Source organism: Canis lupus, chromosome 20, assembly GCF_011100685.1.
Source record: "Canis lupus familiaris isolate Mischka breed German Shepherd chromosome 20, alternate assembly UU_Cfam_GSD_1.0, whole genome shotgun sequence".
Classification (NCBI taxonomy): Eukaryota; Metazoa; Chordata; class Mammalia; order Carnivora; family Canidae; genus Canis; species Canis lupus.
Window position 1 is genome coordinate 45806247 of NC_049241.1, and position 243241 is coordinate 46049487.

The following is a 243241-nucleotide window of genomic DNA, read 5'->3' on the forward strand; positions in this document are numbered from 1 at the left end:
TCAGTGGTTGGGCGTCTGCCTTTGGCTCAGGGTGTGATCCTGTATTCCCTGGATCAAGTCCCGCATCAGGCTCATTGCATGGAGCCTGCTTCTCCCTCTGCCTGTGTCTGTCTGCCTCTCTTTCTGTGTCTCTCATGAATAAATAAATAAAGTCAGAAAGAAAAAGAAAGAAAGAAAGAAAGAAAGAAAGAAAGAAAGAAAGAAAGAAAGAAAGAAAGAAAGAAAGAAAGAAAGAAAAAGAAGAAGAAAGAAAGAAAGAAAGAAAGAAAGAAAGAAAGAAAGAAAGAAAGAAAGAAAGAAAGAAAGAAAGAAAATAATGGACCAAATACAATGCAGAACCCTGGGTTGGATCCTGCCACAGAAAAACATTTAGTGAGAAGATCCAATAAAATCTAGAATTAGGAAGCCTGAGTGGCTCAGTGGTTTAGCCCCTGCCTTCAACCCAGGGCATGATCCTGAAGTCACCAGATCGAGTCCCACATCGGGCTCCCTGCATGGAGCCTGCTTCTCCTTCTGCCTGTGTCTCTGCCTCTGTGTGTGTGTCTCTCATGAATAAATAAATACAATCTTTTAAAAAATAAAAACTAAAATCTAGAATTAGTTAATTTAATGTCCTACGGTTAGTTTCTTCATTTTGACGAGTGAACCATAGTGTAAAATAGCTTAGCCACGGAAGAAGTTGGGTGTGGGCCATTCAGGGACTCTGTACTATCTTTGTGACTTTTCTGTAAATCTAAAATTATTCCAAAATTAAAAGTTGACTTTCAAAAATGAGACAAAGGTTAAGAGTAGGGAAGAGAATGTGGACATTTATTATCATATCTTGGTAATTACAAAAAATTGGAAACCACCTCAATGTCCTCCAGTTGGTGACTGTTTCCATGAGTGTCCGTCCATCCATGTGGTGGAACACAGATACAATATGTCAAAGGGGCCAAAGCAAATCTCCTCTGACAACATTAATGTAAAAAGCAGTAAAGTGACCATTTGTGTGCATTTGCTAAAATGCAGGGATGGAAGACACCTTTACCCTGGGGCAGGAACTACAGGGGTGAGAGTGGGGTGGGGTGGGTGGGTGCAGTCTCATATTTGTATACCATTTTGTAAAGTTTGCATTTAAAATCATGCACATCTATTACCTTTAAAATAATTAAAATCTGTTTCTAAAAATTCCTAAGAGGCTGGTGTTTGAGGCGGGGTGGAAGCCATTGGAACTCTTTCCCCCCACCTCATCCAGTCTTGCTCATTATCCCTCCCCTACCGGCCTGGGGCTTGGAGGTACCAGATCTGGGTCTTTACCTGGGAGGGGCTCACCTGGAGGGGCAACTGGAAGGTCAACGCTCAAGGAGAAGCGAGGCGGCGGGGTCTAACCGCTTAGTTCTACTAACAGCCACCAGGGGTCGCCCCACCTTGCACACCCCGTTGCTTCCCAAGGGCTCAGAGCTTGAGAGACTAAGGGTGGGACTGAAATCAAACCCCACCACCACCTTCACCCCCACCTCTGGCGTCAATCCTGAAGTGAGCAGGAAGTGGCTTCTTCTGGAGCCAGGCAGAGCTGGAGACCAGGAGAATGACTTTGCTTTGTCTGATTTAACACCCCTTCGCTGTGCAGCTGTGGGATCCCAGGGTCAAAGAGCTGGGCTCAGGGTTGTAAATGGGACCTCACACATTATCATTGTTCTCCACTGACTCGGGTGGCTTCATCTTGGCCATGCCACCGGACCTCTGAAAATCCGTTTCGAGGTTGGAGGGAATAAGGAGCCAAGGCAGGTGTGTGAGCAGGAAGGGGACAGTTAGATCTGGTGTCAGAAAGAACTGGAAAAATAGAGAGGACACAGGCTGAGGGCTTTGAACTCCCAGGGAGGCCATAGGACAGGGAGTGGGTGCAGACTGAGGGTGACTTAGGGAGAAGAAGCCCAGGCGCCCCACCCCCATTTGCTCTGAGGCTCCCTCAGCTGCTCAGGGAAGTAAATAGCGCTCCTTGGTGGGACCTGCCTCCTCACCCCCAGCCTTTGGCAGGCCCTTACTCCATTCTGCCTCCCACTTTAATTACTACTCAAAGTCTCTGTCTCTCTGTCACTGAGTCTCTGTCTCTGTTTATCTGTCTCCACCCCTATCCCCAGCACAACCTCCTAGGCCCCTGCCTTGGTTTCCCCATCCTTGTTACTTTGGACCCCACCCCCCCACCGCGTGGCTGCCCTGACAGTGGGGGGGGGGGGGGGAATAGAAAAGGGAAGCCTGGTGCAGCTGTAGGCAGGGAGCACCCACAGCAGCAGCCTGACCCCACTCACACCCCCAACCCCAAGCAAGAAAGTAGGGAGCTTTTACCAGCCAGTAACATCTCTGACGGGTTCTCTTTGCTTCCTCTGTCACCTCCAAAAGCTCAAAACGTGATTTCATTTGAATTTAACCAAACACATTGATATAAAAATGGATGGTTTTTTGGACTTCGCTGAAATTTTTCTTTCACCGGAAATATCACTTAAGGACTTCCCTAAAGTTCTGTGAGAGTTCTGGTTTGGAGAGGGTTTTTTTTTAAGATTTTATTTATTTGGGGCAACTGGGCCCCAACCCAGTTGGATCACAACCTGGGCCCAAGGCAGACGCTCAACCACTGAGCCACCCAAGTGCCCCTAAATAAAATCTTTAAAAATAAAAAATTTTAAGATTAGGGCAGTCCTGGTAGCTCAGCGGTTTAGCACCGCCTTCAGCCTGGAGTGTGATCCTGAAATCCCAGGATCGAGTCCCACATTGGGCTCCCTGCATGGAGCCTGCTTCTCCCTCTGCCTGTGCCTCTGCCTCTCTCTCTCTCTCTCTCTGTCTCGTGAATAAATAAATAAAATCTTTAAAGAAAAATTTAAGATTGTATTTATTTATTTTAGAGAGAGAGCAAGCATGAGGGAGGGTGGAGGGGAGGGGCCGACTCCCGGCTCAGCAGGGAGCAGAGGTGAGGCTGGATTCCAGGACCCTGAGGTCAGGACCTGAGTCAAAGGCGGACACTTAACTGAAGGTGAACACTCAACCTGCTGAACCACACAGGCACCCCTCTGTGAGAGTTTTTAAAAATCCTGTGTCTCCTTGAGAATTTCAGTGTCAGTTTTAGGTAATGACACGAAGTTGACTTCCTCATAACACTTTTCCCTTCTGTGCCCAAACACATAAAACCAAATTGATTGTTTTTAATTTAGAAAACTAACAGGGACGCCTGGGTGGCTCAGTGGTTGAGTGTCTGCCTTTGGCTCAGATCATGATCCCTGGGTCTTGGGATCTGAGTCCAGCTCCCTGCAGGGAGCCTGCTTCTCCCTCTGCCTGTGACTCTGCCTCTCTCTGTGTCTCTCTCATGAATAAATAAATAAAATCTTAAAAAAATAAATAGATAAAAATAACTTAGAAAACAAACAAACAGAAATTTAAAATCAAAGCCAGATTTTGTGATGACCCTCCAAGGGAATTCAGAGGGGTTCATGCGCAAAATTTCCTGTGAACATGACAAATTGTTTTCAGGAAAAAACCAAATGCTCCCATCAGGACCAATGCATTTAACCTCATAAGAATCCAAAGATCTGTCACTTATTTCCTCCCTCTGGGGTTTTCTGGACAGGGACACAGGCAAATGTGTTCAAAGAGTCTGTTTTTAGAGATTTTAGACACTGCTGGCAGGAATGTCAATGGAAACTACCTCTGGAGGACAAATTGTTGACTAGCTGTCAAAATAGAAGATGTGACTGCTTCGGGACCCAGCAGTTTCATTTGTGGGGATTTGGATATCAAATCTTATTTTGTTCACTGAAACAAAAAACTTAGAAACAATCTAAATTGCCTATTGATAGTTACTATGGTAACGTATGTGATGAAAACCTAAGCCTCAGGCAAAAGCAATCAATAAGTCTTGAAGACATAATGTTGAGCAAAAACAGGAAGTTTCATCATTACTTTTTCCACTTAAAAAGACCTAGCTAATAAAACAAACTATTCTGAAAAGAAACATTGCAAATCAAAGATGTGAGGTCAAATTACCAAAAAAAGATAGAATACTGTTTTTGAGGGGCACCTGGGTGGCTCAGTGGTTGAGCATCTGCCTTGGGCCCAGGTTGTGATCCTGAGTCAAGGGCTTGGCCTCTCTCTGTGTCACTCATGAATAAATAAATAAAATCTTTAAAAAAAAATATTGTCTTTGAGCTTGATACAAATGACATCAGTGCGTATATTTAAAACTCTGTTTCTAGAGCACCTGGATGGCTCAGATGGTTAAACGTCTGACCCTTGATTTTTTTTTTAAGATTTATTTATTTATTCGTGATAGACGGGGGGGGAGAGAGAGAGAGAGAGAGAGAGAGGCAGAGACACAGGAAGAGGGAGAAGCAGGCTCCATGCTGGGAGCCCAACGCGGCACTCGATCCCGGGACTCCAGGATCGCAACCTGGGCCAAAGGCAGGCACCAAACCGCTGAGCCACCCAGGGATCCCCCTGACTGTTGATTTTGGCTCAGGTCATGATCTCAGGGTCATGAGATTGATCCTCATACATGGAGCCTGCTTAAGATTCTCTCTGTAGGGGATACCTGGGTGGCTCAGTGGTTGAGCATCTGCCTTTGGCTCCATTATGATCCTGGGGTCCTGGGATGGAGTTCCGCATCAGGCTCCCCAAAGTGAGCCTGCTTCTCCCTCTGCTTATGTCTTTGCCCCTCTCACTATATCTCTCATGAATAAATAAATAAAATCTTAAAAAAAAAACAAAAAGAAAAAAGATTCTCTCTGTCTCCCTCTCCCTCTGCCCCTCCACCCCACTCACACAAATAAGCTCACTCTCTCTCTTTCTCAAATTAATTAATTAAGTAATTTAAAAATTAAAAGAACAGGGCCACCTGGGTGGCTTGGTCAGTTGAGCATTTGCCTTTAGCTCAGGCCATGATCTCAGGGTCTTGGAATCAAGCCACATATCATGCTCCCTGCTCTGCAGGGAGTCAGCTTCTCCCTCTATATTCTCTCTCTCTCTCTCTCTCTCTCCCAAATAAATAAGTAAATCTTTTAAGAATAAATAAATAGGGACGCGTGGGTAGCTCAGCAGTTGAGCCTTTGGCTCAGGGCATAATCCCGGAGTCCCAGGATCTAGTCCCACATCGGGCTCCCCTCAGGAAGCCTGCTTCTCCCTCTGCCTATGTCACTGCCTCTCTCTGTGTGTTTCTCATGAATAAATAAATAAAATCTTTAAATAAATTAATTAATTAATAAAATAATTAAAAAATAAAATTTTCTTACACTGTGACAATTACTCAAAACTGTACCATTGGATCTAGGGTGGCTTTTTAATTTTCTGGGAAATTATGGTTGCCTTTCTTTTTCCTTGACAACAGATATCATGTTCATATACATATATGCAACATTTTCAATATATCACAGAGAATAGATAGGATCTTAATTACACACCAAGACTGTCACACCTACTGGTATTGACCCAGGCACTGCCCCCATGTCTAAGCATCCCCCACAGACCTCAAGGACCACTACTTGGAGGCAGTGTCCCTCCCCTACATATCAATTTCACAACCTGGCATCAGAGGCTGCACATGATCCTGCCTCTCGTGCCTTAAAAATACCCCCATTTATTAAAGTAACCCCATTTATTAAGGGGGTTACTGTCTGTCACAGTGATAGATGCTGTGACAAGTATTTCATGACTGGCCATGTTGCCTCCACTTTAGACGGGAGAAAACTGAGACTTAAGGAAGGAAAATCACTTGTCTGAGGACACATGGTGATAGGTGGCACAGCCAGAACTTAACTCCAGAGCCTAAATTAAAACCACGTAGTCACTCTGCCTACATGGCCCCCATTAGCAAAGATGGAAGATGTCCTCCCCCCTTCCTGCTCAAGGGGACTCTGGGTGGGCCTGGCCAACCCAGAGAAATAGCTGGTTGGGCACCACTTGCAGCCCCCAACCCTCCTCCCCCCTAGCTAGGCTCTGGGAAGGGTCCGGAATCAGGAATCACTGGGTAGCTGCAAAGGCCAAAGGTCAGACTGGGGTTTCCTGCCTACCCCTGGGAACTTCCTCCTTCCCAGCTCAACTCCTGCCTCTTTGATGAACACCATCCTGGAGGACCCCCTCTCTGCTGTCGACTACCCCCCACTCCATTAACCTGGATGATGGGGGGATGGTTCTCCACAAGGCACCCTTCACCCTACTGAGCCCCCCAAAGCAGCGTACAGCAATGGTGTTTTTGTCCAGCATCCTCTCCACACGCTGGCCTCTTTGCCATCAGCCCCCATCCCTCCCTCCTACCAGCCTTGACCCCAAGGAACTAGGGGCTGTGTCCCACTCTGTCTCCCTGAGGGTCTGACGCTGACACCTCAACCAGCATGGAGGGTTTTCCTGGAGTTCCTGGTTCTGGGGGGATAGCCAGGAGGGCACACTCAGAATCCTTTGCTCCTTGGTCCTCAAATCCCCCTCTTGCCCACCCCAAGGGCTGACCCCCAGTGAAGCTCAACCCCCCACCTATCTGGCACTTCCCACTCACTGTCGCACAGAGCCCAGAAATAACACTTCCAGGAGGAAATGCTAGTAATAACAAAACAGCAAGCCCTTTCTTAAAACCCCCCTCCCTGGCCCTGTAACCAAGGGATCCCACAGGGATACCCATCTCACAGAAGGGGAAACTGAGAACAGACAGGAGAAGCCCCTCCCTTGAGCTCCCTTGGGCCAAGCCTGCTGTCTCAGCTCCAAGTTCACCGCTGCTTATGCTGCTGTTCGAGGAGTACTTAACACAGCACCTTTTCAAACAGGGCAACGGATGGGCAGACAGCCCAGGGGGCCTCGGCCACTGCCACCCATGCATCCGCCCTCTGTGAAGAGCCCCGCTAATGCACACCTACCGCGTGCCTGGCTCTGGGCCAAGCGCTCCACCTGACTTGGCTCACACGGTGGCCACACATCTGTAGCTAGTCCACCAGGAGGTAAGGCCAGCTCTGCGAACCACCGGTGGGAGACTCACCACAGTCCCTTTGCCTCCCTGTGCCTCAGTTTCCTTCTCCACAAGACAGGGGCCACGACAGGAGATACTATGCAGCCAGTGCCGAGAACTGCACTTGACACAGAGCAAGGGCAGGGGAGAAACTGAGGCTCGGGGTGGCCGAGCAAGCGCTGCCACCCAGCCGGTGCCCCACCCAGTGGCCACCAGAAGGCCAGAAGCACCGCCGCAGCCCTCCCTTCACAGCCAGGGTGGGAGTGTTGTGATAACCCACAGCCCTCATTTCCTCCCGGTCAGGAAGGAGCCAGGCAGAGGAAGTATTAAGAGGAGTAATATAAACACTCCCCCCGTCGGGGCAGGGTGCAGAGGGGCAGCTGCCGCCACCCAGAGCAGGCCGCAGGGCTGAGCAGCGCGGGTGACCAGGCAGCGGTCGGGCGAGATGGGCCTGCCGGTGGAGCACGGAGGAGCCTACGCGCGGGCAGGGGGCAGCCCCCGGGGCTGCTGGTACTACCTGCGCTATTTTTTCCTTTTCGTGTCGCTCATCCAGTTTCTCATCATCCTGGGCCTCGTCCTCTTCATGGTCTACGGCAACGTGCATGTGAGCACAGAATCCAACCTGCAGGCCACCGAGCGCCGGGCCGAGGGCCTGTACAGCCAGGTCGTGGGGCTCACGGCCTCCCAGGCCAACCTGTCCAAGGAGCTCAACCTCACCTCCCGCGCCAAGGAGACCATCATGCAATTGCTGCTGAATGCCCGCCGAGACCTGGACCGGATCAACGCCAGCTTCCGCCAGTGCCAGGCTGACCGGGTAAGGCCTCAGGCCGGACGCTCGCCCTGGGAACTCTGGGCTGGTCACATCATCCATCCGAGCTTCGGTTCCCTCGTCCATGAGCCAGAGACAGTCACAGGCTCTATATTGCATGTGCGGAGCCCATGTGGATAAGCAATGCTTATTGTGATAGTACAAGTATTTCCCACACAATACTGGGGACACATTTACCTTTACTTATTTATTTATTTATTTATTTATTTATTCATGAGCGACACAGAGACTGGCAGAGACGTAGGTAGAGGGAGAAGCAGGCTCCCAGTGGGGAACTTGATGTGGGTCTTGATCCCAGGACCCCGGATCACAACCTGAGCTGAAGGAAGATGCTCAACCACTGAGCCACCCAGGTGCCCTGAGGACGCACTCATCCTAAAATAATTTACTCTTTATTTATCTGGAACTTAAGTTTAACTGACTGTGGATTGGCATCACTGTGGGCCCGTGATTTAATATGCATAACGTGCTCAGAATGTGCCAGCACATACCAGCTATGAATAAGAGCTGGCTAAATAAAAAATCAGAGTCTTTGGTTCTTACTCAGTAAGAAGGACGAATAGCTCCTATCTGCCTTATGCTGGGTGTGCATTTTAGAAATATCTCATCATTGGGATGCCTGGGTGGCTCAGCGGTTGAGTGCCTGCCTTCAGTTCAGGGTGTGATCCTGGAGTCCGGAGATTGAGTCCCACATCAGGCCCCCTGAATAGAGTCTGCTTCTGTCTCTGCCTGTGTCTCTGTGTCTCTCTCTCTATGTCTCTCATGAATAAATAAATAAAATCTTCCAAAAACAAACAAACAAAAAAGGAGGTCCCAGGCCTCATTCCTTTTTTCACTTCCTCCTACAGGAAGAAAGCCTCTTTCTCATCTCATGTTTGGATCCAACTCATTTTGTTGAAACCTACAGATCTTCCTCTTCTGTGGCTTTTTGAGAACAAAAATCACTAGAACTTCCAGAGCTATTTCTCCCTTCCCCCTAACCCCGGGGTCATGAGCATAGGGCCAGCTTCCAAAGGTATAAGGACAAGGAATGACAGAAAGGCCAACCCACTGCATTCTTCATCGCTTTACTTGCAATATTTCTGCAGAGGATTCTGTTCCACAGTTTGGAAAACACACCTTATCGAATTGTAAGAACTTCCTTTAGAAATAGCTTTATTGGGACGCCCAGGGAGCTCAGTGGTTTGGCACCCACCTTCAGCCCAGGGCATGATCCTGGAGTCCCGGGATCGAGTCCCACATAGGGCTCCCTGCATGGAGCCTGCTTCTCCCTCTGCCTGTCTCTTTGCCTCTCTCTCTCTCTCTCAATCTCTCTCGAATATATTTAAAAAATATTTTAAAAATTTAAAAAATGAAAACAGCTTTATTGAGATACAATTCAGATGCTCTACAGCTCATCCATTAAGAGTGTACGGTTCAATCATTTGTAGCACCTTCACAGAGCTGGGTGATCATCACAATTGGTTTTAGAACATTTCATTGCTCTAAAAAAGAAGCCCTGTCTCCATGAGCGGCCATTCCCCATCCTGCGCCCTCCCCCAGCCCCTGGCAACCACTGATTTCTGTCTCTATGAATTTTGTTCTGGATGTTTCATATAAATGGGGTCATAAGGTGTCCTTCTGTGTTCTGGATGTTTTGTATAAATTCCTACAACAGGTGTCCTTTTGGGTCTGGCTTCTATCACTCAGCATGATGTCTGGAAGGCTCACCCATGTTGTAGTGTGTGTCAGGGCTCCCTTCGTTCCTTGTTATGGCTGAGTAATATTCCATTCTGTGGATGGACCACATTTTGTCCGTTCCCCTGTTGATGGATGCTTGGGTTGTTCCCACCTTTGGGTGATTGTGACTAGTGCTGTTATAAACATGCATGTAAAAGTCTTCATGTGGACCTATGCTTCAATTTCTCTTGGGTATATACCCAAGAGTGGAATTGCTGGGTCACATGGTAATTCTATGTGTGACATTTTGTGGAACTGCCAGACTGTTTTCCAAAATCACTGCCCCATTTTTTTTAAAGATTTATTTATTTAATTATTCATGATAGAGAGAGAGAGAGAGAGAGAGAGAGAGAGGCAGAGACACAGGCAGAGGGAGAAGCAGGCTCCATGCAGGGAGCCCGACGTGGGACTCGATCCCGGGACTCCAGGATCGCACCCTGGGCCAAAGGCAGGTGCTAAACCGCCGAGCCACCCAGGGATCCCCCACTGCCCCATTTTTATATTCCAACCAGTACTACCTGGAATTTCTCATTTCTCTACAGTCTCACCAATGCGTGTTACTCTCTGTTTTTGTTTTCCATTTCATTTATAACCATCCTCCTGGTTGGAAGACGAATCTCATGGTGGTTTTTGTTTGCATTTCCCTGATGACTAATGATGGTGAATATTCTTTGATGTGCCCGTCAACCACATGTGTATCTTCTTTGAAGGAATATTTCAGATACTTGGCCCATTTTTTCAATTAAGTTATCTTTTTACTATTGATCCATAAGAGTTTACTTTTGTATATTCTAGATACTAATCCTATCATCAGATACATTCTCTGGAAATATTTTCTCCCATCTATGGGTTGTCTTTTCCCTTTCTACCTTTTTTTTAACTGAAGTATAGTTGACACACAACGTTACATCAATTTCAGGTCTACAACACAGTGATTTAACAGTCTTTTCCCTTTCTTGGTAGAATTCTTTAGGTACACCTGGGTGGCTCAGTGGTTGAATGTCTGCCTTTGGCTAGGGTCATGGTCCCAGGGTCCTGGGATTGAGTCCCACATGAGGCTCCCCACTAGGAGCCTGCTTCTCCCTCTGCCTATGTCTCTGCCTTTCTCTGGGTCTCTCATGAATAAATAAATAAAATCTTAAAAAAAAAAAAGGAAAATTTTAAAGCACAAAAGTTTTTAATTTTAACAAAGTCCAATTGATTAGTTTTTCTCTTTGTGTTTTTGGTATCACATCTAAGAAACTATTGCCAAATCCAAGGTCATGCAGAGTTAACACCTATGTTTTCTTCTAAAGAGTTCTATGACTTTAGCTCTTACATTTGGGTCGTTGAGCCATTTTGAGTTAATATTTGTATATGGTGTGAGGTAAGGGTCCAAATTCATTGCTTAACATGTGGAGATCCAGCTGTGCCAGCACCATTTGTTGAAAAGACTTTTTCCAAAAAGAAAAAAAAGACTTTTTCCCCCATGGAATGATTTTGCCTAATTTTCTAGGGCTGCCACAAATTGGGTGGTTTGAACAATAGAAATTTGTTTTTGCACACACACGAGGTCAAGATGTGAGTTCCTTTGGAGGGTTAGGAAGGAAGAGTCTGTTCCAGGCCTCCCTCCTTGCCTTGTAGATAGCCACCTTCTCACTGTGTCTTCACATCATCTTCCCTCTGTGCATTTCTGGGTGTCCAAATTCCCTCTTATAAGGACACCAATCATCCTGGATTAGAGCCCCCCTCATGACCTCATGTTAATTTAATCCCATCTTTAAAGACCCTATCTCTCACATTCTGAGGTCCTGGGGGTCCAGACTTCAACACATGAATGAGGGGGGCACAATTCAGTTCGTAACAGCATTGTTGTCAAAAAGTCATTGGCCACAAATGTGAATTAATGTTTTTTTTTTTTTTTTTTTTTAATTTATGATAGTCACAGAGAGAGAGAGAGAGGCAGAGACACAGGCAGAGGGAGAAGCAGACTCCATGCACCGGGAGCCCGACATGGGATTCGATCCCGGGTCTCCAGGATCACGCCCTGAGCCAAAGGCAGGCGCCAAACCGCTGCGCCACCCAGGGATCCCTGAATTAATGTTTTCAAGGTTCATCCAAGTTGTAGTGTGTATCAGTGCTTTCTTCTTTATCATTGCCAAATAGTATTAACTATAACAACTTTAAAACAATTTTTTTTTTAAATTTATGAGAGAGAGAGAGAGCATGAGCAGGGAGAGGGGCAGAGGGAGAAGGAGAAGCAGACTCCCCACTGAGCAGGGAGCTCAAGGCAGGACTTGATCCCAGGACCTGGAGATCATGACCTGAGCCAAAGGCAGACACTTAACCAACTGGGCCACCCAGGTGCCCCTAACTGTAACAACTTTTGAAGATCCAGCCAGCATCCCCTATAAAGGAGCATGCCCTTGTGAACTGGGCCAACCCAGGCCACCTGGATGTGGAATCTGAGCCCTCAGCCCAGAGGGTCTGGGCAAACCAGGAGCAAGGGGACCTGCAGGGGGCAGACTGTGAGCTCTGACCTGTGTCCCATCCGGTTAGGTGGTCTACATGAACAACCAGCGGTACATGGTGGCCATCATATTGAGTGAAAAGCAGTGCCAAGAACAACTTAAGGAGACCAACAAGAGCTGTAATGGTGAGTGGTCTGGGTGTTAGGGAGCAAGGGTGGTAGATTCCCCACCCGGTGTCTTGGCTACCCACAACCTTCCTGAGATTTATTATCCTGTACCTGTAGCCCTTTTCCTCATGCTGAACCAGAAGGCCAAGACGCTGGAAATGGAGGTGGCAAAGGAGAAGCAAGTGTGCACTAAAGACAAGGAGGCGCTGGTGCTGAGCAAGCGCGTGGTGGAGGAGCAGCTGGCCGAGTGTGGCAAGGCCCGGGAGCAGCAGCGGCAGGAGCGACAGCTGGCTGAGGATCGCTTGCAAAAGGTGCAGACCCTCTGCCTCCCGCTGGACAAGGACAAGTTTGAGACGGAGCTGCGTAACCTCTGGAGGGACTCCATTATCCCACGCACCCTGGACACCATGAGCTATAATCTGTACCATCCTCTGGGCTCAGAAATAACCTCCATCCGGAGAAGCTGCGACCACATGCCCACCCTCATGAGCACCAAGGTGGAGGAGCTGGCCCGGAGCCTGCGGGCCGGCATAGAGCGTGTGGCCCGCGAGAACGCGGACATCCAGCGCCAGAAGCTGGAGGTTGAGCAGGCCCTGAAGGCAAGTCAGGAGGCCAAGGAGAAGTTGGAGAAGGAGGCCCAGGCCCGGGAGGCCAAGCTCCAGGCTGAATGCGCCCGGCAGACACAGCTAGCGCTGGAGGAGAAGGCAACGCTGCGGAAGGAGAGAGACACCCTGGCGAAGGAGCTGGAGGAGAAGAAGCGGGACGCAGAGCAGCTCAGAATGCAGCTGGCCGTCAGCAACTCCGCCTTGGACACCTGCATCAAGGCCAAGGTGGGCGAGAGGGCCCTGAATTCAGGTTGCATTGGAGTCGGGTCTGGGGGCCATGTTGGTGGTGATGTCTAACTTGGGTTTGAGTTGGGCTACCCGGTCTAGGTCTGGTGAGTTAACTCACTTGAGAGTTTCACTGACATAGGATTGGGGTGGTTTGGAATGACACTGAGAGAGGATTAAGGATTGAGATTGAGTTTGGGGTGGCTGGTGGGCCTCAAAATTCATTCAGGGTGAGGACTGGTGATTCGTGGAGTATTCGTGTCAGGGTTGGGATGTGTCTGAGTTGAAGGCTTAGGTTGGCAGTTAGACTGAAGATTAAGGCTGGTGTAGAGGAAGGCTTGGTGTGGAGCAGAGTCTGTGTTTGTATCAAGGTGAGTTCTTGGGAATGCTGTGTTCAGAGTCGGTTTGAGTTGGAGTTAGGGCTCCATTGAAGATTACATCAGTCTTAGAACTGGGGTTGTGTTGAGTTTGGATCGTGAGGAAAGCTTGAAAGGTAGATCAGGGGTCACATGCAGGGCGGCCGGTGAGTCTAGCTTTGGGTGTAGGATGTCAGTGGCTCTGCAGTTGGGTTGTGTAGAAGCACCAAAGCTGGAGTCGAAGCTCAGGTGAATGTAGGTGGCTGGTGGGTCTAGAGATGATTAGAAGTTTGGGGCCAAAGGTGAACTTAGAATTTCATGGGCATTAGGATTGGGATTGGTGTTGACCACGGGTCAGCAGTTGAAGTTGGTTTTGGTTTAGGGCAGCTGACTGAGAAATGGATGAAATCGGGCTGACGTCGGGATATATTTGAAATGAAGGATTGGGTGACCCTGAGTTAGGGTAGGGAACCTGGGACAGGGTGAGGGTCAGGGCTGGGTGTTGAGAAGAAACTGTACAGATGCTGATCTTGGAGTGGGGCTGGTTTGGGGTTCCATATGGGGTAGAGGCTAGGGTCTAAGGCTGAGTTGGGATGAGCATGGTGCTGGGAAGGTGTTTATGGGTGGCCATGGTGGAGCCCAGGACTGGGCTGCGGGAAGGAGGATGGGGGTGCACTTTTCATAGCAGCCAGGTCTAAGGAATGCGTTGGGTCAGAGTTAAATATAAAGTTATAGTTAAATCAGGTTTGTCATTAGGATTGGGTTTAGGTCGGAGTTTGATTCTAAGGAAGGTTCTGTTTTCATGTAGGGATTAGATGTCAGGTGATTGAGTTTAGAGCTGGTTTTGGATTTCAGGCACAGGGTTGTGGGAGGGAAGGCAGCTGATTTACAGAGTGGGTCAGCTTCAACCTCGAAGGGGGCTGTGCTGGGTGTTGGGTGGGTGAACTCTGTTAGGGTCAGGAATTGGGACTGGGTTGGAACTAAGACTATAGCGGAGACTGGAGCAGGTCACGGCAGGGTCTCTGGGGGACCTTCCAAGGAAAGCCAGTCCCTGGGGTCCCCAGTCCTTTGTGGGGAGGTGGGTGCAGGTGGTTGTACATCCATTAGTGTGGGTGTCTTTCTCCAGTATCTGCCCTGGAAGGAGCTCAGACTCAGGTATTGAAGGGCATGGAGGAGGGGAGCCTCCCTGGCACTCTGGTACAAGGGTCCCAGCTTCTGCCAACCTCTCTCCATCTTTCCTCCCACAGTCACAGCCGATACCTATACCAAGACCTGCGGGCCCTGCCCCCAACCCCCAGCCCATTGGTGAGTAACAGAAGGCAGGGCCAGGAAGGGGGTCGGGATGGTCCTTTCTACTTCTTACCCCGTCTCAGCCCTGCTATAGGGGCTACCAGCCCATCCCTAGCCCAGGGTTGAGGCAGTTGGTTGGAGCTGACTCGTCCCTCTCGCGGCAGACCCAGCTGGCCTGGAGGAATTCAAGAGAAGGATCCTGGAGTCCCAGAGGCCCCCTGCAGCCAATGCTGTAGCCCCATCCAGGTGAGACACTGGGCAGACTGAGATGGTTCAGTCTCAGGGCTTCAGAGGAGGCTCGGAACAGGACTAAGGGGGGAGGGAGGCTCATCTCCTACTTGCTGCTTCCTTAATTGAGTGCCTGCTGTATACCAGGCCCTATGCTGGGTCCTAGGGACACAGCAGTGACCAAGACCCACACAGATCGGTTCATTAAACTCCCTGAATAGGGGGTGAGAGAAACAATGAAGGAGCCACAAAAAAAGAGAGACCAAGAGCTGCGGCCGAGTGTGGTGCTGAGGTGCTTAACTGTGAGTTCACAGTTGAACTCACTCTGCAAGATTAACTCACCCAATGCTCACAACCCTAATCAGTGGGCGAGCCACTGTTATTGGCGCTTTCCAGACTAAATAAGTGAGGCACGGAGAGGGTGTGCATCGTGGCCCAGATAACCCAGCTGGGGAGTGCAGAGCTGGAGACACAAACCCAGGCTATTGGGGTCCAGGCAGGCAAGAGAGGGCTTTGGTGGGAAGGAGGCCTTTGTGCTGGAGGATGTGGCTGGGGAGGGTGGCTGGAGCAGTGGAAAGGAGGAGGGACAGCGTGCTGAAGACCCTGGGCCTCTCACCCCTCCCCTCTGAGCCTCTCTTTCTACCTCTACAAAAATGGAGGTCTCCGAAATCAAGGGCACAGAAACTCTTTGCTAACTGTAAAGTGCTGTCCACAAATGCCTAAACCAAGGGGCCGGGGGTTGCAGCAGGGCGCACCAGGGCACCCGTCGGCGTACACCCAGTTCAGGACTCAGTGCCAGCACCACCAACACCCACCACCACCCCTCCCCCACCGCCTCCCAGAGCACGGCATGTGCATCACAGGGAAGGTGACTCAGGCCACCGCCCCAAGAACATCCTGTGCTCCCTCCCAGGTGGTGGCCATGCTCCCGGTTCAGGGGTTCAGGATCACATCGCTGGCCAAGGAGTCTGGGATGAGCACTGCCATTCACAGTTTGGGACTCAGGGCTCAAAGAGACACCTGGGATTTTAAGTCACATCCCTCCGACCCCAAGCCTGTGCCAAACAGGGCTCTGCCAGCAACGCTATTGTCCCCCTGGTTTATAGCCTTAAATGTAGGCTTCGGGGACAAACAGACTTCCAGAGGTCTGTCTTCAAATCCCAGGGGTCCTCCACCTCCAGCTCCATTTCCCCTCTGCCTCTTCTTACATAGCCCCTCTGACAGGGAAGGGAGCTCACCTCCTTGCGGAACTTGTCCCTTCACTCCGGATGGCTCTTTCTGGGAGAAATCCCTCACCCCCACCCACCCCCCAGCAGCTTGATGAGAGAGAAGCCAGAGGGTGGAGAGAAGACCCTGCTCTAAGCAGTTTTCCTCTCTCTATCTTGGCCCAAAGCCATCATGGCAAGGAAGAAGGTTCTATTCTTATCCCCACTTCTCAGAGGAGGGAACTGAGGCCCCAGGGAAGTGACCAGCCTGGGGTCCTGCGTCACTGAGTCAGGGCCAGAGCCAGGCTCCCAGCCCAGGCCCGTCCCAGCAGAGAAAGGGGAAGCTCTTGAGATTGTTTACCCCAAAAGACATCCCTCTACCGAGAAAACAATGAGTACTTAAGCAGGGCCCCTCCCGCAGCCTCTCTGCAGGGTCTCAGGAAGGGCCTCCTGCTCCCTGGGCTCCAGCCTTGGTTCACCTTCCCGGGAGAAAGGGCCCATCAGCTCTGGCTTGGAGCCCCAGCGAGGCCAGCCACTCGCGGGTTAGCCCACGCCAATCACGTCTCGCTTTTTTGTTGGACATCTTTAAGTCATTTTCTCCTGATGGCAAATGTACTAGTTTTCCTTTTCACCCGGTAAGACTGTGTCCTCTGGCTATGGATTTATTTAAGTTAAACCCAGACACCGACACGGACACACACGGGTGATGTGAAGACACATAGGAAGTACTGGTTTAGGGGCAAAAGGTACAGTGTGGAAGGTTGAGGATGGAGACCAGCCCTGGCTCCCAGCCGAGCCGGGCACACAGCGAGTGTGGCTCAAGTTCATGGCCGTCACTATCCGGTTCCTTTACTCAACCCGGTTCCTTTACTCAACCCGTGTGTCTGGAGCAGCTGCTGGGTGAGGAGGACTCGGGAGGAATAGGCACAGAAGCCGCTGCCCTTGTGGGGCTCCCAGTCTAGCTGGGGGGCAATCGGGGGACCAACCAGATGAATGAGCTGCTGTCACAGGGCCCCGTGGCGGCGTGAGGGGCCGGGGAGGCTTCTCTGCACTGCACGAGGGTGAAGTTGGAGCAGAGAACAGGACGAGGTGAGGGAGGAACCACAGGGGTGGGGGGGTCCCCCCGAAGAGTGAACCAGGCAGAGAGAACACAGCCTATGCCAAGGCCCGGAGACAGGACCAGGACCGGCCCGGTGAGGAGGCTGGTGTGGCTGGCGGGGGGGGGGCGGGGGCTGAATAGGAAGGAAGGGAGGGGGTGCAGGGGGCTTAGATTGGGCAGGGCCAGTGACAGCAGGGAGAACCTGGGGAGCCCCGGGACAGTGGTGAGCCGAGGAGGACAGGACCGGACCCAGGTGTTCACAGGCTCGCTCTGGTCGCTGTTGGGGGGTCGAAGCCCACTGTGCTGTCCAGGCATGTGATGATGGGGCTTAGGAGCCTCAGTCTCTGAGAAATGGCCAGCCCCCCCCCCCCCCCCCCCCGCAGGCTGGTGGGCAGGAGCAGGCGAAGAATGTAAGTCAGGGCTGGCCCGGAGCCTGGTGAATCCTGGTCAAGCTGGAGCCAGGGAGGGGGGCCAGAGGCAGCCAAGGAACGTGAGGCGGCTTGGCCCCAGGGAAGAGCCGGGGAAGGAAGGGAGGGGGCCAGCGGAAGCAGCACTTGGCTGAGGCCCCCTCCTCCCAGACCAGGAAACAGCGTCTGAGCCAACCCCTGACCCCTCACGAGAACCTCTGCTAGGCCAAGGAGGGGGAAGGGCATCCCAGACAGCAGGACGGCTCCTGCGAAGGCAGGGGGAGGGGTGAAGTGAAGCCATGCCTCTCGAGATCTGGGGGGACTTTGGCAGGGTTTGAGTTTCTCATGAAGAGGACTGGTAGGGACAGAGTGGGTGGAGCCTTGAATGCCGGGTAGAAGGGATCTGGCTCGGTCTCCAGGGCACAGGGGAACCAGGGAGAGTGTGTGGAGAGGGGCAGGCCCCTTGGAAAAACCCTCCTGGGAAGGAGTGAGGGGCTGGCCCTGGGGGGTTTCTGCGGAGACAAAGGAGGGAGACCGAGGCCCTGTCTGAGGGGTAGGGGTGTAGACAGGGGCTTTGGGGCAGACTCCCAGGATCCCACCGGCCTTGGGAAGCAAAGGTAAAATGCAGCAGAGGCCGGGCGCCCGGAAGGTGGCCTCTCTGACCCCTGGCTCTTCATCTGTCTAATGAGGAGGCCCACGTCTCAGTCCCGCCCTCCCAGAGAGGTTCAGCAGGTCCGAGTCTCATGGGGAGGCTGAACCCCGAAAGAGCCCAAGAGTCCTTGGTAGCAAGAAGGGGCCTGCGGTGGGAGGAGGTGGGCCCGGGCAAGGTTCGTCCTTCCGTCTGTCTGTCTGACTATTGTGTTACCATCTCCTTCCTGCCCTAGTGGCTGACGAGGCTCTGGCCCCTGAGGACCGAGGTGCGGCCCCGACTGGCCAGTCTGCGGACCCCGCGCAGCGAGACGCCCCGGGCACACGAGCAGCTGGGGCCACCGCACCGACTCCCGCGCACGCCCACGGCCCGGACCCCACACTCGTCCTCCCCTCCACCCCACCGCACCCCCGACACCTTCTCACCGGCCCACACCTGCCCACCTGATCTCTCACCTGAGACAGCGATACCGCAGTGGCGTCACACGAAGATGCAGTGACATCACACAGACCAGGCGATGGCATCACACAAGAACCTGGCAGTTGTGCCACACAGACGCAGGGAGGATGTCACCCACAGATGCAGTGCCGACGTCACACACACGCACATGCACACCTCCGCCCAGCCCTTGCCCGATGTCACACCCTCCCACGCACGCGGGCCCAGGCGACCGCAGCACCATACCCATCTGCCACCTCTGTGCCCTCGCCACACCGCCCTCCAGTTTTCTCCTCTTCTGACTCCTCACCCCCAGGGTGCCAGGCCTAGGGAAGCAGGAACGGGAGACATTAGCCTCCGTCCCCTCAGGGACAGTCTCCTGGCTCCCCTGCCAGGCCGCACTTGAGCCCAGGGCCGATGTCACCCACAGGCCCCATCAGAGCCCCTCCCTCCCTCTCCAGCCACACCTAGCCCGGCCTGTGGCCCGTATAAATGCTAGTGGCACTAAATAAATACTACTGAATCCTTTCAAAGATTCCAGAGTGGTGATTTCTCTTTTTTTTTTTTCTTTTTTTAAAGATTTGATTTAATTATTCATGAGAGACACAGAGAGAGGCAGAGACACAGGCAGAGTGAGAGCAGGCTCTATGCAAGGAGCCCAAAGCAGGACTCGATCCCCGGTCTCCAGGATCACACCCTGGGCCAAAGGGGGCACTAAACCACTGAGCCACCCTGGCTACCCTTTGTTTGTTTGTTTGTTTTAAGATTTTATTTATTTATTCATGAGAGACATAGAGAAAGGCAGAGACACAGGCAGAGGGAGAAGCAGGCTCCATGTCGGGAGCCCGATGCAGGACTGGATCCCAGGACCCTGGGGATCATGACCTGAATCAAAGGTAGACATTCAACCACTGACCCTCGTGTCCCCAGAGTGGTGATTTCTGCTTTGAAAAGGTACCACTTAATGATGCTGTGAGAAAAGACTGCAAGCTAGGAGCCCACACCCCACACCCTGACCTCCCAGCCTGTCCCCAGGCCAGAAGAGCCTGCAACCAAGACAATCCTAGGGCAACAGTAGCTTCCCTCAAGGTAGAGGCATCTAGAGGCATCTCTGTACGTGAAGAGAAATGGCAAGAACCCCAGTCAGTGAGGGTTTCACCAAGTGGCTCAAAGTCCCACATTGTGACAACTTTGTTGTCAATCTAGTGTTTCTTCAAAGTAGCGGGCATTTAAAACAAATAAAAATGAAAATAAAATAATAAAATAGCAGATACTTAAAAGCAGTTTCTCAAAAAAAAAAAAAAAAAAAAAACCACAAAAAAACAGGTTATCCATCTGTGGCTTCATCTTCCTAAGATTTGCAAAGATTTCCCCCAGGTACTGACAAGAGTTGCTGAGGCACGACCGTAGGAGGAATTCCTCTCCAAAACGGCTTCAGGAACAGTATCACTACTGGCTCAGGCCATTTGTTTTGTCTTGTTTTGTGGCAAGATGGGATGTCAGAAAGGGCACCAGGGCCCAGTTGGGGAGTGCTTTAACAGATTGACCATTAAATTTGTGGGGAAAACAGGAAAAAGTACATTAGAGGAATACAGGGAAATCCCATGGTACCCACCAGACAGGAGGGAAAAAAAAAAAAAAGGTTTAAAAAGCCATAGTACCTACTGCTGGTTAAGATGTAGAGAAAAGGCATTTTCTTACAGGACCCCAAGAAATGTAAATCTCATCACGGCCCTTCTGGAAATTAGTTTGGTGACATTTAATTAAAGTAAAGGTGCACCAACCCTTTGACTCAGCAACCCCATTTCTAGGATTTTATCCCTAAAAAGAAAAACTTCAGGAAACAAAGCAAATGGTCATCAGTAGGAAAGCGGCCTAAAAATTGTGCTCTAGAATCTCAGCTTGTCATTTGCTGCCTCCACCCTCCTGACCTCCCCCCAGCCCCCACCATCCCCACTGCCCCAGCCTTGATTCCCTCCCAGTCCATACCCCCTGGGACCCTAGACAGGGAGGGGGATGAGTCACAAGGAGCCAGGGCTGGCAAAGCCACGCTTAAGGCAGGCTAGTCAGGAGGGACAAAGGAGCGATATTTCCTGGATACGGAAACTCGGGTGAGAGACGCCTGCTGCAGGAAACACTCGGCTGGGGCCCCGCCAAGCCGGGGCAGGGGGGTCAGCCAGGCCAGGCCGCCCAGACGGGCCAGTCTGGAGGCCCCAAGGAAGTGAGGACGTCCCTGACCCTAAGCCTACTGCCTGGGCAGCTGGAGACTGGAGACGATGATGACACCAGCCAGTCACAGCCACCACAGGATGTCTGAGTTTTGGGTTCTGGAGCCAGACATCCCTGGATTTAAATCTTGACTCAGTTGGTCTCAGCCTCCATTTTCTCATCTGAGAAATAATCGTTCTAAACTTTCTGGACACATGGGCACGGGCCTGATTTTTCGTTCTCTCCCATCCAGAGCATCCCAGGATATCGTCCCTCCAGCTGGTCCCCACGCCCAGCCCTGCTGGTCCAGGGGTCCAGGGACACCTTTCCATCATGGGATCTGACCATGTCCCTCTATCCTCTGTGGCTCCCCATTATCCTGGGAACAAAGTCCGGTTCCTCAGCTCTCTTGTGTCCCTGTCCCCAACCCCCACTCCCACTTCCAGGGAAGTTCTTGACTCCAGCAGCCCTGGATCTTTTTTTTTTTTTTTTTTTTTTTAACGATTTTACTTATTTATTCATGAAAGACAGAGAGAGAGAGAGGCAGAGACACAGGCAGAGGGAGAAGCAGGCTCCATGCAGGGAGCCCGACATGGGACTCGATCCCAGGTCTCCAGGATCATGCCTTGGGCTGAAGGTGGTGCTAAATCACTGAGCCACCTGGGCTGCCCCGAGCATCTCCCTTCGGCTCAGGGCATGATTCTGGAGTTCCAGGATCGAGTCCCACATCGGGCTCTCTGCAAGGAGCCTGTTTCTCCCTCTGCCTGTCTCTGCCTTCTCTCTGTGTCTCTCATGAATAAATAAATAAAAATTTTTAAAAAAGATTTTATTTATTTGAGAGAGAGAGAGAGAGAGAGAGAGAGAGAGAGAGAGAGAGAGAGAGAAGGAGCAGAGGGAAGGGCAGACAGAGAAGGAGAAATAGACTCCCTTCTGATCAGGGAGCCAGATGATCTGATGACATGGGGCTCATCCCAGGACTCTAGGATCATGACCTGAGCCAAAGGCAGATGCTTAACCGACTTAGCCACCTAGGCGCCCCTGCCCTGGACCTTTAATTCTAAAGATTATCTCTTAATTTGTGCTCTCAGACTAAAATGCCTTGTTCTTCTTCCTCCAAGGCCCTCCCTCAGAGGTCCCACCTCCAGGCAGCCCTCCTGATTGCCCCAAGTATAGCCCTTCCTCCCCCTGGGGGAATCCCCAGCTCCATCCCTCCCTTCCTACAGACCTACCATGTAACTCTGACTCCCCCAAGTTGGTGGCTCCCCTAGGAGCAGGGCAGCAGGGAATGAATACCTGTCAGGGAGCAATCCACAGACCCCCTCCCTGACCCTGTGGTCCAGCCAGCCGATGAGGTTGTGACTCTTTAGGGATTTCCTGTGACCTCTATAAATAACCCCTATGGCTGCTTCCCACAAACCACCTCACCCTTCTTGGAAAAAAGGGACTGTAGCCAAGGACCTCAGTCCAGCTGTGTGCCAGGGCCTGGGAGAGGGGGGTGGGGCCCAGGCATCCTGCCCCAAGAACTTCTCTCTCCCAACCCAGACCCCACTTACCCCTCCTGGGAGCCCTCTGGTCCCTCCCAGCATGGAGGACATCTGGACACCCTCCTATGGCATTGTTTCTCTTGTCTGGGTATCGTTTGTAGTCCCGAAAAATAGACATAATAGCAATATTCATGGACTCAGCCCACGAGTGATCCTTTCCCTCCTTGAGCCCCCCACACTCGGGCAGCCCTAGGTGCTGAACAAGAAAACAAACCAATAGTGACAGATTGCCATGAAGTCCGTGAAGACACGGGGGGGGGGGGGATTCCAGATGCTTCCTGAAAACTTTCTTCATATTCTTCATCGGCCCTGGATACCTCCCAGCCTTTGCTCAGGTGTTCCCTAAAACCTGAGAGCTTCTATCTTCCATCACCTGAGATAGGACTCTTTCTGATTCTGGAAGGGATCCTGAATCTATTTAAGACTGTTTCTACCCGTGGCAAGGAAAGTTAAACATTTACCTGCTGCCACGTGGTGTGGAAACCTGTCTCCCAGGGTCCTTAGAAGGCCAGAGCTTTGATGGGTGGGCGCCCCCCCAACCCCTGCCTGGACCTCCTTTTGTTGGAGCAAGGCGCCCTCTGCTGGTGCGCCACCAACATAGCAGGCCCCTGTGAGTCTCAGAATCCAAGACCTCAGCACTAATTCAAAGGGACATATGCACCCCCACATTCGCAGCAGTATTATCTACAATAGCCAAATCATGGAAGCAGCCCAAGTGTCCATTAACAGATGAATGGATAAATAAGATGTTACATATATACAATGGAATGTTATTCAGCCACAAAAAAGAATGAAATCTTGCCATTTGCAAAAACAACACGGTTGGAGCTATAGAGTATAATGCTAAGCGAATTTGTCAGAGAAAGACAAATACCACACGATTTCACTCAAATGTGGAATTTAAGAAACAAAACAAACAGGCAAAGGGAAAAGAGAGAGAGAGAGAGCAAGAAACAGAGAACTCCAGAGAACACATTGCTGGTTACCAGAGGGGAGGTGGGTGGGCAGGTGATGGGTAAAATAGGGGATGGGAATTAAGAGGTGCACTTGTCATGATGAGCACTGCATACGGTATAGAAGTGTTGAGTCGGGGCACCCGGGTGGCTCAGTGGTTGAGCATCTGCCTTTGGCTGAGGTCGTGATCCCAGGGTCCTGGGATCGAGTCCCACATTGGGCTCCCCCCTCTGCCTGTCCCTGCCTCTCTCTCTGTGTGTCTCTCATCAATAAATAAATAAAATCTTTAAAGAAAAAAAAAAGAAGTGTTGAATCACTACATTGTATACCTGAAACTAATATAACACAGTATGTTAACTATACTGGAATTAAAATTTTAAAAACTTAATAAAAGAAAGGATGAAGGGGGATCCCTGGGTGGCGCAGCGGTTTGGCGCCTGCCTTTGGCCCAGGGCGCGATCCTGGAGACCCGGGATCGAGTCCCACATCGGGCTCCCGGTGCATGGAGCCTGCTTCTCCCTCTGCCTGTGTCTCTGCCTCTCTCTCTTTCTCTCTCTGTGACTATCATAAATAAATAAAAATTAAAAATAAAATAAAATAAAATAAAAGCTCCATATTTGATTTTCATGTATAGCCAGGGTTGAGACCCATCCTTTAAAAAAAAAAAAAAGGGATCCCTGGGTGGCGCAGCAGTTTGGCGCCTGCCTTTGGCCCAGGGCGCGATCCTGGAGACCCCGGATCGAATCCCACATCGGGCTCCCGGTGCATGGAGCCTGCTTCTCCCTCTGCCTGTGTCTCTGCCCCTCTCTCTCTCTCTCTCTATCATAAATAAATAAAAAAAATTAAAAAAAAAAAAAAAAAAAAAAAAGAAAGGATGAAGGGATCCCTGGGTGGTGCAGCGGTTTAGCGCCTGCCTTTGGCCCAAGGCATGATCCTGGAGACCCGGGATCGAATCCCACGTTGGGATCCCGGTGCATGGAGCCTGTTTCTCCCTCTGCCTGTGTTTCTGCCTCTCTCTCTCTCTCTCTCTCTCTCTGTGACTATCATAAATAAAAATTAAAAAAAAAAGAAAGGATTAAAAAAAATCAAAGACCTATCAATCAGATGCTCCCTCTCTTCCTCCACTCATCTCCCTCCTCTCTCCCCCTCACTCACTACTTCAGCCATACTGGCCACCTCACTGTTCCTTGAACACACTATGAGGCTCCCACCTCAGGACCTTTGCACATGCTGTGCCCTCTGCCTGGGATACTGTCATCAATGTCCTCCATCTGGTTTCCTTCTCACCATTCGGCTGACAGTACCAATGGCACCTCTGCAAGGCAGCTTGCCCTCATGTACCTGAGCAGGGAGGTCTCCTCATCAGAAGCTCACATGGCAGCCATCAGATCTCACCATAAGGAAACAGGTTTCTAACATGGGCAGGGGCAGCATCTGTGACAATCTGTGTCCCTCTGTGTCCCCAGCATCCTGCACTCAACCTGTTGCACAGAAGGCCTGCAGCAAACTCAAATCGGAAGTCCAAACAAACCTATCTGCAAATCCCAAAGGTGGGGATGTCCAGCAAGTAACTAAGTCTCTGAGCATTAGTTTCCCCATCTGTAAAACTAAAAGAAAATACTCTTTGTGTTGTGCTGTTATGAAAACCCAATAAAATCATGCATGTAATTCTAGCACACAGCAGGTGCTTGATAGTTACAGAGGGAATGAATGCATAAGCTTGGACGGCATTGGGACCCAGGATCTTGCAAGGCTCTTTTAAATATTAAAAGGCAAAGCTTCAAGATTAATACTAAAAAGAATGACAACTTGCAGAGCAAATACACAACTTATGTACAAAATATAAGACAAAACATATATATATTTTAAGATTTTATTTATTTATTCATGAGAGACATCCAGAGAGAGGCAGAGATACAGGCAGAGGGACAAGCAGGCTCCCTGCAGGGAGCCTGATACAGAACTCGATCCCAGGACCCGGGGATCACGACCTGAGCCCAAGGCAGATGCTCAATCACTGAGCCATCCAGGTGCCTGACAAAACATATTTTATAGGTGTGTCCACAAGTATGTAAAAGAGCAGAGAAAATCCTGGAAGTACACAAGTTAAGCCGTGATCCCCAAGGGATGGGAGGGAGATTGCCATGTTTAGGCATTTCTGAATCACCTGAATTTTGTCTGTTCCTTTGGTATTTGCAAAATAAATTAAGAACTACAAAACAAAGACCCCTGAGGCCCTCCCAAAGACCCCACCCCCATCCAACCATCCACTCCTACTCCCTCCAGCATCGGACACCCAAAGGGACCTCCGTTCAGTTCCATCCAAGGCTTGAACCCCTAGCATTTCCCCACAAGGGAATGTGGCTGGCCGCAGCTTACTTACTGCCAGCAACAGGGAGCTCACCATTTCTGAGGCAGCTGGTTTGCTCATCATTCTGGGGACAAGGTCTTTCCCCATGGGATGAAATTCTCACTTGGCCTAAGCTGTGCCCACATGCCTCAGGGCTTCTGGCTGAGAGCTTCAGTGGTCCTCTCACTTGCCCACACAGAAGTCCCGGAAGATGATGTCCAGGATCTCCTCAGTGTCCCCTCCACCGGTGATGCGGGCCAGGTGGCCACGGGCGAGTCTCAGCGCCTCAGCAGCCAGGGCTAGGTCTTTTGTCTGCTTGTAGTGGCTGAGAGCATCCAGGCAGCCCTGGAGATGATGCTGGTGCCTTGCCCGCGTCAGAAGTGGTGGGCCTGTAGATGGGTCCCCACACCTGCAAGGGACAAACCATGCAGTCTTTCTCACCTTTCACAACTACCACTGGAAGGGGGATGCTCACTTGCACTCTGTAGGTACAGAAAACGAGCCTGGGGGCAGGTAGGCATCCAAGGCCAGTGGCTCAGCCCTGACTTGAAGGCAGGCTGAGGCAGGCTGCGGGGCAGGGACGGGCGGAGGGATGGGCGGAGGGGCGCGGGGTGGAGGGTGGCTCACACTTCAGCCAGCTCCTTCCTCAGCGCCTCCAGGAGGCCGTCCAATCCCTCTCCGGTCAAGCAGGACAGCAGCAGATGCGGAGGCAGGTGGGGACTGCGGTCTGGGCCCCCTCGAGGCAGTAAGTCCGATTTGTTCAGCACCAGCAGGAGGCGCTGGCTGTTCTCACTGGGGCTCCCAGCTCCCGCGGGGACGACAACGGTGTCCAGGAAGCTGCGGCTGGACGGAGAGGCCAGGTCCGTAGCATCTAGCACGGCCAGAATGAGATCAGCCTGCTCCAGCCTGGGGGAACAGGGAGAACCAACCGGGCATTGACCCCAGAGTTGAGTAATTAAGGGCATGAAGATTGAGGAGGGCGGAAGGGCCGGGTAGGTGAAGGCGGGGCGGGGTGTAGTATGTGGGGCGGGGCAAGAGGGGAGGGGCAGGAGCAGAGGCTGAATTTCATTTTATTTATTCACGAGAGACACCCAGAGAGAGGCAGAGACACCGGCAGAGGGAGAAGCAGACCCCTGGCCCGATGCGGGACTCCCCGGACTCCTGGATCACGACCTGAGCCAAAGGCAGAGGCTCAACCGCTGAGCCACTCAGGCATCCCAGAGGCTTAATTTTAACTGTTGTTCTCCCCATATCAGAGTCCCCGCTCGAGGGAGCTTAGCAGCCTTTCGTGATTTGAGAAGGACCCAAAATAAATGCAGCAAGGAGAAACGGGAACGGAAGGGCTCTGTCTCCCCATCCCACCACCCTGCAGGCCTACCTCTGGCGGGCGCGCCGCACGCCCTCCTGCTCCACCGGCCCCGCGCCCTCCCGCAACCCCGCCGTGTCGCTCAGCAGCGCGGGGAACCCAGCCAGGTCCACGGGGGTCTCCAGCACGTCGCGGGTGGTCCCCGGCTCCGGCGACACTATGGACACAGGCTTCCGGCCTAGGATGGAGTGGGGAGTAAGGGTTATCACCAAGGGGGCGGGGCAGAGGCGACGGCGCCCCTCCCCCAGGCTCCACCTCCCGGCTAGACTGCGCGGCCATCCTCGAGGCCCCTCCCTCATACCTGAGCAGCACCCCAGTTCCCTGCCCCGCCCCCGACACTAGGCCCCGCCTCCGCCCGCCTCCCACGCACTGAGTAGGTTCACCAGGCTGCTCTTGCCGGCGTTGGGGGGGCCTGTGACCACTATGTGCGCTCCTGAACGAAGCCTCTGCCCGCGCCTGGCATCTCGAAGATGTGCGCTCAGCGCCAGCTCCAGCTCCCGCACTTGGCTGTTGGCTGTGGATGGAAGAAAGCAGAGGGGAAAGGATGTGGGAGCTTCATAGGGCTAAGATGCCAGGTGTCCCCAACCCTTAGGAGGACTCACCTCGCTCGAGGACACCCTCCTCCAGGTTGTCATCCTCACCAAAATCGATATAGGCCTCCACATGAGCCAGAGCCTGGGGGAGGGGGGGTAGGTAGGGAGGTGGAGGTGTGGTCGTTCAAGAACCCAGGTCCAGCCTGACCTAAGGGACCAGACTGGAGGCTCAGGCACAGGAAGTTCTCACACACAGAATGGCAGGTGGGGTCTCTAAGAGGAGAATGGGTGCAGAGGGGGCTTGCCTTGGTGAGAGTCTTGGCCCAGCCATGGCAGAGGTGGCCCAGTTCCCCATCCAGCTGCCTCAGTGCCTGCCGCCGCTGCGCCTCGGTTTCTGCATGAATTAGATCCGCCAGCCCCTCCACCTCGGTCAGGCTCAGCTTTCCGTGAGCGAATGCCCGCCTGGTGAACTCACCGGCCTCGGCGGGCCGCAGCCCTGGCACACTGCCTGCGGGAAGGTACTGGGTCCTGAGCTCCCTGGCCCCCACGGGGTCCCCTGGCAGAGCCAGACTTCGAGCCCAAGGCTGCAGACTCACCCAGGGCCTGCAGGACGCCACTCACCACCGCCGAGCCTCCATGCACGTGGAATTCCGCGCAGTCCTCACCCGTGAAACTTTGGGGACCTGGTGTGGCGAGATGGGAGTCGAGGAGTGCGGCTAGGCAAACGCCGGGCAGGTGTGTGTGTGTGTGTGTGTGTGTGTGTGTGTGTGTGTGTGTGGAAACTGGGTCAGGAGAGCTACAGCAGGTTCGGGATCTGGAGCCCCTCACCTGGGAACCAGAGCACCAGCGCGCGGTCCAACGGCTCCCTGGAATGGGGATGGCTGAGCAGGCGCAGGCAGGCGCTGCGAGCCGGGGGCAAGTCCCGGGACGCCGTGAGGCTCCGGAGGGCGTGGCCGCTGGCGGGGCCGCTGGTCCGGATCACCGCGATGCCGCAGCGGCCTTGCCCGGAGCTCAGCGCGAAGATGGTGGCCCCGGCCCCGGGGACCGGGGCGCCGCTGCCCTGGCGCGTGCACGACCTGGGACTGCAGAGGAGGGGATCAGTGCCTCTGGGAGGCTCTTTGGCAGAGAGCAGGTGGACAGGGAGTGGGGAGATGCCCCGGGGGAGGCTCTGCGGCTGGGGGATGGGCAGAGTGGGGCGCCTGAGGCCAGAGGGTGACCCAGATGTGGGCCTGCGACAGGGAGATGGATACATTGTGAGGGGGCGGAGGCTGGTCTTAGAATGTGACCCGAACGGGTACTCTGAGGTCAACAGGTGACCCAGATGTCGGCTCTGCGGCAGGGGGATGAACGGATTGGGGCTTGGAAAAATGCGAAAGGTGATCCTGCCGCAGGGAACTGGGCCCACAGACCCCAGGGAAAGGGTTCGGAGCCCAAGCAGGCACCCCCACGCTGTCACGCCCGTTTCCTGTATCGCCCCACCTGCGAGGCCCACGTGCGCCCCGGGCTACTAGGCTCCACAACCCCCGCCACATGGATTCACAACCAGCGACCCGCCTACCCGCTCTGCCTGGGTGGCTTCTAGTCCTGGCAGGAGGACCCGCCCACTCCGCGGCGTGACTGGTGGAGCGCGGAGACGCTCGATCGTCATTGGGCCCCTCAGGAGGCGTACGGCCCACCCACGGAAGATCTCCGTTCCTATTGGCTGGCGACAGGGAAAGAGGAGGGCGGAGGCCACACGCGGGGGTGTCGCGAAATGGCGTTCCCCCGGCAACATTAGACCGAATTTTTAGGACCCAAGGAAGCGCGGGTATCCCAGACACCGGAAATGGAGGGTGGGAGGAAGGACCGGGCTTGGCCCAGGGCCGTGGGAATCACACGGAGGCGAGGGTGCGAGCCCCGTATTTAACATCCGGCCACTCCGCAGCTTTAGGCGGAGCAAGAACAACTCAGGGGCGGAGAGGGACGAGTTCCGGGGAGCCCACGCCCCGGCCCCGGCCAAACCTTGTCCAAATTCCTGGGAAGATGCCTACCTGTGTGCCCAGAACTCCGTTTCTCCCCTACCCCATCCGTGCCTCCCGCCGTTCCCTCCTCGGAGTCCCTTCATCGGACCAACTCGTCCTCGGGCCCCAGCTCTAGGGCCCCCCCTCCCCCGACAGGACGCCTTTCTGGAACCCCCCCGCACCACGCTCTCTGCCCCGTTGGGCTTTCCTGGCCCGGGCCTGCCCCGCGGAGCCGAGTGTCCGGTCCTCCGGGCCGGGCTCCCCGAAGGCCAGAAAGGGGAGTCTCAAGGATTCCTCTCAGGTTAACCCAGGACAGCGCTGGCGAGCGGGATAAAGCGCTGAGGGTGGAATTCTAGGCGCTGGGCTGGGTCTCCGCCGGCCGCGGTCGCACGGACGGTTCTCTGGTTCTCGGACGGAGCGGGCGGGCGACGCACTTGCATTTGGGGAAGAATCTGTCGGTCCGACCCGCTGGAGTTCGGATCCCTGCCTCGACCCGCTCGACTTTTTCATTTGTCAAAGAGTGACGAACGCGGACACTCGCCTTCCCCGAGTTGTTCCCTCTGTCACAAGTACACATCAGGTGCCTGCTGTGTGCGCTACGAACCTGGAGGGGCCCCTGCCCTCGCTGGGCCCCCGGCCTACCCGAAGTGCCTGCGCAGGACAGTCAGGGGTCTGGGTGCAGATGAACCTATACAGGACGTCCAGTTCAATGTGAATTTCAGATAAACAATGAATAAGGTTTTGGCATAACTACATCCCACTAAACGTGTATTCGTTTGTTGAAATTCATTCACGTTTAACTGGGAGGACTGTACTTTTATTTGCTAAAATTGGCAGCTCTCTCGGGTCCTCTCTGAGGACGTTTCGTCCTGAGAGGTGGACGGAGAAGGTGCGACGAGTGCCCTAAGGAGCTGACCGGCACATGCTAAGGCCCTGAGGGCAGGACTTGCTGTGACTATTAATTCGTATTCTAGCTGCGGTGAAGTTACTGCTGCCTGGAATCTCCTCGGCCCGGGCCCACCCCTTCCCAAGTCCTAACGTTGTCAAAATCAGGCCCAACTCAAGATTCCAAACCGCACCCGTGCAGATGGGGAAACTAAGGCTCCGAGGGGGTGAATCTGGGGCCTGGGGCGGGCGGCGACGAGACCCAGAATTAGACCGCGGGCGGGGACACGGAGGAGAATGCATCTTTGGTGCGGGCGGAGACGGGCACCAGAAAACGAAGTGGGCGGGCGAGAATGAAATCCAGAAAACAACACGGGCGGAGTCGAGAACCCAAGAGCGACGTGCGCGGGGACGCGAAGGAGAATCGAGGTTCCGCGCGGGCGGAGACGACAAGCAGCGCTCGGGCACGCGGGGACGGCGGCCGGCGCGGGCGGGCGCGGCCTTTGTCTCCACCTCCAGCGCGCTCCGCCGGCTGCACCGGCCCGATGAGCCCGCGGCCCCCCGGCGCTCGGGCCGCCCGCAGCCCCTGACCTGACCTGCCCTCGCCATGGCCGAAGCCACCTCCAGCGCCGGGGGCACGTCCCTGGAGGGCGAGCGTGGCAAGAGGCCCCCGCCTGAGGGCGAGCCTGCAGCCCCGGCGTCTGGAGTTCTGGGTATGTGTGCGGCGGCCGGATCTGACAGCGCTGCAGGTGCCTGTGGTGCGCGGCGGCCGGACGGGGAGTGGGATTGGGGTCAGCCGTCCCGGGCCTAGAGTCCTGTCGAGGGGCCGGCTTCTCCCGGCACTGCGGCTGCGGCGAGGCCGGCGCGGCTGGGACGGCGCAGGGGGCAGGGGTCCCCGCGCAGAGACGCGGACACGCCCCTCCGAGAACCCTGGCCTGGGGCTGAGCTCAGTCACCCCCTGGGCTATCAGATCGCAGCCCGGCAGGGATGCGCTTGAGAGAGCCTCTCCGCAGAGGATACAGAATCCTACGGTCCTGGGTTCGAATCCCAGCTCGCCTGTGTGACCTTGGGTGCGTGACTTAAACGCCCAGGTCCTCAGTTTCCTCACCTGTGAAATGGGGGTAAGAACCGCGCCCAGCTATGAGGACGCGCTGACATGATATGGTGAAGTGCTCAGGGCTGCTAGTGAGCGCCCCATCGATTGTGGTTTTGGAGGCGGAGCTGGGCCTCAAGAATGAGTAAGATTTGTAAGGGAGGACCTGGGGGAAGGGCGTTCCTGGCTGGTTGCAAGGACGAGGGGGGAAGGAAACAAGCCAAGGCCAAAGCTTGCAGGTCCTTGAACGCCAGACCGAGTGTGTGAGCAGGGGCTAGGGCGGGAATGACTGAACTGGAGGCTGGGGTCCTGGTCTGGGAGTGGCCTGACCTGGGTCCTGCCCCGCCTGCCCCCTAGATAAGCTTTTTGGGAAGCGGCTCCTGCAGGCTGGTCGCTATCTGGTGTCACACAAGGCGTGGATGAAGACGGTGCCTACGGAGAACTGCGACGTGCTGATGACCTTTCCAGGTACCTGCCCGCTGCCCAGATGTGCTCCCCTGAGCTGGGCTCCCCTGAGTAGGAGTCTGTAAGAGGCCTCGGACCCCTTGTGGCAAGAGCCATCAGTCCCTGTGCCCCTTGGCAGACACGACTGATGACCACACGCTGCTATGGCTGCTGAACCACATCCGCGTGGGCATCCCCGAGCTCATCGTGCAAGTCCGCCACCACCGCCACACGCGTGCCTATGCCTTCTTCGTCACCGCCACATATGAGAGGCGAGTCTCTGTCCCTGGCCTCTCGCTGACCCTGCTACCCAGCTCCCCGCCCTTCAAGAACCAACTGCAAGGTCTAGCGCCCTGCATTTGTCCCAGGTGGCCGCCAGGTACACCAACCCTAGCTCCAGGACGTGAGCCAGGGGTCTCCCCGTGACCCCAGCTCCGTGTCTTCCCGGCAGCCTACTTCGAGGAGCCGACGAGCTGGGTCTGCGCAAAGCAGTGAAGGCCGAGTTTGGCGGGGGCACCCGCGGCTTCTCCTGCGAGGAGGACTTCATCTACGAGAACGTGGAGAGTGAGCTGCGCTTCTTCACCTCCCAGGTGCGGCCAGCTCTGGCTCCCAGTGCGCATCCCTAGTCCTTGGGCTGCTGCGCCCTGTGCTCAAGCCCTGTCCCCCGCAGGAACGCCAGAGCATCATCCGCTTCTGGCTACAGAACCTACGCGCAAAGCAGGGCGAGGCGCTGCACAACGTGCGCTTCCTGGAGGACCAGCCAATCAGTAAGTGGGCGGGACCAGCCTCCAATCACGCGTGGGGAGCTGGGTGGGGCTTAGGGTGCAGCCTATCGGGAGCGAGGGGGCGGGGCCTAGAGACAACCGCCCAAAGGCTAGTGAAGAATTGGGTGGGGCCCGGAGACATCAATCAATGCGGTGAGGGGGTGTGGCCTTAGTGTAGGGGTGTGGCTTAGCTCCCGGGAGGCGTGTCCAAGAGAAACCTTTCTCTGGGTCTGGGATAAGGCAGGGGCAGGACCATGGACAGCACTCCATGCCTTGTGAGGTGTGGCCCTGGGCCTCAGTTTCCTCTCCCAGAAAGCAGCTGCTGCAAGTTCACCTTCTGATGCCAATTTAGCACCATTCCTCAGACGTTCGCAGCAGTGAACTGAGGCCGATGGCTTTATTTAAATACAAGGTTCCACCCTAGGACCTCACCCTCCAGGTGGATTCCTGCACCCCCTCCTGCCTGCCTCTGCACCTCCCAATTCTGAAGGAGAACCAGACATCCTGCCCACTCAGAACTCCTCCCCTGGGAAGAGCTTCTGAAGATTTAGAGGCAGGGAAAAACTGTGACTTGGGTTTCGGCCAAGGTCCTGCTCTTATCGCTCCACAGTCCCTGAGCTGGCAGCCCGTGGGATCATCCAGCAGGTGTTCCCGGTCCATGAGCAGCGCATCCTGAACCGCCTCATGAAGTCATGGGTGCAAGCTGTGTGTGAAAACCAGCCTTTAGGTGTGGCCCCAGGTGGTGTGGGGGGGTGCGGGAGTTTCAGGAAGCGGGCAGGGCTGACCAGGACCCCCTGACTGTGCCCCTGGCAGATGAGATCTGTGACTACTTTGGAGTGAAGATTGCCATGTACTTTGCCTGGCTGGGTTTCTACACATCAGCGATGGTATACCCAGCTGTTTTTGGCTCCGTCCTGTACACATTTACGGAGGCTGATCAGGTGCTGGGAATGGGCTGGGCAGGGGCTGGGGTACCTGAGACACCTCCCTCCTCCCTGGGCCAGCTTGGCCAACAGCTCAGCCTTCTGCCGTCCCCAGACAAGCCGGGATGTTTCGTGTGTGGTTTTTGCCCTCTTCAACGTGGTCTGGTCGACCCTGTTCTTGGAGGAGTGGAAACGGAGGGGGGCAGAGCTGGCCTACAAATGGGGGACGCTGGACTCACCTGGAGAAGCTGTGGAGGAGCCACGACCCCAGTTCAGGGTCAGTCGGGGGTATCTGAGTCCACGGACTCCAAGAGTGAGAGGTGGAGGTGGGGGGCACTGCAGGGCAGAGATTGTGTGAAATTGCATTTGAGGGACTGGAAAAGGTGTACTAGGTGTGGGCACCACAGAAGCAAAGGCGTGGTGGGAGGAAATTGAATTCAGAGGACTGGGAAGGTGGGGGAGGGGCAGGGGCAGCCCCTCTGGCCTCCTGCTGAGCCCCACCCCCACCCTCTGCCAGGGCATCCGGCGCATCAGCCCTGTGACTCGGGCTGAGGAGTTCTACTACCCACCCTGGAAGCGGCTCCTTTTCCAGCTGCTTGTGAGTCTCCCGTTATGCCTCACCTGCCTGGCCTGCGTGTTTCTGCTCATGCTGGGCTGCTTCCAGCTGCAGGTGACCTCCAGCCCCCAGCCCTGGCCTTGGTCCTTGACCTGGCAGCCACCTGCCCAGGTCCACTCCGAGCTAAGCCCGGATGCCAGGGTGACCTGTGAACCCCCTGCCCCTGCAGGAGCTGGTGCTGAGCGTGAAGGGGCTGCCCCGTCTTGCCCGTTTCCTGCCCAAGGTTGTGCTGGCTCTGCTGGTCAGCGCAAGTGCTGAGGGCTATAAGAAGCTCGCCATCTGGCTCAACGACATGGGTACGCCCTGCCAGGGGAGGTCCCGCTGCCCTGGGGAGGGAGGCCCCTACTGCCCTGCAGGGCCCCCTGCTGCTTTCAGGGGGCTTGGGCCACCTCCTCACTCACCCCTTCGGCCCCCAGAAAATTACCGGCTGGAGAGCGCCTACGAGAAGCACCTCATCATCAAAGTCGTCCTGGTGAGCGGTGGCCAGCAGGCAGGCAGCAGGGAGGCTGCAGGGGGCGTGCGAGGGGCTCCTGGGGACAGGGCAGCAGAGCGATTGCCCACCTTACTTACTTCCCACAGTTCCAGTTTGTTAACTCCTACCTGAGCCTCTTCTACATTGGCTTCTACCTCAAGGACATGGAGCGCTTGAAAGAGGTGAGATCCCCAGCCCAAGGCAGTGCCCCCCAGTGGCGGCCAGTGGGGGGTCGGACTTGGCCCAAGGGGTCCACGGGCTCTCCAGCCCCTCCCCCGCACCCTCCATCCTTCTCTCTCTGTCCGTCCGTCCGTGTGTCCTCTCTCTGCCTGTCGTCCCCCATCTGTCCGTCCACCTGTCCGTCGGTCCCTCCACAGCTCCTGCTCGTCCTGTCCCTGTCCCAGAGCCTCGAGCGGCAGCTTCGGGCGGTGCTGGTCCCGCTCGCGGCCCTGCGGTTCCACCTGCTCCTCCTCTCCCTCCGGGGCCTCCTGCTCATGGCCCGGGCCAAAGTATGGGCAGACGGCAGGCCTGCAGGCCTCGCCAGGGCGGGCAGTGTGGCTGTGCTTGGGGCCTCACGCTGCCTGAGCCTCGGGTGCATGTTCCAAGGCGCCGGGGCCCTGCTGATGGGGTGCAGATGGCAGGGGCCTCTCGAGGCCCTGGGTACCAGCTGAGCTCCTGGGCAGGGCTGCAAGCAGGGGGACCCCACAGCAGGCCTCCCTGCAACATGCACTGCAACTGCAGGAGGTTGGCTAGGAACGCTGTGGCCCACTGGGCTATGGTTTGTGGCAGATGAATGGTGGTAGAGGCTGCCGGGGCTGAGTGCTGGGGCCTCCACGTCCGTCCAGGGACATCTAAAGGGCTGGAGTTAGCTACTGGCTTCAGGGCATGTGTCTGGAAACTTGCTCCCGGAGGGCGGGTGCCCAGTCCCAGCAGCCCGCCCCGGTGCCCCGGGCCCCGCCCGCGCCCCACGTGGCCTCTCTCCTCCCCCTTCCTGCCCCCAGATGCTGGCCACTCTGCTGATCACCCGCCAGTTCCTGCAGAATGTGCGCGAGGTCCTGCAGCCTCACCTGTACCGCCGGCTGGGCCGAGGCGAGCTCGGCCTGCAGGCAGCCTGGGAGCTGGCCCGTGCCCTGCTTGGCCTGCTGAGCCTCCAGCGCCCCGTGCCCCGCCGCCTGGAACCCCAGGCTGAAGAGGGTGGTGGTGGTGGTGGCAGCGGGGGCCGCAGGTGTCTCAGTGGGGGCTGCGGGGCACCTGAGGAGGAGGAGGAGGCCACAGTGGAGCGGCGGCCTGCAGGGGAAGGTGGGGAGGTGGGGGATGGCCCTCGAGGGGGCAAGGAGGAAGAGGAAGAGGAGGAGGAGGAGGAGGAGGAGGAAGATGACGAGGAGGAGGGTGAGGAGAGTGGCCTCCTGGACTGTGGGCTCAGGCTGAAGAAAGTCAGCTTTGCTGAACGAGGGGCTGGGCGGCGGCGGCCTGGCCCGGAGGCCCTCCTGGAGGAGGGGAGCCCCACGATGGTGGAGAAGGGGCTGGAGCCGGGAGTGTTCACACTGGCCGAAGACGACGATGAGGCCGAAGGGGCTCCCGGCAGTCCTGAGCGGGAGCCTCCGGCCATCCTGCTCCGCCGGGCTGGGGGCGAGGGCCGTGACCAGGGGCCAGATGGGGGCCCAGACCCAGAGCCGGGCTCGGGAGACTCGGGCCGGAGGCAGCGGCGGCAGAATCGGTCATCTTGGATTGATCCGCCCGAGGAGGACCACTCTCCGCAGCTCACCCAGGCCGAGCTTGAGAGCTGTATGAAGAAGTACGAGGTGAGGACGGCATCTGAGGATCAAGGCCCGGCCCTCTGAGGGCAGGGCAGGCAGTCTGAGGGTGGAGCTAGGGGGCTGGAAGCTTGCTGGAGGGGGCAGCTCTGGGTCCATTCAGCATAATCAGAGGGAGGTGGGCTTGAGAGAAGGTAGTCTAAGGAAGGAGGCATCCTGGTCCAAGGGAGGGCCCAAGGCCACACCCAGGCACCCGCCTGCAGGACACGTTCCAGGACTATCAGGAGATGTTCGTGCAGTTCGGCTATGTTGTGCTCTTCTCGTCTGCCTTCCCCCTGGCTGCTCTGTGCGCCCTGGTCAACAACCTCATCGAGATCCGGAGCGACGCCCTCAAGCTGTGCACGGGGCTGCAGCGGCCCTTCGGGCAGCGGGTCGAGAGCATCGGCCAGTGGCAGGTGTGGGGACGGCCGAGGCCCAAAGGGAGTCAGGGTGTGCCGGGGAGGGGCGGGAGGCCCAGGAAGGGGGGCCGGACCCCACCTGAGCGCCCCACCCCCGTGTTCCCCTGCAGAAGGTGATGGAGGCCATGGGCGTCCTGGCGATCGTGGTCAACTGCTACCTGATCGGCCAGTGTGGGCAGCTGCAGCGCCTCTTCCCCTGGCTCAGCCCCGAGGCGGCCATCGTGTCCGTGGTGGTGCTCGAGGTGGGGCCGGTGGCTGGGTGGAGGAGCTGGGGCGCGGCAGGGCGTCCCCGAGCCTGCAGCCTCCTCCTCTGTCACCTCAGCACTTCGCGCTGCTCCTCAAGTACCTCATCCACGTGGCCATCCCCGACATCCCAGGCTGGGTGGCCGAGGAGATGGCCAAGCTGGAGTACCAGCGCCGGGAGGCCTTCAAGGTACGCTGGCGGGGGCTGGGCTCGGTTCAGGCCTTCCCTCGGTGGGGCTCCTCCGGCCTGCCTGGCTGGCAGCCCGCTTCCCAGCAGCAGGGAGGAGGTGCAGAGCCCAGTGTAATAATTAGCACTCCGAACAGGCCGGTCCCTCCCGGAATCCCTGGTGGCATCCAGCACCAGGCTGGCACTTGTGGGCCTTTAGTCATCGCCAGCTCACCGGCGGTGTCCTGTTTGGGGCCAGGGACACAGCTGATGCTTCCTAGAAGCCCAGCTTCTGCCACATTCCTCGGAAAGCTGCGGAGTGGGCCAAGGAGCTCAGCAGCGCCAGGCGGCGCTCTCCACGATGACGGAATGTGTCTCTGCGCTGCTCGCGTGGCCCCTCACTACAGGTGGCTGGCGGGCGCTTGACATGGGCTTCGTACAACTGCGAAATGCAATTCTTATTTTATTTTAATGATTTAAATCAACACCGACAAAGCCACATGTGGCTCCTGGACTGGCCAGCATGGACTCTGGTCTGTGTCAGTCGTGATTCTATCGCTGGGTCTCCAGAACGCAGAGAACTGTTGAGGCCCGATACGTGTTTACTGCTCACCCAGGTGTTAAGACAGTGTCTGGCACATGGTGGGGGACAGAGTTGGTGGCCAGTAATGTTCGCTTTCTAAATTCTCAGAAAGCACTGGCACAGATCCAGGAATGCAGTCGGTGCCTAATAAGTGGTTAGATCTCTCCCTGCTTCCTTGGAGAGCCCCAGGGCAGTTCCAGGGATGCACATGGGACCCAGTAAGTGGTTAGATCCCTCACCACTTCCACAGAGAGCCCCAGTGTGGGTCAGGAATGCAGCTGGTGCCCAAAAGGTGTTTGGATCTCTCCTCCCTGCTACAGAGAGCACCAGCAGGGGTGTGGGGGCCCCAGCTGGCACCTGCTCAGCTCACACGCATTTTCTGCCCGGTCCCTGTGATGGCTCTGTTCTGCCCACAGAGACACGAACGCCAGGCCCAGCACCGCTACCAGCAGCAGCAGCGGCGGCGGCGGGAGGAGGAGGAGCGCCAGCGCCACGCGGAGCACCATGCCCGGCGAGAGCGCGATGCCAGTGGCCGGGAGGAGGCTCGGGCCGAAGGCTCAGGGCTGGACCCCGCTGCCCCCGAGAAGGCCTCCACCAAGGCCAAGGGCGGTGGGGCAGGTAGCCATGGGCAGGAGCGGCCCAAGCGCCCGGGGTCCTTGCTGGCACCCAACAACGTCATGAAGCTGAAGCAGATCATCCCGCTGCAGGGCAAGTTCCTGTCGTCGGGGGCTACGTCCTCACTGGCCAGTGCGGGGGCCGGCCCTGCCGCCCGGCCACCCCCTGCCCAGTCACCCACGGGTAGCGACACCCGCCTGCCAGCCTTCCTCAGCTTCAAGTTCCTCAAGTCGCCTGAGACCCGGCGGGACCCAGAGCGCAGCCACTCACCACCCAAGGCCTTCCACGCCAGCAAGCTCTTCCCTTTCGGCGGGGCCCGGGCTGACACCGGGTCCAACGGGGCAGGCGGGCAGGCCCGGCTGGACGGGACCCCCGGCGGTGGAGGAGGCCGAGCCCAGCGGAGTGGGCCGGTGGACGAGGCTGCGGTTGAGGAGCCGGACGCACCCCGGCCTGAAGAGGAAGGCTCAGGTCACAAGCTTTAACTCGGGGGTGGGGACTCTGGGCCCGGCTCTGTGGGAAGGGGTGGGGTGGCCAGGCCTGGGGAGAGGGGCTGCAGGGGACAGAGGAGGCCCGGTCTCTGGTACCGGTTGGGAACCTGGGTATGTGGTATGTGGAGCCTCTCAGTCCAAGCCTGCCCAGTGTCTCCAGGACCCCTGAGAGCCAAAGCCCCCTGTCCCAGTGCCTCTCCCAGGGCACCCTGCCCACCCTGCTCTGGGGCCAGGAGAGATGAAGGAGGCTTCTTCATTCACCACCTGGCCCAGCCTCTCCTGTTCCTATAAGACCCCACACCCAGCTCACTCTGGGGGGACTGGACCCCCCAGGCCTCTATGCAAGTCCCTACCTGCAGCCCAGCTGTTTGAGGAGGCCTTCCTTGGAGGTCGGGGCTGGAGCTGCCCACTCCCGGAGCTCGCGGAGCTCGGGGTGCTTGGCCACAGGCCACACCCACATCTGTGCTCAGCAGAGGTGCCAGTCTCATGCTCCTCCCCACCCCCACCCCTACCTTGCCAGTCCCAACCCCAGCCCCACCCAGCCCCAGGCTCCAGCAACTAACTCCCCTGGGAGCCCGAGGTGGCTGCTGCAGCACCAGGGACACAGGTCAGATATCAGAGGGACTTCCTCAGACCGTCCTTCTCCCCATGACGGGGAGGGGCCCAGTGCCCAGAGGCAGGGGACGCACCAGAAGACGCCCACCCCTTGTCACTGATCAGAAGCAATAAGGCCCTCGATGTGCCTGGAAGCCCGGGAGGGGGCGCGGGCAGGGTCCGAGCGGGGTCCGGCGGCGGGGGCGGCACCCCCCCGGAACGGCCCCTCTCGCCTCCGCAGGGACAGCGCTGGCCCCCGTGGGCGCCCCTGCCCTCCGCAACCGCCGCAGCCGGAGCCCCGCGCCGCCGCCGCCGCCGCCAACGCCGCTGCCCCGGCCCCCGACGCCGCCCGCAGGCTGCTGGCAGTGGGACGGGCCCTGGGGCTGCGGGGGCGAGGGCGCCGCCCCCCGCCAGGCCCCCGCCCCCGCCGCCGCCGAGTGCCCGCCCTGCGCCCTCGCCGGGCCCCCGCCCGCCCCGCAGCCCCTGCCGGGGGACGCCAGCTTCTACAGCCTCCCCCCGCCGCCCACCTCCGAGTCCCCGGAGCCCCCGGCGCCCTCGCCCAGCCCCAGCCCCAGCCCCCAGGCCGTGTGCTGGCCCAGCGGCTGGCACTAGCTCCGCCTTCCTGTTCTCATATGCAATACCAGTCCGGGGACGGGGCGGCGGCCGCCACCCAGAAAACGCGCTGCGCTTCGGCCCGACGGCCCCCCAGTGTTGGCTGCCCCCTCCTGGGGCGGGGCCGGGGGCCGGGCCTCCCCTATCTGCCGTTTTCCTTCCAACCGGGATGGGGGAAACGAAAGGAATCCCCCCCAAAAAAACCAACAGAAAACACAGAATAGGCGATTATTTATTTGTTTTTAATTTATTTTGTCATATTTTTGTAAAACGGCAGAAATGCAATAAAAAGTATATTTCAACAGTGCCCGAGGACAGAGCAGTGGAAGGGGGATCAGGGGGCCCAGTGACCTGTAGTTGGTGCTGGCTTTCCAGGGACCTAGCAGGCCTAGGGTGGGTGCCCCTCCCATCCCATGACCCTTGGGGGCCTCCTCCTAAGAACTGGGTCTTGAGGCCACAGATGGAAAACTCCAGACTGCACCAACTCCAAGTCGGCCCAGATTTGGGGGCCCTGGGAGGAGCTGCAGAGCCTCGGGCCCTGGCTTCAGCCTCCCAGACAAAGGAAGAAATCTCAGTGTTGAACAGACTCAGCAGTTTGGGTGCTAGGCCTGGGTCCTGAGTTGGCCTTGGCCCTGTAGGGGGACAGGGGTGATACAGTCCTGTTGGCCCCATTTTCTGGCATAACTGCTTCCCCGGCTGCCATGAGGAGCCACATGCGGTGGAAAGAACTTGGGGTATATGAAAATCAGAAGGCACCTGGCACCCGCGTCTGGATGTTGAGGGGATGGCACTTGCAGGGATGGCATTGGGGAGCGGCCGCGACACCCTACCGCAGGGGTTGCTGTCAGACCCAGTTGCTGGGACTCTACTTCTACCTCGTGTGGTCAGGGGGGGTGTGCAGCCCCTCCCACCCTCAAGCGTGTCCACAGCCAAAGGCTCCGAGTCTAGTGGGCCCTGCCGAGTGGCTGGGGGGTCCTGGGGGAGCCAGTGTGAGGAAGGGGCACTTTGGAGGGTTATGAAAGAGAAACCAGGGTTCACCAGAAGCAGGAGAGCAGCCTGTGCAAAGGCACAGAGGTGTGGGAAGGCAGAGTTTGGTGTCTGAAGGAGCAGAGGAATAAGGGGCGGTCCCAAAGGCAGGAAAAGTGGGCAAAGGCTGGCTGAGGAGCCCACACTCAGGAGACCTCAGTGGTCCCTGGCTCTGGGACCCCTGCCTGAGCCACGGATTATGCTGACAGGAGACGAACCCAGTCTCTCGGGGAACCAGGGCAAGAGGCAAGGGCAGCATTGACACCTGTTCCCACTGTCCTGTGGCCTTTGAAGCTAATAATTAGCAACACCACATGCCTGCCTAGCATCAGACCAAGCCCTGGGGCTGGAGATTCCAAGGCATCTGAGCACCTCTGGGGACTCAGCCCACCAGAGCACCACCCAGGTCAGCTTGCATCTGTGACTGAAAGGACTCAACACAGGTATAAAAGCCACCCAGAGCTAGGAGGAAAAGCTCCTTGGCCCCAGGGCACACCTAGGTGGTGAACCCTAGAACCTTCCACCTGGGAGGCAATGGGTGGCCCATTCCGGAGCAGTCTGGCTCAGTCAGGGCCCTCCACAGTGATAATCTGGGGTGGGTTCCCCCTAAGGCCTGGTATTCCTTCCAGCTCCATAGCCCAACCATTCATCTCCCCAAAAAGCCACAGCACTCAGTTCCCAGACATGGCCCCCACTTGAGACTGGTGCAGAGGGAGAAACAGAGCTCCCCCTAGCCCCAGGCCCAGTGTTCGAAGCCTCAAACCTTCTGCCTAGAGCCTGAACGCCCCCTAGGTCTCCAAGCTCAGGCCCAACTCAGCCTAGCTGACAGCCCACGAGTGGCTGTGGAACTCCGCTGACCGACACAGCCCCTGGGCTGGGTGTTCCTTGCAGCTCCGTGCACCTCATCTCTGAATCAGGCGCACTTGAGGCCAGGCCACCTGGGCTGTCTCCACAGTGGCTGGTGGGCATGCCACCCTGACCCAAGGCATCCAGGGCGTGGGTTGACCACAGTTATGTCCTTGGCGACATGGACCATCTCTCAGGGGTGTCCTGGTCCTTTGGGACACCTTGTCAGGTGAGGCATGGGGGTGGGTCCAGACAGGTCTTGGCTCTGAGCGAGGTGGCCATGGCAGGCCCATGAGAGAATCCAGTGGGTCCCAGGGCCCTGGCACGTGGGGGCCCCTCTTGGCTCCTCTTGGTGATGACGAGTCGACTCTCAGTGGCTCCGTCCTCTGGGGCTGAGGCACACGGAGCAAAGACGCGAGGTCGAGTAGGAAAGATCCTTTTATTGGGGTGGACACGGAGCACGCACTAGTCCATGATAAAATGACTTAAGAGAAAGATCCGGAAATGCCGACTTCTCCCCCTGGCACACATTCAGAGCAAAGCCTGGGCACAGAATAGGTCCCAGCCAAGTCTTTAAGGCCCGGACTGGAGAGCAGGAGCAGGGAGAAAGGCTCCCACCCATGCTGCTGGGCCACAGCAGGGCCCTGGCTCTAGACCCTTGCAGACAAGCTCTGGTTTTTCCGGAGGAGAATTGGAGGGGGGTGGGGGAGTAAAAGGGGGTTCTGGGTAGTGGGGTTTGTGAATAACAATGTTTTTTAAAAAGCATCTACCAACATCACACTACTGGGTCTGACGTCCCCTTTAACCATCGCTTGGTACATTTTACAGCATAAATAAAAACTCAAGGAAAATAAATACATCGGCTCCTATGAGGTTGGAAGTGGTATGGTCAGGTGTGGTGGGCCGGTAGGGGCAGGGCAGGGGGCGCTTACACAAGGCGGGCGGGCGAGGAGCAGACAAGACAGGAGGCGCCTGTGGGGGAGTGAGAGTCTTAAGTGTCCTCATGCATGTCCGGGCTATCGGTCCGTGCGACCTTGCGGGGGGGTGCAGAGCTCTCACCCTCAAGGTCCACTTGCTCCTGGTCTCTCTTCTTTGCGGCATTCTGAGAGGCACGGGAAAGGAGAGGGGGTGTTAAGTCTTCACTGGGGTGAGCTCCTGAAATCCTGTGTCTGGGCCTGGAGCAGGGCAGTCAATCCAGGGTCCCTCCTGCCCGCCAGACCTCCCTGCACAGCCACAGTCTGAGGGGCCGCCAGCCTGGGACTGCCAGGCACTTCCTGGGCACTGTGAGAAGTCACCACCGCTGGCAATGACCCACACCCCATCCAAAACACCTAGGGAAGCAAGCCGCCCAGCCAGGACGGGCAGAAAGAACTCAGGAGCCACCCAGGGGAGACGTGCATTGCTGCAGAATAGGAAAGCGGGCCTGGGTGGGGAACTCTCCTTTCCAAGGTGGGAAGTAAGGTCTGTGGGGTAGGAGGACTGGGTGGGCTAAGTAGCTTCAGATTTTCTGAGCAGTCACTTCGTCATGCGGTCCCCCTCCAGCCTGGCCCAGGGCAGGTCTCTGTCTCACGTTCAATGTTAGGCAAAAGAATCCCCAAACCGACTATGATGCAGAACAACACATTAACATCTTCATTCAAGAAAAAGAAAAATTGGGGGCTCCTGGGTAGCTAAGTCGGTTAAGTGTCTGCTTTCGGCTCAGGTCATGATCTGAAGATCCTGGGATAGAGCCCCACATCGGGGCTCAGCAGGGAGCCTGCTTCTCCCTCTCCCTCTGCCCCTCCCCCTCCACTGGTGCTCTGTCTCTCACATGCTCTCTCAAATAAATAAAATCTTTTTTATTTATTTATTTATTTATTTATTTATTTATTTATTTATTTATTTATTTAACTTTTTTATTTATTTATGATAGTCACACAGAGAGAGAGAGAGAGGCAGAGACATAGGCAGAGGGAGAAGCAGGCTCCATGCACCGGGAGCCTGACGTGGGATTTGATCCCGGGTCTACCAGGATCGCGCCCTGGGCCAAAGGCAGGCGCCAAACCGCTGCGCCGCCCAGGGATCCCTAAAATCTTTTTTAAAAAAAGTCCTGTGTCAGAAAGGAAGCCTCAGGGGAGTGGGGGTGCAGCTTCTCACTGCAACTATGCCTGCTTGTATCCCCTAAAGTTTTAACCATGTGTACGTTTCAGCACTGAACAGTGACTCTAGGTAATAATGCGGTCTATCTGCTGCCAGGGCTGCTCTGGCAGGCTGTGGGGAGCCAGGCCTCCGTGGTACCCAGACCTTGGCACCCCCTGACAAGCCCCTGCCTGTCCCTGAGCACCAGAACCCTACAGCCTCCATGCAGCCATCCACTCCTCTGAAATGCTCTTCCCTCCCCTGGCTGGCCTGGCAAACTCTGATTCAGCTACCAGTCACCTGGTCCTCCAGCCACCTGTGTCCTTCCCCCACTTAAACCCCCGCTGCTGGCCATTACCGTCCCCATGAGCTCTAGCACCTGACCCCATGTGCCTTACCTTTTTGTCCCATTGCTGATGTAGGTAGCGCAAAAGGATGTTTGTCTTTTCTGTCACGATGACTGAGGAGAAAAGGCAGAGAAAGTTGCAGGCAGAGGCTGCAGGTGACCCAGCCCCCACCCTGGCCTGCACTGCTCCTACCAGGACAGGTGCTCACCCCTCCCAGGTCTCCTGCCCACCTCTGCTCTGGGTGGCCTTGCTGGGACCCCAAGTCTGCATCCCACAAACACAGGTTTTTGGGAAGCCTAGTGTTTTTGCTCCCAAATACATAGCTACTACCAGGGAACCGAGCCGGCTACTCCACCTGGGTCCCTGCTTTCTAGGGAGAGATCGAACCTTCTGCCACAAGTGGGATGCCACCCCTGGGTAGGGAAATGAGCCCCAGCACATAGGTCCAGGCAGACCAGGAACACAGATCTGTACAGCCGGGCCCCAGGGACCACAGAACCCACCATGCAGGGTTCAGGTAGATTCTTCTTCGCAATTAAATAAAACACAACCACAATAACCTTAATTAAGCTTCTCCTGCGCTGCAGGCTCTGGGCCTTTCTCTGCAGGTCCCTCTACCTGGTCGCCTCTACTTCCCTGAGCTGCCTGCCCCAGTCTGGGTGGGATCCCTCCCACAGTACCCATCTCGGGGTCTGTGATGTGGTGCTGGTAGGGGACACCCAAACTTATGGGAGAGGAAGGGGAAAGGGCTGGTGAGCAGCAGATAAGGGCTAATGAGGGCCCTCTCGGGGGCTGGACGTGGATCCCAGCATGTGGAGATTAGGACGGTCCCAGAGAAAGCCAGGCTTCCCACTACTCCCCGGAGCTGGGAGCTGAGTGGCATCCCATAGGTCACCACCTGTGCTGCCCTGCGGCTCCTCCCCTCAGCAGCCAGGATGAGACAGACAGGCCACTTACTCTGTTCAGATGGGTACTCCCGGGTGGGCAGGTAGACTGAAGGACGCCGGTTCTGCAGGAGAGTTGAGGAGACATGGGTTAGGAGAGCAAGCAGGCTGACTGGGGCCCCTTCACCCTTCAACTGGGCACCCACCCTCCAATGAAGATAGAACAATGTGCAAAGAAGTTGGGCGGCACCTAGCTTAACGACCAGTCTCTGCTCCCCGCGAGACCCCAATGGGCTGTGCCCATCACCCCTTTCCCTCTGGCAGCTCCCCAACCGCTTCCAGTGCCCGGAGCACGCACTCACCGAAGCTTTGCACACAGAGTCAGCATGAAATCGACTAAAATTGCTTTTGTTGTAGACAGGCAGTCCTTTCAAAAAATCTGCCTAGAAGACAGGGAAGATGGTAAGTGAGACCAGGCACAGTTCAGGTCACCCCTGGAGTACTCATGAGACTGGGCTTCTGGGTGACTTCCAGTTTCCATCTTAGTGTTCTTCTGTTAAGTTTTCCAGAATGCTACCCTTAAGCTGGCTACCTGATGTGCATGCTGTGGTGACCAGAAAAAAGTTAGGGGGCCCTGGGAGAATTGAGCATTCTCTTTTGGGGTCCTTCCAACAGCCCTGTAACCAGGCGAGAGGCGGGAAAACTGAGGCTCAGAGAGGACAGACCATTTGTTCAAAGTCAGGAACAAGCAGCAGGGTGGGAAGCTGGACCTGGACCCAGCCTCTATGCCTGCTGAATATTAAACTCCTGGTTTCAGGCGGCCCGGGTGGCTCAGCGGTTTAGCACCGCCTTCAGCTAAAGTGTGATCCTGGAGACCCAGTATCAAGTCCCACGTCGGGCTCCCTGCGTGGAGCCTGCTTCTCCCTCTGCCTGCGTCTCTGCCTCTCTCTGTGTGTCTCTCATTAATAAATAAAATCTAAAATAAATTAAATTAAATTAAAATAAAATAAAATAAAATAAAATAAAATAAAATAAAATAAAAAATAAAATAAAACAAAACAAAATAAAATAAAATAAAATAAAATAAAATAAAATAACATAAAACTCCTGGTTTCTTTTCCATTTATCCACCTTGGCCTGGATCTGGAATGGGAAAAACTCATCTATCCTTAAAAACCCTGTGAGCCAGAGTGATGAATTAACAGGGAGCAGGGCCTTGGGTAAAGGGGAGAGAGTGGCCAGTACACAGGCTGCGGCTCTACAGTAACCGTAGTCCAGGGTCAACTGAACTCCCAAGTCGTAAGAAAACTCAGAAATCCAAGTCTTAATGTGCCGTCACCAGGTTGTTCAAGTTGGCTGGGCTTTTTATAAAATGCTGTGTAGACCAAAGCAAACAGGTCTGTGAACAGGGGTCAGCTCAGGGGCTGCTCCTGGGGCACATGACCCAGAGGCCACTCCATGAAGGGGAGCGTGCCCTGTCCACGTGCGGAGCCTGGCCTCTCACGGGGAAGGCCAGATTCTGCAGATCCACAAGGCTGCCGGGAGCCAGCAACTGACTTTATTCACAGCCCTGACTCGTCAAAAGTCCTTTTGCACTGATACTCCGGCATGAGCTGGGCAAAAAAGGGTGAGGATTCTGGAGGGGAAAGGCTCCGACTCTGCATAGGATGGGACTCTCAGCCATAAGATAGGGGCAATAAGGTCCATGAGGGATCCCTGGGTGGTGCAGCGGTTTAGCGCCTGCCTTTGGCCCAGGGCGCGATCCTGGAGACCCGGGATCGAATCCCACGTCGGGCTCCCAGTGCATGGAGCCTGCTTCTCCCTCTGCCTGTGTCTCTGCCTCTCTCTCTCTCTCTCTCTCTGTGTGACTCATAAATAAATAAAAATTAAAAAAAAATAATAAAAAATCTAAAAAAAAATAATAATAATAAGGTCAAATAGAGCTATGTCCACCTCAAGAGACTGAGGCACTAGAGCATGAGGATGCTCAGAGAGGAATGATGGCTGAGAGCCTGGGATAGGGAGTGACTTCTCAGCAGAACAGGAGGGCAACGCTGTCATCAGGCCTGGAGTGGGGCAGCTAGGGAGGGGTTCCCCAAATGGCCCGCCAAGGGCTGAAGTCACCGCATAATAAAGATGAGGAAATTGAGGCCTTAGAAGGGTCACATGGTACTTGTCTGAGGTCACTCGGCCCCAACAAGAAAACAAGGAAGTAGACGGACCCAAGTTCACCCAACCTCAAGAAGCCAAGCTCTTTGTGTTACATGCCATGCCAGTGCCTCAGTTTCCCTGCCTGAAAACCAAGGGCCCAGAGCCCCTGCAGGCTACATTAACCCTGCTCTGGGAGACCCATCCCCATACCTGAGCCCAAGCTAGGCAACCTCAGGGAAGCAGCTGTTCAGATGATCCCTCCCACCAGCCTCTAGGGCAAGCAGAAGCAGGTGTCCTCACCTCTGCAGGGCCCAGCCCTCGAAGAAGACCTACAGACCTACCACTCTGGAGCCAGCTCAAAGCCCCTCTAACTTGCCTCCTCCATCCCAGGACCCTTGCCCCAACTCCACCCCAGACTATGGGGCCAGCTTCATCCAGCCCGCAAGGTTTTCCTCAGGCTCCAACTACGTGTCAGGCCTGGCACCAGCCACAACAGAGTGGCTCTTGGCCCTGGGAAGCATCTAGTACACAAGGACACAGGTGCTCATTAAAGAGCCGTGCAGTGACTACAGAGTGGCTATGAAGACAGGGTGCCGTGAGGTGATGTGTGAGACCCAGGACAGCACTGGGGAAAGATGTGGCTGATTTGGAGGGTCAGGAAGGGCTGCCCAGAGGCAGTGATGCAGGTACTGAGCCCTGAATGGTGAAGAGAGGCCCCCGTCCCTGTCAACGCCCTCCACAGGTCTGGCTCGACTTGGCCTATGCTGTCCTCCTGCCACAAACCCCCTATCTCTGCTGGTGCTGTGCCTTCCTCCCAGAATGCCCCTCCTCTCCCCATGTGGGAAACACCCACCAGCCGCTCCATCCAGCTCAAAATCCCCCTCTGCCTCTTTCCTCTCTCCACACCTTGGGGACCTCTGCCAGAGCCAAGATCACACCCCAGCGAGGTCATCTGTTGACACATCCACCTCCCTTGCTGGACTGACTCCTCCCTGAGGGCAAGGCAGGGCTGTCTCAATGCTGGACCCCTGGCAGGGCTCACATGGAGTGAGAGGTATGGAAGCCCCAAGCCCACACTCAATCCTGGCCGGGCCCCTCACTGGCTGTATGACCTGGGGGAAGTGGCCTCCCAGCCTGGAAAGAGCTTCTCAGAGAGCTCCCTGGAAGGCCAGCTGTTACATCAATGTGTTTGTGCTGAATAAATGAATGAAGACAGTATGACTAGTACTTCCTGTCAGCTAAGCAGGAAAACAAGGCCTTGGACACAGGGAAGGAATCCTCACTCAAGCCAGACAAATCCTAGCCACAGCTAGGCCTAGAAGCTGTCCACAGCCTCAGCAAACACTCACTGAACATGTGTGTGCCATCCCTGGGGCAGACAGCCCATAAGCGATCCAATCAAAGGGAGATGAAAAGAAAAGGTGTGTCAAGAGAGGAGACACAAAGGGCCTCCTGAAGTCAGGAGGGGATCCTCCGAGAAGGTGATGTTCACAGGAAGAACATTCCAGGCAGAAGAAGCAGCAGGTGCAAAGGGCCTGCGGTGGAAGGGACTTAGCAGTGTGAGGACATGAAAACAAGGCCCATATGGCTAAAGCTTGGAGAGGGAGGAGTGAAGAGTAGAGATGAGGTCACAAAGGTAGACAGGGGTCTTGGGGACTGAGGGGGAAGCTGGGGTTTCATCTGGGTTACAAGAAGCCCTTAGAGTATCTTATATGCTAGAAAGTTGTATAATGAGATTTATATTTTAAATTACAAGCTCCCTCTCGTTCCAGGTGAATTACAGACTGCCAACAGGGCAGGATGGAAGTAAGGAGATCAGGAGGTGGCTGGGAGAGGCATCCAAGCAGAAGGTGGCAGTGCCTGGAGCAGGGCACACAACTGTGGATGAATTCACAATGCATTCCAGAGACAAAGCCATTAGAACTTCTTATAGACTGGACATGGGGGATGAAGTTGCAGCAACGAATCAAGGACAACACCCAGGTCTGGGGACCCCCATGCTCAGAACCCACTTTCCTATCTCCTTCTTTTGCCTATCCCCCACCACATCCCATGAGCTCTGGGTTGTGGGCTGGGACTCTGGGTCCAGCGCCAATGGCGTTTTGACCTGCCCTGACAAAAGCTTGCATCACCCGTCAGTCCTGGGGATGCCAAGTAGTGGGGGATGGGGGGGGGCCTTGGGCACAAGTCTGATGTCCCACACTTTACAGGTTGGGGGACAGAACCCCAAAGAATCATTAGAGACAAACCCCAGGATGAGTAAATGGCCCAAACGGCTGGCATTATTCCCACTTCAAGATAGGAAGCCAGATGGGAGAAGATGCCCCAGGCCCCAAGTCACCCAGCTCATCTGTTGAGCGTTCACTGTCCTAAGCCCTTTATGACATCAGTTCTCTGAATTGTCACAACCCTATGAGGTCTGGACTGCTGCTACCTCCATTTAACAGGGAAGAGGGCTGGGGACCCGAGAGATGAAGTTACTCCGTCCTCGGGGCAGGTCAGGGCCGGGAATGCTGGGGGTGGGATCAGGGCTCTGGGGGACCTGGGCAGTCTGTGATGTCGCACTTCCTTTGGCGACAAAGCCCCACATGTCACAATGTCAAGCCCCCCTCCCCCGCCCCAACGCCCAGACCCGGCTCCCAAACCCTCCTGAACTGGAGAGACCCAGGCCGGGTAAGCCAAGGGCTAGGCCTGAAACGGGGGTCTCGGGGGACCCCGTCCCCACCCCCACCGATTTCCGGGGTACCAGCGACCCGGAAATGAATGGATTGTCAGGGCCTGGAAGCCTAGATGGGGTCAGGGGTCGGAGAGAGGAGCCGGGGCGCGGTCAGCAGGAAGCTCACAGCAGGGTCCCAAGGTTGAAGGTTATAGGGCAGAGCGAGGGGCGGGGCGGGGCCTGAGGGGGCCGGGCAGGGAGGTGAGGGGCTTCAGGGATTACTAGAGGTGGGTGGGCCCGCGGCGCCATTTTGTCGAAGGGAGGGGAAGTACGGGCCCGGCAGCCTCTCTCACCATCTTCTGTTTCCTCCGTCGCTGCCTCAGCCACCGCCTCAGCCGCCGCAGCCGCCACCACAGCCGCCTTCTTAGCCGCCGCCGCACAGTAACTTCCAGCCACGGCACAGCGCACACTGATGGCGCCGCCGCCCCCCCTCATTGGCCTGCCTTCTAGCCCCGCCTCCAAAGTAGCGGCCTCTGCGCACTCCCATTGGCCAGATCCCGTAAGTCACGCGTCCATTGGCTACCCCACCTCCTCCCTTTGTGGTCAAGTTCGGTTGAGGAAGCAAAACCCCGCCCGGGAATTGGAAGCGAAGGCAGCAAATTCCGGAAGTGGGCGGAGGCCCTGTCCCCGAGGCCTCTTGGGACTTGTAGTCCACAACTCCGGGAGTTCCGCAGGTCTCTTCTTTTTCTAGTGTTTACTTCACTTTTTAATATGGTGTGTCATGCAATTTGCACAGCAGCCCCGGAAGAGAGGGACCTACCGCAACACTCCCAGCATCCTCCGCAGAATCCAAACTCTAGGTTTCGGCATATCTAAACTGCTCCGTACTTGCTGCTTCCTCTTTGAATTGACAGCTCAGATTCTCTTGTTCATATGCCCCTGTGGCTCCCCAGCCACCCAAGGACCCAGTCTCATTCCTTTGGCCCCGAATTTTGGGACCCTCCGGGGGGTATCCTTTTATCCTGACCCCTGGATCTAATCCTTTCTCCCTTTGGGCCCTCCCAGGTCCTGCTAACCGCTTCCAGGAAGCCCTCTGTAACTACGTTCTTCCAAATCCAAGCCAAGCAAAACTTCCTCTGGGCTCCCATGGCCCTCACAATCCTCCTCTCAGCCCTGACTACTTTGTCTCCAAACTGCCTTTAAGTTTGAAGGCAGCAAGGTTAGACAAGGACCCAGCACCCAGTACATAGGAAGCGCTCAAAAGTTCTAAGTGGAAGCTACTGAGTATTATTATTCCAACAATGCGGCCAAGGGGAAATAAGCACCTCATTTCATAGGAGCCAAATGAGCCTCAGAGGGCCAAGGGCTTGCTCAAGGTCACACAACCCATCCCCAAGGAGCAGGGGGATTCACACCCCAACTCCCCACAAGACCCCCCAGACCTGTTAAAAGTAATGACGTAAATAAGAAAAAATGGAAATTTCAACATTTATTAGGCAATGATATTAAGGAATTCTTAACCACTTTTTTTAGGTGTGTAAAGTTTTGTGATTATGTCTTTAAGAGCCCTTTTCTTGGAGAGATGCATTCTGAAATACTTAAGAAATAACCCAATGTCTGAGATCTGCTCTCAAATAACACAGGAGGGCGCAGGTGGGTTGTGGGTAACTGGTGGTGAGAGCCGTGAACAGAATCCACGGGGTTCACTGGTGACCACTACTGTATGTCCGGAATTCTTCCTAATTCAGTATCGTAGAAAGAGACTCGGCAAGGTCTGAGCTCCTGCTTCTACTTTCGGTACAACCCTAGACTTCCCCCCAGTTCAAGGAGCGCTCATGTCTGAGTTGTCCCAGCTCCCCACAAAAACAAGAGCAGGAGCGGTTCCAGGAAGGGGAAATGCTCCAATGGGGCGGGGCCGTGGGGGGCGGGGTAGGGTCCCGCCGGCAGCTTCGCGCTCCTCAGTGGCTCAGCGACTTGCGGCCTTTGAGCATGCGGCGAAGGATGACCTGGACGCCGGCTGGCGTGCTCAGGCGCCGGATCCAGCCGTGTTTGTGCTTGCGTTTGATGTTGCTCGGCTGATACTCGTTGCCACGCGCCTTACCCCGGTTCTGCTGTGTGGCGAGGAGTCCCCAAGCGTGGGGAAGCCCGGGCCTGGCCCGGGTCTGGAGCCACCTGCGGGGACGGGGGCAGGGCGGAGAGACGGCGAGAAAGGTCAGAGGGGGCGCTGCGTCCCTAACCCTAACCTCTTGGAGCCTCGGCGCCCCCGCCCGTGCCGGGACGGAGCAAAGGCGCGAGGCGTTGGCAAGTCGTGTTGTCGGTCAACAGCAGACACCAGCCCCCGACACCGCCCTTGTTCCCGGATTTGGGGAAGGGTCCCCGTGGGGACTCACCCGACGCGACCCAACTGGCGACCTACGGATCCCATCAGGAGAGCCATGTCCGGCCGCCGGGCGCGCCGTCCTCGCGCCAGCTACTCCAAAGTGAATAGGCTCCGAAGCTGCGTTAACGAAAACCCCTGGGAAATGTAGTTTGTCCTACGCGGAGCCCGCGTGGCCGCCGGGTCCTCCAGGAGTGGTCGTTCTGCGCCTGCGTCCCATCGGCGGGAGCGTCCTTCTCCGCAAGGGCGTGTAGGTCCTCACGCCGGCCAGCAGGTGGCAGGCGAACGACACCCTTTAGGCATGCGCGTGCGTAGAAGATGTTGTGTCCCGAGGTCCGCTGGGAACTGTGGTTCCTTCTCCTGCCGACCGGCAGAGGGTGCCCGGAGGTGACCGTGGCGCAGCTGGTGGCAGCCTCAGGAAACGGCTGGTCGAGCCTCCTTCCCCCAGCAGGCGGCAGGCAGATGGCACACAGCTGGCTGGCAGCTCTTCTCTGGGCCCAGCCAAGTCTCTGCTCCTTGGCGGGGAGCCCAGGAGACCTAAGTCGGGGTTGCCTGGATGTCCTTGGGGTGGTCCCTGCTTCTCTCGGGGATTCGGTTTCTCAATCTAAACCTCATGTGCTGCAAGCTTGCCCTTGGTGGTACCTCCACTCGAGCTCTAGAAAAATTTTTCTAATACTCAGAGCCCCTTCCCCCCTCTCACCGCCTCTACAGCTCCTCGTTGCCCCAGGGAAGATATTCAGCTCCTCTGGCAAGCATATGAAGCCCTCTATACACACACACACTAAATTTCAGCCACACCCTCCTATGCCTGATTCTTTATTCATCTTTTAAAATCCTCAGATTTTTTTCCTCTCCCCAAGCCCCATCTCTCCCTATGACCCAACCCTACGATTCTCCCCAGACTCCCCCAAAAGTCTAGGGGGCCCTCAGGGGGGCCAGGCTTGTGGCTGAGTCTCTGCAGGGGCCCCAGAATCTCCCAACTTGGAGGGCGGGGGGTGGGGGGGTGGTTTCTGCATGAATCAACTGTAGTCTTCCTGGAGCACCCTGAGTGGGCAAGAGTGGGAGGTGGGACCTAATCCAGCTCTGGCAGCAAATTCCAGGAGTTGGGAGTGGGCAAGGAACGGTTAACCCCTTGTCCTCTGAAGCCCATCCTACCTGCACCATCACTTAGCAAACCCAGTACAGCATTATACCACTAAACCAGTACGGGAACGCCGATGATGTATTGAGCACTTATTGCGCTGGGTGTTTTTACCTGCATAGCAAATTCACGAAGGGATCAATTTCACAGAGAAATAAGTGGAGTCTCGGAGAAGGGGTTTGGCCAAGGTCACTATCAGCGAAGGGCAGAAGCTGGATTTGAACCTTGGGATCTCTGACTCCGGCTGACACCACAGAGTCACCGGTTAGATTGGCCGATCTGGGAAACTCCAGTTCCCTAATTACTCATAGCTTCAAGTCGTCTGTTTAAAGGTTTAACGAGTAACGACTTCCAGGACTTGATACCACAGAGCCGTGGTTTTAAGTTCCGCCTCTGCCCCGCAGCCCCCCAACCCCGCCCCCGCCCCGACCTTGCCTTGTGACCTTGTGGTCTTTATGAGCCTCAGTTTCCCCACCCGAAATTGGAAAGATCTGGGAGTCTCTAGAACGGAAAGGTCAGCACCGACAGGATTATGGGGTCCCGGTTTGGAGGGCACAAAGCAGGTCGGAGGCAGGGGCTAGACGAGGGGGATCCCATTCGCAGTAAGGGGCTCCGGCTGCTCTCCCCCCAGGGCTCCGCAGACCCGTCCGGGACCCCTTCTGGGCCCTGGGCCAGGCCCAATCCCTCCCTCCACCTCGGTAAGCCTCTGAAGGGGGTGGGGCCGTTGTCCCCTGAGCCCGCCTCCATCCCGGAGCTCCCGCCTAGGATTTGCAGTCTAACTAGGCCAGGACACTTCACGGCTTTGATTGGTCTAGACGCCCATCCGTCGGCATACGACCCCTCCCCCCGGGGAGACACTTAAAGGGCCGGCTCTCTCGGCGGCCGCGGGATGCCCCCGCGCTGACCGCCTTGGGCCCGAGCCTGCCCGCGTAGACGCGGCTGGTTCGACCCCGTGCCACCATGTAAAACGGCGCCGCAGGCGGACGCTGGCTTCCCCGCCCGGGACCCCTCCGCCCTGCCCCGGGCTACGGGGCCCTCGATGAGGTGAGCGGGGAGTGGGCTCCGGCGGGGGGCATCGAGGTCCCTGGGGCTTCCACTTGGGAAGGGGGTGTGCACAAAGCCAGGGCTCCGGCTCTTAGGAAGCCGCGGAGCCCCAGTGGCTGCGACCCCGCCGCAAGGCTTCCTAGCACCGGAGAGGCAGGGATCTGGCTCTGGGGAGGGGACCTGGCGTGGCGCATCTGCGTCCCCCTCCGCAATCCGGGGCTGGGATTCCACTGGAGTGGGGGGCGCGACCTGCCTCCCCTGTATCACCGAGTACGGGCCTGGCCGTGCCTTCGGCGTGTCTCATCCCCGCGGCGCCCAGGATGGGGACGGGGGAGGGGTCGGTCCCATCTCCAGGCCCTAGACAATGGGGGTGCGCTGCACGGGTATCCCCCTTGAGTTATGTAACTGCCTGTGGTTGCCATGGACACGGGGGGGGGTGGCCCAGGGAGCAGGATAGAGGCCTGGAGGGGCCCCCAAGGGGGGCTTTACCTTCTCCATCCTCATCTCCACCTTTGGGGATTGTGTGTCAGACCCCCGGAAGTCAGGGTACCGACATGGGTACAGATAGTCTGGGCTTCCGCTTGTCCGTCTGTGTTATTGATCCAGTCTGGGTCTTGCGGAGCTGGACAAGGCCTTCTGGAACTCAGTCCCTAACCCCCTTGCCCAGGGCCTCACCTTTCAGGAGCCAGGTTCCCAGACCTGGGATGGGGGCTCATTGGAATCTACACCTTCCCAGATGCCTTCAGAGGCAGTCAGAATGTGCCCATTTGGTGAAAGTAAGTTAATGAGAATGTGCATGAATGGATGGATGGATGAATGAATACGTGGGTTACAAAAGCCATCGCTGCTATAACCTGGAACTGGAGGGGGTTCTCATATGCCACAATGTCTCCTCCTCCAAGAAGCAGTGCTTGACTATACCACCTTCCCCATGGACACCTCTTGGGGTCTGCCATAGCCAGGTCCTTCTCTCTAGGATAAGCTAGGAGGGTGGCCGACCAGCATGCAGGCACTGGCTAGACAAAATACCTCCGTGCTTGGCTGGCTCTGGCCCTCCAAAAACTTGGAGCCCAGAAGGCGCCCCCCTGGTGCAGCTCACCTGACCCAGGTGCAGGTTTTGGGTGCTGTGGGGATGGAGGGCTCCTCATTTATTAGATGGCCCCTGAGATGGCTGTGGCACTACTTGCAGGACACACCATGCTGACTGGGGTGACCGACGGGATCTTCTGCTGCCTGCTAGGCACACCACCCAACGCTGTGGGGCCGCTGGAGAGCGTCGAGTCCAGTGATGGCTACACCTTTGTGGAGGTCAAGCCTGGCCGTGTGCTGCGGGTGAAGCATGCTGGGCCTGCTCCGTCGCCTAATCCACCACCACTTCCAGATGCTGCCCATGGGGACCGGTCTGGCCTGGTCCGCTGCCAGCGCCGAATTACCGTGTACCGCAACGGGCGGTTACTGGTGGAGAACCTGGGCCGGGCACCTCGAGCTGACCTCCTGCATGGGCAGAATGGCTCTGGCGAGCCACCGGCCGCCCTAGAGGTGGAGCTGGCCGACCCAGCGGGCAGTGATGGCCGCTCAGGCTCAGGCAGTGCTGGAAGTGGCAGTGGTGGCCGGCGGCGGCGAGCCCGGCGCCCCAAGCGCACCATCCACATTGACTGTGAGAAGCGCATCACGAGCTGCAAAGGTGCCCAGGCCGACGTGGTGCTCTTTTTCATCCACGGCGTTGGCGGCTCCCTGGCCATCTGGAAGGAGCAGCTGGACTTCTTTGTGCGCCTGGGCTATGAGGTGGTGGCACCCGATCTGGCCGGTCATGGGGCCAGCTCGGCACCCCAGGTGGCCGCAGCCTACACCTTCTATGCGCTGGCAGAGGACATGCGTGCCATCTTCAAACGTTATGCCAAGAAGCGAAACGTGCTCATTGGGCATTCCTACGGGTAAGCCAATGCTGGGGTGGGGGTGAGGGTGAGGGGTGGCAGGTGGCAGGGACTGGACACCCACTTGCCATCACTGATTTCTCTCTTTAAACACTCTCATTAACATCTGTAACAAGATAGGGATTCCCGCCACCTCTGCTATTGTTTCATACCATTTTAAAGCAGTGTTTCTCAGCCCCGACACTACTGAAATTTTGGGTTAGGTCATTCCTCTCTGTGAGGGGCTTTCCTGTGCACTCTAGGATGTTGAGCAGCATCCCTAGCCTCTACCCACCGGTTGCTGCTGGCACAATGACCTAGTGATGGTCACAATAATCAAAAGTATCCTCAAAAAAAAAAAAAAAGAGAGAGAGAGAGAAAAGTATCTTCAGATACTGCTCTAGGTTCCCTGGAGAGAGAGAGAGAGAGAGAGAGAGAGAGAGAGAAGTATCTTCAGATATTGCTCTAGGTTCCCTGGCAGTCAGAATCATACCTGGCTGAGAACCACTGTCTTTTAAGTTCAAAAATCACTTGTTCTGGAGATACCAATGCCTCCAAGGAAGGGCTAATTAGAATCCCATAAAGTCTTTTTACAAGGGCACTGGTTGCTCTAATTCACTCCCCCTTAAAGGGGTGATAGATAATACCATTTAGCATTTAGGTGAGTGCCCACTGCTTTTAAGACTCTGTGCCTGGGTGCCTGACCATTGCCAACTGGTACCATTCTCTCTCTTACCCAGGAAGAAAGGCAGGATCTGATCAGTCAGCTACTTTTTTTTTAATGCTTTATTTTTAAATATTTTTTAAATATTTATTTATTCATGAGAGACACAGAGAGAGAGAGGCAGAGACATAGGCAGAGGGAGAAGCAGGCTCCCTGCAGGAAGCCTGATGTGGGACTCAATTCTAGGACTCCAGGATCATGCCCTGGGCCAAAAACAGACACTCAACCACTGAGCCAAATCAGGTGTCCCTGAGCCAGCTACTTTGAGAACCACTGTTTTAGCAGTGTAGCCCATGCAATTAGACAAGAGAAAGAAATGTTACATATGTTTCTGAAAGGAAGCCAGGCTGGGTACTAACATAGCTCCTCTTTGTTCATATGAGAACACCCCCAAAAGTAGATGCTTATGCTAAATGTTTCCTTCAAATTTTTTGTTTTTGTTTTTGTTTCCTTCAATTAAATGAGCACCTATCTGTGGTAGTTCCTGTGACCCCATAACAATGCTATGAGGACAGCCCAGTTACCATTTCACAGATGTGGAGACGGAAGTGCAGGGAGGTTAAGCAATCTGTCCAAGGGCACCTAGGGAGTCACTGGTACAGTTAAGTCCACCTGACTCCTGCTTGTATCCTGTCCCTCTTTACAGCCAGGGTTGGCAAATTTTTTCTTTTTTACAAATGCATTTTTTTAAAAGATTCTATTTATTTATTTATTTATTTATTTATTTATTTATTTATTTAATTTTTACTTATTTATGATAGTCACACAGAGAGAGGCAGAGACATAGGCAGAGGGAGAAGCAGGCTCCATGCACCGGGAGCCCGACGTGGGATTCGATCCCGGGTCTCCAGGATCGTGCCCTGGGCCAAAGGCAGGCGCCAAACCGCTGCGCCACCCAGGGATCCCAAAAGATTCTATTTATTTATTCATGAGAGACACAAAGAGGGAGAGAGAGAGAGAGGCAGAGACACAGGCAGAGGGAGGCAGGCCCATGTAGGGAGCCTGATGTGGGACTTGATTCCCGGGTCTTCAGGATCACGCCCTGGGCTGAAGGCAGGCGCTAAACTGCTGAGCCACCCGGGCTGCCTGGCAAATTTTTTCTTAATGGGCCAGGTAGTAAATATTTGAGGTTTCTAGGACATATGGTCGTCTCTGTTGGAGCTTCACAACTCTACTGTCATAGCAAAAAAGCAGCCATAATTGTAAACAAATGGGTGTGGCTGTCTTCCAATAAAACTTTATTTACTAAATAATTTACAAATTTACAAAATGATAAACTTAGTTTAGGTAAACCAAATGGCTAGCAGCACCGGCCGTTTGCCAAATGAACCCGGCTTTAGAGGGACTGAGGAGCTGGACCCTGGGGGCTCTTCAAGTCTGTACCTTTCTGCCCTGCATAAGGCAGGCTGGTGTGCCATGCCCAGAGGCCAGAGACAGAGAGAGGATCCTTATGGGCAAGGGATGCGTAGGAAATAAGGACGTTCTCTGAGAAACCAGAGTCACAGTGTGATTGGATTGCTTTCTTAACAATGACAATAAGTGGGCAGCCCCAGTGGTGCAGCGGTTTGGCGCCGCCTGCAGCCTGGGGTGTGATCCTGGAGACCCGGGATCGGGTCCCACATCGGGCTCCCTGCATGGAGCCTGCTTCTCCCTCTGTCTGTGTCTCTGCCTCTCTCTCTCTCTCTCTCTGTCTATGAATAAATAAATAAAATCTTAAAAAAAAAAACAATGACAATAAGTAATTCTTAACCCCTTTGGGGGTCATAGCAGCTTTGAGGATCTGATGAAAGTTCTGGATTTGGATCTTCTCTCCAAAAAGAAGGAAAAAAATTCACTCTCAACATATACAGTCTTATATTTGGGGGCACTCAAGATGCTCCACCCATCCCTCACTCCCATCTGGTGCCTGTTCTGGCTCCAGGGGAAGGATATTGGCTCTCAAGGACCTGTCTCTGGGTGAGGGGAGGGCATTAACTCCCTCACTGCCTGTATCCTGCTGACCACCACCCTTCAACCCTCCCGTCACCCACTACCCACCGGCAGTGTCTCCTTCTGCACGTTCCTGGCACATGAGTACCCAGACCTGGTGCACAAGGTAATCATGATCAACGGCGGGGGCCCCACGGCATTGGAGCCCAGCTTCTGTTCCATCTTCAACATGCCCACATGTGTCCTGCACTGCCTATCACCTTGCCTGGCTTGGAGCTTTCTCAAGTGAGTCACCCCAGCCCTGGCATCTCCCTGAGTTGGGTGGGAGGGGAGGCTGTATTGCTGCTGGGATGGGCATTGGGGGCACCCCTGGTGGCCAAGCTGGCACGAGGGCTCCAGGAGTGCCTCCCCACCACCAGGGCTGGCTTCGCCCGCCAAGGAGCCAAAGAGAAGCAGCTGCTGAAGGAAGGCAATGCGTTCAACGTGTCATCCTTCGTTCTGCGAGCCATGATGAGTGGCCAGTACTGGCCTGAAGGTGACGAGGTCTACCATGCTGAGCTCACTGTGCCCGTCCTGCTCGTTCATGGCATGCACGACAAGTTTGTGCCCGTGGAGGAAGACCAGCGCATGGCCGAGGTAGGGCCTTGGCACCACACCCCCCAAGTCCCCTGCTCATGCACCCCTGGAGGATTTTGCTGGTGCTCCAGCCCCAGGGAAAGGAAAGCTTAGATTGAGAGTGGCATCCAGAATGTGGGGCTGCCCTGAACGGGTATTAGGATTCTGTGTCCCCATGGTATATCAAAGGTGCTCTTCACAGCTGGGATTTGTGTAAGTGACCAGGGACACTACATAATTCTGGGAGAGGGTGGGTCAGAGGATCTTTAGATCAGAGACTACCAAGTCTTGGGATCCACAGCACTTGGAATAGCTCTGGACCAGCAGTTCTTAACCAGCAGGGATTCTAACCCCCAGGGGACATTGGAAATATCTGCAGACTTTTTTGGTTTTCACGAATGGGGAGGAGGGGCTTCTGGTATATAGTGGGTGGATGCCAGGGATGCCGTTCAACATCCTTTAATGAACAGAATGGCTCCACAGCAAAGGATGTTCCCACTCCAAGTGTCAGCAATGCCAAGGTCGAAAACCCTGGCATGAGAGACCTTGTCTTCCTCTCTCAGTGGTTCTCACCCAGCGGTGAATTTGCTCCCTAGGGATATCCAGCAAGGTCTGAAGACATTTTAAGTTATCACACTGTGTGGTGGGGGGGCATGGGACACTGCTACTGGCATCTAGTGGGTCAAGGCCAGGGGTGCTGCTCAACATCCACAGTACAACGGGCAATGCACCCCCCGCCCCCCCCCCCCCAATGATGATCCTGCCCTATATGTCAGTAGGTTGAGAAATCCTGCTCTGGATATATTGTAGTCACGTCATAAATGTTGAATGAATATTGAGTTGAGCTCCACTGGGGCAACAGGCTGTCCTCCAGCTCCCCCTTGGGTGGAAGTAGAGGGATGAAGGGTAGACCACAGGAGGGACTTCCTAAGGCTGCAGGTCTGGTGTGGATGGGCTTGGGTATCCCAGGGCAGCCTGGCCCCCCACAGCACCATTCTGCCTTTGCCACCCTAAACCTGTGCCTTCCCATCCGCCCTCCCCGCTCCCCTCCAGATCCTGCTCCTGGCCTTCCTGAAGCTCATTGATGAAGGCAGCCACATGGTGATGCTGGAGTGTCCGGAGACGGTCAACACGCTGCTCCACGAATTCCTGCTCTGGGAGCCCGAGCCCTCGCCCAAGGCCCTGCCCGAGCCCCTGCCCGCGCCCCTGGAAGAGAAGAAGTAGCCGCTGGGCCGGCCGGGCATCGCTTGGTGAGCCGAGGAGCAGCAGGAGGAAGCCAGGAGCCGCCCCACGGCCGCAGCGCGGACCACCCGGGCGGGCTGTTCGCTCCGGTGGGCGGAGTCAGGCCAGGGGGACGCCCCCAGGCCAGCTGGGTAGGGCATGGCATTCTCGGGAGCCCAGTGGATACACACCGCTCTCCGCTTCCATCCTGCCGGACCCATCGGTGTGTTGGGGCCGGGGCCGGAACCCCCGTGGAGGATGACCTTGTACAGAAGCCCCTGCCTCTCAACGCCACGGCCGAGGCAGGCCCCCCCACCCCGCTCTGTCTTCCGTGTCAGCCGTGCTTGATCCTGGGACCCTAGCGGCCCCGCCTCATTGCCCGAGCCCCTCCCCACCCCCCAGTTCTTGGCGCTGGGAGCTATTGTTGCCCAAGGGGGGGAGGGATAGGGGGGCTGGCGCCACCGAACCTGCACATCTCAACTTGTAACTCAATAAAAAGAAGTGACAATCTGAGTCTCCGCACCTGTGCTGGGTGACCGCAGGGCGGGGCCGTCGTGAGCCTGTTTCCCCACCTGCAGCCCGGGCTGATGCGGGCGCCACCCCCTCAGGGCTGACTCGCCAAGTGAGGGCGTTGGCCGGCCAGGCTCGCTTCCGAGTTCTCGCTCCCTCCCTCAGAACACAGGGGCTGCTTGGGCAGGATTCCCGGAGCAGAGGCAGATGGTGAGCTCCTGTCCCTGGAAGGCAGGAAGCCGTCCAACTGAGGTTCATACAGCGGTTAAGATGAGGATCAGTAGATGTTGCATGGGTTGGAGAGGCTATAATTGAGTGCCACCTGTATACGAAGCCCTGTGCCTGGCACCATCGGGTCATTGAATCCCTTCTATCCCATGCCACTCAGCAAGTTGGTACCTCTTACTATCCCATTTTATCTTTCAACTTGGTTGAAGATCGATTTTGTCATGAAGACTGGTGGGTGGTGGTTGTTGTTGTTTTTGGCTCTTTTTTTTAAGCCAACAAATCAGTCTTTTCATGTTCTGCAGAAGGATTTTCTGCCCTGCAGCCATGCTCCTTCTCCTGTATATTTTTTAAGGTATGTATCTCGAGGTACACCTGTGGCTGTGTGAACAGTGGGAAGGGAGCATACTCTCTTTAGTTACTGCATCTTTGGTCGTTTCCCCACTGGTTTGTAAGCCCACCTTTAGTTTAGACTTGAGTTCTCTGGGGGCGCTGTTTTCCACTAGCAAATTCCAGAGACTTTTTTTAAATTGCCTCAGCCGGGGGTAGGGGTGGGGGTAAGTGAGTGGAGTCCACTGGCACCTAGCAGGTGGAGCACCAGGGATGCTGCCCTCATACCTTACAATGCACAGGATGGGCCCTACCGCAAAGAATAATTTGGCCTCAAAAGTCAGTAGGGTGCACACTGGGAATCCTATTAGATGAATTTCATCTCTTTTGGGTCTTTGGAGGCGGGGGTGTCTCTGGATTCTCTACCAGTGACTTGTGAATTCCTGGGCATATGGCACACTTCTAAATTGCTATCACTTTATCAAGAGACTTGGTGTCTGGGAAGCCTTCCGGTCTTATACATGAGGAAAGGGAAGTCCAGAGAAGTTTCTTCAGTTGGGTTAAATGGTAGAGCCCAGGGGCACCCGGGTGGATCAGCTGGTTAAGTGACGGACTCTTCATTTCTGCTCAGGTCATGATCTCAGGGCCATGGGTTCAAGCCCTGTGCTGGCTCCGCTCAGCAGTCCTCTTGAGATCCTCTCTCCCTCTGCCACTCCCAACCCCCACACCTGAGCTGTCTCTAAATAAATAAATATATTTTTTAAAAAAATAAATAAAAGCCCAGATGCACTCCAGAGGCCTGCCCCCTAATTACCATACCTGCTAGTCCACAAGAGTAGCCAGGGGCTCAACCTGGAGGAACTGAGGCAGGGGGAACCTTTGCCCAGGTCACATCCCACCCCCCACAGGACCTGGTTCGCTGAGCTACGATGATGGGCAGGTGGTCAACCCAATGAGGCGACATACCCTCCCAACTCTAAATACACTAAAGGCTTTGAAGAAGCAACTTCCAGAAAATAAAATGATCCCATCAACACTTCACCAGGATGGCAGCTTGGCATTTACTAAAGTTCTTAACATATGTGAAGTCTGAAATTGCATAGCATCACCAGGAAGTCACTGTTATTTATTGCATTTTATAGCGGAAGAAACAGTTTCAGAGAAGCAACAGAGACCCGAGTTGCATTGCTATCCTGAGGAGGGCTCGCCCACACCCCAGCCGACCTCCCCGGTTCTGCCCACACGTCACCACACACAGTTGGCCTCTCAACAGCATCACGGCACCTCCCTTTCCCCAGAGACTTTCCACCTGCAGGGCTCTGAGCCACACAATGTATTTCACAGCTTCATTTATCCCCATCTCCACAATGACCCGCTGAGGTAGGACTTGTCGCTGTCTCCATTGTACGAAAAAGGAAACTGAGCCTCAGAGAGACAAGTTATTGGTCTGAGGTCCCAGAGCTGGGAAGCAGAGAAATCTGGCTCTTGAGTTTGGCTGATTCCCCCAGCCCATCCCACATGTGAGTCCCCTGTGTCTGGGAGATAAAAGTAGACTCCACAGACAGGACCAAGCTGCCAAAGCACTAGCATGTTCTGAAGCACTGGAATGTTCCAAAGATCCTCTGGTTCCCTACTTGTTCACTCATGACAGGAAGCTCCAACAGTTCTATCTGTAACAAAGTCCTCCCACAGCTTCAGGGGAAGATCCACCCTGCTACCCGCCTCCCCGTCACCCCCACAGCCCACTGCCCCTGGCAGCCTTCTGGAGATGGGTGGCTGCTGTCAGCATGGGGTGGCTGAAACATTCAAACACCCTGATCTCTACCTAGGCTGGATGGCCAACTCCCCAGTACTCAGCCACGTGCCTGGATGTCCTGGGGCCGCAGCTCTCGTTCACCCTCAGCCAAGAAGACAAGGAGGGCACGGTGCAACAGATGCACCCCCAAGCGGCGGCGCCGGGTGGCTGGCCAGTTCGCCACTACTCCATAGTAATGTCCTTGTTTCTGGTTGGTCAGCATCTGGATCCCTGGAGAGATTAAGAGTCAGACATCCTTGGAAACCCCTGGCAGATGTGACTGTAAACCCACTGCATATTGCTCTTAAGCAGGGACAAACCAATAGAGCAGAATATGTACGTGTGCAGGTACATAGTTGGTGCTCAATGATTGTTCATTGGACGAATAAATAAAGAGCTCTGAGAGGAAAGGGGTGAGGTAATCAGTAGATGAAGTGCCCCACATGTGACCCCACCCCACCCCACGAGCCAGGCATTTACCTAGAGCCTCCACAAGACACGCCTCTCGAGTATAAGCCTCCACAGCAATCACGTGTTGGAAGCAATGCAGGGAGACAACACCACGACCACTGGCCCAAATCTCCAAGATCTGACGCACTTTGGGGCAGGCCTAGGTGGCCAGGGTGGGGTTAGGGGCCTGCCCTCTGATCCCTTCTTCTTTCACCTCCCCATGGCCCAGGTGCCCCTGTCATGACCCTGATCCTTAACCTCACACCTGCTTTCCTGGCCGCCGATGGAGCCTGAGGGCCTCCCTGAGGTGGAAATCTGGCCGGGCCCGTGTCCCTTTCCCCACGTAGAAGATGGCACGAACAAAGGCCCGAAGGCATTCAGCCTGGGTCAGTGAGAAGGCTCGAGCTGGCAGGTCCTGAGTCTCCCTGGATGAAGGGAATTGCTCAGAGAGGAAGAAGTGATGAGAGTTGCCTGGGAGACAGTTTCTAAGTTCCCAGAGCAACTTGAATCTATGTCCAGTGATCCCCATTTGGTAAGGTGGAGAGAGTGGTGGGTGCTTCCCAAGGACTCAGCTTGAACTAGGTCTAAACAACCTTTTATAGATATAGATAAAGAAGCTGATGACCAGATAGGGCCAGTCCCCCTTTTAAAGATACAAAGCAAATAAGAACCAATCCCAGAATTTTCCAGCTCCCACCTCCAGGTCATCCCAGCCCCAAGTACCTCGGGTCCATCAGTAGATACGTGAAACTGGACTTTATGAGCCCCTCCCGCCACCTTCTCTTGGGATCTGGACGCTCAAACTGCTGGGTAAGCATATCCTCATCTGCCTGGGCATCTGGGATACAGCCTGTCCGCAGGGCTTCGGCCAGCTCTGGGCTGTGCCCTGAAAAGTCTGAGCCCAGGGTTGGGGCGGGGGGTGCAGTGAGGACTGAGTCAAGGCAGACAGAAGGGGCTGTCCCCAGAGACAAATAGAGCAGGTAGGACTAAGAGACAGAAGTCCCAGGAATTCCTGGAGGCTCCTTAGACGTGGGATGCCCTGAACAGACTAACCAGGAGCAGCTTCTTGGTGGGCTTCTTCCAGCCGTCGGAGGTGGTATGGCCGAGTGAAGGGTGTGATGGGGCCCAAGCTCTCACCAAGTGCTTGGAGCCCTCGCAACAGCTCCAGGTCAGACATGGCAGGGACCAGAGGGCACCAGCAAGAGGGGACAGAGTCCCTGTCACCTGTGGAGCTTACTTCATCCTCCGTCAGCCAGAGAGCAGCCACATCACTGTCAAGGGACACCTCTTCATCTTTTAGGGAGGGGGAGTCAGGGAGTCCAGGCAGTGGTTCCAGAGGAGGGCTTTGGGCAGGGCTTCCAACAGGGACAGATACGGGGGTTGGGGAGGCATCTGAAGAGGTCAGAGTCAAAGACCGCAGACGGGTATTTAGTTCTGCCTCCCTGTCTGCCATGGCAGCTCGATGCACTGGCTGTGGGGTACCTGGAGACCTTGGCATCCTCTGGGAAGATTGAATATCAGGCAGGAGTCCCTGCTCGGCCCTGGGTAATGACCCAGCCCCCGAGGCGGTGTCCAGGGCTGGGTCTTCAGTTCCAGAGGCTTCAATCGCGGTGACAAAGGACGTATCTGAGCTGCAGTCCCATTGGCCTGGGGGGGACTCCAAGCCGCTATCACTGTCAGCAATCTCAGGCTGGACAAGGAGGCTGTCCAGCAATCTCAGGCTGGACAATCTCAGGCTGGACAGTCTGGGGCTGGCCTCCAGGCACATGTCCCTGCCATCACTTCTGCCCACTGCTGTGGAGCCTGGTGTCACACAGGGAGGTGCAGAGCGGCTGGTGTCCAGTCCCTTTCCCCAGGGGTCTGGGCCTGAAGTAAGGGATGAGAGTGAGGGTCAGACAGGAGGGGTGAAGAGAGCCAGAGCCAGAGATGGCGGTTGGATCAGACAGGAGGAGGCAGCTGGAGTCGCAGGGAGGAGGGAAAGTCAGAGACAGACAGCTTGCAGGAGACATCGTATGTGAGACAGAACCAGAGAGTGGACATCAGAGGGACGCGCAACAGTGGATGAGAGGTTGAGTCCCCGAGGACGCGCAGGTCCCCCTCACCGTCGGGCTCGGGCTCGGGCTCAGGCTCCTCCCTCTCTACCCCGGTCGGGGTCGAGGTCCTGGTCCGCCTCTGCCTCTGGAACTCGCGAAGGACGTGCGCGCAATCCCGGTGTCCCTGCTGCTCGGCCAGGTCCAGCGGCCGCAGTCCGTCCTGCGGCGGCGCGGTCAGCAGGGGGCCCCCGAGGCCCTCCTCCCTCCTTTCCTCCTTGCCGCCCTCCCTCCCTCCCTCCCTCCCTCCCTCCCTCGCTCGCTCGCTCTCCCCCCTTCCTCCCTCCGGGTCTGCCGGGCCCCTGCCCGCGGTGGGCTCCCACCTGGTCGCGCAGCGCGGGGTCGGCTCCATGGCCCAGCAGTAGCTCCAGGCCACGGCGGCAGCCCCAGGCGGCAGCCACGTGCAGCGGCGTCAGCGCCTCGACCGATCTGGGGCAGGAGGGCAGGAGCGGCCAGCGTTGGAGGGAATGTGCGCTCGGCCTCCGCGCCCCGGAACCCATCGCCATCCCCCAGCCGGGTACCCCAACCTTGGATCCTAGGCTCTGCGCCCCCTGGCAGGCCGGGAGCCGCCCCCGAGATCCCCAAGCCCCAGCCTTGGGCCCCGCGTCTCCGCCCCCGGGCTGTGGGACGCCCTGTCCCAGCCTCCCAGGCCTCGCCCTCGGGCTCGGGCGCCCCCTCCCCCGCGCGGCTCACCGCCCCGGGCCCGGGCCCAGCCTCACCGAGCGTTGGCGTCCCCGCCGCGGCGCAGCAGGGCTTCGAGGCAGCGCAGGCCGCGCGGGTGCCGGGCTCCGGCGGCGAGGTGCATGGCCGCCGCGCCATCCGCGAGCAGCCGGTTGGGGTCGGCGCCGCGGCTCAGCAGCTCCTCCACGGCCCTGCGGACGGGGACGTCAGAGGGGGCCCCGGGCCTCGGCCCGCCCCCGCCCGGTGGGCGCCCTCACCGCGGCTCGTCCTCCCGCAGCGCTGCCCGAAGCCGCTGCGCCAGGCCGGCCCCCGCGTCCATGCCGGGCCCCGCAGCCCCGCGGCCTCGCCCGCCCGCTTCCAACTTCCCGCCGCGCCCTGGTGCGCACGCGCCGCCCCTCCCCTGCCTCGGGTCTGCGCGGGCCGGGGCCGCGCGGGGTCCGCCGAGCCGACCTCCGCCGCAGGGGCGTCCGCTGCGGGGCCGGGAGCTCCGGGGCCTCCGGGGCCCGTGACGCCGAGTGGCGCTCAAGCCGGGCCTGCGGCCGCCGATAAACACGGGGCGGGTGGAGGCCGCCGGGCGTGCCGTTATCTCGTGTCAAAGCGGGAAACGCGAACTCCCCTGATGGGCGGGGTGGAGCCGCGTCCTGGGTCCGGAGGTGCGCATCGGGCAGCAGGTCTCCCGGAACGTCCCGCCCAGGCCGCCTCCCTGGCTATGTAAGGCTCCAGTGAACGGCTCTCGTCTCCATCCCTGTGTTGCTGATTATCTATCACTCCCGGGGAAACGGGGGCTCATTACTTTGGAGCGCTGGGCCGCTGGGGGCCTTCATTTTCCCATCTGCACGATGGGAGGATAGACCCAGGCTGATGTGAAATTGAACGAGTTTCACCACAGGGGCCTGGCACGTAGGTGCCCAACAAATGTTCATAGGGAGGAAAAGCTGTTGCTCCACAAAAGCTGTTCCTGTTGTACGAGAACCTAGCCGCTAAACTTGTTTTCACAATCGCTCATTATCCAGGAAGATAGTAGAGTGGTAGACCTGTTGTATCTGTCTCTGGTCTCCTCTCCTCTGGGGCAAACCCATACGATTTCCTGAAAGACCAATAGTCCCTTTCCAGAAGAGAGGCTTGATCGAGTCCTGGCCAATTAGAGCATCCCACAGCTCTAGCCCGGGATTGGGCCAATAAGGTTACCCCACCCAGGCAAGGCCAGTTGGGAGGAGATGTTGGGAGCCCTCTCTTCACCTGGGCTGTAGTCTGGGGAGGGGTCACAGACCTTTCCGTGGTCTAGGAGAAAAGCAGGGCACATTGAACACCAATCATGCAAGATATTTCAGCCCACCCCAACGGCATTATTGTCTGAACAACTGAATATAGCCAACCCTAAAACTTCACTTTTTTTTTTTAAGTTTATTTATAATTTTTTATTTTATGTATTTATTCATGAGAGACACACACACACACAGAGGCAGGGACACAGGCAGAGTTGAGAAGCAGGCTCCATGCAGGGAGCCCAATGTGGGACTTGATCCCGGGACTCCAGGATCACACTGGGCGGAAGGCAGGCGCTAAACCGCTGAGCCACCACTCAGGGAAACCCCACTTCACTTTTTATCACTTTTTTTGGTTTCACAAAAACCAAAGGATTCTCTTTTCTGTTCAGTGGGTAAGTTTATCACTTGTAACCAAAAAGATCCAAATTAACACAATGTAACTGTTGTGGACCTGGGTTAGGGATTCTCAGATTTTTATTTTGATGACAAAAGTCACACAGGGGAGAATAAAACTTACAGTGGACAAACTGCTAGTGGGAGGAGGGCTGGAAAACATGGGGAATGAGTGCCCAGAGTCCCCAGGAGCCTCCTGGAACCCTCCCTACCAAGGTGCCACACAGCCTACTTTGAGACCCATTCTCCAAGCCCAGGGCTTCACCGCATGGGAAGGCGGAGACGCACAGGGATGGTTCAGACGGTGGCTTCAACCTCAGTGGCTTCATCATCCTCTTCCAGCAGGCTGTAGGAGGCATGACTCTGGCAGGGCCGCTGCAGTGGGTGAGCCAGCAGCTTGGCCATACAGTTGTGCAGCTCAAGGGCTGGCCCGGCTAGCGCCACCTCATACTTGTAGCTGGTACCCTTGGTATCCAGGCTGCCCATGAAGGCAAACATGTCCTGTGGGGCCAGGGAGGGGCTATCAGGATTCCCCTGATAGATCCCTCTCTGCCCCTGTAAGGGTTCCCAGAGGAGGGGGCATCAGGGATGGGTTCTGAAGCCTGGAGAGGAGTTTCCCAGAAAGAAAACATTCCCACACTCAGCACATATTCCTTGCCACCCACCTGGTGTTAGACCCAACAGGTCTCAGTTCTGGAGACCCTAGTTTGGAGAGACAGTTAGAGGCTGACTTCCCCCAGCTCCCATGCTAGTGATCCCCAAGGAGCAGAGCCTTTTGGTTTGGGTGCTGAAGTATGAGTAGGAGCCCATTTCAACTCCCCCTCTTCACAGTAGACTGAGGCTCAGAGGTAAGTGGCCTAATCAAGGTCAGGGCTAGGATGTGAAGGACCAATAGGGCCTGGGGAGGCAGGGAGGGAAGCATGCTGCAAGGGCAAAGGCAGATGGAGAGAAGCCCCTACCAGCTCACAGCAGACAGGTGGAAATGGTTGTTGAGTGACCTACGGACCATGATCCAGCAAGGCCAGGGCACCGGGCATTGCATGCAGCACGGAGATGCATTCAGAGACACCCCACCTATACTCCCTGCCACCCACACCCACAGCAGCCTCTGACCTTCCAGCTCATTTCCTCTTCCTTCTCGTCAGCGCCATTGTGGATGTAAACAACATCGAAGAAGAAGTAGGGGCACTGGAACATTTTCTGTGGGGGGAAGAACACCAGCCTTTGGGGATCAAATCACCCCATACCCCCATGCCCGTGATTCCCTGGCATCTGATTTGGGACTATGGGAACCCATCCATAGGCACCCCAGTTCTTGTAATTGGGAAGTTCCTCCTGGTGTCTAACCATGATGCTGCTGGCTGCAGATATCCCTCCCTTTCTTGGGCCTCACTCACCTTCATGGGCTCCGTCAGGGAGAACTGGGGCTGGCAGGGCGGACGGCTATAGACAAGGATGGTGCGGACCACGTATGGGGGTGGAATTGTCTGCACATTCTCAGTGACTGGCAGCTCAGTCTTCTGCTGGCTGCGTAGCAAAGGTGGGGGACAGGTCAGAGCACACTCCTGAGATCTGCCTCTCATCACCCTCGGAGAGCTCGGACCCTCCTTGGGCATCCAAAGCCCCAAGTTCACTGCTGCCTCTGAGCCTCCCCGCATGCTGATCCCTCTGCCCTGAGTCCCTCCGCAGCCTCACCCTTCCGCCTGACCTCTCCTGCTCTGTCAGGGAGACTTTGCTGACTCCAAAGCTGGAGTCCACTCTGACCACCCCCTTCATCCTGAACATCCCCCAATCATTGACCTGAGCTGGACCTGTCCCACCAGGCCGGAACAGTCTACCCAATCCTATCTGCTAAGTTAGCACCCAGGTCCCTAAGTGGCCACGGCTGGATCTCACACCGGCAGAGGGTATTAGGCAGACAGAGCACTAGAGTCTTTAATATATGAAAAGTAAATCTGATCATCAGTAAGAAAAAAGCTGACACCTCGCTAGAAAAATAGGCAAACGGGACAAATGGACAAATCAATGCCGGAATACTGAGTGGCTTACAAGTCAAAGACTCAAAGAAAGCACGGTGACAGTACCAGGGCCCGCTTGCCACGCTCAGACAGGAGGAACCTTCAGCAGTGGGAAGGGCCCCAGTGTCGGTGGGGAGTACACAGTTAGTTTCCTTGGAAAGTGCTCTGGTAAACTCAGGCAGATCAAAAATATGCACCCCTTTGATCCAGCATGTCTTCCATTGGGAATTTACAGGATGCATTCACTTGCAAACTTTGCCAGGACACTTGTTCCAGGTTAACCACGATGGAAAAGGCAACACAAGATCCACATCCACCATGAGGAGGCAGGTCAAAACAGGGGTTTTTGGACTATTAAGGGTCTGTAAGCTCAGGATGGTTTTTATATTTTTAAAATGGCTGGGGAGAAAAAATCAAAAGAACAGTTTTGTGACTTGTGGAAATGACATGAAATTAGAATTTCAGTGTTCATGACATTCATTACGTTTTATTGAGACACGACCACGCACGTGGGTAGGCTTTGGGACTGCTTTCAGACCACTTGGGCAGAATCCAGTCATCGTGACCCAGACCAGGTGGCCTGCAGAGCTGAAAATATTTACTGTCCGGCCCTTCACAGAAAACAGGTGCTGGGATCCCTGGGTGGCGCAGCAGTTTGGCGCCTGCCTTTGGCCCAGGGCGCGATCCTGGAGACCCAGGATCGAATCCCACGTCGGGCTCCCGGTGCATGGAGCCTGCTTCTCCCTCTGCCTGTGTCTCTGCCTCTCTCTCTCTCTCTGTGTGACTATCATAAATAATAAATAAAAATTAAAAAAAAAAAGAAGAAGAAAACATGTGCTGCCCTGTGGGTTAAAAGCATAGAGTGGGGCAACCCTGGTGGCCCAGCGGTTTAGTGCCACCTTCAGCCCAGGGTGTGATCCTGGAAACCCAGGATTGAGTTCCACGTTGGGCTCTCTGCATGGAGCCTGCTTCTTCCTCTGCCTGTGCCTGTGCATCTGTCTCTCTGTGTCTCTCATGAATAAATAAATAAAATCTTAAAAAAAAAAAAAAGAAAAACATGGAATGGGGGACCTCAGGGCCACCATGGGACTAACATGGAAGGCGAAGTGCGGGGAAGGCAGTACTTACATGAGGCTGAAGAGACCTTCCAGATCTGGCAGGGATGCTAAGGAGAAGGCTGGTGGCAGAGCATGGGTGGGAAGCAGAGGGTGGTTTCCCTCATCCTGATGTCAGGAGGGCCTGGGCGCCCTCATGCCTAGTGCCGGGTACCACTGTGCAGGAGATGTGCTGGGTGATGCTGGCCCAGTTGCTTGCCCTGTCTGAGCCTGTGCTCCCTCAGCACAAATCAGAAAACAGGATGCCGGCACCGGATGCCCTGAAAACTCTTCCTGACTCACAACCAGGGCAGCTATCCTCACAATGGAAGAGCCACGGTGTCCCCGTCTCCTGCCTCCTGACACTCAGCCTTGTTTCCTAATGCACAAGGATCACTTTCTAAGTTTTGGGCTTTACATGAGCCTTTTGTGCTCAAACTAGCATAAAATGTGCTGTGCCCAGGTTACAGGGGCTGTAGAAGTGACTGTGACTTTCTAGTCACGTATCACCATTTATTGAACACAAATTGTATACTTGGCCCTGTATAGAAAGCTCCCCATGTGTGTGGTTTTGCCATCTAGGGTCCAATCAGTTGGTTTGGCTTTTATATTGACTTTATCTTAACAGCAACCCCCTGAGGAAAGAGGTTTCATGCCTCTCCTTTTACAGATGAAGAAACAGGTTCAAAGAGGTGACTTGCCTAAGCTTGTCACAGCAGAACTGCGATCTGGACCTGAGCCAGTCTCAGCCAGCCCCCCATGGCTCAGGCTTCTGGGGTTCCAAGACCAGAAGAACAGCCCAGTCCCCTCTAAGGGCACCCCTGCCTGAAAGGATACTGAAGGTGGAGCAGGAAGCCGTCTCTAGGTCATAGAGGCAGCTGCAGAGCTCCCGGGGATCAGAGGTCAGGCCGGACAGCTGCAGGGAAGCACAAATCTCAGCAAGGTGCCTTCCTGCCCCTAGGGAGCCCCGAGGCACCCAAGCCCTGCCCCAACCTCACCCAGGCGATGTCATCATTCACCACCACCAGCGCAAACTCATGGCTCTTGTCGATCTTGTGTTTTGTCCGCACAAACATCTCAATCATCTTCTGGGAGACATTGAGGGCATTGGTTTTGGAGCTGGGGAGGCACAGAAGAAGGGGGTGGTTAAGGCAAGGCCTCCCAGTCTGGAGGCCGTCTCCTCAGCTGCCAATTCTGGGGAGCCCTCCACTAGGCACTGGAGGCCCAGGCCATGCAGCGGGCAGGTGGCAGAGTCCAGCCACCTCTCTCCAGCCTCTGGCCTCTCCAAGTGGGTTTCTCTGGCCAGCCTGGGTCTCCCCCAGGCCTTCACAGAGCCACAGATGGCTAGGGGTGGCAGCAAGGGGAAGACGGGCTTGTCCTCGGCATCCCCTTGGACCCTATCCAAGCCTGGTCACCAACCCCAGAATCCCAGCAGCTCAGGGCAGGGGCTTCAGGGTCAGCTAGGCCTGGGTCTGAGTCCCCACTCTGAGACCTTGGGGAAGTCACTTCACTTCTTAGGAGTTTCTGAGTCATTGCTGTGCCACGGGTGCCACATGGCAGCTCTCAAAGGCTTGGAACAGAGCCCTGGGGGGTTACAGCTGTATTATGCTCGGTTGCCATCACTACTCTCTGACAGCACCAGGCCCCAGGCCAGGCCAAGCTGCTATGAGTCTCAGAAAGAGGGACAGCCCTGAGTTGTTTGAGCTGCCTTCCTCCCACCCACCCCAAGCCGTGGCTGCATTATTCAAGCCCCCAGATGTATCTCTTACCCATTGAATGACTCCAGCTTTGAAAGGGACATTTCCTCTGACAGGTCCAGGCAGATGATCTGCAAGAAGGTTGGAGGGAGGCAAGGGCACTGTGAGTGGAAGAACCTAGCGACTGGACATCAACACCAGCCCCTGCTGCGCTCTGGCAGCCCTTCTCCCAGCACTTCTGCCTGAAAAGGTGGTGGGATGACCCCCACTTCCCAGCCAAGCAACCTACTTTCGAAGACAGCGGTTCAGGGAAAAGAACACTAGACATGGAGTCCAGGTTTATGAGAGAATAAAGGAACCAGAGGATGTCTGACACAGAACAAGAAAAAGGTGGAGTGAGTTGAACTATGCCCCAGCCCCCACCCAGATATGCTCACCCAGAACCTCAGAATGTGCCTTCTTTTCGAATCAGGGTATTTGCTCATGGAACTAAGATACAGATCTTGAGATAAGATAAAGATCCTGATCCAGGGGTATCTGGGTGGCTGGGATGACAGGAGCATCTGACTCTTGATTTCAGCTCGGGTCATGGTCTCAGGGTCATGAGATCCAGCCCTCCATCGGGCTCCCCTATCAGCGGGGAGTCTGCCTAATATTCTTTCTCCCTATCTCTGCCCTTCCCCTTACCCACACTCTTTCTCTTGATCTCAAATAAATGATTTGAGATCTGATTCAATGGCAAGTGTCCTTATAAGAGAAAGAAGATTCAGAGACACAGATGGGAAGGCCGTGTGAAGAGGAGGCAGAAACTGGGGTGATGCGGCTGCAAGCCAAAGAATGCATGGAGCCCCCAAGGGCTGGAAGGGGTGAGGAAGGATCTCTCCCTATAGCCTTCAGAAGGACAATGGTCCTGCCCATACCTTGATTTCAGACTACTGGCCTCCGGAACAGTGAGAGAATCAATTTCTGTTGTTCTAAGCCACTCAGTTTGTGGTAATTTGTGGTGGTAACCCCAGAAAACGCATAGGAAGTGACTGCAGGGTGAATCCCAAAAAAAGCAAGAGTTTTAAACTTTAAGGTTCTCTAACACCTTCACAGTCACAGGCCAAGCCCCTCACTTACCACCTTCTCTGGACAGTTGACCCTTGGTGTCCGCACCTGGACTTCGGGGGCTGTTGGGGGCACCTGCCAGGGCTTGGGGCCAGCTCCTGGAGGGTTGGGGGTCCCATCATCAGCACTGGCCGCCTCACCCTCACCCTCGCTGCGGCTGCCCACGCTGGCCTGGGCCCCCAGTGCCCGGTCCTCAGCCCCCTCAGGGTTGGAACGTGTGCGGGGCCTGGGCTCAGCTGACTGCTCCTCTTCCTCTTCCTCCTCCTCCTCCTCCTCCTCCTCTTCCTCGGTGGGGCTGTTGGGCTCCGCCACCTCCATGGCCCCTAAGTGGCTGGATGGAGCAGGGTTGGGAGAAGCCAGGATCCTCCCCTTAAGGGTTTTAAAAACATTTGGTTACTGTGCAGGACAGTGCATGAACTGCGTAATGGTTGTAAAAATCAATCCTTTCCAGGCCTCAGTTTCCTCATCTGCAGAACGGGTGCCTGGCACCCCCTCTGACTTAAAGTCTCCCGTTTTTTCTATAGAGCTACCCTCCCCCTTTCCTTGGCCAATGAACAAAACTGGCCACCAGGACTGGCTCAGACATGGGGCATGACCCAATACAGGTCAGTGAGGGGCAGCTGTGGGGCTTCCAATAGCGCTGTTAGGGAAGAGGGACTCGTTAAGAGTTGCAGAGCTGGGAGGATGGAAGTCGGCAGCTGCCAGGAGCCTTTTGCCTCCAAGACAGGAAAGAATACCTACTTGAAGTGATGCTCACCCAGAAAACAGCAGCTAGACCTCTGTGCACCTGGATCCAGCTATGCCCGTAGGAAACTGAATAAAGGACACCTCATTTAAAATGGAGGAGGGAAAAAAATTAAAAAATAAAATAAATAAAATAAAATGGAGGAGGGAGGGCAGCCTGGGTGGCTCAGCGGTTTAGTGCTGCCTTCAGTCCAGGGCATGTTCCCGGAAATCCGGGATCAAGTCTCACGTTGGGCTCCCTGCATGGAGCCTGCTTCTCCCTCTGCTTGTGTCTCTGCCTCTCTCTCTCTCTCTCTCTCTCTCTCTCTCTCTGTCTCTCACGAATAAATAAATAAAATTTTAAAATAAAATTAAAAATGGAGGAGGGAGGCCAAAAGGGGAAGCTCTCACCTCCTACCACAACCGCAGACCCCCACGGGAAGATAGATCTTGCATTCCCAACAGAAAAATACTATAGGGCAGCCCGGGTCGCTCAGCGGTTTAGCGCTGCCTTCAGCCCAGGACCTGATCCTGGAGACCCAGGATCGAGTCCCACATCAGGCTCCCTGCATGGAGCCTGCTTCTCTCTCTGCCTGTGTCTCTGCCACGTGCTCTCTTTCTCTGTGTCTCTCATGAATAAATAAATAAAATCTTAAAAAAAAAGAAAAAGAAAAAGAAAGAAAGAAGACTATACTAACCTAGCATGAAAAGGAAAGAGTTTCTCCTTGCCTGGCAACAGCGCAGCCAATGATAGTCACAGCTCAACCAGTGGAAAGCCACTAAACTTCAAATTCCCAAAGTATTCCAATAGACTTTAGGTTTATGCCCCTCCCAACTCCCCTCCTTTGTTCAGGACTTGCCTAATGCTTTGCTACAGCTTGTGTGTCCTAAATTGTAGTTCTCTACTATTCCCAAACCAACCTCCCTTTGCGGGTAAAGTAACTGACAGTTTTAGTGTGAAGGTTAACAGAGTAATTGGCCGGGGTGCCTGGCTGGCTCAGTCGGTAGAGCGTACCACTCTTGCTTTTGGGGTTGTGAGTTCGAGCCCCTCCTCGGGTGCACAGATTGCTTAAAAAACAAAATAAGACTAATTAGCTCTAGGATTCCCCGCAGCGGGCACTGGGTTGCCCAGGGGTTGTCTGCGCAGGAGGGCACGAATCTAGCTGTTAAAAGTCCCATTGAGGAAAGATGGGACGCCCACAGTGTTCCTCTCGGGGATTGGGTGTGGGCTGCGGAGGATGGTCTGAGTGGCTTGCAATCCCCTCGATCTCTAAGGAAGACCATGTTTCAAGAGGGATGGAGGTTAGCCTGCAGGAGAAACCAGAGCTGAAAGCGGAAGACTCCGGGAAGGCTAGGGGCTGGACCTCTAGGGACAGGACCGCAACCACCCAACCACCTCTCACCGTAGGCTGAGCCTCCCTCCAACTCAGCGGAGAACTGACTAGGAAGCCGCCATCTTTCGCAGCCCGGAAGTGGTGCGGCGCGGCCGCGACGCCTCCTGGGAAATGTAGTTCAGCAAGTCGTAAGGCAGGCGGACAACTGAACGGGGCGGGGGAAAAGGCTGGAGAGCCTTGGAAGCTGATAGGCTGGGACAGCGCTAGGGGGTGGGGTTTGGAATGTGATTGGTTAAAGCAAGACGTGCCAGGGCTTTGATGTTTCTGGCCAAATGAGGGTTCGGTGGTCAGCGCTTCTGCCCTGATAGGCTGGGACGAGGCCTAGTGGAGTGGACTTTTCTATGGACTAGGCTCAAAGGGATGGAGAAGGCCTCACTTGCAATGTGATACACTGAATGCGAGTGACTTGGGCGGGATTTAGACGAAGAGGTAGGGCTAATTGATGATTGGTGGAGCCGACCTGGCCCTCGGCGAGGGGCGGGTTTTTGTGCGCTGAGGTGGGAGTGGCCCACGCCCCAGGCCCTGCCCAGTTATTTAATTCTGCCCCTTATTTTGCATATATTTGCAAACCCCCCAAAATACCAAGCCCAAACTATTTAAAACCACCTTTTCTTCTTCACGCGCACTTCTTCTCTTACCCCCTAACCATTTAAAACCTACTCTGAAAAAATAAAAAATAAAAAAAATAAATAAAACCCACTCTGAGCCGCCTCAGTTTCTTTATGTGTAAAAGGATCAATTAAACCAGCCCTCAGGAGCCAGGTTCTTGGTCACCGACAGCCAGGAGGAGCTATGCAAGCTAAGTCTACAAGAATGGAGAACTTGCTAGAAAAACAATATGAAAGGCATTCCAGAAAGAAGGAATCGCCTTGGCAAAGGTCCTGAGACTTGCAAGAGCCTTGGAGCGATGGAACCTTTAAGAGGTTAATATGGCTGGAGCAGGGGCGCCTGGGTGGCTCAGTGGTTGAGCATCTGCCTTCAGCTCAGGTGGTGGTCCCAGGATGCTGGGATCAAGTTTCACATCAGGCTCTCCGCGGGGAGCCTACTTCTCCCTCCGCCTTGTTTCTGCCTCTGTGTCTCTCATGAATAAATAAATAAAATCTTTTTTTAAAAAAATGGCTGGAGCAGAGGCTAAGAGTGTAGATTTCAATGTGCCTGGGTGCCCCCAAGTCAGAGAATTGCAACTTATTTCCTTACCAGTTTTGGGGACGCAGAAGCAGGAAGACTCAGCCTCCTCTGTCTGTCAGCGGAATGAGGAAGATTCAGGCTACTCCAGGCTCTGCGCAGTTTAAACCAAGTGTAGGGGCACCTGGGAGGTTCAGTGGTTGAGCGGCTGCCTTCAGCTCAGGTCCTGATCCCGAGGGATCCTGGGATTGAGTCCTGCTTCGGGCTCCCGGCAGGGAGCCTGCTTCTCCCTCTGCCTATGTCTCTGCCTCTCTCTGTGTCTCTCATGAATAAATAAAATCTTTAAAAAATAATAAATAAAAAATAAGCCAAGTGCAGAAACAAGGAAAGGGTTACAGCATAACCAAAGGCCCTGGGATGTGAGAATTGTGAACCTTCACCTGTTCACAGAGGGGTCATCATGGCTAAAGCATGGAGTATACATGGGTGCAGACAGCAGGCATTATTTTTAAGGGCCTCGAATGCCGGGTAGAAGAGCTTGAAATGTTTCCCAAGGGCAATGGGGAGTCATGGAGGGTGTGTGAGCAGAAGAGGTGAACAATGAGGTCTCTGTCTCTGGGGCCTGGGAGGGGAAGGGAGTCAAGGGGTGGGTGGCTGTAGAGTCCACGGAGAGAGAGGGGCTGGCATCCCGGTAGAGGGGAGAGGGTTGGGCTGTTATGGAGGGAGATGACGAGGCCCTTTAGAGATGGATGCAGGAAAAATGGGCAGGATGTAGGGGCGATCTGTGCCCTGAGGAATCCAGGAGAAGCAGCAGCTGGCAGAGGAAGCAGAGATGGGAGGGCCGGAGAGGCAGCGAACAAGAGTGGTGTGTTACAATTCAGTTCTTGGATGGTGCTCAGTCATGTGCAAGTTGCTTGTTAAAATTCCCATGACACTGTAGACAGATCCTATAATTAAAGCCCCCCCCCCCCATTTTACAGATAAGGAAACTGAGGCTCAGAGGCGGAAGAGACATGAGATTGGAGGCTGGGGCAAGGAAGGACCGACAGGTCAGGAGCTGGACATGTGTGTCCCACCGGGACTGGAGGAAGCTGATGTCCTTGAGGAGGAAATAGCACAATAACAAGTCACATGACCAGGGGAGGGGGCTTCCTGTTTCCCGGCCTCTCCCAAGCCAGCCTTGGCCAGCCCGGGGCCTAAGCAAGCAGTGGCCAGAGCTACCCCAAGAGTGTCCAGGGATTTGGGCTGCTGACCAAGGTATTCCTAGAGGTACAGAGGAGTAGCATTAGAGCAGGCTGAGGGGACCCAACCCCAAGATTGGGGCCTCCGACTCAAGAGGACCCTGGGGAGGAGAGGTGATTCTTGAAGTCCTCGAGCCAGGTCCAGATTGGGGACCGAGGGGAGCACAGAGGTAGTGAAAGATAAAGGAGGCAAAAGACAAGGGGAGGTGGGAACAAACTTGTGAGGTAGTGAGCTGCCTGTCAGGAGGGGTATTCAAATGTGCCAGCTCAACACTGGTAATTCAAGATCCCTCCCAGCGGGAGGAGATCGATGCTCATTTCATAGAAGAAGGTATTAAGGCTGTCATTCGCCCAGACCAACAAAGACAAGAGCCGAGATCAGGCTGCGGCTTTCGGAAAAAGAATCAGAGGACTGAATTCTGGACAGCAATGAGTGCCCGGGCCACGCGACCCCGAAGCCGGCGAGGGAGGCACGCGCCACCTGTAAGTGCCCCCTTCCCTGCCGCATCCAGCTCTTTGGGGTCACTCACCCCCTCGCCCCCGGCCTGGCTCGGAGCTTGGCCCTGTGGGTCATTTTCAGGGGGAGCTGGATCCCGTGGCGGAGAGTTCAGAGGAGGCTGAGGCAGCCAGCGGGAGCTCTGAGCTGGGCCCTGTGCCATCTCAGGAGAGCTGCGAGCCGAGGCTGCAGGGGCCAGAGGCAGAGGCCAGTGGGCAGGGCCTTGGGAACAGGTAAGGTCCCCTCCGTCTGGGCTCCCACTCCGGCCCTGGTGTGTCTTTCCTCCCCACAGATCTACCTGTGTTCCTCCCTTGCTCACACACACGCCGTAGCTTCCCACTGCCCTCCTTGCCCAACTTTCAAGGCCCCGGATAATGCACCCTCTGTGAGCCAGCCACCCCAGATGACCCCATTTCCAGAACCTTCTGTCTCTCACTTCACCACAGGACCAACAAAGAGGCTGAGGGGGACTCTAGCAGAGGACTGGCCCCATCTCCCGAGGGACCCCGCAAGCCTGCAGAGGAAGGCCACCAGGCCAGAGATGTAGCTCCACAGGATGGGGAGACTGTCCCCCCCAGGCCTGAAGCCTCTGACGTGTTTCAGGTTCTCCAGCATGCTCTGAGCTCCCTGGAGGCGGCGGCGGCTGCCTGGCGCCGCCGGCCCCCCAGCTGTCCTGGGCCCGGGGAGGCAGAGGACAGAAGTGAGGTGGGACCAAGGCCCTGCTTGGAGCAGGAGGGGGCAAGTGGTTGCCAGAGGGAGGCAGCCAGCCTGGCAGAGAGGAATGACTGGCTACGATTGGCCTTGGGCAGCCGAGAGGAGGAGCTGATTCGCACGCAGGCCTCCCTGCAGGCCATCCAGGGGGAGAAGGAGATGCTGCAGAGAGAGGTGAGGGTCTCGACGTATTGTGCTCTACCTCTGAGGGTTCTCTGTCTAAGGGGGAGGCGGGCCTGGCATAGGCAACCTTCCATTGTTTGTTCATTAGAAAAACTCTTACGGAGGGACGCCTGGGTGGCTCAGTGGTTGACTTGAGTTGAGCCTTTGACTCAGGTCATGATCCCAGGGTCCTGAGATCGAGTCCCACATCAGGTTCCCCACAGGGAGCCTGCCTCTCTCTCTGTGTCTCCTCTGAATAAATAAATAAAATCTAAAAAAAGAAAGAGAAAAACTTTTATGGAGCGTTGACTGCTGCAGAGCCCTGAACAAAGGTGCCTTGCCTTCTTAGATAAGGTGGTCAGAGATGCCCCTTGAGGAGGTGACACTTGAGCCAGGAGGTAAGGGAGGAGCCATGCAAGGATCTGGGGAAAGAGCATGCCAGGCGGAGAAGGAGCTCCCTTCCAGAGGTGGGAGTGTGAGTCAGGGAACAGTGAGCAAGCCAGTGTGGGGGTGAGGGGAGGGCAGGTTAGTGATGGGGGCAGATTTACACGGTCTGTGGGCTTCTGGGAGTTGGGCTTTGGCCCTGAGCCTGGTGGGCTCCTGGGGGGTTCCCCCTCGCCCCCCCACCCTCGCCCTCCCGCGGCAGAAAGGGGCGGGACCTGGTGCCGCGGTCACAGGCGCCCTCTGGTAGGCATGGGAGGAACAGCCGGCGGATCCGCGAGGCACTGGTCCAGACACCAGATGGTGGAAACTGTGGAGGTGGCACAAAGTGGGCAGATTCTGGGTGGTGTCGAAGGTGGAGCTGGCAGGTTTGGGTGTGAAAGCCAGAGAAGGGTTGAGGACAAGTCCTGGTTTGGGGGCCTGCGGGACTGGGAGCCAGAAATGCAGGACCAGGAGCTGTTGGGACCCTAATGAGTTCAAGAAACCCCTGAGCCACCCATGTAGGACCATCAAAGACACAGTTGTGGGGTCAGAATCCAGAGCTCAGGGGAGATGTCAGGACAAGAGAAACACATCCCGACCTCTTTAACATGTGGATGGAATCTAAAGCCATGTGGCTGAAGGAGATGGGGGAACAGGCCCTCATCTTGGGCAGGCCAAGGTGGCAAGATATGGGGCCACCAGAGCCCAGCCTAAGGGGTGGGGCCCACTTCCTGGCTGGGAAAGATGATCCCCGCTCCACATTCCTCTCCTCACCCCCACCCACATTCCTCTCCTCACCCCCACTGCCTCTGGCACCCACCACTCTGTTCTCTATAACTGTGAGTTCAATTTTTCGTTTTGTTTTATCTTAGATCCCAAATATAAGTGAGGTCATGGTGTGCTTGCTTTTCTCTGACTTATTTTGCTTAGCACAATGCCCTCAAGGTTTATCCATGTTATTACAAATGGCAGGATTTCCTTCTCTCTCTTTTTTTAAGAGATTTTATTTTTTATTTTATTTTTTAATTTTTAAAAAATTTTTTTTATCTATTTATGATAGTCACAGAGAGAGAGAGAGGCAGAGACACAGGCAGAGGAAGAAGCAGTCTCCATGTTCCGGGAGCCCGATGTGGGATTCAATCCCGGGTCTCCAGGATTGCGTCCTGGGCCAAAGGCAGGCGCTAAACTGCTGCGCCACCCAGGGATCCCAAGAGATTTTATTTTTAAGTAGTCTGTACACACAATGTGAGACTCGAACTCATCACCCTGAGATTAAACGTCAGAGGCTCCACCGACTAAGCCAGCTAGGTGTCCCTCCTTACTTTTTTTTTTTTAATTTATTTTTTATTATTTTTTTCTCTTTTTTTAAGGCCAAATAACATTCCATTGTCTATACACCAGATCTTCTTTCCCAATTCATCCACTGATGATCACTTAGGTTGCTTCCTAAGTGTCTTGGCTATTGCAAGTAATGCCGCAGTGAACATAGGGGTGCGGATATCTTTTCGAGCTACTTTTTTTTTCATTTCCTTCGCGTAAATACCCAGAAGTGGAATAGCTGAATCGTGTGATGGTTCTATTCTCAAGTTTTGAGGACGCACTATGTGGTTTTGCATAAATGGCTGCACCAATTTACAATCCCGCCAACGATGCATGAGGGTTTACTCTTCTCCACATCCTCCCCAACACTTGTGCCTTTTTTTTTTTTTTTAAGATTTATTTATTTTAGAGAGAGAGAGAGACCAAGCACATGTGCCCATGAGTGGGGGGAGGGGCAGAGGGAGAGAATCTTCAAGCAGACTCCTCACTGAGCACAATGTTTGATCCCATAACCCATGAGGTCATGACCTGAGCTAAAAACAAGAGTTAGATGCTTAACCAACTGAGCCACCCAGGCACCCCAACATCTTTTTGACAGTAGCTATTCTAATAGGTATAAGATGATACTCATTGTGTTTGTGACTTGCATTTCCCTGATGATTAGTGATGTTGAGCACCTTTTCCTGTACCAACTGGCCATTTATATGTTTAAAGATAGAAGATGGGATGGGATCCCTGGGTGGCGCAGCGGTTTGGCGCCTGCCTTTGGCCCAGGGCGCGATCCTGGAGACCCGGGATCGAATCCCACGTCGGGCTCCCGGTGCATGGAGCCTGCTTCTCCCTCTGCCTGTGTCTCTGTTTCTCTCTTTCTCTCTCTGTGACTATCATAAATAAATAAAAATTAAAAAAAAAAAAAAAGATAGAAGATGGGGATCCCTGGGTGGCTCAGCGGTTTAGCACCTGTCTTCCACCCAGGGCGTGATCCTGGAGACTCAGGATCGAGCCCCACATCAGGCTCCCAGCAGGGAGCCTGCCTCTCCCTCTGACTGTGTCTCTGTCTCTCTCTCTCTGTGTCTCTCATGAATAAATAAATAAAATCTTTAAAAATAAATAAATAAAGATAGAAGATTCTTAAGTGGCTAAGTGAATTGCCCAAGGCTGGATAGTGAGGAGTTCGGAGGGGGGCGGGCAGTAGCTGGGTTCCTGCTTTCCAGCCGGGGCCTTGTGACTATCTCAGGAGCAGTTCTGAAGGAGGGTTGGTGGGTGGTTGGAGCTCCCAGGCCTGACCTACTCCATCTTCCTTCCCCACCCCCACCCCAGGTCCAGGAGCTGCAGGATTCGCTGCTGAGGCTGGAATCTTTCCCACCTCCCTCCCCTGGCCAAGCAGGTGGCTCAGGCAGTGGCTCCAGCAGTTCTGGGGTAGATGAGGAGCCCTGGGGAACTCAGGTGAGTACAGGAAGCTTAAAAACCACGATCTTGAGATTTAGGATTCTGGGTGATGAGACTCAAATCCTGGTCCTACAGTCCGGTAGCTTCAGGGATTGGAAGAGGTTTAAACCCATGACACTAGGCTCTTCAGTGACAATCTGGGCAAATCAAGTCACCTTTTTCTGGCAGGACCCCTTCTCTCTGGCTCATCCCCTGCTCCGACGCCTCCGGAGTGATTCCAGCACTCAGATGCTTGGACCTCTCCCCACTCAACCCCCCGCCCCAGGGATACACGTCATGGAAGCCCAGATGGAACAGCTCCAGGCGTAAGAGCCATAAATGCTGAGCTCGTAAGGGCACTGGTGCCTCCCCCTGCTGGGCTCTAAACCTGAGAGTCTGGAGCTGGAGTGGAGTGGGGAGGAGGGTGGAAGTCAGCTGGGTCCCACCTACCCTACGGTGCCTCTCATTTTCCCTCTTCCCGAACTTCTGAGGCAGGAGCATCGAGAAACTCAAATGTTTCAACCGTCTGCTCTCAGCCGTGCTGCAGGGGTACAAGGGCCGGTGTGAAGGCCTCAGCATGCAGCTGGGCCAGCGGGAGGCTGAAGCCACAGCACTGCGTCTGGCTTTGCAATACAGGTGAGTGCATCCCACCCGTGACATCGCCAGCTAGGAAGGGAATGAGTACTCCGAGGATGTGCCAGCTCAGAGGATGATCCACGGCGAGAGTCAGGGCCCTTGCAGGAAAGCCCTTTCCAACCAGAGAAATTATTATTATTTTTTTTTGAGAAACTATTTTTTTAAAGATTATTTATTTATTCATGAGAGACACAGAGAGAGGCAGAGACATAGGCAGAGGGAGAAACAGGCTCCTCAAGGGAAGCCTGATGCAGGACTCAATCCCAGGACCCTGGGATCATGCCCTGAGCTGAAGGCAGACACTCAACCACTGAGCCACCCAGGCATCTCCAGAGAAATTCTTTTAAGGCAGTTTTAGCTCAAGGGTGCTGAAGTTTACAAGCTCCCACGGGTGGAGGTGGGGGAGGAACTGAAGGATCGCAGAACAAGTGGGTATGTCACCCACACCATGAGATGGAGCTGGGTGTCCCAGAGCACTCAGAATCGGTGTCTCACAGTGAGCACTGTGAGGAGGCATACGGAGTCCTGCTCACTCTCCTGGAGGCAGACTCGGGAGCAAGAGAGAAAGCCCCTACCGGTGACCTGGAGGCAGCTGAGAAGGAAGCTCAGAGGTTGTTGGCACAAGAGGAGGCTGCCATGGATGGAGAGACACCACGGGATACACAGCCAAGGTACTCTGGGAAGCTTGAGAACTGGGAGGGCCAGTGAGTGGGGTCCTTGTTAGAGAATGGGGCTCCCACGCCTCCACATTGGGGTTTGGCATGGCTGAGCCCAGCAGGGTTGGAGTAGGATGCTCCATGGTTCGTGGGCATGAGGCCTGACTAGAATTGTCTGGCTGCTGCTCAACAAAGTTGACATGGTGGCTGAGAGCCACTGCAATTGGTATAGTATCCACCAGGGTTGGCATGAAGATGGATGATGGTGCCCACTGATTAGAACTGGCGTGATGGTGTTTAATGGGGTTGGCCTGATGTTGGTACACATTGAGTTAGCATGATGTTGCCAAACAGGGTTGGCCAGCTGAGCAGTGGTGCCCATCGTGTGGTGGCACCCACTGTGTTGCCATAAGTGATAGCACCTACTGAGTTGGTGTGATGGCTTCCACCATGACGGCGTGAGCAACAGTAAGCGTTGATGTGTTGGTGTTCACTATGTTGTCTTGATGAATGATGGTGCCCAATGGGGTGTATATTATGGAGTCCACCATGTTGGTATGATAGCACTCACCACAGATGGCATAGAATCCATCATGGTCAGTAAGATGGAAGTTGATAAAGCCTACCAGAGTTGGCATGAGGTTAACACGACTATGGCCACCAGTGTTGACATTAGACCCCTCTTCTGTTTCCTGTAGCCCTGAGGGCAGTAGTGTGGATCGGCCCACACCACAGGAGGTGGCTACCCAGCTCTGGGGCTATATCCAGCGTCTCCGGGAGCGCTGTGCTCTGGTGAAGATTCCCCCAAAACCGGGCCCAACTTTGGCACCCATGCCCACTGTGCCCCATGCAGAAGCTTTGGTGCAGGCCATTCTGGGGACCCAGCCTGGCCCAGCCCTACCCCGGTTGGAGAAAATGCAGATCCAGCGAGACTTGGCAGCCACACGGGTACATGTGGGCAGTGGTCACTGTGTTAGTCTTTCTGGTGGGACAAAACCCTTTGCTGAGGTTGAGAGGGATGTGTTTGGGCGACTGAGTAACAAAGGAGAGTTCTACTTGGCTGGGGGCAGACTTCCTGGAGGGAGGAGAATTGGAACTGGGATTTTGAGGGTTGAAGAGGAATTTGTCTTCCGGAATTCAATTTCTCATAAGATTCTGAATCTGGCTTTCCAAAATTTCCTGCCTGTGGAAAGGAGATGGAGACAGGGGACATAATCTGAGGTTTATACCCTGGCATGAAAGACCTGAGGTTCTAGAGCTGGAGAAACTCCAGACCCTTCCACTGAGATGTTACTTGATCTTGTCTAAGATATTAGTACTCTCTGAACTGCCATTTCTACAGCTGTCATTTTTAGGACGATAATTCTCATCATACAAGATCATGGTGAAGGTTTGGGTTCTTGCCTGACCAGTCGTCACTAGGTACCTCCTGGGGCCTCAGTTTCCCCAGATCCTAGAGGCCCAAATTCTCTGCCCACTCCTTGGTCTCTCAGGAGACTCTGGCTGACCTGATGCTGCGGCTCCAGTTGGTGCGGCGGGAGAAGCGGGGTCTGGAGCTTCGAGAGGCTGCCCTCCGAGCCCAGGGCCCAGCCCACGTGCTCCTGCTAGAGCAGCTGCGGTGGGAGCGGGCACAGCTCCGGACGGGTGGGGCCAACAGTAGCAGTGGGGACAGCAGTGGAGGCAGGAGCAGTGGAGACGAAGAGGAGTTGTCTCAGGTGAGTGGCCCTTCCTGGGCCTGGTGGGGCTAGCAGTATACTAGTAGGTCTGTGGCCCTGGTCAGTCACAGCCCCTTTGGAGCCACAGTTGGCATTTCTGCATGAAGAAATGAGTTTGGGGCACCTGGGTGGCTCAGTGGTTGAGTGTCTGCCTTTGGCTCAGGGCGTGATCCCGGGGTCCTGGGATCGAGTCCTGCATTGGGCTCACTGCAGGGAACCTGCTTCTCCCTCTGCCTACGTCTCTGCCTCTCTCTGTGTGTCTCTCATGAATAAATAAACAAAATCTTAAAAAAAAAAAAAACCCCACAAAGAAATGAGTTGAATGTTAAACTGCCTGTCAAAGTTCATACCTGTACTTTGGTTTTTTTCTCTGAGTGTATCAAGCCCAGTAAGCCCCAAGGAGTTTTAGTGTCTTCCACTCAAACCTGTGCCTCCTCCTTAGTCCCACTCCAGCATCTCCTCCCCAATAGCCCAAGCCCAGGCTTCATCTCTTCCTAAATTTTGGCTCAAGCATTCTCCCTGAGGCCTTCCCTTTTGCCTTTTCCTATCTCATCAAGACTGCCCTCTGCTTAAAGCCTTCAGCAGCTTCTGGAACCCTCCTCTAAATCATCTCTCCCACCTTCACACCTTTGTAGATGCTGTGCCCCTCCCAAGAACACTGGTCACTTACCTCTTTGTCTGATTAAGCCCATGATCTCTTGCAAGCCATTGCCTGCCTCCAGATGAGATCCCCTGTTATTTATTTCTCTGGTTTGGGAATCATTTTACCTTTCTTGGGGTATCTCACCAGACTGGGGGCTCTGTGAGGGGAGGGGCTGTGGCCGCCACCGTCTGGGTGACTTCCATGTCCAGCTGGGCTGAGTCCACACTCCACCTAGGCCAATGTCACTTCCCTCCCTTCTGCCTCCCACAGGGCCCTCCTGCTCTCCGCAGGGGTGGCAGGGGCGTTGATGGAGACCAGGTGGGCAAAGTGCAGGGCCCGGAGACTCTAGCCCAGGAACTGGCAGCGTCACTTAACCGGTGTGTGTCTCGGCCCTGGGCTGGGGGATGGATGGGCGGGGCAGGGGGTATACGTGAGAATCCATGGGGGCACTGTGTGCAGTGGAGGGTTGGCTGCACTTCTGTGTACAGGTGTGTTCACATGGCGTTGCGGGAGGTGGGAAGGATTGGCTACGGCCACAAGCTCCTCTCTCCCCACCCCTGCACCAGGGCCCTGGGCCTTCGGGAGCAGCTGCGGTCTCTGCGGGAGGAACTAGAACACGTGGCTCAGAAGGGGCGAGCCAGATGTGCTCAGAGTGCTGAGCTGAACAGGGACTTATGCAAGGCTCACAGGTGGGTCCCCCTTTTCTGGTGACTTCAGAAGTGAGTGTACTGGCTTTCTCTGAGCCTCAGCCTCCCCCCTACCACTGTAAGGTGGGTGGCAAGTTCAATCCATCCCATACTGCCCCTTTCCCGGATGGAACCCCAGGAAGATTCAAAGAGTTCCTGTCTGGGGCTGGGAATACATAGCTCCTGACGTAGGTGGGATGGGGGGCTATTTCCCGGCTCAGCCCCATCCCCCCTCCACCCTCCTCCAGTGCCCTGGTCCTGGCCTTCCGAGGTGCCCACCGGAAGCAGGAAGAGCAACAGAGGAAGCTGGAGCAGCAGGTGGCATTAATGGAGGCTCGACAGGCAGAGGAGCTGGAGGTGCTAGAAGCCACCGCAAGGGCACTGGGGAGGCCCAGACCACCCCACCGGCCTCCCCGGCTGGGAGAGACCTTTCTGTAGGCCCCATCCTGGCTGTTTCTGGATGTGCCGGACAGTTTTATGGCGGACCACATCATAAATCGTCCTGGAGTGATGTTATATCATGTGTGACCTTGAATGTTGGGACCTGTTGGGTGGGATGGGGGCTGTTGCATCTGGGTGTCTGGGAGCTGATGGAGGGGTGGCTGGGCATTTGAGACAGGCTTCCTGTCTCCGGCCTGGCACCATGTGGCATGTGACTGTGATATGTCAGCGGGATCGTGCCAGAGCTCATGCCAAATCTAGGGCTGGCTGAAGGATTTGGGGTCAGTGAGGTTATTTGGCCAGAACCGAAATTCCAACACTCATCTGCCTCCCGAGGCCCTGGAAGGGGTCCAGAGGGATAGGACACACCTTCCCTTGCCCATCCCCGTCACAGGGAGCTGCTGGATTTGGCCTGGTAGCTGCTCCCAACAGGAAAATACCCATATACCAGGAGGAAAACTGAAGGCCTAATGGTTCAGGGTGTGGAAAATTAGCTGGAAAAGCAATCTGCAATCGCTCCCCAGCTGGAGGTGGAGGAGAGGAGGCATCAGAGGCCTTTGTAACTTGCATTCAAAGAATATGGAGCTAAGGTCAAGGATGCTGTGTGGGTGGGGAAGCAAAGGTAAGAACCTGCAAGTGGTGACTCCGGGGCAATGAGCAACTAATAGATCGCGCTCACGGGCAGGGAGGCCCATTGGGGCCTGAGGGTCTGGACCTGACCGGGCTAAATTCCAGCTTTTCCTGGCTGGGCGTCCGAGCCGAGCCGTTAGTTAGTGTTAGGTTAATAGCAGGCAACTGATTAGCATGTCATTTGTGTAAGCCACACCTTCAGGAAAGGGGGACCGGGTGGGACTCGGTTGGCGCTTGCCTCTTGGGTGATGGCTGAAATCCAAGACGGGGATTAGAAAGGTTTTCATCCCCAGCCTGGTGGTGGTGGTGCGGGGTGGTTTCCAGCCCACACCTGTGCAGGTGTGCGCGATGGCTGCCTGCTGCAGGGCGGGCCCCAGGACTCGACCTGGTCCTACTGACGCACAACTCCTTAGAGATCGCGGGGGCTGGTGACCTTCGGTCGGTGCAATCTCGCTGGACAAAGGCCAGCTTTGAAGAAAGCAGAGAAACTGAGGAGGGCAAGGTGCTGAGGAGGGTCAGGGGAGCTGACCTTATCTCCTCTTGCCAAGAATGCAAGAGTGACTTCAGGCCCCCCCAGTCCCACCAGTCTCCCCAGTCCGCAGAAGGAGACAAGGTCACCTGCGGAAGGGTGGGGAACGAGTTTGCGCTGCCGGAGGGGGGCAGGGGCCGCTTCCCAGGCCGCCGGGAGCGGGGTCTGGTCGTTCCCACGGGTGCCCCCTCGGCAGATGGGCCCAGGGCTCTTTGTCCCCGGTCTGCAGCCGCCGCAAGGTCAAATGTCACCGCGGGGCCGCGGGCAGGGGTCAAGGGGGCGGGGCCGGACTTCGACCCCCACCCCCCCAGCCCAGGAGGGCCCCAGGGGGCTCGGGGCCTTGGCGCTTGGGGAAGGGGGCAGGGCCGCCCTCGAGGGGTGGGACCTACCGGAGGTTCTAGGATATTCCCCCTTGCCTCCAAACCGGCCCTAGTACCCCGCAACTGGTGTCCCTCAAGCTCCAGGTCCCTGCCCCTCCACTCTCAGGTCCCCTTGACTCCCTTCCCTGAACCTGGTCTCCCAAGATGCCTTCCTTCTCCCCTGCCCAAGAATGCTGGAAAGTGCAGACCAGAGACCTGGGACCCCTGTCCTCAACCCCAAATAACCAGCCAGCACCTCCAGAACATTTCCAGGCAATCCCAGAACAAAATGGTCCTCTCTAACCATCCAGACCCCCATCTCCAGCAGGGCTTACAGGGCCGGGAATTCCACTCTAGTCAGTCCGACAGAAAGTCCTCCCTCATGTCTAACCACAGTCTTTTGGCTTCCTGCACTTGCTAAAGATTCCTCCAACTTGCACCCAGCCAGACTTTCCCTGGGGGCCCCAGAGGCCCAGGCTGGGTGCATTGTGCCTGGCTTTTACATTACCTTGGTAGCCTTTTAAATGTTGCATGATCTCCAAGATTTCCCAGATCTCCCAGCTCCCCCCCACCGAAGCCAAGGTATATCTGCCCCCTCAGATGTAATCTGGAGGACATGCCTTTTCCCAAGGCCTCTTTCTGCAAGGGGAGGGCCTGTGGGGGCAGAGGGCACTGTTTTTCCTGCTGGCAGCTCTCAGAGGCCCAGCCACGTGCCCTGGTGTCCAGTTCTGGGCCCGGGGCCTAGGGCAGGGCAGGAGATAAGGCCCAACACCGGACCTGCGGGACTCCAAGGTGAAAGGTCACCATAGGAAGGGCTTTTCCAGCTGGTTAAACGTTAACAGGCCCAGAGCTAGAAGCTCAGGCTTGCCCAGCCCAGCGCTGCCTGGGCGGGAGATGTGTGTGTGTGTGTGTGTGTGTGGGGGGGGGGGGGTGACAAACAAATGTCACTTAATAAATGCTGGTCGTCCCCAGTGAGTGAGGGGGGCAGGGGAAGCTGTAAGCCAGCGGCAACTGAGAGGCTCCTGGGAGCCTGGAAGAGACATCTGCAGTCCAGCCGGTGGCCTGGCCAAGCCCTTTATGTGAAGCACAGAAAGAAAAGGAAATGAGAGAGGAAAGGGGGGCAGGCCCCAGTAGGGATGGTGGGCATTCCTGCTGCCTCGAGCCTAGCTGGGCGGGTGGGTGCCCTGCCCCCAGAGGCCTAAAATTCTGGCGAGGGGGCCCCTGACCTCGCACCCCCGCCGGCCACAGACCACAACATCCCTTGGCCCTGGAGATTCCCAGCACCAGGTGTTAGCCCGAGCTGAGAAAGGGTGGGGTGAGGGTCGGACGCGGCGACTTTCTGGAAGAGGAAGCAAACACAATCCATCATGCAACTGTGCAAAGAAATGCCCCAGGGTGTGTGTGTGTGTGTGTGTGTGTGTGTACTGCGCAGGGGCGTGCCCCCCGGGTGCAACCGGCCCCCATTATTGCTTTTGCAGGGAATGCAGGGGTAGGGTTCCGAGGTGCGCCTCGAGGGCGGTTGAGCGAGGCATCGTCCAAGGCCGGAGGCGGAGGGGAGGGCCTCGGAGAGACATCTTGTGCAGGCTGCGGAAGGGCAGAGGGCAGCGGCGGCCCGGGCTCCCGCCGCGGCCCGGCAGGGGTTAAGGCTGGAGTCGGGCGAGGGCGGGGGCAGTGGGGGGATGGAGGGGGGAGGGTCAGGCCGAGCGGCCCCGTGCTCCGCCCTCGCCCCTCCCGCCGGCCCGGGCGCCGGGCGCCGAGCGAGGCCACCCATGCCCTTATAAGGGTGGCCGTCGCCGGGGCAACGAGCGCCCGCCCCCAGCCCGCGGCGCGCGCCCCTGCCCCCGCCCCCGCCCCCCGCCCGCCCCGCGAATGGAACGTTGTGTGTCAAACCGGCCGCAGCGCGAGGCCGGCGCGCGGGGTCGGCGGCGGCGGCGAGAGCGAGGCTCGGGCCCAGGCGCAGGCCCAGGCCGGGCAGGCGCGGCCGCAGAGGGGGCGGCAGCTCGGGAAGCGCCGGCCCGCAGCCTCGCAGGCCCCGAGCGGCCGCCTGGGGGCCCGGGGGAGCCGGGGGGCGCGGCGACCGGCCCCGGCGCGCGCCCGCCGCCCCTCCCCCGCGCCGCGGGCGGCCGCGTAACTTGCGGCCAAACTTTCCCCCCGGCCTCCCGCGCTCGGATGGCGGCCCGCTAAGTTGGCCGCAGCCCCCGGCCCCGCGGCGGCCAGGCCAGAGGGCGCCCCCTGCGCAGCCTGGGCCGGGCCATGGCCCGCGCGCCCCCGCCGGGGCCCCAGGGCGGCGGGGCGCGAGTCCCCGGGGCCCCCGGCTCGCGCCTCTAGCGCGCCCCCCCTCCCGCCCCCAGGCCCGGCCCCGCGCACGCGTGGGAAAGTTGGCCTGGAACCGGCCCGACCAGTTCTGCCCGGGCGCGCGGACCGGCCGCAGGAAGTTGCTGCAAAACTTTTTTGGGGGGTGCAGCCGGTGCCCCCCGCGCGCCGGGCCCGGATGCGCGCCGGGTAGGGTCCCCCCGGGCCGAGAGGGGTGCCCGGAGGGAGGAGCGCGGAGGGGGCGCCCCGGCCCCGCTGCCCTGGGGCTATGGCCATGGTGACCGGCGGCTGGGGCGGCCCCGGCGGCGGCGGCGGTGGCGGCGACACGAACGGCGTGGACAAGGCTGGCGGCTACCCGCGCGCGGCCGAGGAAGACTCGGCCTCACCCCCCGGCGCCGCCAGCGACGCCGAGCCGGGCGACGAGGAGCGGCCGGGGCTGCAGGTGGACTGCGTGGTGTGCGGGGACAAGTCGAGCGGCAAGCACTACGGCGTCTTCACCTGCGAGGGCTGCAAGAGCTTCTTCAAGCGGAGCATCCGCCGCAACCTCAGCTACACCTGCCGGTGAGCCCCCTACCCGCGCACCGCCGCCGTGCACCGGGCCCGCCTTGGGCCGGGCCTCTGACCTGCTCGGTCACCTTGGGCCTGGCGCTGACCTTCCCCAGGCCTCCACTCCCCGCTCCGAGATAGGGGCACAGCTCCCCTCCGCCCCCCTCCCTTGCACTCCTGGGATTGTGTATACAGTCGGCGCTGTATCGGTGCAGGTCCCCCCGGCAGGTGGTCCCTGGCGGCTTCCGCCCCAGTTCCTTGCTCCTTCTCCCTCCCTTCCTTTTCTCCCGAGAGGGGTCATCTCCGCGCAGGGAGGGGTTGGGGGTGCTGTCAGGGGTGGGGCCCTAACCTCAGGGCATCCCTTCTCCTGGGGATCTCGGAGCGCAGGGGACCCTGCGGGAATCGAACGTGGAACTTGGACTGCGAGGCTCGCAGCGTCCAGGGGCCATTGTCTGCGGCCGCGCGGATCGATACGGCGCGCCCTTGGGGTCAAATATCACTTCCAAAGTCGCCCTGGCCACCGAGGCGGCGGCGGCGGCGGGAGCGAGGCAGGGGTGGCACTGGGCGGCCTCCGGCCTCTTTCGCATGGGTAGCCCTGCTGTGGGGGGAGCCGGGCTTGCCCATCAGCGGGGAGCTGCCCCCCTCCCCCCCAACCCTGGGCTCACCCTGGGCCTTGGGTCACTGGAAACCGCCGTTGGGAGGGCTGGGAGGGCGCCTGGATTTGACCACACCTCGGCTGCTCCAACCCTGCCCCCATCAGGAGTGGGCGCAGACCTAGGGCTCCTGGAAAATCCCTGAAACTTCGGTTGGCCCCCTCGGGGTGGGGGGTGAATGTTTCCAAAGAAGGAGCCCCGGGCCCTCCTGGGTTGGAGGCCCCACTGACAGGGTGTGGCCTTGCTAGTTTTCTCTGGTTGATGCTGGGCTGGGGTGTCTAGCCCCGGGCCCCCTTTCCCACCAGTCCTCCGCGAGTGTCCTTTTGCTTCCTTGCCAAGCTCCTGCCCTGCACCCCAACATGAACGTGTACAGGCTCTGCAGAGCCAGTCTGGAGAGTCCCATTTTCCGGATAGGAAAAACTGAGGCCTAGAGAGGTCCTGGCAAGGCCCCGGGTCCCCCAGAGAGAGACCCTGCCCCAGTTGGGGCTTAGCAAGGGGAACTGGGGTTGGGAAGAGGGGAGCGGCTGAGTCCTGGTTCAGGGTGTCCCCAGGGAGAGGGCAGCTGATGGCGGGCTTGTTGGTGAGGCCACAGGGCGGGGCACCGGGCACCAGAGGCTGGAGTTTGGCCCCGGGTCTGCGGTCAGGGCCTGGTCTGGGGTAGCTGTGTGTGTGTGGGAGAGCTGGCCTGCTCCCTCCTCCAGTGGTAACTGGGCCACCAGACTTTGGCCTCATTCTTGTTGCTGGAATAGCTGCCTGCTCTCTGGCCGGGTCTTTGGGGAGGGCAAGGGAGGAGCTTAGGTGGTTCTGGGGTCTCAGGGGCCTCTGAAGGGAGCAGGAAGCTACAAGACAGGAGAGGGGGCTGCTGTTTGGGGCCGGCAGGTCCTTCGCCGCAGAAGCTCTGCACCGTGGGACCTGGTGAAATCACTGCCCCTTCTGAGCCTCAGATTGGTTCCGCAAAGTCCCCACAGGGCCTAGCCGGGCAGGTTTGATGCCAGCCCCCCCCCCCCCCCCCAGAGAGACCCCAGTCCAATCCCGGCGCCCTCCCAGTCTGGAGGAGACACAGTGAGACACAGATGCTGCCTGCCTGTGGAGTCTGGGCTGTGCCCGAGGGAAGGATGGGTCCGGAGTCCCCGGGGAGAGTGGGGCTGGCTCTGCGCGAGGTTCAGGGAGGGCTGCCTGGAGGAGGTCCATGGGAAGTAGGCCTTGAAGCAGGAGGGGTTTGGCAGGTAGAGGAGGTGAAGGGCACTCCTGTAGAGAGCGTGGCCCAGGCAAAGGCTCAGTGGCAGGTTAGGGGAGCAGTGTGGTAAGATGAGACCACCCAGGCCTGGGAGGACTTGGAAGCGAGTGGATCTGAAGTCCTGGACTGAGGATGACAGGGAGCTGAGGAGGCTACGTGAGCAAGGGAGGGCAAGTGATCAAATTGGACCAGAGGCCAGAAGCCCAGGGAGGAGGCTGCGTTGGACCATAGGGTTGGGCAAAGCATGTGCTCTTTAGGTGGGATAACAGGTGGAACTTACTGTTTCCCCATCTGGAGGGACAGGAGATCTGTTCCCAAATCCACAGCTGGGGAAGTCGAGGCAGAAGGTTCTGGGAACCCCCCCCCGCCCCCTGCCCCAGGTCAGGGGCCCGGAGCTGGGCCCCTGCCTGCCTGCCTGCCCGCCCCAGGCCTGGCTCTTTCCACCCGGCTGCCCAGGACCCTCCCACTGCCTGCCTGCTGGGCTTTGTTCTGGTTCTGCCTGAACTCCCTCCACCCTAGCGGGGCCTCTTCCTGGGGGCTCGGGCCGGGCAGGGGACAGAGGCCTGGGCTGCGAGGCTGGCGCTGTGGGACCTGGGCCCTTGGAGATCCCCAGGGCCTCCGCTGTCCTGAGCCTGCCGTTGAGACCCCCGCCCCCAGCTTGGGCTTGGGTCCTGCTGCCCTCCCCGAAAACCCCTCAGGTCCCCCCAGGCCCAGTGCATCCCATAGAGAGCCGGCATCTGGCCTCCCCTTTCCAGATGCGGAAACTGAGTCTCGGTGGAGAAGTTGCCACCGTAGGGCTGGGGCTGAGTGTCTGCGGCTGAGCGGTGTTGAGATTTTAACTGCATCGAGTGTTTTATGCTGACTGTCTCTGGGTACCCTCTTGGTGGCCCAGGTGGGACGCCGGGGGTGTCTCTCTGTCCCCGGAGCCGGGCCTCGGAGAGCTTCGAGGCTGGGGTGGAGGGACACCGAGGGAGCACAGGGGCAGGGGCAGGGGCCGGGGGGAAGGAGCACTGGAGAAATGTGAAGCACGAGGGCCTGAACCTGCCGGCTGGGGGCTGCCCCTGGATGGGGAGCTCCGTGTCCTGCAGGGCGGGGCGCCCTGTCCCATCCCTGCAACAGGCAGTGATCCCTGAGGGCCACTCAGGGGAAGCTTCTTTGGCTCAGTTAGGAGTCTGGAAGGTCTTCCTGGAGGAGGGGACATGGGTCTGAGGTCTTAAAGGGGGCACAGGGGTTTGTTCATTCATTCGTTCATTCGTGGTGGTCCTGTGTGGGGTGATAATACCCCGGCCCTACTGTGCCCGTAGAGGATGGGCCCTGGCCTGGCCCCAAGCCTCTTAGGTAACTCCCGAAGCCCAGCTCAGAAGCCCAGCTCCCTGAGCGTGTACCTTTGCTGTTCTCACATTGCCCTTGGGACAAAGACCTCACCCTCGGCCCAGCAATGACCAAGTAAAATGAGACCGTTGAGGCTTTCATATTTGCACGTTTCCAACTTTACAGCTCACCTCGTGCTCTCTGCGTGGAATTGCCTCTCTGTTCTGGGCAACTTTTTTTTTTTTAAGATTTTATTTATTTAATTGACAGAGCGTGACCTCCCCACAGGTGCAGGGAGGAGGGGGAGGAAAGGGGAGAGGGAGAAGCGGACTACCCACTGAGTAGGGAGCTGTTCTGAACTTCTGTTCATCCTTCAAAACCCAGTCCCAATATACCCTCCCTGGCGTGCTAATGTACTCTGCCGCAGACTCCATTCATCCCCACCGTCCATTGTCCTCTTCCCCTTTGCAGACCTGCAGGCTTAGCCCCTGTGCCCCTTGGGGAGGGTACCTGCCCAGCCCGGGGTAGGGGGCATGGATGTTTCTCAGGTGCGGCCTTCAAAGGTGACTTATAGGGTGGCTCAGGGGGCAGGATGTGGGTGTCACGGTGACCCCTTGCGTGCCTGTAGGTCCAACCGTGACTGCCAGATCGACCAGCATCACCGGAACCAGTGCCAATACTGCCGCCTGAAGAAGTGCTTCCGGGTGGGCATGAGGAAGGAGGGTGAGTACCTGCTGGCGTGGGGCAGGCACAGGGTGAGCAAACAGCCCTCGCCTTCACTCCCTTTCTCGGGGGTCTGGGAGCCGAGGAGGGTGGGGCCTGGCGCCTGCTAACCTCGTTACCACCGATCCCACAATCTCGTGGGCCTCAGTCTGGCCCCAGGCTGGAGGAATCCAATTATCCATAGTCACCTGGTGGCTGCGGTGGAGCTGGGGATGCAGGGGACACCCTGATTCAGGCCCACGTCAGGACTCTTCTGCCCCTCAGCCCCTCCCTGCCAGGGCCCCTGGCCTCAGAGTCAGGTTCCTTGGCCCTGACACCTCAGTGACCCCTGTGCCCCTTAGCCTGGCCAACACTGAACAAGGATGGTTTTTTTTTTTTTTTTTTTTTTTGATTGGTTTCTTCCATCCTCCACCCCCTGCTTTGTGTTTGTCCAAGGCAGGAACTCGCCCGATTAAGGCAAAGGGCAGCTTACCCTTCCGCCTGACCCTGGGCACTGGGAGCCAGAGGGAGGCCCAGCCCCTTGTTTCTGCCCTGGGGACTTGAGTGGACACGTGCCGGGCAGCTGGGCCTAGAGTTCTACCAAGCTCTAGAATTCACTCTTAGAATTCAGTTGGAACCCAGAGACTTCCACATGGAGCCCGGTGGGCTTGGGAGCAGGACCTGGCTCACTGGCTAAGAGCCCCATGCTGGGCTCCTGTCTCTGCCGGCCTCCCCAGGAGCAGGTTGGCAGTTCTTCCCTGCATCTTAGGTCTCTCCTGCTCTAAAGTTAGTTTCCTCTCTGCTGGCCTCTGTGAAAGAAGCTGGCAGTGGCTGCTCGGTCTCTCTCTTAAAACTGCCCGACTACACTCTTGTCCTTTCAAGTTCAGGGATGACTCGCCCTCCACAACCTTTGCTTCTGCTTGTCCATGACCTGAAGTCCTGATGTACTTCAGCTCTCCAAAGTGTCAGGAGTGGGAAATAATCACAGCTCATGCCCCAAGCACAGTCCTACCTCAGGGCCTTTGCACAGACTGTTCCCTCTTCTTGGAACACTCTTACCTCATACCTGCATGGCTTCCTTACCTTTTTTTTTTTTTTTTTTTTTTAAGAGGTGGAGGGAGGGACTGCAGGGGAGGGGGAGAGAATCTTAAGCAGGCTTCATGCCCAGCGTGGAGACCAACACAGGACTCAATCACACAACATTGAGATCATAATCTGAGCTGAAATCAAGAGTTAGATGCTTAACCAACTGAGCCACCCAGGCGTCCCTTACCTCCTTTAAGGTTTGTTCAAAGAACACCTCCTCAGAGAAGCCCTCCTGATTACTCTTCACCATCCCCCTTTATTTTGCACTATCTACTTGCTCCCCCACCAGGATGTCCACTCCCTGGGGGAAGGGACTTGCGTTAGTCTTGTTTTCTTTTTTTTTTTTTTTAATTTTTATTTATTTATGATAGTCACAGAGAGAGAGAGAGAGAGAGAGAGAGAGGCAGAGACACAGGCAGAGGGAAAAGCAGGCTCCATGCACCGGGAGCCCGATGTGGGATTCGATCCCGGGTCTCCAGGATCGCGCCCTGGGCCAAAGGCAGGTGCCAAACCGCTGCGCCACCCAGGGATCCCTGTCTTGTTTTCTGACACATACCCAGTGACTAGTCCAGGGCCTAGAACGTAGAAGGTGCTTAATACATGTTCTTGGCTTGAATTACTACCCATTGAGCCCTTCCTATATGCCTAGTGCTGTTCTAAGTAAGTTAGATTCTCATTAATTTAGTGATTGGTGTCATCACTGTCATTACTACCTGCATCTTACAGATGAGGACATTGAGCACAGAATGCAGAGGTGAAGCCATTTGCCAGGGTCAGAGAGCACTAGAGTTGGGACTTGAACCCACACAGTTTGGGCTGGATAAAGAGGAAGAGCTGGGGGAGGGGATCTCAGGAAGCAGGAACAGTGAGTGCAAAGGCACTGAGGTAGGAACATGGCTGGGTGATGGATGAATGGTGGGGATAGGGTTTAGGACTGAGTGAACAAAGGCGGAAGGAATAGGTCTTCCACCCAACCCTGGCGGGGCTGGGGCCGGGGCGTTGAGCTGGGATCTGATCTTTGACAGTTGGTTCTGAGACAAGAATCCTCGAACCTAAAGCCCCCACTAACCTGCTCAGGCCCTGACTTCCACCCACATTCTGTTCCCCATTCATTCTGTGGCCTGTTGGCTAGGAGTTCATGAAGATGAGACGGGGCATGCCAATTCATTAAAGATCATTAGTTAGTTTCTGTCTGGCCCTCAGCCCAACCACCCTGGCACAGGTCAGGTAAACCTGTGGCTACCCCTCCTCCTCTCTGTGCCTCAGTTTCCTTCTTCCTATTCACCTGAATCCTGGGAAGCCAGCAGTGGGTGCTCTCCTTTAACAGGCAAGGCTACTGATGGCAGTTAATGTTTATTGAGCACCTATTATAGGCTGGGACTCCACTCCCAGCTCTGGGGTCCCCCTGGAGCCGTGATCTGGGGGTGGGATGAGGCTGGGAGCTAGAGAAAAGATCCCATTGCTGTAGGAGAGATCACTAGCTTCAAGGCTAGGCTGGCCAGGGCCGCCCTCCACCCCAGCAGAATGAAAGTGACCCCTCCCTGGCCCTATGGTCAGCTCTGAGATCCCCATGATGGGCAGATGGGGGCATGATTGACAGGTCAGGCCTCCATGGCTGCTGAGTGGAGCTCACATCGTCCAGAGGGAGGGGGCCAGGTGCGAATTAGATTAGTCTTCACCCAAGGGCCCCATCCCACCCCCTATGCTCCTCTGCAAGAAGCGGGGTGGGACTGGTGGCTGGAAATGGCCTTCCGCTGGGGCACAGGGCAGAGCAGGGTGGGGCCTGCAGGTCCTTCTGTGCACGCATGGGGGGGATTGGGGGACCAGGGAAAGGCTGGGTGTGGGGAGCCTTTGGGGGAGGGGCTGAGTGACCCTGTGATGACTTTATCTTCCCCCCTTTTCTTCCCTCCACCTGCCCCCCCCCCACGCCTACCCACTTTCCCCCTTGTTCCGTCCCTCCCTCTCCCTGCCACCTCCCTCGCTCCTCTCTGGTGTCTCTCCCCGTGTCCCTCAATCCCTGTCCCGCACCCCGTGTTCGTCACCCGCCTGCCCCCTCCCCGCCCGCCTCCCCACGGCTGCGGGCTGCGGGCCGCGGGGACCGGCTCCCCCCTTCCCCGCCCCCTCCGCGTCCCCCTTCCGCCCCCCAGCGGTGCAGCGCGGCCGCATCCCGCACTCGCTGCCGGGCGCCGTGGCCGCGTCCTCGGGCAGCCCCCCGGGCTCGGCGCTGGCGGCGGCGGCGGGCGGAGACCTCTTCCCGGGGCAGCCGGTGTCGGAGCTGATCGCGCAGCTGCTGCGCGCCGAGCCCTACCCCGCGGCGGCCGGGCGCTTCGGGGCGGGCGCGGCGGGCGCGTTCGGCGCGGGGGGCGGCGCGGCGGGCGCGGTGCTGGGCATCGACAACGTGTGCGAGCTGGCGGCGCGGCTGCTCTTCAGCACCGTGGAGTGGGCGCGCCACGCGCCCTTCTTCCCCGAGCTGCCGGTGGCCGACCAGGTGGCGCTGCTGCGCCTCAGCTGGAGCGAGCTCTTCGTGCTGAACGCGGCGCAGGCGGCGCTGCCCCTGCACACGGCGCCGCTGCTGGCCGCCGCCGGGCTGCACGCCGCGCCCATGGCCGCCGAGCGCGCCGTGGCCTTCATGGACCAGGTGCGCGCCTTCCAGGAGCAGGTGGACAAGCTGGGCCGCCTGCAGGTCGACTCGGCCGAGTACGGCTGCCTCAAGGCCATCGCGCTCTTCACGCCCGGTGAGATGCGCCGCGCGTCTGTGTGTCTGTGTGTGTCTGTCTCCCAGGACGGGTGGTGGTGGGGGGCGACCTGGACCCTGACCCCGGCCCCCAGAGGACCCCCCTCCCTGACCCTCAGCCTGCCGGCCTGGCGCCGCTGGGGGGCCAGTGGAGGAGAGACAGGCGGTGTGACACCCTGATGCCCCCAACGCCTGATCCCAGGGCTCCCTAAGAGCCCTGAGCCCTGCTCTCCAGACCCACAGCTGGGCCTGGACGCGTGGCTCAGGTCACCCAACAGCCTCTCTCCCGGATTCCCAGGCTCCCTGAGACCCCAGCCTCTACCCCCTCATCAGGGTGCTCTTGGTGCTCAGTGAGCAGATCCAGAGGCGGAGGATGAGGGAGGGGAGGTCCCTGACACCTGGTCCCCGATCTTCGTCCTCCCCAACACCCCTGACCCTCCTCTGCCGACTCGGGCCTTCCTGCTTACTGCGCAGTTACAGACGCCTGCCAGGTGGGGATACCCTGACACCTGGTTCTGGCCTCCCTTGAGCTTTCCACTCCCTGATTCCTGGGCCCCCAGACTTTTGACCCAGGGCTCCCCAAACGCCCCCTAGTTAGCCTCCTGGCAGCTGTGCCGCGTGGGACGGGGCAGGGGCGGGTCTTGGAGTCCCTCCCGCTGTGGGCGGGGCCGGCCAGGACCTTCCTAGTCTTTAGTTAACCACCTAGCCACTGAATGCCCTACCTCACTCCAGAGACTGGTGGCGCAGCTGGTTCTGCATCTGGAAGGTTCCAGATCCCACTAGGGGTCTTCTTGGGGCCAGGGATGCAGGAATGAGACGCAGGCCACTCTGAGAGGTGGCTTTCACTTGATAAATGCGGCTTTGCGCCTCTTGCCCCCAGAAGATTCTTCCTCTGCCCCACCCTTCATGGGTCTCCCACTCCAGGCCACTCTGGCTGAACACCCCCTCTGGCTTTGCCTTCCTTCTCGAGTCCCCTCCCTAGTTCCTCTTCCCCTTGAGCTTGATTAGAACTTGTCACCTTGCCCAAGGCCTCAGCTGGGGCTCCCCTGTCCTGGAGACACCAGTGTCCACACTCTTGTGTCACTGTCCTCAGTTGAGGCCACCTCAGTCTCTCGAGGACTGACACTGCCTGAGGACCCCATTTGTCCCTCAGGACTCCATTTCCCAGCACCCGGAGCCCTGAGTGGGGGGCTTGGTGTCCTCCCACCTCTCCCCACCCTCCTGACCCTGCCCTGTCTCCCCAGATGCCTGCGGCCTCTCGGACCCAGCACATGTGGAAAGCCTGCAGGAAAAGGCACAGGTGGCCCTTACTGAGTACGTGCGGGCTCAGTACCCGTCCCAGCCCCAGCGTTTCGGTCGCCTGCTGCTGCGACTCCCCGCCCTGCGCGCGGTCCCTGCCTCCCTCATCTCCCAGCTGTTCTTCATGCGCCTAGTGGGCAAGACGCCCATTGAGACGCTGATCCGAGACATGCTGCTGTCGGGAAGTACCTTCAACTGGCCCTATGGCTCAGGCCAGTGACCCCACGGGACCTGGATGTGTCGGCCTCACGGGGGGCCCCCCGAGTGGAGGACCTTGGCTTCTTTCACCAGACTCCTACTATTTTTTAAAGACTGTGAAATGTTTGTCTTCTCTGTTTTTTAAATGATCACGAAACCAAAAAGAGAGTGCTTGTCCAGACTCCAGCCTCGGCCTCCCCAGGACTTCTGGCCAGAATAGAGGGGGAGGGACCGAGGGTCCAGTTCATTTCTGGGGCAGCCTGGAGCCGGGCACCCCAAGCATAAGCTCTTGGGATGGTGAGGTTGGCTTCCCGTGTGTGATGGACAAAGGCCTGGTGTCTGGGCTCGAGGGGCAGCTGCAGCCCGGCAGGGGTAGTATTTGCCAGGCAGATCCTCTGGACATGTAATCCATGGACACTACATGAGGAATGAATCAAGGCCAATAATAAAGACGTTTCCTACCTGCACAGCCCCCATCATCTTTGTGAGGGGAGGGCAGGATGGGGGGGCACCCTACCATGGCTGCCCACCCCCAGCCATCTGGAACACCCACAACCTCACAACAGCCTGCCTTGCTGCTTTTGTGGGGAAACGGCTGGGGGCAGGGAGAGGGCCCTGCAGTCAGCTAGTGAGTCTGCAGGGGTGGGTGGCATCCTGCAGATGGCTCAGGTTCAGGTTCAAGCTCTGGGCTGTGACGGTGAGCCTCATAGATGCACACGTGCCCCGGACCAAATACCCTATTCCCTTTGGTCAGCCCTTGATCATGGTGTCCGGGCCCCAGTGTCCTCTGGAGAAACATTCCGTGTAGTTCTTGCCACATGATCTCACCCCAGACAGAGCCCTCCATTCCCTTGGCCACAGGGATGGGTTCAGGGAAGGCACGCAGCCCGGAGCTGGCCACTCGATGGCGGGATCTGGAACTAGGAGGATGGAGCTGAAAACAGCCAAGGGGTGCCTGGCTGGCTCAGCTGACTGAGCATCTGGCTTTGGCTTGGGTCATGATCCCAGGGTCCTGGGATGGAGTCTGGCATGGGGTTCCTTGCTCAGGTGGGAGCCTGCTTCTCCCTTTCCCTCTGCCTGCCGCTACCCGCCCCCCCCCCCCCCCCCCCCGCTTGTGTGTGTGCTCACTCGCTCTCTGACAGATAAATAAAATTAAAAAAAAAGGAGCCAAAATAGGTAGACCAACTTCCCAGGATACCTTTGGAGTCCCTGGAGCCTGTCATATCCAAAACCTTTGGATGCTTCAGTCTCATGATCCCAGATTTACCCTTTTGTGCCTGAGCCTGTTTGGTTTCCTCTCACATGTAACTAATAAAACCTCCCATTTCAGAGATTGGGATCTGGACGGTGGGACAGGTAAGGACAGCTAAGGACCAGCTGAAATGGGGACCCAATTAAGTTGATGTTGGGGGAGGCAGGGCCCTGCCATCCTGGCCTCTCTGATGGGAAAGGCATCAATGGGACAGAACTCAGGTATTGCTCCACAGGCTGGCCTGTGCTCAGCCCTTAACCCTCCAAAATGTTCCCCATGAGCACCCAGCCTCTTCCATGTCCATCTTGGAAGAGGCCTGAGAGGGAAGACTGGGCATTTGAATCCACTTCCTGTGGAATGAATAGGAGGGTCTCAGGGGTGTGCTCTGCCCCCCAGCAGGGCCTAAAGTAGGAATGGGATTGAGAGGATACTGGGCTCCCATTGGAAGGCCGACTCTGCCCTGAGTCAGCACCTTCCACAGTGTCCTTTGGGGAAGCAAATGTATGTCCCCTCCAATTGGGTGGGACAGTGATGACCTCTTAGATTCCTAGCACATCTGAGAACTGAGCAGACCATCCTGTCTGTCCTGCTGTCCGGTCCCCAGGCCAGAGACTTGGATGCCTGTCTAGGCCTGAGTGCAGAGCTACCCAGGCGTCCCAGAAGTGGAGATTTTTAAGGGCTCATTTATCTGGGTGGGCCTCAGGGACTCCAGCAGGGCCCCTGGGCTGAGTCTGCCCCCTTCAGGAGGTCCCCAGCATTATGTCACATGAATTTTGCGTGATGCCCACTGAGCAAGACTAGGGAGGATCCTCTACAGTCCTGTTGCTGGAAACTTTTGAAAAAAGATTTATTTAGTTATTTTAGAGAGAGAGCACATGCTTGCCAGCAGGGGGAGGGGCAGAGGGAGAGGGAGAAGCGGACTCTCAGCAGAGCCTGGGGACTGAGACCATGACCTGAACCAAAATCAAGAGTCAGATGCTCAGGATGCCTGGATGGCTCAGCGGTTGTGTCTGCCTTTGGCTCAGGGTGGGATCCTGGAGTCCTGGGGTCAAGTCTTGCATCGGGCTCCCTGGGGGGAGCCTGCTTCTCCCTCTGCCTATGTCTCTGCCTCTCTCTCTGTGTCTCTCATGAATAAATAAATAAAATCTTGAAGCAGGTACACTATCTCCTTAAAAAAAGAAGTCAGATGCTCAACTGACTGAGCCACCCAGGTGCCCTGGTTACTGGAAACTGTTGGGCCATGGAGCTCCCCCAGCCCAAGCCTGCCTGAGCAAGTAATGCTGGATGTCGGCCCCTCAGCATCCAGGGTCACATGAGGGCTCTTGGTGGAGAGGGGGCCCTCTGGACAGACCAGAGTTCACACCCTGTGTGGATAAGTCGCTTTCCTGGAATTTTGATTTTTAACTCCATTAGATGGAAGAACAACTTTTTGGTGCCAACTGAGTGAAATCAGGAGTGTTAAGCGGCTGTACACAGTAGGCATTTCATAAATATTTACTGCACCGAGACACAGACTCAGGCAAGACCTGCTTCCAGGGGATGGGCTGAGATCTGGGCTCAGGGCCAGTGGTCCCTGTGGAGGTTCTGGGAAGGCTTCCTGGAGGAGGTGCCATCCGAGCTGGGTCTCAAAGGCTGAGGCATTTGCCAAAGCTACCCCAGGAAGGGGTAACAGAAGGAGCTAGAGCCAGAAGGTAGTAAGAGAGGCAAGTACAGGGCAAGAGGGCCACCCTGCCATGTCCTTCCGCCTGTCCTCCAGGGCGCTCAGAAGTACACAGAGCCCTCGCAGTCTCCTTGCTCATCGAACTTCTGGATCTGCATCTTGAGGTGCCTGAGTTTGCCCTTCAGGTAGTGGCAGCGAGCCTGCTTGTCCAGGAAGCTGGGGTCCTGGGCAGGGCAAGACCCAGGAGAGTCCTTGTGGTGCTTTGGCCTCTGGCCCTCGGAGGCTCAACCCTTCACCTCTTCCTCTTTGGACCTCAGTTTCCTCTCCTTGAAACTGGGCTCACTGAGCCTCTTGGGAGGATGGGGTGTGCAAAGGCGGGCCTGTGGGGCTCGGGGGCACAACTCACCGTCTGCTTCTTCTCAAATTCCCTCCAGACGCGGGCAGCAACGTTGGCTTCCTTCTGCGAGTAGAGAAGGGGTTGGGGGTGCTCAGAGGATGCTGAACTCAAGGATGGATGGGGAAACTGAGGCTCAGACAAAGTGACCCGGGGGTGCAGACTTCCAGGGCTGACCCTGGTTACTATGCTGTGGTGCTCAACCAGCCCTGAAGAGGAAGGGGCCCAGAGACCTGGACCCAGAGGGGGTCCCAGAGCCCAGGGTCCACCACCTGGAAGGGCTGTGGGCCAGGGGTGTCTGCTGGGGCTGACCTGGCTTCGGGGCCTGGGCAGTGAGTTCAGCAAGGTCTCCAGCTGCTGGAGTTTTGCCAGGGCCGAGCCCACCTCCTGCTGGAGCTCCAAGAACTCTGTGTACTGGTCCTGGAACACCGCAGCGTAGCGGCTGCGTTCCCTCTCACTGCTCACTTGTGGGTACTTCCTGCGGGGTTCAAGTGGGTCAGAGCGGGGCGGAAAGAGCCCGACCCTTCCCCCAATCAGTTTAATTTGTTTTACTTTGCCCATGTTGGACTCCCGGCCCCAAAACCTCTTTTTCTCTTTTTACTATTCGGTAAACTCTTATACATTTGTCGAAGCCCCAGCCTCTATGCCCCTTCCCTGTTCCCAGGCATCAGGATCAAGGTGGGGGGACACTCACAGCTCATAGTCGGGCACTGGCTGGGGCCTTGGCGTGTGCTCCCTGGGGATGGCTTCGATAGGCTTCCTGGTGCTCAAGGGGGCCCGGGAGGGCAGCTCATCCTCAAATACAATCTTCTTGGGCCTTGCCCTGGGGGCTCCTAGTTGAGGCTCGCACAGAGCGCGGGGGGCGCTGGCTTCCCGGCCTGGGGGCACCAGTCGCTGCAGGTGCCGCAGGAATCATGTTCCCCACTTCCCTTGCCGCGGGGTGCCGCCCCCCCGGTAACCAGGGTGGGGAAGCCACGGCCCCCCACACCTGGGCGCCCTCCTCCCGCCCCGACTCACCGGGGGCCCAGGGCCGGGCGGGCGGGTCTGCAGGTCCCCACGGTGGCCGCGGGGCTTGGGCGGCTCCCGGGGCGGCGAGCGGGTCCTGCGGGGGGCGCCGTGGCCCGCGCGTGGCGGGGGCGGTCGGCGAGCGGCCTGCGGAGCCGGAGAAGCGCGCGCCTGGGGCGGGCGGGGCCGCGGGAGCACCGGGGGGCGGACTCCGGAGCCGCGCACCGGCCGCCACCGCCCACTCTCCATTTGCATACACGCACCCGATTGGCTCGCACAGCAGCCCGCCCCCGGCGGCGCAACCCGGAAAGGCGCTGCGCCCGTGACGTCAGCGCGCATCCCGGGTGGGCCCCGCCTCCAGTTAACCCCCGCGCTGCTGCAGCCTCGCCTGCTCAGGGCGCGTGAAGCCCGCGGACACCACCCCCGGGAAGCCCCCCGGGACTTCCGCCCCAGCTGCAGGCCGCACGGACGGCTCCCGTCCGGGGTTACCTGTCCCAGCGTCCGGGTCTCCGAGCCTGGGTCCGCTCCCAGAGACGCGCCCGAGTCCAGGTTGTGCTTTAACTTCAAAGGTTGGACCCAACTGGCGGGGTCGCTCCACAGGGTGGGGCGGGGCCTAGCGCGGCTGGGCGGGGCTGGCGGGGAGGGGGCGGCACCCCGCGGTAAGGGAAGTGGGAACCTGACCTGCTGTGTGCTTGGAGCTGGCCGCTCACCTTCTCTGACCCTCAGGGTTTGTTTTTGTTTTTTTGGCCTGAAAAACCAGTGGTTTTAGCAAACTTGTACTTATCGGGTGGCGGGCACTGAGGGGGGCACTTGACGGGATGAGCACTGGGTGTTATTCTGTATGTTGGCAAATTGAATACCAATAAAAAATAAATTTATTAAAAAAATAAAAAAATAGGGATCCCTGGGTGGCGCAGCGGTTTAGCGCCTGCCTTTGGCCCAGGGCGCGATCCTGGAGACCCGGGATCGAATCCCACATCAGGCTCCCGGTGCATGGAGCCTGCTTCTCCCTCTGCCTGTGTCTCTGCCCCCCTCTCTCTCTCTCTGTGTGACTATCATAAATAAATAAAAATTAAAAAAAAAATAAAAAAATAAAAAAACTTGTACTTATCTATTTACTCAAAAATTATATTTTATTTTTAAAAGATTATTTATTTATTTATTTATTTATTTATTTATTTATTTATTTATTTATTCATGATAGACATAGGGGGAGAGAGAGGCAGAGACACAGGCAGAGGGAGAAGCAGGCTCCATGCTGGGAGCCCCACGCGGGACTCGATCCCGGGACTCCAGGATAGCGCCCTGGGCCAAAGGCAGGCGCTAAACCGCTGAGCCACCCAGGGATCCCCAAAAATTATATTTTAAAAATATGAGAGAAACTGGGTTGTCCTACTTTTTAAAAATTTTTAAAGATTTTATTTATTTATTCATGAGAGACACAGAGAGAGAGGCAGAAACACAGGCAGAGGGAGAAGCAAGCTCCATGCGGGGAACCCCATGTGGGACTCGATCTTGGGTCTCCAGGATCACGCCCTGGGCCAAAGGCAGATGCTCAACTGCTGAGCCACCCAGGAGGTCCCCCACTTTTCTAACTCCAGGGCTATTACAGTTTCCCACAAGAAGTTTTACATCTTAACTAATCTGGTGAGAGAAAAAGTTCAGAGACGATATGTTTTTCTTTTCCTGCACATTTTTTTTTCTTGTTGATTTTTGGGAGCTCTTTGTATACCAAGGATGTAGTTTAACCAAGTAGTGTATCTCTTCTTTTACTATTATAGGTGAGATCGTCTGATACATTTTGCAGCTTTTTTTTTTTCCCCGCATGAAGGAAACTAAATATTCATTAAGCCCTTGCTGTTTTACTAAATTGTCGTTTAAATAGCTTTTTTTTAGTTACTTTGAGTTTTTCATATAGTCCTATCATCTGCAAATTAACTTTGCCTTTGTCCTCATTTTTTAAAATTATTTTTTATATATTTTTTAAAGATTTTACTTATTTATTCATGAGAGACAGAGAGAGAGGCAGAGACAGAGGCAGAGAGAGAAGCAGGCTCCATGCAGGGAGCCCGACATGGGACTCGATCTCGGGTCTCCAGGATCACGCCCTAGGCCGAAGGCGACGCTATACCGCTGAGCCATGGGGCTGCCCTGTCCTCATTTTTAAATCTCAATTCTTTCTTGTCTAGTTGAATTGACCAGCACTTCCAGACGATGTTAAACCTCTGGGGGAGTTGGGTGGATTCTGTGGGCATCCCCCTCCACCCTCCTGTATTTGGTGGCAGGATTGCCAGTATTTGTTCATTATATTGAGTGCTGTTTTTGGCTTGAGATTCTGCAGTTAAATGAGGGCAATATCTATCATTGCTTATTATTATTTTTTAAAAATTGTATTTATTTTTTGCTTATTGTTTATTGAGGGATATTGAGTAATGGATACTCTACAGTACAAAGTACGATTTTACCCTCTGATTTTGTTTCCTGATGCATGAATATGGCTATTAACAAACTTCCTATCGAACCATCTCTGCATCTTGTGTGAGCCTTCTTAAGATGGATTTTTTTTTCAAAGACTTTAGGTAAGCTCTATACCCAAAGTGGGGCTCGAACTTACAACCCTGACACCAAGAGTTGCATCCTCTACCGACTGAGCCCGCCAGGTGCCCCTTAAGATCTATTTTTTGAAAGTTGCCATTAGAGCTTATAAAAAACTTTAGTTGGTGTTTTTACACCCATGTTGACGGTGACCCTCCACGTGGGTACTTCCATGTATATTCCCACAGTGGCCACTCTCACAGGCCTGGGACAAACATCCTAGTGCACCTGTTACCTGCCCAGCCTCTCTCACTGAGCTCCCTTGGTCACCTCCTTCACAGGCTTCACCTTTGACATCTGGAGGGAGGGTGAGCAGAGCCCAGGACTGATGGTTCTCCTGGGACTCCCACTCCATGACGTCTTCCAGGGTCCAACTCTGGAGTAGTGCCCACGCAGTCCTCACCTGAAATGATCAGGCTATGTCCTTGGCAGGGCAGAGTTCCCACAGACCCTCGTGTGTTTGTTGAATGGCTTGGTGAAGGCTCTCTAGTTTCCTGAGAGCTCAGGTTGTGGCTGGACTAAGTCCTGTCTCTGAATTCTCACCTTCAGTCGCAAGCAAGGCCCAGCACTGACGCTCTCTCCTCCAGGCTGACGTCCAGAGGTATCCCCATTCCCCTCCCACCCTCCGGGCTTCACCGCAACCGGACAGGCTGAAGGCACCGTGTCTGGCTCTGACCCTACCAGCCGGGGGCTCCTGTGTCTTCTTGGAACGTGGCCTTTTTCAGTGTGGGGTAGGTACCACGGAGGGACTGAAGGGGGGGTATTGCTGGGTCACTACTCCTCCCAGACTGACCTTTCTCTCCTGCTCATGCGTTCCCCGTGGCTCTCAGGAACCTGCAAAGAGCCTCCGTATTGTTGTCCAGCCCAAAGGGCAGCCCTGGACACGGGTGGAGGGAAGACAGAGGCTAGACAAGCTGGGCCAGCACAGGTCTTTATTTGAGTTTGGGCATGATGCGAATGAAGAGGATCATGCTGATGAAGATGAAGCAGACGATAATAAGCATGGCCCAGAGCAGCCAGTTGACCGACTTCTGTGTGTGCTGCTCCAGCCGCTCCGATTCGGTCTTCAGCTTCTCCAGGTTCTGGTCAGCCATCTTGAGGGAGTGTGACAGGGTCTGTGGGCGAGGTGGGGAGGTCAACGGGACTGTGGCCAAGTGTGGCCTCTCCCTGCCGCCTGGGGGCAAGTCTGCTCCTCTTGGCCCTTGCTAGTACTATGTTCTCTGCTGGGGGGTCCACGTCTGCCTTCTGTCAAACTTCTATCATCTGAGAGCCCTGGCCACGAGGCCCCTCTGCTGGGGAGCCATCTCTGGTGTCCCCGGGCAGAGGCTAGGAAGTTCCCCCGGCCCTCACACCTGGTTGTCCTTCTTAATGACGCTCTGGGCGGCCAGCGTGTTGCTCTTGAGGCTCCTTGCCAGGCCCAGCATCTCCTCCGCCAGCTTCTCCTGGAGGTCCTGATGCCGCTGCAGGACGACGTCTAGCTCGGCTGCTGACTGTTTCTCATCCCCTGATCTGGGCCCTGCCACCCCGCTGACCTCACACAGAGGTGGACGGGTGGGCAGGAGACAGGGTGGAGGAGTGGGAAGAGACCAACACATTCCCAGGGAGCCCAGAGGTTATGGCTCCAGCCCCTGCCCTGCGTAGGGTTCCGTTTCCCCTTCTTCACTTTGGCTTTTTGGAAGAGCATCCCCAGAAGTGGCTTCTGATCGGTGATTTAGATGCTTGCGGGGGCCTTCATGGTTTGGTGCCTCAGTGGTCCCAGGTTCATCCCGCCCCACCCTCCACCCTCCACCCTTCCCATCCCCGTGCTCCCCCCAAGGGCTGAAGACACTCACATTCTCTTCCTCACATCCAGCTTGGGCTCTGGAAGCAAAAAAGGCCAAGCAGGAAGAAGGAGAAGATTGGTTTCCTGTTTCCCAGCTTCCTGATGGTTGCTTGTGATGTGTCTGCTACTCATCATGTCGTTTCCTGTCTTATCTGCTTCCCAGCGAGCTCCTGATCATGCTTCAAAGCTCTAGCTCAAAAGTCCTCTCTTCTAAGCAGTTTTCCTCACTTCTATTTGGGCTCTCCCAGGCCCCAGGCCCCCTCTGTTGGCTTACCCTTGGCCCTGCGGCCTGGGGGTATCCAGCTTTCTTCCCTCTGGGGGCCAGCTCCTCTGTCCTGGCATCCCCATCAGGCACAGCTAGGTGACACCCCTGGGGCTACACTCCCTGGGCTGTGGGAGACCCCAGGGGAGCCAGGCGCAGGATGTGAGGCAGCGTGACAATTAAGCCTCAAGTCCTGTTTTACTCAGGGTGACTCACCTCCAGCAGAATCCTATGGGAAAAAGGGAGAGCCATGAAGTCACCTGCCTTGTCCTGCACCCCAAACTATCCTTTCTGCTCTCAGACTCTGCCCCCACAACCCCCCGCCGGCAAGTCCCATGACCTCAGGATCTCAGTTTCTTCATATTTTGAAGGGTTTAGCTGATCCACATAAAAGGCTCAAAAAGACACTTGCCGTCCTATTTTGCAGATGGAAAAACTTGTCTATTTGTGGCAAGATGAGATAAAGTCATGTAACTGGCAAACTCATCTGATGCTCTGGGCCAACTCTGGGGTGCCAACTAGACAGGCACCATTTTTGCCTCGGACCAAACTCCTATCCATCTAGCAAAGTCCTGGCTCGGCCTTTCTTGATGGCCCAGGGCAGAGGCTGTTGGGCTCCCTAGTGTCCCTATGCCTGCCAGCATTTGTTGTTCTGGCCACACCCAGGCACTAAACTATCCCTGACCAGAGGGACCAGGGACCAGGGACCAGGGACCAGGGACCAGGGAGGAAGGCAGCCCTACCGTGCCTAGCAGCTCATTCCTCATTTCGCTAGTGTATCGTGCCCGTGACTGCAGATGCACCGTCTTCGTGGCAGGCACCCGCTCCCTGGCTGTGGTTGGTACGCGGCCAGGGGCCAGGAACTGGTTGGCTAGTGCCTTCTCTGAGGCAGAGGTCTGCAGAAGGGGGAAGAGGGGTCACCGGAGGGGCAGGTCCACGGCAGGGAGTGTGATGAGGGCTGAGGAAGTAGAGCACCCCTGCTCACCAGCTTCTCTGCCTGCAGCATCCCCTTCAGGAAATCCACCTTGCGGGAATATTCATTGATCACCTCAGAGGCTGGTTTGCTGGAAGGTGAGAAGAGGAAAAAGAAAACCTGTCCACTGTCTCTAGTTCCGGGAAGGATCTCAGCAGGGGCTGGAGCCCAGGGATTCCCTGACAGGAGCTGGCCCTGGCCCTGATTCCCATCCCAGATTTGAAGCCCCTGTAGCCACCTGCACTCACCTTGCTTGGGCTTTCAGGGCCTGCAGCATGTCCTCAAGGGCTCCCACGTACTGGGAAGGGAAAGTGGGGGTGTCAGCCTGGTCCCCCATACCCTTCCACTCCTCCCTCTCCTGCCCAAAGGGAGTGCTGTCAGGGCCAACAAGGGGCGGGGCCAGGATGGGGCGGGGCCTAAAGGGGGAGGAGACACGCGCCGAGGGGGCGGGGCCAGATGAACCCTAGGGAATGGGGCGGGCGCTGCAGGTGGACGTGGCGGACCGACCGGAAGGGGCGTGGCCAGAGCGGTTGTTGGGACGGGGGAGCGGGGCCCGGTGTCCGCTACCGCGGAGGCCACCCCCCGGAAGTCAAGCTCCACTTGACAGTGCAGATTTCCCTCACCTTCTCCAGACGCCACTCTTCCGGGTCCCGCTTCTCCGCTGCCATCGCCTCGCAGCGGCACAGCAACCGCACTAGGTTCAGCTCCAGCCTCGACGCTGCCATCATCTCCCGGCCGTACCCTGCCCCTTCCGCCGGCGCCATCTTGGAGAAGGGCGGAAGTGCCCTCTTTGGGCCTCTTCCGGGCGCGTCCGCCACTCGTTCGCTGTTGCGTCTTGGGGGCGGAACTAATGTGTTTTTTGGGGGCGGGGGGGGACTAATGTGTTGTTTTAGGGAGAGGCGCTGTACTGTCCGTATCTACTCGAGACTAGATGGCGTTTTCCCCTCTCAAGCGTCTTAACCCGTCCGGAGGGGTTAAACGGACCCGGTCCATTCGTCGCTCACGCCGTCTCCAGCTCGGTTCTTCCCACGCCGAGCTCTCCCGTACCCCGGCAGCCCTACCCGGTTCTTGCCTGGGTACGGCCTGGGATGCAGGAATCCGAGGCTTAGGGGCCCATCCAGAGTTTACGGTTATGAGCTTCCGGCCCTGACACCGACTCCATCCCCCCCACCGCAGAGGCCCTGAGGAAGTTTATTTTCTGGGCCCGGTTCCTTCTTTGGGAAAGGTACAGTGTGACAAAGCCTGCCTCAAGGGGGGACATTAGCTCTCGGGGTGAGAGGTGGGACAGTCAGACCCTCATGGAGAGAACCCCACCTGGGTCCTCAGGCAGTCAAGGCCCATCCTGTGACCTCCCTGCACCCCTTGGCCTGCGGAGGGCAGGGTAGGGGTTGGAACGTCAGAGGTACTGGAGCTTGGCTGGCAAGCAGCACTCATCCATCTTCCACCCCTGACGTCACCTGTGTCCTGGTCACACCAGTGGGCTTGGTGTCTTCGCAAAATACTATGTAGGAGACTAAACCCAGGGTGAATGAAATAGGGCACTAGAGGCAGCCTGGGCAGGCTCTGAATCCCAGCCCTGCCCCATCCCAAATGTGTGGCCTCGGACAAGCCTCCCAGCTCTTTCTCGTGTGTCACATGGACTAGGGTTCTTCACTGTCCACCCCCCGCCAGCCCCATGGGCCCCACCTGCCAGCAAGTTCCCACAGCTGCCCATCTTACTGCAGACTGGGAGCTGGTCTGAGAGGGGATGGTGGGGGTGGGGATGGGGTGTGTACCTTCTGGCTCTGGTGGGCCCACTGGGAACTGATCTCTTCATAATGAGATGACCCTTTTAGCTGACATTTAAGTCTTAAGTAGGGGTAGGGTGGGTGCTAAAACATGGCAACAGGAGGCAGTCCCCCCACCCCCCGGCCCCATTTCCAGATTAATAAATAAGCACCTCCAGCAAGCACACCACTCCAGAGTGAGGAGTAATGTGAAATTCCAACAGCAGTGTTTGCTGGGGGCGGGGGGTGTCAAGGCAGGTCCTCCCCGACAAGGGACATAGCCCCTTGCCCTGCATCTGTCTTGGCTGAAGCCACAGGGTGGACCACCCCCACCTGCCAGCCCCTCCTCCCCCAACTGACTCTGAACCAGTCTGAGAGGAACTGCACACAAATACCTTTCAGGCACTTTTTATTTTGCACGGCTTGCGGGGCACCCGGGGCACCCACCTCTCATCCCAGACCTGTGGCCATGTGTCTGGGGAGTGAGCCAAGCCTAAGAGAGGGGAAGCCCAACTCCGGAGAGCCCCAGGCTGTCACTGTTGTCCAGTAGGAATGTACAACCTTGCCCTCCCTGCCTGTGAGTGGTCCTGAGTCGCGGCTCCTGTTTGCCACATGGAGTGGGCAGTGTGCCGAGGGCAGCCTCCTCCAGCCTCCTGAGTCCAGGGCATGGTGGACAGAAGAGTGATGGCCACATTCAAGTGTCCCTCGGATGTGAGGTCTGTGGTGCTGCAGGTGGAGGCTGCCTACCACCTTGTGTCCTGACTCCAGCCACCAGCCTTGAACCCCAGAGGGGCCCCAATACTCCTTCCAAGGCATGCCAGCCAGGTGGCTGCCAGCCGGGCAGAGGATGAGTCTGAGAAAGACTTGGGGGCAGTCCTGTGCCCCAAGTGTCCAGATCCCTTGGGCAAGGTCCTGGCCCTCAGACCCTGGGCCCCAAGCCGTCCTCGTGCAGGTCTGGGCCTCTGACGTGTGGCAGCTGTGCAGGCTTTGCTCTGAAGACTCATGTCCGGGTTATAAGGGAGATGCAGGGCGTTAATATAAAAGTTTGTACATACATGTATAAAAAACAATTTGGTCTCTGGTTAAGGCTGTTAACAGTTTAAAGTTATGTAAACCACGCACAAAGAAACAGTTACCATAAAAACAAAAAAAGAGGTGGGGGATGCCAATGCCAGGCTGCCCACCATGATTTGGTGATCTGAGTGGGCGCGTCTATATGATGTGGGTAGGCTGAGCCTTGGGTGGCCTCTCCCTGCTTAGGACTCTGCAACTGGGGCTAGTGCCCACCTCACATTGTCTTAGAGTTTTTCATTTGGGATCCTTCTCAGCCAGATGCTGGCTCTTCAGCTCAGTGACCAGCTCTGGCACTGGGTGGCCCTCAGCCGTTGGCCTGGCCCGAAGTGGGGGGCAGGCAGTAGGTTGGGGGGTCTGAGTACCTCCGCTTGGCCCCAGGAAGCCGGCTGTCCTCATCCAGGGGCTCCCGGATGCCCTGCACGGGCAGGTGAGTGCTGGGTGTGATATACACAGAGTGTACCTGGTCCGGGCGGCGGGCAGGCGGCTCTCGGCGCCTCACTGGGGCAGCAGCCTCCTGGGCACCCGGTGCCCGGCCAGGGAGGTGGGAGGGCAGGCCGGGTGGGAGCTTGATGTTGGTTGTGGGCATGATGGGGGTCCGCCGGGGGGTCTTCACTCTGACCGTCACGAAGGACGACGGCCTTCGTCGTGGAGGGGCGGCTGCCACGGGGAGGGGGCTCAGGGCAGGCGCGCCGGGGCTGGGGAGAGCAGGCGCGGGGGGCCCTTTTGAGAGACAGACGGCAGGGTTACTGCAGCTTCGGGGCCAGGAGACGGACCCTTGCCCCAGGGCCTGCCGGTGGTGAACATGGGAAGGAGCAAAGCAGACGCTGCCTTAATACTGACCTTCGGAGGCCCCCCGCCCGGCCCGCTCTTCCAACAGGCTCTCAGTGCTGGCTGACGTTTCAGAGTCCAGGTTTTCCTCATCGGAGCCCCGAGGGTCCAGCTCCGGCAGCCGATAGGTGATGTCCTCCCTGGGGGTGGGGGGAGGGTGTCACGGTGTCCAAGGCTGTTCCCAGGGTCAAAGACCACCCAACAATAGTGCCAGGCCAGCTGGGGACAGAATAGGAACTTCCTGGTCCTGGGTGGGAGGCCCTGCCCTTAGTACCCATCCCCAAATCCCCAAATCACATCTGGCCCAGAGAAACTCCGAGGAGCAATGTGTCAGGCTGCTGAGGGAAGCCATCCACCTCGCCTATACTCAGCTAGTGATATGTTTTTGCCTCAGGGCCTTTGCAAGTGCTATTCCCTCTGCCCGGAGTCCTCTACCCTGTTCCTAGGACTGGGGTGGCCAGGTGGCCCAGGTCACACCTGTTCTACTGGCATAATGGTAGTGGCAGCCCTACTCACACATCTTGACCAGATGACAGATTCGTTGTTTACCCTAGTTAAGACCAACTTCAAGACAAAGTTTGGGCATTATCCCTCTGCTGCCCCTTCTTTTCCTGTGGACCACGTGGCTTCCCATGGTCAAGCATGGGGTTTAAACAGAGCCCTAGGCTGCACTTTAGGACAGTAGCACCCCATGAGGGAGGTACTGGATGACGGGAAGGAGTCTAGCCCGTCAGCCTCCTAACAGCCAGGTCTGCTCTGCAGAGGGGCCTGGGGATGGGGGCCAGATGGCACAGCTGAGGGCAGAAAGGGGGCAGAGACACTTGCTTCTCCTCTTTGATGGACTGTATCCGCTCAATGAGGATCTCCTTCTCACGGTCCTCATCACCGCTGGGCACTTCTTCTTCTGGCAGCACCCCCAGCTCCTCCAGGCTGCCAGCACTGCTTCCTCGGGCCTTGGGGCTCTTGATCTACAACAGAGAAGTGGCAGGTCTGGCTGGCCCCTCTGGGTGGGTGGGGCCGGTGCTCTCGGGAGGGGAGAGTCGGGTGTGAACAACTCTGGGAGAGGTTAGTTCTGATGTGGAAGGTGGGTTTAGTGAGGCTGCTCCAAGGATCACATGGGGGCCGAGTGGCTGGTGCTCGGCTGATTAGTCATCCTCCGCACAGGTGGTCATCAGCAGTGGGCCTCCCCCAGCATGCACTTCCAGAAGGTTAGCACGTGCTCGGTCTATCCTATGAGACCATGGGCACGGAGGGAACCCAGCATGCACCGCACCCGGAGTCATGCAGGGTGGGCCCACGGAACATGTACATACCAGGACCCCCTCATAGGGAGACGAGAACCCCAGTTTGAGAGGCCATGGCTGGGGAAGAGACGAACAGAGGGTAACCACCCAGGGCCACGACCACCACCCAGGCATGTCACGGGCACCGAGCCACATCTGACTTTAGGGACAAGGACAGGGCCCTCCCAGGGGAATCAGGACCTGCCCCCCAAGCCCCCACCCCCACCGTATGGCCACTTTCCCCGGAGGTGTGGGTGGAAGATGATGTGAACATCACCAAGTGGATGACAGGTCCCCTGCTGCCCTTTGAGGGCTGGTTGGCAAGAGGCTGAGCGAAGAAGGCGGTCATTGAGCTGAGTTGGGGAACTGGCCCCCAACCGTGCTCCCATGAGGCCCCTGGCAGGAAGCCTTGTGGCCAAGGGTGGGCTGGGAGCTCAAGGGGTGGAAAAGTGAGACCTCGCCCCACCGCCCCAGCCAGGCCCCTGGCCATGCCCACCCAGCGTGCTTACAGCGTTCTGTCGCAGGAGGGAGAGCCTGCGGAAGGCGATGCTCTCCGCAGCTTCCAGCTGGTTAATCTCCTCCATCTTCACCTTGTACTTCCTCATCTGTTCTTTGATCAGCATCTCCACGCAGCTGCAGAGAAGGGGACTCAGTTACTGCCCCCAGGATGGTGGTGTTGGGGCCCGGGGTCTAGAGAGGCCCTAGCTGGAGACCCAGACAGAGGCCACACAGGGCCGCAGACACAGCCGTGGGCAGTGGCCCTCATCTCCATGCCAGCTCACTGTGTGACCTCGTGTGGCTTGCGCCACCTTTCCGAGCCTGAGTCCCTGTCTCGACAAGGCTCCTGGTTTGAAGGAAGAAGTCTAGCACCCTGGATCAAAGTGAACCAATCCCTCACAGTCATCCTGCCTCACGCAGGAGTATGAACAGGGAGCCTGGGTGATCGGTTGCAGCGGCTGCAGGCACTGAGCCCCCGGGGGCTCCAGCAGGTGCACTGTGAGTGCTAAGGGTGTGCGGCGGCTCAGCCCAGAGAGGCAGTCACAATTCAGATTTTCCATCATCACACCCACATAAGAAAAAATGGGAGCAAAGAATGTGCTGGAAGAGGCTGGAAGCAAATCTGTCACCACCACGCCGCTACCCGGGTAGTGTCAGGGCCGCACAAGAAACCACCTAGGGTGACGGGTTCTTCTTTTTACAACTTGAAGCCTGAATAATGTCCCATTAGTCTGACGACTTCCTTCTGAGTTCTTCTGAAGAACTCTTTGAAAACTTTTGAAGACGACGCAGGGGGCAGAAGGGACCCCCAGACAGCTGTTTCTTTCCTGACAGTTCTCACTGCTGCCAGAGGCCAAGAACATGGGGCTTTACTGTCTGCCCCGCACCCTGTGACTGGAGAGGAGGGCTTCCTCCTTTTTCCCCGAGTTCTTCAGCCTCAAACACACTTGGCAGTGATGCCCTGGCCGCTGAAGGAGACATGGGGTGGGGAGCCCTGGCACCTAGCACTCACGTGGTGACCTTGAGGACGTCCTTCATGCTGGTCAGTGGGTCTGAGTTGTCCGGGCAGCGCAGGAGGCAGGGTGCAAAGATGATGGCTAGAGCGCTGGGTGACATACGGTTCACGTCTTCAAGCAGGGCCACCCTGCGTGGTGAGCGGCAGTTAGGGGTGGCCAGGAAGCTCCTGGACCGAGGCCGGAGCCCTGGGGTTGTGGCACCACACCCTGGAGCTGGGAGAGGGGGCACGAGAGGCACCACAGAAGAGTCTGGGGGCCCCCCCACCCGAGGGACCCAGGGAACACTGCAGCGGGGCTCTTGATGGGGACCCCCACCCCAGGGAGAGCAGGCAGCAGGCACTTGCTTGACGAGGTGGAAGATGAGCCGCTCCAGGGAGTTGTGGTTGGCCTCAGGCAGGTGCTCCAGGACGGCGTAGATGGCGGCCAGCTGCTCCTGCTTCTCTGGCAGCTCTAGGAGGGCCCAGCGCGTCAGCTCCCTGTGGGCCTGGCCCTGACACGTTCCCAGGGTGCCCGGGAGCCTCCCACTGAGTGGGGGCTGGGCTGGGTGTGTGACAAGATGCAGAGCCCCACAGGGGTCCTGGCCCTGCCCCAGGCTAGGCACCTGCGCCTCTCCGACCGGCCACAGTGAGCACCTGTGGTTCGAACCCCGACCCTGCCCACATGCGCACCCTCGCTGCTGCCGAGACTCACCTACGGCTCGGAGGAAGTCGCCGTACTGGGCAAAAGTCATGAGGGGCTCGGGCAGCTCTCGAAGCCACTGTTTGAGCACGCCGGTGATGGCATGGATGGGGAAGTTCTCCAGCTTGACGGCCGCGGGGTCTGTGGGAAGGCCAGGGCGGGGCTGGTGAGGACAGGCAGGGGGGCCGTGCCCGCGCGCCCACGGTGCCCACCCACCCTCGACACCCACCTGTCTGCAGTGCCTGTCTTAGCTCCCGAGTGCGGTTGGCGGCGCCTGACTTGCGGTAGAGGCCCTCGGTGTATAGGCCATGCATCTCCACATGTTCTAGAAGCTTCTCCAGCACGATGGGCACTGAGGCCTTGTCACTGGTCAGGCTGTCCACGCACACGCCGAAGTGGCCTGGCTCGGCACCGGGCTCGCTCTGCAACACCAGAGGTGGGGTCAGGCCTCCCGTGTGGGCTCCATCCCTCCCTGCAGGCTGCTGGGGGTGGCTGCCTGGGAAGGTGAGCTTGTTGATCGCCGGGCAGGGGTTCCCCACAGCTCCCTCAGGGCAGATGGTCCTGCTCCTGCTGCAGCCCCAGTGCTTGGGACCCTCCTCCCTTGTGCTTCCCTCCCTCTGGAGGAGGGAGGAGCAGGGCTGGAGGTCTGAGATGCACACAGAAGCCCAGTCCTGTCTCGGGGGACTTCAGGGGTCTCTGACAGAGCCAGAGTGTGCTCTGCTGACACCAGACCAGCCCCTCCTGCCAGCTCCCTGCTCCTACCTGACACCTAACCTTGGCTTCGCACCAAGCACACCTTCTCCCCCTATGGCTTAGGATGGCCTCACCCAGGTGTTCTGGGGAGGTTCCTGGCCCTGCAGGGGCTCACCTTTCTCCCGCATGTGTAGGAACAGTAGGTCTGAATCTTGTGCACACACTTCTTGTGGCAGGTCATCTTGCACACTAGGAGGTCATGGGGGGTGTCACAGATGGTGCATCAAGGGCCCCAGGTCCCTGGGGCCACCTGCCCTATCAGCCAGGGATCCGCTGACTGGCTTCTGAATTTGAGTCTAAGAATTTCTGCCTTGATTCCCACGACAGGAAGCCACATGGGCAGATGTTCACAGCTGGTGACTGTTAGTGGCCTTAGAGCCCGGCCAATGGGACAGGAGCAGAGGTTTGGGGAGCCATACTTGAGAGAGAAAGTTAGCTGAGACCAAAAAAGAGGGGGCACCAAGTGTCCTGGTCTCAGAAGTATCTGTGACGGACACAGGCGGATAGGTTGCTCCTTACACGAGGACTGAGGAGACAGGAGACCCGGGCAGAAGACAGGGGGGCTGATCACGGAGGGAAAACACAACTGCCAGAGACCTGACTGAGCTGGCCCAGGGCTAGACCCTCCTGCCAGCTGGGTCATCCTGGACTTTGTCTGTGTCTCAGGGCTCCTATGGGGGTGCCTGGCCTTGCCTGCCACATGAGGGGGGGACTCTGGGGGTCTGGAGAGGTGCTAGTGGTTCAGGCAGCAGGAGCAGTGGGTTCCTAAGCTGGAAGGTGGGACATGGGGTAGCCTGCCAAGGGGGGTCATGTGGAGGGCAGGCTGCAGAGGAGGGTGGGGGCCTCAGGGCCGGCTGAGAATCGGGATTTACCCCAGGGTGATGGTGGGAGGACTGAGAGGCTGAGGCACGGCCAGGGCAGTATTCCAGAAAGTTCCACCCTGTGGCTCACATGAAGGCCCAGGTGCACAGGGAGGGGTTGGGGACATGGTGAAGGGTTAGGAGGTTTGGTGGAGGGTAGTGGGGTGTGAGGGGAAGTGGTGGGGGAGTTAGGGAATGCTGGAGGGGGGCGGGCACTCACCGCTGCAGAGCAGGGCCTTGTCCATGAGCCAGATGTATGAGAGGCACTGCTCACACGACTGCGGGATGCTCACCTGGTAGCTGACGAACACGTGCCCGTTGTGGTGCTGGGCCTGGGGGCCACAGGGGAGGGTGTTGAGTGGCCAGGGGGGACCCTCCACGGTCTCACCACGCGGCTACTCAGTGTGATCATAGCACGTGGCATCTCAGGGCTGAGGTGCATGGTCACCATTAGGGCTCCGTATGGCCGAGCAGGCAAACACGCTCACACACGCTCACGCACACATGCACAAATACTCACAGCGCGATCCTGTTTCCGCTTCTTCTTCTGAGCTTTGCTCTGCTGTGAGGGAGCACAGAAGTGAAGTCTGGATCGGCCCTGGGAGTACCCCCGCCTCCCCGCCCACCGTCCCTGAGGCGGCACCACCAACCTTGGGTGGCTCGAAGTCGTTCTTGGTGTGCCCGCGGGTGAACTCGTCAAGCAGCGACTGGAAGAGGTTGAGGACCAGGTTGGTGTCCTTTTCACCCCGCTCTGCTGCCAGGTTGTTCACCACAATCTGGTAGTTCTCCATCAGGTCCTTGTAGCCGACGTGGATCTTCCCGTTCTGTGGGGACGCAGGCGTGACCCCGGTGGGACAGACAGCGGTGGGGCGGGGGGGTGCCCTGGAGAGGGCTCAGGAATCCCCACAGGGGCCCTCCCCAAGGCTGGGGGCTGCACGTACGGGGACGGAGTACATGGTTTTGAGGTTGCTCCTGAATTTCTCAGTGGCTTCGATGAATAAGCTCTCGGTGGGAGTCTTCTGAGAACGCAGATCGTTTATCTGGAGAAAAAGAGATGCCCTGATGTGGAGTTACCCGAGGCTTGGCATCTGATTGGTTGTTGCTCTGCTCCATTCCAGGTCCTTCTTTCACTCCTCTATGATCCCAGCAAAAAAATCCAGGCCCTCTGGCCAATCCTAGTCTTTCCAATCCTTTCAGTCCAGGTTTAAACTAAACACCCAGCATCTGGGGTGGATTACGCTAGGGGCGGGTGTTGAACAGCATCCCTGGCCTCCACCCACCAGATGCCAGTAGCAGTCCCCACTCACGACAGCCAAAGATGTCTGCAGATGTAGCAACTGTCCCCTGGAACACAATCATCCCTGACTGAAAACCAGTGGTCTAGCCTGGGCCCCTCCTTCCACCCTACACAGGTGCCGAACACTGAGCCACGCCCCAGATGCATGTCATGGTTACTGATTCACGGCCACCATATACAACATGTGCTTAATCAGCATCTGCTCTGAGAACCCAATGCATTTTGTAAAAGTGTATTTGAAGCAAAATAAGTTGATGGCCAGGGCTGAGCCACAGTGAGGCCACCGGGGGATGCAGGTATGTCTGGCGCCCTCCTGGCTGCAAGCACTTCCATTTCAAGGATGAAAGTGGGGCAATTACCCCTAAGGGTGCTGAGAGATAACAGAGAAAGTGTCTTCAAACAGTAGATTTTGAACTTCCTGGGCAGGTACTGCCAGATAAAACTCATTTGCCTGGTGCCCACCTGCATGCACAAGTGCACACACCTCTGCAGGAGAGGACTCTGGCCCAGGCTACACCCCCTCGCCTGAGGCTCTCAGGACAGGTATGTCCCAGAAGTAGGCACTCTGGATGTAACACTGTTCCACGTGTTCTGTGCAGTCCCTGTAATCAAACCCACTGAACTTTTTCTTTTTAAGATTTTATTTATTTATTCATGATAGACACAGAAAAAGGAGAAGAGAGACAGAGACACAGGCAGAGGGAGAAGCAGGCTCCACGCAGGGAGCCAGATGTGGGACTCGATCCTGGGACTCCAGGATCACGCCCTGGGCCAAAGGCAGGTACGGAACCGCTGAGCCGCCCAGGGATTCCCCCCCCCCCCACCTTTTTTAAGTAAGCTTTATGCCCAACATGGAGATTGAACTCATGACCCCAAGGTCAAGAGTCACGTGCTCTACCAAGTGAGCCAGCCAGGGGCTCCAACACCCACTGACTTTTCACATGAAATGTAAATGTCCACGAGGAGCAACATGAATATAGGCTACAGATGTTCTTAGATGAGCCCAGGTAGAATTTTGCAGTAAAGGAGCTAATGTCAAGTTTAATAATAAGCATCTGGTTTCTGGAATTTTCTGTGTTGGAACTGTGCATCTGGACTGTCTCTTCCCGGCATGCTGAGGGTTCCAGAAACTGCCGGGTGATGAAAACCCTTCTGGGGATGCCCCGGCCTGACTCTGCGTGTGCCCCCAGCCCCATAGTTGCCCTCAGAAGACCCACCTTGTTGAGCAGAAACTCATCCAAGTACTTGAGCTCATTGGCATTGGTGATCTTGCGGAACACTGACTCCCGCCATTTCTCTGACACTGTGATTTTGCCAATCTTAAGGTTGCGGTTTTTCTTCCCTTTGCCTCCTGGCTCCTTGGCATGCTTCTCACCTGCTGGGTGGCGGTGCTGGTGGCTAGAGGCTGGACAGAGAAGGAATAGCCAGTGAGGTGGGTTCTAGGGGAGGCAAGGGTCACACACACAGAGGACCAGGACCCTGCCCTGCTGTAACTGAGGGCTGCAGACAAAAAGCACCCCAGTGGGGGGACCAATCAGCCCCAAGGCCCTGTGCCCAGAACCCGTCCCCAGGGACCCTGGTGGCTCATTCCACCCTCCATCCCCAAGGCTGCCTGGGACCAACCTTCTAGATTCTTTTTGGTGGTGGCGGCTTCCAGCATGGCATGCCCAGGTACTGTGTTCTCAGTTTCCTCCACACCTTCCAGGCTAGACTTTTTATCCTTATTCTTATGCAAGAAAAGTCTTTTAAAAGTGGATCTGTAGGAGAAAGTAAGGGGTTTCCTTTAAGCCTCCGGAAGTGACAACAGAAGCAAGGCTGAAGAAAAGGTGGTCTTACTATAAAAAGAAAAATAACTCTTGTCTTGGTTATCACTAGAAAGAAATGCTACTAAAAATGAGATTCATATGTGTGAACTGACGGGGAGTCAGGTGAAAAAGCAAGATGCAGAGCAGATATCACAGCATGACCCTATTATCTTAAAAAAAGAAAAAAAAAAAGAAAAAAAAAAAAGAAGTAAAACTACCCTCTGCCTGCTTATGTGTTTTTACGGGCCCAAGTATTAGGAAAGGAAATCAGAAGGAATAAATGCCAAATCATGCAACGAATGGTACACCCCACAAAAGATGTGTCCATGTGCTAATGCTCAGGACCCGTGAGTGTGACCTTATTTGGGGAAAAGGTCTTGCAGGGGCGCCTGGGTGGGTCAGTCAGTTAAGCGTCTGGGCTCAGGTCATGATCTCCGGGTCTTGAGATCGAGCTGCCATCAGGCTCCCTGCTCAGCGGGGAGTCTGCTTCTCTCTTTCCCCCTCCCTCTGCTGGTGCTCTCTCGCGCTCTCTCTCTTAATAAAATCTTAAAAAAAAAAAAGGACTAGTACCCTTACAAAAGGGGCCCTTGCCCTTCCTGCCATGTGACGCCCCGTGAGTTGCCCTCTGTGAACCAGGAAGTGGCCCCCACCACATACTACATCTGCTGGTGCCTCGATCTTGAACTTCTAGCCCCCAGAAGACATGTCCATAGTTTAAGCCACGTAGCCTGTGGTGGTTTTGTTACAGCAGCCCAAACGGACTAAGACCTCAAGATGAGGTCATCCTGGGTTACCCAGATGGGCCTCAAATCCGGGTTCAAGCATCCTTATAAGAGAGAAAGAGAAAAAAAAAAAAAAGAGAGAAAGAGAAAACACACAGGAAAGAGGAAAGTCACGTGAAGATGGAGGCAGAGACTAGGGTGATGCAGCCACAGCTGAGGATGCCTGGAGCCCCCAGGAACCGGAAGAGGCACGGAGGACCGTTCCCTAGAGCCTTCCGAGCGGGTGGCCTTGCCCACATCCTGATTTTGGACTCCTGGCCCCCTGGGACCAGGAGAGGGTTGTTGGAAGCCCCCCTGGTCTGAGGTGCTCTGTTTTGGTGGTGGGGTGTGTCTGTAGTGGTGGGCTCTCTGCCTCCCTCTGCCAGCCTGTTCTGGACCTTCCTCAGCCTCCAGTCCCTGCGTTCAAAGCTCCCCTGTCCCACGGCCCATGCTCTCTGTTCTGTGATGGAACCACCTGGAGCATTTCTGCAGGGGCTTCTGGGGACAGAGCCTTGGCCCAGTTCCTTCTAGCCATGGACCCAGGAAGAGCTCCAGAGGTAGGGGGAAGCAGGGAGCTGGTTTCGATACCATAAAAAGCCAAATGGAAACTGTCTACCTGTGGCCCCAGAGGAAGTGACCCAGATTGGCTCTCACCTTAGTGGGAATCATTACGTTGGCACGCAGCCACACTGCACGTGAGGGGGGTCATGACCTGGGCTCCGTGAGGGATCTCTCTTCCTAGCCCGGGCAGACACCTGCCGACTACGCTTCATAAATGCCATCAGTTTAGGAGACCAGACCGCCCTGGGACGGGAGGCCCTGGCAGGGACCCTGGGCAGCCTCTCTCTGGTCACCTGAGCCACCTCCCAAAGCAAAGCTCACACTTACTTAGAGTCGGCCTGGGCGCCTGGGGACAACCCGGAGTCTGTGCCGGCAGATGTGTCGCCTGACTTCTTTTTCTGGACGGCCAGCTTCTTGCTGCTGGGCTCCCCGTCCACGGTTTCCGTAGAAGGCTGCCAGAGAACAGGGCTAGGTAAGCAGAGGACGGCGGGACTCGCTGGAGGGAAAGCAGGGGTGCTTTGCCCACCACGCCGTCCATCCACCAACTTCCCTTCTCTTTTAAGCTGTACTTTGGGGAGAGCCAGGGCAGCCAGGGTAGAAGAGGGTTTGGACCTAGAGGGATGAGAGCTGCAGCCTAAAGCTTTACCTGAATCTTGGTCTGGGATGGGGACGGGAGGAGCTTGGAGACGTCGCTCGTGGATAAGGAAATGCGTCTGTCCCTGCGAGATCACAGAAAGGTGGCTTTTATTTCCAAGAGTGAGTTAGGAGACATGTTTAGTTGTCCTGACTCGGGTGGGAGGAGGCCAGGGATGTTGCTCCACGCTCCACAGGGCACGTGACAGCCCAACCCAGAGAACCAGTTGGCCACAAGCGTCAGCGTGTGAGGCCGAGAAAGCCCGGCCTAGCAGAAGGCCTGCATCTTTCTCCAGCTCTTTCTGCGTCTGGCCACGCAGGCCTCTGGGAGGAGGCGCTGGGGACTCGGAGTCACTGGTGTGTAGCTAACTAAGGGTCAGGCAAAGTGTCAAGAGCTGGGCCCCTTCTTCAATTCCTGGGTGAGAGTAACCACCTCTATTTTCTGATGAGAAAACGGAGACCCAGGGAGACCCAGGCAGGCCGGGAAATGGGATGTCGCCCCGAGGGGCTGCCTCCCGCAAAGCCAGGGATTGTTGTGTAAACATAGCTCATTTGGGGGCTGTGGGGGGAGAGGAGGAAGACTCAGGGTCCCAGCTGGTACCAAGCTCTGCAGCTCCCGGCAGATGCCAAATCTTTACTTTTTCCTGCCGCTTCTTCCCTCCCTCCTCGGAGCTCCCACATGCCTGGTGTTGGCTCCCAGGCACAGAGCCACTCACGTGTTTCTGGGACACGTGGCACTGCCCTGGTCCTGCTGCCAGGCAGGCCTCTGTGCGTCCCTCCACCCTACCTGCCCAACACAGCTGGGCACCACGGTGTTCAGACAAAGGAGGGCCCGGGGCTTACTCTGTAGGTGTGAGAGCAGCCCCCACAGCCCGATGCCGCTCGCTGAGGTCCAGGGACTGGCTCAGCATGGTGCTAGAAGCAGCAGTCATCAGCTTCTTGCCTCGCCATAGCTCCACGGCGCTGGCCAGCCGCTCAGAGTCTGGGTCCCGGTACCGCTGGATCTGGGTGGAGCTTCCAGGGCTCTCAGGCCTGTCCTGTGCCCTCAGGTCACCACCCAGCTTGCTCTTGTCCTTGGGGGTCTCAGGGGTGGTGCTGGGGGTGGGCACGCTGACCGTACTGTCCAAGGCAAGGCTGGTTGGCCGTTCCACGTGGCCAGGCGTTGGTTCCCCGCCCTGGGGCATCTTTAGGGTTTCTCCTGAGAGCTGGCGGGCTGGCATGGCCTGCAGTGGCTCCTCGGGCTGTTTCTTGGAAGCATTCTCTGTCTCTGTCCCCACGTCTGAAGGAGTTTCATCTTCTCTGTTCTCCTTTCTGTCTTCCAGGAGGCTCTCCTCTTGCTCTGGTACAGTCCTTTCAGAAGGTTCTCTGAGAGCGCTCTCTTCCTTGCAGGACTGTATGTGTTTGTTTTGGAGCTTCACGTGCTCCAGCCCTCTCTGCCGCCGTGACTCACGCTTCTCTCGGCTGCTGGGCACTTTCTCGTGACTTTCAGCTGCATTTTTCTGGGGCAGGAGAGCCTTCTCCGGGCTGGAGACCTCCTTCTCTGGTTGGGAGCTCTCTGCCAGGGGCTCATCGTTTGGCCACACCTGGGGTTCCAACGCCAAATGCTCCCTGTCCTCTGATGGTTCTGGGTCCTGCCTGGGCACCTGTTCCTGCTTGGCCGCCTGGCCTGGCCCGCCCTCCGCGGTTTCTTCCCTTAAGGCTTGCTGGGCTTCCTTCTCCTCTCCAGCCTTCTGCTTCTCTGCGACCATCTGGCTGAAGCTGGTGTGACAAGAGGAAAGCAGGTAGGTTCAGCAACAAACATGACTGCCACCTCCAGAATCCACTTAGAGCATCAGGGACCCCCTGTGCTACCCGCGGGCTGGCGGCTAGGCTCTGTCCTGCCAAGTGGGGTGACCCTGGCCCTCAGGGATGGTTCTGGAAAAGCAGAAATGCCTCAGCTAGAAAAGGGAGATACAAGAAATGGCTATTTATTGTCATGGCCACCTCTGCCCTAAGTCTCTCTGCTGTGAGAGGGAACTGTTAAGAAACTCCTGAATTTCTTTGGGGGTCACTGGCTGGGTAGATGCCTGAGCTTTACATATAAGCATGGGTTGAGGGGAATCCGCTATGGGCTGGTCTTACTTAGCAGCCTGAACCCTCCAACTCTGAAGCCAAGTGTTTCATCAATGGGCTCAGGGTGGGTGGATTCAGTGAGGTGGGGAGGGGTCCCTGCCAGAGAGCAAGTCCTGGCAACAGTGACCTCAGCCTTCATCTACAGGTGTTGCCCACCATCCCTGGAATGTCTCTTTGGGGCGTCATGTGCCCAGATGGCTCTACTGGACAGGTGGCATCTCAGGCAGCTCCTGGGGCCAGGGGTGCTGGGGGAGGGATGGGAGGTGGGGCCTTGCTCTGTTCACCTCTTGCGCTGAAGGTGACCCCGGCAGAGGCTCTGCAGGCGGATGATACTCTGTCTCCGGCGCCGGTAGGCCATCCGCTGCTGGTAGCCTCTCCATGCAGCCTGGATGTACACGGCAGCCTGCGTCCTCTCCAATGCCCGCCGGACGCGGTAGGATCGCCAGCAGGCCTGGGGGTGCAGTGGGCAGTCAGGGACTGGGGATGTGTGACCCTGGCTGCCCTGTCCCTGGTCCTGCAAGGCCTCCTTAGTACCTGGATGGTGATGGCTGCCTGCCTCATCTGCAGGAAGTGCCGGCGTTCCAGCACCATTCGGAACCAGCTCTGGAGGAGCAGGATCTTCCGTACGACCTCCCGATGCAGCGTCTCCTGCAAGGCTTGCCGCTCTGTTTCCTTCAGGAAAACCTAGGGGGTGTGGGTACAGGAGGGGTCAGTGCAGCCCCCAGAATCCCTGTGCCCCATAAGTGCACAGACCAAGCTGGTGTGTTGCCTGACCTGACCAAGGGGAGTTTTTTTTTTTTTTTTTTTAATATATTGAGAGGATTCTAGTAATGTGAAGTTAACCATTTTAACACAAACAGATCGGGGCATTTGGTACATTCACAACATTGTGCAAACAACACTAGCTCCAACACATTTCCATCACCCTGAAGAGCGACCCATCCCCATGAGCAGTCACTCCCCAGCCCCTGGTAACCAATGATCTGCTCTCTGTGGATCTTTCCTGAACGTTTCATATACATGGGATCATACACTATGCAGGCTTCTGTGTCATGCTGCTTTTCGCTCATCACATTATATGAATGGCCCAGTTTTTTTTTTTTAAGGTTTTATTTATTTATTCATGCTAGACACACACAGAGAGAGAGGCAGAGACACAGGCAGGCAGAGAAGCAGGCTCCATGCAAGCAGCCCAACGTGGGACTTGATCCCAGGACTCCAGGATCACACCCTGGGCCGAAGGTGGCGCTAAACCGCTGAGCCACCCAGGGATCCCAACAGACCACAGGTTTTTAATCCATTCATCAGCTGACGGACATATGGGCTGTTTCTGCCTTCTGGCTGTTGTGGCTAGTGCCGCTATGGACATTCAAGTATAAGGATTTGTTTGAACGCTTTATTTTCAGTTCTTCGGGGTCCATACCCAGGAACGGAATTGCCGGGTCACGTGGTAACTCTAGGATTAGCTTGTTGGAGAATGGTGAGGGGGGTTTCCAAATCAGATGAAGCCCTAACAGGAGTTGACTTTAGCACTTATTGGACAAGGACAGCAGCTGGTGCCCCAACCATAAGAAGCAACCAGCACATACGTAGAGGTGGTAGATGGTGTCTGAAAGGAAGCCTTTTGCCAGACATTAAGAGCTAGCAAATGGTACCAGACATCCTGCAGTAACCCTAGGCTATGTGTGAGGAAGCCGGGAACCAGCGTGATGCCCAAGCCTCACCCCTTAGAAGCACTCCTGTGCCTTCTGGGAAGAAAGAGTGTGCTGGGCCCCAAGAAAGACACTTCCTCAGCACAGCCCTCTGTCTTTCGGCATGGAGCTCGGGACGCTGGGCCACGGGAGGACCCTACGTGCAGCGGTAGATAGGGTATGGGTTTGTGGCCCCCTGAGGTGTGGGAGCCCTGACCTTGGTCTTCCCGATCTGGTAGTTCCTCTTGTCGACGTCCATCTTTTCCAGCAGGGCAGAGATGACCTCCCTGCAGGGCTGGGCATTCTTGGGCAGCAGCACTTGGAACTGCTCTGTGAAATCCTGGGTGATTTTGGCCAAGAAAAGAGAATCTCTGTTGAGATTTCCGCCACCCATGAGGATATGGTGCTCCAGCGATTCCCTGGTCAAGCCAAGTTTCCAGAGCCAGAATGGCACCAACAAAGATAAAATCTCAGACTCTCTGAAAGGACTTAAACCTTGAGAAAGACCACCACACACAGAGTATTGGGTCTTCCAGGCACTTCGCGAGTGGCTCTTAAGGGCCTATCGGTACTGGCATTTTTGGGGGGTGGCCAGGAAACAGGGCTGCCTTTGGTGGGGGAGCTCAGGCTCTATGGCTCATTAGAGCTGAATCATAGCTGGACACATGCAGCTTTTAAGTAAACAGTTAATTCAAATTTTTAAGAACCAAGCATTAGTGAAATACACCAGCATGTCCTCCCATTTCTGTGATTTCGCTTTTTCTATTTATGCAGGGTCAGAGAGGTGCTATTTCCATTCTGTGGATGAGAAAAAGGGAGGCATGCAATGATGAAGCCATGTCCCCGAGGCCATGTCCTGGTACAGCTGGATTGGGGACCAGGTGCCACTGGTGCCACCATCTGTGGCTTCAGGCCCAGGGCTCACACAGGTGATGCCAGTTCACGGCATGAGCCAGGGGTTCTCAACCCAGGCCGGCTTACCATTGGGGGTGTCTGGTGATGTCTGGAGACATCCAGGATTCTCCCAACTTGGGAGGGGTGGGTGCTCCTGGCATTGAGTGGGCGGAGATCAGGGATGCTGCTCAACATCCCACAATGCACAAGGAGGCCCGCACAGAAAGAATGACCGGGCAGCCCCTAGTGTCAATGGTGCTGCAGCTGAGAAACTGCACTAGCTGTTTGGTCTTCACTAATTTGAGGTTACTGATGATCCTTTGCATTTCTAAAAACCCCAGGGAGCCATCTCTGAAGTCATCACCTCCCTGGCAAAAGAGGAGCTCGGCCCGCTTGCTGCTGGTTGACACAACACAAGAGATAGGTATAAAAGCATCTGTCACCGAAGATGCTCAACAGAGGGCAGAGCTGTACAGGGATCTGCTCGTGCAATTCCCTCTTCCCAGCTTGGGTTGACCCCTCTGTATCCTTCCAGGTTTGGCCAGGGCCCAGCCACCTCTGCTGAGGAATCTTGCCTCCCCCTGACTCCCCCATGACAGAGAATAATCTGGTATAAATGCCAACAGTGCTAGGGTGGAGAAACCCTGGTGTAAAGTAATCCCCTGGGTTCCTGTTCCAGAGAAGTGCTCTCTCTGAAAGAAGGAGGTGACTGGCCCTCTGCCATGTGACGACAGCCATGCTTGTGCCACCTACCTGGAACGTGTACTTGGCACTGTAGCCTGACCTCCGGATCCGCACCGTCTCCAGCATGCCTGTGTAGCGCAGCTGCTGCAGCACCAGCTCCTCGTCGAAACACAGCTCTTTCTGAAACGGGGTATGAGCGATCAAGACATGTGCTGGCTGCTGGACAACTAAGCGTTGGCAGCCGGGGATGGGAAACTATGGGACAAAGTCCTGCAGGAGTCTGGGCATGAGCATAGTTAGGGAGCACAGGTGGGCCCCGGCTGGCTGGGAATGTCCCCAGCCTGGCAGCTGTGGGCACCTGGAGGATCCATCTTTCCTTGCTCCAGACATTCTTTTTGGAATAAAGAGGTGGGGCTGCTCAGCAGTGCTTAAGGTATTTATCTCTTCTGGAAAAATCTGGCATCTGATCTGCTCTATTCCCTGGTGTCTGGAAGACCCATGACATTTCTTACTGCTTAATTTAAGATAATTTGTTGCAAATAACTAGTTCTTAAGGGCTCTGATCAAAACCTGAGCTGAGCTCATACTCTGTGCCAGGCCCTGGGGTAAATAACTAGGGATTTGGCCAAGAGGAGAACAGGGTCTGGAGGTGGAAGCCAGGTGCATATGTGAATGGGTCAGACAATGCTAGGGCCCCCCTGGGCCGAGTTTTGAGGAAGGAATGGGCAGGAAACAGCCAGGTGAAGGCCCAGAGGAGGAATCCAGCTCCTTGCCCGGGAGGACAGAAGCTACAGAAACTGGTAGGGAGAAGCTGGGTTCTGGATGTTGACAGATCTTCCTAGGAGCAGCGGAAGGCCAGGGAAATGGGAAAAGGAGAGATGAAGCGGGCAGGCCCAGATCCTGAACAGCCCCCAGCAAAGTCTCCAAGGGCACAGAAGAGCCAGTGAACCCCTCAGGCAAAGGAAACTTAGCAGTAAGGACTGAGCCCGCCATTGGGGCACCCACTGATGCTCCATGAGTCTTTCTAGAAATATTCAGATCAAATGAACAGTAGGATCTATGCCTCTGCTGCATGACCTCAGCCCCTCCCTTCTGGTACATTTTCTGCACTGGCCCATGTGGGGATGCACCAAAGAGCATGCTTGACCTGTCCTTCCTAGGGCTCCTCCAGGTTTCAAGTGATGTCCCTGCTCTTGGTTGGCCACCCAGCTGCCCTAACTGCCTCCTGCCAACCCCCCTCTACCTGGGACTGGCCACGGCACACCATTTACAGTTCCCAGAACCTGTGTGAACACTTGGTTCCCTGAGACTTTTCCTGGCCCTCCAAGGGGCACAGCAACACAGGATAACCCCCTGCTGAGCAGCCAGACCTTGGCCTTCACCTCCCCAAGACATGGGAGCCACTTACCTTCTCGGCATTGGAGCGGATGCAGCGGATAAAGAAAGGCTCTGCCTTTCCCAGTGCCTCCAGGAGCTTGTTAAGGGACGTCTGGGGAAACAGGGAGAAGGTTTTGAGATGGGACCCCCAGAGGCAGGCCACTCAGTGGGAGGAGACCCAGTCACTCGCTGGCGTTGGCACTGACGCAGGATGCGGGAGGCTGTAGCTGGACATTCTGACTGGAGGCTGTGCTATCTCTGGGAGCCCCAAAGAGATCTGTTGGGTCCTCAGAGCTGACTGGTAATCTTCCCAGGCTCTCCCAGCCCTTTGTCTCAGTGGGAATGTGGGGTGGGACCAGATAAATGCCTTCTGGGGATTTAAAATGCTGGTCAGCCTCAGAAGCAGCACAGATGCCATGATTTTGGTCTTTGGCCTGCTCTGTACAAAAAGAATTTGTAGGAGCTCCCAGGTTAGGGAATTAAAAAAAAGCCAAAGTGGTCACAAAAGACTCAGAGTGAGGAAAGAGGAAGAGGACAAAAAAAAAAGTAATGGTAAGTAAGGGTCAGCAGCAGCCGTTGGGCCCCTTAAAAAAAGTGCCTCTGAGCTTCCCGGCAACCAGGGGAAAAGGGAAACAAGCCCAAACAACACAGTTCAGTGGCTGCCTTAAGGCGCTAACCTGCTACTTTAACTACTGGTTCACAACAGGAGTGATTCTACCCCTACCCATCCTGAACATGTGGCAATGTCTGGAGACATTTTTGGGTGTCAGAATTGGAGGATGCTACTGTACATCCCATAACACACAAGATGGCTTCCGCCACGGAGAATCATCCAGTCCCAGATGGCAAACAATGCCAAGGTCAGGAGCCCTAGAATAGCCATTTGTTGGGTTTGTTGTGGCCAAGTTATGAGAGCATCAGGTCGAGTTCAGCATCTGCCCTGGGCTCCCCAGGCTGCCTACCTGGAACTGGGCACTGATGCTTGGCGGCTTCTTTTTCTTGTGTAGGTGCAGCAGGGACTTGGTGGTTCGATCGTGAAGAGTCATGCTGATGATGAGCTTTAGGGACTTGGAATCCAGCAGGTTCTAGGACAGACACATGGGGGTCTGGCCTGCCCTCCTGGGGTACCAGGGGGCACTAGGAGGCCTCATAGATGCCCCGGAGCCAGGATTATGCTGCTGGGTGCGACAGCTCTTAGGATCCGTCTCGGGACAGTGTTGCTAGAGGGCAGGGGTTGGTGGGCTGGGCAGGAGGCAGGGGTAACCCTGGAATTGAGCCTGAGCTGTGCCTGGCACATGGCACCACCAGCTCTGGGAGGCCTGATTATGGCCTCTTTTGTAGTCTGAGTGCCCAGAAGCCGAGAGCTCCAGGGGGCCACCTTCCTCCTGCACAGCTTCAGGAGTGCCAAGTCCTCAGCACTTCTGCATGAGCTTATCCGGTGGGCCTTCCAATGTGTGCCAATCCTTAGTATCAGCTCACCAGAGGAACTAGCACTGGCCATCTGTTGGCCAGACTGAGAGGTTTTTTCTCACTATTGCAAATTCATGATCTGTCTGTACACTGTACGTGGAGATAGACAGGCTGGGTGCACTTTCCCCAAGGTCACCTACTGGGATCTTGGCTACTGGCAACACACAGTTGCCGCCTTTCTGGTGGGACTTCCTCTCCCAGCCTCCCAGAAACACCGGGAGGTGCTGCATTCCATTCTGCCCTCCAGAAATGGTAGGTAACTAATGACCTTAAAGGGGGAGAGGACGGAAGGGTCCTGTTGTCTCTGGATGGGAGAAGCTCTTTGGTGCTGTTCACACTCCTGTGGGACTGGGCCAAGCCCACCTCCTTGCTCAGTCCTCCCCCTGACCCAGCCTGCTTCCTCCTGGGAAACTCCTGTCAACATGCTTGTGCAAATATCCCCACCACACACCCCGCTTCCAGGAAACCCCAAGACACCTCCAAAGCTTTTTGATCAGAGAAATTATTTTTGGAGGGGAGCGGGGGTAGAGGGCGATGGAAGGAAGAGGGAGGAGCTACAAAGCTAGAGATGTTAAAAGTGCCTCCCTCCACCAACACCCTTGGCCCCCTATTTTCCAGAAAGCAAGTTGAGCCAGGCACTCTCAAGTTGGGCAAAAAGCAAGGCGGCCTCGGGCGGTGTCGCGAACGTTTACCTTTGGAATGAGCTGCTTTTGTTTGATACCTTTACTTTTCCTGTCAAAATATTAAAAACGGTTTTGTGAACAGAAAGAACAAGGTGTCCGGATCTGGGTTAGTTCAGCAAAGCCTTGCCTCGCGGGTTAGATGGAGCGAGAGCAGAGAAAGCAGAGTTGGGGCGCGCACAAGTGCAACGAGGCCGCTGCACCGCCTCTCCGAGGCCTGGGCGGGTCCACCCCGTGCACGCGTGGGGTGCTTCTGTGACTGCACATGAGCTTCACTGGCCAGCAGCTGCCCCGGAGGTGGCAGGAGCATCTCACTCGGGGCCGCTCGGGTGTCCAGGGAGCAGGAGGGGCCGCTGGTAATCGGCAGGGCAGAAGGTGCGTCTGTGCAGGGGGCGGATCTTGCCCCGTAAGGAACTGAAATGGGGCTCAGGTAGGAGTACATTTTGGACTCACACTGGTGCAAAGGAAAAGACAAAAGCCGATCTTGTGGGCAAGGGAGGGGGGCATGGCCCTCGTTCTCAGACACTCTATGGAATCTTGCAGACAAAAGAAAAAATTTTTTTAAAAACTTGCAGCTTGGCTCATTTTTAAAACCAGCTGAGGAGGGGCGCCTGGGTGGCTCAGTTGGTTAAGCAACGGACCCTTTGCTTTCAGCTCAAGTCATGATCTCATGGATTGTGAGATCCAGCCCCATGTCAGGCTCTGCGCTCAGAGGGGAGTCTGCTTGGATTCTCTCCCTCTACCCTGCTTCTGTTTTCTCTCAAATAAATACAATCTTAAAAAAAAAAAAAACCCAAAACAATAAAAAATCCACAAAAACCAGCTGAGGAAATAGTGCCCCACAGATCAGCAAGATGCTTGGTTGTGAGGTTCTATGTGTGTCATGTTCCATCCTTTTTTCTTTTTTTTGAAGATTTTATTTATTTATTTTTATGAGAGAATACGAAAGAGAGAGCAGGAGCAGAGGGGAGGGGCAGAGGGAGAAGGAGAAGCAGGTTTCCTGCTGAGCAGGGAGCCCAATGTGGGGCTCAATCCCAGGACCCTGCCTGAGCTGAAGGCAGATGCTTAACCAACTGAGCCACCCAGGTGCCCTGTCATGTTCTATCTTAATCCACGTGAAGAAGAATAAGGCATAATAAAAATGAATTTGAAAACCGTTCTCTTGTGGACGCAAGCTTTGCTCTTGGCCGGCCTGAGCCCTGAGTGGCTACGAGTGCCCCCATCGGCCGAGGCTGCTGCCCACTGGGTGCGATGCAAGTCATCACCCTCGCTTTGCAGACAGAAGCTGGAAAGCTCAGAGCACTCAGGCCACATGATAAGTTAGTTAGCGAGAGTGAGACCAGGTCCAAACCTGGTTTGTGTGGCTTCTGGGCCCTTCCCACCATATCGCACTGCCGTCCACACAAAGCAGGGCCATGGATGTGCAAGAAATTGGATGCCCTACTTTCGACAGCTTCTTTATAAGCTCACGGTGGCAAGGAGTAGGGGTGGTAGTGGTGAAGCAAGCCTTGCTCTGCATGTTTAGGGAAAGAAAAAGAGATGCTTTGTGGAAGGAGCGTTCCTGTGAAGCCGTGCTGGCCACTGGGGAGCTGGCAAGGATTTGGGCCACAGGGTAGACACTGGGGCAGGAGTGTTACGAGGGCCATTTAGCAAAGGTTGGCATAAGAATGGAACCACAAGACAGCACGTTTGTAGCGGCCAATTCAGCATTACGGGAAGCCCGCAGCCAGGGTCCTGGGAGCCGGGGAGGCGGTCGTTGCACTTGTTGCGGGGGGGTTGGGGGGAGGTGCCACAGCCTTGGGGGGACTCACAGGATGAAGGTGCGGGGTTTCTGGAGCCGACTGAGGGACTGGAGAAGCCTACGGGGGTCCTCACCCTGCCAGGGCAATCCTTTGATGGTCTTGATGATTTGGTCATGCAAATCGCTGAGAGTGGGGTGGGGTAGGGGGTGCAGTGACAGGGAGAAGACCAAGTTAGAGCAGCAGGCCCGCCACCTTGGGGTCCCCAGCACGGTCGGGACCATCCCCAGGCCACTGGAGCCAAAACATGCAGCTGGAGAGTCTGCACGCCTGCTGTCTCTCCCTTCTGGACTGAGAGGGGGTTCAGCCAAGAGTGACTGACCACCCCACGGAGGCTCCCCTTTTCTCAGGGAGGGCCAGGGATGCTTCTGCAGAATGGGGTTTGCAACACAGCATCTCAGATCACCAAAAAGGCCTCATATAGAACAGCCTTCTGGACTCTATTATAACAAGCATCGAGGGCTAGACCCGAGGGTACATGTGGGTGTAGCTCATCAGTTTTTCTGGTTGATTCTGTGGCCACGTGTCCATCTCCTTGTTGGCTTCAAGAAAGGCCTCAGGAGGAATGGATGGGAATTCACACAGTGGTCCTCAACCAGGATGATGCTACCCTCCAGGTGATGTCTGGATACATTTTTGGTTGTCATTACTGGGTGGGGAGGGTGCTACTGGCATCGGGTGGGGTGAGAATAGGATGCTGCTCAACACCCTACAGCATGAGGGATGCTCACACAGAGGGTGACCTAGCTCAGCAGTGAGGGTAGGAGACCTTATGGAAGGAGAGCTTTACCCCAAATAATTCAGTCTCCTTCACTGCCTTTTGTTCGATCACTGTGGGTCCCATGGCTGAGCATACGCTCTAAGCCCAAACTTTGGCACTAAAGCGCGAGAACAAGAATGGATCAGAGATAAAAATCAGATGCTATGGAAGGGACTATTCATGAAGGATGTCTAGATGACAAATGTCCTTATGGAACTTCTGGAATTGAGGCAGCAGGGACTGTAGGGTGAGACACGAGGTTCTGGTTTGTGTGTTTCTTTTTAAAAACCCCTCATTCCTATTATTTCAAATACATGTTTAAGCTCAGGGCAGGTGGCCTGGAAAGACCCCGATCGGCAGCCCCTCATCTGTGTCCATGCACCATGCCCAGGGCCTGGAGACCCTCACTTACCTCTGCTCCCTCGCCCTCCAGGGAGGCACAGAGCAAAGACAACAGAAGGGTCATGTTTCACCTCCATACCCTGAGCGGTCAGCACAGTGGCTGGAGCTCTGAACAAGGCCTATGACTTCAACACACACCCACCGCCCCTGGCCCAGTGGGCCCTGGTATCCCCAGCCTGCCGCTCCCGCTCCTGGCCCTGGACGCCACGCTGAGCGCCTGGGGATGGCAGCTCCTCTTGATGTGCCTCCCTGGTCTTGGGTTCGAAGGCCCTTGCTTCTACTTACTTCTTGCTTTCATAGAAAGCAATGATGTCCTCAAAAGCGTTAATATCGAACTCCTCAGAGCCGTCAAATGAGAAATCTAGCATTGAGCAGCTGAAAGGGAGAATCTGTATAAACTAAACACGCTCCTGGAGTGGGACCCGCAGCCTAGGGGCCAGGCCCTGGGGAGACTGACATCACTCCAGCCAATGTGGCCCCAGGTCCACATTCAGTCCTTGTAGGGTGGGAATACACAAGCAAATCAAGAGATGCTTTCTTTTTCTCTTGCCCCCTTTTGGGTGAAAAAGCAGATTAAAAAAAAAATGCACCTCTTAAAAAACAGGGAAACGACACATGAAATCACTTATGGATGGTCACTTACCTAGGTGCTAACACTATACCGCCATGTATACAATGTTTATGAATCTCTTGAAGTTTTTACTATGAAGGGCTCAAAAATAAAATGACCTTTTCAAGTTTAAATATTTACTAACTTGCTCCTTGGGAATCTGGGGTACTGAGGAAGAAGCTGGGAACTTGGCTGCCACAGAGCATTGGCATGTGCCTCCCCAACTGTGAACACACCTCTCCTGGCCTGTCTGTCTCAGCTGGTCCCTTTTTAATACAGCCTGTCTGGCCCTCTCAAGATATCAGAAGTGTCCCTCCTCTAGCTTTGTCACTGCCTTGGATGTCTGTCCAGTGTGGCACATGCTGCCCACTTTCATACCCAGGGCAAACAGGGATATGTAGAAGGCCCTCGGTCATTGCCAGGGTGGCCACAAAATACCCTCATCATATTGTGTGCAATGAGGCATATTTTATCTCCGACAGCAAATAAAGTAACTCAGCCTATCTGCTCTCGACCACTCTGCCCAGGCTAAGGGAGAAAGTGCTCTTAAATTAAGCCTGTTGCTCGGTGCAACTAGTTAGTGGCTCCTTGGCCTCACCTGCCAATGGCCCTGAAAAGAATCTTTTGTAAAGTGAGCCGTCCAGCATCTCCCTAAAGCAGATGATGCACCGAGGCCTGCCTTCTGTGTGCAGAAAAGCGGCAACCAGATGCCATTTGTTTCTGGGTCCTTTGGATTCAAGTGGTTGCCGGGTTCCTTATTCAGGTCAACCCCAACCTGGTTCGAGGGTGTAGGATTTCTGGCATTGTTTTAAACAATACTGCTGTCTACCAGCCTTGGTTTGGACAAATCAAGGTCTCGCTCACCGGTACAGTTTTTCCGATGGGGTGCTGGCTCCTCTCTGCAGGTCTCCTAGGTGACCGTGGGTGCCAGGGCTGCCCATACCGGCTGTGGACACAGAGCACATGGAGTTGGAGGCGAGGGTTGCCTGGGGTCTTGGAGGCTTTGTCTTTGCCACAGAGGCTTTGGCTTTGATCCTGACTTGAACTCATTAAAAAAACACACACAAAAAGTCTGATGCTCAAATTTGGACACAGCCGGGAACTGTGAAGTGTTCGATTCCTCCCTAAGCAGCATTATTTATTCCTACTTTTCATGAAGGCTTTATCTCCTTGGTCCTGCTTTTAATGAAGGCCCTTGGTAAAATGGAGCCCCGTAGCTGGTATCTGGAGCCAAGCTCCTGTGGACAGTCACTCAGCTGTTCTGGGCCTCAGGCTATCTTTTTTTTTTTTTTTTAAAGATTTTATTTATTTATTAATGAGAGACAGAGAGAGAGAGGGGCAGAGACACAGGTAGAGGGAGAAGCAGGCTCCAAGCAGGGAGCCCACGCGGACTCAGTCCCAGGGCTCCAGGATCAGGCCCTGGGCCGAAGGCGGTGCTAAACCGCTAAGCCACTGCAGCTGCCCTCAGGCTATCTTTATAGCAACACAGGAGCATGTCTTTCTGCCTTGTGAGGATGAGGAGAGTATATTATATACCCTGGTACAGAAATTCTGTTTGGGATGATCAAAGTTCTGTGAGACAGGTGGTGGTTACGCGACACGGTGAAGGTGCTAAACGCCACAGAAATATACGCTTTGAAGTGGACTGAGTATTCCCCCTTGACGGTGACAAGTGGGCCCCATACCTGCAGCCTTCTCGGCCCTCTCGGCCCGCAGTTGCCCGGCCTCCCGGAGCACGGCCATGGCCCGGATGGCGGCCCGGAGCACAGCCCAGCGGAACACGGCCACAGGATCCATGCCAATGAGCTCCCGCACATAGGAGCTGTCGCTGCCCCGCAGGAGGGCCACGATGTCTGGCCGCATGTAGTCCATGTTCTTTTCTCGGAAGTCCTGGTGGGGGAACGGAGGTGGGTGGTCACTTGCCAGTGACTGCCAAGGTCCTGGGAGCCAGCATGCAATGGTTGCTGGTGGGGTGGGACCCATCTCAACAACACAGAGGGGGGTCCCATCCCTAGGGTCTTTGATAGTAAGAGCCAGAGATGTAGGGCTGGGTCTGAGGGCTATTAGTAAAAGGGATGGCTGGAGGTAAGGGGCCTTGGGGGCATCTACCTTTCCTGCCTTTCCTGCCTCCCACCCTGGACTGATGATGGCAACGGACACACACATACCTTGATCTGATATTTCACTTTCCCTGCAAAGTGCTGAATGATGAATGCTGGCTCCATGACGGGGGTGCCAAGGAAGTACCTGTTGTCTTCGTGCTGCTGCTTGAACTTGGCCAGCAGGGTCTGGCTTGTGGCATGGGGGAAGCTGGGGAAGAGGGTTTGGAACTTTTAGCTGCAGGAACAGCGGCGACCACTTGCTCAGCATCTGGTCACAGGCCCTTGGTGGATGAAGCCCGGGCCCTCGTGGCCAATGCAAACATCTGGCACGGGCAAGACTGGGCCCGGGGCCCACTGTGGGCAGCTCCCAGGAATAATCCCAGGAAGGCATGACTCAGGTCTGTGTGTATCTGGACGCTGTGTCTTGGAGGGGGTCTTGCCCTTGCTCCCCTGTTACAGGGAGGGACTGGGAGATGAGGATGGGGCAGGGAGGGCCGAATAAGGGACCCGTTGTACCTGGCTATTTCTGCCTCCCAGGAAGGAAATGCTGCAGTTGGCTTTGGCATACCCTGCCTCTCTGCCCAGCCTCACCACCAATACACACAGAGCAATTTGCCTCTGAATCCCAATGCCAGGCTCTACAGCTTAATGGGGATGGGGTGTGGGGTGGAGGGCAGAAGCTGTAGCTACGAAGCATGCTCTTTCCAGGGCTGGGGAAAGGGTGTGGAACGAGGAACCTGCTCATTCAGTCATTGGGATAAATACCATTTTAATGTGCTATTTTAGAAAATCCAGATCGATGCAAATTAAAAAAAAAAATCTACAAAGAACCAAAATAGCAAGATTTTAAACAAAGACAGATCCAACCCTGCTCAGCCTGGCCATGCCTCACATTCCTCCTCAGGATCCAGCTCTGGGTTTCCTGGAAGTGATGATTTAGTCCTTCCTAGCACCCTGATCGTTCTCTTATCTGAACATTCTCTCCCTGGATCCCAGCTACGAACGGATGTGTCCATGGGCCTGGGTCTGAGGCAGGAGGTGAGCCTGATTCAACCCAGCCCCCTCCCGGGACTTTAGAAGCAGACAAGGGGCTGAAAAAAGGTTGTTGATAGAAAGAGGTGTCCGTGTGCTGATCCTGAGAACCAGTGAAAGTGACCGGATTCAGAAATAGGGTCTTAATGAATATAATTAGTAAAGATGAGGTTATGGAGTTGGGGGGTAGACACTGATCCAGTGGATTGGAATCTTTATAAGAGGAGATGAGACAGAGACAGAAGAGATGGTGATGTGCACACAGAAGGCAGAGACTGGGGTGATGTAGCCACATGCCATGGAATGCTAGGGTCCCCCAGCAGCTGGAAGACGCAAGGAAGGATCATCCTCTAGAGGGAGTGCAGCTCTGCCCACACTTTGATTTCAGCCTAGTGATACTGATTTTCCACTTTGGGCTTCTAGGACCATGAGAGAATACATTTGTTATTTTAAGCTACCTGTGCTTTGTGGTCATTTATTACAGGAGCCACAGGAAATAAATTTGGTGAGTGAATTTCAGTGACTGCCGCAGGGTGGCCAAGCATGAGGCACTTTAGCAACACCTCTTCTAGCCTTCACGGTGTCCTATGGACGAGGGGTGCCAGGCTTAGCAGGAAGTCTGGTGTCTGGGTCTCTGATTCCATGTGTTGCCCTTTGCAAGGATGCACCAACCTCATGCCTAGTTTCGAGACTTGGGCCCCATGTCCCTTTCTTAACAGCTCCAAGGTATGCATGATCCAGATTTATCGCACATGTTAATATCTCCTTGATAAATGCTACATGCACTTTGCTAATGTGAGGTCAGGATTAGTGGCCAAATGAGCGTGACAAACTCAGAAGTTCTTGGGGATGGTTTGGCTTCAGGGTGAGGCTCTGGGGGCTGGGGAATCAGGTTTGTGGGGGGCACTGGGCCGCGGACACTCACTTGCTCTCTTCGTCCAGCAGATAGAAGAGCCCGGTGGGCTTCTTGCTGATGAGATGGATGCAGCCGACATTATCTGTGTAGTCAATGTTGTGCCACGAGATCCCTTCGCTCTGGTACTCCTCCTGCAGGGTTTGGGGGTTAGCTGGTAATTTCACTACCTCAGGGCTATGCTAATATTTACATACCACGTGTCTGTATAAACATATTTATGTATGTACATACATATTTATACATGCATCTGTAAATACCAATACATATTGATGTATCAGTGGAAATATATTCATAATTACATAAAATTATTAATAACAAGAAACAAGAATGTACATGCTTAAATATCTGTCACACGAGATGCTTAAAACCACACTTAACATGTCCCGGGGGCCAGCAAACTTTCTCTGTCAAGGGCCGGATAATAAATACATTAAGCTTTATGAGCTAGAAAGAGTCTTCTCATGATTCTGCTGTCATAGCAGGAAAGAGGCCGCAGATGATATGTAGGCAAGTGGGCGTGGCCATGTGCCACTAAAGGTTTATTTACAAAAACAGGTTGTGGGGTGGGATTGGACCTGTGAGCTGCCATCTGCCGTCCCCTGCTCTAGAACTGCAATGTCCAATAATGTGTGATATAATGCCATGTAGTGCGAGCGACCTGCCTAACTCCAAATTTTCAGTCAGTTAAAAAGGTAAAAAGAAACAAGTGAAATTAACTTTAATAAAAGACTTAATTTAACCTAATATATTCAAAATAGGATCTTGTCAATGTATGATCAATAAAAAAAAATTATCAATGAGGCATTTTATATTCTTTCCCTTTTGCACGATGTGTGTCATCTGCTGTGTCTCACCACTGTCACAGTAACTCAATGCGGTCCGCACTGAGTTACTCAGCAGCCAGAAGGAAAGTTTAATAGTAAAATCAGCTAGATATTTATATAAGCCTATCATTTTTTTTCTGCCTAGATCATCAATGTGAAGAATAACACATGGGTAAAGATGGCTGAGTGCGTAGTGAAGAGACACAGGAGATAGATTATTAAAACGGTTTGCCAAAGCAAATCCTTATGAGGCAGCTCCATTTCTCTCCCATCGGATGGATTTTCACATTTGAGCAGAAAGAAGGTACAAGATTGACCCGTGGACAAAAATATGCCTAGTGTTTGCCCATCCAAGGCCGGGCAGAGGTTTCCCAGACTTTCTCTTCCATAGAGAAAGAGTCCAGGGTTGGGGTCATTCCATACCCTCTCAGGGTGCATGGGCAACAAGATGGCATTTCCTTACCTGTTCTAGTTTGAAAATGTGCTGGTTGAAATAATACTGAAGCTGCTCGTTGGCATAGTTGATGCAGAACTGCTCAAAACTGTTCCGCTCGAAGTCTTCAAATCCGAATATGTCGAGGACCCCAATGGACAAGCACTGGGAATACGGAGAAAACAGTTATCATTGGTGGGTCCTTCCGTGGAAGTGAGCCGTTTGGTTGTGAGGGCTCTGTGCTCTGCTGAACGCTCTGCTGCCACTACCTTGGAATCTATAATATGTGAATGAGGGGTGCTGTGTGTTCACTACGCACAGGATGGGGTGTTAACTACACCCCATCCTGTTCCCTGGGCCTTGGAGAAACTGGCCTCTTTGCTGACACCAACCACAGCCACCTTGGCTCCCGACGTCACAGGCCACCTGCCAAGGACGTGTGACACTAAGGGCCTGGTCTTCCCCAGCTCTGCTTGGTGGAGCAGGCAGGGGTAGGGGCTCTCACCGAGACAGACTCTTCCATGTCTTTCTTGTTGAGGAGGGCGTGGTTGATCCGCAGCACGATCCAGTCGAAGAGAGCACTGTACAGTGACTTGGCCATGGAGTCACGGGCAGTGATAGCCTGTGGGCATAGGATGGGGAGCGTCACACCTTGGCAAGGTGTGCTGCAGTACCCAGAGGTCTGTACTCACGGGAAATTCGAGGGTGTGTTTAAACCCCCAGCTCATTGGACACGGCCGCTCTCACTCTGCACATCACCTTCAGCTTGGAATGCCCCGACACATCGGAGCATGAACTATGCAGCCAGGACTTGGCAGCCTAAGGTTAGCAAAGTCTTTCTCACCAGCCAGCCTGCTCCTCAGAGCAACATGGGGACCATTGAGGATGGAACACGGGTTTAGAGAGGGCACCGGTCAGCCCATGGGGAGAACTAGCCAGGAGGACAAACTAGGTTGAAAGCCAGGTCCCTTACGGTTCTGGGAACATTGTGGAGATGCCATCATGTACATAAAAGCAGTAACAGCTTTTAAATTAAACAAACAAAAAAGGGGATCCCTGAGTGGCTCAGTGGTTGAGCATCTGCCTTCACTTCAGGGCATGATCCTGGAGTCCTGGATCGAGTCCCAGTCAGGCTTCCCGCTGGGAGCCAGCTTCTCCCTCTGCCTATGTCTCTACCTCTCTCTCTCTCTGTGTCTCTTGTGAATAAGTAAAATCTTAAACAAACAAAACAAAACAAAAACGGGGGCACCTGGGTGGCTCAGCTGGTTAAGCATCTGCCTTCGGCTCAGGCATGATCCCAGGGTCCTGGGATCAAGAGGACTCTGCTTCTCCCTCTTCCCCTCCTGCCTGCTTTGTGCTCTCTCACTCTCTCTCAAATAAAGAAATAATAAAACCTAAAAAAAAAAAAAAGGCTTATAGAGGTTAATTTACATATAATAAATTGTTTTTATGTCCTCAGATCTATTGTGACAGATGCACTTGGCTATAATTAAGATCTAGAACACATCTTCTGGTTTTGCCTTTCCCGGGAGGTTGTGGAAATGGGGCCGCAAGGGATATAAAGCCCCACACCTGGTATCTTTCCCTCGGCATCACGCCCCTAAGGGATAGCCAGGCTGTTGGGGTTTCAGGTATCCTGTGGCAACTTTACAGAACATTTCAGGGGACCTTTGCCTGTGGGAGCTCAGAATGTCCATGGTACTTGTTTAAGATACCCAAGCAGCTTCTACCACTAACTAAAATTCCATAAATCCCCACCCAGCCCATGGCTAGGTATTTTCCTGAGGCCATCGAAGTTGCCAGCTGCAAGTCACATTGCTCTTGAGATGTAGAAACGCAAGAAAAACACATCACAAGGAAAACATCCAGGCTGGGGCCAGAGAGAAGCAACTTATCAAGATTCAGGGACCCACTTAATGGTTGTAAAGGTCGTACTCTAGCCTGGGGGGGGTCAACAAACTTGAAGGGCCAGATGGTCTTTGGCATCCTGGCTTGGTTCTGCCAATACAGTAGGAAACCCACAATATTAAAAAAAAAAAAAAAAAAAAAAAAAAAAAAAGAGTGTGGCTGTATGTCAATAAAACTTTATTTACAAAAGCAGGCAGTGGGCTGGATTTGGCCTGTGGGCTGCAAGTGGCCGTCCTCTGCTAATGACAACTGGCATGGAAACACATGTGGCCTCAAGTTCTGGCCCTAGGGCTCAAGTGTGTTGTAAGAGCTGCTCTGTGCTGTGCCTGAGCTCATGTGAAGACAAGAGATACTGTCACAGTTCTTTAAAGACAGGAAGAAGGGGATCCCTGGGTGGCGCAGCGGTTTAGCGCCTGCCTTTGGCCCAGGGCGCGATCCTGGAGACCTGGGATCGAATCCCACGTCGGGCTCCCAGAGCATGGAGCCTGCTTCTCCCTCTGCGTATGTTTCTGCCTCCCTCCTTCTCTCTCTCTGTGACTATCATAAATAAATTAAAAAAAAAAAAAAAAAAAAAAAAAAGGACAGGAAGAAGACTATCCAGGCCGGCTGCTTCTGGAGCCCCCACCCCACCCCGTGCCCTGAAAGAGCCTAGGGCAGTACTCACCTCACTGAGACTGTAGGGAAGGATGAGTTTGTCATTGGCTGTCACCGTTTTTCTTTTGGTCAGGACCTCCACCAAGATTTCTCGCTTCACCTGTGTCAAGGTCAAGGAGGGAGAGAAAGGGGGGAGGGGAGAGAAGGGTTACTGGTGGGGGGGGTCCTCACGTCACTGAGCTAAGGCCTGAAGCCTGAGGAAGGTGAGAAGAGGACCTCCAGCAGCTGCACCAGGGTATGGGCCTAAAGCTCACCCTGTGATGAGTGTTATGCTCAGTATGTTTCCCAATGATCATACCCACTGGCTCGGTCAATGGCCTGGGAGTATGGCCACATAGAACTGGGTGTCACTGTGGGTCTATGTGCTGCCTGCCTTTATGGATGATGCTGTTAGAGTAGGTTCCTGGCCTGTTTCTTCCTAACTGCCAAGCCCCCTCCACAAGCTACAGGTAGTCAGAGTAGGGGCAGGGGAAGCTGCCCCAAACTCCTGGCAGATGTGTATACTCATCCACATGAACACAACAGAAGCTGGACTCTTGCAACCAGGCACATATTCCTTAAGAAAAGCCATAGATGCAATGTAAACTTAGGAAACAGAAAGATGAGGGCTCTTGAGTGGCTGGCTCAGTGGTTGAGCATCTGGCTTTGGCTCATGTTGTGATCCCAGGGTCCTCAAGTCCTGCATCAGGGTCCCCGCAGGGAGTCTGCTTCTCCCTCTGCCTGTGTCTCTGCCTCTCTGTGTCTCTCATGAATAAATAAATAAAACCTTAAAAAAAAAAAAAAAGACGAGGGCAGGACTTTTCAGATATGGCACCACTGGGGGCTGGATCATTCTTTGCTATGGGGAAGCTGTTCGGTGCATTATATGAGGTTAAGCAGAATCCCTGGCCTCATGCACTAGAGGACAGTAGCCCCTCGGAGTTGTGACAAGCCACAAATGCCTCCAGACACTGCCCAGTGCCCCTAGGGGTTAAGTGCCAGTGGATAAGGGGATGGCAGGTTCAATGAGCAAATGACCTCGCTGATCAAAGTATGGTTTTGTTTTTTGTTTTTTTATTTTTATTTTTTTCAAAGTATGGTTTTGAAGGGCCTTTCACATGAGGGGCTGAGAGGGGAGGCAGCCATGCTCAGGAAGGAGTCCTTCAGAAATGAGGAAGGGATGGGATGCCCTGAGGGCATTACGCTAAGTGAAATAAATCAGACAAGAGTAAGACAGAGTAAAACAAATACTGTATGATCTCACTTGTATGTGGAATCTGAAAAAAAAAAAAAAAAAAAAAAAAAACAACAAAAAACCCCCCAAAAAAATCCACCTAGAAAAAAAACCCAAAACCCCCCAAACTAAACTAAGCTTGACAGATACAGAGAACAAATTGGTGGTTGCCAGGGTCAGGAGACAGGGATTGGTAAGGTGGGTAATAAAGAGGTTCAGAAGGAATGGACTTCCAGTTATAAAATAAAGAAGTCCTGAAAACGTAATGTCTAGCAGGGGAACTTTAGTTAAGAATACTGTGTGGCATAAACGAAAGTCACTAAGAGGGTAGATCTTTAAAGTTCTCTTCACTAGAAAAAACTGATTCTGTAATCATGTGTGGTGACAGATGTTAACGGGACTTACTGTAGTCATCATTTTGCAATACATACGAATACCGGATTGTTATGTTGTAATGTTGAAACATAATACTGTATGACAATTATACCTCAATTTAAAGAAAAGACAGAAAAAGAGAAACAAGGAAGAGGTGTTGCACAGATGGTGGTGGTGGGGTAGGGTGGGGCAGCAGTGTGGAAGCAGGCAGAAAGGCCCTGGTTTATTGAAGTGCGGCCAAGGCAGGAGGTTCTGGGTCCTTGCTGGCCACGGAGGCTGGGTGCAAAGGGCAGTACCTTCAGGAGCTGTGACAGCGTGTCCAGCACCTCGGGGGGCCCGACCTCCAGGCCTTCGTCTCGGCCTGTAGCTCTCTTCTTGTACGTGACGTTGCCCAAGTACAGGATGGCTGAGAGGACGGAAAAAATCCTGTGAGAGCAAAGGAGCCTAGGTTGGAGTGGTTTCCAGAGTCATAAGGCAACAGAATCTTCCAGCCAGTTGGGCTGAATTTGTACAACCAGCCAAGTTCAGTCGGACACATGAAATTTAAAAAAGGTCCAATCTCACTGTTGCAGACCCTCTGTGGAATGTGACTTTGTAGACCAATGGCTCACCTGGGGGTTGTTTGTTTGTTTATTTATTTGGTGGGGCGTGGGTGCTTAAATATTTTTTTATGGAAGTCTAATGTGTGTGAAAAAAAAAAAATCCCCCAACCATGCATAAAAAACAGGCAAAAAGGGGAGCCCTAGTGGCGCAGCGGTTTAGCGCCGCCTGCAGCCTGTGGTGTGATACTGGAGACCTGGGATCGAGTCCCACGTCAGGCTCCCTGCATGGAGCCTGCTTCTCCCTCTGCCTGTGTCTCTGCCTCCCTCTCCCTCTCTCTCTCTGAATAAATAAATAAATAAATCTTAAAAAAAAAAAAAAAAAACCACAGGCAAAAAAAAAAAAAAAAAAAAAAGAAAGAAAGCAAAAAATTCTTAAGTGTGGAGTTTGATAAATTGTCACAAAATATACACCTCCTTGTAACTAGCACTTAGAGCAAGAGACAGAACATTCCAGGCACTGAAAGCCACCCCAGCTCCTGCAGAGGAATGGCTGTCCTCATGTCCTAATGCTATCTGAGAATTTGATGTCCATGAAATCATATGTACTTGTATCTGGCCTAGTACTGGAAGACCGTGATATGGGGGTGCTATGCGTGTTACTATGTATTGTCCAATTTGGTCATACTCAATGCTATATAGTCCAGCATTTCTTAGCCTCAGCCCTGCTGACACATGGGGCTGGATCATTTTTTGCTGTGGAGGGCTGTCCAGTGCACTAGGGGACACTATCCCTGGCCCCTGCCAACTAGCTGCCAGAAGCAGTGTCCTTCCTCCCCCTCACGCAGTGTGATCATCAAAAATGTCTCTCGACGTGGCCAGCGGCCCCGTGGGGTTAGAGCTGGCCCCAGGTGAGCACCACTGCTATGTGTGGAGTCCAGTGAATGGCAATCTACAGTCCATTCTTGTATAGTGTCTTTGCTAAGAATGGCTCTTCAGTTTTTAGAGGGTAGTTAAAAAACAAAACAAAACAAAACAAAAAAACACAGACCACGGAACAATGACCGTTTGGCCCTCCACGCGGAAGATTTTACTATCTGGCCCTTCACAGAAAGTTTGCCAATCTCTGCATGATATATAGATGTTTAGTTATTGAATTCCTGCTGGTGAGCATTTGTCTTGCGGGGGGGGGGGGGTATTCCAACTTTTTGAGGCTGTTAATAACAAGGCTGCCGTGTGCAAGTCTTCAAGTCAGCACAAGCACACATTGCTTTGGGCACATAAAGGTCTAGTAGAAACTGCCAACAGTGTTCCAAGGGGGCTGGCCTGATCTGTGCCCTCCCAGAAGTGGGCAGTGGTTCCCTCTGGGTATACTGAACTCATCGGGCAGGTGTGGCAAGTTCCCTGGGGTGGCTTTCCAAAAAATTAAAAAAATTTTTAATTGTGGTAAAACACACATCATGTAAAATTTACCATCGTAACCATTTTCAGGTATTAAGGACATCTGCACTGCTGGGTAAAAGCCCTGGGGTTTTACATCTCCCAGTGACTAATGACGAGTCCCTTTCCACATGCTAGCTGCCATCGGGCTGCCCTTATTAGTATCTGGGTTCCCTCTGGGGTGTTAGCCAGGTCTCAGGGAGTAGCCTTAGGTAAAGATGGGGAGGGGTAGGGGTGTCCACACGGGAGAAGGCAGGAGGGCTGGGCTGCCTACTTACTGCTTCTTGGTGGCAGGGAGGAAGCCCACCATCTCCATGGCCTGCTTGAGTCTCTCAAAGTCATGCTTCAGGTCTTCTCCATCTTCGATCTTCAAGTTATGCTGAAAAACAAAGTTGGGAGCACTCTGGGCGTTTCTGGGCCAGCAAGGGTGGCGTGCAAGAGTGATTTTGGCTGGGACTGGTGGGGCAGGGCTCAGGACACAGGGAATGAATGGGCCCCTTTATGCCGCCTCCTTGGAGTCGGTCTGGGGGCCAGAGAGGGCCCAGGCAGACAGCCTCTGACCTCCTGGCGTGTAAACAGCCCATGGGGAACAGAGGCAGCGTTTGTGGCCGCGGCTCGGGGCTGTTTACCTGGTTGAGGTAGAAATAATCTTCAGGCTGCTTGAGCTGAAATTCTTGACGCTCTTCCTCGCTGACGCCAAGTAACAAATAATAAAACACGTGGTAGTTCCTGTGGGTCAAAAGGAGGAGAAAAAATTCATTTTTGGAGGCCAAGCAACGGCTACTCTTCAAACCACTACTAATATTGCTTTGGGGACCACACCAGGGAGGAAAAAAAAAACCACACACCTCAAATATGTACCAATTTGAGACAATAAGTTGATTCTTATGATGTCTTAAAAGGAAAACTAAACCGTGAGCTTCTCCGGTGAGGAGATGTCTGGGGATGAGGGGTATTACTCTGGGTAAAAGCCTGGGTAGGCACAAAAATAAGCACAAGAAGGTGGTTTAGGAGGTATGAGTTGCAAAGCTTGCAGCCACAGAGCAGCCTTGCTCCTGGGAGATTGGCCACCATCTCCCATAGGGCTAGGACACCTGCTTCACTCCTTTGTGGGGAAGAAGGCAGATGTGGTGGGTCACTGAGGAAATTTCCTCCTACCTCTCATCCTTCTCTTGAGAGACGAGGCGAGACTTTTCAAGCAGGTATTTTTCAACAACAGCCCTGTTATTAAAAGGAAGATGAGTAAAATGTTACATTTTGATAGTTTTCTAGAACAGAGTAATTTGTCACAATAAAGCCAGCTGAGGATTAATTTCCTTTGACACAAGGTAAACACAGGTACCTAAATCACCCTTTAGAAATACAATCATCCTGGGGCACCTGGGTGGCTCGTTGGTTAAGCATCTGCCTTTGGCTCATGCTGGCCTGGGATGGAGCCCCGCGCCAGGCTCCCTGCTCAGCAAGGAGTCTGCTTCTGCCCCTCCCTCTCATGCTCTCTCTCTCTCACTTTCTGTCTCAAATAAATAACTAAAATCTTAAAAAAAAAAAAAATCATCCTAAATATCACAGTCAATCTAAATGTGGCAAATATAATCAATCTAAGTGGTCATAAATATAACTACCCTAAATGTCATGTATATAATCAATCACCCCCAAGTGTCGCCTTGTCTTATGACTGCCATCCATAAAAATAAGGAACCTGGAGGGGATCCCTGGGTGGCGCAGCGGTTTAGCACCTGCCTTTGGCCCAGGGCGCGATCCTGGAGACCCGGGGTCGAATCCCACGTCGGGCTCCCGGTGCATGGAGCCTGCTTCTCCCTCTGCCTATGTCTCTGCCTCTCTCTCTCTCTCTCTCTCTCTGTGACTATCATAAATAAATAAAAATTAAAAAAAAAAAGAAAAGGAACCTGGATTGGCCACTTCTGCTCGCCAGACCAGATACGAGTTGATCACTGTTCAGAAGCTTAAGAAGCACCCTGGGGTACCCCCCTCAGGCAGCGGGAACTGGGGCAACTGTACCCATGTGTTCACGGACAACAGGGGAAGGTCGCCCTCTGCATTCACCACCTCCTCAGCCTTTAAATGCTTTTCCCGTTAAAAATCCAAGATAATAGGTTCATTTTTTATTTTTTTTAAAGATTTTATTTATTTATTTGAGAGGGAGACCAAGTGAGCTTTGGGGGTGGGAGGACAGAAGGAGAGGTCTCCCTGCTGAGCAGGGAGGCCAACATGGGGGCTGATCCCAGGACCCTGGGATCAAGATCTGAGCTGAAGAAGGCACTTAACCAACTAGGGCATCCAGGCACCCCTCTATTTTTTTTATAACTTCTTTATTGATATAAACTGCACATATTTAATATAGGCAACGTGGTGAGTCTTTTTTTTTTTTTTTAAGATTTTATTTATTTATTCATGACAGACACAGAGAGAGAGAGGCAGACACAGGCAGAGGGAGAAGCAGGCTCCATGTAGGGAGCCTGATGTGAGACTCGATCCCGGGTCTCCAGGATCAGGCCCTGGGCTGAAGGCAGCGCCAAACCGTTGGGTCACTGGGCTGCCCACGTGGTGAGTCTTGACTGGGTACTTTCCTATTTTGTTCCACCAGCTTTACAAGCTGTCACTGATGCACAGTAAGCTAGAAGTGTGTGAACTGATGAGTTGTGACACATGCAGGCACCTGTGTACCTACCACCATGACCCAGTTTCCTGGGCCCTTAGTCAACCCTCCCTGCCTCTCAACCCCAAGCAGCCACTGATTAGCCCCACCATAGATTAGTTTGCATTGTCTAGAATTTTAAAGAAATACAATCCTTCGGTATATATATATTGTGTCTGCCTTGTCACTCAGCCCAGTGACTCTGAGATTCAGCCCCATTGCAGCATGTATCAGAGCTTCACGCCACAATGTGTTACCCATTCATTAGCTGACGGACATTTGATGGTCAGGCGTCCATGAGGCTGTGTGGGCTCTGGGGCAGGGCCCAGGGACCTCTACAGCTATACTCTCAATGTTAGCAGTAGTAAGGACTATTCTCAGCACTGTTTTGTAGGGATTAAATGCCCTGAATCCTTTCACCCTGGGGGTGGACACTGTGGCTCCAACTGAAAGATGAGATCCTAAAATTGAAGAGGCCACCTGCCACCTGCTGCCTAGGACCCCCCAGGAGGGAAGTAGCCTAGCAGGGACCCCACCCAGTGGGGCTGGAGGGGCTGGTCATTCATGGGTTATACCACCACCACGTGTGGGAGCTGGATAGCTCTGCAGGCTCCCTTCACCTGAGCCCATCCTGTTTTATAGGAAAGGCAGCTGGTACCCGGGGGTAGGGGTAGAGGTGGGTAGGCCTGGGCGACATCCCTGGGCCCCTGGTCCAGGGCTTGCTAGACACCACCTGCCTCTCTCTCCAGGACAGCAGTCGCCTGTCTGCAGACTTGCCTGGGACACATGCAAACAAAACATGCACGGGCGGGTTTCCATGGACTCGGACTGTGTCCTCTCATCTTTCAAACCCATGTTTTTTTTTCTATTCCTTCCCCCAGCTAGTAACTATTTTAGTTGTTGGTGGTTTGTTCTCCTAGGGAGGGAAGCCATATCTGGTTCTAGAATCAGACTCCTGCTGGAAGCTCCACCTGTGGCCAATTCCCTGCGCTGTGTCGGCATAGTGGAGAGGACAGCGACCCCTTACTGGCATTGAGCTGTCATGTGACAATGACAGCCCCTTCCCTTCCCTGATCATTCTTAATGCCAGGACCCTACTGGGGTTTGTAGGGGGCCAGGGATCCCCCGGTACTGAGCCACTGAACCCACAGGAAGACGAGGTCTTGCAAATTGGGGAACTGGAGGAAGACTTGGACTGCCCCTGACCCTTGGCCTCCACAGGAAATGGCATTGAGAAGTGTCACCTCCCCAAAAGCAGAACTGGGTCTGGGCCTGCTCTTCCCCAGCTGGCTGTGACCACTCCCTGGACAGGAAGTGTACCTCCTCATCGAGCGTGGGCAGGCCACATGGTCATGGGCTGAGGTGGGACTTCCTTTCCTGAATCCAAGGCCACAGACAGGACTTTCAAAAGTTGGTCTGTAAGACACAATCACCCGGGACCTCTGGCCCTGAGCTTGATGGGAGCCTGAGGCAGGCAGAACAGGCTGGACCAGTTAGCTGAAGGCCAACACTTGCTGGTACACTGGGTCACATGGTGGCCCCCAGAAGGTATGCCCACTTGGAAGCTGTGAGTTTGACTTTATATGGCAAAAGAGTCTTTGTAGATGTAATTAAGGGAAGGCTCTGGAGATACGAACATCTTCCATGATCAGAGTGGACCCTAAATCCAGGGACAAAGTCCTAAGAAGAAGAACACTGAGTGATGCAGAGAAGACCACGTGATGATGGAAGCTGAGATTGGGGTGATGTGGCCATAAGCCAAGGAAGGCCTGGAGTCACCAGAAGCTGCCAGAGGGCACAAAGAATCCTCTCTTGGAGGCTGTGGAAGGAATGCTGTCCTCCCTACATATTGATTTCAGGCTTTCAACCTTCAATGCTGTGAGACAAGAAATTCCTCCTGCCTTGAGCCCCCCAGTTTGTGGCACTTTTTTATGGAAGCCATAGGACACCAGAGACCACACAGAGGAGCAAGCTGGGAGCAAAGCTCCAGTCTGACCCATGGCTGCAGAGCCATCCCTGGACCCGGGAAAACATGAAGTAGCCTCCTGGCATCTCTGCTCCCATGAGGGAGTTTCCAGGATTGTAGATGGGGTATGATTCTGTGTCATCTGCCCAAGAAGGTACTCTGGGCAACTCCTGCTGGTCAGACGCCCTGCAACAGGGGTAGGCGGTGGCCATGTCTATGCAGATGCCCAGCAGCACTGAGTGATGGGGGGGATCACTGGATGGTCTATGGGCTGAGGGGACAAAGCACAATTGCCATTTATTGGGGATTTCTCACTCATACCACCGCCCGCTGGAGCCTGGGCAGAGAGGCCTGAGGGTTCAAGAAAATAATATCCTGATTCGAGAGAAACAACATTCCTATTTGTGTCTTGAATATACATTGTCATTTGAAATGATCATGAGTCAGGTTAGATGAACAGAAGACCTACATACTCTGGATTCAATCTCCTGCCACTCAAGGACTTCTCCATTCCTGAAATGCCCGAGCCTTCTCCAGGCTCTGTTGCTCGGGTCTCCCCACATGGAACATTTGGGCTACTCAGAGCATCACCTGGAACCGGTGTAAATCCTGCTGCCACGGCAAACCCTTGCACCAGAATGTAGAGGCAGGGATCATCCCCTTGAGTAACCTTGGACTGTGCCAAGGTGCCTTTTTTTTTTTTTTTTAACTGTGAAAGAGTTTTATTGATTCATAAGATTTCTGATTATTAAAAAAAAGTACCCCCCAAAAATACCCAAAACATTATGCAGTATTAAATCACAATTACATTTTTTAACCAACTGTAACTACTCAGAATATATACTTAAAAAAAAAATATTTTGGGGCAGCCCTGGTGGAGCAGCTGTTTAGCGCCGCCTGCAGCCTGGGCTGTGGTCCTGGAGACCCAGGATTGAGTCCCACGTCAGGCTCCCTGCATGGAGCCTGCTTCTCCCTCTGCCTGTGTCTCTGCCTCTCTCTCTCTCTAAAATAAATAAATAAATAAATAAATAAATAAATAAATAAATAAATAAATAAATTTATTTTTAAAAATCCTTAAAAATATATTTTATTTATTTATGAGAGAGAGAGAGAGAGAGAGAGAGAGGGGCAGAGACATAGGCAGAGAAAGAAGCAGGCTCCATGCAGAAAGCCTGATGTGGGACTTGATCCTGGGACTCTAGGATCACGCCCTGGGTCGAAGGCAGGCACTCAACCTCTGAGGCACCCAGGCATCCTGAAAAAATATTTTTTTTAAAGAGAAAGAAATGCTATAGCACCGAATTCTGATATGACCTTATGACTTAAATACTATGACAAAATAGATAATTCCTGAAAACATTAGTTTATTGCACAAAGCTGCCAGACATTCATAAGCATAATCACTGCGCAGAGTGATGAAAACAATTTGAACGTTATATATTTAGTTGAAGTAATTGTGCTTCCACCTAAGGAAATTACATTTCTGCCACAAAAATGTTGATCTGTTTTAACTTTCACCAGACAATCAACTTCACAATTCAGTTACCACCTTTCCATCCACCCATCTACCTAATCCATTCATCCATCCACCCATCCATGAATTCATCAATCTACAAATTCATCCATCTATGAATTTTCCCACCTAGCAACGAATCTATCCATCCACCCACCCACCCGATCCATTAAATTTATTCATCTATGTACCTACCCACCCACAAATCCATCCATCTACCCACCCACCCATGAATTCATCCATCCATCCACTCACGAATCCATCCATTTATCCAGCCACCCACCCACCCACCCACTTAACCTATGAATCTATCCATCTGTCCACCTACCTACTTCATGAATCTATCCATCCATCCACCCATCTAGCCAATGAATGCATACATCCAACCATCCATCTATCAACCCATCCTTCCTCCCTCCTTCCTATCCACCTACCCACCTTCTTCCCACCTACCCACCTTCCTTCAGTACTTCCCTGGACAACCACTTTAATTTGCTACCCAGTATTACGTCTTTCCCTAACTACAGAGGCACATGTTTGGCAAATGCCACAGTCTATATCAGCTCTGCCTATGGCATCCCCAGATCCACTGAATTTGAAACCTCATCAAGTCCAAGACATAGGTTGGTGTGTCCTTGCCTGTTCTTGGAAAGCTCCACCATGCATCTTCAGTTGTGGTACTTGCTTCTTGGGCACCTCGGCCCACGCTCGATGACCTGGGGACAGAAGTCCCGCTCCTCCCACACCTATGCTTCCCACTTTGACCCACAGCTCAGATCTTCACATCAATGACTTAAAATAAAACCACACTTGCTTCCCTGTACGGCTCACAAGTGCCTGCAGAGCCACATTTCCACACTGAGCTCCCAGGCTGACTCCTCCTCACAGGGATGCCCAGGACCCTAGCCTGAGGCCAGTGGCACCAACTCACCCTCTCACGATGCCACTCTCCAGGTAGTTGACCTGGATGAACTTCCCAAATCGGCTGGAATTGTTGTTGTGGGCCGTTTTGGCATTTCCGAAAGCCTGTGAGAAAAGCAAAAGCAGATTTTCAGATGGTGAGGATGAAATTTCTACACACCGCAGCCCGGGGCCTCACATGTCCCTCTGGGCATCATGGGCATTCACTTGCCTGAAGTCAGGCAGTGACCCTGATGAGACTGATAAACACAGAGCTTAGTGTAGCCCATGTGTGTTCCAACATACTTACTCTTTACCTCCGTGTTTGGGTTGTGTGAGGGTTCAAGTTTTAAGTCTCAGACATGAAAAAGGCTAATCAACAGCATTCATTTTCAGTTATAATTGTTTATATGGTGAACTCTGGCCCATGGGCTAAATCCAGTCCACTGCTTATTTTTGTACTGCTGGCGAGCCAAGAGTGGTTTTCACATTTGTAAATTGTTAAAAAAAAAAATACACACACAAAAAAACAAAAGGAGTAATATTTCCTGACACATGAAAATTCTATTCACATCTCAGTGTCCATAAATGAAGTTTTACTGGCACACAGCCAGGCCTGTTCATTTATGGATCTTCCATGGCTGCTTTTATACTGCCAACAGCAGAGTAGCCATGATAGAGACATTCTGGCTTACAAGGCTGAAAATATTTACTATCTGGCCCTTTCCAGAAGTGTTTTGCTGAGCCTTGGGCTGCTGTGGGCTCTGGGCCCCCAAAGAATCTGAGGCTGGTTGGGAGGGAGAAGATGTGAAGACAGATTCCATCCTAGAGGGGTCCTGCAATTCTGTGGGATGACAAGCCAGTTCACTGCCAATTTTTTTCATTGGGGTAAAACTGGCATGACATAAAGTTAATCATTTAGAAATAAACAATTCAGGGGCATTTAGTACCTTCACAGTGTTGTGGAACCATCTCCTCTGTCTAGTTCCAGAACATTTCTATCACCCCAAAAGGAGACCCCATCCCCATTAGCTATCACTCCCCATACTCCCTCTTGCCTCCCCCAGCTACTGGCAGCTTTCTGTTGCTATGGATTTGCCAGTTTGGGATATTTCACCAAAGTGGGAGCATACATGATGTGGCCTTCTGTCTTGCTTCCTTCACTCAGCAGGATGCTTTTGGGGTTCATCCTCATTGCAGCATGAATCAGGGCTTTATTTCCAATACTCCATTTCCATACATGGAGTCTGTGACTCTGGGGTCCCCCCTGGGGCCTATGTGCCCACCACCCAGATTAAGACAAAGAACACTTCTTGCCCAGGTTCCTGGGGTGTCCCTTCTCCATGAGGTACCCAACACCACTGAGGGGTGAACAGACAGGGAGAAGGTATGATAAAGCCCTGGGGAAATGCAGGGCAGGGAAGGTGCTGGAGAAAGATGCTGGCAGAGGTGGGAGTGCTGGTGCTGGACAGGTGTGGGGAGAAAATACAGAACTAGTCACAGAGCCTGGTGCTCAGCTGTCCAAGCCCCTGGGGCTCCAGGGGCTGAAGAAGGAGTGACATGGCAGGGGAAGGGGGTGATAACCCACTCACACACAGAAAGGGAAGCTTGGTAGCCACAAGAAGGGCCAATAATGTTCCAGTTTGAGAAGGCTGAGCTGAGTGGGAGGCTGTGTGGGAGGCATGAGGGTAATGGAGAGGGTAATGGAGAGGAAGTGGCACTGTCAAGGTTTGTAGGGGGTTGGGGGCTTCATGTGGGTGTCTGAGGATCCGATGGGGCAGAGGGATGACGGCAAGGAGGGGAGAGATGGCCAGGCTGGCAGGGGATTCAGGAACCAGGAGATGTATGGACACAGAAAGGGATCAGGATTTTCTTAACGGCTTCATTCCACAGGGTAATGAATGCAGGTGATCACTGATCGGAGGTTCTGGTATGGCCATCGGAAGGGAGAAGCCCCATAAAAAAATTTTCTGCTGGGGTTTTTCCTCAAACTTCCTCTGAAACGGCTCCATTCAGCAGAGCTCGGGACCAGGACAGTGGCCTCTAGCTGGCGGAAGGGGTCACAGGACAAGCAACTTCCTGCCCCACTCCCCAGGGGCTCCAGACCCCAGGAATGGGTCCCACTGAAGGATCTGAGGCAACTTGGCCTGGTGGCACAAAGTGGGGGGAAACCTGCTTGGGCAGGGTGGTGGCTGGGTACTTTTGGTGGGGAGTGGGCTCTGTGTGGCCTCATGGGGCAGAACCCAATCTGAGGAGAAGTGTTCCCGAGTCAGACGGTGGCCACGGAGCCCCCTTCTCTTCTTCACGAATACTTCCTTAGGACCTGTGCACTGCCAGGTTTTGAAAGACTTTGGAGAGTTGGATTAAACACAGGGGCTCCTCTGCCAGTGGGAACGGCCACATCCTGATGTGTGTGACTGAGCTACTGGCCAGTGGCTGGGTGACAAGAGTTGGGGGCTAGGCCTGGGCCTGCCTGTTCTCCCAAGTGCCTATAGAACCCAGCGCTGGATCCCCAGCTTTGGCACTGCTGATCCTAGGGGCTGGATCAATTTCTGTGCTGGGGCCGTTCTGGGCCCTGTGGGGTACTGAGCAGCGTCCCTGGGCTCACCTGCCAGAGGCCAGCGGCGTGTGACAGCCAGAAATGTTTCCAGAGCCGACTGCATTGCTGAAAAGCACTGCTATCTACAGACGGAGGCAAAAGGGGTAAAGGGGTTTGCAGGGTTGGGTGGTCAAGGGCTCTGCAGGCCCTTCATCCTATTGTGAGGACCCCCATGTGCACAATAGGCCTGAGGAGTCCTGGGAGGAAGAAAACTGTCTTTCTAGATTTAAACTTTTTTTTTTTTTTAATTTTTATTTATTTATGATAGTCACAGAGAGAGAGAGAGAGAGAGGCGCAGAGACACAGGCAGAGGGAGAAGCAGGCTCCATGCACCGGGAGCCCGATGTGGGATTCGATCCCGGGTCTCCAGGATCGCGCCCTGGGCCAAAGGCAGGCGCCAAACCGCTGCGCCACCCAGGGATCCCCCTTTCTAGGTTTAATCTCTGTTTTCCCCTAAGTTCAGCCTTGGAACGTTTTTTTTTTTTTTTTTTTTTTTTTATTTAGAGTAAAGCCCATGGACTCTTGAAGTTCTGCTCTGGGATCGGCAGGCAACAGGTCCATTTCCTCCTTTCCTACAAGGCTCACGAGACCCTGCAGGGTGCCATCTGAGCTGAGGACAGGCCCAGGCCCTCCCCCTGCTCCAAACTAAAATAAACCCCGAGAGCAAGCCCGCCTGCCTAACTATGAGCAGATGGTGAAGTGATGCCGGAGCCTGTGTGGGCTCCTTCCCCAGGGAACAGGCCTCTTTCTGTGCTGGGGCCTTTGCAGCATCCAGGTTTGCAGAGGCCCCCCAGCAATGTGCACACACATCCCAAAGACCCACAGCAGTCCCCCTTCTGAACTCGGGACAAGTCTCTGTGGGATTTCTAAGGAAACAGTCAGGGCTAGTGTCCTGGGGACCAAAAGAGGGAAAGTCTTCAGGATGTGAGGGCCCACCAGCCTCATGCAGCCTGGGCTTTGGGGGGGGGGGGCAGTGACCTCATGCGTCTGGTATGCGGTTTCAGCACACTGCGACTTTTCAAAGCCAGTCTAAAAATATCCGGTTGCTGCTATTATATGTCCAGGAGGAGGAAATGCTGGCCTGGCGCTCACAGCCAGGGGAGCTATTATGTAGCTGCTCCTGGGGCTGGATGGGTACATGCATGGCCTCGGAGAACATGAGAGCACAAGGGAGGATGGTGTGCCCAGTGATCATGTGGGGCCAGGGGTGGACAGGAGGAGGAAGCGGGATCCAGGCGCCAGCCATGATGCGATGTAATCTGGCATTGGAGCTGCAGAGGCCACATGTTAATGCTGTCTTCCCACTAGGCCAGAAAACCCACAGCACTGGCAAAATGCAATGAGAGAGGCCTTTACTTTCTTGGAAACACTTTTCTCTTCTTATATAACATAAAGTACACATTTCTGACATAGGTTGCCCAATTTGAAAAAAAAAAAATCATGATATAAGAGAAAAAAAAACAACCATAAAGAGACAACTCTAGTTCAAACTTCTCCAGGCAAGGTTTCTAGATAAAACTAAACGAAGAAACAACACACCTGCTCTTCCTCTGATGGGGCAGATGATGCATGGCCCCCCCATTCTGCCAAGGATGACAAGAGCTGGGGGACCTCGGACTTTCTTCCAACTGTCCTTGTCTTTGAGGCTTTTCTTTTGGGAAATTCAAAAAGTTCTCTCAATTTAGAGAAATTGAGGTTGAGCATCTTACTTGGCCAGAAATTTTAGAAGATGCATTTTCTGTCTCAACAGGATGCCTCTGATCTTGGCTGAAATGCACAGTAAACATTTTAGGAAAAATGGTGGTAGCATCATCACAGAATGACCAGGTGTGATGGGGCTTCTGACTTGCTTTTTGTTTTTGTTTTTTTTTAATTTGTTTTTTTGCTTCTACTCCTCTGAGAGACAGGAGTGTTATTCCCATTTCATATGGGGAAACTGAGGCACAGAGAAGCCCACTGACTTCCTTAAAGTCTGACAGCAGGCAAGCAGTTGATATGACTGCGTCTGAACCCAGTGTCCTTGCTCCCAGCCCTTCTCCATGCATTGGCTCCTCAGTCCCCACTGCCTGGGCTCCTTCTTCAGACCTGTTCTCAGTGCCTGGACTCAGGCAAGTGGGCCTGGGATCTTTCGGGGTGCCTGCCCTGGCTCAGGCTGTTCACCTTGGGCCCGGCGACCAGGCAGATAGATGGACTACTCCTGCGCCCTTTCTGAGCTCACATCGGCTGTCTTGTGCATCCCCCACAAAAACCAAACAAGCCTTGATGGACTGCATCAGGCAAACTGTTTTGCTTTCAGATTTCAGACCCTGAAAGCCCCACGGGATGGGCTCACAAAGGCAAATGCACTTGCCTAACTCTCAAGTTGACAGGTGAGCCCCAAGTTGGGATTCCCCTATGGAGAAGTGCCCCAGCCTCACCGCCCCAGATGGCTGTCCTTCCAGCCAGGCTGAAGTGGTGGCCTAATCCAAGATAATTCCGTTGCCCCCAGATTTACCTGTGGCTATCCTTTCTCAGAAGGAGGTTCTGGTCATTCTAATGGCTCTGTCTTGTTTGCAGGTTCAGCCTTCTCTGTTTTCCTGACCTCATAGCCATAGGGACCCCACTTCCCAAGCGTTTGTGAGGCTTTGGTGCATGTGGTCTTATTCACTCAATCATTTGGCCATTGTCCATCTATCTGTCCGTCCGTCCATCCATCCATCCATCCATCCATCCATCCATCCATCCACTTGACAACAATTTACTTTTTGGCTGCTGTGTGCCTGGCACTGTTGTAGCCTCAGAGAGCCCCCTGCATGGTGGGACTCTGAAGGGGAGGCCCTGCATCCCAGGGGATCTCCTTGGCCATGGATCGAGTGTCACCACCACTAGGAGCCCTCCAGTTGGCCCAAGCAGGGTAGGTTGCCCACCATCTTCTGGGGCCTTGATGCTGCCCCTTCCTCTGCAATGCCACCTCTGGGTGAAACCTCTGCCCCTGCCTCAGACCACATACCACATACCACATGGGACTTCCAGATCACTCGCGTCCAAGCCCAGACTGGGTATATGGAGATGGGGGAGTGACTGGTGTTGCAGGGACGGGCTGCCATTGGAAAAAGAACATTAGTATAAATTAGGCAGCAATGGAGCTTAAAGATGGGGCCAAATGGTTGTTGGCCAAGCATTGCAAGGCCAATGGTTGCTGGCCTACAGGAGCTGGCTCATTCTAGTCATGGGAGGTGGTGGGGAGAACACAACACTGGGAGCAAGTGAAGTTGGCATCAGCATGCTGGAACCAGCCTGATTTTTCTCCAGAGTATTCTCCACGTTTCAAGGATACTTTCCTATGTGAAACAGCACTTGGTCTGTACCCACAAACAGGCTATGCCCATGGGTAACACAGGTGACAGACAGGGCAGGAGGCATCCTGAGAAGTGTCTCATGGGCCTGATGGGAACACAGAAGCTCCCCAGCCAGGGTCTCTGCCCATGTGGTCCAGGGACCAAGGTGCCGGGACTGTCTGCTTTGCCCTGTGTTGAGCAAACAGCCCTGGGGCCTCCATTCAAACCTGGGGCTTTCCTGTGGTGGAAATGCTAGAAAAATAACCCTGCATGGGGTGGAGGGCTGCTTCTAGCAAGGAGCCCTGGAAACCGGCTGTCTGCAGGGGATTCCAGTGGGTCCTGGTGACCTGCAGGAGGGCCGACCAAAGCAGATGTGTTCAGTGCTCCTGGGTTTCAGATTCCTCTCCTGTAAAATGAGGGAGAGAACTTCTGGCTTCCCAGGTTGTTTAAAGATGAAGTGAGACCATGGAAGCCAGGGGCTGGTCAGCTTGTCCCGTGAAGAACCACATAATAAATATTTGGGGTTTTGTCAAAATGACTCGATTCTGCCTTCGGAGCCTGAAGCAGGGACAGAAAATCTGTACGTGAACGGAACCTGGCTGTGTGGGAGACACCCTTCTGACACCTGGTGGGGTAGGGCAGGCTTGGGCTCTGGGCTCTACCGAGGTTGGCCAATTACAGCCCGCAACCTGTTTCTGTAGGGTCCACGGGTTAAGAATGGTTTTTACATTTTTAAACTCTCGAAAAAAGAAAACTTGAAAGAATATTTCACAACACACGCATTGAATATGCAATTCAACCTTCGTGAATTCAGTTCACAAATAAAGTTCTGCGTGGTGTATACCCACCTCTATTTATATGTTGTCTCTGCTTGCTCTCAGACTACAGCAGCAGAGCTGAAAATACCGACCCCGGGGTCCTTTACAGGACAAGCGTGCTGTCACCATTCTAGGGGCTCCCAGTTACACGTGTAGGAGGAGACTCTGACACTCAGACATAGGGCGGGTGAACAGAAGAGGGTGTGTCATCTGGACTGGCTGGTCTCCCAGGGCACAGCGGGGACCCAGAGAAGCGGAACCTCAAAGCACAGAGGAGAGGGCTGGATGGGCCAGCAAGGTCGCAGAAGGTGGGGAAGTGAAAAGTATAGCTAAAGTGCTTTCCAGAGAACTGCCACACAGGAAGCAGTGGACAGGGTGGTCAGTTCTAGGGAGGGAAGATGGCAGGTGAGGACAAGGATGATGATGGAAGGGGGTGGTGATGAGAGGAGGTGGCTGTAGGGTGGCAGACAGGACCCTCCTACTACCCACCTCCACTGGAAGCCTGCTCAGGAGGGAAGACAGATTCAGTTGGCCTGTGGGTGTGGGGCAGGAAGTGGAGGGGTCACATCCAACCTCAGAGCTCCCAATTCTTAGATGAGGAAGTGGAGGCTTTCCAGGGCCCTGCTAACACCTGGCCTCTGCCTGGATTGTTTGCTTCCTGTTGCCCATGGGGCTTAGGGGCACCCAGCAGGGTCTCAACAGCCAGTTGTTAGATGGACAGGTGAATGGACAGCAGGCATCTGTAGAGAGCCAAGTGATGATGGGATGGGATGCTTACCCTATCTCCATGCCCCCAGTTTATAACGGGCTCTATCACTCTAACTGGACTGACACCAATGATTAGCCACAGACTCAGACAGAAACACTGAAAACCAGCAAGGTTTCAGTCCTGGGACCTGAACAGGCTCTTTGAAACGGACTGATTCTTCCCAAGAGCCAAAGTTTCAAGCAAACTGTGCTGGGGCGTGGGGCGTGGGATCGGGGAATCTTAAAAAAAAAAAAAAAGGGGAAGATGAAAAAGAAACCAAGTATGAAACAACTTATTGTATCTGATATTTCACTAAATTTTTGTTTAGGTTATAATGAAACCATGTGCCAGATCATAGAGAGTAGAGAACAGATCAAGCTTTGATGGGGGAAGGCCTTACTTGGTTCTCACTGCATCAAAAATATTTGAGGAATTTATCAAGATCCCCAAGGGCTAATCTTATCCATTTTGACAGCCAACTCATTCTCTTTGGGATTTACTTGGTTCTTTTTCTCAGGTTTTTGAGCTGGGAAATTAATTCATCCACTTTCATTCATTCATATTTATGAATACAAAGTGCTTATGCCTACGAATTGTCCTCTTGGTACTGCTTTACATAGTTCTTTTCTTTTTAAGATTTTATTTATTAAAAAAAAAGATTTTATTTATTTATTCATGAGAGACACAGAGAGAGAGGCAGAGACAGGCAGAGGGAGAAGTGGGCTCCATGCAGGGAGCCAGATGTGGGACTTGATCCCAGGTCTCCAGGATCACACCCTGGGCTGAAGGCAGCACTAAACCGCTGAGCCACCCAGGCTGCCCATGCTTTACATAGTCCTATGGATTCTCATAACATACAGTTTTGGTCACTGATGTTTAGAAAATCTGTAATTGGGATCCCTGGGTGGTGCAGCGGTTTAGCGCCTGCCTTTGGCCCAGGGCGCGATCCTGGAGACCCGGGATCGAATCCCACGTCAGGCTCCCGGCATGGAGCCTGCTTCTCCCTCTGCCTATGTCTCTGCCTCTCTCTCTCTCTCTTTGTGTGACTATCATAAATAAATTAAAAAAAAATAAAAAATAAAAAAAAATAAAAAAAAGAAAATCTGTAATTTTGGTTTACAGATAGCCCTTCATCCAAGAATTGTTTATCGGAGATTTACATTTTCTTCTTGAAAGATAATTTCCATACAGAAGGGTCTTTAAAAAAATTAATTTCGGGGATCCCTGGGTGGCTCAGCGGTTTGGCGCCTGTCTTTGGCCCAGGGCACGATCCTGGAGTCCCAGGATCGAGTTCTGCGTCAGGCCCCGGCATGGAGCCCGCTTCTCCCTCTGCCTGTGTCTCTGCCTCTCTCTCTCTCTCATGACTAAATAAATAAGTAAATAAATAAATAAATAAATAAATCTTTAAAAAAATTAATTTCTAGTTTCATTGAATTAAGAGTGTTGCTTGTAATAGTTCTACTTTTGGAAGTTCTAGATGCTTTCCCCATGACCTGATAGAGGAAATGAGTCTTATGAATGCTCCATGAATACTTAAGATTTAGTTTTACATCAAAGTGAAGGGTTTATGATATGGCCATAGATCTGTCTCAACACACAGATCTGGACATATTACACGCTTGCCAATTTGCTGTCTACTCAACCAGCCTTGTGGTACATGTTTATGTCTGTTTCTCCCAGTATCTTCTATAATTTCCACTTTGTAAAGGCAGCAGCTGTGCTGTTTGGTGCATGCATATTGCCAACTACTATACCTTAAGTGTAAATTAATGCTTTTGGTATTTTTTTTTTAAATTTTTATTTATTTATGATAGTCACAGAGAGAGAGAGAGAGGCAGAGACATAGGCAGAGGGAGAAGCAGGCTCCATGCAGGGAGCCCGACGTGGGATTTGATCCCGGGTCTCCAGGATCGCGCCCTGGGCCAAAGGCAGGCGCCAAACCGCTGCGCCACCCAGGGATCCCTGCTTTTGGTATTATGATAAATCATCTTTGTCACATGCAGCACTCAGAGCTCTGATCTCTGCCTTCGCTGTGTCCACGGGACAGGCAGGTCTGTTTGCTCTTGTTTCTATCTGCCCGCCACACCTGGGCCTGTCTTTTCATCTTTAGCTCCCTGGCCTGCTCTGGTTTAAGTGTGTCTTGTTCATAAAGCACAGGGTCGAACTCAGCTTGCTTCACAAAGCTGATTGCACCCGTTTACATTTAGCAGTGCGACAGTCTCATTCTGAAGCTCAGGCTGACATCATTAGCTCTCTTCCTCACCTGCTGCTTGTGGGTGTGACTGAGTGACGGGAGTCAGAGCAATTCTCCGGGTCACTTGATGACTTCCTGAAATCCTGCACCTTTTGCAAGACTTTTCAGCCACACTATGCAACTGATTTGCGTGGTGTTTATGTGGTAGGATGCCCCTGGGAGACAGCACGCTCCAGGGCTGCTGAGCTGAGAGGACAGTGTGAGGAGGGGACTCATTCTGTAAGTGGGCAGTTCATTATGGAAAGTTTCACCTTGGGGGGACGACTGCCTCCCCACCCAATTCCCAAACTGCATGGACTCTGGTGCCAGTGATGAGAATAGCAAGGGCTTTTGGTACTTTCTATGCAGTGAAATCAAGCATTTGCATGCACGAGGAAATGTGAACTCCCAGGGGTGGGATGGAGGGTCTCCAGAACATTTCTCTCCACTCTTATGCAGACACTATAGACTCTCTCCACATCCCTGGGGAAGGGGTTGCCTTTAAGCCCAACCCCCCCATGCCTAGGGTGGACAAACCTGTAATCTTGAGGCTCCCTGCTTACAGTAGCAGGGAACCAGTCAGAGTTACCAAGACTTCAGTGCCCACTTCCCCCACACCAGGTCACCACAACCATGCCACTCTGGTGGGTTGGAGAGAGGGAGAGAGAGGGTTGAGACCCCAAATATGAGCTGTAGGGGCTTGTCAAAGATACAGAATCTTGGGCCCCATCCCAGATCTGCAGAATTTCTGGAAAGGCCAAGGAATCTAAATTCTTAAACCAGGGGGTTCTTCTGATTCAAGGAAGGATGAGAACTGTGGCTTTAGGGTTTGTTTTAAGATTGAAGTATGTCTAGTGGAGGTGTGTGAGGTCCAAGTCTAATTTGCCAGGATCTTACCTGCCTGAGATTTACTGTGAACATCTTGTCAAGGTGGTGGGAACTTATTTAAGCCCCAAGGTCTGCAAACTATGCCCTACAGGCCAAATCTGGCTGTCTTTTTATGAAAAATATAAACTTTCCATTTTAGAATAGTTTTAGATTTACCAAAAGTTACAAGACTATTTCAGCAAACTCCTGTGTACCTCATATTCAGTTTCCCCTATTTTTTTTAAAAAAGATTTTATTTATTTATTCCAGAGACAGACAAAGAGAAAGAGTGGGGGAGGAGCTGAAAGAGAGGTAGAGGCACAAGCAGACTCTGCGCTGAGCATGACTCTGTGGGGCTCAATCTGAGGACCCTGAGATCACAACATAAGACGAAACCAAGAGTCAGACACTTAACAAATGAGCCGAGCCACCCAGGTGCCCCAGTTTCCCCTATTAACATTACCTTTGACACAACGAACAAACCGATACTGATTGATAAGTTATTAGTAACTAGGTCCACATTTTATTCGGATGTCCTCAGTTTTTCCCCAATGTCCCTTTCTGTTCCAGGATCCCATCCAGGATCCTCTATCACACTCAGTCATCCTGTCTCCTTGGCGTCTCCACAACAAGTTTCTCAGACTTTCCTTGTTTTCGAAACCTGGACAGTTGTGAGGAGGACTGGTTGGGTACTTTGCAGAAGGTTCTTCCATTTGGGTTTGTCTGATGCTTCTCCCTCACTACTTGTTTTTGTAAACAGTTTTACTGGCACATGGATCTACCCATTCATTTATGTATTATCTGTGTCTGCTTTTGCTTTAGGAGGGCAAGGTAAAGTAGTTGAGACACAGACTGCATGGTCCAAAAATCTGGAAATGTTGACTATGGGGCCCCTGGTAGAATCAGCTTGCAGAACTGTCTATCAAGGCAGGGCAGTGGCCTAATCCAGAATACATTCTCCGGAGTGGCCAGTGCCAACCCACTCTGGCCAATTTTACCATCACTCAGCATCTGGAGTTTCAGCAATTATCATCATGAATGTTCAAAGTGGGCTTCTATGGGGCACCTGAGTGGCTTAGTGGTTGAGCATCTGCCTTTGGCTCAGAGTATGATCCAGAGGTCCAGGATCGAATCTCACACTGGGCTCCCTGTGGGGAGCCTGCTTCTCCCTCTGCCAGTGTCTCTGCCTCTCTCATGAGTAAATAAATACAATCTCAAAAAAAGCCAAAGTGGGCTTCTATGGATGGAAAAGTAGGCTGGATAAAAATCTTTTTGAGAAATTTGTCTCCCTTCTTTGAGAAAGTCCAACTAAGGGTCCTGTGGCCTGTTCTTTAGGGATGGGGCTCAGGGAGATGGGGACACTCAGGTGTACATGAAGCCACCAAAGAGGCCATAGCCAACCAAACTCCAGGCTCTAGGAGGTCTGGGCTCCTGTCTGCTGAGAGATTGTGTCTGTAGAATTTGGTCTGGGACTTGTACTCATTATAACCCTCGCTGCTCTAGTTACTGATGGTGGCAAGATGCAAGGCCTATAGGAGGGAATCAGAGAGGGCAATGTGGCAGGTCTCTGTGGGCAGGGTTCCACATATGTACAGACCACTCTGCATTCCCTTCCTTCCTCCCTCCCTCCCTTCCTTCCTTCCTTCCCTCCCTCCCTCCCACCTTCCTTCTTTAAATATTTTATTTATTCATGAGACACAGAGAGAGAGAGAGGCAGAGACACAGGCAGAGGGAGAAGCAGGCTCCACGCAGGGAGCCCGATATGGGACTCGATCCCGGGTCTCCAGTATCACACCCTGGGCTGCAGGAGGCGCTAAACTGCTGTGCCACCGGGGCTGCCCCTCTGCATTTCTTTCTTTTTTTTTCCCCTCTGCATTATCTCACTGTAAAGTTCATGTAACACAAAATTCACCATGTTAACCCTTCTAATGTGCAGTTCAGTGGCATTTGGTATGTTCCCCATGTTGTGTAACTGTTGCCTCCATCTAGTTTCAGAACATTTCATCACCCCATGAGCAGTCATTCCCCTCCCTCAGTCCTGGCAATTGCTAATCTTTCTGTCTCTATGGACTTGCCTGTTTGGGACATGGACGGGATCACAGATTATGTGGCCTTTTATGTCTGGCTTTTTTCACCCAGCATGGTGTTTTCCTGGTTAGTCCACATTACAGCATGTGTCAGTGATGAATTCCTTTTTGTACTGAGTAATCTCCAATGTATCCACTCTGCCTTGAAAAGGGGCAGTATGGGCAGCCCTGGTGGCTCAGCAGTTTAGCGCCGCCTTCAGCCCAGGGCGTGACCCTGGAGACCAGGAATCGAGTCCCACATGAGGCTCCTTGTGAGGAGCCAGCTTCTTCCTCTGCCTGTGTCTCTGCCTCTCTTTCTCTCTGTGTCTCTCATGAATAAATAAATAAAATCTTAAAAAAGGGGGGGGGGGGAACGTAGTAGCAACATCCTGACCTGCCTTGGTGGGTCACTTAATCTTCATTGGGGCCTGGGGAAACCATGACTGATGCTGTCCCACGTCCAGGAGGACCACTGGATCTGAAGGCCCCAGCACTCAGGGAGGTCAAGTGCTCCAGCCACCTCTTTTTCAGGTGGGCACAATCCTCTCTTTGACTTTCCATCACAGGCCTGCTTCTAGCCTTTGCTTCTCCTGAAGCTCCCTCCCTGGGATCTCCCATCTTCTTTATGGGCCCAACTCTGGAATGGATGTGGAAGCTTGCCCATGCACCAGAGAGCTGTCCTTGGCTCCCCACAAGGCTTCCTCCCCACCTTGGGGTCACTGTGACCTCATCTCAGCACACATTTACTCCTTGCTCTTCCAGAGCTGACACTCAGCGCTGCTGAACTAGACCTGCTTGCTATTACAAACAAGTGGCCCTTTGAACACCAAATGGCCCCTCAGAGCCTCAGGATGTCGGGTGGCAGCAGCCACACTGTGCTGGTTCTGCGGCATGACTCTGCTGGCCACATGACATTCTGGACCTTTGATTCTCCCAGAAGGCCCTGGGGGTGGGACTTAGCTAGATTACCAGGGGCAAGAGCATTCTAGATGGAGGGTGTAGCACATGCAAAGGTCTTGGGGTTAGAGATCAGGAGGCAGAACAGAGAGGTAGACTTGCTACAGGTCACACAGCATGTGTGTGCAAGCTGAGCTGGCTGCCTGGTCCTGCTCCTGTTGTCTCGGCAAGGGCAGCTCCAGGCCCTGAAGTTTCACAAGTGGTCAATTCTGGTGGAAGGGGACACAGTTACATGGTGAAATGCAAGGACTGGTCCAGCCACTTTGGCACAACTGAAGATGTTCCCGCAGTGGACATGTGTGTCCTTGTCATCTCTCTTCCCTGCTGCTTACCATCTAATCAACGTTTGCAACCCTGACAAGCAGCTCTGTCCAGGTGATGGCTCCAGAGCCCCAAGCTAGATTTTTAACTGTGTATCTGGGAGGCTTCAGAACTACAGCAGATTGCTTGGCCTTGGCACTGCTGGCATTTTGGCGCTAGATCCTTTTTTGTGGAGGGGGCTGTCCTGTGCACTGGGGGATGCTGAGCAGCATCCCTGGCTTCTACTCATTAGATGTCAGTTTGTAGATGTGGTCAAACGTGCCCTCAGGGTAGAATCACCCCGGCTGAGAACGGAGCCTTAAACTCTATTAAAAAATCAGCTGCCCTGGAGACCTCTGTGCAGAGAAGGCTAAATGAACTCTGTACATTCTCAAGGGTTATTTACCTTATGGGGGTGATATCACATAGCATCCCCTAAGGGTCCACCTCATGGAGGACTCTGGGCCTGGCCTTGGGAGTTGGATGTGGCCAGCTGGTAGCTGACTGACACAGAGGAAATTTGAGAGGGCAGCTTCCCAGTGACACTGGGGATGGAGCACCGAGTCCCTCCATCCTGAATAATTGCTAGGAAACAAATTGGCTGCCAGGTTGTGTGGTTGCTCCTGGTCCAGCTGTGTTCCTGCCCCAAATAGCAAGGTGGATACAGAGGACAGATGGGCAGACATTCCCCAGCCCTCTCTAGTCCTGGTGCAACGGTATCCAGAACTTTCAGAAAGGGCGGTGGCTGTGGTAGGGGTGTCCCAGGCCTGAGCTATGCTTTGCCTTTTAATCAACTTTTCCTGTAAGTTCCAAGGAGGCCTTTCTGGGTGCTTAAAATACACCCCATAATTTCACTTTTCTCTTAGACACAGCGTTCCCAAAAATATAAGTTCCCCTTTTGTCTAAAATACCCTCAGTGTCAGGACTCTGCACTTTTTTTATGCTGCACACCAGAAAGAGAGCCCCAGGTCTGCAGGGCACAGAAGGGGCAGAGAGCGCCAGTGAACCCTACCTTCCAGACAGCCACCCCTTCCCTGGCACTTCCCCTGATACCCATGGCCATAGGGCACTCCTATGCTCTCTGTACCTCCCCCCCAGACACCCTCTCTTCTTTCTGCAGCCCCTCCCACTTTGTAGCTGGGCTGAGTCTCCTGACTGTCTAATACTGTCTCTCTTCCCTGTCTCTGATCTAAGTGGCTCCTGGTAGCTGCTCCCCATTTTCTGTGTCTTGGGACATCCTCGTAGTGACGTGGGAATACCCATACCTGGTGGTTTGCATTAAGCCCTGGGGCTGGGAACACCGCCAGACCCCGCCCTGGGCAGCAAGAAATTCGTCCTCATGCTCCTCTCTCTGGCTGAGTCATCCCCCAGCTGTGAGTCCCACTGAGTCTGCCTGGACACATATCTGACACTTCAGATTCTAGTAAGCTTCCTCCAGTGGTGCCTTAGCATGGGGTGCACACTTCCAGCCTGGCCCCATCAGCTCTAGCACCTTTATGCTGCTTCCCTGAGCATCTCCTGGAGGATGCAGGGATTGCTGGTGCTGGTGGCCCAGGTGGCACTGGGGTCTCACTCTGTGTCCTCATCCCACTACAACCCTGGCAGATGGTGTTGCCCTCCAGGCAGGGTGCAGGAGGTCTCAGCATCCAGGGTATGGTTGGAAACCCTCTGAGGGCCCTGTATGAAGATACAAGGCTGGGCAGAGGCCCCCTAGCACCCTGCCACCCTCAGCCAGAGCTCAGACATGCTGGCTATAAAAACACTCCCAGGGGTGCCTGGGTGGCTCAGTTGACTGGCTTTCTGCCTTTGGCTCAGGTCATGATCTTGGGGTCCTGAGACTGAGCCCCACGTAGGGCTTCCTGCTCAGTGGGGAGTTTGCTTCTCCCTCTACCTCTCCTCTCTGATCATACGCACATGTCTCTCTTAAATAAATAAATAAAATCTGAAAAAACAAACAAACAAACAAACAAACAAACAAACAAAAAACCCAAATCACTCCCAGTTGCCCATGGGGGACAGAGTGGGTGAGTAGGACAGCAAGAAGCCCTCACAGAGCCCCAGGGAAGAGCTGGCCCTGCTGAACTTTCTGGAACATCTTCATCCTAGTCCTCCTTTCCTGACCCCTCCAAATCACTGTAAGATTCTAGGATTCTGACTCCAATTTGGATGTGTGGGGTTTTTATCCCCCCACACCAAGCTCTCCTCCAACACCAGGTGGGTGTCCTACGATTCAACTCAATTCTGACACTATCTCCCAAGATAGTACCAGATCGCACAGGTTAAAAGCTCAGTTCCACAAAGGCTGCACAGTCCCTGCTTTAGATGCCAACTGAAAGGTTGTTATCCATGCGAAATGGTTATCAGCCAGAGCTTCCTACAATCCCGTCTTTGGGTTTGATTAATTTGCAAGAGCGATTCACAGAACTTGGGAAACCAGTTTACTCACTCCATTTCTGGCTTCTTGTCAAAGGCTATATATATAGCTCAGGAATAGCCAGATGGAGGAGATGGATAGGGCAGGGTATGTGGGTAGCTCCATGCTCTCTCGGAGTACGCCACCCTCCCAGCACCTCCACATGCTCAGCAGCGCAGAAGCTTGCTCACCGGACTCCCTCCTTTTGTGTTCCTATGGAGGCTTCATAACATAGGCATGGCTGATTACATCATTGGCCATTGGTGACTGATTTCAACCTTTGGTTCCCCAGAGGTCAGGGGCATGGGGCTGAAACTTCCAACCCTTTAATCACATGGTGGGTTCCCCTGGCAACCAGCCCCCATCCTTAGGTGTGTTCCAAAAATCATCATCATTAATATAATGCAGTATAACAACTCCATTATTCTCATCAGTTAGGAAATTCTAAGAGTTTTAGGGTTCTGTGCCAGGAACAGAAGTTAAACCAAATACATATTTCTTATTATAAATCACAATACCACAGACTCCACTGTGGGTAGATGTTTATGAACACATGTATCTATCTACACCTGGCATAGATACAAAATGTAGAAAGATTTCAGTTGGCAATAGCAGTCTCTGGAATGAGGGTGGGAATCTGGTTTCCTATATCTAAGTATGGGGAGCTGAGCAAAAGGTGAGAAGAGAGCATGAAGAAAGTTAATTGTGGAAAGTTCCAGAATGTTCTATGTGAATGTACAGGTATGAGAAGTCAGCTAACCGTTCCTATAAACGGTCAGGTGATAAAGGGCCTCTGTTGCAAAGGCTCTGTTCAGCCTTTGTGAAAGGCAGGGTGGAGCGCCTGGGTGGCTCAGTCGGTTGGATGTCTGCCTTCAGCTCAGGTCATGATCACAGGGTCCTGGGAATCAAGTCCTGCATCCGGCTTCTGGCTCAGTGGGGAGTCTCCTTCTCCCTCTGCCCTTCCCCCCTACTTGTGATCTCTCTCTCTCTGTCTCTCACTTTCTCTCAAATAAATATATATAAAGTCTTTAAAAAAAAATGGAAACGCAGGGTGAAAGCCACCACAGAAGATACGTAAATGAAGGGGCATGGCTTTGTGTCAATGAAACTTTATTTATAGAAACAGGCCATGGTAGATTTAACCTGTGGGCTGTAGTTTGCCAAATCCCTGGTATGTACAAAAAGAAATTATACTTCAAATAAGGAAAAAGATACTTAAAAAAAAAAAAACCCAAAACATAAAATACCCACAGCATTATATGAAAAAAGCAAAGAAAAGCATCAGGGTAGAACCAAAAGTAATAATAAAATGTGTCATGACATTGCCGAAGTGGGGCAGATAACCATGTGTGCTCCCCAGCAGCAAAAACCACAACGGTGGCCCTGGTGTGCTTCCTGTCAGGGAGCCACTTAAAGGAGACATGAGTCAAACCATGGCCAAACCACCTGCGTTGTGTTCAGAAAGTCACACCAGGCAAACGGGTGGAGGGATGACAAGATTCCAGCGCTTAGGAAGCAGCACTAACTGCATCAGGAACCCACTCGCACGCTCTAAGTTCCTCTGCAAGAACACCTGCAGGAAGCAAGTAAACTCGGCTCTGGGGGGACTTCGAGTTGGGCAACTGCATTTTTTGGTTATCGACAAGCAGCTCTTAAAATGTCATTTTGAGATATTGCTCAAAGTCCGCCTGGAAGGCCAAACCCAAGTGTGCTGGGGCGGCAATAAACACGTAAGGGGATTTCTGGTCTTGGGGTGGGGTGGGGGCCGTGACCGTTTGCCTGGCTCTGACTGCCGGCAGGGCAAGAAGCAGCATGGGCCTCCTCTTTCTGGGAGGAGAAAGTCAGCCCGAGATTGCATCCCTGCCTGCCAGCCACCCTGGGTGTCCGTGCTGAACATAGCTGGGTTGATGTGGAAGTACAATGGCATAATGTTACCAAAAAAACAAACAAAAAACCCTCTGAAGCTATTTAGGCACAAAGCATCTGTAATACTGAAGTTGTTCCTTGCAGGCAGGCAACCTAAAGCTTATTCTCAATGGGGGTGATTCTGCCTCACGTGGTGCTGCCTGGCCACGGTATGGGTTGTCCTGATTTGGGGTACGGGCTGCTACTGGCTTGGGGTGGGTCAAGGCCAGGGATGCTGCTCAACATCCTACAGTGGACAGGATGGCCCTTACTACAGAGGGTGATCCGGCCTGCGTCGGTGGCCCTCATCTCTACGTTTCTGCCTGCAAGGTCTGAAGCCTACCCCTCACAGGCCTTATTCACACACTTGCTCCCTGTGTGATTTGCTGTGTCCTGTCCCCCTTTTGTTCCATCATCTGACTTCAGCTCCTCCCTTCCTTCAGGCTGCTCTGCCAATCCGGGGCCCTTCAAACCACTCCCCCAGATATGCTGGGGAGGCCACACTGGGGACAGAAGCAGCCAGAGATTTGAGTCCTTGCTCTATGCAGCCACCCGAGGGGGGCCTGTCTCCCTCATGGGCTCTCAGTAGCTTGGCCTCCAGCACCTTCTCTCCCATTCCTGCACCACCAAATCTCCCTATGATGCCCATCTGCCCAGGATTCTATCCCTGGCTCTCCTTTTCCCTCCCCTATTGATGGCTGGCTGACCCACTGATGTTCACATCAGTGACCTTCCAGCCACTCGGCCTCAAGGATGGCCCAGAATAGCTCAAGTCCTGACTGTTAGCTAGGGTGTGGGGGATGCTTTTCGGGAGCTCTAAGTCTCTCCCACGCCACCCCCAACCTCCACCCCAAGCTGCACGCCCACTCCAGGTCACCCCTAACTCAGGAGCATCTGGTGACTCCAGCCTGAGGCCCAGGGCAGCCTGTGCAGCCAGACTCAGCCCTGGACTTGTCTGGTCAGCCTATGTCTCTCGTGTGTCCCATGCTGCTGCCCTAGACCCTCTCAGGCCCCACCCCTTATGAGCTGCCAACCTTCCCCTCAACAGACTAAAGGAACAAGCACTTAGGACTCTTGCTTCAAAACACCTCTGCATTCATGTAGAGCAGATGCAACTCGGCTTTTGGGGTCCTCAGATCTGGGGAATGGATAGGTATTGGATAAAGACTCCTGGCCCAAACACTTCTGCTGTGAACGCGCTGGCTCTCCTTCGTGGGAGGGTGACACCAGCCACTGTCCTCCTTCCTCCCCATCCTGAGCCTCCTCCCTGTTGCATGGTCCATGCCCTGAAGTGGACCCCTGGAGGCCTGTCCTTGGCTACCTTTCCCTCTCTCAACCCTCGTGCCTCCTAGCAAGCCTAATTTCCCTCCTTGGCTAACTACACAACAGGCAGGGAGGAGGGCCCAGCCAGGAGGCAACCACCAGTTGGCCACCTGCTTCTGGCCCCTCTGCCTGTGTAGCCTGCTAGGTCACATGACTGGACAACCTCTCAGGACCAACATGCCCTGGGGTCAAGGGGGTCTTTGTGCTGCCTCTGCTGAGCTCCCCCCTACCCCCCTCCATGACAGCAGTCCGCATCAGCAGCCAGAAGTAGCTCCAGGTGGCACTGTGCAGCCGCCTCTGACCTTGTCCCACTCAGACACCTTGGCGTGGGTAGGAGCCTAACAGCATATGCAAATGCTCCCACCGGCTTCTGGAGGCCCTGCTCCTGAGCACCAGCATGCTAGCCTGTTAGCAGGTGCAGCAGGCACACACAGGTGGGTGACAAGACAGACCGACCTAGGTGTGTCTACTGGCCCCACCCTGCCCTTGACACACCCAGGAGGGCCCATACATCCAAAGTGGGTTGCTGGCCAGACTTTGCTTCCCTATCGGCATGGCTCAGGCAACCCTGAGAATCTCCAGTGGAATCAACTCCGCATGTGCCCATTGTCTCCATTCTCTTGTCACTGATGAGGGGCAGGAAGGCACCAAGGGGGGGCAGGAAAGCACTGGCCTGGCCAGGGCAGGGAGGGGGCCATGGCTTGGGAGAAAACCCAACTGCAGACTCGGCCATACAAAGGAACCAAGTCCTGGGACAACTGGTGAAGAGAAACAAAGTGCAGTCTTACACACAGGATGGAATATTACTCAACCATAGAAAGGAATGAAGCTGTGATTCATGCTACAACGTGTGTGAACCTCAAAAACATTGTGCTGAGAGAGAGAAGCCAGGCACAAAAGGCCACACAGCATAGGATCTCACTGACATCAAGTGTCCAGAATGGGCAAATCCACAGACACAGCAAGCAGACTGGGGATTGCCAGGGGCTGGGGGGAGGGGAGCAGAGAGCAACTGCCCATGGTATTTCTTCCTTAGGGGATGGGAACATTCTGGAACTAGACAGAAGTAAGGGTTGTACACCAATGTGAATCCACTGAATACTACTGAATTGTATACTTCAAATGGGTGGATTATATCTCAAAAAAAGCCCTTCTATAGAAATTTGAAGTGCAGAGGCAAACCGCTGCTTCTGGAACCTTAATCACCCTGGCCAAGTGGTTTCACTTGGCCAGGCAGAGGCTGGCTGATTCATGCAGTTGTGGGAATGAAGGATATGGCCTGGGCAGGTGTTCCTGAGAATAAAGGCAAAGTGGATAATGGCATGTAGTTCTGGGTGGAGGGGGGCTGGGAGCTGTCTAGGGTCACACGAGACTGGATTTGTTGGTCCTAGGGGCCTGGTGCTCGGGACTGAGGTTGGCATAGATGCCAGGCCCAGGACTGGCTCCTTCTGGACCTCTAGAGGCAGTCAGGGGCAGCAGCGAGCTCCAGGATTCCTCTTGGTCCCCTATCTCGCTATCCCAGGTCACTCGCCTCTTGTAGGTGTGTGGCAGGTGGCTCAGGGTGTCACAATCTCTCAGCCTCCTGTCTCTGCACAGGCCAGGCCATGGTGGCTATGCAAAGGTCCAGAACCCCAGCACACAGCAGCCTTTGGCTGCTTGGGAAAATGGCCTGGCCAGCAAGCATCCTCGTTTCATTTCTGCTTTCGAAATTAAAACCCTGTGCGCATCAGCAATTGCTGATGGCAACTGTCGCAGTTCAGGAAAGAGAACCCCAACCTTGAGGCCCACACTATCAGCCCTGATACTGAGGTCTGCGGGCCCCCAGAGAGGAGGCATGCTCTGTGGCCAGCCCAGATGCCTCGGTCACTGCATCTAGAGTCACCAGGTTCTCTGAGGGCCTCCGGGATGGGCAGTGGACCCTAGCACACAGGAGGGAGGACCCCAGGCCGCTCACCGCCCTGGGGAGCCTGCCTTGTGCACCTTCAGTGTTCTGTTACTAAAACAACAGTCTCGAATAAACCTCACGTGTCTAAAGGCAGTCTGGAGGCCAAGCTGCAGGATGGCAGAGCAGGGCTGAGTAACATCATGAGAAGCGGTGACAATAAGTGACAGTAACAGTTAACTGTAGGGGCAGGCAGATCAGCTGATTGGAACTAGCTTCCACAGTGCCCCCTTCCTGTTTTTTGGTCAGAATTGCACAGCGAGGCTGCAACCCACAAGGAAGGGGGGGGGGGCAGCCTGGCGACACCCAAACCTCAAAACAATTCAACTTCTCCTTTCAGGGAACTGAGAAAAAGTCCCAAAGGCTAACAAGATATGTCGATCTTTGGCCTCCTGTGGCCCTAGCCAAGGTAAGGGAGGAAATCTCTTTTCTTTACTTTTTTTTTTTTTTAAAGATTTTATTTATTTATTCATGAGAGACACAGAGAGAGGCAGACATAGGCAGAGGGAGAAGCAGGCTCCCTGTGGGGAGCCGGATATGGGACTTGATCCCAGGACCCCAGGATCATGACCTGAGCCAAAGGCAGGTGCTCAACCGCTGAGCCACCCAGGTGCCCTTTTTTTTTTTTTTTAAGGGAAGAAATCTTTCATGAAGATGTACAGAGGTACCATGAACTCAGGCTCAGACCCAGGCCAGGTTCCCACCATGGTCCAGCCACAGCTGCCTGTAGTGTGGCCTGGGGAACCTGGGTTGTAGTAGGTCGACTTGTGTCCCTTCAAAAGATATGCCCAAGTCCTGATCCTTGGAACCTGTGAACGAGATCTCATTTGGAAATAAGGTTTCTGTGGATGCAATTAATATAAGGATCCTGAGGTGAGATCATCCTGGATTTACAGTGGGCCCTAAATCCTGTGACAAATGTCCTTAGATGAGGAAGGAAACTAGACACACAGAGACACAAAGCGAAGAGGCCCATGTGCAGGTAGAGGCAGAGATCGGAGAGATGCTACCACAAGCCGAGGAACACCGAAGGGCTGTCGGTGGCCACCAGAAGCCAGGAGAGGGGCCTGGGACAGATGCTCCCTTAGAGCCTCCAGAAGGAACCTACCCTGCCCACAACCTGATTTCAGACTTCTGCCCTCTGGGACTGTGACAGAATCAATTCCTGTTTGTTTTAAGCACGCCCCCACCCCCCTGCCCTTGTTTGTGGTCCTTTATGACGGCAGCCCCAGGACACTTGCACACTAGCGTGCCTCTTTGGGACCCTCTTCCCTTGTCTTTAAAATGGGCAGAGATGTTGTAACGATGTTGACGGATCTGTACCCGAAGGCACAATAACAAATTATTCTGGTTATTAGAAAGTGACTCTTGGCTTAGCTCAGAAATGGCTGGAATTTGGTGCAAAATTTCTACACGGTCATCGCTGGAAAGAGGACTTGGTCTCATGAGATCCAGAGCTATGACTCTAAGACAGTGGTTCTCACCTGGGGAATAATCTACCCCCAGGGAACACTTAGTGATACCTGGGGACATTTTTGGTTGTCACATCTGGGGGGAGGTGATGCTACTGGCATGTGGTGGGTGGAGGCCAGGACTCAGGACCATGCAGTCCATGGGGTGGCTCCACCAGGAAATGGCCTGGGCCCAGACACCAGTGGGGGCTCTGGCTGAGCAGCCCAGCTCTAAAATAAAAGTCTCCTCCCTTTCCAAGCGGTTGCCCCAGGAAGCACGTTTATGGCCATGACGTGGATTTGGCTCTAGCCTGCTTTGGAAGCCAGCGTGGGCACCGCCCTCCAGCAGCTCCTCACTGCTGGGGAAATCTGGCCTTGCCAGCTCACACCACGGAGCTAGAGGGAGGCAGCCAGGCGGGGTTTGAGGCATCTGACTCACGAGGTGCAGACACTAGGCAAGAAGGGTGACTAATGGCCCTCGAAGAATGTGCCAGAATCCCTTGGGGCAGCTTCAGCGGAGGAGCTCCCAGGACAACTACTGAGCAGGGGCAGCCCTCAGGGAAGAAGGCATCGATGCCGCCAGCTCTCACTCAACAGAGGCTTGCTGAGGGTTGACTTGCCACCAAAAACTGTCCACATTCTGACGCCTATGAACGTGGCCTTATTTGGAAATGGGGTCTTCGCTGATGTAGTTAGTTAGGATGAGGTCATCCTGGATAGGGTGGGCCCTAAACCCAGTGATTGATATCTTTATAAGAGAAGGCCATGTGACCAGAGGCAGAGATTGGAATGATGGGGCAGAGCCAAGGAATGCTAGAGCCTCTGGAAGCTGGAAGAAGAGGTGAGGAAGGATCCTCCCCCAGAGCCTTCAGAGGGACCATGGCCCTGTTGACACCCTGAACTGACCTCTCTGACAGAATAGGTTTCTGTTGTTTGAAGCCACTCTGTGGTAATTTGTTACGGGAACCATCAGACCTCATCCCGGTGCCATGGATGGTCCTTAGCCAGAAAAGGAAACAGCACCATGGTGCCAAAGCTGCCTCTGCACCGTGCTGTGATCGGACATCTGGGCTCAGAGTCCACATGAAGCATGGGCATAGCTACCTGGTTTGGTGGGGGGCAAAAGCTCCACTTGGCAAAACACCTGATTTGGTAAAGGCCGGATCTGCCCTCTTGTTCACTTACTTAACTTCTGCCGTCACTGACGGCCTGCTCCATCTCATCTGGGACTGTAGTGCTTTGGCCTGGAGCACCTGCCACGGCCTCTGATTGGTGCTTCAAGGCAGCTTCATTGAGGCTACTTCTAGAGCTGGGACGGAGTTGGATCACCCTATGGACATCATCTGTAGCTCCCATATCACACAAAACTCAGAGCTCACAAGGTCCCAAGTGATCTGCCATCACTTCCTTATCACCTCGCTGTCCCCACTGCCTCTTGTTCTGGCCGTTGCTTACTCTGCTCTGGCCCCATTTGGAGGCCTCCAGGCCCCCCACCTTTCTTCTAACACTCCAGGCACAGCCTAGCCTCCCAGGCTCTCCATTGGCTGTGCCCTCCTTCTAGACACTGCATGGTCCTCCTGACCTCTTCTGGGCCCAGCTCAGCAACACCTCTCACCTCCTGCTCCCTTCAACTTTCTTCCTTGGGCATGCCTGCTGTTTTTATTGGCACTGAGCTTGCATTTGAGGCCTGGTGTTTATTTTGCTGCCTGCCTCCTCGTCCCTGGGGCAACTGCTCTGCCAGAGCAGGCCTTTGTGAGATTTGGGCCACCACAGAGCGCGGGGCCCAGGATGGTGCCTGGCACATGGTAGCTGTGCACACGGAATATTTGCAGAAGTAACAGGTGATCAAAACCAAGGAGGCAAGACATGTAGGTACACAACATTAAAGAGGAAAACACACTCTGTGGCTGATTACTCTGAAGTTTTTTAAACGTTTGTACAAAAAAAAGAAAAAAAGGACGACTATATGTATATAGGAGAAATAGGCTGGCTATACATGGTGGCACAGGGCCAGACTGCACAACCCCAATTAATTTCTTGCTGATGATCTCACAGATCATCAGAGAGAAAGAGGAACTGAAATGTACTCAGCAGGCATAGCCTAGATAGGCTTTCAGTGAATTTGCATGACAGCAAGGTAGCTGTGTCAGGCCTTCACCTTGGAGGTGGGGATAGGTCTCCTCACTGCCCCATGGAAGGGATGGTCTGGGGTCCTGTGGATGGACAGATGCAGCACACCCAGATGATGCAGTGTTACCCAGCAATCTGAAAAAATGAGCTCTCATGCCACTAAGGAACTTAAATGTACATTTACTAAGTGAATGAAGCTGGTCCAAAAAGGCTATAGCCAGGATGAATCCAACTCTATGCCATTCGGGAAAAGACAAAACTATGGAGCCGGTCAAATGATGCGTGGCTGCCAGGGCTCCAGGGAGGGAGGAAGAGGAGGTACCCAGGACTTGAGGACAGTGTCATTACTCTGTATGACAGCATAATGGTACATTTGTGACACTGCGCCTTTGTCCAGACCCACAGAATATACAACATCCAGGGTGAATCCCAGTGTAAATCATGGACTTCAGTTAATAATGTGTCAATAATGGCTTCGATTGTAACAAATGTACCACACTAATTGTTGATGCAAGACGTTCATATTGGAGAAAGTATGGGGAGTTGGGAGTGGGAGGGAACTCTCTGTATTGTCTACTCCATATCTCTATACATCTAAAATATTCTAAGAAATAATAGTGACTTATATTATTATATTTAATAAAACTCAACTATTTAGAAATATTTAATTATCCCTAAATTCTAATTAGAAGAAAAAAAAGAGTGGAGCCCTGGACTCCAAACCCATAGGCACCAATTCCCCAGGCCCCTGCATCATCCTAGCCCTCACCAGGTGATGACAATTAGACCATGTTCTGAGACGTGGATGTATCTGGTCCCATGCCCCCAAGAGTAAGGGATGCTGTGTGGTCACCATCAGGGCCCCTGCATCCAGAAGGCTCAGCCACGGTGATGCATTGATGACTTCTGTGGAGTTTGGCTGATGGAGACACTGGACAGAGGGTGGAGAGCACCTCCTCCCCCACTGCCTTTATGGTGATGCTAGGAGGCCCCCTCCCTCAGCATCACTGCTGCTTAGCCCCCAGGGCTACACTCTGCTTTGCTGGCTCCCTTCTGTACTACAGGCTCCACTGCTCAGTTTGGACTCACCACTCTCCTTTCTCGGAATTGGGAGTATAGATTGCTGTCCTCCTAGACATTAAGAGTGTATTAATCAGGCCTTTTTCTCCCCCTATATTCTTATGCTTTGATATAGGGGGACCTGGCTGACCTTGAAAGGACTGCCCCTCCCAGGGCTACCTACCTAATCACTGGGAGCAAAGAACTCGCCTATGAGTGTGCCTTGCACATGCAAGCAAACCAACCATTCCAGAGCCCACAGCCCCACCACTTCCGTTATCAGGCTCTCACACTCTGGGCCACTAACTCCTGCCCTGATCACCCCAGGGCCAGGTACCAGTCAACCAGCGCAGCCCCTATGTCCCAGATCCCCAGAATTATTTGATCTAGCCAATCCTAAGCCTGCACACACTGGTTTCCCCATTCCTTCCCACGAGAACCACAACAGAGACTCTGCCCACCTTTTCTCTAGTCTACCTGCCTCCACGCTAGCCCTGGTGCTTCCCAAGCATGGCCCTGTGTAGCTTGCTGAGCACCCCCGAGCCTCCTGCTGTTTCTAGAAAACTGTGAGTATAACCAACTATCTCGAGGGCAGAGGTGTCTCTATACCTGAACAAGAATAAAACCCACACATTAAGGCAGAGGGCCCCTCCCGCCGGCGGCCTGGCTCACCTCCAGCACGGGGCCAGCGCCCAGGATGGTCCTCTCAACGCCGCTGGCATAGCCCTTCTGGCTCAGGGCGGTGAGGCAGTGGATCAGGAAGTTGGTGCTCTGTGTCTTGCCTGAGCCACTCTCGCCTGAGATCACAATACACTGGTTGACACGCTTTCGGAGCATGGCATAGTAGGCCACGTCGGCAAGCGCGAACACGTGCGGCTCCAGCTTGCCCAGCTGCTGATTCTCATACATCTTCACGTACTTGGGGTTGTAGATGGGGAGAAACTTGAAGGGATTGACGGCCACCAGGATGCTCCCCGCGTACGTGTAGATCTTCTGTTGCAGGAAGCGGTGCTTGAGGTTCTTCAAGAGATTCCCCTCAGTCAGCTCAGGGAGGTTGCAGAGATCATCAAAATCCGCCTCCTGTCGGGGCAGGAGGCCGCGCTCCACCAGACGCCGGGTGGCTGTGGCCTGGGACACCAGCTGCATGTGCACGTACTTGATGGTGCCATCGGCGTTGCGCTCCTGCAGCAGGAAGTAGTAGCCGTCCTCCTGCGGGTGCTCGTCCTGCGCCCGCCGTGGCCACAACAGCACGCGGTGCACAGGGGAGTCGTTGGCATCCAGCACCCACTCCTCCCCACCTGTCTCCTTCACCTCCACCAGCACATAGCACTTGGTGCCATCCAGCTGCAGGCTGGCGATGGCATCCTGGATGACATCGGAAGTGGTGCTGTCCTTGGTGGCGGTCACACGGCATGAGGCCCGGCTCTGGCTGGTGGCCAGCTGCGGGTAGATGTGCAGGTGGTAGGCTGCCTGCCCCCCGCGGCCGGAGCTGCCTGCCTCGTTCACACTCATCCTGCCGGTAGCCTGGCCTCAGCATGCCTCCCGGGCTCGGGGCGCGCGTCCTGGAGCTGGAAGGGAGGGGGTGACACAGTCAGAGTGGTGGTAGTGGTAGTGATGGTGGGGAGGAGACACTGACACCACCCCTCGGCCAGAAGGAAATCCCCTGCCCCTAACAGAGCTCTCTCCAAAAGCCAGAAGGGCAAAAGAGCCTCCATCTGTCCTTAAATGTGACCAAACCTAAGGTTTGTGACTGTTGCAGAGTGACTTCACCAGATCTCCTTCCCCTCCCAAGATCAGACTCTTCCCCTGGAATGTGCTCCTTCCCAGCCCCAGTTCCTGCTCCCCCCCTACCTGCCAGTCAGCCTCTTAGGCTTGCAAGTCCAATGGCCATGACCATCTCTTGGTTAAGCCCTTCCCAACCCACATCCTTCCTGGCCTCCCCTCTCTGACAAAACCTCCCCCAGTGGCTCCCCAAGCTCCCTTTTGGGCCTTGGTTATGTCCCCAAAACACACAAGGGGCAGCAGGAGGTATGTTGGGTTGAGCAAGATTGAACCTGCCCTGAAACTCAGGGATTCTGAAACTCCATGGAAGACTAAAGGAGAGCCCCCCAAAACTCATTTGGGAGAGTTGTTCAGAGTGCATTTGCTTCTAGAACCCACATTTCAGTCTAATCATGACAAGACCATCAGACAGACCCAGATCAGGGGCATCCTGCTGTACACCTGGCCACTCTTCCCTGAGACTGCCAAGGTCTTCTTCTTCTTCCTTTGTTTTAAAATTTTATTTATTAATTCATGAGAGACAGAGAGAGAGGCAGAGACACAGGCAGAGGGAGAAGCAGGCTCCCTGAAGAGAGCCTGATACAGGACTTGATCTGATCCCAGGACCCCAGGATCATGACCTAAGCCGAAGGCAGATGCTCTACCACTGAGCCACCCAGGTGTCCTGAGACTGCCAAGGTCTTAAACAACACAGACAGACTGAGGAACCATCCAGACAGGAGACTGAAAAGGCATGGTGACTAAATACAATGGGGCTCCTTGGACAGAATCTCGACCAGAGAGAGGTCATGAATGGAAGAACTGGTGACATCCACATAACATCAGGAGATTGATTCACAGCAGTGTACCAATGTCCATCTTTTAGTTGTACAAACATGGTCCTATAACGTAAGATGTTTGTAAGATAACGTAAGATTTGGGGAAGCCAGGGGCATCTGAATGGCTCAGTGGTTGGGATTGAGTTCCGCATTGGGCTCCCTGCAGGGAGTCTGCTTCTCTCTCTCTCTCTCGTTCTCACTCTCTCTCTCTCTCTGTCTCTTATGAGTAAATAAATAAAAGCTTAAAAAAATAAAGGATTTGAGGAAGCTACGGTAAGGGTACAGGAGACTCTATGCTGTCTTTACAATTTTTCTGTAGATCTAAAATGACTCTGAAATAAAAAGTTTATTTGAAAAAAAAAGCATTTGCTTCTTAAGACATTGCAGGAAAAAGAGAAAATGAAGCCAATGCTGCCAGCAGTTCATTTTGTGTCTTGGAGTAAGAGACACAAACGCAGTGTGGGTCCTGTATGGGCTCAGTGGGTGCCACCTAAGCACAGCTGAGGATACAAAGATGAACCAGACTTTGGTTCAAAGCCGAGCAGGAGTAGCTGATATGCAAACAAATGTGAAAGTGTATCAACCACGTAAATGAAGAAGTTATTCCCCTTGAGAGCCACAGAATGCTTTAGGAGAGTGGCCAACATCTAAGAGGAGTTCTGAAGGGTGAAGAGAAGTTCGTTCAACAGGAAGGTAAAAGGTAGGAAAAGGGTACATAAGGCCCACTCCTTGTTTTTGTAAATAAAGTTTTATTGGTGTGTAGCCCATTCATTTACATATCATCCCTGGTTGCTTGTTTTAACACCATATCTGAACAGTTATGACAGACTGTAACCTAAAGGCCTAGAAAAGCCAAATGTACTTATTTTCCAATCCTTTACAGAAAAAGTTTGCTGAAGAAAAGAAAAACAAGGAAAGAAAAAGTTTGCTGACTAGACATGCTTGTAGACAGCACCAGGAGTGTGAGGAGCTGCCAGATAGAGGCTGAGGTGATTTGGACTCTGGGAGACCAAGTCCTACAGCAGAATTAGGAGGACAGCGGAGGGCGAGGCTAAACACAACTACACATTATAAAGCTGTTATTAAAAGTTCATGTGGCCAGCTGTAGGTAGCGGCAACAGGTAGGAAGGTCGGGGGAAGTGGGAATATTTATTTTTTTAAACTTTCTCCTAAATCAAGTAATTTTGGGGTATTTTCTTCTAGTTTAACATATGTTATATATATATATATATATATATATATATATATATATATATATATATATATATAACTGAAACTTGGATTGTTATGTGATATGTTGGCACTTCTGAATGTTTCCCCATGTCATAAAATACATACTGAAACATGATTTTTAATGTCTTCTCAGCATGTCACTATACACAGAGAAATTGTAAAGCATGTGATCCTTTTGCTATAGATGGGCAGTTGGTTTCTGATTTTGTGGACACACATCTTTATGCACTGCTCTGACCATTTCCTTGGCATTGATTCATTTAAGCAGGATTAGCAGATAAACAGATATGAATGTTGCTAAATGTCTTCAAACAGCCATAGGATACGACACATGAACAGTATTAGATTACATGGCTCATATACTTTGGACATGACTGGCAATTTCTTTAGAAGTTATACAACTAGCACATGATCCAGCAGTTCCCCTCCTAGGAATTACTCAAGAAAAATGAAGCAGATGTCCCTATAGGGGACTGTACACAAATGTTCTATGGCATTTGTTTCTAAGAGCTCCAGGCTGGAAACAACTCAAATGTGTATCAATCTGCAAATGGATGAACAAACTGGCCACACAATGGAACACTGCTCAGCCAGGAGAGGGGAGCAATCTCTGATCCTTGCAACAGTATGGAACAACACAACAATCTCAGAATCTGTGTGCTGAGTGAAAGACAAAAAAAAAAAAAAAGGGGGGGGGTACAGCAATTCCATTTCTAGGTATAGACCTAAAAGAAGTGAAAATAGGTGTTTAAAGAAATCCTTGGGGATCCCTGGGTGGCGCAGCGGTTTGGTGCCTGCCTTTGGCCCAGGGTGCGATCCTGGAGATCCAGGATCGAGTCCCACGTCAGGCTCCCAGTGCATGGAGCCTGCTTCTCCCTCTGCCTGTGTCTCTGCCTCTCTCTCTCTCACTGTGTGCCTATCATGAATAAATAAAAATTAAAAAATAAAAAAATAAAAAAAAAAGAAATCCTTGTACATGCACATTCACAGCAGCACAATTCACAACAGCCAAAAGGTGGAAACAACCTAAGTATCCATCAGCTGATGAAGACTGTGGTCCTTCCATGCAATGGAATATTACTCAGCCATAAAAAGGAACCAAGCTCTGATATACACTACGATATGGATGAACCCCAAAAACATTGTGTTGTATAAAAGCAGCCAGACACAAAAGGCCACATGGTGTAGGATCCCACTTAAATGAAATGTCCAGAACAAGCAAATCCATAGAGACAAAAGCAGATCGTGGTTGCCAATGGCTGGGGGAGGGGGTGGAGGTAATAGGAAGTGACTGCTAACAGCGATGGGGGTTCCCTGTAGAGGATAACATTATTCTGTGGCTTCATAGAGGTAGAGGTTGTACAACACTGACAATGTACAAACCATCACTGAATTGCATACTTTAAAATGATGAATTCTGCGTTGTGTGAATTTCACCTCAGTAAAGTTTTAAGTTTATTTACTTACGTTTAAATAATCTCTACGCCCACTGTGGGACTCAAACTCATGATCCCAAAATCAAGTTGTATGCTCTTCTAACCCAACCCAGCCAGGTGGCCTTGAGCTCAAAAGAGTTTCAAAAAGAGTATACAGTGTATGATTGCATTTATATGTAATCCTTGAAAATGCAGCATATGGAGACAGAAAGTTGATAATGGCCGCTTGGGCTGACAAAGGAGCCGGGGGAGACTTTTCCAGTGACAAATGTATTTACTATCTCAGTCGTGGGTTCACGAGTGTTTGCATGTGCTACAAATCACACACTTGAAAGAAGTGTTTATAATGTTTCAGTGACAATTAATAAAGCTTTTTAAAAAAATTAAGTGGATCATGAAACCACCCGGTCCCCCAGGTGAATATCTTTTTATTTTTTTAAAAGATTTATTTATTTATTTATTTATTTATTTATTTATTTATTTATTTATTCATTCATTCATTCATTCATTCATTCATTCATTCATTCATGATAGACATAGAGAGATAGAGGTAGAGACACAGGCAGAGGGAGAAGCAGGCTCCATGCCGGGAGCCTAATGCGGGACTCAATCCCAGAACTCCAGGATGGCGCCCTTGGCCAAAGGCAGGCGCCAAACCACTGAGCCACCCAGGAATCCCCCTGAACATCTTTTTAAGACTCCTTGCTCTCTTCTCAAAATATCCAACCCTTGAGCCCAGGGATTGAGTTCCCTGGACACCACAGCGAAGAAACCATTGGGAAGCTGTGTCAGGTGTTCAGAGATTCCAGGTGATGCCATCCACCTGGCTGTGCCCTGACATAACTGGAGATGATCACTGAACTTTCATGGACACACCACACGGTGTGGAAGGTGGGTAGTTTAGTTGCTTCCAAGCCAGGTGAGGAATGCAAGAACCCAAACTATAGATATGCAACTTCATCATAGCCACACAAATGCACACACGTGGCTCATGGGCACTCAACACGTGCAGACACGGACACATGTGAACATGTACGCTTTTATATGAATACACCCACTCATGCGCGTGCGCACACACACTTATCCTAAAGCACATGCACAAACCAGGATGCATGTACATGCAGTTTCATACAAACACACACACGTGTGCGTACTCACAGAACACATGCATGTGCACAAACAGGGACACGCAGCACTTTAATACGAATATGTACACACACGCATGCACAGAGCTGGGGCTCCAGGCAGAGCCGGCCCCTTCTGTGACTTGCACTTGTAGAGACACGTGTGACGGTGCACTTGTAGTGCACCCCAACTTCTGGAGGTGAAATCCGGCTCATGGACTCGGGGTTCTGGACTCTCACATCCAAATGCAGGAATGTGGGTAGTAGAAAGGTCACACAGCCGTGCCTGCTTCCTCCTCCCAGGAGACACTGACCTGAGTGAGAAGCCATCAGAGCCCACCAATGTGATCTTGTTCCGGGCTCCAGAGACTTCCCCCACCTTCCCGTGCTCACAGACTAGGGGCCATGTGGGCAGTCATAGGACCAGCTGATGCATGCCCCATCCCCCAGGCCAGGAAGAAGGAGAAAAGACTGGCTCAGAGTGACTGCTGACCACCAGGGCTGTGAGGAGGGGGGATAACCAAAGAGCAGGGGCGGGTAGGATGGACAGCATTTGGGGTCCCCTGCAGGAGTACCCAGAGGGTCCACTACATCTACCACCTCTGTATCCTGGGAAATTCATCTGCCTCGGATCTGTCTCGGGGCTCTCCCTGTCCTCTACTTGGCCATTCTCCCCAGGGTGCCACACTCTCCTTTCCCTGCTGCCTGAATGGTTCATCTGAAGGAGGATCCTCCCACTGAAAAAGTTCACATGGGGGCACCTGGGTGGCCCAGTGGTTGAGCACCTGCCTTTGGCTCGGGTCATGATCCTAGGGTCCTGGGATCAAGCCCTACATCAGGCTCCCTGTGGGGAGCCTACTTCTCCTTCTGCCTATGTCTCTGCCTTCTCTGTGTGTCTCTCGTGAATAAATAAATAAAATCTTAAAAAAAAAAAAAGAGTTTGTGTGATTTAAAGCCAAAGACACTAATAAACCCTTTTCCAGTCTATGGTAAAGCCTGGTTCCCTCCTCCCTTCCATATGATTTGGAGCCAGCCCTTCCCACTCCCACTTGCCCATCAATCCAATCTCCCCCCCACACACCATAAAAACCACTATGCCTCTCCCCAAAGCTGCCACCAAGCTCTCACCAGTCACATCTGCTACCACTGGCCTTTCCTGGTTCTGCTCACTTGCTCTGCAGTCCTTGGGATGGAGGCATCACCTGGAACTGCTCTTATGCAAGGACCTCCCCCCTGCCCCAAGACTCTGCCGAGGCCTATCCACTCTTCTGTACACTCCCAGGGGCCACACTCCACCTCCAGCCTACTGCAGCTACCTCTCCCAGCCCCAAATACCCAGAAGGCTGGTTCCCTGCTCCCCCTCCCACATCCTCCCTGACCACATCCTGATTGCTGTGTCCCCAGAGCTGCCCTCTCTTCTTACTAGCCAATGAGGAGGGCCCCAGGTAGAACCCCTTGCCTCTATTCTCTGGGCTGCTGCAGGGGAGCCCCTGGAAGCACTGCTCTAGACACATATGTCCCAGCACAGAGCCCCTCAAGGGCACCCCATGGCCAGCCCACAAGAGTCCCTGGCCATTGGCCCCGATTAAGCATGGCTATCTCTTGGTTTTTATGCTGACTCACTGGAAATGCTCCAGGCACTCCCCAACCAGGCCAGGGATCAAAGATCAGACCTTGCAGGCTTCTCCAGGCCAATGAGAAAGAAGCTGTCCAAAGCCCCTGACCCATTGGAGAAAGCCTAGTCCTTCTGGACTGGGCTGTATCCCTGTGAGACACCTCCCAGGCCTTTACCACAGGCCTGGAGGGTTGGCCACCCACCTACTCCAAGGCACCCCTCCTTCCTTTTCCCTCATTCGCACCCCAGATGAGGGGCCCACCCCACCCTGCTGCTTCCCTGGGGTGATGTTCTTGTTCCCTCAGGTCAGAATGCCCCTTGAGCCCCTCCACCAGCTCCAGGACAGCCCTACTTTCAATGCAAAATCTCACAGGGCATGGTCGGTCCCCGACAGCAGAAGCAGAGACCCAGAGTTCCCTGGTTCCACAGGTGGCAGCATTTCCACTACAACACTGGGCTGATCGATTCCCTCTGCATTCTCACTGTGAAGCTTCCCCTATCCCCATCCATTCTGCCAAAGTGTCTTCCTGAGAGACCCGCGCAAGTGAGGGGTCCGTCTGGAGTGGTATTAGAGTACCTGCCTCCCAGCTTCCTCACTGGCACCAAGCGTCAATATTTTTCTCAACCCACAGCCATTAGTGGGCACAAAAGAGCATCTTGTCATTTACATTCCTTTGACTGTCAGGTGGGGCTTTTAAAAAGGTTGAGTGTCTCAAGCAATGATTTTTCTGTTTCTGTTAAGTTGTTCGTGTCCTTTGCCCATTTTTTCCCTTCTGCTTATGGTTTTGGAACAGCTCTTTGTATAGGAAGGGTATTAATGGTTTGTCAGGGTTAAGGGCAATTTGCTTTTACTTACAGTAGTTTTGGATACAAATACTGGATTTTCCAGGCAGTTGGATCCATGGGTGATGTCTTTCATGTCTGCTGCTCATTCCTCTCCCAGGTCTGATGAACATGGAGCTAATACTTTTGGTTTGCATCCCTCTGCTTCCCTGCATTTATTCTTTTACATTTAAACTCTTAACCATCTGGAAATTATTTTGGTGGTATAGGAAGTTTCCTAAGACCACTGTAATTAAGTACTATAAACTAGGTGGCTTAAAACAACAGAAATTTGTTGTCTCACATTTCTGGATGAGTCCAAAATCAAGGTGTTGGCAGGCAGGACTGGCTCCTTCTGAAGGTTCTTAGAGAGAATCTGTCCCATGCATCCCCCAGCTTCTGGCAACCCTGTGTTCCTTGGCTTGTAAATGTGTCACTCCAACCTCTTCGTCCATCATCACAGAGTGTCCTTTTCTGTTTCTGTGTCTCCTTACAAGACACCAGTTACAAGATTCAGGATAAGTTCATTTTGAGATCTTTCACTTATCATATCTCCAAGGTCACATTCTGAGGTTCTAGGCAGACATGAATTTGGAGAAGACGCCAGTCAACCCAGTAGAGTGTGGGAGGTAAAATGGGGATCCAGATGATCTCTTTCATTAAAGACTCTTCTCCCCTCTCCTGATCGGGGAGTCTGCTCAGTTTGTTAAATACAGTATATTATGTTATTTTACACAGTGGGTCTGCTTCTGGGCTGTTGGTGCCTGTGTGGTGCCATACTGCTAATTATCACAGCTTCAGGGGACGTTCTTCAACAGTGACATCTCTCTTGGAGGTACCAGGCTGTTTTCTCTGGCTTCCAAGTATGCCTTTCTCGTTGAGTCTTAATGGAGCCTGAGACTTGGAAGTTGGTCACACTGTGTCTTCAAGGCCCTGGTCACAAGTGGATATGAAACTTAGGCCCCAAGAATCCCCATGCTGTGCCCAGAGTGAAAGGAAGTAGGTTTGGGGCTGAGGAACTAGGGGTTGGCAGGTCCCTGGACGGGGAACAGCTCGGCCAACTGGTGACCACAGGCAGGTTGCAGCTGTGCTGGGGGCGGCAGGTCCCGAAAACCTGTGTCTTCATCCTTCCCCTGAACCATAACACTGTTCTACCCTCCCACCAGTGATGCTCACTGAAGCACTCATAGTGTGTGAAGAGGAAGCAAAACCCATTTCCAGACTGACGGGATCTATCCACCCAGAACTTCATGGGTGAATTGAACTATGCCCTCGTCACCAAATGGAAACCAAGCTGGCCGGCTCTAAAACTGCCCACTGAAAGAGCCAAGAGGCAGAAACAAAATGCCCATCAGAGGATGCCCACATAAATAAAATGTGGTCTCTCCATACACTGGAGTATTACTCAGCCATAAAAAGGAACAAAGCCTGACATCCACTACAACGTGAGTGGACTCTGAAAACACTGAGCCGAGTGAGAGAAGCCAGACGCAAATGGCCACACAGGATATGATTCTGTGGATGTGAAACGTCCAGAACATGCAGGGATAGAAACCAGATGAGTAGTTACCAGGGGCTGGGGGAGGTCTGCTCATGGTGATGCTGTTTCATTTTGGGGGATGGAACGATTCCACAACTAGATAGAGGTGGGGTTTGTACAACCTTGTGAATCCACTCGATGTTACTAACGCTAATTCTTATGTGCGTTTTACCATAGTCAGAGAAATTCCTGCTGAAAGACCTAAACCCTGGAAAATTAAAAGCTTTTGCAGACACCACACTTATATACTTTCTGCACTTTGAAAATTCAGGGCTTTTCTCCTATGTTCTTGGAGAAGGGAGGGGCAGACAAAGTGGGGGGTGGGGGAGGACATACATACAACACAACCAAAAATTAAGCCCTGGGGGTAAGTAGACAAATGTGACTGAGCTGCTCTCAAGGCCTGGTCAAGGCCCTATGCTCAAAAACGCAAGGTTTTGCCTATCGGCCTGGTGAATAATTCGGAATTTACTGGAAAATAAGGCGGACAGGGCCTCCAGAAAATGTAGTGTAGCTGCTTCGTTTATATAAGGCCATAGGGATCCCTGGGTGGCGCAGCGGTTTAGCGCCTGCCTTTGGCCCAGGGCGCGATCCTGGAGACCCGGGATCGAATCCCACATCAGGCTCCCGGTGCATGGAGCCTGCTTCTCCCTCTGCCTATGTCTCTGCCTCTCTCTCTCTCTGTGTGTGACTATCATAAATAAACGAAAAAAAAAATTAAAAAAAGAAATTTTAAAAAAAAAAAAAAAAAAAAAAAAAAAAAAAAAATATATAAGGCCATAATTTGAAGCCACATGTTTATCAGATGAAATCATTCTCAAGCTAAAAGGAGAAGGCCAGCATTACAGCAGAATCATGTAGGAAGCGCCACTTAAGATTCTGCGCGTTTCCACTTTCCAATGCATGCTTCCTTGAGCCTGGGGAGACTTTTTAAGAAGAAACGATCACGTGAAACGAATCGTAAAGATGGACACGCTGAGAAACAGCCACAAGCTAAGCATGTTTCTCAGGCTTGGCAGGTCAGAGCTAGAGGGCAATTTAACATTCACCTTGGGGCGATGTGGCCACAAGCCGAGGAACGCCTGGAGCCCCCAGAAGCTGGAAGAGGCAAGGAAGGACCCCTTCCCACCCCCGGATCCTTTGGAGGGAACAAGTCCCCATTGCTACCTTGATTCTCTGGACTTCTGGCCTCCAGAACTTTGAGAGAATAAATTTCTACAGTTTAAGCCACTGAGTTTATGGTAGTCATTTATGGCAGCCCCAGGATGCTAATCCAGGTGTCCAGAGCTGAAGATACCAGATGCTCTGAGCAAGGCCTCAATTGAGAAGGACCACTGCCTTTCTCCTGCTTTATTTGAATATCCCCGAGAAGCCCATCCCAAACACCCCAGCATGACTGCCCCCCACCCCAAGTCCTTTCCTCCAAACCTTTCAGTCTGGCCCAACAGGTCTGAGCCCTAGAGAAAGCCCCTCCCTCAGGTATGTACTGGGGCAGCACGTTCCATTTGTTCAGCTGCTCTCGGAGGCCTAGAGGCTGATCTTTCTCCCTGGGGTCTGTGACTACCTCCCCTACCTCCTCTGAAACAGAACAGGCTGTCTTCTTTCAATGCCTCTCTGGTCAACAAATATTTCTCCAGTGCACACCCCACGCTAGGCCTAGGGGTGTGGGTATGTAGAAGTGAAGGAGGCCAAAGGGGTCTGGCTTTGAGGGAACCCGATGACAAACCAACCATGAGCAACCAAACCTCCCTCCATGAGCAGAGAGGTATTTTCAACAGTGACACAGCACTTGTGTAAAGAAAAATCTGGCAAAGTATCCGACTAGTGGTTCTCACCCGAGGGCACATCTGCACTGCCCGGTGGACACCTGCCTATGGCTGGAGACATTCTGGTCACTGCTGGGGAAGTGGGGAGGTACCACCACTAGCTTCTGGAGGGTGGAAGCCGAGGATGCTGCTCGACACCCTACAGCGTACAGGGTGGCTCCCACCATGGAGAATGATCCAGCCCCCAACGTCAGCAGTGCTGCCATGGAGACAGAAACCGACCTGGATGATCCAGGAGGCAGGGAAGTGTTCGAGGGGCCCATTGCTGAGGCCTGTGCAGTGAGAAGGGCCAGACGGGCCGAGCTCTTGAGGAGGGCCGCCTAGGCGAGGGCGGCAAGCGCCAAGGGCAGGGGCAGCTGGAGCTGGCCTCAGAACAAGGGGACCAGTGTGGCCAGCAGGGCTGAGGCTGGAGGGGGAGGGGCCAAGGTCAGGAAGGTCAGATCCCGCGGGGGCCTTGTGAACGTGGGATGGAGTTTCAATTTTCATGCAAGTATGATGGGGAGCTGGGCTGGTTGGAAGCAGTGAGAACCAGGACGAGAGTGACATCTGGAAGGGGTCAACCAGGCTGTGTGTGAGGCAGGTGGACCACGGTGGGGGAGGGGAGGGCTGCTGGTTCACGGCTCCAGCAGGGGTCTGGGACAGGGAGGGAGGGGACTGATGTGTTCAGGCCAGTGGGACATAGGATGGTTCTGGTTACAGGGGCAAAGCAAACTCGCAAGGCCTTGTGGGGACCTATGCTTCCGGTCCTTCCCCGGTGACTGGTAAGCTCCCTAAATGGAGACTCAGAAGTCTCCCAGCGAAGAGGGCCTAGATGGGCAGAAGAGAGCCCTTTGGGAACCCCTTTCCAAATCACACAGCCCATCTGTCATCATGCCCAGGTGGAAAGTCACCTTGAGAACCTACTGCAGGTGGCCACAGTGACGGCACACAAAAGCCCTGCTTGAGACCTTGGCTGAGTGGCCCCTAGAAAATGAGGGAAGGGTTCCCCGGAGCTCCATTCTGTTTTTAAAGGTGTTGTGGATCCTCATGGGCCTCTAGAGGGGCCCCAAGGAGGCTTCTGTGTCAGCCTGGCCACAAGGGACAGAGAGGACCCACTCCTTAAGTGCCCAGCATGGGTCGGCCACTTGGGTCCATGGGACACCCGGCTTGGGGAGCAAGTCCTGCTTCATAGCCGGAACCTGGAACAAAGCAGCTCCTCCCTTGGCCATTCCTGGGCTCTCTGCAGATGAGCTGTTATCACCTCAAAATCCACATCGCCTCCCAGAGGGGGGCCTCCCTTAATTCTGGTTTCCTTAACAACATCCCCTTCACCTCCCCCAGGGGCCCCTTGGCCCACTGGTTTTAACGTCAAGATGGCATTTTGGTCTGATAAGACTCTTCCTTCCTTTTACTCGGACTTACTGAGGTAGAATCCACATACCACACAGCTTCCACGTTCGCGCTGCACTAGGCAGCAGCCGGTCTGTGCCGTGGTCACAGATGTGGGCTGTCACCACCACGTCCACCTTAGAATGTTCCCACCCCACTAAAGACCTGGGTCCTTTAGTCACCAATGAGACCATAGAGCCTATCCTCATTTTTCGTTCCCATTGAACTGCCTGTGTCATGGGCTGCACTCTGTCCTCCCAACGCTTCTGGGTACAGGGTGGGGTACTCAGCCCCCAGAGTCCTCTCCTCTCCTCCACCTGTGATCCTGGGCCTCACCGTCTTCTCCTGAGGAAGGGCTCCTCCTGGCCACAAACCCTACCCTCTGGCCTGGTTTCTGCCATAATGATCTGGTTCCATGTTTGGACCCAGTGAGATCTCCCAGGCAGTCCACGGCCCAGGGTTTTGTCTTGACAACATCTTTGGTGACGGCCACCAACTGGTTCCCCTTCCAGCCTATCCAGACATCATCACAGAGGCAGGGGTGTCCCCGTGGGCCAGCCACAGGCTTGACACAGTGTCTCAGCCAGCTCTTCTTGCCTTAGAGCTTAGCATTCTTTCATACCCGCCTTCTCTCCCAGGCCAACTGTGGCCCCAGGGGACACCTGGCAATGACTAGAGACAGTTTTAATTGTTCTGACTAGGGGAAGGGGAGCTACTTTCATCTGGGTATGTAGAGACCTGGAATGCTGCTCAGTATCCTATCCCAGAGAATAGTTCCCCTTACAGAAAATGATCTGGCCCTAGATGTTGGCAGTGCTGAGATTCGAGAAACACTGGGTTAATTATTTGGAAAAAAAATTTTTTTATTTAGGTCCCTAATTTATAAACACATCAGAATAAAGTCCAGATGAGTTAAATGGTACAAAACAGGGTGACCCCTCTCAGCATCTGTGGATTATCTCCTCTCTCCCTCCCCACTTGTGGTGCATTTACATGTGTGTGCGCGGCATCCTAGGATCTCAGTCAAGCCACATAATGATAGAACACAAAGTCTCTTAGGTCCCACAGAACCCCTAAATCAGTAGTTCTCAATCTAGGGTTGACTCTTCTCTAAGGGGACACTTAAGAGATATCTGGAGACATTTTGGGCTTATCACTACTGGGGGGGGGGCGGAGGGCACCTGGCATCTAGTGGGTGGAGACCAGGAATGCTGTTCAATGCACTGCAACACACAGGGCAACCCCCATCACAGAGGATGACCCAGGCCCAGGCATCACCAATGCTGAGGGTGACAATCTGTGATTTAAATAAATAAAAAAGCGACATTTACACACTCGAGGGTGTCCCCAGGGCCTCCCAGACACAGGAGACATCAGCAAGATTCCAAGCCCAAGTTCACCTGACTGTGTAACATTTAGAATGAGGGAGCAAGAGCTTTTCCATCTTCATCTCTGCTCCCTGAGAAGCCAGCAGGCAGACTCCTATGGGACCGCCAAGGGGAGAGACTGGCTCTTTGAGGGTCTATGGGCTGGGCTTAGCTCTGGCACTTTCTTTGGGACTCCTGCTCTCTCACTAGCACTTGATAAACAGCTCCACATGACAGTTGAGGACCCCAGCGATCTTCTTCACAAGCTGTGGTGAGAGACCCTGCTTGCCAGGAAATAAAAGGCCCAGGGGCGTCCCAGGGACCGGAGAAGCAACATTTCAAATATCACCCCTCATGACCCTCCTTTCCTCCCATTCTAGGACGGGATGGAGATGCTCAGAGAAACAAGTGGGAAGATTTGGGGCAAAGCCCCAGCAGGCCTGTCGCAGATATACTACTCAGACTCCACTTGTGAGAGTAGCATTCACTCCACTAATGCAGTGGCATTAGCCTTTGAGGGAGATGACCTTTACCAGGGCTTGCTGGGAGAGCTCTCGTGTGTCTTTTCCTCCACCAACAAGCCCTGATTGGTCACAAGCTCGCCTGGCGCTGCGTGCCTCTCTGTGGGCACAACTCCTGACATCTGCACTCCAGGCAAAGAGGCAAGGGCCATTCTGTTCTCGCAGTAACCCTGAAAGCCAGCTCTCTGCACCTGCCTCGTTAACACTTTTCACTGAATGATTTTCAGATCTTCCAGAAACTTCTTTTGTCCATACACCTAAGGCAACAGCTGGTCCCAAAGTCATTTTGGTTTATTAACAAGGTTCTTTTAGATCCCCCTCCCATGACCATGGCAACATTGGGACCGAGACCTCCGTACGCCAGATTACAGATCTTAGCCAGCCCCCAGGCAGGCACAGTCTCCTAGGCCTGGCTCTAAATACACCCCTTATAAAGGCCCACGAGATCCTCTCCCCCAACCCCCTCCCCCAGCTGGGTCATCACCTTTCTCTAGGCACCCCAAATGTAAGGACATGTGCGAGATCTGGAAGATTCCTAACGGGATGCTTCCGAAGTTGATGTGGCCAACTTGCCTACCTCCCTTAAGATGTTTATTTAAATGAGTAAGACTCAACAAAGCAAACTCTGTTGGTGCAACGGTTTATCCAAAACTTCTTTGTTAATAAAAATGAAGTTTGTCCCTTACCCAGTGTTATGGGCTGAAGTGGCTCCCACCCACCCCCACGTCCCAATTCATTATGTTGAAGTCTAACCTCCCAGCACCGTGGAATGTGACTGTATTTGGAAATAGGATCGTTAAAGAGGTGATGGAGTTAAAATGAAGTTACTAGGGTGGGCTGGATTCAACAGGACTAGGGTCCTGACAAGAGGAGAGTTGGACACAGACACACGCAGAAGAAGACGGTCCGGAGACACAGGGAGAAGACGGCCAACTAAACACCAAGGAGAGAGGCCTTGGAAAAGATGCTCCCCTCAGAAGAAACTGACCCTGCCAACACCTTAATCTTGGGCTTCTGGCCTCCAGATCCATGAGACAATAAATTTCTGTTGCTTGAGCTGCACTGTCTGTGGTTCTTTATCCCAGTGGCCCTGGGAAACTCCTACACTCAGCAGTGACAGTAATGAAATGCCTGTAGCTGGCTCCCTTCTTACACATAAGCCCGTGAAGCAGGGCAGAGCTGGGACATAAACGAGTGAGTCAGACCCGGACAGCTTATTCATTGCTTCGACTAACCCACAGGCCCAACCTTTGAATCACTACTTTATTTATCATCGGGCATGGGCTCAGAAAGTCTCGCCGAGGAAATGAGTAGAACCCAAGCTCACCGGCTGTGTTTCTGAAACATGCCTAATCTCTGAGGCCCTTTCTGGGCAAAACTGAAAAGAGGTGAAGTGACAGGGCCTGCCGGGGACCCAGTGGCGCTCAGACAGAGCCCTTTGTTCTGCTACTCCGTCCGTCCCGGATGAGGGCAGAGAGAAGGGCCTGTCTTGCTCCGCGGGGAGGCCGAGCAGGGGCTGCCTGGCACAGTGGGTTGGGGACGCTGGACACACAAAGGGCTGGTGGATGGGGACTGGTTGTGGGGGGAGGGCAATGTCCAGAAGGGGTCGGGCGGCCCCAGAACGTGCTGTTTCCTCTCACGGAGTTAAAACAGCAATGTCTTCGTTGGGGAACAAGCAGAGGAGGACGCGTGAAGAGCCAAAGTTACACAGTCTGTGCTTGAGGACCGGCCAGTGTCTGGGGCCAAGAGGGCGAACAGGAGAAGATAATGTGGCTTCAAGAGCCACACAGATCTGGGGCCACCTCCAAAGTAGCTCTCGAGAGGAGAATCTAATACCTCTAATCTCGGAAGAAAAGCAACAGTTTGTTCTGAGACAAGGGACGGTTCCTGTAGAAATTCAGGTCAGTCGTAATACAAAGAGAAAGACAATGGCATTTGCTGTTCCCGTGAGCAAAGACGGCCTTGGTTCACCTCTTGTTCCTCCGCTGCTGCCCATTCTTGGGGCATGCTAACTCCCCCTCAATCCCTTCCTGATGGTGCCTTCTTTTTTATCAGAACTCTAGATTAAGAACTGACCAGATGGCAGTATTCAGTTGCTAGCTGCTCTTCCCCATGCCTGCCCTTGGCAGCAGTTCCCTGGGAACTGACCAAACACCAAAGACCCACTGAGGCAAAAGTAAGCCTGGGCAACGACCAGATCTCACTACAGAGCAGTGGTTCTTATGCCCCAAGAGACATACAGTCACATCTGGAGACATTTTTTGGTGGTCACGACTCAAGGGGTGTATTCTATTGGTGTCTAGGGGGTGGAGACTCGGGATGCTGCTTGATGGCCTGTAATGTGTGGGACAGCTTCCACAGCAAAAAAAAAAAAGTCCAGCCCCAATGTCGATGGTGCTGCAGTTGAGAAGTTACACTCTGGCAATTTGGTCTTTGCCAATTTGAGGTTACTGATGATCCTTCATCTTTCGGGAAAGCCCAGGGAGCCATCTCTGGAGGCACCACCTGCCTGAGCTTCAGTTTCCATACTGAAAAAAGAACCAGGGCTGCTTGCTGCTGGTTGGCAGAATAAAAGAGATGGGTATAAAAGCACCCATCACAAAGGATGCTCAATAAAGGGCAGAGCTGTGCAGGGATCTGTTCGTGCAATTCCCTCTTCCTGGTTTGATTTAACACCTCCATATCCATCAAAGCCTGAATGGACCTTGCCACCTCTTCCAAGGGAACCTGTCAGAATCCCCCAAGCCCTGAAGCTTGCACTGGTCATCCTTGATTCTGTCTTCACAACTTCCTGCACCACCTCTGAGGCTGCATTGACCACTCACTCTGAATTTCATTATTCCTGTGGCAGTGAGAGCATTAGAATGTTCCTCCTCCAGGGCATGAAGGCTCATCTCTGTCCCCAGGGCCCAGCTCCCAGTACTGGAAGGATCAGTCCTTGCTTTATTGAACTCCTGAGCCCACCCAAGGCACAACTTTGGGGAGACGAGGAAAGGGAAGTGGCAAATTAACAAGCCTCTGTTGGGGAAAGAAAATAGATCACACAGCCAAATTGAGAGGGGACATGCCCAAGTTGCTACCCTCTTCTCTGAGCCAGAGGCCTGGAACTGAGGAGGGCGAGGGGTCTCACTCAGGGATTTCTCACCAGAAAGGTGTAGCTGAACCTTTGTGAACAGGTATAGCGTGCAAAAGCAAACATGGAATTTGTGGAATTTTCCATGTAGAAGATAAAGGACCGGAGGACCAGAGGAATGGTAAAAGAAAGTCATTTTTGGATACAAACTATACAATGGGAACAAAAGCAGGATCCTGCAGCAGGGATTCACAGGTCAGAGGCTACATAAAATACAAGGGAGCTCTGTGCCAGAGATGCTAAGATTTTCAAGAGGGCTTGGGTTCTAAGGTTAAGAAACGCTGACTGAAGCCAACCCATTTATTTAGCAGGTGAAGAAACAGACAAAGAGACTTGACGGAGGTGGGCACCTCTGACAAGAGAGCCTGCCTGGCTGCACTCCTGGTACAGGGAGACAAGGGCCAGGGCCATGCACCCAGAAGATTCCAGTCCTGTTCACTGGAGGGGGGGTAGAGGTGTCCTGCCCTGGGCAAGCCCACACTCAATGTCTGTAGGAGGCATGATTTCAGGCTCTGATCATGTGCCCTGGGGCAAGCAGGGCCAAAAGCCACTTTCCAGAAAGGCCAGAACATTCTGGAAGTAAAGAGAGAAGTTATCTCTCTGTGGCCCTCTTTACATTCAATCTATCCGGATTCATCTCCTGAACAAGCTACAAATGCAGGCCCCCACCCTGGCCCTTCTGGCAGATCCCGGACAAGGATCCCCACGGTTAGGAAAGAAGAGAAATTAATGCCAATTAAAACCGCCCAGTGCAAGGCCCTTGCCAAAGCCGGGCCCAACAGAGGATGGAACAACTTCCCAGCTCAGCTGCCCAAGAGGCCTCCCACTGCTCCTGGATGCCTTAAGAGTCTGCAGATTCCAAGACCAGAATACACCTCAGGAAGGTAGGAGCTGGGACCCTCCAACTGCAAGACACAATGTCCCCAGCAGCTCCTACCTCAGACAAAGAGGTGCAGGAGAGGCTTTCCCTGAAAGACCCCTGGCCTACCCGGCACCTGGAGCGGGGAGAAGGGAGAGCACACCCGCTTGCTGCCCCGTGGCTGCCGGCTGCCCTGCCTCTCCCCGGCTGAGCTCACAGCCGCCGGGGGACAGATTTCCTGTATGTCGTTTTACCCATTTAAGTCCAAGGATGCAACTCCGAGGAGGTGGTGACAGCCTCGCACACGCGAATGTGTGCACACCCCCTCCCTCCCCTCTCAAACCCAGTTCCGGCCCCCGTGAGGTCTGGAGGCTCTTTCCTTGCTCCCTGGAACCCCTGGGCTCCGGAGAGCCCTGTCTTAGGAGGAGAGCGGTGTGGTTTTCTAGTCTGGAATACCAGAATACCAGCCCAGAGGGCACTGGGACTCACCCCAGTTACCCAGCGGTTGGGGGAGTGAAGTTGGAAAACATGAATCCAGAGGAAGGAGGGCCCCCAAATCCCATGGGCTGCCCCCCAACGTTTGTACCGGGCTGCTCTTGTCCCTTGCTCTCCTCCTCAGCCCCCTCTGAACTGGCTCTCAGTGGCCGAGGCTTCTCCTCCTCTCCCATCCCCCATCTCCCCCTTCCCCATTCCGCCGGCCACCACACCAATGGGCTCAGACCTATAGAATCTGAGCACCCACAGAATCCCAGGCGCCTCCCCCGCCCCAGGCACTATTCCACTACCCCTTCAGCCGAGGGCGGTCCTGCACCCCTTCCCCAGGCGCACCCCGGCTAACCCCCCGCCGGCCTTGCCCCACGTCCCCCGGCTGGGCCTCTCAACCCCGCCTCCTCGCCTCTCCCCCTCCCAGCCCCGTTTCCTGCGACCCCTCAACTACCACTAAAGCCACGTCCTCTTCAGAGAAGCCGCTCAAAGCCACAGACCTGCTCCCTCTGCATCCGCGAACTCCCTCGCCGGGCCCGTTCCATCACCCTTCCCCTAGACCGTCCCGCTCCCACTCCGTCTCCAGCAGCCGCTTCACGACCCCCCCAGCTCGTTCCCGCTCGCTCGACCCCAGCCTTCGCGCCTCCCCGTATTCGCCCTCAGCTCCGTACCCTACCAGGCAACCCGCCAACGCGAGCCTCGAGATCGAGCCCCCAACCCTGCGGACGCCGCCACTCACCTGGGCCTCGGCCGCCGCGCGCCGCCGGTCCCGGGCCGGGTCCCTGCCCGGCCGCCCGCCCGCCCGACCGCCCACCGCTGGTCGGGCCGCTCCGCCCCGCCGCGCCCGCCGCTCCCCCGCGCGCTCCCGCTTCCGGGTTCCGGGGGGGCGGGGCGGGGGCGTGACGCCAGCGCGCCGCGGGGCGGGGCGCCGCGAAGACCCGCCCACTCCCAACGGGCTCGGGACGCCGCCTCCTCCCGCTGGTGGGTGAAACCAAACGGGAGGGGAAGACAGGGAGGCGCGCGCGCAGGGGCCGCCCGCTGCACCCGCAGGCACGCTCCCGAGGCCCGCGGCCACCCCTGCTAGGGCGGCGCAGGATGGCCCGGCCCGGGGCGAAGGGGCGGGGACCTGGGCTTGAGGAGCCGGCCTTTGAGTTAAAGGCGGGAAATGGCGGATTCCTCAGGGCGCGGCGCTGGGTGAGTTGGGGCCCCGCGGGTCTGGATTTTGGAGGTGCCGCCCAGTGCGCCATGGCCGGGAACTGGGGGAGGAAGAAGGACGGCAGAGCTGGCGACTGAGCACCTGACCCCTTCGGGACCCACCGAGGGTGCCCGGGCTCTGGGGGGCGGGAGGCGGCCTCTGCGCATGCTCGGCAGCGTGGGCGCGGAACCAGACCTCGAGTCCCCAGTGGTCTGTGTGGGTGCGGGGCGATCCCTGGCTCGCGGCTCAGCCTCTCTGTGCCGTCGCGTTCCTCCACCGCGAAACCCGGCGAATGTCGCCGCGGCTCAACCTTGTAAGGCGCCGGCGAAACTTACAGAGCCCTTAGAACAGTGCGTGGCTCTTGAATGTGATTTGTCGCGATTGCAGCGATTTTATAGCGGACGAGCGCTGGGCCACTGAAGTTACCTCCTTTAATCCTGCCAACCCCTCCTTTCTATGCTTCCCCTTTAAAAATGAGATATGGAGACTCAAAGAGAGAAAGAAGGTCATTTGTCTAGGGTCACACAGCAAGACCAAGACAGACAGACTTTGACCACTTACCCGGTGCCAGGCATGATTCCTGGGCCGGGTTTGTTTTATTTGCTCACTCGGCTGGTGTTTATTGTGCCAGTACAAACAGGTTTAATAGGCCAGGTGAAATCACTTGTGTTTTCTCCAGGGTCAATTACCCTCTCTGTGAGATTGCCATTAGCCTCTTTGAGGTTTGGGGGGAGGTACCTGAGGCTGGTACAGGTGTAGTTAGTGAACCCACCACCCCCATCTGGTTTGACTCCAGAGCCCAGGCTCGGACCCCATAGGGAATCCGTGTTCTGTCCCTTGCCAGCGGTGAGACTTGCCAGGGGTGACCAGTTCAAACACTTGGGTCCTGGTCTGGAAAACGAGGGTAAAGCAGGCCAACAGTGAGGTTATTTGTTGGATTGGGAGGGTTCTGTGAAGAAACAGAGCTGCTGACACCCAGTGAGCCTTTATTTGGTTGGTTGCCTCTCCCCACTATGGCCCAGCACCTGCCTGATTGTCTGAGCCCACTCACCCGGTAGGCCTTGCTCTTCCTTGCCTGGGTCTCACTTGGGGTTCTCAGAACCTGCTACCCAGGAGATGGCTGCAGTGCGCTGAGCAAGGGGACCACAGCTTTGTGACCAGTGGAGCTTGGGTCCTGATGTTGGCAAGGGATACAGCACTCAGGCCCCTGCCCCGCCCCTTAGTCTGCTCCTCCTGAGTTGCTGGCCTCTGTTGGTGGTGGGACACTGTTGCTCAGACTGGACACCTGGGAGGCATCCCCGAGTTTCCTGCCTCAAGGTTCCCTCTTTCCTATTGCACTGGTCTGTGCTCTTTCTTTCCTTAAATAGGGGTGAAATGTACATAACGTCATTTATTTTTTATTTTTAAAGATTTTATTTATTCATGAGAGACACAGAGACACAGGCAGAGGGAGAAGAGGCTCCCTCAAGGAACCCAATGTGGGACTCGATCCTGGACCCCAGGATCATGCCCTGAGCTAAAGGCAGACACTCAACCACTGAGCCACCCAGGCATCCCAATATAACGTCATTTTAGTGAGGGATCTAATGGCCTTAGGACAGTCACACTGTGCAACCACCAACTCTGGCTTGTTCCAGAACATTTTCATTAGCCCAGAAGGAAACTTTGTATCCATTTGAAGTCACTCCCTGTTCTTCATCCACCCCTCTGCTCCTGACAATCACCAATCTGTTTTCTGTCTCACTTTGCCTGTTCTGGACATTTCAGATATGTGGAATCGTACAATATGTGGCCTTATTTAGCTGTTTTCTTTCACCCAAGATAGTTTTTTTTTTTTAAGAGATTTTATTTATGTATTTAAGTAAACGCTATCCCCAGTGTGGGGCTCAGACTCATGACCCCAAGATCAAGAGTTGCATGTCCCGGGATCCCTGGGTGGCGCAGCGGTTTGGCGCCTGCCTTTGGCCCGGGGCATGATCCTGGAGACCCGGGATCGAATCCCACGTCGGGCTCCCGATGCATGGAGCCTGCTTCTCCCTCTGCCTGTGTCTCTGCCTCTCTGTCTCCCTCTGTGTGACTATCATGAATAAATAAATAAAATCTTTAAAAAAAAAAAAAAAAAGAGTTGCATGTCCCATGGACGGAGCCAGCCAGGTACCCCCAGGATAATATTTTTTAATTTAAGTGGTTCTTTTTCTTTTTTTTTTAAGATTGATTTATGAGAGAGAGCACGCACGAGCAGGGGAAGGGGTTAAGGGAGAGAATCTCAAGCCAACTCCGAGGGCAGAGCCTGCCTTGAGGCTTTATCTCACAACCGTGAGATCATGACTTGGGCAGAAATCAAGAGTCAGATACTTAAACAACTGAGCCACCCAGGTGCCCCCATCCCAGGATAATATTTTTGAATTCATCTGCTTTAGCATGTATCCATATTTTACTTCTTTTCAGGGGTGAATAACACTCAGGGTTTGTTATTTCTTGGCAGGAATACATGGCCCACAAAGCTGAAAATATTTGCTGTCTGGCCCTTTACAGGGAAAGATTGCCAGTAGGTAGGCTAGAAGGACAGGCCTAAACCCTAAGCTGGGAAGTCTGAATCCTGCCAGCCCAGCCCAGCCCAGCCGCCTTCTCTCTTCCTCTGTTTCCAGTGAAGCCATAGGGCCGATCAGTTCCTAGTTCCACATTCTCCTCTGCCCTTGTCCCTTTCCCATGTACCCAAGCAAACAGGGCTTTGTCTCTCATCTCCCCTCACCTCTTTACGTGTCTGGGGTACTCTTCACACTGCCTGACGGGAGGATGCTGCTTTTCCCTCTCAGGTAAGGAGCTCTATGTCTTGTTCCCTCAGCATCACCAGGAGCATACGGTAGGCACATAAATGCCTGATGAATTAATGAACCCCCCCGACTTAAGTTGAGATCTTTGAGGCTTGGCAAACCTGCTTGCTCTTCTCGCTCTCCTTGCTCTGGGCCCTTCTCAGATTTAGCTGGGCAGAGGCTCTCTGTGTCTGTTCCAGTCAAGTTGGCCCTGCCTTGTAGACATAAGTGTGGGGGTGGGGGGCTGTTGGGGATGCTGAGACTGAGTTGTCCCTAGGAAGCCCAGGCTCCTCGCTGCCTTTCCTGAGCTTAGCCAACTACGTAACTACACTAACTCTCCATCTCCCTCTTCTAGGAAGCCTTCCTCAGGGGGTCCCAGTACTCCCGGTGGTGGCGCTAAGGTGAAAGGCAGAAGACCACAAGGTGAGCAAAATTTTGAGTTTACGATCCAGCTTCAGTTAAGTGCTGTTGGAGAAGAGAAAAACAGGCCGAGCAGGGGATCTAGGGCTTTATTTCCTTCTAGTCACACCGTGGGGGATTCGAGTCTGGTCACCCAGCCATGCAGCCAGGGGTGCAAGAGGACCTGGCGAAGGTCATCCAGGGCAGTGGGGGTCACAGGCTGTATTCAGGACCAACCACTAGGAACTATGGGTGAGGAGAGCAGGAGCTGAATTCATTAGCAAACATTAGAGTCTTCGGTTTCTTCTCTGTCAGTACCTCAGGGGTGCCCACACATCACCTGGTGTCCCGCTATGGGTCTGGAGTCACTGTTAACAACCTCCCTTGACTCTTGGCAGTGCCACTTTGGGCAGTAGACTCAAGGATCTCCTTCATTGGAGCTGAAGCCTCTGGCACAAAGAACTATTTTTCTTCAAGTATGCTGCGTGCCAGTGCGTGTCTCAGAGAACTTAGAGCAGCATTTTGGTTCAAGTGACTGGAGGTTCATCCGTCACAGCATTGTTTGATGATCTTGCTTATAACATCAATTATGTTTACACGTGGTCTAGTTCTTGAACACAAATTATATCCTTCATCATAACATTGCTTCTCTGGAAAATCCACTACTGTTTAAAACAAATATGTACATTCTAGTTTCTTGAATGTACTTGAAACTGCTTTTCAACTGTCCAGGGAATCCCAGGCCTCTGATCCTTCTAGAGGAGGGAACCCTTTGCTGATGGTATCAGGCTAAAAGCACGATGGCTTCCCGTACTTAGAAATGGAGATGTTATTTGCCCTGATCCCTCGCTGGACATCCAGTGGCCCACCCTTGGTAGGTCTTGATTTTCTCCCCTGGATACCCACTTGGTCTTGGCCCTGACCCGTAAAGTGCCTCCTGCTTTATTGTCTGAGCCCACTCAGACAGGCTGACTGAGCAGGCTTGGGTCTTCCTTGCCTGGGGCTCGCTCAGAGCAACCACTAGCTCCTTTCCCAGCTTCATGCTGCCCATTAACTATGGATGCACCTCCTTTCCACTCAGGATGGTGACCGCACCCCCAGCAAAAGATGAAATCCGGGCATGAAGATCCAGTTGAAATCACCGTGTCACTTAGCCAAATTGTCAAGATATTTGTATGACATTAACCATGGCCTCTTCCTGGGTCTCTTCATTAAAAAGAGCCCTAAGCTCTGGAGGTACCTAGAAAAAATGTAGAACTATGCATTAGATGCATGGTTGAACACCTACTCCCTGCTGGGTGGTGGGCTGTAGTTGCAAGCAAAACAGAAGTCCTGGCCCTCAGGGGGCTTGCGGACTGAGACACAGGCAGTGCATCAGATGGAGAAGTTAAGGAGACACAGGGTATGTTGGATGATGTGGGCAAAACAGCAGGACGTGGATAACTTCCTGGTCCAAGGGAGATGCTGGACTGAGCAGAGCTGGGAAGGAGGGCAGGTGCAGGAGTATCCCCTCTGGTTGGAGCAACAGCAAAAGTGGTCATGGTGGCTGGAACAGAAGGAGTGGGGGCAGTGAGGTGAGGGGGGATCCCTCAGGGGTATGAGATCTGCGAGGTACGTGGGGGTGCTCAGGCTTCACTAGCTAATGGACCTGCAAGGCAGCCCATTCTCAGCCACCAGCGGGGCAGCCAGCCTGGAGGACACAGGATATTTCAAGGAGGAGGGCGCCAGCAAGTGCTGTATTCACAGTGGGTACTGAGAATGGTTTGGTGGGCTTTGGAGCAGGGAGACCTCAGCAGTCTTGTGGAAAGGAGTTTTTCTTTGGTACGGTGGTGATCATGAGAGCCAGTCCAGACGAGTGCAATTCAGGAGAGAGTAGAGGTAGAGGAGCCGGCATTGTAAAGGAGAGTGGAGAAGTAGGGGATGCAGGTGTAGTGGGGGGAGAAATAACAAGAAGACCATTGATGACAGGAACTGAGGGTGGGGGTTTGCTAGGGCAGAGGGAGAGGGGTGAGGGCTGGGCTCTCCTCTAATGTCCCTCTACATGGTGGGGGCCAGGATATGGCCCTGAATTTGACTGCTACATGCTGAGGTGGGAGGTCTCCTGGGGCTGCTTCTGCTGCCTCCCCAGTGAAGTAGTTACTGGTCACTAGCTAACTGGAGGGATGGACCCCATGTGAGAGCAGTGAGAAGAGAAGGTAGGTCCAAGGGAGGGTCTGGGAAGAGGGGTGGGGGAACAGAGCAGACAACTGTGGGTGATCACTGGGGCCATTGTGAGAAAGCCCCTTAGTATGAGGCAGGCATGGAGTGAGGGAGACCTGGGGCTGGGCTGTCACCAAGGTATGCGACCTTGGTGTTGAACACGTCTCCCAAGAGGTCCTGAGTAAGGTAGGGAGGTAAAGAGGTATGAAGGGCCCATACCATGAGTGGGGCATATGCAGACTCAGGTAAAGGAAGGGGTAGTTGGGGTCCTGACCACAGGGAGTGAGTTGGGAAAGGAGGAGGAGCAGGTGGCAAATAGGTGCCCCCTGCAAGGGTCTTTTTTCCTGTCCCTGCTCCTTGAATCCACTTTCTGCTTTGTGTATATTCCCTTACGTTCCTTAATCATAGCTCCTGCAGCATTCTGGGGCTCTGTCTCTGGCCTAGGGACTTATAAACCATAGGTAACCCGTATGCGTTCTCGCATATAGTAGGTGTCCCATACGTGCCCGAGGACGCTGGAGGACAGGATCTGAGAGCAGCTCCGGTGTTCCTGCTGTTGATCAGGGAGGGCCCATAGTACCGGGCTCTTGATGGCAGGGTGGGGGTGCTGGGCCTCACACCCCACTGTTGCAGTCTCTTTAGAAAGCAACGGCGTGTTCCCCACAGGTGGAAGAGTGGTTGAGTCCCGCTACTTGCAGTACGAGAAGAAAACCACCAAAAAGGTAACAACGCTTGTTTGAATGTTCTGAATGGAATTCTGTAGATTTGGAATCCTGACACGAGTCACACGAGCCAAGTGCAGCATGGTCCCGAATGCCTTTTGCAAAGACATGATCTCTCTTGAAACCTGAAATTATTTCTTTCAACTTGATAATTCCTTTGGATTCTGTCCTGAAGCGGTTCTGCCGGCTGCCCAGCACACAGTCCCTGGCCTTGGCTGGCATTTGAAAAACACCGGGGTTTGAAAGAAGGACTATGGGAGGAAAAAGAATGGTAGGTCTGAATCACCCAGGATTAGAGGCAGGGTTTAGTGAACTCCCTGTAGCCATACCGTGAAAATCATGCAGCCATTGAAAATGATGAGATGAAGCACTTAACAGCGTGAGCACCTGCCTTGTGCAGCGTTTCACAGGAACACTCGGTAGATGACCCAGTTATGTATCTTGTTTCATTGTGTACGTACTGAGAATGTGGTGAGGTAGGGTTATTCCATTTTCCAAATTTGTTTTTTGTTTTTAAAGATTTTAATTATTTATTCATGAAAGACACAGAGAGGGATCCCTGGGTGGCGCAGCGGTTTAGCGCCTGCCTTTGGCCCAGGGCGCGATCCTGGAGATCCGGGACCGAATCCCACGTCGGGCTCCCGGTGCATGGAGCCTGCTTCTCCCTCTGCCTATGTCTCTGTCTCTCTCTCTCTCTTTATCATAAATTAAAAAAAAAAAAAAAAAAAAAGGACACAGAGAGAGAGAGGGGCAGAGATACAGGCAGAGGGAGAAGCAGGGAGCCTGACGTGGGACTCGATCCCGGGTCTCCGGGATCACACCCTGGGCTGAAGGCGGCGCTAAACCGCTGAGCCACTCAGGCTGCCTTCAAATTTGTTTTTTTATTTTTTATTTTTTTATGATAGTCACACAGAGAGAGAGAGAGGCAGAGACATAGGCAGAGGGAGAGAAGCAGGCTCCATGCACCGGGAGCCCGACATGGGATTCGATCCCGAGTCTCCAGGATCGCGCCCTGGGCCAAAGGCAGGTGCTAAACTGCTGCGCCACCCAGGGATCCCTCAAATTTGGTTTTTGATAAAATTCAGTGAACAGTTAATTTCTGCTCTCTCCCTTTTACTCTGGTAGGGCAGAATGGCAAGTTCTTAATAATATGTTTAACTGAAGGGGCGCCTGGCTGGCTCAGTCAGAAGAGCATGCTGCTCTTGGGTCGTGAGTTTGAACCCCGCAGTGGGTGTAGAGATTACTTAATAAATGAATAAATTTTTAAAAATAATCGACTTAAGATCCAACTTGAGGAAAAAGGAAACCTTTACACAAACTGATATCACTTCTTAGGAGTGATTTTTTTTTCCCCAGGGGACTTAATTTTTTGAATTTTTAAATTATTATTATTATTATTTTTTTATTTATTTATTTATTTTTTTTTATGATAGTCACACAGAGAGAGAGAGAGGCAGAGACACAGGCAGAGGGAGAAGCAGGCTCCATGCACTGGGAGCCCGATGTGGGATTCGATCCCGGGTCTCCAGGATCGCGCCCTGGGCCAAAGGCAGGCGCCAAACCGCTGCGCCACCCAGGGATCCCTTATTTTTGTTTTTTAGAGAGCGAGAGAGCACATGTGAGCAGGGGGTGGGGGAGGCAGAGGGAGAGAGAGAATCTCAAACATACTCCATGCTAATTGTGGAGTCTGATGTGGGACTTGATCTCATGACCCTGAGATCATAACCTGAACCTAAATTAATAGTTGGATGCTTAACCGACTGAGCCTCCCAAGTGCTCTGGACTTAATTTTTTGTAGAGTAGGTTCACAATGAAATTGAGCAGAAGGTCCAGAGATTTCCCATATAATTCCTGCCCCCTCCACACACACAGCATCCCCCACTGTCAGCATACCCAACCAGAGAGGTGCACATTGACATTTGATGAACCTACTGAGCCTGTGATTTATTTCGTTAAAGTAATCTTCAACAAAAGATCACAGTCCATGCTTCATAATTTTAGTGTTGCCTTGCATACTTGTTTACTGTACCTCTGTGTGTCTTCACATTAAGTATTTTCAATCTCTAAGAGTTTGTCCATTTTCTTTTTTTAACATTTCTTGATGTAGAATTTACTAAGTGGCACCCTTGGGCATACAGTTCGGCAAAACAAACACATCCTGTCACAGACCCACCACAATCAGGATTTGGAACAGTCTGTCACCCCCAAGGTCCCTTGGTTCTCCAATGAAGCTGACCCCAGCCCCTCCCAGCAATGATCTGATTTCTGTCCCTATAGCCTTGCCTTTTCTAGAACGTCATTAAAAAGGTGTTACACAGGATGCAGACTCTTGCATCTGGCTTCTTTCGCATAGAGGAAAAGAAGTCCTTCCCTGTGGTTGCCTGTCACAGTGTTGGTTCCTTCTGATGGCTGAAGAATATTCCACAGTGTGAGTGGGCCATAGTGTGCTTAGCCATTTCTCAGTGAAGGACTTTTTTTTTTAAAGATTATATTTATTAGAGAGACACACGTGCAATAGAGAGAGCAAGCATTGCGCGGGGCGGGGGGGGGGGGGGGAGAAGCAGAGAGAGAAACAGGAAACCCAACGGTGCTCCATCCCAGGAGCACCGGGATCATGACCCGTGCCTAAGGTCACTGCTAACCTGAAGACTGAGCCACCCAGGAGCCCCTGGACATTTGGTTTGATTCCCAATTTTGACAATTGTGAACAAAGCCAACTTAAACATTCTTGCATGGGATTCTGTGAGGACATGTTCTCATTTCTTCTAAGAGAGGAATTGTAGGGTAAGTGTATTTTTGACTTTGTAGGAAATTGCAACTGTTACCCAAAGTGGCTGCAGCTCTTTACATTCCTTCCAGCCAGAGAGGAGAGTTCCAGTTGGTACTTAAAGATTGAAGCCATTCTAGTAAATGTGAAGTGGTATCTTGCTGTGGTTTTAATTTATATTTCCATAACAACTAATGATCTCGAGTATCTTTTCTTTTTCTTTTTTTTTTTAAGATTTTATTTATTTACTCATAAGAGAGAGAGAGAGAGAGGCAGAGACACAGGCAGAGGGAGAAGCAGGCCCCACCCAGGAAGCCCGACTCGGACTGGATCCTGGGTTCTCAGGATCAGGCCCTGGGCCGAAGGCGGTGCTAAACCGATGAGCCACCTGGGCTGCCCATTGAGTATCTTTTCATGTGCTTATTGGCCATTCCTGTATCTTTGGTGATATGTTCTTTCAAATCTTTTGTCCATTTTTTTATTGGGTTATTTGTTTTCTCATTGTTGAGTTTTGAGAGCTCTTTCTATAACTTGGATACCAACTATTTATGGTGATATTAAAATATTTCCTCCTGGTGGTGTAGCTTGTTTTTTTTCTTCCTTTAAGTGTCTTGTAAGAAGCAGTAGTTCTCAATTTTGATGAAGTCCACCTTACAGATTTCTGTTTTTATGGATTATGCTTTTGGTGTCTTATCTAAGAAATCTTTGCCTAAACCAAGATCACAGATATTTTTCTCCCATGTTTTCTTCTATGACTCTTATAATTTTAGATTTACATTTAGATCTATGATCCCTTTTGCATCAATTTTTGTATCTGGTGTGATGATGGAATTGAAGTTCATTTTTAAGAGTATGGATGTCTTCTTGTGCCAGTACTGTTTGTTGAAATGAATTTCCTTTCCTGATAATATTATCTCATCACCTCTGTTGAAAAGCAATTGACCTTTTTTTGTATGCATCACTTCTGGACTCCCATTTTTTTCCCATTATTCTCTGTGTCTGTCCTTAGGACAGTTCCACACTGCCAAGATTACTGTAGCTTTATAGTCTTATGAATTCTTCCACTCTATTCTTTTCCAAAACTGACTCTCTTAGTTCCCCTCCCCTCCCCTCCCCTCCCCTCTCTTGAGTGAGAGTGGGAGCTCACACCATGTGAGTGGGGAGGGACAGAGGGAAGAGAAGGAAGGAGAATCTTTTTTTTTTTTAAAGATTTTATTTATTCAAGAAACAGAGAGGCAGAGACAAAGGCAGAGGGAGAAGCAGGCTCCATGCCTGATGCAGGACTCGATCCCAGGTCTCTAGGATCACACCCTGGGCTGAAGGCGGCGCTAAAACGCTAAGCCACCCAGGCTGCCCAAGGAAGGAGAATCTTAAGCAATCTCCACACGCTCAGTGAGGATCCTGACATTGAGGATCCTGACCCTGAGGATCCTGACGCGAGGCCTGATCTCCTGATCCTGACATCATAACCTGAGTTGAAATCAAGAGTCGAATGCTTAACCAACTGAGCCACCCAAGCACCCTGTTCCTTTACTTTTCTACATAAGTTTTAGACTTAGCTTGCCATTTTCTACCAAAATTTCTGCTGGGATTTAGAATGTATTGAATCTTTGCATTAGTTTAGGGAGAAAAACATCCTAAAAACACCAAGCCTTTCCATGTTTGAACATGGTACCCCTATCCATTTAGTTTATCATGTTGGATTTCTATCAGCATTTTGTAGTTTCCAGCATGTAGATCTTCCCTATATTTTCTTAGGTTTATGCCTAAGTATTTGCTGTTTTTTAGTGCTATTGTACATAATACTGTCTTTTCTTTCTTTTTAAATGAAGAAATTTTTTAAATTGACTTATGATCGACATACATTATATTAGTTTCAGGTATACAGTATAGTATATAGTATACTGTATATAGTATAGTGAGTCAGCATTTGTATATGTTGCAAAATGATTGCCACAGTAAGTCTAGTTAACACCTATCACCATATATAGTTTTGTTTTTTTCTTGCTGAGAGATTGCACATGATACTGTCTTTGAATTGTACTTTCCAGAGTTAGTCATTGCCAGAAATGTGATTTTTTTTTTTTAAGATTTTATTTATTCATGGGGCCCCCTGGGTGGCTCAGTGGTTTAGCGCCTGCCTTCGGCCCAGGGCGTGATTCTGGAGTGTCAGGATCGAGTCCCATGTTGGGCTCCCTGCGTAGAGCCTGCTTCTCCCTCTGCCTATGTCTCTGCCTCTCTCTCTCTCTCTCTGTGCCTCTCATGAGTAAATAAATAAAATTAAAAAAAAAAGATTTTATTTATTCATTTGAGACAGAGAAAGACAGCATGAGCAGAGGGGAGAGGGAGAGGAAGAAGCAGATTCCCTATTGAGCAGGGAGTCAGACACAGGGTTTGATCCCAGGTCCCTGAGATCATGATCTGAGCTGAAGACAGATGCTTAATCATCTGAGCCACCCAGGTGTGCCAAAATGTGATCTTTTTATATTGACCCCTGTATCCGGCAATCTTACTAAACTCACTAGTTTGTTTTTTTAAAGATTTTATTTATTAGAGTACATGCATGCAAGTGTAGGAGAGAGGGAGAATCTCAAGTGAACTCAGTGCTGGGTCTGGAGCCCCACATAGGGCTCAATCTCACGACCCTAAAACCATAATCTGAGCCAATATCAAGAGTCAGGCACTTAACCAACTGCGCCACCCAGTCACCCCTTACTTACTAGTTTTAGTAGCATTTGGGATTTTCTTTGTGAACCATATCTGTAAGTAGAGAGTTTTATTTCTTTTCAATCTGTTTGCCTTCTATTTCTTACTCAGACCTCCAATAGGTGGTTAAATAGTAGTAGTGCCTACACATCGAAATATTCTTACTCTTTATAAGGTTTTCTTTTTCCATATATGTTATAGTAATGGCTTGCTAGCTCCATGCATTGCTGGTTTTTTTTAAATAAGTTTTGAAGGTTGATACTTATAAAAACTTTGTTTTTTCTCTTGACCAAAGTAGTAACATTCTCTGCAAATACCATAAAGTATGCAGAAGATCAGTCACCTGGAACCATGTCAGAAATCATCACTTGCAAACATTTGCGGGTTCCTTACGTTCTATGCATATGATGGTGTCTTTTTGGATTAATTCCTCATATATATAACTAAACGTCAGAACTTGAACTCTGTCCCTGACCTCAAAGTAATAGTAGATGCAAACTGCACAGGCCACACGAAGGGGAGGGGTCTTGTCCCCTGAATCCTGAGGGTCGTGTATTCCCCTAACAGGCTTCTGCAGCAGATACACTGAAGACCATTGGGAAGATGCCTGAAGGTGGAAGGAAAGTTCACCTGCTCCAGAGGAGTAGAGGTGTGTAAAGGTGGAGGGAGGGAGAAATAGCTCTGGAGCTCAGTAAGTGATGAACGTGGTGGTGAATTTTATTTTCAAGTATGTTAGGGTAAAACTCCCTCTTTATTTTGGGGAAATGTCAGAAGAAGGAGCTTCCTTGATCATGTGACCGTTTTCTGGGTGGAACTCCTAGGGCAGGACTCCCAAGAGCATGTGAGGCCTCGTCTTCCTGCCTCTCACTACCTTGGGTTAGGTCTTCCTTCTAATGGTTAATTGTTCTTCCTTCTAACCCTTAATGGTTCTAGAAGCTGTCACCAAAGTGATATCTAAAAACCTGCAGTTTTTCTGGTCATAGACATGTGTTCGTTGTAAAACAAAAAATGGAAATGTAGACAAGGAGGGTGGAAACTTACTCACGGGTTGCCATTCAGATCATTCCTGTGTATTTGGTGTCCAGTCGTAGTCAATATGCTCATCCTAGACGTATGGCAAGGCCCCTCCCCCAGAGTAGAACTCCATCCGGCCCCTCACATGCCCACTTCTCCAGCAATAATGGGCAGCGCTTTTGCAAGAAAGTAGTTCACAAAAAGCAAAACTGTTTCTTGGCTCACAAGAAACACTTCAAGATGGCAACAACTGTGAGTCTCATGGGAAAAATGAAATCCAGTTGATCCTTGGACAACATGGGTCTGAACTGCATGAGACTACTCACATAGGGGTTTTTTCTAACAGTACTGTAGATGTATTTTCTCTATGATTTTCTTAATGCTTCCCCCTTTTTTTAGCTTTATGATAAGAATACAGTTTATAGTATACATAACATGGAAAATACGTGTTAATTGACTTTTTGTCATCAGTAGGGTCTCCAATCAAGAGCAGACTACTAGTAGTTAAGTTTTTGGGGATTGGAACATTGCTGGTCCTGGTTTGGATGTTTGCTCAGCATCTGTGCTGTTCTTTGACCCAGGCATGACTGAGAAGCAGCACAAGGAACAGGAGCTGGCTTTGTAGTCCTTCCCCATGCAGTTGGGTTGAGGGCTGTGTCAGGCCAGGAAATCTGCTGTAAAATTCAGAGGGGTCAGAAATTGGGTCAACCACATCTTAAAATCAGGGTTCTCACCTGCAGGTGATTCAGGCTTAGAAATGGCTGGAAACTCTTGGTGGTTTTGATTGATGGGGGAGATATACCACTTATGTCTGATGGGTAAGGTCAGGGATGCTCCTCAACAGCCTCCATCACCCAGGACAGCCCCAGCACAGAGAATTGTGCAGCCCCAAATGTCAGTAGCATTAAGGCTGAGAAACCATAATTTAAACGTAACTGTGAGAATTGACAGGGACTGCTTGCCTGAGTCCTATTGTATAGCTCAAGAGGAAATTACTTTTCTCAATGGATGTGCTGTACACTAGCTTGACAAAACATATAACCAGTGTAAAAGCACTAGCAATAAAAAGTCCAGTCTCCCATCTCAAGTTTCCACCCTCTTCTCCAGGAGGTTAACAGACTTCTGTGTATCTGGAAGTCTTCAGAAATTCTAACAAAGGGTACTATGCCCTACACATTACTATGCTCTTTATTTCCGCATACTCATTTTCTCAGCTGCATGGGTGCTCATTAAGTCACTTGCTATTTCGTTATTAACACGACAGAGAGTATTTTGCTTGCTATTTGTTTGATTTGTGGCCCACTGGAGCCCTGGCTTAGCAGAAGCCTGTGGTACCCCACTGCCCATTTTAGGCGATGTAAGGCATAATTTCACATTGTTAAGTAAAGGGTAAAGATGAAGGGAACCCCCAAGGAAGAACAGTCCAGAAGCTGCTGGAGAGAGAAGGTAAAAGCATAAGGAAGAACAAGTGTGTGGCAGGTGTCACACTCCTATCCAGAACAGTGTTTTTTTATGAAGCTGAGCAGCAAGGCGTATTCACATCCCTGGGTTATAGAGCGTGTGTCTCTTTTCTGCTTCTACTCTGAAATATATTCACCTTGCTGGCTCAGAATTTGCAGAGATACTTCATTCTTCTGTACTGCTAGCCTCACAAGATGCTGGCTTTTTGCAAACAAGTGGTAGTATACCAAAAAGTTGCCTACTTCCTGGCATAGACGCGCAATACCTTGCAGACTGTGCTGACCCCGGGGGTTCTCACTGGGCCCACAGACAGCAGTGGAATTGGAAAGGGCGACCTGCAGTCCACATTGCTGGAAGGTCACGGCACGGCCCCCCCTGACCTGGACCTCTCGGCCATCAATGGTAAGTCTTTCACCTTGCTCCTGCTTTCCCCAGCTAGAACTCATGGTGCATCTCAGGGGGCTTCCTAAATGTGCTCTTCTCACTTTCAAAATGCTCTTCTCAATCTTAGACAAAAGTATGCTTAGAAAGACTCCGCAATTAGAAAAAACGATGTCGAAGAAAACCGAATCCATGTCATTTTCTGCTTCACAGAGAAAGAGCCCAGTAAGTGAATCGAAAGGGAAGCTGCTGAATTAGACACGTCTGGTCCTAGTTCCCATTCTGCGCACATGCCATCCCAGATCCCGAAGCTCTGAGATGGAGCAAGCCAGCCATGCGTTTTAGGACAACCCCAAGACCACACATCTCAGAATATTCGTAGAGTTTGAGTTGCCCCAAGTATGCATACAGGAATAGTTACAAAAGCGAGATATGTGCAAAATGAGATTTGGGCCCTTGTTTGCTAATGCTGTGCTAGGGGAGACACTAGGCCAAGCCCTGGGTGCCAGGCCAGGACACCGGGGTTGTGGTCTCACTAGAGTGGGAGGCCTGAGTCCTGCCTCTAGTGTGGTGCTGATTGGATACATGCCCCCTACCTGGCCCTCAACCAGCCAGCCACAGGACAGGGCCAGACCATCCCCTTCCTTCTCGCAGAGCGCCCAAAAAGACTAAAGGAGAAGATAGAAACAGCAGCTTGACACACATCAAACTGCTGAATTAAGGAGGGTTTGTAAAAGTTAGGCTTCTGCTCTCCCGGGAGAGTGAGCTAGGTTTATACCAGTTCATTGTCAACCAAAAGTGTCTTTTTCTCCTCCTCAAGGACCTGTCTGAGGCAATGGAAATGATGGAATCCCAAACGTTGCTTCTGACTCTACTGACCGTAAAGGTGACCACAGAACCTCGCTCACGTGCGCTGTGGGGAGAAGGGCAGCCTCTGTGGGCCCCGGGGATGGAGTTCCCACCGGCCTGAGCTCTTGCTGTGCACTTGACAGATGGAGAATGGTCTTGCTCAGTTCGAAGAAAAGGCAGAGAGGAATTTGTTAATAATGTGTAAAGAGACGGAGAAGCTACAGAAGAAGGCCCACGAGCTAAAGCGTAAACTCCTTCTCTGTCAGAGGAAGCGGGAACTGGCAGATGTCCTTGACGCTCAGGTTGGCGGTCACTGTGGGTCTCGGAGCTGTGTCCTGAGGATGGACGGGGTGGGCCTATGGGAGGAGTCAGAGGGAGTGTTGACAGTGGGTGTCACTGCCATCTGGCTCTAACTCTGTGGCCAGCTTTTGACACCACTGAGTGTTGGCATGTGACAGTTTATAAGAGGACGAAGCTGTAATGTCAAGTACTAACCAGCCAGAGGGACCTGTCCCTTCGACGCACATGTGTACATATCCTTCAGGCCCCTGAGACTTGTGCTCGGTGATAACGATGACGTGATCCACGCCTCCCTGCGAGGCTGGGGTGCTGGTGGGAGGTGCCATCTTGGTGCCGTGTGGTCAGCACTGGGATGAGCAAATCCCTGGCACCCGAAAAGGGCCTGTTGGGAGATGGGGCTAGTCCTCCAGGGCACGAGTGTACTGGGGCTGCTATACCAGGTACCCCAGATTGGATGGCTTAAACGACTGCCCAGGTTTCCTCACAGTTCTGGAAGTGGGATGTCTGAGACCAAGAGGTCAGCACGGTCATTGCCTTAGCAGGGCCAAGAGAGAAGGATGTGTCCCCAGCCTCCATCCTTGGCTTGTAGAGGGCCACCTTCTCCCTGTGTCTCTGCACTTGGCATTCTGCCTGTGGGCTTGTCTGTCTCCAGCCCCTTTTAGGGGGACACCAGTCATACTGATCTGACTTGTATGACTTTACCTTAACTTACTTTACCTCTGTAAAGACCTTGTCTCCAAGTCAGGTCATATTCTGAAGTGCTAGGAATTGGGACATCAGCAGAGGAATTGGGGCAAGGTGGGGGGTGGCAATGATTCAGCCTATCATACTGTGTGTATGTGTGTGGGGGGACACCCAGTGGCCAGGCCCTAGGCTAAGATTGGGTCTCTGTCCTCATAGAACTCACAGTAGAAGGAAAAGAAAAGACAAGTAAACAAATAAGTTCCTACAAACCCACATGAAGACCTTAACAGTGTGTATGAAGGAAAAGGAGGGGGTCTTATGGGGGCAGGCATTTCAGCTCAATGCCCTGCAGCAGGAGGGCCCAGCTGTCTTGTGTCCAGTGTGATCCCAGTTGAGGGCATGGCCCTGGAATGTTCTGGAAGCCATGTTCCTAATGCGGAGGCCTGGGCCACCTTGCTATCAGCTGGGCCGTTGGAGGGCAGCCAAGAGTAAGAAGAGAGTCTCCCACACCCACAGAAGCCTCCTGGAGGATTCCTTAGTAATCCTGAAAGAATAGTGCTGTATCTTTACCACTCATGTACTGTGAACTTCTTGTGTGTGACCAACTGGGTCTTGTCTCATATGCATCTTTCCATCTTGCCCGCAGATTGAGATGCTCAGCCCCTACGAGCCTGTGGCCGAACGCTTTAGGGAACAGTACAAGACATTCGCCACGGCCCTGGATACCACAAGGCATGAGCTTCCCGTAAAATCAGTCCACCTGGACGGGAATGGGCAGCAGTTCTTAGGTAGGAAACGGGGTGGCTACTGGGCAAAGGGTAGATCCAGTGAACAGCCAGTGCATGTTGGTGCTTCTTGTGTGCAGCCACCTTTATCCATTTGTGGCCTGTCACAGCCTCCTCTTAGGTAGATGGTGTGTCCCTCATCAAATGGCAGAGGGCAAAGGGGCCAGCAAAGCTGTGGTTTGTCCAGGGTCGCACCCCGAGTAAGGACCGTGCTGGGATTTGAAGCTAGGTCTGTGGACCAGCCCTGCTGAAAGATACTCCTGGGGAGCAGCTGCAATCTCCCGAGGCGGGGAGTCTCTTCAGAGATGCGGATCCTCACCCTGTCCTGTCTTCTTTTTGTTTGTTTGTTAAGGTTTTATTTTTAAGTGATCTCTACACCCTGTATGTGCTCAAAGTCACAAGCTCAAGATCAAGAGTCACATGCTCCGCCGACCAAGTCAGCCAGGTCACCCACCCCCCCACCCCACCCACCCCCGTTCTGCCTTCTATACAGAGCTATGGGATCCCTCTCTTGCATAGGGTTCCCACATAATCCTTCACTTGAAATCAGCAGGCATGGTTGATCTTAAAATTCTCTTTAGAGCAAGTATCTTCTCAAAGCAACCTTTCAACTCCCGTAGAGTCTCATTATTTCCAGGCATGGCGCTCATGAGCCATCTAAATACATTTGTTTGAGGCTGATGTAGGAAAAGATCGCCACCTAAAATCAGGTGGACTTTCCCTCCAGAACTTCCCACAAAGGCTCCCCCCCCCCCGACTTTCCACAAAGGTTGTTGCTGTATTGGTAATCTCAGAGATGATTTTTAGTTCAACTTTTCCCAATAAGAAACAATTAGCAAATCACGTGGAGTCTTGCAGAATGAGCCTTGTGGAATGATTATCTGCGTGCAGGTGTCCAGTTTTATAATGACTGCAGTTAGCTACGCATCTGTGATTCTTGGGCTCTATCTCTGCTAAGTGGCATAGGGAGCTGCCAGGAGTTGGGATTGGGGAGCGTAGGAGTGTCCTGCAGCTCCTGGAATTAATGACAGACTGGATGGGTTAAAACAGCAGAAATTTATTCCCTTTGGTGCAGGGGTCCTGAAATCCAAAATCAGGGTGTCAGCAGAGTTGGACTTTTCTGGAGGTTCTGAGGGAAAATGCATTCTGTGTCTCTCCCCTGACTTCCAGTGTTGTTCGCAATTCTTGGCAGTCTTTGGCTGGTGATGGCATTGCTCAAGTCTGCCTGTGTCTTCCACGGCCTTGCCCTTGAACATCACTACTTCTGAATTTCCTTCTTGTTAGTAGGATGCCAGGGTAGAGAGCTCACTATAACTCAGTTACCTCTACAAAGACTCCCGTTTCTAGTAAGGTCACGTTCACAGGTGCTTGAGATTAGGTCCTGAACACCTCTTTTTGGGAGGATGCAGTTGAGACCACAGGGAGGAGTATAAGAGGATGGGTGTTTGGAAGAATCTGAATAACATTCTCAAAATATTACAGTGTCTGGTTGTGACATGTAGCATGTATAGGCCTGGTGTGGGCCAAAAGTGGAGAGGGGCTGATTTCCTTATATGCAGGCCACTCTCTTAGGGGCGAGGGATGCAGAGATGCCAGGAATGGGGAGTGGGGACTATGGGCTTGTTTTTAGCTTGCTTGCAGTACACATTTCCTTGGCCTTTTCCACTGTTTCTGTTGGGGATGTCAAAGTGGCCTTCCAGGTCTGTTCCAGTGGCTGCCAGGCTGGTGGACATGCCTGTCCCTGGATTTCCGGCCATCGTGATCTCCAGCACAGGGGCACAGAGGTGGGACCAGCACATGAATGTCGTCCCCCATGACCCTCTCTGCCTTTGAGCTCTTCCCAATTCCAGCATTCCAGTGAACAAGAAAAATCTAGCCAGCCACCCCACTTGTGCATCCGTTGCTCAGAGCACTGTGAAACCCCTGGCTGACCATCCCCTTCTCCTCCAGATGATTTGCAGCGAGAATTGACGACCACCTGCCATCTGCTGGGAGAACTTGGGATCAGCAGTTTAGAAGAAAACGTGAAAGCCCTGGACCTGCTGAGTGAAATCAGGGAAATGACCCAAAAGAAGGATCTGGAGCTCCGAAGGTAAAATTTCAGAAAAGATTTTAAGATGGGAGCAGCATGTTGTGCTCTGGAGAGCGGGCAGGTGTTTGAAGAAGCCGGGGGTGCCAGGGTCCACTAGGGCAGGGAGAGGGCAGGGGCAAACCACCTTCAACTCAGCTCAGAGCCCCGTGTGTGTTCTCAAGCAGCCACGATAGAAAGGGGACACCGGTGTCACCCATCCTTTACTTCTGCAGAGTAACAGCATCTTAGGTGCTCTTGGATGAATCTGTTCATGCTTTAAACGTAAGGGGTAAGGGGGTAAGGGCTTGGGGTGATCTTCTTGGAACTTATTATTGAAAGCATAAAATACATATAGGAAAGGTATGGGTCATAGCAGTGTAGTTTGAGGGGTTTTGTGACTGTGTGCCACGTGGAAGCAGCCCCCAGCTCCCAGTGCTCCCCATTCCCAGCTCCCCCATCAAACTCCCTTGGCACCTTTACCTCACTGTTGTGGTTTCCCTCCAGGGATTTCTTTTTTTCCTGTGGGGCTTTCCTCCTCCTCTTCCCTAAAAGAATCTCATGTCATTTTACTCTGTAATGCTCAACGTGCTTCCCGAAACATCTAAAACATTTTAATGTTACTCCTAAAAAAAAGCTGCCACCTATCATGACATCTCCTCCTCCTGTGAGTGTACCCTAAAATGAAATCCACACGCATCAGAGGGTCACAGGTTCAGCTGGTCACAGGTTCAGATGCACTCCTTTAGTATGTATTTCCCCACCACCATTTACTCTGGGTGAGGGTTGCCCGTTCATTCACAGTGTGGTTCCTGACCCGGTGTGGGGGTTCCCTACATATTTGGTGAATAAATGCATCTCCTCTCATGCCTGCCTCGTCCCGTTCTTGCAGGCCTCTCTGAGTTCCATTCAGATTGTTCTGTTCTTACTTGTCCGTGCTTTCCCATGTGTGCCCAGGAAGCAGCCGTCTTCCCCACATCACCACCCCAAAGCCTGAGACATCCTGTTTCTGTCTGGCTCCCGGGCACAAAGGGCGAAAAGGCTTCAGCCATCTTGTCGTTTCTGCAGGAGCTTCGCCCAGGTGCTGGAACTCTCTGCCGAGGCCAGTAAAGAGGCGGCTTTAGTCAACCAGGAGGTCTGGGAAGATGCCCAGGGCCTAGAAGCCTCCAGCCAGTGGTACTTCAATCAAGAAGGCGCCTGTGGGGAGGCTTCGGGAGAGGTCAGGACCCCGCTTCTGTTAGGCACTGGTGAGCCACACGCAGTATGAACCATACACGAGCCATGGGCTCCCACACGAGTGGGGACCTTCCTGCAAACTGCCCGGAAGGAAACCCATCCCTTACCACTGGCTCAGGGCATAAGCGTGCCAGGCAGTGCGTGTGTGATACTCTTGGAACTCAAGCACTTTAGACACTAGTTTAGCAATGTAGCTCTTTTTGTATGAGTGTGTCACTTGATATTTAAAAAATAAAACTTTTGCATTCAAGCCTTGATTTCTGTGTACAAGGCCAGTGGAAGACACATGTTGTCTTAAGTTCTTCTAACAGCTAGTCCTGAGCCTTGGGACCTCTGAGACCTTATGAGCACTTCACTTACAAGATGATTTCATGTCCTTCAGTCACTCAGGTGCTTCTGTTTACTATCCTATAGCAGTTAGAAGTTGACCCTCCGGTGGAAGTTCCCCTCCCAGCCCAGAGTCCCAGCACTGTTGCTGGAGGACACCCCACACCCAGTACAACACAAAATCAGCCCAGCCAGCCTCCCAGCCCCTGTCTGCACTGTGTGGGCTCCAGCCATCTTGATGCTTCCCAGGTAGCCTGCCTCCATTGACTTTGGCAGATTCCCATTTACAAGCCTGTATTACAGCACTGGGTTGGGGAATGTCCGCAGAGAGGGATAGTATCCATTGCCATCATGTGTCCAAGTGAGAGAGATGCAGCTACTGTTGCTAACGCCATTCAAATGGGGCTGTACCTGTCCAGCTTCCCCCTGCGTCCCGCCTACCCTTACACTCCTCACTGGGGCCTCCCCAGCAGGTTTGGATTTATAGCTATGGGCAGGCAGGGGAATCACTCCCTGGGAGACATAATAACCGTTCCCACAAAACACGTGCTAGCGGCCACCAGCTCTTCCAATCAAGCCCTATGAAACATTCTAGTCTGTCCCCACTGCTCCTGTAATCCTGTCAACCTGCACATTTCCAGTTTCCACATCCATTCAAAGCCCACTTTGGGACTCCCCATGGAGCTCCTGGATCAGGGTTCCAGAAACTTCGCTCCCACCCCCTGACCACTTTTCCCCCACTTGTGTGCAGAAAGCATTGTGTCCATGGGGGGGGGGACTCCCAGGAACCCCCATCCTGTCAGCAGTTACATGCTTCCTGCCTTGCAGGCCCTGTCTCCCAGTTTTCAACAGTCAGTGTTTCCAATGCCCATTCTGGCTTCCTATCAAGCTGTTTGCCTGCAGAAATCTCACTGCCTGTTGTCGGAGATTATGGGATATCGGTATGTTCCCTGGTCTGAGAGAATGTGACTCAGATCCAAATGGTTGTGGGTTCTGTTCCGGTTCGTTTACAGCACTCTGGCTGCCTTTATGCATCACCAGGTAAACGGAGCCCACTCAGAATCCCAGTCTGTTCCTGTCAGGGCCCATTTTAGCTCCCCAGGGCTGCGGTCCTCAAGACCACTCACCAGCTGTGATCCAGGCCGTCCCACCAGGGAACCTGCCCCGAGCCATCTTCAGGATCTGTCTGTCTTGTGGGCAGACAGAATAGTTCTTGTAGGCACTTTGTGCCTCCATGGGTGTGAGAGGACTATGGCGAGATTCACCACCTTTCTGCATTGCTACAGACCCCCTACGTTCGTCCACTCGTGTTAATGTGCCCAGGAAGCCACCCCTGGATGAAGACCCTGGGCCGATTTCAGTTCCCTTCCAAACCTGGAAGGCATTTCTTCTCATGAGCATTGGTCCGTCTTATTCTAATGCCCCCCCCTCAAATTCCCATTAGTGATTTCCACAGGGCTGTGCCCCACACAGGCATCCCTCTTGTAGGCCAGCTTTCCACTGCCATTTGGCCACTGGCCATGACCCCTGAATCTAGAAACCCGGATGGAGGGACTCTTGGTATGTTCAAGTCTTCCATTACTGCCGAGAAAAGGATGTGCAGTTCAGCCCACCAGACTGGTTCGTTGCTGGCCTTCCAAATTAGGGTGGTTGTCCCTTCACCTTGGCACTGCTGTCTGTAAGCCAGGCAGCTCTTTGTCAGCTGAGAGCTGTTTGTTGGGCACTCTAAGTGACAATCGAATCTGGCAGCTACTCACACAGCTTCAAAGTCAGTCCCAGGGGAAAAGAGGCTCCCTGCTCATGCGTATCTCCTTTCATTCCCCCAGGAGCACAGTTGTGCATTGTATCATTGAAGTCTGGGCATTGCTGTCACAAATGGAGTATTTCTCCGACACCATCAAAAGCATGATGGATGTTGCAGCTTTCGAGAATATTTTATATCCTTTAGTTACAGAGGCAGACTTAATTAGCCAGGAAGCCTGGGAAAAGAATAAGGAGGTCCATTAGTATCTCAAGGGAGGGGACACTACTGGGAAATCTCGGGGAGAGCTTAAGAGCCCGCTCCTCAGGTGATGACAAGCTTTGTGCTTCCCAAATCCACACCTCAGCCACACTCACCCAGGCGAAGCGCTCCCTGCAAACAGAACACGTCCTGTGCCGCTTGTTCAAGGAGGGATTTTCAGTGATAGATACGTGACCTTCAGTAAGCTGGATCCCTTTATCCACTCATAGCCAGTTCTATATGATCATTTTGTTTGATGTTTTTTTTTTTTTTTTTTTTTTTAAAGATTTTTTATTTATTTATTCATGATAGTCACACAGAGAGAGAGAGAGAGGCAGAGACATAGGCAGAGGGAGAAGCAGGCTCCATGCAGGGAGCCCGATGTGGGATTCGATCCCGGGTCTCCAGGATCGCGCCCTGGGCCAAAGGCAGGCGCCAAACCGCTGCGCCACCCAGGGATCCCCATTTTGTTTGATGTTTTAAAAATAAACCTGTTCTGTAATTTAAGTCTTGGTTTTCTGTGAACAGGGACAGCCGAAAGTCGTTACAATATTGTGACTTCTAGGAAGAAATATGCTCAGTCTTCACCTGAGTTTTCTCGCAGAGCTCCTAAAAACCCTTGGGATTTCCTATATGATGAGAAAGATAAAGGTGTATTTTGCTGTTAATGAGGCTTTTAGAAAGATCGTAGGTTACCTAGGAGGGGGAGAACCAACCATGTGGTTAGAGGGTTGGAACTTTGAGGTCCACCCCCCTGCCACCTGATTCTCCCCTTTGCCTTGGAGGGGAGACGGGCTGGTGACTGAGTTCGATTGCCAGTGGCCAGTGTTTTAGTCAGTCATGCCTGTGTAGTGAAACCTCCATAAAAGCCCAGAAGAGTGGATCCAGAGAGCATCCAGGTGGTCAACTCATGGAAGTGCTGAGAGGGTACACATCCAGGGAGGACATGCCTTTCCCCTCTACCTTGCCCTATGTATCTATTCTATTGGGCTGTCCCTGAGTCATATCCTTTTATAGTAAATAGGCAATTTAATGAGTAAACTGGTTTTTTTTTTAGTTCTGTGATTCACTCTAGCAAATTAATGGAACTCGAGGGGGAGGGGGCTATGGGAACCTCTGATTAATAGTCTGTCAGAAGCCTGGGAGACAACCTGGACATGCAATTGGCATCTGAAGTGGAGGGTAGCCTTTTTGGGACAGAAGCCATAGGCAGTGGATGTCATGTTGTCTCCACTTAGATAATGTCCAAATTGAGTTGAATTATAGGACACCCAGCTGGTATCCCAGAATTGCTTGATACTGTAAGGGAGAAACCCACACATTATAATTGGAATCAGAGTAAGGCTTGTGTTGTCTGAATTCTTCTGAACAGCTGGTCCCGAAGCCTTGGGTGTAGGGCTCACTGTGCAACCTCCATATACCATGGGATGTTTGTGTTCAGCAAAGGTTTATATTGGAGGAGGATTAAGAGATAGAGAATGTTTCGTGACTGCATTAACTGAATTCATTCTTTCTTCTTTCCTCTTCAAACACTGGGAGGCTGAGGATAAAGAAAAAAGAGGTTTACTCAAACAGGATGAAAGGTTATAAAACCACATGATTATATCAATTGATGCAGAAAAAGCATTTGGCAAAATGCAATACCCTTTGGTGATTAAAAAACACTCAACAAACTGAGAGAACCAACCTCAATATAATAAAGGCCATCTATGAAGAACTCATAGATCACATCATAATCAACAGTGAAGGACTGAAAATTTTTATTTCTTTTTTTTGAATACGGGGCTTGAACTCATGACCCTGAGATCCAGAGTCAGATGCTTAACTGACTGAACTACTCGGATGTCACTGAAAGCTTTTCTCTGTTTTCTTTTTATTTTTTTTAAGATTTTATTTATTTATTCATGAGAGACACAGAGAGAGAGAGAGAGGCAGAGACACAGGCAGAGGGAGAAGCAGGCTCCATGCAGGGAGCCTGACGCAGGACCCGATCCCGGGACCCTAGGATTGCGCCCTGGGCTGAAGGCAGGTGCCAAACCCCTGAGCCACCGAGGGATCCCTGAAAGCTTTTCTTTTAAGATCAGAAACAAGGATGTCCACTTTCACCATCTTCATTACATGTAGTACTACAGAAGTCTTAGCCAGGGCAAGTGGATAAGAAAAAGAAATAAAAGATACCCTAGCAGGAATTGAGAATTAAAAGTCATGTCTGTTTGCAGATGACATGATGGTATACCTAGAAAATCCTAAAGCTTCCACACAAAAACCTTTAAAACTAGTAAATGAATTCACCAAAGTTGCAGAATACAAAACCAACACTCAGAATTCAGTTGTGTTTTTATACCCTAACAATGAACAATCCAAAAAGGAAATTAAGAAAATGACTCTATTTGCAATAGCATCACAAAGAAATACTTAAGAATGAGCTTAAGAAAGCAAAAGATTTACAAAGTGAGAACTATAAAATATTAGTAAAAGGAAGAAGTTACAAATAAGTGAAAAGGCATTCCATGTTCATAAACTGGAAGTCTTAATGTTGTTAAGATGTCAATATTACCCAAAGGGAGCTATAGATTTAATGCAATCCCTATCAGAATCTCAACAGCATTATTTAGAGAAATAGTAAAATCCATCCCCAAATGCATATGGAACCTCAAGGGACCCCAAACAGCCAAAATAATCTTGAAAAATAATGACAAAATTGGAGGTCTCAATTTTCTGATTTCAAAACTTAACTACAAAGCTAAAATAACCAAAACACTACTGTACTGGCATAAAGACAAACATGTAGAACAATGGAATAGCACAGAAACCCCAGAAATAAACCCTCACATGTATAGTAAAAAGTGATTCAATAAGGAGACAAGATCATCCAGTGGATCATCCATCCATCATCATTGTTGTTGGGACAGTCTCTTCAACAAATGGTGCGGGGGGGAAAACTGGATATCCATATGTAAAAGAATGAACTTGAACGCTTAGCACCATATACATATACAAATAGCAACTTAAAACGACCTAAGAGCTAAACGTAAGACCTAAAACGATAAAACTTTTAGGAGAAAATGGAGGGAAAAGCTTCATGACTTTGGGTTTGGCAGGATTTCCCAGATAGGACACCAAAATCGCAGGTAACAAAAGTAAAAATGGACGAATTGCATCAAAATGTAAAACTGTGCATCAAAGGACATGATAATGCAAAGGCAACCTATGAAATGGTAAAAAATAAAAAATGTTCATTAAAAATATATTTGTTGAACATACATCTGATAGGGGACTAATATCCAGAATACACAAAGAACTTCTATAACTCAACAACAAAAACCCCCAAACAATCTAAGAAGTGGACAAAAGACTTGAATTCACAATTCTCTAAAAGTGATACACAAATGGCCAACAAACATATGAAGGTGCTCAACAACACTCATTATCAGGAAAATGCAAACCAAAACCACAATGAGGGGTACCTGGGGGGCTCAGTCGATTAAGCATCTGCTGTTGGCTCAGGTCATGATCCTAAGGTCCTGGGATCAAGCCTCACATCAGGCTCCCTGATCAGCAGAGAGCCTGCCTTCCCCATCTGCCTCTCCCCACCCCCCCCCCCACAGCTCTCTCTCTCTCTCTCTCTCTCTCATGCTTGCTCTATCTCAAATAAATAAAACCTTAAAAAAAAAAAAACAAACCTGGGTAGCTTGGGTAGCTCAGTGGTTTAGCGCCGCCTTTGGCCCAAGGTGTGATCCTGGAGACCCGGGATCGAGTTCCACATCAGGCTCCCTGCGTGGAGCCTGCTTCTCCCTCTGCCTGCGTCTCTGCCTCTCTGTGTGTCTCTCTTGAATAAATAAATAAAATCTTTAAAAAAAAAAAAACAATTGTTGGTGAGGATGTCGAGAAGTTGGAACCCGTGTGCACTATTGGTGGGAATGTAAAATGGTGAAGCGATTGTGGGAAACAGTATGGTGGTTCCTCAAAAATTTAAAAATATAATTACCGTAGAATCAGCAATTTCACTGTTAGATATATATCCAAAGGAGATGAAAGCAGGACCTTGAAGAGATTTTTACACACCCATGTTCACTGCAGCATTATTCACAATAGCCAAGAAGTGGAAGCAACCCATGTGTCCATCGACAGATGAATGGATAAACAAAATGTGGCCTGTCTACACAAAGGAGTATTATTCAGCCTTAAAAAGGAAGGTCATTCTGACCCAGGCTATAGTGTGGATGAACCTTAAGGACATTATGCTAAGTGATATAAACCAGCCACAAAAGGGTAAATACTGCGTGATTGCACTTACATGAGGTCCCTAGAGGAGTCAAATTCAAAGAGACAGAAGTACAATGATGGGCTCCAGGGGTGAGGGGGAGGAGGACTAGGGAGTCCGTGCTTAGTGGGGACACAGTTTCAGCTTTGCAAAATGGTAGTGATAGTCCCATCACAATGTGAAAATACTTAACACCACTGAACTATATGCCTAGAAATGGTTAAGATGCTAAATTTTTTATATTTATTATCACAATAAAAATTTTAAACAATGTGGAGAGAGTAATTATTCACACCCTAAAAGGAAGATGGAAAAAGTAATAGAACAAACTAACAAGATGTGTATGTGGTGAAGAATTAACCTTGCCTAAGAGAGGTCAGGCTTTTGCTCTCAGCTCTTGGGAGGTGACCTTTAGTCCTCTGGAATGTTCTGCATGACAGGAGTTTGTGTTCGTCTGAGAGCTTTGGCCTATTCCGTTTCAGTATCACCTCTGGGAGAGAACAGAGTCTATAGATCAACCATATGGGCCATGTATGACCAAGCCTCCTCAAATTTCTGAGCATCAAGGCTCAGGCAAGATCTCTTGGTTGGCAAGATTGGCGCGTACTGTCACACAGCGTGGTTGGGAGGAGGAATTGCCCCCTGTGACTCCCCTGGGAGAGGGTAACTCGGCAGCGGGGGCGGGAGGCTCCACGTTTGGACCTCCTCTGCACCCTGCCCCATGCATCTCTTTCCTGGGCTGGTTTTAACCTCCACTTCACTGTAATAAACTTTCACTGTAATAAAATATAATAACCATTAGTATAAGCTTCTGGTGAATTCTGTGAGTCCTTCCAGAGAATTATCAAACCTGACAATGGTTTTGGGAATCATTGCAATAGGTGTCAGAAATAGAGACAATGGTGCTTCCTCTATCAAAAGCAGTGTGGCAATTCCTCAAAAAGTTAAACATAGGGGATCCCTGGGTGGCTCAGCAGTTTAGCGCCTGCCTTTGGCCCAGGGCGCGATACTGGAGTCCCAGGATCGAGTCCCACATCGGGCTCCCAGCATGGAGCCTGCTTCTCCCTCCTCCTGTGTCTCTGCCTCTCTCTCTCTCTATGTCTATCATAAATAAATAAATAAATCTTTAAAAAAAAAGTTAAACATAGAATTAGCATGTGACTCAGCCATTCATTCCACCCCTAGGTATGGACCTCAACTGAAAATAGAGACTCAGAGATACTTGAATACCTTGTTCATAACAGGACTATTCACAAATAGCCAAAAGATGGAAACAACCCAAATGCCCATCAGTGGGTGAGTGGATGGATGAACAGAATGGGGTGCATCCAAATAATGGAAGATTAGTCATAAAAAAAAGAATAAGGCATGCTACTACGTGAACGAACCTGGAAAACATGCTGAGTGAAACAAGCATGACACAAAAGGCCACAGATTTGTATGATTCCATTTTAACCTTTCTATGAAATGTCCAGAATAGGTAAATTCATAGAGGCAGTAAGCAGATTAGTGGTCAGGGGCTGGGGGAGCAGGAGGGTGCGTGACTCCTCCTGGGGACTGATTTCCTTTGGGCTGATGAAATATTTTGGAACTAGATAGAGGTGATAGTTGCACAACTATGTAAATATACTAAAAACCACCTGTAGGGGATCACATTGTGCTCCCCATAAGACATACTCATCTGGACTCATGATGAGACCTAATTTGAAATAAGAGTCTTTGCAGATATAATCATCATAAGGACCTCAAAGTGAGATCTTCTTGGACTGGCAGTGGGCTCTGAATCCCAAAGCAGGTGACTTTATTTTTTTTCAATTTCTATTTATTTATGATAGTCACACAGAGAGAGAGAGAGAGAGAGAGAGAGAGACAGAGACATAGGCAGAGAGAGAAGCAGGCTCCATGCAGGGAGCCCGACGTGGGATTCGATCCCGGGTCTCCAGGATCACGCCCTGGGCCAAAGGCAGGCGCCAAAACGCTGCGCCACCCAGGGATCCCAAAGCAGGTGACTTTATACAAAAAACATAAGGGGAAACAGACACAAGACACAGAAGAGAAGGCTGTGAAATGACAGAGGCAGAGACTGGAGAGATGTAGCCAAAGGCTGCCTGTCCGTGGCTGGGAGAAAGACAGGGGACGATTCTCCCTTGGAACTTCCAGAAAGAATCAACCCCACCTACACTTTGATTTTAGTTTTTCAGGCTTCAGAATAGTAAGCTCCAGTTATTTTATTTTATTTATTTTTAGATTTTATTTTTATTTACTCACGAGAGACACGCAGAGGGAGAAGCAGGCTCCATGCAGGGAGCCTAATGTGGGACTCGATTCGGAGACTCCAGGACCACGCTCCAGAACGAAGGCAGGCGCCCAGGCGTCCCAAATTCCAGTTGTTTTAAGTCTCTCATTTGTGTTAATTTGTTATGACGGCTTAGGAAACAATACACCATGAATGATGCAATTTGTAATGGTAAGCACACACACATCGGCGCACACGTGTGCATGCGGGCGTACACACACAACACTGCTCCCCCTGCAGCCTTCCGCATCTCTACCAATGACAATCCAAACTTCTAGCACTCAAAGGAAAGCCCATTGCTGCCCTATCTGCGGGATGTACGAGTCTCATTTTCTGCCATACACATGTTCTTCCCTCCGCTCTTTTTCCTTTCTCTGGCAGCTTTGGATGATTCGTCTTCCCCATATTTCCCTTCATCTTTTGGCCTCCACTTAGAATTGTGAGATTGTGCCTCCCACCGTGCAAAATGGGCAGTGGTGTACTGCATGCTTCAGTTCAGCAAGGGCTCCAGGGCCCTGCAGAATGAACAGATGGTTCACAAAATACACTCTGTTGTGTTGGGAGCTAAACTTTCAAGTATTTAAGGAGCAACTGTGCATTGTGATGATGAATCAGGAGAAAAGATCGCCACGAAAAAAAAAAAGATCGCCACGATTTCTTAAATGGAAACATAAAGGTCAAGCCAACGTGGAGGATATGGAACAATTTGTGTTGAAATTTCTAAAAACCCAGAAAGATAAACAAAAATGTGTTGAGAGAAGCTGTCTTCAGGGTTGGGGGCTGTGGCCTCCGAGGGAGGAGGGCGGCTTGCCTATTGTTATTTCTTGTTGCATTTTATGTTCCCTAAACATTTCAGGGCAACATTTTCTCATCTGCATGTATCACATTTCCACAAGGAATCCGGGCAGTGGAACTCGCGCCAGCAGGCTTTTTGATTACAGCCCTTCTAGTGGGGGCCAGGTGGTATCTCATTGTGGGCTTGATTTGCAGTTCCTTAATCACTGGTGATGTTGAGCATCTTTTCAAGTGTGTAAGGACCATTTGTGTATCTTCTTTGGAGAAATGTTGTCTTCGGTCGGGTTGCTATGACAAATATGCTGTAAACGTGTGTGTGTGTGTGTGTGTGTGTGTGTGTGTGTGTGCTTAAACAACATTTATTATTTATTTCTCATGGTTCTGGAGGCTGGGGAGGCGGAGACATCCCACCAGTCCGTGGCTGGATTCCTGGTGAAGGCCCTCTTCCTGATTCTTTTTTTTTTTTTTTTTAAAGATTTTATTTATTTATTCATGAGAGACACAGAGAGAGAGGCAGAGAGACACAGGCAGAGGGAGAACCAGGCCCCATGCAGGGAGCCTGACATGGCACTCGATCCAGGGCCTCCAGGATCAGGCCCTGGGCTGAAGGGGGTGCTAAACTGCTGAGTCACCTGGGCTGCCCCGTCTTCCAGATTCAAAGATCGTCATCCTCTAGTTATATCCTCATGTGGTGGGAAGAAGAGAGATCACCTGTCTGATGTCTTTTCTTATAAGAAAATCACATTTATGAGGCTCCATCCTTGTGACCTAATCACTTCCTAAAGGCCCTGCCTCTTCCTACTATCACATGGGGTATTTAAATTTCAACCCATGAATTTTGGGAGGACACGAACATGCAGGCCATAGCAAATATCCCTTCAGACTTTTCATCCATGTTTTTAAAGATTCCACATATAAATGTGAGATCGGACGGTATTTGTCTTTCTCTCTCTGTCCTGTGTCACTTAGCATGAAGCCCTCAGGGTCCACCCATAGTGTTACAAATGTCAGGGTTTCCTTTAAAAAAAAAAAAAAGATTTTATTTATTTATTCATGAGAGAGAGAGAGAGAGAGAGAGAGAAAGGCAGAGACACAGGCAGAGGGGAGCAGGCTCCATGCAGGGAGCCCGACGTGGGACTCTATCCCGGGTGGGTCTCCAGGATCAGGCTCTGGGCTGAAGGCGATGCTAAACCGCTGAGCCACCTGGGCTGCCCAGGGTTTCCTTTTTTAATTTTTATTTATTTATTTATTTTATTTTTTATAGCTGAATAACATTCCATATATTTGCACAATACATACAACTACGTATATGGATGTGTGTGTATCCGTATACACCACATATTCTTTATCCATTCATCTGTCACTAAGCAACTTAAGTTGTTTCCATGTCTTGGCTGCTATAAATAATGCTGCAATGAACGCGAAGGAGCAGGTATCTTTTTGAGTTAGTGATTTTGTTTCCCTTGGGTAAATACCCCGAAGTGGAATTTCTGGATCATATGGATGTTCTATTTTGAACTTTTTGAGAAACCTCTATATTCTTTTCTGGCTGTACGCATTTATATTCCCGCTGTCAGAGGTTCAAAATAGCCAACGTGGAGCAAGTGAATCACTGAAGTAGTATTTAGTAAGAATGTATTGTACAATGCACCGAAAAGGCAGTTTGGGAGCCGAGAGCACTCAAACCTGAACGTGGGAAGAGGCTCACGGATATGTTTGCTGTGCAGCAGCATATTTAGTGAGAAAACCAGCGACTGTTGATTCTTCACAGAGACTGGTTACAATATTAGAGTTTTCAGTGGTTATCTCATAGCAACCTTGGGAAACAGTTCAAGTTGGCTTACCATTTCCAGAGGCAGAGCAAAATGATCCAGGTCAAGCTAGCCTTGTAAACTAAGCCAAATTAAGCTTTGCCTCCAGGACTAAACTGGGTCTGTCTCTGGGAACCTTCAAGGCCGGTCTCTGTCCTCGATTTTAACACTGCTAGGAGTGCACAGAGGTTCCTTTTTCTCCACATCGTCACCAACACTTGTTATTTTCTTATCTTTCTGATAACGTGGTGTTGATTTGTGTTTCCCTGATGATGCACAACATTGAGCATCTTTGCATGTCTTTGTCCACGTTTAAATTGCATTGTCCTTTTACTATTTTTTTTAAAGATTTTATTTATTTATCCATGAGAGACACAGAGAGAGAGGCGGAGACCGGCAGAGGGAGAAGCAGGCTCCATGCAGGGAGCCCGACGTGGGACTCGATCCCGGGACTCCAGGATCACACCCTGGGCCAAAGGCAGGCGTCAAACCGCTGAGCCACCCAGGCGTCCCTGTGGATTGTCTTTTGACCCTCTTGCTGGTGTCCTTTGGAGAGCAAAGTTTTTATTTTTATTTATTTATTTATTTTTTATTTATTTATGATAGTCACACAGAGAGAGAGAGAGAGAAAGAGAGGCAGAGACATAGGCAGAGGGAGAAGCAGTCTCCATGCACCGGGAGCCCGACGTGGGATTTGATCCCAGGTCTCCAGGATCGCGCCCTGGGCCAAAGGCAGGCGCCAAACCGCTGCGCCACCCAGGGATCCCGAGCAAAGTTTTTAAATTTGAGGATGTCTGGTTTCCTATAATCTATGTGCTTTATACAACCTATGGCACGCATGATGCATTTCACAATAGAAATAAAGGGATCTAGTGGAGGAGCTATGGAGACTTCATTATATAGGTTGGAATGACACCGGCCTGGAATGCCCACAGGGCAGGGCTGCGTGGCCACCTCTGTCTGTCCCGAGACAGACTCTAAGTGTCCTCCAGCCATCAAAGGGCCACCTTCTCTGAATACGTGGGGGAAAGAAACATTTTAGCTGTCACATCTTCCAGTTCCAGTGTGATGGAGTGGGTGCTGTTCTAGGCTCTGGGTTCTCTCAGGAGTCCCCAGTGAGCTGTCTTCAAGGTATGACCCCTGGAGAAGGCAGAGCAAGTCACACTCAGGTGCGAAAGGTCCCCGGGCACTACTTGGAGTCAATGTGTCTGTTCAGATTTCTCTATCGCCTTCCATTATGAATACAGAGCTCCACCTTGGGCTTCTGACCCAAAGCAAAGGCTGCCTTCCATATACCAGAGGCTGGCTGGTGGTGTTTCTGGGCGTGGTACTGAAGGGGGCAGTACTCTGCTCTGTGCACAGACCCTGTTCGTTTCAGACTGTGGTTCTCACCCAGAGCAGTTCTCTTCTCCAACTCCGAGGGGGTATGGGTGATGTGCAGGAAATTTGGGGTTGTCGCAGCTCTGGGGCAGGGGATGCTACTGGCACACTTAGTGGGATGGCCCAGAGATACCGCCCAACATCCTGTAATGGATGGGCAGGAAGGCCCCCACCCACCACCTGCAAAGAATGATCCTGGCCTCAGATGTCCACAGTAACGAGCTTGGGAACTGCTTCTTTGAGGTGTTTCTGGCTGAGGGGAGCCCAGTAATTGGTGGGTGTCAGGAGGCATGATGAAGGCTGTAATTGGAGCCTCTGGTCAGCACAGAGGGAACTGAAGCAGGTGGAGGAGATGAGACCCAAAGGAAGAAGTCATAGGGATGTAGCCTTCAGATCACTTGTGCCTCATATTGTTCCAGGATCCTGGGCTGGGAGGCCAGATGGAGCCCTCGCTCCCTGCAAAGTCCTTCTCAGTTGGCCAGCAATTGAGGGGTGAACAGGGGGTTCAGTGGGGAGGGGAGCTCAGCACCCCCAAGGGGCCACTGCTGGGCCAAATCTTCATAAAGATGAAATCAGGGCAAGTACAGAGGGGTCTTCCACAGCCTTGCTGTCTGGCTTCGAGGAATCTTCATCATCTGGTTCCATTTTCTGCTGGAGACTCCCCAGGAAGACTCTAGAGGGCAGCAAGTCCCCGGCTCGCCAGTGTCCAGGGTCCTCAGCCCTCTGGCTAGTCCCACCCGCTGCTCAATTCAGATGAAATTGTTAGTGTCTTTGCATGTGCTGGGGGAAAAAAAATCAATGGTTACAGATTATATTAGTGTTTTAGTATTTCTTATCACATAGTGGACTTTTTTGGACAGGCCTATTGTAGATAATCAAGGAGAAAGTTATCAATCATCCAGAATTGTCACCAGTATGATGACCACAATTCACATTTTGGACCATGTAATTCCAATCGAATTCCAGACAAAAGCAGAGTGGAAGTGTACATTTGTAACCTGCCTCTCCTTTGTGTCAAGTATCCTCAAATGACATAACTCTTAAAGGTGTAGTGTGCTTTCTTTCACATTTTGGGGCTGAACCCCATTGTCCAGGGTGAGATGTGAGCCCCAGGCCTCTCCTGGAACCCCCAGCTGAGCATTCTGGATGGTTGCCCGGCCTTGCCCAGCCTGTCCAGCTCTGTAATGTGGAACATTTGAGCATTAGTTATCTGTGGCAGAGGTTTCCATCCCGGGGTTGTTGATCTTCATAGAGAACTCCACATCATGAGGTCAGGTCTGTTTGGAGCACTATCAGGAAGGGAGATAAAAACCAAGATTTGGGGCAGCTCTGGTGGTGCAGCGGTTTGGCGCCGCCTGCAGCCTGGGGTGTGATCCTGGAGACCCGGGATCGAGTCCCATATTGGGCTCCCTGCATGGAGCCTGCTTCTCCCTCTGTCTGTGTGTCTGCCTCTCTCTCTGTGTGTCTATCAATAAATAAATTTTTTAAAAAATCTTAAAAAAAAAAAACCAACAGATTTGCCCAAAGAACTGATAAGGCTCAGGGACACACCCAGTCTTCAGGAAGAATGTGCTTGGGGGCCATAGTGGGGTGAATGTCAGCCCCTCCCCAAAGTTACATCCACACCCTGACACCTGGGGCCTGTGACTGGGCTGATTTGGAAAAGCATCTTTGCAGCTATAATTGGGTGAGGGATCTCAAGATGAGATCATCTTGGGTTATCCATGTGGGCCCTAAATCTGGTGTCAGGGGTCCTTAAAGGAGAGACAGATTTGAGACAGAAATCCCTGTGGAGGCAGAGGCAGAGACTGGGGTGATGCAGCCCCAAACCAAGGACACCGGGAGCCCCTGAGCTGGGAGAGGCCAAGGAGAACCCTCCCCTAGAACCTTCAGGTTAGCCCTGCTGACACCTTGCTTTCAGACTTTTTGGATCTAGAATCGTGAAGAGAGTAAGTTTCATTGTTTTGAGTCACTAATCTGTGGTTATTTGTTGCAATAGCCCTAGGAAACTAATACAGGATCCAGTCAGAAACACAGAGGGACTTCTGTGGGGGACAAGGGGGTGTGGTGGCCTTGGCCATGCTTGTCAGTCAGCTCCTAAGGACTCTGCAGCCCCCTGGGCTGACCCCTTTCCTGCACAGATTGGGCCGGGGCAGTCCTCTGGCTTAAGATCATTTAGTGACTCTGAACAGAAAGCAGTTTTCTTTTTTTCTTTTCTTTCTTTTTTTTTTTTTTTAATTTATGATAGGTACAGAGAGAGAGAGAGAGAGAGAGGCAGAGACATAGGCAGAGAGAGAAGCGGGCTCCATGCACCGGGAGCCCGACGTGGGATTCGATCCCGGGTCTCCAGGATCGCGCCCTGGGCCAAAGGCAGGCGCTAAACCGCTGCGCCACCCAGGGATCCCCAGAAAGCAGTTTTCAAACCCGTCCCCAGGCTGCCTCGATTCAAGGACATGAGCTGTGGCCGCCACTGCAGGTGCTGGGATGAACCAGGAGATGTGGGGAAGAAATAGCCTCCGCCTCCGAGAATGCCCTGACCTGACCAGTTAGAGGTGGAGGCAGGCCGTTATCGGAACAGCGTAGAGTGACAGATGTCGTTACTGTCTGGATCTGGACTGTCTCACCTCTCGTAACTCACATTTAGATGCTCCTTTCTGAGCACTTGCCTTGGCCGAGGGGCTGGAATGGGCTCCAGCAGGTGGATAGCAGGCTTCACCTACCTTGAGGCGTGGCAGTGCACACGGGTGGCGGTCAGGGGCCGCGGAGCTGGATGTGCATGCACTTAGGTGCTTGCACCTGTGCTTAGCGTGACTGTGGGATAAATGCCGCCACCCCCTTGGGCCACACATTTGTCCCTGACACACGAGGATGGTGACCACCACTTTCAAGAAAGCTTCTATACACAAGCTTCTGGTTTGTTTTTTGTTTTGTTTTCCTTTAATGAATGCAGTGTGATAGACTTTACAGACAATATTTATCATTTTTACCATTTTTGAAAAGTTTATTTATTCATGAGAGACAGAGAGAGAGGCAGAGACATAGGCAGAGGGAGAAGCAGGGTCCTCATGGGGAGCCCGATGTGGGACTTGATCCTGGGACTCCAGGATCATGACCTGAGCTGAAGGCAGATGCTCAACTGACTAAGCCACCCAAACACTCCCATTTTTACTGTTTTTAAGTGTACAGTTAGGTGGAATTAATGCATTTCCAAGGTTGTATAACCATCACCACTATCTATACCCCCAATTTTTCATTGTCCTCACTGTAAAACCCCTGCTCATTAAACAATAACTCCTCCTACCCCTGCCCCCAACCTTCTGGTAACCTCTCTTCTACCTTCTGACTCTATGGATTTGCCTGTTCTAGGGACCTTGCGTAAGCGGTATCATGCAGTATTTGTCCTTCTCTGGCTTACTGAAACATAGCTTTTTTTTTTTCTTAAAGATTTTATTTATTTATTTATTTGAGAAAAAGAGAGAGAGCATGAGATGGGGGAGGGTCAGAGAAGCAGACTCCCCGCTGAGCAGGGAGCCCAATGCCGGGCTTGATCCCAGGGGCTTGATCATGACCCGAGCTGAAGACAGACACTTAACTGACTGAGCCACCCAGGTGCCCCTGAAACATAGCTTTTGAATGAACAAATTAACTATAACCGGTGGTGCCGCTAAGTCACCCACTGACTTAGCCCCCCACTGACCACAAGGCCTGGGGCACCTCCCTTCCTCCCTCTGCCTGTTTCCAGGGGGGCCGCCCCTGGGCCGGTCCTCATTTCCTATGGAGAAGCCATTCCACCCCTGCGCTGTCTCCAGCTCACATTCCAGCCTTTTTGGCTAATTGGAACTGATTGAGTTCCAGAGAGTTCCGGAAGCCCCCCTCACCGATCGCAGAGACCCCCAGTGTCCTGGGGATTTGCTCAGTGAACTGCCGACCCTAAACAATGAAGAGCATTTGCTGGGAGTGTGAGCAGACGCTGTGGACCAGACCTTGGGCCAGATGCCCTCTCTGTGGACCCAGATTGCATTTGGCTTCGTGAACCTAGCGTCCAGCGCATCCCCCCTCCCAGGGGACCCAGGCCAACAGTCATCTTTTGTCTTTCTTTATATATATATTTTTTCCCTTTTCCCTGTGCTGAATCTTCAAGTTCTGGTTCACAGCTGTTTGCAAGACCCATTTAATTTACTTCTCACGAATTGAACATTTTTAGCAAAATCAGACCTCTTTTTTTTTTTTTAATATTTTATTTATTCATGAGAGTCACAGAGAGAGAGAGAGAGGCAGAGGGAGAAGCAGGCTCCATGCAGGGAGCCCTACGTGGGACTTGATCCCGGGTCTCCAGGATCATGCCCTGGGCCCAAGGCAGGCACTAAACTGCTGAGCCACCCAGGGATTCCCCAAAATCAGACTTCTTAAGAGCACTGTGCTCTCCCACCCCTGGGTCTCCCTTGTAGCCACTGGGTGCGCCCTCCTGATAGGCGTGGGGCTTTTGGGAAACAGTTTGCTCACAGCCGAAGCCTGTTCTGTCTCCTGACTCCAGCAGGTTAGCTCACCTGCCCAGGGGCGGCTGGGAGGTACGGAAGAGGCATCCCCTGCTGCAGGATGAGTCCGTGTGGTGGCCTGGCACACACAGTCCCCAGCTGTCCCCAAAGGCAAGCAGACGCATTTCCACTCTTGCTGCCCTTTGAAAAGGACATGGCCTCTGTGATGGGTTGAATTGTGTCCCTCTCCCCCGACCCTGCCCCCACTCAAACCAAAAATATATGGGGGAATTCTAACCTCCAGTCCTTCACAGCGTGACCTGATTTGGAAAGAAGGTCTTTTGGACTTAACCAGGTTAAAATGAGATCATTAGGGTGGGCCTTAATTTACTATGACTACTGTCCTTATAAAAAGGGAAAATTTGGGGGTCCCTGGGTGGCTCAGTGGTTGAGCATCTGCCTTTGGCTCGGTCATGATCCTGGGATCCTGGGATCGAGTCCCGTATCAGGTTTCCCGCAGGGAGCCTGCTTCTCCCTCTGCCTGTGTCTCTGCTTCTCTCTGTGTGTCTCTCATGAATAAATAAACAAAATCTTTTTTTTGTATTTATTTATTTTATTTATTTGTATTTGTTTATTCGACAGAGAGAGAGCACAGCAGGGGAATAAATTTATTTATTCATGAGAGACACACGGAGAGAGAGAGGCAGAGACACAGGCAGAGGGAGAAGCAGGCTCCACACAGGGAGCCTGACTCAGGACTCGATCCCGGGTCTCCAGGATAAGGCCCTGGGCTGAAGGCGGCCCTAAACCACTGAGCCACCCGGGCTGCCCATAAATAAATAAAATCTTAAGAAAACAAAAACAAAAACAAAAAAACCTGAGCTAAGAACAAGACCCTGACACTCAACTGACTGAGCCACCCAGGCACCCCCAAATCCTGTCTTTAACTAAAATACACATCCCAATTAGAGGTTTTTAAGCTACATACATTTTCTCTTGGTTCTGGGCCCTTATAAAATATTTTGTGCCTTTGGGAAACATCCCTGTATTTTAATTTTTTTAAAAGATTTATTTACTTATGAGAGACACAGAGAGACAGGTAGAGACATAGGCAGAGGGAGAAGTAGGCTCCCTGCGGGGAGCCTGATGTAGGACTCGATCCTGGGATCCAGGATCACAACCTGAGTTGAA

General features: G+C 53.3%; 14 protein-coding genes and 2 long non-coding RNA genes across 36 annotated transcripts; 7 read left to right on the top strand and 9 right to left on the bottom strand.

Moving 5' to 3' along the window:
• Positions 1–7302: 7302 nt before the first annotated feature.
• On the top strand, positions 7303–19160 carry PLVAP (plasmalemma vesicle associated protein). 2 transcript variants are annotated; one of them, XR_005375025.1, is made up of 7 exons: positions 7303–7772; positions 12045–12141; positions 12241–12953; positions 14557–14614; positions 14764–14845; positions 18423–18488; positions 18529–19160. XR_005375025.1 is itself a non-coding variant. In XM_038566910.1 (6 exons), the coding sequence occupies exons 1-6, from the start codon at positions 7404–7406 to the stop codon at positions 18427–18429; spliced, it is 1326 nt and encodes a 441-aa protein (XP_038422838.1). In that variant the 5' UTR covers positions 7303–7403; the 3' UTR covers positions 18430–19160. The 2 variants fall into 2 exon arrangements, 1 of the variants encoding a protein (XP_038422838.1); XM_038566910.1 differs by having other exon boundaries at positions 18423–19160.
• Positions 19161–25190: 6030 nt separating this feature from the next.
• GTPBP3 (GTP binding protein 3, mitochondrial) lies at positions 25191–30065 on the bottom strand. The gene is made up of 9 exons (XM_038566911.1): positions 29060–30065; positions 28409–28662; positions 28177–28263; positions 27886–28088; positions 27650–27722; positions 27418–27561; positions 27060–27225; positions 26309–26587; positions 25191–26090 (listed from the first exon to the last, which is right to left on the bottom strand). The coding sequence occupies exons 1-9, from the start codon at positions 29110–29112 to the stop codon at positions 25865–25867; spliced, it is 1485 nt and encodes a 494-aa protein (XP_038422839.1). The 5' UTR covers positions 29113–30065; the 3' UTR covers positions 25191–25864.
• A 905-nt stretch (positions 30066–30970) lies between these two features.
• Positions 30971–40597, top strand: ANO8 (anoctamin 8). The gene is made up of 18 exons (XM_038566922.1): positions 30971–31178; positions 31916–32026; positions 32142–32274; positions 32454–32592; positions 32673–32769; positions 33377–33493; positions 33580–33707; positions 33805–33966; positions 34207–34359; positions 34475–34601; positions 34722–34777; positions 34885–34959; positions 35779–36579; positions 36795–36986; positions 37100–37231; positions 37312–37422; positions 38398–39064; positions 39920–40597. The coding sequence occupies exons 1-18, from the start codon at positions 31073–31075 to the stop codon at positions 40288–40290; spliced, it is 3678 nt and encodes a 1225-aa protein (XP_038422850.1). The 5' UTR covers positions 30971–31072; the 3' UTR covers positions 40291–40597.
• On the bottom strand, positions 40517–50828 carry DDA1 (DET1 and DDB1 associated 1). 7 transcript variants are annotated; one of them, XR_005375027.1, is made up of 5 exons: positions 49912–50034; positions 45874–45954; positions 45585–45636; positions 44679–44740; positions 40517–43264 (listed from the first exon to the last, which is right to left on the bottom strand). XR_005375027.1 is itself a non-coding variant. In XM_038566915.1 (5 exons), exons 1-5 carry the CDS (start codon positions 50811–50813, stop codon positions 43154–43156), a joined length of 444 nt encoding a protein of 147 aa, XP_038422843.1. In that variant the 5' UTR covers positions 50814–50828; the 3' UTR covers positions 40517–43153. The 7 variants fall into 7 exon arrangements, 6 of the variants coding, with proteins under 6 accessions (XP_038422843.1, XP_038422847.1, XP_038422845.1 ...); XM_038566915.1 differs by lacking the exon at positions 49912–50034 and adding an exon at positions 50672–50828 and having other exon boundaries at positions 45874–45950; XM_038566919.1 differs by lacking the exon at positions 49912–50034 and adding an exon at positions 50097–50216.
• On the top strand, positions 50702–61795 carry ABHD8 (abhydrolase domain containing 8). 3 transcript variants are annotated; one of them, XM_038566912.1, is made up of 6 exons: positions 54673–54880; positions 55548–55656; positions 56070–56814; positions 59561–59731; positions 59866–60082; positions 61115–61795. In XM_038566912.1, the coding sequence occupies exons 2-6, from the start codon at positions 55617–55619 to the stop codon at positions 61283–61285; spliced, it is 1344 nt and encodes a 447-aa protein (XP_038422840.1). In that variant the 5' UTR covers positions 54673–54880; positions 55548–55616; the 3' UTR covers positions 61286–61795. The 3 variants fall into 3 exon arrangements, with proteins under 3 accessions (XP_038422842.1, XP_038422840.1, XP_038422841.1); XM_038566914.1 differs by lacking the exons at positions 54673–54880; positions 55548–55656 and adding an exon at positions 50702–50877; XM_038566913.1 differs by lacking the exon at positions 55548–55656.
• Positions 51791–53374, bottom strand: MRPL34 (mitochondrial ribosomal protein L34). Its single transcript, XM_038566921.1, has 2 exons — positions 52709–53374; positions 51791–52490 (listed from the first exon to the last, which is right to left on the bottom strand). Exons 1-2 carry the CDS (start codon positions 52753–52755, stop codon positions 52277–52279), a joined length of 261 nt encoding a protein of 86 aa, XP_038422849.1. The 5' UTR covers positions 52756–53374; the 3' UTR covers positions 51791–52276.
• Positions 61796–63384: 1589 nt separating the features above from the next.
• ANKLE1 (ankyrin repeat and LEM domain containing 1) lies at positions 63385–67682 on the bottom strand. The gene is made up of 9 exons (XM_038565361.1): positions 67621–67682; positions 67402–67554; positions 67006–67111; positions 66695–66845; positions 65646–66458; positions 65316–65487; positions 64858–65017; positions 64623–64752; positions 63385–64373 (listed from the first exon to the last, which is right to left on the bottom strand). The coding sequence occupies exons 1-9, from the start codon at positions 67680–67682 to the stop codon at positions 64201–64203; spliced, it is 1920 nt and encodes a 639-aa protein (XP_038421289.1). The 3' UTR covers positions 63385–64200.
• Positions 67683–69072: 1390 nt separating this feature from the next.
• BABAM1 (BRISC and BRCA1 A complex member 1) lies at positions 69073–77164 on the bottom strand. Of its 2 annotated transcripts, none has more exons than XM_038566923.1 (9): positions 77070–77164; positions 74956–75312; positions 73906–73964; positions 73135–73255; positions 72974–73052; positions 72171–72195; positions 70422–70551; positions 70138–70224; positions 69073–69525 (listed from the first exon to the last, which is right to left on the bottom strand). In XM_038566923.1, exons 2-9 carry the CDS (start codon positions 75259–75261, stop codon positions 69322–69324), a joined length of 1011 nt encoding a protein of 336 aa, XP_038422851.1. In that variant the 5' UTR covers positions 75262–75312; positions 77070–77164; the 3' UTR covers positions 69073–69321. The 2 variants fall into 2 exon arrangements, with proteins under 2 accessions (XP_038422851.1, XP_038422852.1); XM_038566924.1 differs by lacking the exon at positions 77070–77164 and adding an exon at positions 75701–75737.
• A 2141-nt stretch (positions 77165–79305) lies between these two features.
• Positions 79306–88818, top strand: USHBP1 (USH1 protein network component harmonin binding protein 1). 2 transcript variants are annotated; one of them, XM_038566926.1, is made up of 13 exons: positions 79306–79442; positions 79782–79909; positions 80007–80155; positions 80369–80807; positions 83859–83984; positions 84156–84292; positions 84462–84602; positions 85100–85273; positions 85957–86206; positions 86752–86973; positions 87887–87993; positions 88183–88305; positions 88551–88818. In XM_038566926.1, the coding sequence occupies exons 2-13, from the start codon at positions 79856–79858 to the stop codon at positions 88738–88740; spliced, it is 2112 nt and encodes a 703-aa protein (XP_038422854.1). In that variant the 5' UTR covers positions 79306–79442; positions 79782–79855; the 3' UTR covers positions 88741–88818. The 2 variants fall into 2 exon arrangements, with proteins under 2 accessions (XP_038422854.1, XP_038422853.1); XM_038566925.1 differs by having other exon boundaries at positions 79322–79442; positions 79724–79909.
• A 3806-nt stretch (positions 88819–92624) lies between these two features.
• On the top strand, positions 92625–102807 carry NR2F6 (nuclear receptor subfamily 2 group F member 6). The gene is made up of 4 exons (XM_038566927.1): positions 92625–93135; positions 96950–97044; positions 100257–100844; positions 102088–102807. Exons 1-4 carry the CDS (start codon positions 92843–92845, stop codon positions 102360–102362), a joined length of 1251 nt encoding a protein of 416 aa, XP_038422855.1. The 5' UTR covers positions 92625–92842; the 3' UTR covers positions 102363–102807.
• Positions 96566–97609, bottom strand: LOC119864718. Of its 2 annotated transcripts, none has more exons than XR_005375029.1 (3): positions 97517–97609; positions 97156–97250; positions 96566–97052 (listed from the first exon to the last, which is right to left on the bottom strand). It is a non-coding gene; the product is annotated as an uncharacterized LOC119864718 (long non-coding RNA). The 2 variants fall into 2 exon arrangements; XR_005375028.1 differs by having other exon boundaries at positions 96566–97055.
• Positions 102808–105061: 2254 nt separating the features above from the next.
• OCEL1 (occludin/ELL domain containing 1) lies at positions 105062–107395 on the bottom strand (the record flags this gene model as incomplete). The annotated part of the gene is made up of 6 exons (XM_038565300.1): positions 105062–105476; positions 105659–105712; positions 105959–106124; positions 106341–106540; positions 106664–106798; positions 107141–107395. Coding segments are annotated over 6 exons (933 nt in total), but the record flags the coding sequence as incomplete, so codon positions are not given.
• A 741-nt stretch (positions 107396–108136) lies between these two features.
• LOC119864719 lies at positions 108137–111812 on the top strand. The gene is made up of 2 exons (XR_005375030.1): positions 108137–109977; positions 110077–111812. It is a non-coding gene; the product is annotated as an uncharacterized LOC119864719 (long non-coding RNA).
• USE1 (unconventional SNARE in the ER 1) lies at positions 110162–113098 on the bottom strand. The gene is made up of 8 exons (XM_038566938.1): positions 112927–113098; positions 112552–112601; positions 112316–112394; positions 112074–112226; positions 111547–111559; positions 111079–111106; positions 110599–110773; positions 110162–110361 (listed from the first exon to the last, which is right to left on the bottom strand). Exons 1-8 carry the CDS (start codon positions 113065–113067, stop codon positions 110179–110181), a joined length of 822 nt encoding a protein of 273 aa, XP_038422866.1. The 5' UTR covers positions 113068–113098; the 3' UTR covers positions 110162–110178.
• Positions 113099–114461: 1363 nt separating this feature from the next.
• MYO9B (myosin IXB) lies at positions 114462–203916 on the bottom strand. 6 transcript variants are annotated; one of them, XM_038566929.1, is made up of 42 exons: positions 203861–203916; positions 183867–184762; positions 157098–157192; positions 151190–151252; positions 150661–150760; positions 150310–150410; positions 148349–148478; positions 146475–146564; positions 144408–144524; positions 143933–144067; positions 142655–142776; positions 140764–140905; positions 140281–140485; positions 139460–139541; positions 138271–138360; positions 136836–136949; positions 135037–135076; positions 133837–133959; positions 132906–132986; positions 131567–131677; positions 130137–130259; positions 128763–128912; positions 128513–128679; positions 126960–127874; positions 126130–126202; positions 125811–125935; positions 123980–124113; positions 123574–123761; positions 122001–122099; positions 121710–121883; positions 121580–121618; positions 121280–121391; positions 120315–120388; positions 119676–119868; positions 119459–119587; positions 119113–119218; positions 118765–118896; positions 117764–117887; positions 117285–117332; positions 116797–116939; positions 115984–116111; positions 114462–115863 (listed from the first exon to the last, which is right to left on the bottom strand). In XM_038566929.1, exons 2-42 carry the CDS (start codon positions 184704–184706, stop codon positions 115448–115450), a joined length of 6573 nt encoding a protein of 2190 aa, XP_038422857.1. In that variant the 5' UTR covers positions 184707–184762; positions 203861–203916; the 3' UTR covers positions 114462–115447. The 6 variants fall into 6 exon arrangements, with proteins under 6 accessions (XP_038422857.1, XP_038422856.1, XP_038422859.1 ...); XM_038566928.1 differs by having other exon boundaries at positions 121580–121621; XM_038566931.1 differs by lacking the exon at positions 138271–138360 and having other exon boundaries at positions 121580–121621.
• HAUS8 (HAUS augmin like complex subunit 8) lies at positions 202484–224957 on the top strand. Of its 4 annotated transcripts, XM_038566935.1 has the most exons (12): positions 204202–204315; positions 207133–207179; positions 207485–207552; positions 210394–210449; positions 216490–216571; positions 218707–218799; positions 218909–219003; positions 219599–219664; positions 219771–219929; positions 221258–221399; positions 223347–223488; positions 224533–224957. In XM_038566935.1, the coding sequence occupies exons 1-12, from the start codon at positions 204217–204219 to the stop codon at positions 224729–224731; spliced, it is 1248 nt and encodes a 415-aa protein (XP_038422863.1). In that variant the 5' UTR covers positions 204202–204216; the 3' UTR covers positions 224732–224957. The 4 variants fall into 4 exon arrangements, with proteins under 4 accessions (XP_038422862.1, XP_038422865.1, XP_038422863.1 ...); XM_038566934.1 differs by lacking the exons at positions 204202–204315; positions 207133–207179 and adding an exon at positions 202484–202663; XM_038566937.1 differs by lacking the exon at positions 207133–207179 and having other exon boundaries at positions 204199–204315.
• The last annotated feature ends 18284 nt before the right edge of the window (positions 224958–243241 follow it).

Bases quoted from the DNA above. Each gene is read 5' to 3' on its own strand.
- USE1 (XM_038566938.1), bottom strand. From the start codon at position 113,067: ATGGCGCCGGCGGAAGGGGCAGGGTACGGCCGGGAGATGATGGCAGCG. The intron at 110,774-111,078 runs GTGAGTGTCTTC...GTGTGAGGTCAG, and splicing joins CTGGATGTGAGGAAGAGAAT to CGGGGTGGCAGGGCCCAGAT. The intron at 110,362-110,598 runs GTGTGAGGGCCG...CCTCGCCCACAG, and splicing joins TCATTAAGAAGGACAACCAG to ACCCTGTCACACTCCCTCAA.
- NR2F6 (XM_038566927.1), top strand. From the start codon at position 92,843: ATGGCCATGGTGACCGGCGGCTGGGGCGGCCCCGGCGGCGGCGGCGGT. The intron at 93,136-96,949 runs GTGAGCCCCCTA...GCGTGCCTGTAG, and splicing joins AACCTCAGCTACACCTGCCG to GTCCAACCGTGACTGCCAGA. The intron at 100,845-102,087 runs GTGAGATGCGCC...CTGTCTCCCCAG, and splicing joins CATCGCGCTCTTCACGCCCG to ATGCCTGCGGCCTCTCGGAC.
- ABHD8 (XM_038566912.1), top strand. From the start codon at position 55,617: ATGCCTTCAGAGGCAGTCAGAATGTGCCCATTTGGTGAAA. The intron at 55,657-56,069 runs GTAAGTTAATGA...CACTACTTGCAG, and splicing joins AATGTGCCCATTTGGTGAAA to GACACACCATGCTGACTGGG. The intron at 56,815-59,560 runs GTAAGCCAATGC...ACCCACCGGCAG, and splicing joins CTCATTGGGCATTCCTACGG to TGTCTCCTTCTGCACGTTCC.
- ANO8 (XM_038566922.1), top strand. From the start codon at position 31,073: ATGGCCGAAGCCACCTCCAGCGCCGGGGGCACGTCCCTGGAGGGCGAG. The intron at 34,778-34,884 runs GTGAGCGGTGGC...TACTTCCCACAG, and splicing joins TCATCATCAAAGTCGTCCTG to TTCCAGTTTGTTAACTCCTA. The intron at 39,065-39,919 runs GTCACAAGCTTT...TCGCCTCCGCAG, and splicing joins GCCTGAAGAGGAAGGCTCAG to GGACAGCGCTGGCCCCCGTG.
- PLVAP (XM_038566910.1), top strand. From the start codon at position 7,404: ATGGGCCTGCCGGTGGAGCACGGAGGAGCCTACGCGCGGGCAGGGGGC. The intron at 7,773-12,044 runs GTAAGGCCTCAG...CCATCCGGTTAG, and splicing joins GCCAGTGCCAGGCTGACCGG to GTGGTCTACATGAACAACCA. The intron at 12,142-12,240 runs GTGAGTGGTCTG...CTGTACCTGTAG, and splicing joins GACCAACAAGAGCTGTAATG to CCCTTTTCCTCATGCTGAAC.
- GTPBP3 (XM_038566911.1), bottom strand. From the start codon at position 29,112: ATGTGGCGGGGGTTGTGGAGCCTAGTAGCCCGGGGCGCACGTGGGCCT. The intron at 28,264-28,408 runs GTGAGGGGCTCC...TCGCCACACCAG, and splicing joins GCTGGTGCTCTGGTTCCCAG to GTCCCCAAAGTTTCACGGGT. The intron at 28,089-28,176 runs GTGAGTCTGCAG...ACCTTCCCGCAG, and splicing joins TGGCGTCCTGCAGGCCCTGG to GCAGTGTGCCAGGGCTGCGG.
- MYO9B (XM_038566928.1), bottom strand. From the start codon at position 184,706: ATGAGTGTGAACGAGGCAGGCAGCTCCGGCCGCGGGGGGCAGGCAGCC. The intron at 128,680-128,762 runs GTACTAAGGAGG...CTGCACCCCCAG, and splicing joins AGGCAGCCATCACCATCCAG to GCCTGCTGGCGATCCTACCG. The intron at 121,622-121,709 runs GTTGGTGGTGCC...GCTCCCTCACAG, and splicing joins ACGACTTCGAGCCACCCAAG to CAGAGCAAAGCTCAGAAGAA.
- HAUS8 (XM_038566934.1), top strand. From the start codon at position 202,509: ATGCCAATTAAAACCGCCCAGTGCAAGGCCCTTGCCAAAGCCGGGCCC. The intron at 202,664-207,484 runs GTAGGAGCTGGG...TCCCTCTTCTAG, and splicing joins CCAGAATACACCTCAGGAAG to GAAGCCTTCCTCAGGGGGTC. The intron at 216,572-218,706 runs GTGTGTAAAGGT...CTGGGCCCACAG, and splicing joins CCTGCTCCAGAGGAGTAGAG to ACAGCAGTGGAATTGGAAAG.
- USHBP1 (XM_038566926.1), top strand. From the start codon at position 79,856: ATGAGTGCCCGGGCCACGCGACCCCGAAGCCGGCGAGGGAGGCACGCG. The intron at 80,808-83,858 runs GTGAGGGTCTCG...CCCCCACCCCAG, and splicing joins AGGAGATGCTGCAGAGAGAG to GTCCAGGAGCTGCAGGATTC. The intron at 87,994-88,182 runs GTGTGTGTCTCG...CCCCTGCACCAG, and splicing joins CTGGCAGCGTCACTTAACCG to GGCCCTGGGCCTTCGGGAGC.
- DDA1 (XM_038566915.1), bottom strand. From the start codon at position 50,813: ATGAGGGGGGGCGGCGGCGCCATCAGTGTGCGCTGTGCCGTGGCTGGA. The intron at 45,637-45,873 runs GTGAGTGCGTGC...ACTCTCCTGCAG, and splicing joins ACTCTGTGTGCAAAGCTTCG to AACCGGCGTCCTTCAGTCTA. The intron at 44,741-45,584 runs GTAAGTGGCCTG...TTTTCTCCTCAG, and splicing joins GGAGTACCCATCTGAACAGA to TCATCGTGACAGAAAAGACA.
- BABAM1 (XM_038566923.1), bottom strand. From the start codon at position 75,261: ATGGAGGTGGCGGAGCCCAACAGCCCCACCGAGGAAGAGGAGGAGGAG. The intron at 72,196-72,973 runs GTATCCTTTCAG...CATCCCTGCCAG, and splicing joins GGCTTCCTGCTCCACCTTCA to ATCTGGAAGGTCTCTTCAGC. The intron at 70,552-72,170 runs GTAAGTACTGCC...TTTGCTACGCAG, and splicing joins GAAGGTCTCTTCAGCCTCAT to CCAGCAGAAGACTGAGCTGC.
- MRPL34 (XM_038566921.1), bottom strand. From the start codon at position 52,755: ATGGCTCTCCTGATGGGATCCGTAGGTCGCCAGTTGGGTCGCGTCGG. The intron at 52,491-52,708 runs GTGAGTCCCCAC...CCGTCCCCGCAG, and splicing joins CGCCAGTTGGGTCGCGTCGG to GTGGCTCCAGACCCGGGCCA.
- ANKLE1 (XM_038565361.1), bottom strand. From the start codon at position 67,682: ATGGACGCGGGGGCCGGCCTGGCGCAGCGGCTTCGGGCAGCGCTGCGG. The intron at 66,846-67,005 runs GTGGGAGCCCAC...GCGCCGCCGCAG, and splicing joins ACCCCGCGCTGCGCGACCAG to GACGGACTGCGGCCGCTGGA. The intron at 64,753-64,857 runs GTGTGAGGTTAA...CTGGCCACCTAG, and splicing joins ATCGGCGGCCAGGAAAGCAG to GCCTGCCCCAAAGTGCGTCA.